Source organism: Podarcis gaigeae (genome assembly GCF_964106915.1).
Source record: "Podarcis gaigeae genome assembly, chromosome: 1".
Taxonomy (NCBI): Eukaryota; Metazoa; Chordata; class Lepidosauria; order Squamata; family Lacertidae; genus Podarcis; species Podarcis gaigeae.
The window spans coordinates 4,074,275-4,349,549 of NC_139678.1; the positions used below are offsets into that span (position 1 = coordinate 4,074,275).

A 275,275-nucleotide genomic window follows, 5' to 3' on the forward strand; every position below is an offset into this window, starting at 1 on the left:
TTCCGGGTCACGTGGCCAGCGTGACAAGCTGCATCTGGCGAGCCAGAGCCGCACACGGAAACGCCGTTTACCTTCCCGCTGGTAGGCGGTCCCTATTTATCTACTTGCACCCGGAGGTGCTTTTGAACTGCTAGGTTGGCAGGCGCTGGGACCGAGCAGCGGGAGCGCACCCCGCCGCAGGGATTCGAACCGCCGACCTTTCGATCGGCAAGTCCTAGGTGCTGAGGCTTTAGCCCACAGCGCCACCTGCATCCCCCTAGTAAAAACATAAAACACTCTAAAATCATTTCATTAAAAAATTAATTCCAATCAAATTAATGGCAACCATTGGGCTAGAATTTCTGTGAGGATTGCCAAAGGAGTAAGTCAAAGGCCTGGTGGAACAGCTCTGTCTTGCAGGCCCTGCAGAAAGATGTCAAGTCCCGCAGGGCCCTAGTCTCTTGTGACAGAGCGTTCCACCAGATCAGAGCTACAGCCGAAAAAGCCCTGGCTTTGGTTGAGGCCAGCCTAACCCCCCTGTGGCCCAGGATCTCCAATATGTTTTTATTTGAGGACCGTAAGTTCCTCTGGGGGCGGGATACCAGGAGAGGCGGTCCCGTAGGTACGAGGGTCCTGGGCCGCATAGGGCTTTAAAGGTTAAAACCAGCACCTTAAACCTGATCCTGTACTCCACCGGGAGCCAGTGCAGCTGGTATGGCACCGGGTGAATGTGATCTCACAGCGAGGACCCCGTAAGGAGTCTCGCCGCGGCATTCTGCACCCGCTGGAGTTTCAGCTTTATTTCCTTGCATTGTGGCTATACACCTTCCCAGTAATCATTCGTTCATCCCACACTTTTCAGTCCATTTCTCCATCACTTTCCTTACAGCAAAATATTCAATTCTTTTCAAGTGGATTTACTGCAAAAGGATGGCAGAGGGCTTTAATCCAATTTAATTGTGCAAACCTACATTTCTGATATTCACTTGGGTTCTGCAAAATACTGACTACCTGAGTTGAGGGTGACCCATACCTAATATACGGGTGGAGGAGTTGCTATTCCCAAAGGGGGGGGGGACTTCACAGGGAAGGAGGGGCTTAGAAATGTGAGACCCTGCTGCAAATATATTCACTTCCAAACTAACTGTCCATTGTAATTCGCTGTAATACACAGTGGAAATATAGCTGCATTCAGAATGACCCCAGAGAACCTGCCAAGGTTCTGAAGTGATCAGACTTGCCAACTGCTAAAAAGTAAATCCCCCTTCTGTTTGGCTAGGCAGCTCAAGAAGAGTCCACCCTTCTTCCCAGATGGCCAGATAAGCTTAATTCCTTGCTCCAATCTGTTCCGAAGAGCTGGGGTCTCCTAAATGGTGCTTCCAAGATGGGAAACTGAAATCTGCTGGAATCTCACCCTGGTAGCTATTTGCACTATGACAGGAGTGGGGAACCCCTTTCAGCTTGCCACCCCCACACCCCCTTGTGGAAAACCTTCCAGAAGCTGCATATCAGTTGTGGGTGGGAATGCTAAGAAACCAAAAAGATCAGTGCAGTTTTGAAGGTTGAGTCTGCCATATTGATTCAAAATGGCATCCAGCTGTATCTAAACATAGATGAAAACTCGCTGCCTTGATCTCAGGGATCATCCTGTGAAATTTGGTTACGATATTTTAAGAGGTGTCGAAATGCATGGTGAATGAACCAGTTTCTAAAATGTTGTTGTTGTTTAGTCATGTCCGACTCTTTGTGACCCCATGGACCAGAGTACACCGGGCACTCCTGTCTCCCACTGCCTATACAAACCTTTGCTGGCAAGGTGATGTCTCTGTTTTTTAAGATGCTGTCTAGGTTTGTCATTGCTTTTCTCCCAAGAAGCAGGCGTCTTTTAATTTCGTGACTGCTGTCACCATCTGCAGTGATCATGGAGCCCAAGAAAGTAAAATCTCTCACTGCCTCCATTTCTTCCCCTTCTATTTGCCAGGAGATGATGGGCCCAGTGGCCATGATCTTGGTTTTTTTGATGTTGAGCTTCAGACCATATTTTGCACTCTTCTCTTTCACCCTCATTAAAAGGTTCTTTAATTCCGCCTCACTTTCTGCCATCAAGGTTGTGTCATCTGCATATCTGAGGTTGTTGATATTTCTTCCGGCAATCTTAATTCCGGCTAGGGATTCATCCAGCCCAGCCTTTCGCATGATGAATTTCTAAAATATATAGTAGATATTGATTGATTGATTGATTGATTGATTGATCATTAAGTGGTTTTGTGCATCTAAACATATAAATCCCTTGACCATGCCCATCCTTTCTGCACATTCCTGGAGGGGAACTAGCCAACTGCAAGTAGCCCACTTGACTTTGGATGCAGGGTCTATAGACAGAGGTGTTGTCCACTCTCTCTGGGACCATAGAAGGTCTGGTGGGGCTCAGTTCCAACATGGAAATCTGAAAGACAGGGCCTGCTGGCTGTCAGACGTATTCTCAAGTTAGGAGATTCTACAATCTCCCTCCCTAGGTAAGATGTTTTTAAAGGAGGAACAGGGGATTTCAGGAGCTGTGAAGAATGCCTAATTGTAATCACACCAATTTCAAGGCAGGGAGGCAGAGCAGCTGGGAAGACCTCGCTCAGAGATAAAACTCCTCTGCTAATTAAATGCCGCACCTTTGAATGCCGTTAGAGAGCCATGATTGCAGATTTCAAGTTGGGCACAGTCGACGTCAGAGGAAGCTTGCCAGGGTTCGCCATTTAAGGTAGCACACTTTTTTTTATTTTTAGCTAATTTGGTTGCCATGGCAGCAGGGAAATTTCAGCACTAGGATGCAAGATGAAACTTAACTTTTTTTTCCGCTTTCTCTTTTGCCTCCTACTCAATGTATCCTAAAAACCCCCACTGTGGAACAGATTGCACAGAATTAGACTGAAGACTGGCTGTACATTCCCCGCCCACAGAATAACATGCTGACCCACTTTGTCTTCCACCATTTTATGGAGTCCGCTTTCTCCAGGCTTTCTGGTCCAGCCCAAAAAAGCTATGATGGAACCAGTAGGAGGTGAAAGATCCACTTCAACGCATCCCCAAGGCTTTCAATGCCTTCAGAGTAGTGGCAAGTAAGAAAACCCATTGGCCTAAGCTGGTGGTCACCCAGCTTTTTGGCCTTCTGGGACTCTCCAGATTCTAGAGTCCCTGTTGTGGATGTCATCCTCTCTGGTCTCTTCATAGAATAATGGAATTGGAAGAGACCCCCAAAGATCATCTAGTCCTACCCCCTGCAATGCAGGAATGTCAGCTAAAGCATCCATGTCTGATGGCCACCCAACCTCTGCTTAAAAACCTCCAAGGAAGGAGAGTCCACCACCTCCCAAGGGAGACCATCCCACTGTCCAACAATTCTCCACCCCCATCGTTCAGCCCGGACACTGAGCTCCAGCTCCAAGGGCCTTCTGGCGGTTTCTTCACTGTGAGAAGCAAAGCTACAAGGAACCAGGCAGAGGGCCTTCTTGATGGTGGCGCCTGCCCTGTAGAACACCCTCCCATCAGATATCAAAGTGATAAACATTTAGAAGACATCTGAAGGCAGCTCTGTTCAGGGAAGTTTTTAATGTGTGACATTTTAATGTATTTTTAATCTTTGTTGGAAGCCGCCCAGAGTGGCTGGGGAAACCCAGCCAGATGGGTGGGGTACAAATAATAAATTATTATTATTATTGTCCAATAGTTCTTCCGAATGTTTAGTCGGAAACTCATTTCTTGTCATTTGAATCCATTGGTTTCTTCATCTTCTTTGTAGTTGTCCAGATGTTGTGGGAGGCATGGTCACAGTCAAAGGGGGGTAGGGGAGCAGCTGCCCCCCTAGATCAAGTAAAACAATCACATCTGTTCTGCCCCCCCCCCCAATTCCTGCCCCCTCAACAAAAACCCTGACTACGGCCATGGTGGAAGGTACATGTAGGAGGTACTTACAGGAAGGGCCACCTATTTGTGAGGTCTTTGGTTAATCGGCTGGAGGGTCTTATGAAAGTTTTCTGCTGGCGCTGTCTCTAATTAGCAGTGTAATCCTCTCCTCCTTAGAGTTAAGTCGCATTGAATTCAGTGGTACTTACCACGGTGGATTGCAGCCTGAAGATTTCTAATGGAATATTGATTGAACATTCATTTCACATTAAAAAAATTGTGCTTTTTGCATTGGGAAGAGTGGGTTAAAAATATTTTAAAGCAACAAAGGGATGCTGGGTCCTGAGCAGATTACCTTCGTCCCAGAACTGTGCATAGCTGACAGCCAACAGCATATTTCATCAACCAGCACCTCAATAGCTAAAGGACTATGGATGACCTTAAACCAGGGTTTTCCAAATTTGGGTCTTCAGCTGTTTTTGGACTACAATTCCCATCATCCCTGACCACCGATCCTGCTAGCTAGGGATCATGGGGTAACCCTGCCTTAGGTGACTGCTGACTACTAGGGCTTGCCGATCAGAAGGTCAGCGGTTCGAATCCCCGCAACGGGGTGAGCTCCCGTTGCTCGGTCCCAGCTCCTGCCAACCTAGCAGTTTGAAAGCACATCAAAGTGCAAGTAGATAAATAGGTACCGCTCCGGCGGGAAGGTAGATGGCGTTTCCATGCACTGCTCTGGTTCACCAGAAGCGGCTTACTCATGCTGGCCACATGACCTGGAAGCTGTCTGTGGCCAAACGCCAGCTCCCTCAGCCTATAGAGTGAGATGAGCGCACAACCCCAGAATCATCTGCAACTGGACCTAACGGTCGGGGTACCTTTACCTTTAGTAGGTATAAAAAATACAACCCTTCCATGGAAAGGGCCGTAGGTCAGTGGTAGTGCATTCAGAAGGTGCCATGTCCAGTCCCCAACATCTCCAGCTGTGGCTGGGAATAAGCGCTGCCTAAAACCCTGGTGAGCAACTGCCAGCCAGTGTAGACAACACTGAGCTGGATGGACCAACTATTCTGCCAAGGGCAGGGTTCTTTCCAGATCTGGAGTCAGTAAGCACACCAGTGGATGAAGAGTAAGTAATGCTTTATTTGCATAAGTTTAACAGATAGCATAAGGGGCGTGGGTAGTGCTGTGGGTTAAACCACAGAGCCTAGGACTTGCTGATCAGAAGGTTGGCGGTTTGAATCTCCATGACGGGCTGAGCTCCCATTGCTCGGTCCCTGCTCCTGCCAACCTAGCAGTTCAAAAGCACGTCAAAGTGCAAGTAGATAAATAGGTACCGCTCCAGCGGGAAGGTAAACAGCGTTTCCATGTGCTGCTCTGGTCGCCAGAAGCAGCTTAGTCATGCTGGCCACATGACCCGGAAGCTGTACACTGGCTCCCTCAGCCAATAAAGCGAATGAGCGCCGCAACCCCAGAGTCATCCCTGACTGGATCTCATGGTCAGGGGTCCCTCTACCTTTAACGGCATATTTCATCAATCAGCACCTCAATAGCTAAAGGACTATGGATGACCTTAAACCGGGGTTTCCCAAAATTGGGTCTCCAGCCTTTTTTGGACTACAATTCCCATCATCCCTAACCTCTGCTTCTGCTAGCTAGGGATGATGGGGAGTTTGAGTAACCCTGCCTTAGGTGATTGCCGACTACTAGTAGATATATAAAACACAACCCTTCTGTGGAAAGGGCCGTAGGTCAGTGGTAGAGCATTCAGAAGGTGCCATGTCCAGTCCCCAACATCTCCAGCTGTGGCTGGGAATGAGCCCTGCCTAAAACCCTGGCGAGCGACTGCCAGCCAGTGTAGACAACACTGAGCTGGATGGACCAACTATTCTGCCAAGGGCAGGGTTCTTTCCAGATCTGGAGTCAATAAGCACACCAGTGGATGAAGAATAAGTAATGCTTTATTTGCGTAAGGCTAGACATCACCTTGCCAACAAAGATCCGTATAGTTCAAGCTATGGTTTTCCCAGTAGTGATGTATGGAAGTGAGAGCTGGACCATCAAGAAGGCTGATTGCCGAAGAATGGATGCTTTTGAATTATGGTGCTGGAGGAGACTCTTGGGAGTCCCATGGACTGCAAGAACATCCAACCTCTCCATTCTGAAGGAAATCAGCCCTGAGTGCTCACTGGAAGGACAGATCCTGAAGCTGAGGCTCCCAGACTTTGGCCACCTCATGAGAAGAGAAGACTCCCTGGAAAAAACCCTGATGTTGGGAAAGATGGAGGGCACAAGGAGAAGGGGACGACAGAGGACGAGATGGTGGGACAGTGTTCTCGAAGCTACCAGCATGAGTTTGACCAAACTGCGGGAGGCAGTGGAAGACAGGAGTGCCTGGCATGCTCTGGTCCATGGGGTCACGAAGAGTCGGACACAACTAAATGACTAAACAACAACAACAACAAAAACAGACAGCAGCAGGTATACAAAACATACAGGCACACAGAGTTGTTCCACCAGGCTTTTGGCCAAGGCACAGTCTGACCCCCTCCTTTGGTAATCCTCACAGAACTCTAGCCCAATGGTTGCCATTAATTTGATTTTGAATTGATTTTAGAATGAATTGATTTTAGAATGCTGTGTTACTTTTATTGTTGTTAGCCGCTCTGAGCCCGGCTTCAGCTGGGGAGGGCGGGATATAAATAAATTATTATTATTATTATTATTATTATTATTATTATTATTAAAACACAAATTATAGCATACCTGACAGAAGTCACACACAATCTCCCCTTCAGCTGCCCGGAGCCCCAGGTAGAGCAGCGAGAGAGAGACCCTGGCTGACAGCCTCACAGCACCTGGTACCTTGACCTGTGAAAAAGCTTTCTGGACCCCTTCAACCGACAGCTTTTATAGCCAACTTTGATTGATTTGATTGATTGCACCTGGTTATCAGGCATCCCTCATGATCAGCCTGGGACACTGGGTGTGACTCAACAGGAATGTGGAGCAGCTGAGAGTCTCCAACCCAATTCACTGGAATTGGGTATCCTCCCCACTAGCCAATCAGCGCTTAGAACACAGGAGACCCAGGAAACTCCTGACACAGGTGTGTGGAAAACAAGTTGCATGAATCAGCAAACTTTAAACCAAGGATGTAAAGGGAAAGAGACATGTCATCTAACTCATGGGTAGGCAAACTAAGGCCCGGGGGCCGGATCCGGCCAATCACCTTCTAAATCCGGCCCACGAACAGTCCAGGAATCAGCATGTTTTTACATGAGTAAAATGTGCCCTTTTATTTAAAATGCATCTCTGGGTTATTTGTGGGGCATAGGAATTCATTCATCCCCCCCCCCCAAAAAAATAGTCTGGCCCCCCACAAGGTCTGAGGGACAGTGGACCAGCCCACAGCTGAAAAAGTTTGCTGACCCCTGATCTAACTTCTCGAAATGACAATGGTCTTCTGTGTTTCCCCTACACCAGCAGTCTGAATTAGTGTACGGCAGCTTCTTACGATCGTTTTTAAGGTATCCAGCAAAGGAGAAAGGTTGGTTTTGTGTTTTCACAGCGGCTGGCAAGGAGGAGTCTTTGCAAAGTGGGGGTGGGGCATGCTGTAGGTTTAGAGGGGGGTCAGTCTGGATAATGCCCTGAGTCCCTCCCAGTTCATGAGGTCCTGTACCCAGTGAGGTTTAAAATCAAGGGAGGATTCTGCGGATGAATTTAAGTGTCCCCATCAGCATCCCAAAAAGAATGAGTTGGGTTGTAAGAGCTACGGCTAAGCGATGGTACCCTTATAAAATCATTTATCCTAGAGACACCACGGTCTCCACTGACCTTCATTCCTAGGAAACCACAGCAGGGTAACTGCCCAGAACCTGGAGTTTCTCACCACTCTGAGATTGGGGTGGCATGTAACGGGCATATTACCGTATTTTTCGCTCTATAAGACGCACCAGACCACAAGGCACACCTAGTTTTTGGAGGAGGAAAACAAGGAAAAAAATATTCTGAATCTCAGAAGCCAGAACAGCAAGAGGGATCACTGCGCAGTGAAAACAGCGATCCCTCTTGCTGTTCTGGCTTCTGGGATAGCTGCACAGCCTGCATTCGCTCCATAAGACGCACATACATTTCCCCTTACTTTTTAGGAGTGGAAAAGTGAGTCTTATGGAGCAAAAAATACGGTATTTGTTTTGGGTGGTGGGGGATGGGGGGAAGATGCAGCTGCTTTTAAAGACCAGCTCAGTCAGCCAGAGTCCTGACCTCTTCCTCCCTGTGGTACCTGCACATTTGTCTGACAGAGATCACATGAGGAGGAGCGTCCATCGCCAGAGCCCTCTCATCACCAGGAAGCTGTTGCTGACCCCTTCGAAGGAGCCAAAGCCCCCAATGCATTCTCTGGGCTTGAGCAGGAGCACTCGAAGGCAACACCCCCCTTGTACAAACACACACAGCTCTGTTCACGCCTGCCTTGTGGAGCGTCAGTTGATTTAGATAAGGTTTTTTTGGTGGCCGGGAGAGAGGCTGACACCGTGACCAGAATCTGTAGAGGTTGCCATGGCAGCAGAGGCGCCACAAAAGGCTTCAGAGACCGCCTTGGAGCAGCCTATAAAACATGCCCGTTTCCAAGGCAAAGTCTTGCAGGAGAAAGAGAGGGCCTCGCGTGTCTCCCCCCACCCCACCCCCTGGCTTCATCCTGCGTCCTCAGGATGGCTTGTTATCCCAGCAGGACATTTATGGGCCACGAAAGACAAGGGCTCCAGACAGCAGATCTCAACATATTTTATGGGAGGAAGGCTGTCCCTACCCTCAATAAACATCTAAGGGGCATTCAGATGTGAGGGGTTTGGCACTAGTTTTTCTGGTAATAACGCTTGTACTCCTGTCCCATTTTCTAATGTTCCTTTCACACTGCAGTACAGTGGTACCTCGGGTTACAGACGCTTCAGGTTACAGACTCCGCTAACCCAGAGATAGTACCTCGGGTTAAGAATTTTGCTTCAGGATGAGAACAGAAATTGCACAGCAGCGGTGCGGTGGCAGTGGGAGGCCCCATTAGCTAAAGTGGTGCTTCAGGTTAAGGACAGTTTCAGGTTAAGAATGGACCTCCAGAACGAATTAAGTACTTAACCCGAGGTACCACTGTACCTAGAATCTTAGAACTGTAGGCACCTTTTATCATATGTAGTGGACGTGTAAGCATCTTAAAAAGCAGAGATATCACCTTGCCGACAAAGGTCCAGATAGTTCAAGCTCTGGTTTTCCCAGTCGTGATGTATGGAAGTGAGAGCTGGACCATAAAGAAGGCTGATCGCCAAAGAATTGATGCTTTTGAATGATGGTGCTGGAGGAGACTCTTGAGAGTCCCATGGACTGCAAGAAGATCAAACCTATCCATTCTGAAGGAAATCAGCCCTGAGTGCTCACTGGAAGGACAGATACTGAAGCTGAGGCTCCAATATTTTGGCCACCTCATGAGAAGAGAAGACTCCCTGGAAAAGACCCTGATGTTGGGAAAGATGGAGGGCACAAGGAGAAGGGGACGGCAAAGGACGAGATGGTGGGACAGTGTTCTTGAAGCTACTAGCTGCGGCAGGCAGTGGAAGACAGGAGTGCCTGGTGTGCTCTGGTCCATGACGTCACGAAGAGTCAGACACGACTAAACAACAACAACAGTGGACGTGTAAGGTAATAAAAGGGACATGGGTGGTGCTGTGGTCTAGTCCAACCCCTTGCAATTCAGGAATCTCAGTTAAGGCATCACTGACAGACGGCCACCCAGGCTCTGCTTAAAAACCTCCAAGGAAGGAGAGTCCACAACCTCCTGAGTGAGATTTAAAATACAATAAGTTTAAAACAAAATGAGGATTTGTGGTTTTAAAATGTTAGATTTCTGTTAGAGCTTCCACAAAAACAACTTCCATGTCTTGACTTGGGTCAGACTCCACATTGCAAGCCCCTCAGGCAGTGGCGTAGCGTGGGGGGTGCAGGGGGGGCCAGCCGCACAGGGCGCAACATCTGGGGGGGGCGCGCTTGCCGCCTCCGGAGTCGCCGAAGAGCCTCGGGCACAGGCTGTAGCAGAGCCCCATGGCAGCAGCCCAGGCAGCAGCAAGAAGAAGCTGGCAGCGGCGGCAGGTTAGGGGGCGCAAATTACTTGCCTTGCCCCGGGTGCTGACAACCCACGCTACGTCCCTGCCCTGAGGGGACCTGCCTCTCAGTCCATGTGGGAAGCCAATGCGCAAGTTCTCTTGCAACATAATCAGCAGCAGACAGCAAGGTCATTTGGTGCAACTGAGTTGCTGTCACGTCCCCAGGAAGTGCAAAGGAACTCCTCATTTTCACTGGTGGAATGAATAGAGGCAATAAAAAGGGGAGTTGGCGAGGGGTCTCTAAAATAAAGTGTTCTCTTGCTGGAAAACCCAAAAACTGATCATTTGCACAGGGTGGAATGCTTTTGTGCACATGTCAGACAAAAGCAGTAGGCATGGGAAATTTCAATACCCTCCAAGGGTGGGGAAAGGGTTTTCTTTTTTAAAAATCTGCCAAACTTCTGAATATCAGTTGCTGGAAGCCACCGGAGGGGAGAGGGCCATGGCTTAAGGTCCTGCGTCCACGCTTCCCTTTGGGGTATCTGATTGCCCATAGTAAAAACTGTTGGGAAATTCCCTTCCACATTTAGTTACAAACATGGAACTGCTGCGTGTCACATGTCTGTTTACGTTCCAGCACAGTCTGCTGGGAACTTCCATTTTGTGTATAGCTTTTGCTTTTGATTCTCTCTCAAGGAGAAGAAAGGGAGATGACATGTTTCTCTAATAAATTCTTAATAAATCTTTAGCTGTTGGTATGTTTCCGGAATCAAGATCGCCAGAAGAAATATCAACAACCTCAGATATGCAGATGACACAACCTTGATGGCAGAAAGTGAGGAGGAATTAAAGAACCTTTTAATGAGGGTGAAAGAGGAGAGCGCAAAATATGGTCTGAAGCTCAACATCAAAAACAAAGATCATGGCCACTGGTCCCATCACCTCCTGGCAAATAGAAGGGGAAGAAATGCAGTGAGAGATTTTACTTTCTTGGGCTCCGTGATCACTGCAGATGGTGACAGCAGTCACGAAATTAGAAGACGCCTACTTCTTGGGAGAAAAGCAATGACAAACCTAGACAGCAACTTAAAAAGCAGAGACATCACCTTGCCAACAAAGGCCCATATAGTTCAAGCTCTGGTTTTCCCAGGAGTGATGTATGGAAGTGAGAGCTGGACCAAAAAGAAAGCTGATCGCCGAAGAATGGATGCCTTTGAATTATGGTGCTGGAGGAGACTCTTAAGAGTCCCATGGACTGCAAGAAGATCCACCCTCTCCATTCTGAAGGAAATCAGCCCTGAGTGCTCACTGGAAGGACAGATCCTGAAGCTGAGGCTCCAAGACTTTGGCCACCTCATGAGAAGAGAAGACTCCCTGGAAAAGATCCTGGTGTTGGGAAAGATGGAGGGCACAAGGAGAAGGGCACGACAGAGGACGACATGGTGGGACAGTGTTCTCGAAGCTACCAACATCAGTTTGATCAAACTGCGGGAGGCAGTGGAAGACAGGAGTGCCTGGTGTGCTCTGGTCTAGGGGTGCACGAAGAGGTGGACTCGACTAAACGACTAAACAACAACAACATGTTTCTACAAGCCTCAGCGTTTATTCTGTTTGTGCAGCACGTTCTGCTGATATAGCGTGCTCAGACTTTTGAAGTCTGAGTCGCTGATTTACGTTGCACCAGAGATTGGGGGTTTGTCACTGGAAGGGCATGATCCAGCTGGCATCTCAACCCCCGAAGGATGCCAACAAGAATAGGATGCTGGACTAGATGGGCCACTGGCCTGATCCAGCAGATGCTCTTCTTATGGTCTTATGTTCTTACAGGGAAGCGGGTGGCACTGTGGTCTAAAACACTGAGCCTCTTGGGCTTGCCGATCGGAAGGTCGGCAGTTCAAATCCCCATGATGGAGTGAGCTCCCATTGTTCTGTCCCAGCTCCTGCCAACCTAGCAGTTTGAAAGCACGCCAGTGCAAGTAGATAAGTAGGTACCACCGTGATGGGAAGGTAAACGGCATTTCCATGCGCTCTGGTTTCCGTCATGGTGTCCCATTGCACCAGAAGCAGTTTAGTCCTGCTGGCCACATTGACCTGGAAAGCTGTCTGTGGACAAACGCTGGCTCCCTCTGCCTGTAAGCGAGATGAGTGCTGCAACCCCATAGTCGCCCTCGACTGGACTTAACTGTTATGGGGCCCTTTACCATGTTCTTATGTCAATACAGGAAACAGGAAATAAAGTAAATACCATTTCTGATTCCTGTGCATAAAACTAGACAAAGTTTTCAGTTTGCGGTGGAGTTGCTTTGCTCCAGATTAATAAACAAAAGCTAGACAGATGCTCTTGCCTCCCCACACCACATCCATTGGAAGTCTCCTAAGATTAGAAAAAGTATTTTGAAAAATATGAGGCTTAAATCTCCCGTTTAGCCTTAACACGGTGCATGATGAATGATCAATGCTTTGACTTCCAACATCCATTTACCAACGTAATCGGAATGAATGAAAAATATTAAAATACCTGACCTAGTTTTTTTACAAAACGAGTTATACATTTTCAACATGGATTTGGAACGTTTAATGGGATGGAGGGGGATTTCTAGGTCAGGAAGACAAATCCATGTGTAGCAGCCGCCTTCAGCTTTACGCACAAAATGCAGGAATCCCGAACAATGTGTGCTTCCTGAATCTGCACGAACAGTCTACACTTGATGCTCCCTTAAGAAAATGTTTGCATTCTCATGTTCCCAGTTAGGGACCTGTTCAGGATGACATTTTCTAGATCCATAGAAACTCTGGTTCAAACACTCACTGGTCTACATGTGCAGCAGAATAAGGTGGTAGAGTCAGTAGAATGGACTGTACCACATTCGGGTGGAAGACCATGTTTTTCAATAATAATAATAATAATAATAATAATAATAATAATAATAATTTATACCCCGCCCATCTGGCTGAGTTTCCCCAGCCACTCTGGGAAGCTCCCAATCAAGTATTAAAAACAATACAGCGTTAAATATTAAAAACTTCCCTGAACTTCAGGTGTCTTTTAAAAATAGGATAGCTACTTTTTTCCTTCACATCTGAAGGGAGGGTGTTCCGCAAGGTGGGTGCCACTACCGAGAAGGCCCTCTGTCTGGTTCCCTGTAACCTCACTTCTCACAATGAGGAAACCACCAGAAGGCCCTCGGCGCTGGATCTCAAGTGGGCGCTGAACGATGGGGGTGGAGACGCTCCTTCAGGTATACTGGGCCGAGGCCGTTTAGAGCTTTAAAGGTCAGCACCAACACTTTGAATTGTGCTCGGAAACATACTGGGAGCCAATGCAGATCTCTCAGAATTAGTGTTATATGGTCCCGGCGGCCACTCCCAGTCACCAGTCTAGCTGCTGCATTCTGGATTAATTGCAGTTTCCAGGTCACCTTCAAAGGTAGCCCCACGTAGAGCGCATTGCAGTAGTCCAAGCGGGAGATAACTAGAGCATGCATGACTCTGGTCAGACAGTCCGCGGGCAGGGAGGGTCTCATTCTGCATACTAGGTGGAGCTGGTAGACTCCCTTATGTAACAAAGCCAAACCCTTTTGCAGGTACAATATTTAGCAGAGCTGGCAGAGTGGGCTGCACCACTCAGAGTGGGAGGGGTGGGCGCCATTTTGGAACGCTCCTCCTTGTACAAACTAGTATCCTGGCTCCCACTCAATGCATGCACACAGAGGCACTCAACCTGGAGTAAGAAAGAAGTCATATTCGTGTCCAACTGGTAAAGTAAATGGGATAGAGTAAATTGGAGATAGGCAGACAGTAGGTAGCTTTTATTTATTTTATTTGCATATGGGTGCGAGTGGTGCTGTGATCCAAACCACTGAGCCTCTTGGGCTTGCTGATCGGAAGGTCAGCGGTTTGAATCTCTGCGACAGAATGAGCTCCCGTTGCTCTCTCCCAGCTCCTGCCAACCTAGCCGTTTGAAAGCACACCAGTGCAAGTAGATAAATAGGTACTGCTGCAGCGGGAAGGTAAACAGCATTTCTGTGCACTTTGGTTTCTGTCACGGTGTCCCGCTGCACAGGAAGCGGTTTAGTCCTGCTGGCCACATGGCCCAGAAAGCTGTCTGTGGACAAACACCAGCTCCCTTAGCCTGAAAGTGAGATGAGCGTCACAACCCCATAGTTGTCTTTAACTGGACTTAACCATCCAGTGGTCCTTTACCATTCCTTCTTCACAGACGTTTGAACTAGATGACCATTGGGGTCCCTCGGGTTAAGAACTTAATTCATTCTGGAGGTCCGTTCTTAACCTGAAACTGTTCTTAACCTGAGGTACCACTTTAGCTAATGGGGCCTCCCGCTGCCACCGCCACGCGATTTCTGATCTCATCCTGAAGCAAAGTTCTTAACCCAAGGCACTATTTCTGGGTTAGCGGAGTCTGTAACCTGAAGCGTCTGTAACCCGAGGTACCACTGGATTCCATATATGCAGCGAACCACGTAAAAGTCATCAATACGATTGCATCAGTTTAAAAAACAGAAATAATAAATGGTTACATGTGTTTGGCCACAATTGCCAACACCTGCAGAACGACAGTGTTTCCTGCAGAGATCTAACCTGTTCCTGGCTTGGGCTACACACACACACACAGTTTCTGCTTTTGTTGCTTTATGAGAATCAGAGGAGGGCTATCAATGACTGCTAGCCGTGACAGCTCTGCTCTGCCTCCGCGGTCAAAGGCAGCCTTGCTTCTGAATACCAATTGGTAGAAAACACAGGAGGAGAGAGGGCTAATGTGCTCAGATCCTGCTTACTGGTTTCCCAAAGAGTCCTCTGGTTGGCCACTGTGAGAAAAGGATGCATGTCTAGATGTGTAGCCTTATTGGAGTTCACCGATTGGGTCTGCGTTGCTCTGGGAGAGGAGGAAGGAAGTCAAATGACACCGAGGTTGGTTCAAAGAAAGAGTTTATTCTGCTCTCCGGATAGAAGAAAGGCACTTGCGTGGTGAGTCCACAGCAAGTCCAAAGAAATGAGAAGTTTCATGCAGTATATATATCCTCCAGGCACCCTCTCCCCCTTCCCCAGGAATCCAACCACGTCAGCCTATGTACGCAGGTTGACATCACATATGTTCCTGCTCCGGCACTCTTAACCATAAAAGGGTTTTCCTTCCTGTACTTCTGACCATAAAAGGATCTTCCTGTTCCTACTCTTATCTTGGAGGAAGAGGTCACTATCTCCGAGAACACACTTTGGCTCTGTTCCCGGACTTAGGTCTGTGTGTCAGGGTTGTGGTAAGATAAGACCTAGAGTGTCATCCCTGTTCCACTTTAGAGTGGACAAGGCCATCCTTATCGTCACAGACTGATAAAGGAGAGAGCCTTGTTTATGCAGCTGTGTTCTTGTTATGCAGTTGCTCAACAGCTCATGTTAAAGCATTTTGGAAATGCTAAGAAGAAAAGGGGGGGGATTGAGTCAGTTTTAAACTGACTGCACAGAAACCCATTCCTTCAGATGGACGATTGGTCTGGTCCAGCTGCAAGCTCTTCCTAGGTTCTTAATTATCAAATTCATTATACATGGAATCCATATTAGTTAACACCTCTTGGCAGCAGCAAGAATATTATTGGCACAAAAATGGAAGCAAGAAGAATTACCAATGAAAGAAGAATGGCGGATGAAATTGATGGACTGTGCAGAACTGGATAAATTAACAGGAAGGATTCGAAACCTGCGGGAGATTCTTAGAAGACTGGAGTAAATTTACCAACTATTTGAAAAGTAATTGTAATGAACATATTACGCTAGTAGGATTGCAAGAAGTTTCATAAGGATGATTATTTCAAATATTGCCAGAAAGGCTATGAGGAGAATTATTAGTTAATGATAATTAAAAGTAATAGAGGAAATTAAGAAATGCAGGGGATGTGGGTGGTGCTGTGGGTTAAACCACAGAGCCTAGGACTTGCCGATCAGAAGGTCGGCGGTTCAAATAGGGTGAGTTCCCATTGCTCGGTCCCTGCTCCTGCCAACCTAGCAGTTCAAAAGCACGTCAAAGTGCAAGTAGATAAATAGGTGCCACTCGGGGGGGGGGGGAGGTAAAGGCGTTTCCGTGCACTGCTCTGGTTTGCCAGAAGCGGCTTGGTCATGCTGGCCACATGACCCGGAAGCTGTACGCCGGCTCCCTCGGCCAATAAAGCGAGATGAGCACTGCAACCCCAGAGTCGGCCACGACTGGACCTAATGGTCAGGGGTCCCTTGACCTTTACTAATAAATGCAGAATAAGTGATAAAGAACAGAAAATCATCAGAGGTGTTGGTGGAAGTCTAAAATATTGTATAAGAGAAGAAGTTATGTTATACGATTAATGGAAATGATATGTTTTTAAAAAACTAATAAAAATGTATATAAAATAATAATAATTAATACCTATTGGATTGTTCTGGGATTTGAAGAAACTTGATGCCAGCAGCCACCAAGACCAGTGGAAGACGGGCCAAATTAGTGCCCTCTCATTTTAGTGAGTTGTGTGCCAACTTCATCTCCCAAAGAATGCCTTTTCTGTCATTTCTTACACACGCACACACTCTTCTCCAGATTTAAAATGATGCACTCCATGTAGGTGGGAGATGACTTGATAGAATCCGTACTGAGAGCGTGTGGGAGAGCAGTTGCGAAGTCATTTGCAGCCGGAATTGAAAGGAAGGGAGATCTGTAAGCCTCAGTTCCCCTCCCTCTCCCTGCCTGCCCGACTGCTCTCTCTCCAACGAATAACAGAGCAGGGGTGGAACACCTCAGGCCTTGGGGCCAAATCCAGCTCTCCAGGCCTCTCTCTCTGGCCCCCGGAGCTCTTTCCCAAGCCATGCCCCTCTCCTCAAGCCACGGCCCTTCATGGACTCTACTTCACACCCAGAGTGTTTTTGCCTGGCTTGACTATGTCATCATGGTGGCATCCAGATGCTTTTGGGGTTTTTACCTTCAAGTTTTTTTTATTGGTTTTCACAATTTTATAAACAAGCAAACACCCAAGACAAACAAACATAAATCATAACCTTATTATTGAAAATCACACTTATTAACTTGGTTAAGTGACTTCCTCGCTTCCCCTTGGTTGAATTTCATTGCATGTCCTTTTAACGGTTTTCCAAATCACAATTCTTATGAAATTTAACTTAAACATGAACACCCTTAAATCTTCACATTATGGAATTAAACATATTAATTCATCACTTAACATAAATAAAATCCTAAGCCAATTAGGTATCTGCAAGCTGTTTTCAGTTAATTTAACTTAACATATTTAACTAAATAATCATTAAATTTAATCCACTTTTCCTGATACTCCTCCTCCTTCTGGTCGCGGACTCTTCCGGTTAGGTCGGCTAGCTCCGAAAAATCCATCATCTTCATCTGCCATTCCTCTATCGTTGGTAATTCTTGGGTTTTCCACTTTTTAGCTAACAAAATGCGAGCAGCAGCTGTGGCATACAAAAATAATTTAACATCTTTTGGACTGGAGCTCCTGTCAGAAGTGGGTTAATGTAAGCTGCAATCCAATAACACCTGGATGCCACCAGGGTGGTAAAGGCTGGAATATGTCATTCATGGAATCATAGAATTGTAGAGTCGGAAGAGACCCCGAGGGTCATCTAGTCCAACGCCCTGCAATGCAGGAATCTCAGCTCAAGCATCCATAACAGACGACCATCCAACATCTGCTTAAAAACCTCCAAGGAAGGAGAGTCCATGGCTTCTCAAGGGAGATGTTGCAGACCAATCAGAGCATCTCTCTACAGTGGTGCCTCGCAAGACGAAAATAATCCGTTCCGCGAGTCTCTTCGTCTTGCGTTTTTTTCGTCTTGCGAAGCAACCCTATTAGCGGCTTAGTGGATTAGCGCTATTAGCGGCTTAGCGGCTATTAGCAGCAAAGCGGCTAAGCGGCTATTAGCGGCTTAGCGGCTTAGAAAAAGGGGGGAGCAAAAAAAATCGCAAGACTCGCAAGACGTTTTCGTCTTGCGAAGCAAGCCCATAGGGAAATTCGTCTTGCGAAGCGCCTCGAAAAACGGAAAACCTTTTCGTCTAGCGGGTTTTTCGTCTTGCGAGGCATTCGTCTTGCGGGGCACCACTGTATTAAAAACAAAGTTTGGTTTTATAGCAGTCATGGTTCCCCCTCCAAAGCATCCTTTGAGCTGCTTGGGAAGGATGCAGCAAATTTCCTATTGTTGATTCACAGCCCTGCAGCACCGACTGGCAGTTCCTGGTCTTCCCTGGAGAGAGAAGAGAGAGAGAGAATGACAGCTACTAGTCTAAAGATGCCTCCAGACTGTCACTATTCTGTGGAAGGGATTCCAGAGCATACCAGAAATTTACCTTTGCGTGATTAAAGCAGATCAATGTCCTCTGTCACCCTGGAGCAGGGAATCCACTTCTTTTTAAAGGGCTTTTTGCATTTAGGATAGTGACAGGAATGGCACTGAAAAGCATGGGATGAACAGAAGCATAACGGGAAGCCACGTGGACCTTCCACAAGTGAATCAGGATGAATCCTCAATAGAAACTTGGGAATCTACCTTATACCGAATCAGACCATTGATCAATCTAGCTAAATATTGTCTACACTGATTAGCAGTGGTTTTCCAGGGTTCCACTGGTGACTGGGGCCGGCCACCGAGACCACATAAGACCAGTCTTGAAAGACCTACATTGTCTCCCAGTACGTTTCCGAGCACAATTCAAAGTGTTGATGTTGACCTTTAAAGCCCTAAACGGCCTCAGTCCTGTATACCTGAAGGAGCGTCTCCACCCCCATTGTTCAGCCCAGACGCTGAGGTCCAGTGCCGAGGGCCTTCTGGTGGTTCCCTCACTGCAAGAAGCAAAGCTACAGGGAACCAGGCCGAGGGCCTTCTCAGTAGTGGCGCCCGCCCTGTGGAACGCCCTCCCACCAGATGTCAAAGAGAACAACAACTACCAGACATTTAGAAGCCATCTGAAGGCAGCCCTGTTTAGGGAAGTTTTTAATGCATGATCTTTTGATGTATTTTGAATCTTTGTTGGAAGCCGCCCAGAGGAGGGGGCAGGGATATCTCAGTTAGGCAATGGGAAGCCTCCCTTCCCAGCTGAGGGATCCCTGCCCCCTCCTGCTTGCAAGCAAGTAGGAATTGGATTGGGGCTGCTCCTCAACGTGTAGTGTTTGTTTGTTTGTTTGTTTGTTTGTTTGTTTGTTTAAAGTGTCCCTGGATTCATTGAAAAAAATCTGGTAACCTTAAAGGGGAGCCCTTAAATAAATTAAAAAAGCAGAAGAATGGGAGACTGCAAACACATCCGTGCCACTTTGGGAATAAAATCAGGGAGGAAGAATTGCATAAGCAGCCTTGACACCAACTTTATTCTAGAGCCTGAACCTTGACAGCAACTTCAGATGGTTCTGAGGACAGCCTTGCCCACCCTCCTTCCGGTAGATCTTGTGACCTGTGCCAAGCACAGGATACTGGGGTGAGTGAACCGTTTGTTCCATTCAGCCACACTTGGCGTGTTTTAGGAGTTTAGCAAACTGAAGCATCCCTTTGCTTATGCGGGGGAGACAGGATCCAGCCTTCTTCCTACCTTCCAGGAGATAAGTAAACAGGCAATTCATCGATAAGCAAAAAATGCAAGTGGTGGCAGTAGCATCTCTCTGAAACAAGCCAGCAGACAGATGGCCGTGGGCCCTGAAACATCTTGCTGGAACAGACCAAATGTGGGATCGGGGACAAGAAAAGAAAACACCTCCATTATTAATTTTTTTGTCATTGCAGAGGAGCCCTCCTCCCTCCACCTGGGAATGAAGCAGACTAGCAGGTGGTTGTGTGAATGAGATGATCTGTGCCATGGAGGAGTGAGGCATCTGGACTCAGAATTCGGCTCACCTAGAGGATACCTTAGGTAATCCGTTTATTGAGCATTCGTCCCAGTTTGCTTACACGGAAGTTAGACTATGTCTGGTCTTTAGTGACGATTTGTTCTGATTTGTGTTCAGGCAGCTTATATGACAATGAGTAGCCCTCCTGACTTGGGTGGGAATGTTGAGGGTGGCAGGAGAGGATATATTGTTTATTAATATCCTTCCCAACTTGTGCTAGCAAGTTTCTTCACTTTGTGCATTCCCCTTCTTGCGCAGCAGAAAGCTGGTTGCAAACTCGTGTGAGTTTCTTAAGACAATACTGGCTTGTCCCGATTGAAATGTGTTCTAATATTTTCCTGGTAAGACCCCTTGAATCCCTCCTAAAAGAATAAAGATACTACAGTCTTGTTCATAAGCAATAAAAAGAAAGTTTACTCATGATCAGGCAGAGCAGAGTGTGATCCCTGAAGGCAGGCTTAAGGCTTAAAGTTACAAGTATATACAAACAGGTTTTCCCCATATGTGGGTTGACCTAATGACTGCAGTTAGCAGTCTAGGAAGTTTGCAGGATGAAAGGAAGATGGAAAAGAGGGAGAGTGGCAGCATGGCTTGTCCTTTTACCAGGTCTGGAAAGGTCACGCCCACCCACTAGTCCCATGCAAGGAAGGATGCTCCAGCCCAGGAGGAACAGGAAGTTTCGACTGGCTGGACCAAACATTCCCTTGCAGGTCCACTCTAGGAAAACAAGGAATGTTGTACTTGACTGCTTCCAGTGGATTACATCCCACACCTTGTTTTTAATGTTGTTTTTATTGGGGGTTCCTCTCATCCTCTCATCACTTTTAGAAGACATCTGAAGGCAGCCCTGTTTAGGGAAGCTTTTAATTTTTGATGCATTACGGTATTTTAATATTTTGTTGGAAGCCGCCCAGAGTGGCTGGGGAAGCCCAGGCAGACAGGCAGGGTATAAATATTATATTATTAGTATTAGTATTTTTCATGAGGCTTTTAGAGCACCAGCTGCAAACTGCTCAGAGGTCTTGTTATGTACTCATCTGATGTTAAACCACAGCATGCACAGGCTGGTGGACACAGCAGGAGAGCAACCAGGAACCTGGCCATGGGAGGGGAGGAATAGAGGAACAAAGTGTAAGTAGCCTTAATGACTTATCACCTCCCCAGGGTTGTGCCTCCCTGTACCCCTGATGGCTGAAATTGGGATAGCATCACCCACGTCCCTCCCTCCCTCCCTCAAATGCATGATGCAAACAAGCTCTCGATATAATACCTATTGTGCATCTGATTGTTGCACATTCCATGTTCACCGTGTAATTGGCATTAAATGGCACTAAGATGATGCTCTGCCTGGAGGTACAGCGCATTCAGAGTCTTCTAAGTAAATAGAAGGGGGCAACCCTGAGAAACTATTTTCTTCCTGCTCTTTCTTTGCTGGTTATATAACAGGCTCAAAATACGCACTGAAGACATCCGAGCGACAAGCTCCTCTGCTTTTCCTAAACTGTAGAGATATAAATATCCACCCTGTGCTGTGAGCAAGATGATGCTAGAACAGAAGATGCGAGCACAAGCCCATCCTCACTACTTCCTCTTCCCTTTATGGTCACCTGCAAACTTTAGGGAAGGGCGGTGAATTTTCGGCGCCCCTTTCCTCTGGTTCCGCTGTTTCCCAATGCAGCTTCCAGCTCCTTCATGCCCACCAAGTCCTGCATTCTGGTTCCAAAAGCTAGGAGGAGGAGGAGGAGGAGGAGGACCTGAAGACTCTCCTCCAGCAAAACCTCTCATTCAGGGGTTATAGGAATGGGGCAGGAATTTGATTCAGTTCACCGTCAGGATTCCTCCACCGTTCCATTTGCTCTGCTGTTTGCCTCCAGAAAATCCCATAGTTTAGCAGTGAATCGGAACCAATGACAATTGGGTTTTTCACAGATTGCTGTTTGTTCCAATTTAGCGCTAAAGAGCAAGATTTCCGGGGGGGTGGGAACAGTGGGGTAAAAGCAAAACCGCTCAGACCCGTGATTTCTAGGCAGAAGTGTGGACGAACCCTTAAAGCAGGCTTCCTCAAACTTGGCCCTCCAGATGTTTTTGGCCTACAACTCCCATGATCCCTAGCTAGCAGGACCAATGGTCAGGGATGATGGGAATTGTAGTCTCAAAACATCCGGAGGGCCGAGTTTGAGGAAGCCTGCCTTAAAGGCAACCCTCCCACACTTTCTGAAATAATATAATAGCAGCTGTGTTTTGGGAACTGGCACTTATCTAGATTTTGTGATGTGGTTCTCCAACCAATACGGAGATCTGAATTTAAGATTGGAGAAATGAGAAAGAGAGAGACCCAGAATTGACAGAGCTTTCCATCCCCTCCAAAGATACACAGACAGCTTGCATTTGGCTCTTGTGGCCAAAAGCCGCTGACTGTCCTCTCCTCTCCCTCCACTTCCACCTTCTGACCATCTGAACTACAGAGGATGCCTCCAGTCCATCACTACTTAGTACGGAGGATTCAGTCGCACAGCAGAAATTCAGCTTCGCACCGTTGAAGGGCTCAGGTGCAACAAATCCGCTCGGAAAACAAACAAACAAAATGTTTATGGTTAGGAAAGTTACGGGAAAATGGATTGAAAAGCAGGGGGTGAACAAATCGCTAATAGGAAGATATATTCATGCAAGCAAATTGGGATCAAATCGGGATGGATGTTTTGAACGGCTGAAGTCTCATCTGTTTTTAGTTTGTCGCTAATTTTCTCTTCGGAATGTTTTAAAAGAGCCCTTTTCTTTTGTTCTTTTTGTAAACCACTTTGAGCTTTTTTAAAACAAAACAAGAACAACACACCTGTCAAACAGTGTATACATTTTATGAACTAAACAAGCAAAGGTCCACTCAGTCCTGTACTCTGGTTCCAAAAGCTCTCCGTGTAACCCTTTTGCACAAAGCGTCGTATTTCTCTAAGTACAGAAAAGAGAGTTTTTGCAGACATGCTGAGTGCTGTGAAGAAATAGGCTAAATTATATACCAGCAGCACAGCTGAAGGACACCTCTTATGGTTCTCCTGATGAGTCAAATTACACTGGTGTTCCAAACAGCTGTGCTACAACAGTCCTACATCCATTGCGTACCTGAGGATGCTGAGGGTGAGAGACACTGCGGACTCAACCCTGCCCAGGACTATGGATTGGGAAAATGAGAAACTGAGAGAAACCAAAACTGACAGATTTGCTCATCCTTCCTTGTGTCTAGTAGCCAAGCCTGATCCTCCATCTTCCATGCATTTCTGCTAGATTTGAGAAAAGGGACATGGGTGGCTCTGTGGTCTAAACCACTGAGCCTTTTGGACTTGCTGATCAAAAGGTTGGTGGTTCGAATCCATAGGTGTCAACTTACAGATTTGAAAATAAGGGACCAGCAGCCTTGAAAAGAAGGGATCAGCAGCCAAAATAAGGGATTTTTTGAACACAGGTATATTCAACTTCTGAGCCCCTCCGAGCCAAAGGCAGAAAGCCCAGCCAGCAGCCAAACGAAGCCTCAAGCCTCAAGGAAAACCACCGTCACCTCTCCGCTGGGAAGCTTTGAGCAAAGGCGAGTCCCCAGCAATGCGGCCAATTTGATCGGCACAAGGCATGCAAGCTCCACCCCCCAGTCGTTCTTTTTTTTATATATATAATATTTTTTATTAGTTTTATGAAATACAGAAAAAAGAATAAAGAGCATATTATAAAAGTAGAAAAAGAAAGTTTCATATTTTCTTATTCTTTTTTCCAAATCTACTGGACTTCCCCGCGTCCTCCCAACCCTGCATTCTCTGTGATACATAACATCTGCAATTTGTTAACTTGTTTCAATACTTATTGTATCTTCCATTTTATCATGTTACCCAATTTCAAATATATTATGACCCAAATCATGTACGTTTTCATTTTAACACAATAAAGTTGTTTCATTATTCTATCCCTGACTTCTTGTACCTTAATTTCCATTTTTTAATTTAACATTACTGAAGCTAGAATTTCCTAAAAGGTGCGTTTTTTAGCATTCATACAACTTATAATGTTTTTCCAAGTAGTCTTTAAATTTTTTCCAGTCCTCCTCGATTGTTTCTTCTCCCAAGTCTCGGATTCTGCCAGTCATTTCGGCCAGTTCCATATAGTCCATCAACTGCGTGTGCCATTCCTCCAGTGTGGGTAAATCTTGTGTCTTCCAATGTTTTGCAATCAGGATCCTTGCTGCTGTAGTAGCGTACATAAAAAAGGTTCTGTCCTTCTTAAGCACTCTCTGGTCCACCATGCCCAGGAGGAAGGCCTCTGGTTTCTTAGGTAAGGTAAATCTAAGTACCTTTTTTAGTTCATTATGAATCATTTCCCAAAAGGCCTTCACTTTCGGGCAGGTCCACCAGAGGTGAAAGAATGTCCCTTCCGCCTCTTTACATTTCCAGCATTTATTATCAGACAGGTGATATATCTTAGCAAGCTTGACTGGGGTCATGTACCACCGGTATATCATTTTCATAATGTTTTCCTTCAAGGCACTACATGCCGTAAATTTCATTCCGGTGTTCCATAACCTTTCCCAGTCTTCCAACATAATGTTATGCCCCAAATCCTGCGCCCACTTTATCATGGCGGATTTGACTGTCTCATCCTGAGTATTCCATTTAAGCAGCAGGTTATACATTCTTGAAAGTAGTTTACTTTTTGGTTCTAACAGTTCTGTCTCTAGTTTCGATTTTTCCACCTGGAATCCAACCTTCTTGTCTACTTTAAAAACCTCTTGAATTTGTGCATAATGCAACCAATCTCGCACCTTGTTTTTTAGTTTTTCCAAGCTCTGCAACCTCCAATTGTCTCCAATCTTTTCAATAATTTCCTCATATTTAGGCCAATTGGCTTCCATATTAGGTCTCTTACGTGCCTTGGCCTCCACCGGTGAGAGCCACCTCGGAGTCTTACTCTCCAATAAGTCTTTATATTTTGTCCAAACCATTAAAATTGCTCTCCTGACAATGTGGTTTTTAAACAATTTGTGCACTTTAACCTTGTCATACCACAAATATGCATGCCACCCAAAAGCGTTGTCAAACCCTTCCAGATCTAGGACATCAGTGTTTTCCAGTAAGATCCAATCTTTCAGCCAGCAGAAGGCTGCGGATTCATAATATAACCTCAAGTCTGGCAGGGCAAATCCCCCTCTTTCTTTCGCATCAGTTAATATCTTAAACTTTATTCGGGGCTTTTTGCCCTGCCAAACAAACTTAGAAATATCCTTCTGCCACCTTCCAAAGCATTCCACCTTGTCCACGATCTGTAGGGTCTGAAACAAAAATAACATTTTTGGCAATACATTCATCTTTATAGCTGCTATTCGGCCCAACAAGGAAAGTTTCAATCTTGACCACGTTTCCAAATCTCTTTTGATTTCTGACCAACATTTCTCGTAGTTGTCTTTAAACAGATTCAAATTTTTGGAGGTCAGATACACCCCTAGGTATTTTACTTTTTTAACCACATTTAATTCTGTTTCTTTCACGAACTCATCTGTTTCTGTAATTGTCAAATTTTTTGCTAGAACCTTAGTTTTTTGCTTGTTCAACTTAAATCCCGCCACCCGACCAAAGTTCGAAATTAATTCTAACACTCTTTTAGTACTAGAGACAGGCTCCTGCAATGTTAATACCAGGTCATCTGCAAATGCTTTCAATTTGTATTGTTTCACTCCGACCTCAATTCCCTGTACCAACCGGTCCTTTCTAATCATGTTCAATAGCACCTCCAGAACTGAAATAAACAATAGGGGGGATAAGGGGCACCCCTGCCGTGTCCCTTTTTCAATTTTAAACTCCTCTGTCACCACATTGTTTACTATCAATTTCGCTTTTTGTTCTGAATATATTGCTTCTATTCCATTTTCAAACCCCCGCCCCACTCCCATCCCTTCCAAATTTTTCTTCATAAACATCCAGGAAATATTGTCAAAGGCTTTCTCCGCATCAATAAAGATTAGCACCGCTCTAGTGTTAAGCTTTGTTTGTAAAAGTTCCAAAATATCAATAATGTTTCTTGTGTTGCCAAACAAATGCCTACCAGGGAGAAAGCCAGCCTGGTCCTTATGGATCACTTCATTAAGCACTTTTTTAAACCTACTTGCCAAAATGTCTGCAAAAATTTTGTAATCCACATTTAGGAGTGAGATGGGGTGGTAGTTCTTAAGCTGGGTCTTTTCAGTTTCTAGTTTGGGTATCAATGTGATGAAGGCTTCTTTCCACGTTTCCGGTGCCTTCCTCCCCTCCATAATCTGGTTACAAACCTCCAACAAAGGTTGTATCAAATAGTCCTTCAGAACCTTATAGTATTTGGAGGTAAGTCCATCGGGGCCTGGAGATTTGCCTAATTGGAGGTTCTGAATGGCACTTTCAATTTCTTGCTGTGTGATATTACTATTCAGGGTTGTTCTCATTTCCTGAGGTATTTTCTGTAATCCGTTGGTTTTAAGAAATTGGTCCACCTCCGAATCTTTCTGTGGCCCTTGTGAATAAAGCTCTTTGAAGTATCTCTGGAAGCACTTTCGAATTTCCTCGGGTTTCTGTACCATTCTCCCTTCAATCTCTAGATTTGTAACTGTATTAAGTTTTTGTCTCTTTTTCAACTGCCATGCTAGCAGTTTCCCACACTTATTTGCTGATTCAAAAGATCTTTGTTTCATTTGTTTAATTCTCCATTCCACCTCTTGATTTATCAATTTCAAATATTGTGCTTGGAAAAATTTCACTTCTCTCAGCACTTCCATCGACTTGGGCCTGGATCTTAGTTTTTTTTCTCCATCTCTTATTTTTTCCAATATCTTCTCCTTCTTTTCATTCCAGAGCTTTTTCTTGATCGTGTTTTGTTGTATTAGAAACCCTCTCATAACTGCTTTACTTGCGTCCCAGATTATTCTTTTTTCCACAGTAGTATTTAAATTTATCTCGAAATAGTCCTTTAAAGTTTTTTGGGCCTTCTTAACAATCTTCTCATCCCTTAGTAGGGTGTCATTCATTTTCCATCTGAAGGATCCGGTTGTATTTAGTCTGAGTTCCATTTTCAAAGCATTATGGTCGGAGCAGGTTTTTGGGCAGATTTCCACCTTTCTAGTCTTAGGTGCCAGTCCTCTAGTTATCCATATTTGGTCGATTCGTGTCCATGTCAGATGAGCTTCAGAAAAGAAAGTCCCTTCTTTTCCTAGGGGGTTCTTAACCCTCCATATGTCAATTAAGTCCACATTGTCAGTCATTTCAAAAAAAGTTTTAGGTAGTCTGCCATCTTTCGTTATGTTGGTACTTTGCGACTTATCCATATATTAAACTTAATTCTTGAAGCTTAAACTGTCCCTGATACCTTCCTTCTTTTGAGTCTCGCTGGAGGCCTTTCGCTGTTGGCCTTTGACTCCCTTCCCCCTTTCTCCTGCTAGCTGACTTCCTCTCCTGCCTCAGAATCCATTTCACCTGTAATTTATTTCCATTCATATTCATTTCCTCTTTAATTCATACCTGAATGGAAAACACATGCAGGGGAGACTGAAATTATGACATCCTGACAGGCTGGAGAATAATGCTACTTTCACATAACTTGATGGCTTGCCCTCTCCTGCAAGTCAAAAAGCAATAGTCAAAAATCCCATAGGCATCTGGTTGAGGTGTTGGATTATATGAATGGAAATAAATTACAGGTGAAATGGTCTGATCCAGCACAGCTCTTGAAGGGGACAGTTCTAGTTACAGGTAGGTAGCCGTGTTGGTCTGCCGTAGTCGAAACAAAATAAAAAAATTCCTTCCAGTAGCACCTTAGAGACCAGCTAAGTTTGTTATTGGTATGAGCTTTCGTGTGTATAAGAAGTGTAAAGGTAAAGGGACCCCTGACCATTAGGTCCAGTCATGGCCGACTCTGGGGTTGCGGCTCTCATCTCGCTTTATTGGACGAGGGAGCCGGCGTACAGCTTCCGGGTCATGTGGCCAGCAGGACTAAGCCGCTTCTGGCGAACCAGAGCAGCGCACGGAAGCGACGTTTACCTTCCCACACTTTGACGTGCTTTCGAACTGCTAGGTTGGCAGGAGCAGGGACTGAGCAACCCATCGCGGGGATTCGAACCGCCAACCTTCTGATCGGAACGGCCGACCTTCTGATCGGCAAGTCCTAGGCTCTGTGGTTTAACCCACAGTGCCACCCACGTCCCTTAAGAAGTGTGCATGCACACAAAAACTCATACCAATAACAGATAGGTAGCCGTGTTGGTCTGCCATAGTCAAAACAAAAAAAATTCCTTCCAGTAGCACCTTAAAGACCAACTAAGTCAGTTCTTGTATCTGAGTCACTTCAGTGTATCTGAAGAAGTGTGCATGCACACGAAAGCTCATACCAAGAACTGACTTAGTTGGTCTTTAAGGTGCTACTGGAAGGAATTTTTTTTTATTTTGTTTCGAAGGGGACAGCGTTTGGGCTAAAAACTGGAAGTGAATTAGTAGATGGGACTAATGCAGGCTTCCTCAACCTCGGCCCTCCAGATGTTTTGAGACTACAATTCCCATCATCCCTGACCACTGGTCCTGCTAGCTAGGGATCATAGGAGTTGTAGGCCAAAAACACCTGGCGGGCCAAGGTTGAGGATCCCTGGGCTAGTGGGTTACCATTGAATCCTAGAATTGTTGGAAGGGACCCAGGGGTCATCTAGCCCAACCCCCAACCCCCTGCAATGCAAGAATCTCTACTAAAGCATCCTCCTTTCGCCCATTATTTGAGCACCGGTGCTCCCAACTTAATGATAAGATCATAATCAGCAGCTAAGAGCTATTAGAATAATTCAAATTCCCTGTTACTTAGCAACGGGAGGCCTTATTTAATTATAAAATGCAAAATAACTAACCCACAGCAGCGCTGGCAGCAGTCATGAGCTGCAGCTAAACACCTGACATGGTTTGCTTTTTAAAAAAGCAAAGCTGAGGCCAACCAATATGGCAGGGAGAGCTGAAATATTGCCTGGCTTTTGCTTTGCACCCTTTCCTGCAACTGGATTTTGGGACGAAGGCTGCTTCCACTCCAGCTGTTTCAGCCCTCTACCCATCACACCATCACCTGTAACCTGGCTGTGTGCCAGGGGTCAACTAGTCCAACTCTTTCCCCCAACCTGGACTCGAACACACGGCTTTGAGATTAAGAGCCTCATGCTCTACCTACTGAGCTATCCCAGGTCTCCATCACAGGGCAGGTACTTAACAATAAAATCACATGGGTTGCTCCGCCCACTTTTGCCTATGCCCCGCCCACCATGGTCATGTGGCCACCACAGTCATGTGGCCCAGTGGTACCTTGGGTTAAGTACTTAATTTGTTCTAGAGGTCTGCTCTTAACCTGAAGCACGACTTTAGCTAATGGGGCCTCCCACTGCTGCCGCACCACAGGAGCTCGATTTCTGTTCTCATCCTGAAGCAAAGTTCTTAACCCGAGGTACTATTTCTGGGTTAGGTGAGTCTGTAACCTAAAACGTCTGTAACCTGAAGCATATGTAACCCGAGGTACCACTTGTTGTGTATTGAGTCAAAGGATTTTATATCTGTATTATTATTGTCTGTATTGCATTAGGGTAAAGTAACTGCCTTTTGGTTCCAGAGGGTACAGCTACTATTGGTTCATTTAAGCTGCTGTATTTGGATCCTCTGTCTTATTGGTTGCCTCCAAAAGGCAGGACTGTGATTGCCTGATATTGTTCCCTCCAAAATGTATCCTTTCTAGCTAGTTCCCTGTCCCTATAAATGTAGCTCTCCCCTCCTCAGGCCCCAGTCTTGTTTGCTTTAATAAAGAAGTGTTACTAGAGAACTGTCTCCAGCATATTATGTCAAGAGAGCTGAAATCACAAACCCCACGTCACAACACCACTGTAGTCTGGTTGAGCCATCCTGCTTGCTTTCCTCAGAAATGCTCTGGGATGAACAGCCATAAGCGGCAGTGCTTAGTTTATTTCTTGGTTGCTATTTTGTTAACGTTGTTCTATCGATCATTAGATTGTTATTACTATTATTATTATTATTATTATTATTATTATTATTATTATTATTTCTTACATTTCTATACTGCTCTTCATCTGAGGCTCAACATAAAAACACAAATATACATACCACAGATTACACATTTCTTCTAGCATATAGTTTTATTTTGGCATAAATATGAGGGGTGTCAAACACCTAAAGAACTTTTAGTTACCTAAATGGTTGAAAGACAGACGATTAACACACTGTAGTACTTTGTGAATCCTATAATATGGCTTTTGGTATAATGGTGGCTTTTTCAAAGTTGTTTTATTAATAGTGTTTCATCGATTGCAATTGTTTTGCTGGTGATTTCTAATCGATTTACTGAAGATTTGTGAATCATTTCATTTGAGTTATGTTGTATTTGTCTATCGCTCTTAACCACTACACCACACTGGCTCTCACTGGCTTAGGGCCTCATCAAACCTAAATCCGGCCCTGCCCCAACCTACCCATGGCTTTAGCAAGGTGTGCTGGTCCCGAGGGTTAACCGTGCAGCGAGGTCCGAGTCCAGTCTGAGGTCGATGGTGCGGTATGAAGGCTGTCCATCAAAGCTGAAGCAGGGTCCAAGGCAGGGAGTTGGGTGGGGTCAGGAGCTCCGGCAGGACAGGGTGCAGGCAGGAACAGGCTACCAACAATGTTGCTCCCGCAACCTGGGACTGGCTGGCTTTTATCTGCCCTGAGGCACAGGGCGGCCCCGATCCTCTGGTGACTCGCCTCTCCTGGCCTGGAGGTGAGCACTCCTCCTGCGAGAACTTAGTTCCCTCCGCCTCTCTGCCCTGAGCCTCTGCAGCTCAGGAGAGGCTGGAGGGTCACTGGACCCAGAGGCAACCTCCTCTTCCTCTGACGGGGCTGAGAGTGGAGCACCTGCAGGCAATGGGTCCTCCATCACCTCAGGAGCCAGAGCAGACTCAGCTGGTGCCTGCACCTGAGCATCCAGCACAGGTGAGGACCCTTCAGGCTCAGGCCCCAGCCCCGGCTCAGCTGGTTCTGGAGGTGGGGAATCCTGTGCAGGCTGGGATTCCTCAGGTTCAGCCTCCGAGTCCGAATCCCAGGCCATCACACCAGGCCATCACTGTGTATAGGTTGGGGCCCTTCCATTCTTGGCAAAGGTGGAGATGCCACCAGCAAGCATCATTGAGGTTGGTGGTCCCTGCACCAGGGACCCTGAAGCAGCAAATGGCTCTGCTGGCACGGTTCTGTCTCTCCTTTCCACCCTGGTGCTTTTCTGACTGCCATGCCAGGAGAGCCCAGGATAATCCTGAGCACTTTTTGTGGGGGTAAGGCCCGGCGTAGGAGCAGCTGGATTGTGGGGCCGGTCCATCAAGCCTCCAGAAATAATTAGAAGTTGCCATGAGGAGTTTTCAGATTCCGAACAGCTTTGTGTTTCTCCGGCACCAACTGTCCTCCGTGCGGGTGACTCACACGCTGTGGGCAGGCAGGAATGACTGTACTGCTCGACTGGCATGGCTTCCAGCAGAGAGCCGGGCAGGCTGCCAGCATTGCCCCCAGAAGCAGAGATGGTGGGATGGTGATACAGCCCAATGACAAGGCAGAGGGGAGTCAGACGATCAGGATTCAGAAAGTGCACGGGATTCTGGGAGGGGGGTATGGCACAAGGGTTTGGCTCCTGCAGATTTGAAGGAGGGTCTCGCCCCATGGGAGTCCCCCCCCCCCTACTGCTCCCAAAGATCTAATTGAGCTCCCATTGCTCGGTCCCTGTTCCTGCCAACCTAGCAGTTCGAAAGCACATCAAATGCAAGTAGATAAATAGGTACTGTTCCAGCGGGAAAGTAAACGGCATTTCCGTGCGCTGCTCTGGTTCACCACAAGCGGCTTAGTCATGCTGGCCACATGACCCGGAAGCTGTACGCCGGCTCCCTCAGCCAGTAAAGCGAGATGAGCACCGCAACCCCAGAGTCGGCCATGACTGGACCTAATGGTCAGGGGTCCCTTTACCCTTTATCTTTAGGGTGGTGGCAGTGAGTTCCATAGTTTATGTGCGGCATGAAGTAGTACTCTCTGCATAGAATTGGCCCTCACCTCTGAACTTGGCGAATTAAAGGAATTATGATGATGGCACCAAATGAAAGATATTTAACTGGTTCAGGGGAGAGCTTTTGTATCCTCACCAAGATATGCTTTCTCCTGCCGATTCCATGGCGATAAGGATCACACACACACACACATACACAAACACCCAGCTCCCTCCGGATCCATAAAAGGATTTGCGGGTGAAAGAACATTTCGCATCGGCCCACACACTGATCCCAGCGCTCACAGATAAACGGCGTGTGGGTGAGCCTCACAAAGCATCTCGCAGCATCATGTCGATGAAGTGTGCCAGAGAACACTGCCTACCCCCAACACACACACACACACAAATTCAATCCAGGGCACAGCTATTATTACAAATGTTCTGGCTTAATTATTCCTCGCGGCATTAGTCCTCCTCTGCTACCTCTTTCCTGCCACCCCCCACTGGGCCCTGAACAAAGCGAGAGGGAGCAGGGACTGCCATGTCAAAGCTTAGGAGTTGAATGGCGCCAGGCTCTTGTCCCTGGTATCCTCTCCAGTTTAACAAGAGGAGGAAGAGGAGGAGGAGGAAGGGCTATAGATGGCTGCTAGTCGCCAAAGCCTCCCTCTCTGTGGACGCGGCTTCAGGCAAGATCTCCCCAAAATATCATGAGCTCCGCAAGATCTCACAAGGTTTCGAGAAACCTGAAAGCAGAACCTGAACACAAGAGCCCCCTCCATACTTATGACTCCCAGAAACTAGCCTTAAGAGACGTCTACTGCCTCAGACAGTAAAGTGAGGTTGTAGCCATTGTGGCCAGCAGCCATTAATAGGCTGATCTTCCACAAAAGTGTCTGATCCTCTTTTACAGCCATCCAAGTTGGCGGCCATCTCTGGGCCTCATCGGAGCAAATTCATCGACAAGGATATGTGGAATGCTGAGGTGTCAAAAATTCAAAATTTATTTACGGCCGTAGGCCCATACAATTAAAACAACACATAAATAACAACTTTTGTATGTGGGAAAAACAGCCGCTAAAACACCACTATAACAATAAAATACAATACGATAGAATGGCATACTACGCCTTAGTTAGCTTGTAGTGCTCCTTGGCGTCTCTTTTGGGTAAGGACAGCGACCAGGAACCTTGCCACTTTCAGGGTCGTATGAGTATCCTTATCCTGCAAGATTTGGGCAAGGTGGAATTTTGGTGGGGTACCCTCTAGTTTCTGTATGATTGGTCCCAACAAGTTTGCCCGTGGCACATTGAACAGGAGGCAAGTGAACATAATGTGCTGGAGCGACTCCAGTGTCTCCTTATCACATTCGCACGTGGCGGGGGCTTGGCCTTTTGAGAATCTATGTCTCAGGACGTTGGAGGGAAAAACGTTGAACCTCGCTTTGGTGAAGGCCAGTCTATGGGCAACAGACGAAAGGGAGGAGAGGTATGATGGAACGCAGTAAGTTAAAGTGATCCCGATGTTCTGGGGCGAACAAACACCTCCCCCCCAGCATATAATTTCGCTGTAGATCGATGTCATCCAGTCTTTGGCGGATCAGTCTTTGAGCAGTAATTTGGTCTAGTTTTAGGGAATCTGAAGGAGAAATTCCATAACTCAGGAGTTTGGCATGAATTCTACTAGTCCAAAGGCTAGAGAATTCATCTCGCCATAAGCATTGGACAAGGTAGTGGTTTGGTAATCTATGCCACAATGATAACCAATAATTGAAGACTTGCTTCCACAGGCAAGTTTCTAAGGATGCGATCTTCAATTCTAGTCGCATGTCTGCATTGCTTACGCACAGGGGGAGCATTAGGAGCCGGCGTAGGAATTGATTTTGCATCGTCTCAAGAGGAGCAAGATCTGTCATCACAGCCCAAAGCGGGGCAGCGTAAGCAAGCACGGCAACCACTTTTGCCTTGAACACCTTTAGGGCCGAGGGAACATGCAAAGCTCCATCCGAAAAAAAGAATCGGAGGAGCGCTGAGGTGTGTTTTAATTAAGGTCACCAGATTTTTTTTCAAAAAATCCGGGGACACTTTTTTTTTTGAAAAGAGAAAAAAAGTTGTTGTTGTTGTTAAATTAAGAAGTAATCTCTTCTGTGGTCTCCTGAGAGCCAGTGTGGTTAAGAGCGGTGGACTCGCAATCTGGTGAACCGGGTTCGCGTCTCCGCTCCTCCACCTGCAGCTGCTGGGTGACCTTGGGCCAGTCACACTTCTCTGAAGTCTCTCAGCCCCACTCACCTCACAGAGTGTTTGTTGTGGGGGAGGAAGGGAAAGGAGAATGTTAGCCGCTTTGAGACTCCTTGGGGTAATGATAAAGCGGGATATCAAATCCAAACTCTTATTCCTCTGTCGCGCAACCTTCCTCTGGGTCCCAGCCTGCTCTCTTGGAGCGCTAGCCGCCGTGGAGTAGGCTCAGGCCGGGCCTGGACTCAGCCACGTGCCCTTCCCCTCCTGGTGCTCTCCTGCCTCTCCTCCTCAGCGGGGGTGCAGCAAGGTCGGGGCTCCCCTCTTTTTTTCTCCTACCTCTTTCTCTCTTCCTTCTCCTCCTCCTTTCCTCCTTCTCCCTGCATCAGCTCCGGGGTTTTCCTGGCCTTGGAGTGCCGCTGGGCAGTTGGACGGGTGCTCTCGCTCCCAGCTCAATTTGGGTCGCAGGTGTGTGTGTCAACGGTTCCCCCAGTTGACGCACCAGGCGTCCCCGGTTCCCTCTCGGCAGTGGCGGTGGCAGTCTCAGCAGCCTGGAGCCAGCCTCGTAGCACTGTTGGCTCTGGCTGGCTTCAGGAGCAGTTCGCTACTGTGGTGCCCGCCATTTTGCCTTGCCGGAAGTCCCCATCTGGTGTGTCTTGTGCCGTTGAACCAATCAAGCAACATTCTTTCCCTACTAATAAATCTATAACACTTAAAATATAAATCCGGGGACATTAAATGAAATCCGGGGACATTCTGATCGGCAAGCCCTGGGCTCTGTGATTTAACCCACAGCACTACCCGCTTCCCCTCTAAGAGAATACATTATCATTAAATCACCAGAGCCAGCCCATATATATTGGAGGTTTCAGGCCTCCTGGAGTCCCCAAACCTTTCATTTCAGAATATACTTTCTCAGTTTTATTCTGTAAAGAAGGCAATCAGGCACAAAGTTTGAACGTTCTTCACTTTCCTGACATCTTCTGGGTGAAGGTGAAACTGCAGTATGGATGCAGAACATAATCCGGGACACAGGGGCTCCTTCTCATAATCCCCAGTCCTGGAGAGTCATGTTAAGTATAATTGTTTAATTCACATTGAAATGGAGAATGCTTAAATGTGTATTACTGAAGGATTTAACACAGGGATTTTCCATGGGGCTATAGCAAGCTCTCTGAGCGCCTAGATGGGTTGATAATTAACTGTTATTGCTCTCTGCTGGCTCTGACAAGGTGTTTAACTTTACATCACATGGGAGGCTACTGAATTGCAAATCGCTATTTTGAAGGGATTTGCCTTTTGTTATGTTTTTGTTCCCAGGCTCTGTGGTATATTTTTAAGATGCTGAGCCTGTGCTGGACACACACAAGATATTGTACAACTGTTCGGATGTACCATTTACTGTTTTTTGTTCTGCTTTGAAGAAAGATCTGCAAGTAAAGCTTTGAATCAAACATGGGTCCGGACAATGTTTTATTCCAAAAAGGGTCGATTTTTTATGCACCCAGTTGCTTCAAGCTGTGCAATATTAATATCTGCAATAAATGACCAGGGCTCTGGAATTCTAGGGTGCTGTGGCATAAGAGTCTCTTGATCAAGGAAAATCAAGGAACAAGAAGTTTCTGGTGGGTCTTCGCAGCTACAGGCAGGAAGGCCAACACTAGGTGGTACCAGCAGGCATAGCCAATTCCAGTTTTGCCCCCATCCTCTTCCCTGCTGAGTTCTACAAGGACAACTGTGATGGCCTGGGATTCCGATTCGGAGGATGAGCCAGAGGAATCCCAGCCTGCACAGGAGTCCCCGCCTCCAGGGCCGGCTGAACTGGGGCAAGTCCTAGATGCTGAAGAGCCTGCACCTGTGGCAGAGCACCAGGAGCTGGCCCCAGGTGAAACCCTTCTGGCCCCAGAGGTGCTTGAGGACTCAGTGGCGTCAGGTGAGCCTCCTCCAGGGCCCAGTGACCCTTCGGCCTCTCCTGATCTGCAGAGGCTTAGGGCAGAGAGGCGAAGGGAACTGGTTGCTCCCAGGAGGAGTGCTCGCCTTAAGGCCAGAGGAGGCGGGGCTCCTGGGGGCCGGGACCGCCCCCGGCCTTAGAAGAGGATAAGGGCCTGGTCGGCCCGGTCCCGGGAGCAACGTCGTTGTTGGCTTCAGACCTTCCTGTGTTCCTGACCCCTGCTCGGCCTCCTGTTCCTGACCATCCGGTACTCCTGTTCCCTGCCCGGCCTCCTGTTCCTGACCATCCGGTGCTCCTGTTCCCTGCTCGGCCTCCTGTTCCTGATCATCCGGTGTTCCTGTGCCCTGCTCGGTCTCCTGTTCCAGCGTTCCTGTTCCCCGCCCGGCTCTCCGCCTCGGACCTCGCCCCTCTTTGTGTGGACTCTGCTTACGCCCACGGTACCTTACCCCCGGGACCAGCACAGTAACACTGAAACTAAGGAGGAAGAAGCGAACAGGAAGTGCCACCTGCTGCATTAAGAAGGCTGGCAGGTGGAGGGGGGGTTAGGTGAAGGCAAAGCCAGGGTTGGTGGGGCAGTGGCTATGGGACCCATATTATAGACTGCACCTTCCCGTCTGAAAGGTGAATTGGCGGCAACTTTGCTGGATATAGCCGATCGCCGAAGAATTGATGCTTTTGAATTCTGGTGCTGGAGGAGACTCTGGAGAGTCCCATGGACTGCAAGTAGATCCAACCTCTCCATTCTGAAGGAAATCAGCCCTGAGTAATCACTGGAAGGACAGATCCTGAAGCTGAGGCTCCAAGACTTTGGCCACCTCATGAGAAGAGAAGTCTCCCTGGAAAAGACACTGATGTTGAGAAAGATGGAGGGCACAAGGAGAAGGGGACGACGGAGGACGAGATGGTTGGACAGTGTTCTCAAAGCTACAAACATGTGATGGCCTGGGAATCCGATTCAGAGGCTGAACCGGAGGAATCCCAGCCTGCACAGGAGTCCCCGCCTCCAGGGCCGGCTGAACTGGGGCAGGGCCTTGGATCTGAAGAGCCTGCACCTGTGCTGGAGCCTCAGGAGCAGGCACCAAGTGATTCCACTCTAGCTCCAGAGGTGATTAAGGACACAGTGCCTACAGGTGCGCCTCTCCCGGCCCTGCCAGAGGAAAGAGAGTCTCCCCCTGGGTCCAGTAACTCCCCAGCCTCTCCTGAACTGCAGAGGCTTAGGGCAGAGAGGCGGAGGGAACTGGTTTCTCCCAGGAGGAGTGCTCGCCTTAAGGTCAAGAGAGGCGTGTCTCCTGGGGGCCGGGACCGCCCCTGGCCTCAGAGAAGATAAAGGCCAGTCTGGTCCCAGGTTGCGGGAGCAACGTCGTTGTTGAGTACCTGTTCCTGCCCGGACCCAGACCTGACTCTCCAGTGTTCCTGTCCCCGCCCAGCTTCCTGCTTCGGACCTCGCCCTGCTCCTTGTGGACTGTTACCAGGCTAGTGACCCAGGACCGGACTTTGACTACGCCAACGGTAACCTTCCCCCCGGGATCAGCACAAAACATGAGTTTGACCAAACTGCAGGAGACAGTGGAAGACAGGAGTGCCGGGCGTGCTCTGGTCCATGGGGTCACGAAGAGTCGGACATGACTAAACGACTAATCAACAACAACAACAATAGTGGGAAGGGATCATGAGGGTCATCTAGTCCAACCCCCTGCAATGAATGAATCTCAGCTAAAGCATCCATGACAGATGGCCATCTGACCTCTACTTAGAAACCTCCAAGGAAGGAGAGTCCACCACCTCTCATGGGAGCCTGTCCCACTGCCTAACAGCTCTTGCCGTCAGAAAGGTCTTCCTAAAGTTCAGTCGGAATCTGCCATTTGAGTCCACTGGTTTGAGTCCTGCCCCCTGGAGCAGCAGAAAACAAGCTTGCTTCTTCGATGCCATACAATAATCTTTATTGTCATTGTCCCATACAGAACAACAAAATTGAAAAAATCTACATCAGACCTTCAAAAACCAACAAGCCTGTTATCCCAGCTATCCCAGCCTGATTAACCCCCTAAAAACTCTGATACCCCATAATTAAATGCAATATACTCCCACAGAGACTACCTTACACTGTGTTTAAAACCAAAATCGCATTTGGATAGAAACTGTTTCTCAGGCGGCTAGTCCTAGTCTTTATAACCCTGTACAGTGGTACCTCGGGTTAAGTACTTAATTTGCTCCAGAGGTCCATACTTAACCTAAAACTGTTCTTAACCTGAAGCACCACTTTAGCTAGTGGGGCCTCCTGCTGCCGCTGCGCCGCCGCAGCACAATTTCTGTGCTTATCCTGAAGCAAAGTTCTTAACCTGAAGCAATATTTCTGGGTTAGTGGAGTCTGTAACCTGAAACGTATGTAACCCAAGGTACCACTGTACCTTCTTCCAGAAGGCAGAAGCTGAAAGAGATCATTTCCGGGGTGCCCACTATCCTGCGCTATCTCTGCAACTTTCTTGTGATACCTGAAAGTGTAGATTTGATCCAAGGTGGGAAGAGTGTGCCCAATTATTCTCTCCGCAGTCTTTACAACCCTGGACAGCATTGTTTTTCCCCTGACCGTGCAGCTCCCAAACCACACACACAGACCATAAGTTAATACACTCTCCACAGTACAATGGTAAAATGCCATCAACAAGTCCTTTGAGAGATTATTTTTCCGGGTGTGGCAGATATCCCCATCCCTATTTGGGGGGGAATTAGGGAAAGAATGAGCTCAGGGGTGGGCGGCTGTTCTCAGCCTGGCCTGGTTCCATGCTGCCACCTTCTGGCAAACGAGGCAGGGTTCAACGAGGAAGTTAGAAACCTGTGTGGCAAGTGGGCCTCTAATTTCAGCTCCAAACAGGCTGGGGCTGGTCGATCCCTCCATGCAGGAGTTCCAGGCTGCTGTGAAACATATGGATTGGGTGACACCCAGTGCGCCACTGACATCAGCGAGGACGGAGGGCGATTGGTTAGAGCGTGGTGCTGATAACGCCAAGGTTGCAGGTTCAATCTCCGTACGGGACAGCTGCATATTCCTGCATTGCTGGGGGTTGGACTAGATGACCCTCAGGGTCCCCTCGAACTCTGCAATGGTACGATTCTATGAATAAGTTGTCTCCTGTGAGGAGTCTAACTGGAGCTGCCATGTCATGCTGCTGTGGACATTGCCCACATTCACATCAGGAGTTCAGCCTACACTTGAGTAGGACCCTGGCAGAGACACATGCCCAACTGGCATGTTCTCTCCCTCCTGGTTGATCGTTCGGGAGCTTCAAAAGCTTTCTTCAGCCTTTACTAAGGTCTCAAATATAAAATAAATGTTCATATATTTACAAGGCAAACACATACATAACTATATAAATCATAAAAAAATTTCCTTCCAGTAGCACCTTAAAGACCAACTAAGTCAGTTCTTGGTATGAACTTTCGTGTGCATGCACACTTCTTCAGATACAGATACAGTGCATGCACACGAAAGCTCATACCAAGAACTGACTTAGTTGGTCTTTAAGGTGCTACTGGAAGGAATTTTTTTTTTTTTGTAGAACAGAGTTTAAGAGTAATTAAGAAGACACTGGGTGGCTGCCTCTATTTTAAAATTGTGAATAAAGGCAGATAAAATACATTAATGTTAATCTACAGATTGTTTTGAAATGGCAATATCAGAAGGCACTGGTCTTCTTGCCTAACTATTTGTAGTGGCACCTTAGAGATTAACTAAGTTTTCTTATTGGTATGAAACAAAAAAAATTCCTTCCAGTAGCACCTTAAAGACCAACTAAGTCAGTTCTTGGTATGAGCTTTCGTGTGCATGCACACTTCTTCAGATACACAGATCTGAAGAAGTGTGCATGCACACGAAAGCTCATACCAAGAACTGACTTAGTTGGTCTTTAAGGTGCTACTGGAAGGCATTTTTTTTGTTTTGACTATGGCAGACCAACACGGCTACCTATCTGTATATAAATCATGTGTCTGAAATAGTAAAGGTAAAGGGACCCCTGACCATTAGGACCAGTCGTGGCCGACTCTGGGATTGCAGCGCTCATCTCGCTTTATTGGCCAAGGGAGCCGGCGTACAGCTTCCAGGTCATGTAGCCAGCATGACTAAGCCGCTTCTGGCGAACCAGAACAGCGCACGGAAACACCGTTTACCTTCCCGCCAGAGCAGTACCTATTTATCTGCTTGCACTTTGATGTGCTTTCAAACTGCTAAGTTGGCAGGAGCAGGGACCAAGGAGCAGGAACTCACCCCATCGCGGGGATTCGAACCGCCGACCTTCTGATCGGCAAGCCCTAGGCTCTGTGGTTTAACCCACAGCGCCACCCACGTCCCTGTCTGAAATAGTACAGGAAAGCAATCCTGAAGCCATTTTGACTCTCCCAGTGACATCAAATACTCCTCTGCAGTAAGGAAGGAAAATGGGGAAAGCCTTCCCATTGTCTTTTTGCTTACAATTCCTGTGTTAAGGACATAGTTGTGTATGAATAGGTGCTTTTTCCTTCGTCTTTTCTTTCTTTTCGTTTTCGTCTTTTTAACTTTTTTCTTACTCTTACGTCGTGATTTTTTTTCCTTCTGCATTGAATTTTTCTATACTTACCTTCGTTGTAAATGATCGTTTACGTTGGTATTTTAAACCAATAAAGATTTATCATGGAAAACAAAAATAAATATTTACTTCTTTCTGTGTATATATATGTGTGTGTGTGTGTGTGTGTGTGTGTGTGTGTGTAGTTATGAGTGTCGGGTGAAGGGGGGGGAAGCAAGACTCCAAATCCTTAGATTCTGTAAAGGGTTAGAATTTTCGTAAAATCATAAATTCCTGAATTTAGTTTGGAAACACAGCTCAAGCAGAGGAGTGTAACAATATAAATATACATTTCTTTCAGGGAAATCTTAACATTTGGGACACGCAGCTCAGCCACTTCAAAATATACTTTGCCCAGAATTTTTTTCCCCTGGTGCTGCCACTGGGCACGATATGGGGAGGAGGAAATAAATAAACAACACTGCAGAGAGAGGGAGGTGGTGCCGTTACACACCTTTGCAGTTGTAAATCATCCTGATTAAAAGTGCTCCGTGACAAACACAGGTCCTCACTTCTCCCACCCAAGAGGCAGATTTCATTCCCATTTTAAGGTTGCCCCAGCCCTGAGTGCTCACTGGAAGGACAGATCCTGAAGCTGAGACTCCAATACTTTGGCCACCTCATGAGAAGAGAAGACTCCCTGGAAAAGACCCTGATGTTGGGGAAGATGGAGGGCACAAGGAGAAGGGGACGACAGAGGACGAGATGGTGGGACAGTGTTCTCGAAGCTATGAAGATGAATCTGACCAAACTGCGGGAGGCAGTGGAAGACAGGAGTGCCTGGCGTGCTCTGGTCCAGGGGGTCACGAAGAGTCGGACACGACTAAACAACAACAAATGTTCAATGCCAAGCGGCCAGATTACGACTCCTTCATCCACTACTACCTCTGATATCCAGGAGATGGCAGTCAAGGATCAGGGGCTCCTGTTTTTGTCAGAGGAAAGAATTCTCTTGGAAATGTATGCGAAGTATGTATATTACCCTCATTACTAATTTGAAGTATCCAAATTTGAAGCATCCTTGTTATTAATTTGAAGCAGTTGCATACATTCGTGATGCCCTGTGGAACAAATCTGCAACAGAAACCGAAATTAGTATAAGAAAAATCCTCCCAGCTCAGGGAAATGATCCCAGCGAGCGAAGGGAAGCAGCTATGGTCACATCTGCACAATACATTCACAGCAGTGCCAAATCACTTTAAACAGTCAGAATCCTATTCCATTATCATCATCATACTTTTTGTACCCCGCCCATCTTACTGGGTTTCCCCAGCCACTCTGGGTAGCTTCCAATATACAGTGGTACCTCAGTTTAAGAACAGTTCCGGTTTAAGAACGATTTAGTTTACAAACTCCGCAACACCGGAAATAGCGTCTCGGTTTGAGAACTTTACCTCAGTCTAAGAACGGAATCCGAATGGTGGAAGGAAGGCCTCATGAGGGAAAGCGCACCTCGGTTTAAGAACAGTTTCAGTGTAAGAATGAACTTCCAGAACGGATCAAGTTTGTAAACCGAGGTACCACTGTGTATAAAAACAGAACAAAACATTAAACATTAAAAAACTGTACAAGACTGCCTTCAGATGGCTCAAGGGCCAGATTACTCCATACCCCCAAACATTTCTCCGATAAAAATAGTGACGTCCTAAGGAAAAGTGGGACATTCCGGGATCAAAACGGAAACCAGGGTGGCTTCTGTAAATCTGCAATTTCCCCAGGAAAATAGGGATACTGGGAGGGTCTGTTGAGGCTTCCCAAGCTGTTGCCATTGGCTACAGACTGCCTGTGATGTCACAAAAGCACTTGGCAGCAGAGCGGTTATAAACAAGGGCAGGGATGCCAACCTGAATAAAATATGGGGGGGGGGGGGAGAGAGCAGGTAAGCCCTGCCCCAGATAATCAATCACAAGACGCAGTGCATGCACCATCAACTGGGGGGGGGGGGCTCAATTATTTCATTGGGGAGCTGAAGACCCCTTGGGCCAAAGCAGAACATAGCTGGCAACAGCTGTGACCTTCATCATTCCTGGGGTTTTCTTCCACTTGGAGGCAGTGTGATAGGAATTTTATGGTAATGTTCATAACCACACATACATGGATCAACACAGGAAGACCAACCTGGAACCATTTTGATTCCTAAACTGACCAAATCCTTCCTCTGCAAGGTCAAACTGGAAAAGTCTCCCCATTGTCTCTTTCCTCACAAATCCTGTCTTAAGGACACATTTAAGATACAAGGTGTGAGCCTGTGACCTGGCCCAGGAAATAAGTATTTTACCACTACAAAAGAATGGCCAGGCTCCCCAGGAAATCCAGTCAAGTAACCTGCCAGACAGGAGATAAACAAGGACAAGAGAAAAACAACATTGAAATTTCTGTGATGTAGGTGGGATGTATCTGAGGGGTGGTCTTAGGTTACACCCCTTCTGTGATGTATGCATAATGTTTCTGGGGGTGGTCTTTCTTGGGGGTGGCAATTTCAAAAGTCTTTACAAGGCCTTGCGCACCATTTTTCTGGGTCCCTCCTCCTTTCCTGCGTGTGAGGGGAGCACCCTGTTGCAACAGTTCAATAAAGATCAGGCTTACTAGCTGCTTTGCTTCTCAATATTCTCTGGTTGGCCTCTGTTATTTTCTCCTATCAATAGGGAACCTATGTAAGGACTCTATATGGGCTCTTGGATACCCCATAAGGGAAGAAGGGCATATTTTTATTTACAACAGCGGAGAACTGGTGAATGCAAGGCAGCGATCATTAGGTGGTGGGATGCTATGGAGTGATACTATGCCAAGTTTGCGTCCTTCAAGCCTGCTGATATATCCCAGGTCGGAAGCTGGCTGGTGTTTAGCAATGAGGGTGGCCTCCTTCCACCTGCCTTGCTCCACTCTCTGCTTCTCAATGTGTATTGTATTGTTTTATGTACTGCGGCTTGCTGTTGTTTTACCGATTATAGTTTAGATATTATTGTAACTGTTGAGTGGATTTCTGTTTAACTTTTATATGTTGATATTACAATTTTATACTATTCTAATGATTGTTGATGGGACGCGGGTGGTGCTGTGGGTAAAACCTCAGTGCCTAGGACTTGCCGATCGTATGGTCGGCGGTTCGAATCCCCGCGGTGGGGTCTTTCGGTCCCAGCTCCTGCCCACCTAGCAGTTTGAAAGCACCCCTAAGTGCAAGTAGATAAATAGGTACCGCTTTATAGCGGGACCAAACTGCGGGAGGCAGTGGAGGACAGAGGTGCCTGGCGTTCTCTGGTCCATGGGGTCACGAAGAGTCGGACACGACTAAACGACTAAACGACAACAACAAACGGCGTTTCCGTGTGCTGCGCTGGTGCTGGCTCGCCAGAGCAGCTTCGTCACGCTGGCCACGTGACCCGGAAGTGTCTTCGGATGGCGCTGGCTCCCGGCCTCTTAAGTGAGATGAGCGCACAACCCTAGAGTCAGACACGACTGGCCCGTACGGGCAGGGGCACCTTTACCTTTTAATGATTGTTGAATGTTACTTTTTTGATGGAGGTTGCCTACTTTAAAGTTATGTTTTATTATCACATTTTTGTATTGCATTAGATTGTTATAAAAAGTACAGTTTTTGTTTCTTCAGCTTGTAAACCGCCTTGAGTATTGTAAGATAGAAAGGCGGTATACAAATTAAAAATGATGATGATGATGGACCTAGCGGAAGCTGGCAGATGCATTCGGAAACCTCAAGGCTGAAGCAGGCCGATGTTTGTGGATGGAAGCTGGTTGAAGTTCAGCTTCGGAAGCTGGTCCAAAGAAGCCGGGGGCTATTTGTGGGTTGAAGCACAAAGGAATGGAGAGGGAGTGATAAGCAAATGTGTCTACCGCATGGGTAAGCAAACTAAAGCCCTGGGGGCCAGATCCGGCCCAATTGCCTTCTAAATCCGGCCCATGGACGGTCCTGGAATCAGCATGTTTTTACATGAGTAGAATGTGTGCTTTTATTTAAAATGCATCTCTGGTTTATTTGTGGGACACAGGAATTCATTTATATATTTTTTTCAAAATTTAGTCTGCCCCCCCCCCCACAAGGTCTGAGGGACAGTGGACCAGCGCCCTGCTGAAAAAGTTTGCTGACCCCTGGTCTACTGTATTCATATTCACAGACGTTGGCCGGTGTATGTTTGCGTGAGCGACTGGCATGTTTCGACACGATCCTGGTATGTATGTGCTCAGATGTGACGTTTGGAAGGAAACTGATCCATGAAAGGTGAATTGGTGTGTGAATGTGATGTTGGATATTCATAAATAGATTAAACCTGTGGGAACTGGCTGGATGAAGTCAACGGGTGAAGTCACCAGGCTGAAGTGTCTGGGTCATGTTGCCAGATAGATGCCATTCCACTCACGACCCCTGCATTTTGCTTCCAGGGATGTTCAAAGCTGCTGCGATTCTCTCAAGACGGCAGAGGCACCAGCGGCAGCGGCAGAGGCGCAGGAGGAAGAGGCTCAGACGGTGAAGGCGGCAGCGGCAGCGGCGCAGGAGGTAGAGGCTCAGACGGCAAAGGCTGCAGCAGCAGCGGCAGAGGCGCAGGAGGTAGAGGCTCAGAGGGCAGAGGCAGCAGCGACAGAGGCGCAGGTAGTAGAGGCTCAGTCGGCAGAGGCACCAGTGGCAGCGGCAGAGGCGCAGGTAGCACAGGCTCAGACAGCAGAAGAGGCAGCGGCAGAGGCGCAGGTGGTAGAGGCTCAGACGTCAGTCCAACTCTGTTACAAAGATGTCTGCAAATGTGTCATGAAGGCTGGATTTCAACCCTGCTGTGTGGAAATCCCATGCAGATGACCTCAGTGCCTGGAGAAGACAGTCAGTTCGTGCATCCGCAACAGTGACCAGAGGAGGAATGACTGCTGGGAGGAGAGCAGAGAGAAGAAATGGCATGATGCATCTGCAGCAGCCCAACAGGACGCCTTCCACTGCTGCAGCTGCAACAAAACATGTCTCTCCCGTATCATTCTCCACAGCCACAGCAGTTGCTGTAACCAGGCCCTCCCAGTGTCCCTATTTTCCAGGGACAGTCCCAGATTTACAGGAGCTGTCCCGGTTTCTGGTTTGATCCCATAATGTCCCACATTTCCTTAGGATGTCTATTTTCACAGGAGAAATTTTGGAGGGTGTGGAGTTATGCGACCCCCCCACCCAAGCCAAGGTGATAAGTAACTACACCTTTAGAAGACATCCGAAGGCAGCCCTATATAGGTGAAGTTTTTTTAAAATGTTTCACGTTTTATTATGTTTTTATGTATGTTGGAAACTCAGGTGGGCACGGTATGAACAATAAAATATCACGGAATAAGCCGTCCTTGTTTTCATCGGAGAAACGTTGAAGGGTATGTGTAACTCTCCAGTGGTTTGACTTCGCCCCAAAGGCGCACTCCTCCACTGACAGATTCCCGCATGTACGTTTGGAAGGAAACTGATATGTGCATCTTGTTATGTACTGAAGTTCTCACCCTGGGCCAGCAGGGGGATACTTTTCACTCAGGTCCACATATGCAAATAAGGGGTTGAAAGTGACGTTCAGTGACTGGATAGTTACAGAAAGTGGTTACTGTTGCGTTGTAGTGGAGCTCTCTATATAAGCAGGCTGACTGAAACCTTGAGTTCTGTTCTGGCCTGTGAATAAAGAATCGCTGTGTCGTCTGATATGTTCGCCCACAACTTAACACGTTTCATGAATACACGTGTCCACCTCACGGGCAGGCTGGAGCCACGTTCAGCTGAGGCGCCTGCGTTCGCAAGGGGTTAGACTGAATGACCCTTGGTGGGGGGGGGGTGTTTTGCGTGTGTCTATAACACTTATTCTGGCGTGGGCGCCCTCATCCCCTCACAGCCTTTCCCGTCCCCTCAGCCCCGCCAAGCCGCCCTTCTTCGCGCCCAGGCCCAACCCCCTCCCCCTCGACGCAGCGACGGTTGCCGCCGACTCCGGGCGCCGATTGGGCTGCCCGCCGGCTCCTCCGGCCCTGATTGGCGCGCGCCTCTTTCCTTCCTAACCCTCCTCGGCCCGCCTCCCGGTCCCCCCCTCCCCTCTGCGGGCGGGCGGGCGGGCGCGCGCGCGGCCGGCGCTGCTGCTGCTGCTGCTGCTGCTTCTTCTTTCTGGGCGGCCTTTCGCCTGGTGTGGCGCGCGGGGATCCCCGAGGCGCCGTCCCGCCTCCTCCCGGCCGAGGAGCCGGCATGGAGGAGAACCCCGCCTCGAGCCCCCGCGCGGGAAGCCGGCCGGGCGGCTCCCACAAGCGCTCGGCTGCGTCGGACGAGGAGCCGCTGCTCGACTCTGAGGCGGCGGCCGAGGACGAAGACGGGCCGCCGCCGCCGCCGCCGCCTCTTCCTCTGCCTCGGCCGCGGGAATCCCCTCAGCCGCCGCCCGCCGAGCCGCTGTCGTCGTCGTCTGAGGAGGCGGCGGCCGCGGCGGCAGCCGGAGCGGCTCCCGAGGGGCCTCCTCCGCGTCACCGACGCCCGCCGCCCCACCACCACCACCACTCCCCGGGACACAGGCGGCGGCGGCGGCGAGGCGGCAACCGCCTCCTGCTGCTCGGGCCCCTCATGGACGGAGGCGGCGGCGGCGGCGCGGGCGGGCTGCTGTACCCGCCGCTGGGCCGCGACGACGAGGACGACGACGACGACGAGGAGGGCGACGACGAGGAGGACGACGAGGCTCTGGACGAGGAGGACGGGCCGGGCCGCGGCGGAGCGGGGCCGCTGGCCAGCAGCGAGAGCGCCGGCAGCAGCGGGCTGTCGTTGTCGGGCGGCGGCGGAGGCGCCCCGGAGCCTCGCAAGCGAGCTCGGGGCTCGGGCGGTCCGGCCAGCCGCGCCGCCTCCGCCACGTCTTCGGTGGGCGGCGGCTCCTGCCGGGGCTACGAGGTGGTCCGCGAGCTGGGCCCCGAGGAGGTGCGCTGGTTCTACCGCGAGGAGCGCAAGAGCTGGAAGCCCTTCATCGGCTACGACTCGCTGCGCATCGAGCTGGCCTACCGGGCCTGGGGGCTCCTCGAGAGGAAGGCCGCGCCCGCCGACCAAGCCCAGGGGGTCGCCGCAGGCAGCAGCAGCAGCAGCAGCCCCGAGGCCTTCGAGCCCGGCTCGCCCGGCATCCCTCCCTCCGAGCCCGTCTGCGTCCGCGGAGGCCTCTACGAGGTGGATGTGGCCAACTCCGAGTCCTACCCGGTCTATTGGAACCGTAAGTCGCCGCCGATGCCTCCCCTCCCTCTCCCTCCAGCAGCATAGCAGCCAAATCCCGGGGGGCGAGGCCCATTCGACCCCCACAATGAAATATCTTAGGGGCCCGGCCCCCACCCCCACATCGTGGGCATTGCCATTCAATGACAATTGCCATTCAAATAGGCTGTGCGTGTGTTGTGTCATGCGATGGATTAGGTGGGGCGGGGCTTGCCTTGTTTCATTAGCCAGGGGATGCCTGAGGAGCTCAAGTCCCGTTAAACCCGGTGGGGTCTGGCTTCAGAGGCAGCCTGCCCGGGAGGATCGGGCCGGGACCGTGGTGCTACCGGTTCCTCCCAGGCACGTTGACATTGGCAGCAGGTTCCACCAGTTCTGTGATGCTTGATTCTCAAGGCTCCTAATTTATTGTTTAAAGGAGGCTCACAATGTCCTGCCTGGAGGCTTGCAACATAAAAAATTAGGCACGCCAAAGGATGGATGCTCAGGGACTCCTGGATCCTTGGGCAGCTGTCACCTTCCTTTTGCTCTGCTTTCATGACCATTTTATCAGAGACCCACAGTCCTGAAGTGTTGCTTAACCCTTCCACTTTTCTCCTTTTCCCTCCTAAGCAAGCAATGTTCCAAACCAGGTGTGGGGAACCTTTAGTCCTCCAGATGTTGCTGAAGTGCAGCTCTTGGAAGCATGGCAAATGACCTGGTTGGAAGAAGGTTCTAGTTCTGCAGCATTTGGAGGGCCAAAGGTCCTGCACCAGTTTTAAGCATTTATCAGCACCCTGCCTTGATACTGCATTTTCTTTTTGTTCAGCACCCTTGCCGTAAGGTTGCATTGTGCTTCCCTTCTCCATAATTTTCCTCCTTAAGCATTCCTTTATCTGCTTCTCACATGGCTTATGCTTACACAGACACACACACACACACACACACACACACACACACACAAGTTATACATGTCACAGGGAGGTCCTGTGCCTGCTCTTTTTTAAGTCAGCTACTTCCTTCTTACTCAGTTGGTACCTGTTCTTATGTGCCCAGATCGCTTTTCTAGGCAGGAAGCTAAATCATAACATCTGTACTTAACCTCATACTCCCTTTTCCAAACTACACTCCTGCTGCTCTGTAGAACTATGATTTCTATTCCTGTACACAAATTTCCACTATCATGTGGCTCCTCTCTGCCCATTGCAATCCTAAAGAGATGGCTTGCATTTCTTTCAAGCTCCAGCCCTTTTGCACTCCTTGTGAACCAGCGGTTCTCAACCTGTGGGTCCCCAGATGTTGTTGGACTACAACTCCCATCATCCCTGAGCTCTGGCCTTGCTAGCTAGGGTTGATGGGAGTTGTAGTTCAACATCTGGGGACCCACAGGTTGAGAAAGGCTGCCTGAGTGTAAACAAAAGACAGGTATGGCAGTTTGACTGGCTGTCATTCACTGATCCCAAGGCCTGCATGTACTCTGTCCCTAAAAATGTTGTTAGAATGCTGTGCCAACGTAAGATAAACTCTGCAGTAAGAAACTGATTTGTATTTGCATTCTTTTTACTCTGCATAGTCTTGTTTGCAATGTGTATTCTTTTGCATAATTGTCTCTCTTCCTGGTGCCACAAGTAGTGGCATGAAGTTTTAGAGAAAGTCTCTCTTAACTTGCGAGATTACACTGGGGAGGCATTGCCCATACACTTTGCAGCTATAAGGGCAAAGGGTTGCCCTTTGCTTTTCTGGGAAAACAGATGTGTGATCAGTATTGCATTCTGAGACTTCTGTGGAAACACAGTCTGGATTACTCCCTTTGTCTGTTCTGCTCTACTTTCAACTGCAGCTTCTTTTCTTTCTCTCCTTTCTCTGGAAGTATGTATTATTTTAGGCAGATTTAATTAAGAATGTGGTTTTCAGAACAACAAGCAAATGAAAATTACAAGTTCTTAAGAAACAATACATTGAAAATGAATCATTACGTCATTTGCTTAATAACAATATAAGTGGAAAAGTAAAGGGAAGGAAAAGGAACACACCCTAGTCTAGCACCATCTTGCTGTCCAGAACCTCCTGCAGGGCAGCATAAGTTTTCTTGCCACTTTATGGACCAGGAGTTACCAGAACTTCTTGTTTATGTTGCAAGGTTAATTTTGAGTTTGCATGTTTCTTGTCCTTCATTAAGCTGCTAGTGCTTTGTGAGCCAAACCCAGTAATATAACATCTTTAGTAGGAATTAATTAAGAAATTTGTTTTATCCTGCGGACATGAATGCGCACTCTTGAGTTAGGGTTAAAGGCAGCTGAGACTGAATCACTTAGTTTTGTCTCTGCCTAACGGTGGAGCAGGCATGCACAATCCTGTTAGCCTGCGGTATCCTTAAGGTCTATGAATGTCAGTACCATCAATCATTATGTCAAGAGGAGGGGTGGATGATGGCTCATGCAGCCTTCACTGGGCAGGGAATGAATGAGACAGCACCTTTCTTTGCTTGTCTTTGCACAATCCAGGCAGAGTGAAGAGGGATCTCTTTATTTTCCCCACTTTGCAGACTGAATATATTCTTGTGTTCTTACCAAAGTCATCTATACTGGGTTTTCTCCTTAGGCAAATGCTTTGTTTTGCCTGAAATTATCCATAGGCAGCCATGTTTGTTTGTTCATGTATCTGCCCTATTTGTGTATAAAGTGGGTGTGGGTGTTTGTTGTTTACATCATAATGGATATGTCGGTGAGGGCAGCTAAATTCTCATCTTTCTTAGCTCCCCACAGTGCATTGCGTTAGCCTCTTTTCTCCCAACCCACCATGACTTTGCTGAGAGAAAAGTACCTTGAGTTAAATGCTGTAAGGTGGTAAGGCAGTGGGAGGATTTAGGTGTTCTTGCCCACACACATCATTTGAAATAAAAATCAAGCCTCTGTCCCACTTTGAGAATGGGGCAGATGTGACACACTTAGTTTGCTGCTGAGATTTCTGTTTGCAATGGTAATGCTGCCCCAAAGACCACACAAGTTGTGTCTTGGCTAGCCCAGACATTATTAAACTAGGCTAGCATGTGTTTTCATTCTCATTTTTAATTTAATTCTTTAATTTAATTCTTTGATTACTGGGTAAAAAAAAAAGTTGTTTTAGGGTTCTTAAGTTTTGCCTGTGAGTTCTAAATACACTCTTTGTTTATTGGCCTAAACCTTGTTAGTCTTGCACTGCTAAGTGTCTATAGAATTTAACTGATAATTTTAAAAGCTTGGTCTCTGCATCCAAGGGACAAAAAGAGACCCAGACACCTTAACTGAAAGTAACTCCATGATTTCCAGTTGCCTCTTGGATTCTTCCACTGAAAACCAGAGCTTGGTGGTTTATAACACTCGTTTGTACATCTTGTTGGATTGAACCGTTTATTCACAAACAAGTATCTAGATCTTCATCTACTGTCTTTATCCTAAATTGCCTTCTGGTAGAAGACCAGAACTGTTGTTTACAACTGTGGTCACCATATAGTTCCACCACCAGCTTGGTTATTACACTGTATATTAGTCTTCCTTACTTGACACTTTTTTTTTATCTCTTCCTTTGTGGTCAGCAAGAATACATAAGAAATATATATATATTGTGCATAATTTTGCACTGGGGTCAGATGATTTTTAACCCTGATTTCAGCAGAGAAAAGTTTTAACCTGTCACCAGAGACCGCCTACATCTCAGAAGCCAGATAAGGGTCCCTCTGAGCTTCCACTGGTCAAAGACTGGGATTTGCATCCTTGTTGTAAGTGTCACATATGGAGAAAGGGCCCTTATGCACTATCTCCATATGCTCCGCTGTCCTTGTTTAAAATCCCCTTTTGTAAACAGAATAAATGAGGAAATAAATGAGCAGTTGTATGAACATTTGCACAGATTCTGGATGCAGAATGTGGTTTCCCTGGTGCTGAGTGTTTGAGGCAGAGCACATTCAGCCCTGACAGTGCTCTTGCTTTTGCAGCCATTTATCTGCTGGAATGGAGTGGAGAAAATGGACCTTATTGAGTAATTTGCCAGTGGGTAGTTGACTTTCTTGGCATGGATACAGGAAGATCAATTGCTTTAATTTTTCCTGCTGTAAAGTGTAGGAACAGCAAGAAAACAAAAGCTTGGGAAAGGCAGAGAAACAGTAAACATAAAGTAGAGAGTGAAAATGGTGGCCTGCTGTGTTGCTTTTCATTTTGGAAGTAATTTCTCCTTCTCATTAAATCTGGGTGGCAGATGTTTAAAAAAGTAGCATATGCTGTTCACAGAGGGATTTCCAAACTCTGGGGAGAGAGGTTCCTGGGTGCCGGCATCAAAAGCAGCATTGTGTTCAGAGCGGAAGTAAGCATTTGATCTTGAGAAGATTAAGGGTGTTGACAGAAAGCATCCCAGTAATTTAAAGTAGTAGTGACCTCCTTACCTTGGGTAGCTCTTTGTGTTTACTGAACTAAAATGACAGCTGGTGTAGTAATAAGTAAGGTCTTTTTCCTCTGTAGGAGTCTCATAGTTACTGTATTTTTCGCCCTATAGGACGCACTTTTCCCCCTCCAAAAATGAAGGGGAAATGTGTGTGCGTCCTATGGGGCGAATGCAGGCTTTCGCTGAAGTCTGGAGAGCGAGATGGGTCGGTGCGCACCGACCCCTCTCGCTCTCCAGGCTTCGCGGACCTCAATGCAAGCAGCGGGAGCACTTCCGCTGCTTGCGGAGAGTTGCCTGCATGCCGAAGCCTGCGCGCGCTGAGCTCAGCGCATCCAGGCTTCGCGAACCTCTCCGCAAGTAGCAGGAGCGCTCCCGCTGCTTGCAGAGAGTCCCCTGCATGCAGAAGCCTGCGCGCGCTGGGCTCAGCACGTCCAGGCTTCGCGGACCTCTCAGCAAGCAGCAGGAGCCAGTGCTGGGCTCCCACGGCTTGCAGAGAGCTGCCTGTTTGGGAGCTGGGGTCGGGGGAAGCTCGGGCCTCCCCCGCCCCAGCCCCGTGCCTGGGGGGAAAATAATTTTTTCCCCTTTATTTCCCCCCCAAAAAACTAGGTGCGCCTTATGAGACGGTGCGTCCTATAGGGCGAAAAATACGGTAGTTCCTAGTATCACAGCATAATTGTACTTCGGTAAGCCCTGCCCTGCCCTGCCCTGCCCTGCCCTGCCCTGTTCTGTTGCGGAATCTTCCTTCCTTCACGGGTCTTTCCTCTCAGATAAGCAACTTGAGACTGCTTTTAGCAGGTGACTGCTCAGTGTTACTCATCTGCCACTTGTCTTACCTGTTCTGCTTCCCAATGACTCTACCTTAGGGTGCCCTTCACCATTGCTGCAAGCTTTAACAAAGCTCCAAGAGCTGGTCTTTACAGAGTGTGAGTCTGAGGATTAGCATTAAGAAAATCCCCCATGCAAGCTCCATTGAAATGAAAGGAGGATGCGCTACAGTGGCATTTTGTGACAGAGGACATAGGACTTCATATAACAATTCCCTGTCTGCAGTGATTAGGCCCAGCTATGACCCAGTGCTACCACCAAGTGATAGCAGTGGGGCCAGCTCAGGATCAAGTTGATCCCAGGCAAGTTGGGCCCCTCCCTGCCCCCCCCCCAATGTCCTGGTTTGGAGCATTCTGTTGGCTACTACTGGTGTAAATCCCACCAATACTACTTGCACCTGGCTGAGCGTTCAGGGGGCAGAACAAGGAGTTCTGCACTGGCAGAGCAACACTGATATTGGTCCATGGACAGAGGCCAGGATGGCAAAGGTACAGCTCCACCTGATCAAACCCCTGGCAAAATGCAAAGGAGGGGGGTGGATTCCATCCCAAGTCTTAAGCCAGGCATAGGCAAACTCCAGCCCTCCAGATGTTTGGGACTACAATTCCCATCATCCCTAGCTAACAAGACCAGTGGTCTGGGATGATGGTTGTCCCAAACATCTGGAGGGCCGGAGTTTGCCTCTGTCTGCTTTAAGCAACATCCAATATAAAACTGAAACACAAAATACTGAAAAATTCAGTGCTGATTTTTTAAAATAGTGAACTATGCAGATTGTACCAATGGCAGAAAGGGAACGTGGCCTCATCATAATAGCAAGTTGCCAAAATTTACTTTTCTCTTGTAAAGCTAACGCAAAGTTCCATTTTTTAAAGACAGGCATTTCCTTTTACATGTGTTTTGTGGGTGGGTAATGCTGCTGTGTCTGATGTCTTTAACAGATTTGCACACAGAAGACACACGTGTGAGATATGTTTGTGTATAACACAAAATGGTTGAAGAAGGTTGACTTAGGGTTTTCAAAGACATCCGGAAAGTATAGTTGACACTTTAAAGTACTTTAAAATACTGAAACCTAGACTATTTGAAACCTACTTTGCCACTTAGCTGTGTATTTACGTTCTCAAGGCAACAGGGCCCATAATGTTATCGATTCAAGTGGAAGCAAATACCTTGGAACTGCAGGGCTGCCAGCCACTTTAAGAGTGGGATCATTTAGCCCCCTGCAAGGCAACTGCAGTCACATTCTGACAGATGTGATAGATTTTGCCCAAACATCTTTTTCTCTTGCATTAACTGCTCTGCTATATCTTAAAATATACTGTGTTTGTCACCTTTACAGAATCTGAGAAGATCCCTGTGATGCGTGGGCAGTGGTTTGTTGATGGCACATGGCAGCCACTAGAAGAAGAAGAAAGCAATTTGATAGAACAAGAACATCTCAGCTGTTTCAAGGGGCAGCAGTTGCAAGAAAACTTTGACATGGAAGTATCAAAACCTTTAGATGGAAAAGAGGGTAAGGGATGTCTGGATCAGTGGTCCTGCCTCTTGTTTCTTTTTATGATAGTCTTAACCTTTTGTGTACATGTTTGATGGTATGTTTTGCATGATTAGCCATTACTTGCTTCAGTCTCTTATTATTGTTAGGAGCATAGGAAATTGCCTTACTCCAAGTTGTACAATTGATCCATCTAGTTCAGTATTACCTACACTGACCAGCAGCAGCTGTCCTGGATTTAAGATTTTCCTGCCCTACCTGACGAAGTCTGGGGTTGCACCTGAGTGATGTTTCTTCCCCAAAGCACGTCTCAAAAACATCATGTTTTATTATGCATTATTTTGTGTTACAGTACCATAAATACACCCACCCACCAATAGAGAACTTCCTCGTTTTCAAACCATTTTCTTGCTTCAAGTTGAAGTCCTCCCAGACACTTGGTTTTTTTTGCCGCTGGAAACTTTTTAACCATTTGAATATTACTATTTTTAAATCCAGCCTATCAACCAGGAGAGACCAAAAGATACATATTTCTTAATTTTGGGTCAGTCCAGGCTTGGTAGAATCATTTTCACTTTTATTCTTTCAGTTGTTTTGTGGTCAAACAAAATACTGTTTAAAATGGCCAGACTGATAAGTCTTGGCATCCCTTCCATTAGGTTCGGAATAATCACTTCACAGGAGTAGAGTGATTAGTAGAATCAGCAGGCCATACCAGTCAGTTTACTGGTTAAAAATCAGTTTGACCACAAGTATTCCATGAAGCCAAAAATGCTACTGTCCAGGTGACAGCTTACTTTCTATTGGTTAGCAAGCACGAGTGTGAGAGCCCCTTGCCTCTAGCCCCATTGCAGCCCAGGGCCAAATCAAGTAACACAGTAAAACTGCTTTTAATGACCACCTGCTGTAGCAGCAGGTATCACCAAACAATTCTTTTTGTGGATAATTTGCTATAATTTTCTTAGAGTTAGTATCACTGTTTCACAAAACAGTTAACTAATTTTTTTTCAAATTGGTATAAGTATCAACAATGCATTTTTCTAGAAAAATAGATGCACCGCTGTACAGTGGTACCTCAAGTTGCAAACGCTTCAGGTTACAAAGTCCGCTAACTTGGAAGAGTTACCTTGGGTTGAGAACTTTGCCCCAGGATGAGAACTGAAATTGTGTGCCGGCAGCGCAGCAACAGCAAGAAGCCACATTAGCAAAAGCATGCCTTTAGATAAGAACAGTTTCATATTAAGAACGAACCTCTGGAACGAATTAAGTTCGTAACTAGAGGTACCACTGTACTCACCACAAACTTGTAAGTGCCACACTTTTTAACAACAACAACAAAAAGGTTCAGGTACTGCATACCCTTGGGTACTCCCTGGAAAAAACCACTGAGTATCAAACTTGTTGACAGTTAATGTTTCCTTTTTGTTCTCCTAAAGTCATTGCTTTAAAAATACTTGACTTTTTTGATAATATTTGACTGGTCAGTTTGACATTGCTGCAATTGAGTTGTTTATCTTGTGCAATAAGACCCAAATGCTTTGGGCAAGACAAACAGCAGAGCTCTCCCCAAGTTTGAGTGCCCTGGACAGTAGTACAGGTTTGGCTGTATGCATTGCATCACCCTGCTTATTTTAAAAGCCTTTGGAATTATCAGCACAACTATTTATCATTATTTAAGGTCTAAGTCTGTTACTTTGCCAAGTTGTGGCCTTAGGGATGGGCTCCTGCTAGAAGAAAAGCGGGTGCTGACCATTTGGTTCCTCCTCTAGGGCTGATGCCCAACAGCAAAGTAAATGGTTTGTTTGTACTTGCCATTTAATTTCCAGTAAACAAAATATTTTGCAGATTTAAGTCTTGGTTTGACCCTGACTTTTCAAGATTTGCACTAGAAAACAAAGAGTTAAAAGTGGGAGTTTGGGCAGATAGTACAAAATAAAATACATCTTCAGAGTACTGTGGAAGCTGTACAGTGATGGTGCTAGACACCTCTTTGAAAAGGATATTGACTGCCCTGCCTCCAAGCTAATTTCTCTGCATTGGTTGTAATGTTTACTTGGCGTCTGTGCAAGATTATGTTCCGTATATGGGTGTCAGTTATGTCTGGTGGCTGGGGATGATTACTCCCACCTCTACAGTTAGAACTGAGTTAGACTATTGTCAAGTGGCTATATCTGAAGCAACAGTAGTGGCTGTCAGGACTACATGGGTGCGGCCACATTGCTCCCCAGACTTCTGAGCACATGTGTCGCTGCCACTTACTGATAGTGGGAGCTCAGTGTGGATGCCATGGCAGAAGCCAGCCCAATGTTCCGACTGCTGAGTCTGCACTGTGCTTGCACCATCTCCCAGTTCCTTTTTCTTCTGAATGCTACTAGAAGCCAATGTTTGTGCCCTCCATAACTCTTTAATAGTTGGAAGAAAGTCTCATTAAGCATTTGCTGGTAGATTATACTGGCAGCTCAACCATAAATGAGATGAAAGGAAATTTATACATTCTAATAATAATTTGTGAGACTAGGAGGAATGCAAGTTTTAAATATTTTTCAATTCTGTTGTGTTTGATTTTTAAATAATTTGTTTGGCTTACGTTCTTCTGGACTATGTAGGTTATAATAAACTTTTTGAGAAGTAACTATTCTTAGGATACTTTAAAAGTCTTAAAAGTGAACTTAAGGCAGAGATTTTAGCAACTTCAGAAGAAGAATATTAGAGCCAAGAAGAATATTAGTTTTGTAGTGTCACAGTGTTCCACATTCCAAGGTACTCTTGGCCTTGGAAGTTGCAATTCTTGGAAGTTTCCCAAGAATTCAGCCTTTCCTTTAGAAATCTGATAGTTGCAACAAATTAGGAGTGATCCTCTATGGGGCTGTGCACAGAGCAGCTGGGTCATGCCAAATGGAGCCCTTTTAGAATAGATAAAATCCTGCCAATCAATAGTTTGCTGAGGAAATGGAAGCAGGGAGGATCTAACTTCAATTCCCAAAAAGGTAATTTATGCAGTTTTGGAAATGATCCCTCTGCATAGCACCACTTCTTGTTGTTGTTACTCATCATTCATCATTTTATTTGTATGCTGCCTTTCCATAGTTAAAACAGTGCTCAAGGCGGCTTGCAACATGACAAGGTTTACATAATTACCAACATAACAAAAGTTATAAACAACAAATAAAACACATCAAAAAGTACACAACCAAATGGAAAACAATTTCCACATAAATCATAAAATCTAAAACTAAGAATACAGCATTAATACCAATCACAATTACAAATGACATAGATAAAAAATAAAAGCTATTTAAAAACAAAAAGAAAACAAAAACGGAGCCTTCTCTGCCCAGCAGCAGCAGCACTCCTTTATGGAGCCTGTCAGGCCCCGTCCCAAGCCAGGTGGAGAGAAGAAGGGCAGGACCCTTCAGGCTCCCAGCAGGTCCGTCCTGTTGTTGTTGTAAGTTGAATTTATATACCGCCATATACCCGGAGGTCTCGGGGTGGTTCACAGAATAAAATCAAAATATAAAACTACAAAATACATAATCAAAATAAAAACAACAACCCAATAACCCCCCCCCCCAAAAAAACCCACATTTTAAAAGGGTATAGGAAGTCAGTCAAATCAGCCAAAGGCCTGTTTAAAAAGGAACGTTTTTGCCTGGCACCTAAAGGTGTATAATGATGCCAGGCGAACTTCCCTGGGGAGAGCATTCCACAGACGGGGAGCCACTGCAGAGAAGGCCTGTTCTCATGTTGCCACCCTCTGGACCTCTAGAGGAGGAGGCACACAAACAAAGGCCTGGGAAGATGATCTTAGGGTCTGGGTAGGTTCATATGGAAAGAGGCGGTCCTTGAGGTATTGGGGTCCTATAGGTCAAAACCAACACTTGGAATTGTACCTGGAAACTAATTGGTAGCCAGTAGGGTCGGACCAGGATCAGTGTAATATGCTCAAACCGTCTTGCTCCGGTAAGCAACCTGGCCACTGAATTCTGCACCAGCTGAAGTTTCCGAACTGACTTCAGAGTCAGCCCTACATGGAACGCATTGCAGCAACCTAACTTTGAGGTTACCAGAGCATAGACAACAGTAGTTAGGCTATCCCTATACAAATAGGGGCGTAGCTGGGCCGCCAGCCAAAGCTGATGGAAGGTGCTCCAGGCCACTGAGGCCACCTGAGCCTCAAGCAACAGGAAAGGATCCAGGAGTACCCCCAAGTTGCGAACCTGCTCCTTCAGAGGAAGTGTAACACCATCAAAAGCAGGCCACCCATCTGGTGTAGGGAACTGCCCACTCACCATACCTCAGTCTTATCTGGATTGAGTTTCAGTTTGTTGGCTCTCATCCAGTCCATTATATAGGCAAGACACTGGTCCAGCATTTCCATTGCCTCACCTGTAGATGTCAAGGAGAAATAAAGCATATTTGTTGGATTGGAGAGAAGGACTGCAAATAGAAGACCTGTTAACATGCCCATTTCCCACCCTGCTGAGTCCACACATGAAATACGCTTCTTCTCAACCAGTGCCCCATGCAAATACTGAATGTAGAGACTTGCACTTATTACCCAAAACCTAGGAAAATGCCATTATTTTGTTAAAGTTGTCTATATCGGAATCATTTATAGTTTATATTGTTATCTGAACATACTAAATGATAGTCAAGAGGCTGACCAAATTGCCTTGCCATTTATCACAAATGTCTAAGGATAGGCCATAGACAGTTGCAATTTTTGTTTGACATTCATTTAAATAAAGCACAAACAGTAATTCCCAATGGCAAAAGCTGGTTGTTAAATAAAGTTACAGGGCACTAAATGAAGTATGTGAAGCAGGGTTGTGAAGGAAGCAAGGAGTCCACGGGGTGTTGCAGTTGGACTAATGCAGGAGAGACCCAGGTTCATAATCCCTCCTCACCATAAAGCATACTGGCTGGCCCTGCACCCGTGACAGTCTCTCAGCCTAGCCTACTTCATAGCTGCTTGCGAGGCTGAAAGTGTGGCTGGGCTGTGTATGCAGCCCTGCACTCCTTGATGAGAGTGGGATGAAAATGTACGAACTAGATAAACAGAAACTAAAATAAGGAGATAGCACTCGTGCCTTTCCTGTCAGATGATCTTGTTCTACAGTTCAAGGAAACCCATCACTGGGAGAAGGTCATTCATAGTTCCATGGAACATTTTGCAATATTTGTCCAAGGTCAGTTGACTGCTGTCCTAACCTTAAGTGTTACGCACTTTGAGCTATTTCTGGAGTTATTTTGTTCATTACAAAGAAACAGGGACACACATGACACTCTGCTTTTGCTGAAGCGTTTGAAGGACTCTCCCCCCCTCCCCAGCCTTAAGTAGCTTTGCTATATGTAAATAGGGGAGATGGTGTCTCTGGCTAAGTGCTGTTACCTGTGTACACAAGTGGCTTTTATGTCTCTGGCAACTAGTATAATGGTCTTTGGGTCTAAAGCAGTGGTTTATTTTCCAATGGACCGCCTGAAAACTGCTGCAGGATTTTTAACTGTATTTTTTACAGAAACTGGACCGCCTGAATGAAGCTTGCAGACCACTAGTGGTTTGCAGACCACAGTTTGGGAACCCCTGATCTAAAGTATGCTTAGAATTCTGTTGTAAATCAAAGAGGATATTGCTCAGTTAATGTGGTCAGCTCACTTCTGTGGTAGATATTACAGGAATTGCGCTTTGTTCCTCCTAGATGCTCACGGGCAGGTGAATTGTGATTGGAGTGCAGATGCCTAGTGGGAAACATGATAGCTAGGTCCTCAGAATTGGCCTCAGAGTGAAAGAGCAGAAACCAGCTCTGTTTACGTCAGTGTTTGCAGCAGGGGAAGCGTGGAATGACTTTTCATTCATGAGCTTCCATTTCTCAACTCTGCTGTGACCAGGAGCAGCCCAACATACTTTGAAATAATTTGCACATTATGCACATTAATAATAAATTATTAAGCACACAAAATCAGCATTCCTCAAGTGCAAGTTGTCTATGTGCAATTTTTTATCATAGGTAAATAAACAATTATGAAATAAACATCTCTTTCTGATTTCCTCCCCAGTCTGGGGACTGTCTCATACTGTAGAACAGATACAGATAGGTAGCCGTGTTGGTCTGCCATAGTCAAAACAAAAAAAATTCCTTCCAGTAGCACCTTAAAGACCAACTAAGTCAGTTCTTGGTATGAGCTTTCGTGTGCATGCACACTTCTTCAGATACAGTGCATGCACACGAAAGCTCATACCAAGAACTGACTTAGTTGGTCTTTAAGGTGCTACTGGAAGGAATTTTTTTTTGTTTTGTAGAACAGAGTTTAAGAGTAATTAAGAAGACACTGGGTGGCTGCCTCTATTTTAAAATTGTGAATAAAGGCAGATAAAATACATTAATGTTAATCTACAGATTGTTTTGAAATGGCAATATCAGAAGGCACTGGTCTTCTTGCCTAACTATTTGTAGTGGCATTTGGAATACAGCTCTGTCCACTGTGCAATGGTTTTACGACTGTGTCATGAAAAGGCGTTGATTCCCCATCCAGCTCAAAGCCTGTTATATGGGCAGCATAGATAACAGAAGAGTCCTCTCAATAGATCTTGGGGCAGGTCAGGAAAGTAGGTGGTCTATATTGTGTCTACAGTCCAAGTTGTTGAGCCTCAAATCTTTGAATTATGCCTAGAAGGCCAGTGAAGAAACCTTGAGCTCTGATGTAATGTGTTCCCATGAACCTAGTCTCCTTTAGGTAGGGTTGCCATACAACTGGAATTTCCGACACCCGTCTGGGATTTCAAGGGTAAGATCACTTCCCAGGTAGATTTTTTTAAAAAATGTCCAGGGTTTTGTTTTTTTGGCGAGCTGAGGTTTACTGGCCGAGCAGCGATTCTGTCACAGAAGGAAGGGGCAGCCACGGCGTTGTTACTTCTGGTGCCGTGTGTATGTCTGTCCTCCTCCTCCTCCTCTCAGTGGCCTCCAGGCCAGAGCCCCTGTAGGCTTTGGAGCCACAGAGCCACCAATACTCCTGGCCTGCGCCGCTTCTCCGGAGGCTGGCCGTGGCCTGGGGAAGGCCAGCCTGGTCTTCCAGGAGGAGCGCCTGGCCTGTGCCATGAAAAGAGAGCAAGAGGCCGAAGACAGCAAAGGTAAGAGGGATTGGAAGGAGGGGGTGAGGAAGGGGTCAGCGGCAGGCAGGGGTGAGTGACAGAGATGTGGGATGGTGGAGGATGCCCTAAATATGGGGGGGTTTCCGGGTTTTTGGTCTTCGGAATATGGCAACCCTACTTTAGGAGTGGGCCCCCCAGAGATGCCTGCATTCCTGAGCAGCATAATCATCCCCAAGAAAGAGATTGGGGAGCAGCAGCTTACCTGTTGTGTGATGTGTACTAAAAATTACTTTGTTGTATTTGCAGCAGGGCTTAATGGCCTTCAGGGGTTCCACTGGGAGTAACCTAATAGTACGGTGGTACCTCGGGTTACATATGCTTCAGGTTACAGACTCCGCTAAGCCAGAAATATTACCTCGGGTTAAGAACTTTGCTTCAGGTTGAGAACAGAAATCATGCTTTGGCGGCGCGGCGGCAGCAGGAGGCCCCATTAGCTAAAGTGATCTTCAGGTTAAGAATGGACCTCCGGAACGAATTAAGTACTTAACCCGAGGTAGCACTGTACAGGTTTGGGCAACATGCTCGGGTTCAGCAGAACACATACCTTGAGCTGGCAAGTTATAACTGCTACATCAAGGCTTCCTAAAGTTCTGGTAGTCTAGGACCAAATTGATATGAGGGAAACTCTTCTGTAGCCCCAGAAATGCTCTATGAATCAGAATCCAGTTTGGCTGGCGGAGATTGTTCTTGAGGTAGGGTGGAGGAAGTGCATTCCTCACTTTCTCCTGCTGATTTTTCTTTGCAACTAAACATAACCTCCTCCCATGTGCTTATTAACTCCTTAAATGCATTTTGAGGATTATGCACATTCGGTACTGAAGTGCAGGCTTTTCCTGAGTTAACACTGAAGACACTTTTGCTCATAAGCCTGATAAAGTTAGAGTTTGCAGGAGGAAAAATTACACACACACACTCCGAGGATCCCACTACTGTGTTACTGTATCTGTTGCTAATGTAGGCATGCCTTCTTGTTGGAAGAAAAGAAGGCCAGAGCATAAATTCATGCAGAGACTCATTGAATAGCCTTTTCTGAGCTTTGGGAGTTGTGGTACATCTCTGCAGAAATAACTTCTCCTTCCCCAACCCCCCATCAAACCTGGTTAGAAAAGGCAGCTGGCTTCACATCAGCCTTTCTGTACATTGCTTAAAGCACACTGGCAATTCTTGTGGCACACAGTTTTGGCATTAGGGAGCTATTGAGTCACAGTATGTCATGAGGGGGTCATCCTGCTGTGTACAGAAGAAGTTGTGCCTTCCTCTTGAGGCTTTCTTCGCTGGACTGGTTCTGTCAGTTAGTTGCAACCTGCATCTGCCTTACTAGTCCTCATCCTCAAAGGCAGCAGAACCGAGGAGCAGAGACGGAAACAAAATGTATCAAAGTCCTTCTGAGTACCACTATGTCTGGTCTCTCCCCACCAAATAAAAAGACTTTAAAATCTGGTCTTGTGTTAAGTCTAAACAGAGACTTCCAAATAATGGCTTCATTTTAAAAATGTACGGTGGTGTTCTGTGTTTCAACTCTGGTTCAGTTTGACTCCCTGTTTGAACCCCGACTGACCTTCATGGTGCTTATTGTTCTCCTGTTTCTTAGGTGGGGCACAACAGCTTCCTCTTGATCCCTAACTTCCCACTTGTGAGATACCACAGCATTCATTCACCTTGTGATGTCCCTTCCCACACTGAACAGCACTGGCATCTACCTGTGAGGGTAAGGTAAGTCCATCAAATCACAGCACAGTAATTTCAAGGGGTATCACTTCTTTCAATATCCTCATTGAATAGCCTGGAAGCTATAAAATGAGTATTTGAAAACATCACAGTGGACTTGCAGTTACCCCCACAAGGAAACTCCAGTGCTGTTCAGGAATGGAAGGCTTGTTTATAGACAGTGCATGCTGGGATGCATCTCTCTCTCTTTCGTAAAATCTGAACAGTAGGCAGCTTCTGCTAATCTAGCCACCAGTGGCCTTTCCTCCTGTTCTAGAGGGGGCACTTAGTGATCACTCTTAGGCTAGCTCACATTTTGAGTCCATTCTTTTGAGTTGTACAGTATTACGGTCCCCCCAAATATTGTGTGCACATGTATCTGCGAACTCAAAAGGTACTGGATGGGTCTGTCTGTCTATCTATCTTGCTGTTGCATGCCTGTCATTCTTCTATGCTTTGAATTGAGTTTTATTTGCACCAATAAGCATTTCATTAAAAAGTTGAGAAGATAAAACAATGAATAACTAAATTCCCTAGAAAGGCAGTATTCTTTTGTTTTGCTAAAATTTGTTGCAGTGTTTTTCCTATGCATATTGTCTATGTTTGTTGCGTTTATTTAGCTAGTGATGTGCAAAATCCGATGATGCCCCTTTTTAAAATTTCACTTTGAAGCTCGGTGTTTCGGTGTTTTTGCTTTTAGTTATCTACCACCTCCCTCCCTTCTCCCTCCATTCTCTGTTCAAATGGAGAGGATATAAGGAGAATACAGAGGCTGCAGGGCTTAAACGCAAGTGGTCTGAAGGTACAGTAATTGCAGATTTGTATTCTTGTCCTCTCCTTGCCTAGGAAGCTTTCTGTTGTAGTTCATGTCTTTCAGTGTAGTGTTTTAGATAACCACTTGCTTCCCCCTCTGCATGATGCTGCTACCCTCTTCCAAAAGGAGGAAGAAACTGTGGATCTTAGTGAGTGGATCAGTGCTTTGTTTGTTACAGAGAAAATTAGAGGCTGACACTGCTGTCTCTAACAGTGTGTACTAACAATTCATTAGGAATTTTAAATCACTTTTAAAGCATTGTTTGCTTCAAAAAAAAAATGGATCCCTGCCCCAAAGCATGCACTTCAGAAGCTTGTTAAATTATCCACAGATCCTGTCCAGTTGTCTGACCACCTATTGATTTCAGCCCCGACTTCAAATCGCTGTTCACCTCAAGCTCATTGAGTGGGCTTTGACAATTCTCTGAGTCTCAACCTAATTTTAAGCACTCATCTATATGCACAGTGTTAGAGAAATTTATTTAATATGTTTACATCCTGCCTTGCTGCCTGACAGCAGGTGCCTCCTAGATGGCTGGCAACAAGGAAAAAAATGAAAACACTTTAAACATAAGACTTTTCTTTTCAAAAGGTGGTTGTGACTGGGAGGGGCTCTAGGGGGAGGGGACTGATTGCTGGCTTGAGCATTTTTCTTTGACAGTAGGCTATAGAAGTCAATTCATTGTTCTTCTTTGCTCACTTGCATTTTTGCCTATATTGCCATGAGTCAAAACAATGCTCCCATTCTCCCTGCAATAGAAAATTGATGGAAGGAATAGCCAAGAGTGATTATTCTCCAACTCTAAGGGGGAAAACGCCTCCTAGCAGCTGTATTTTTCTGCCTTGTTGGTACCTGTAACAGATCCAATAAAATAACTTTTGGGGAATCATCATTACTGCTTGTACTTGTTTTAATAATGTGCAATCTTGCATTTGGCAACTACTGCTTAGCATCTTATCCTGTGAACCTTTTCACTTAAAAAAAAGTCATGACTAGAAAGAACTGTTTGCACATTCACTTTTCTAAGAGGGTTCTTCTGCCTCACTGATGGATTATGCAAAAGCTTAATGACCCTCATTATAGTTCTTTTGCCCTCAGGAAAAGACACAGTTTTGTGCTTTTCTGATCAAAGTGCAATCACAAGTGTTCATAGTGCTCCCAGCATTGCAACAGACAAGTAAAGGCCAAATCTTTCTTACGGTACATAAACATTTGGAAACGGCAAGTAACTTAGGGGCAGGTGGGATTTGAAATGGAGAAGCAATGGGTAGGGAACGGGTTAAGCACACCCTGCCATTTCAGGTCACCTCCTCCCAAATATTTGTTGTTGTTCAGAAGAAAAAAGACATCTAAGGTTGTTAGACACATTTGTGCATAATATCTAGTTCATCATTGTAGTTCATCTTTTTATCAAGCATTATCTGGTTGTTTAACATTTACTAGCATGTGTCCAAGACTTGCTAGGGCATGCTTACCCTTTCACTCTGCTTTTCCTTTAGTTTGGTTCCATGTAAGTCTTTTGTATCTGCAGTGCATATGAGTCATCCTGTTTCTTTCTGTTCCACCAAGGGAAAATGCACTAGGCATCAATATTTCAAACTCCTAAGTAATGCCAGCAGATTTTTAGAAATGCAGACACCTCTCTGTGATTTCTCCAATTCTGCACAAAGGAGCCCCCAAACAGTTAGCTTCCTTTCCTTTCCCTACTCTCCCAGTATCTGAATAGCCACTTGCCTATTCTGAATTAGTGAATCTGTGCAATGGAAGGGGTTAAGTAGCCTCATGTAAACTGCATAAAGCTAGTATTCAGTTACACCCAGGTTGTGTGTTCTCTGCAAGCTCTCCCCATTCCCCCGGCTATGAACAAATTGTACAGCAAGCAAATGTGCAGTGTGGATTCAGAATAAATTCTGAACATTAAAATGAGTCTACATTTTAATGTGCAATACTTAATGGTGGTGCTGAATGGTGGAAGGAAGCCTGGGCAACAAAGCAAAAAGGAAACGTACTAGGGATCTATTACCACAGCATGTTTTGCCCACGAGTCTGGTTTCTGAATGCTTAACAAAGTCAGATCAGTGTTATCAGACTTGTGTGTTGCTGGAACTTCATTGACTACAATTCTGGATCCTTAAATTTGATTAAAATGTTCTCAGCATTCCAGATTGATGTGCTTGGGGATAGCACACAGATGCATGGAATACACACAGTCTTGTGCTTGCTTTTGTGTGTCCATTTCCTTCTTTTTGCTCTGCCTGGCTTTGCAAGAGGTCCTGACTCTCCTTACTTGAGCTAAAGGCAGTTCTTTCTTTGCTCCAGCTGTTCATAGTTTGAAGCTTAGTCGCACCCATGTGGACTGGCACAGTGTGGATGAAGTGTATCTTTACAGTGATGCAACAACGTCAAAAATCGCAAGAACTGTCACACAGAAGCTGGGTTTTTCCAAAGGTAAGGTTATTTGTTTATAGTATGCACTGACTGAATAAATTGTTTCACCTCATATTCTGTGAAGACACCTTCAGTTCTTGCTGATTTTAAAGACTGAAATCTTCAGTCTTGTGTAGGTCTGTGCTATAAATCAATGTATTGTCTGGTACTGGGTTTTAGATCGAATCGTGATAACTGTTTTTTTTTACAAAATGATGTTCCAATTTATTGTGTGTCACGTGTGTGGTATTAAAGAAATCACAATATTGGAAAAACAGGAATCCGGTGCTGCTTCCTGTGTGTGCAGCCCTAGCTAACTCCACCTCAGTCAGTTCTTCCCTGCCTCCTGCAGCAAAAAGAAATAGCTACAAATTAGTACAGCAGGCTGACTCAAATATTGCCCAGCTGATACTGCCAAACAGAGCTTTGAGACTGTTAGCTTTCCGTCGCCCTGGCTATCTAGCCAGCAAGCAAGGACTTCTTCCCTCAAGGCTCTTGCTTAAAGGTACCAGGCCGGTAGCTGGCACAGGGAAAGCCTGCAGGTTCAGACTTCTGGATCCCTTTCCCCCCATAAAAACATAAACAGGGGTTAGTAAAAAACAGACAGGCACCTTCCTTTGCCATTTGGCCCTCTTCTTCTGTCATTCCCTCCTCCATCTCTGTGTGTGTATTGCTTATGGGTGTGTGAGTGTGTACGAGTGTGTGTGTCTCTCTCTCCCCCCCCCCTTCTGTTGGTGGGGTGTGGGGTGCATTTGTTTTTGTGAAGCAGCAGCTAGCGGGCAAAAAGCATTGTGGTTGTTTTTTTTATTAACCTAGCTGACACTTCCCACTTGGTTTTCTGTAAGTGGCAGCTGACCCCTTGTTAAACCTATACTGCTGGGGGAGGTGATTGTGTCTCCCTGCTTCATTTGGAGCTATGGCATCATGGCAAGAGGGGCTTCGTTAGCCTCATGTTTCTTCAGCTCAGTCTGCCTTGCACAGCTCTCTCCTCTTCCCCTTCCCCTTCCCCTTCCAAGTTGCTTCCTTCCTTGCTGGTGATTCTCCTTTCCTGCTTCTCTCTCTCTCTCTCTCTCTCTCTCTGTGTGTGTGTGTGTGTGTGTGGTTGTGACTTGCAAGTTGCTTCAGAATAAAAGGGAGGGAACACTCAGCGTTTGTTGTGTGTGCCTTTCTTTCTGAGCAGAAGCAGCTCACGGGACACTGCCAGCCCCGTGTTAACACTGCATGTCTTCTGATCTCCCCTTGCCAGTCATAACAGGAGGGAAATACACTCGTGAGATGCTTGTTGGCTTCAGAGTAAACCCCCCCCCCCAAAAAAAAAAACCCACCCTGCTTTGCCCTTTGAGCCTCTTCTGCGTTTCTCCCCACCTCCTTTTGCTGCCCATTTTCTCTTAGATGGCTATGCCAAGAGTGGACATTGACAAATCCCCTCGGATGTGGTGGAAGGTACATGAGGCATCCTTCCCAATGCTGAAGTTTTTGGTTATCCCAGGAACAAGTGTGGCATTTGAAAGTGTGTTCAGCACAACCGGCAATATTCTTCAAATACAGAGGGCATCTCTATTGCCAGAGAACACCAAAATGCAATCTTTTCCTTGCAAAAAATATAAATTTCATTTAATAATTTTTGTTCTGTAAAATTTTATCCATTCTTTTTGGTTTGGCCTGGTTTATACAAGATATAAATTGCATTTTCGTGGCAATAAAGATGTACATTTTGTTTATATTTTGTTCTGTTAACATTAATCCGTTCCATTCTTTTCTATTTTGGCCTGGTTTAGAAAAGAAAATTAACAAACAATCAAATAACTGGTGTTGTGCGATGTATACATTCAACTAAGACTCAATAGTGAATTATATTTGAATATCTAAAAGTGTGACACTGAATTTGCTTTTTTCTTGTCTAGTAATGTAATTAAATTTTAGGGAACCTGTGATATTTGAAAAAACGGGAAAAGTTTTGTCTTTGCGCAAACCTATTGAGACATGTAATTGTTTGTGAAAACCACTTCAAGGGTGTGTTTTTTTAAAAAAATTATTAAACAGTATATAAATCTTGTTAAATAAATAATCCAAAGAGTGTTCACTAACGGTTCCTTGTCATCCTGGGAGGAAAAGCTACACTTGGGGTGCTACAGGATTCTGTCCTGGGCCTGTTGTTTAACATCTTTATAAATGAGATGGATTAAGGCAGAGGTCAGGAACCTAAGGCCCATGGGCCGGAAGTGGCCTGTGGAGGTCGTTTGACCAGTCCACAAGCTGCCGCTGAACCGAGCCGTCTGCTCGTGTGCTGTGCTAAACTGGCTCAGCACGGGGACTTGGTTCTGCAGTGCCAGAAATCGCGGGTGTGCGCGATCCGGCCCATGGAGGAATCTCCGCAGGACTGATCCGGCCCAGGCAAGATAAACCTTGCCAACCCCTGGATTAAGGTATTGACAGAATGCTCCTCAAATCTTCAGGTGACATTAAACTGGGAGAAGTTGCTACTGCTGCAGAAAACAGAATCGGAATTCAATATGACCTTAACAGATTGGAGAACTGGGCCCAGAAATTAAATTATATTTGTATTAATGTGCTCTAAACAGTGGGTGGCTAAAAAAGCACACACTGACTCACTTTGAGGTGCATCATGAACTCCCAATAAGCAGTTTACGAAGCCGCTGTCTAGAAGATGCATGACTGCCATTTGCAGCTGAGACTTGGTGGCTGTAGACAGATGATGAAATTGGAAAATGAGTCTGAAGAAGAGTTGGCTCACTAGTAATAGGAGGTCATTCTAGTTGGCCTTGCACTGTAGCTGTTTTTCAAGTCCATGCAAAGGACTCATATTTCAAATAATTCTGGACAATTTACCAGGCTGTTTTCCTACATGTGTAATACATGTCATTTGCTTTGTGTCAGTCTATAAGTGGGCCGGGGAAGAGAAAACACCAGTAAATGCAAGGCCTTTGCTTGATCACTTGGAGAGTACTTTTACTTGACACAGGCAACCAGGTGAAAGGAACTTTATGATCCTGAATTAAATGTTGTTACTTGCTCTTTTGCAGCTTCAAGCAGTGGGACCAGGCTGCATAGAGGTTATGTTGAAGAGGCTACGTTAGAAGACAAGCCATCACCAACAACTCATATTGTATTTGTTGTACATGGCATTGGTCAGAAAATGGACCAAGGAAGGATTATTAAAAACACAGCCATGTGAGTGTTTCGTTTCACTCTGTTGAAAGTGGACAACATTGGATTTGTGGGCGTTGTGGTTTTCCCTTTTTCACAAAGGGTGCTGTTTTTAATTGTGCATGTTCCTGAGGTCATCTTACTTCCTAATCATTAGGCTGTGAGTCTTTTTGGCAAACATTTCCAAATGCTACTTTGCTGTACTGCACTTAGCAGAGAAAGAATTCTGATCAAAGGAGAGACCAAGGAGCCCCGAATACGATAAATTTTGACATAGAATCTTAGAGTTGGAAGGGACCCCTGGGGTCCTCTAGTCCAACCCCCTGCAATGCAGGAATCTCAGCTAAAGCATGTGTTTTCTATATTGCGTGCACACACAGAGAGACCAGTATTTCATCCCCAGAAAACCCTCACAAACCAGACCTGCCAATGTCTCCTCAAATAGAACAAACCCCTGTGTTGCAAACTTAACACAACAAACAAACAATACAAGCAACACACAGACCAGTATACTAGATAGCACTGTAATTCTTATTGCATAATATACATGATTTAGTAACAAAAACAAAATGTATGCACTTGTAAATTCTCTAATATAGTTGAAATCAATTGAACACACATCTGTCAGTCTTTGAAAGTCCGCAGAAGTATAATAAGTCTGTGGTTGAAACAAATTAATAGATGGTATCCTGTGGGCTAAGCGGTAAAACTTTTTTTAGGCATTCATGGTGCCGAAGTAGTAGGTGAATAACAACGAACAGTGACCCCGGATAATCTGACTGTTTTGCTGGAATCTTCTTCAGCACAACTACAGAAGAATTCAAATATGAAACAAATTCACACATTACAATCCATATGCTACAGTTGCAGCATATGGATTGTAATGTGTGAAGTTTATATATTTTCATGTATATTATGCAATAAGAATTACAGTGCTATCTAGTATACTGGTCTGCGTGTTGCTTGTATTGTTTGTTTAATGTCTCCTCAAAGTCACAGTAGTTGATAGGTTTTGTTTTTGTTTTGATTGAGAATGCAGTAGCATTTCAACTCCAGGTATTTTTGGATGAAGCAGGTTACCTAAGCCTATTTCAGGCAACTGGGAGAGTGTCCAAAAGCACGTGGATAGAGGTGGTCCTCTTTACATTGTCTACTTAGGCTTTCAGAAAGCTTTGATTAAAAGTCCCTCACCAAAGACTTCTGAGTAAGCTTAGCAGCTTAGCATAAAAGAGGAGTCTCTTTTATGGGCCAGCAGCTGCTTAAGGAACAAGGAACTGAGTACAGGCAACTTCCCATTTACTCGGGGGTTACGTTCTGAAGCTGTAAGCGTTTAAGTGAAATGGCATATATTGGGAACACCATTGGCAAAGCCTGCACAATCGCTCTCTCCAAACCTCCATGCTCAAACTCCCAACTCTCCAAAGACCAGAGTTTGGTGCAAGGGCTCCTGGGATTGCACTTGCAAAGGCTCATGGGATTCCTAGAAGGCTGTTTTTGCACTATTTTTGCCTTTTTCATTCTCTTTTAGGGCCGTTTTTGCCCCTTTTCATGCCACTACCAGGGTTGCAGCAATGCATATTTAGTTGAACATACATAAATGGGGAGTTGCCTATAGCAATAAATGGACAGTTCTCCCAGTGATGAGAAGTGGGTCACCCAAGGACCTGTATTAAAATCTGCACTCTTTCACTCACTTGAAGGAACTAGAGTTAGGGATGAGCAGTGAAGCATTCAAGTTTGCTGGTGATGACAAATTGCTCAGAGTGGGGATCATTTTCCCCTCTCTCAATGTTATATGTGCTTTCCATCTAATTTTTAGGATGCGGGACACTGCAAGGAAAATAGAAGACAAATATTTTAGCAACCTTGCAACACATGTTGAATTCCTGCCAGTTGAATGGAGATCTAAGCTTGCACTTGACGGAGGTACTTTTTCCTTTGGACTGTACTATTGGTGACATTTGGAAAGTAACACTTTTTAGTTTTTTTCTAGCAATGGTTTGTAAACTCTACACTCAGGGTACCCTTTCGATGTGTTTTGCCAAGGATAATTCTGCCCCGGCATTTTCTAGTTGTTCATGGAAGGTATTGCCTAGAGCTATTAGCTGTTAACAGTCACCCCAAACACCTTGCCACACCCTGTAGGTAATTATTGGAAAGGGAAATTGGGCAGCTGTCTCCAGGGGAAATTGGTCCATCCTTACTGAACTTCCCACAGAGGAACTCCCCTGATAATCCCTTGGGCTTCCCCGGAAGCACAATTTGAAAACCCACCATTCTGTAAATAGACCATGTGCTTAATTTCCTTGATTTTGTTATCTCAACACTTTAAGTAGAGATTTGAATGTTCCTAGGAATTTGTGCTCACATGGTACTGCATTGTTGACTTTAAACCCACTCCAAGCTTTATTACGCCTCAGTCAAACACTTGGGTCTCTTTTCTTTATTTTAGACACTGTTGACTCTATTACTCCTGATAAAGTCCGTGGCTTGAGGGACATGCTTAACAGCAGTGCAATGGACATAATGTACTACACAAGTCCCCTCTACCGAGATGAGGTATGTGTGTGATTTTTAAGTGTTTGGTTTCAGGTATGGACAAATAATGGGTATGGCAAAGTTGGGTTTCCTAATTTAAGTGTACCTCTGTTTCCCAACATCTTGAAGATAGACTTTGCCATTGTGGGCATTCTTTGCATAGAAACCAAATAGAGTAGTTTGTGTCTTCAGTTTACTACTGAGCTGTATGCTAGCTGAGCGGGGATCTGAATGCTGGTGCAATATCCCATAGGCTACAGGGCCTTTACAAAAAATTGTTGCAGCCTGAGGATGAAACATGCACTGTTCATGCATAGTGTGTTGTGTGTTTGTTGTACTCTTTAGCTCTCCCTCCCTTCTTCAGGAAGCCAAGTGGCTTCTGTGGGGCCCTTACCCAGTTCCCCTCCAAGCCCAGACCAGACTGAAACTTGTATACCTTTTGCAGTGCAACAGCATCATGTCTCCAGGCTATTCTAAGGAAACCCCAGTTGCATTTTTTCAAAGCTCAGAGCACTTTCAGAACAGGCACAACAGCTGTCCTGCTGATGCTTAGGTATTTTAAAATGCTGCTTAATCTAGCAAGCGGGGGAGGAGGTGGGCCAAGACACAATTTGCAGCTTGGAAGGTCATAGTTTATTCAGCTAAGAAGCAATTGTTTTCTGCAAGGAGATATATTGCAGAAAGGGGGCTCTTGTTGTGAGAGGCTGCTGCTGCCGCCATCAGCTTGCCCTCTGCAGCTGCTGTAAATACCCTTGGTGAGGGGATAAGCTGCTCCCTGCCTGTTTCTGCACTCTGCTTCCTCCAGTACCATGCCAGACTTGAGGTACAAACTGAGTGGTAGAGAGGTGCTTGTTCCAGCTGGAGAGTTTACAAGCAGGATTTAAAACCTCCCAGTGTCTTCATAGCAGGAGGAAAGGAATTTGGTTGGAAGAGCCACATAGCAAAGTTCCCAGTGGGCTGAAACAAAGGCTAATTCAGCCAGATGCTGCTGCTGCCAAACCATCAGACTTCCTGAAATTCTGCTTAACAGACTTTGTATTTCACACATGTGCACAGCATGGATACCCTGCCACCTCAATAACTTTTACGCTTTCCTTCTTGTATGGAACTTTGTGTGTGCTGTGCACAAAGGTATCCAAATGCATATTATGTAAGAATTGCCATAAAGTTGGGGTGAGACACGAGTGGCGCTGTGGTCTAGACCACTGAGCCTCTTGGGCACGCCGATCAGAAGGTTGGCGGTTCCAATCCCCGTGATGGGGTGAGCTCCCATTGCTCAGTCCCAGCTCCTGCCAACCTAGCAGTTCGAAAGCACGCCAAAAATTGCAAGTAGATAAATAGGTACCGCTACGGCTGGAAGGTTTCTGTGCACTGCTCTGGTGTCGGTGTTCCGCTGCGCCAGAAACAGCTTAGTCATGCTAGCCACATGACCTGGAAAAACTCTGTGGACCAATGCCAGCTCCCTTGGCCTGTAAAGTGAGATGAGCACCACAATCCCAGAGTTGTCTGCGACTGGACTTAACTGTCAGGCGCCCTATACCTTTACCTTGTAGGGGTGGAGAACCTTCTGGCCATGGGATGAATAGGCCCTTGCAGCCATTTTTTTACAGGCCATGCATACCTGTCACTCGGGTAAAGGTGTGGGACAAGCAAATCTGCACCCACTTAAAGAAGAGTTGGGTGAGCCTGGTTGTTCATTCGTGGTGGGGTTTGCATTTGGCACTGTTTAAATTTGGTGCTGAATGTAAGTGCCACTGCTTTTGGCAAGGATCTGATCTACCTGATGCTGGGTGATTGGCAGCTAGGTGGATGAAGGTCAAAATCTGGCTCATCAGAGAAAAATGGTTGACCACTCTGCCATAAAGAATCAGACTAGAGCTCCATGTAGCCCAGTATTCAATATTAATGGATTTTCAAAAATTTCTCATCGGATAAGAACTTTCTGCCTTTTCTCAAAAAATATTCAGAATTTAAAAGCTTCAGCAGTGGTGCCTCATAGTAAACGATTCAGAAATGTCACCTGTGGAGGACTAAACGTGTCATGAAGTTCATGACATGAGTAATCCTTGAGTGGGACTGAGACTGGATGGAGGGCTTTAGCCCTTGGTCCCCACCGCAATCACAATTGGAATTAGGGGACTTCATGTCTGTTTGCAGTAGGAAGCAGCTAATACCAAGTACCAGGCTAGCTATTTTATTTTATTTTTGTAATAAAATTTTGCATTCCCAGGGTTAACTTTTGTGACACACCACATTTACTTTACAAATTATACCATTCAAGGGCCAACTTACATGGATCACCAAATCTTAGCCAAAGCTTGATAACATTTTCCTTTTCCTTTTTTTTTTACTGTACTGAATACAGTACATCTAGATTTTCATATATAATCTTGTAGTGAACTCTGGCTCACATTTATCATTAGAAGGTTTGTTTGCTACAAGGTACTGGGCAAGCTTGTGATATTTTAGTAAAGATGATTGATGAAACATTGGCAAATGATCTCTCCAACTAGGTCAGGTGCCTTCTCCTTTAGGCTTTAGAAACAATCCCTGACAGCTCATCAGCTTGAATTACAGCTTTATAATCTGGTCTCAGGGGCTTCTCTCCTACTTGAGAAATTGAAATAAACAAATGTTGGTGCAGCATGTTAGGAGCTTTTATTTTACCGGAGAAGCAGACTTGCTGATGTAAGGCAGTTCCGCTCCATTAGTTCAAAAATATGCATGTGTTTCACCAGTGTACTTTGGTTTTTCACATTGCATATTTCTTTTGCCAACCAAAGTTGAATCCGTACAGAAGGAAAGGATTTGGAATGAGAAAAAGATATGTAAACTCGGGCACTAGATCTTAGTTACAAAGTCTTTTATATCAACCAACTGGAATGAAAGTACAAGGCAAGGAGAAGCTAGGTGTTATTGGTCTCTCCGCTGAGCCAGTGAAGTGGCCTGATGGCCTCAGCATGTGGGACCTCTCTTAGCAGATGTGATGAAGCACATGGCATTTAACCAGGCCCTGGAATGATTGTCATCCAGTGCCCTTTTAAAATGTCTTGGGGTTATCAGGTTGTTGTTGTTTTTTATTTTGATTATGTCTTTAGTGTTTTTATATTGTAATTTTATCCTGTGAACCGCCCTGAGACCTGTGGGAATAGGGTGGTATAATTTTTTTAATAATAATTTTGGGAGTGTTCTTAAACCTATTTTATTGAATTTGTGTGTTATTCAAGAACAGAAATAATAAATAAGAGCATCCTAGCTGTGTGCTTAATGCTGTTAAGGAGTTTGCACTTAAAGCAGACCTTGCAAGCATTTGATCAGTTTTCTTGGTTTGATTTTTAAGTGCTGAACTGTTATCCACCCTTCACCCAAACAGCAATATCCGAAAAGGCTATTTCTGGTCTTGATGTCTCAGCTGGCTGCTGTCAGTGAGTCATTTCATGCAAACTGATAAAGCCATTGCCTAAAGAAATGCAAGTAAGAGTAAGCAGAAATCCAGATGCTAAATACATAGCAACATGCGGAATATAAGAAATGTGCCTTCTCTCCCCATTCCCTAACTCTTTATAACAGCTGGTAAAAGGCCTTCAACAGGAGCTGAATCGTTTGTACACGCTTTTCTGTACGCGGAATCCAGAGTTCATAGAAAAGGGCGGCAAAGTATCAATTGTGTCACATTCCTTAGGATGCGTAATCACATACGACATCATGACAGGATGGAATCCGGTAATACTCTACGAACAGTTGCTTGAAAAGGAGTATGATGACCTCGAGGACACCTGGATGAGCTATGAGGAGCAACATCTGCTAGAAGAGTTTTATTTGACCAAGCGGCGGTAAAAGAGTTTCCTTTCTAGTATTGAGCAGGTCTTGGTGTATTGAAATTGACTGAGTGAGCCCAGGGTCACTTTTAACAAGTGAATTGCTTTGCGCCACCACCCAGCTCCTCTCTCAGCTGTGCCACCACAGTGCAACTAGAAGTTGACTGGCTCTGGAAGACATTTCCACCCTTATTTTTCAGCCCTTGGGCCTCATTGAGAAATACCGTATTTTTCGCTGTATAGGACGCACTTTTCCCCCTCCAAAAATGAAGGGGAAACGTGTGTGCATCCTATGGAGCGAATGCAGGGGGGAGGCAGGCAGGAAAAGCCTCCAAAAGCCGCACAGAAGCTCCGCGCAGCTCTTGCGGGCTTTTCCTCAGGAGGGAGAAGGAACTGACGTGGCCAGTCAGTCCCTTCTCCCTCCTCGTAGAAAAGCCCACAGGAGCCGTGCACTCCTTAAAGGGTGCGCGGCTCCTGTGGGCTTTGGCGGGAGGTGGGGGTATTGCCATAGCCGCACGCAGCCTCTCCCTGCCGGAGAGGTTGTGCAGGGCTAAAGAAGCCATAGCCCCGTTTAGCCTCTCCCAGCTGGAGAGGTTGCATGCGGCTATGGCAGAAGCCAAGACAGCGAGCGGGATGCATCCTGCTCGCTGTCTTGGCTTCTTTGCTCTTTGGGGCTGGGGGGGGGGGCACTGGGCAGAGAAGGGGAGAATTTTTTCTTCTTCTTCTCCCCCTCTAAAACAAGGTGCGTCCAATGGTCGGGTGCGTCCTATAGAGCGAAAAATACGGTGCCTGCACACACAAAGAGCACTGTGACCAGCCGGTCATGCATGTGGTACTTGAAAGGGGTCTTGAGCCAAAGAAAGGGCCAAACATGGTGCTGGAGATTTTTAAGCAGCAAGGCTGCCATTGGGATAGTCAGGTGGTGGGGCTTAAACCAGGGGTCAGCAACCTTTTTCAGCTGTGGGCCGGTCCACTGTCCCTCAGACCATGTGGTGGGTCGGACTATATGTTTTTTGGGGGAGGGGAATGAACAAATTCCTATGCCCCACAAATAACCCAGAGATGCATTTTAAATAAAAGGACACATTCTACTCACATAAAAACACGTTGATTCCTGGACCATGCACAGGCCGGATTGAGAAGGCAATTGGGCTGGATCTGGCCCCCGGGCCTTAGGTTGCCTACCCCTGGCTTAAACTCCTTCTTTCCCCTATGCTGAGAGAGTGCAGTTATGTCTTAGGGCAGGATTCACCTTAGGAGCTCTGTCCACAGAAGTCCTGAGAAATGAGGTTTGCTTCCCCCACCCTGCATCTCCCCCCACACACCCTGAAATGGTCCTGGGGAGTTTGAAATGGTCCTGGGGAGTTTGGGAAGGGACTGTGAAGCTGATGTTCTTGCATGGATGGAACATTTGTGGTACTATGACATTAAAACTCACGTTTCTAGTCTTCCAAAATTTGTCTCCAGAATATTTGTTTTGGTGAATTACACTAATTGACATGGTACTTAATGGAGCTCTATTATTATTATTATTATTATTATTATTATTATTATTATTAGACTTTATATACCGCCCTATTCCCACAGGTCTAGGGCCAATTAACTGTTTCTAATCAAAAGAACTCAAAATGTCTGTATTTTTTCCTAGATTGAGGGAGATAGAAGAGAGATTGCATGGACTGAAAAAATCCACCATATCTAAGACACCTGCCTTAAAATTCAAGGTACAAATAAGTAAGAAATGTGCTGTTCTGCTAATGGCTCACATTTAGCAAGAAATGTTTTTCAGGTTCCACCTTTATTTATTGCTATTTATTTAATTTCTAAGCTGTCACTCAAAATATAAATATGTAGGGATAAATATTTTTTTAGAAACTTCAGAACTGCAGTTAAAATAGTACAGCAGTAAAAACATTTCAAAGCAGAGAGTAAAAAACCCTAACTCAGGCACTGAAAGCACGTGAAGCAAAAAAAAGGTTAACCAACACTAAAGGCAAACTGGAATAAAGTGAGCAGGTCATATCTCTTGGGGGAGGGAGTTCCATAGACTCCATGACCTCACCAGCAAAAAAGCCCTTCCTCTTGTATGGTCCACTATCCTAATGCCTACTTGTGGGCATACTGCCAGGCCTCCATAGCTGATCTAAATGCTCAGGCAGCTTCATAAGTAGTATAGGTAGTCCTTGAAGTAATTGGTCCCATATTTTTTAGAGCTTCAAAGGTCAATACCAGCACTGTGAATTGGATCTTTAAGCTTCCAAACTTAAGACTGATAAGACCCACTCCTAGGCACTGTCACTTCCACAGATACTGCCAAGTCCAACAGGACCCTCAAACTACAAACTTGGCCTTTTAGAGAGAGTGCAACACTACCCAGAACCACTTGGAACATCTCCACCCAGAGCAGTCTGCTTCTTTACCACAGTACTTCCATCTTCTCTGGATTACGTTTCAGTTTGCTGGCTCTCATCGCTCCTCGAGGCTTCTGTTCAGGCGTTCCACAACCTCCGTGGGATTAAGAGGTGGAAACAAAGATGCAGAACTGTGTGTTATCAGCAATATAATGACACTTTCCCCTAGTGGCTTAATGTAGATGTTAGAAAGCATGAGGGAGAGAACAGGACTTTGCAGTAGTCAGGAAGGTAGAGCAAAAGCCCTCCAGCACCACCAGCTGATTGCATCTCAACAGAAAGGACTGGATTCTACACCCCACTGTGACTTCCAAGCCCATTCTGGGAAGGCAGTCCAGAAGGAGGATACCCACACTCCAGCAAGAATTGGTTCACATTCAGTTTCTTAATGTTGCTCTCCCTTGAAATGCAGCCCAGCCTATAATGCTCATACATTTTTATTTATCTAAAATAGCTACAAATCCAGTGAAATCAGCATCAAAACCAACAGCAACAGCACAAAGATAATGGGAAGTCTGTATCTGCAAAACATTGATCAGTTAATGCATATACAAGCTCAGCTTCATTAGATTGTCTTGAACACAAGCCACATCTCTGATGATATTGAGCGGAGTTTGTATTTTAGTGAATCTAGTTCGATTTTTCTGTAAGGTCAAGTAATAATGTGTAATGCATAAGTTTGCTTGGGACCAAGGTTGTCAAATAAGAAGGGTTTGGCTGTTGAGGAGATTTGGGGCCTCTGCTGTTAAGATGTCCAGAGGGTCTGTGACTCAGTGGCACATAAGAGCTTTCAGATTCAACCCCTGACATCCCCAGCAAGGTGCGTCTCTGATACGAGGGTTGGGAAAGGCTCATGCGTTAAGCACGGCCTGATTTTGTATAAGGTATGTAGTAAGTTGATACGCAGCATGTACACATGGTGGATATTTTTATGGAACTATCTTTTCTGCTTGCTTGATGCTCTTGTGTGATTTTTTAAAAAAAGAAACTTAATCATGGAGAGCATTATTTTTAAAGATAGTTGCCGTATTTTTCGCACTATAGGACACACTTTTCCCCCTCCAAAACCTAAGGGGAAATGTGTGTGCGTCCTATGGAGCGAATGCAGGCTCCTTGGCTTCAGCGATAGCAACGCGAAGCCTCCGAAGCGCAGAGGGAGCACTCCCTCCGCGCTCTGGAGGCTTCGCGTTGCTTTCACTGAAGCCTGGAGAACGAGAGGGGTCGGTGCGCACCGACCCCTCTCGCTCTGGAGGCTTCAGGGATAGCCGCCTGAAGCCTTCGGAGTGCAGCACAAGTTCCCGCTGCGCTCAACAGGCTTCAGGTTCCTTTCGCTGAAGCCAGGAGAGCAAGACTCTCCTGGCTTCAGCAGAGAGGGAGAGAAGCGCAGCGCCCCTTCAGCCAAGCGGGAGGAGAAATGGAAGGGGCTCTGTTTCTCCTGCCGCTTCGCTGAAGGGGCGCTGAGCAGAGAGGGGGAGAATTTCTTTTTTCTTGTTCTCCCCCTCTAAAACAAGGTGCATCCTATGGAGCGAAAAATACGGTGAATAGTAGTTAAAAGCTTCACCAACTGCATTTCTGCTATGGAAATGCACCAAAACCACCTGTCTGCAGCCTCTTCCTCAGTGCAGCAGTTAGGTTTGGGGGAAACATCTTGTTATAGAAAAGACTTCTCCATCTGTGCTCTAAGGGGTCATCTTTGTCTCCCAGCCTCCCCTGCACCTCCCATGGGACACCTCTTTCATTGGAATTTGCTTAGACAGGCGGTTTTGAGGTATTTTTGCAAGTAGCCCTTGTGGCCTTCCTATAGCTATCAGAAGATGTAAAAAGACTAGTAAATATTACACGCTGTGATTTCCCTCAATTTGTAACGCACTATGAAGCGATGAGATAGCTCTACACCCCCAACCCTTGCAAAACAGAAAAACAACCCAACCCAACCCAGTATATGCTAGAAAGCTGCCTTTTTCTCTGCCTGTTAATATCAAATAAATGTCTCCTTAGGTTGAGAATTTCTTCTGTATGGGATCTCCATTAGCAGTGTTTTTGGCCTTGCGTGGCATCCGACCAGGAAACAGTGGAAGTCAAGATCACATTCTGCCCAGAACTATTTGTAACCGGTTGCTAAACATTTTTCATCCAACAGATCCAGTGGTGAGTGTTAGTGCAGTAACAAGCTTTCACCTCAAGAGCAGAGGCGGCCCTACCATGAGGCAAGGTGAGGTGGCCCCCTCAGGTTGTGGATTTTGGAGTGGAAAAGTCAGGTGGGAGCCACAGAGCACAATCCCGCCAGGGATGGGTTTGAAAAAGAAGGGGGTTTTGTTGCTGTAGAGCTACCCTTCATTTTGATGGGGATTGCACAGGAGAACTTGACAGTGGGTTGTGTGTGCCCCAGATTTTTGTCAATGGAAGTGACGAGCACACATCATTTGGGTTTTCCGCCTCAAGCAGCAAAATGTCTTGGGCCGGCCCTGCTCAAGAGAATTTCTAAATAGCATCTACTGAAGACCTGTCAAAGGCATTGGCTCACCAAAAATGTCTCCATTGACGCAAGTAGGTTTGGCATGTAGCACAGCCTGGCAGAACAAGCCATCTTCCATTAGGGTGAAGACAAGGTGCAATACAAGGAGAGTTCAATGCCCAATCCTTAGCCACCTCCTGCAATTGACAGCAAATCGGATGCTGGATCAGCAATCTATGCCTTCTTTATTCTTAAAAGGGCTGTGTGAGCATCATGCCTTTTGGGGGGGGGGGTCTGTTTCTTTATTTTATTTTATTTTTAATTAAACTGCAGAACTTTTCTTGTGATTTGGAGCACCTGCATTGCTTGGCAATATCCCAGTGCACCCAGCAATTGGTATATTATTTCTCATTTGGTTTATATCCTGCCTTTCTTCTGAAAGGAGCCAAGGTCAACAATGGGCAGCTTCTGCTGGAAACTTACAGAACCGGCTACACACACACACACTGCAAAAGGGCATGCACAATTTTAACAGAATGCAGCAAGGGCACTTCTAGAGCAGCCTGAGACGCTATGTTTAGTGTACTTCTAGCGTCTTACTTTATTTATTTTTTCTCAGTTGTGTTGAAATCAGAGGGAAGTTGTTGTGAAATGTTCAAAATCCGTGAAATTTTCTTTTAAACACAGTTCAGAGACATTGGGAGTAGTTCACGTAATGAACCCTGTCAGCAAAGACTTCTGTTTCTGCAGCAGGGCTTCCCTCCCCCTGCTTTGTGCCCCCGCCCCCATCTGCTCTATGGGGATTGGGAGAACCCCAGAACGTGTGGAGGGGGGAAGAAGAGGGAAGATCATTCCATCAGGCAAGTTGAAAGCCTTGTACAGATAGAACCCCTTAGCAGTGTGAACCAGCTGCACATACCATTAACAAACCCTGAAGCAGCAGCTATTTGAGGTTTCACAGATGCGGGGTAGCTGTTCTTGAAATTTGAAAAAAAAAAAATGCATCTGTCCAGAAACCTTCCCTTCAGTCAATTTCTTCATCTTTAATGCTTATTTAAAGATGAAGATTTTAGCAAGTGACTAAAGTGACTTTAGCAAGACTTCTGGGAGCAAGGAGCACGTGATCTCCAATGTTCCTTGGCCTGGAATGATTCTATGCTGCTTGTTACTTAGTCACTCATTAGATGGGGGAGTTTAGAATGCCCAGTTTTAATACAAAGAAAAATAATAGTAACAAGTCTCTCCCATAAAGCATTCATTGTTTAGAATAGGTCCATGACATAAGTAAAGGGCCCTGAGACAGCAGTGATTGTCCTTTCTAAGTATTCAGATTGCAAATGGAAGGAATAAGAGAAGTGAATTGTTGCCTTCCACTCAAGCCCTCCCGTCTCTTCTTCTTTACAGGCCTATAGACTAGAACCCTTAATTCTGAAGCACTATAGCAACATTTCTCCAGTCCAGATCCACTGGTATAACACCACGAACCCTCTACCTTATGAGCACATGAAGCCAAGTTTCCTCAACCCGGCTAAAGAATCTACCTCAGTCTCTGAGAGCGACTCTCTCCCAACATTGCCCAGCCCAACAACGTCACCTGTCCTGGCTCGACGGCACTATGGGGAATCCATAACCAATATAGGCAAAGCAAGTATAATGGGTAACTATTCTTGAAGCCTTGGAAAACCTTGTGCCCCTGTGTGCATATCATACCCTCCAAGGAATAAAATTATCTCAGGTCGGCAGTTCGAATCCCCGCGACGGGGTGAGCTCCTGTTGCTCGGTCCCTGCTCCTGCCAACCTGGCAGTTCTAAAGCACCCAGTCGCAGACAACTCGGGTTGCGGCGCTCATCTCGCTTTACTGGCTGAGGGAGCTGGCGTACTGCTTCTGGGCCATGTGGCCAGCATGACTAAGCCACTTCTGGCGAACCAGAGCAGCACACGGAAACTCCGTTTACCTTCCCGACGGAGTGGTACCTATTTATCTACTTGCACTTTGACGTGCTTTCGAACTGCTAGGTTGGCAGGAGCTGGGACAGAGCAACGGGAGCTCACCCAGTCATGGGGATTTGAACCGCTGACCTTCTGATCGGCAAGTCCTAGGCTCACAGACCCTGTCCAAGTGGTGTCTAGCTTTTGTGCCATGAGATTCCACATGGTGCTCATGATTGCAGTGGAGGCACTAATTGGAGGGAGGTGGTATTTTCTCTATGTCAGGAGGAAGTGGGTTGAGCACAGTGCAGAATGTGGTATCCCCACAATGTCTGGACTCCCTGCAACAAGAAAGCAGCAGCTCCTCCTTGATCATATTATAGAGTGTATCTAAATGTTAACATTTTTACTGCCATCACACTCTACATTTTTTAAAAAAATAAAAACATAATTTTATTAATCTAGATTTCCAAGATTGCTTACAAATATAAAACATATCAGAAGCAAAAGCAGCTATCGTAATAACAGTAAAAATACAAAAAGCAGTAGATATAAAACCAGTTAACATTTTAGACTAAAAAAAACCAAACAAAAGATTGCCCAGGATTTTAACACACTACATTTTTAAGGTGTTCATCTAAAGTTGTAATTAGTGAATCCTTTGAATAGTGGTACCGGGTGTCTTTTCAAGATTAGCATCTGCAGTATTGTAGCTTTGTACACTATCCACAAGGTGGCAGCAGAGTCAGATGAAAAGGCCAACATGATCTTGTGGGGAACACGTGGCTTCTGGTTTGGGGCAGAGGGGGGGGGTGTTTATCATGACACGTTTTTTGTCCCGGAGTGCTGTGTGACTGCCAAGTTGAAACTCCCCTTGTGTTGTGCTGAATACAGGAGCTGCTAGCATCGGGAAAGGCCTCGGAGGGATGCTCTTCTCGAGGTTTGGACGTGCCAGTGCTCCCGCTTCCCAGGCACTTGAGGCAGGAAAAGAAGGGCCAGAACTGGAGGAGAAGAAGCCATCCTTGAGCCAGGCGTCCATCGGAACTCAGACCTTCCCACACAGCAGCTCCGGCTTCTTAGATCCGACAAGTGAGCAAAAGCAGCAGAAATCCTAGCCTTGGCTTCCCCTTTTTCTTCAAAAGGGAAACTTTTTCAGGGTGTACATTGAAAACAAATGGGCCATGTGGGCTCTTGCAATGGAGTCCTGGTGCATCTGTAGCAGTCTTAAAGATGGTGTGTTCCATTCCTGCAAATCTGGGGTTCCTAAAACTGCCTCACGCCTAGACTCCCTAAATCAAGCATACTAGAAATTCCTGCCTCCCCAGGCTCACCTGTTTTTCCTGTTCTTGGGACGAACAGTTTGTGTAGTCCTTGCTTTTTTCTGATTTCCCCCCTTTCTCCAAAGACCCATGGCCTGAAGGGTACCATTATTTACACAGAAGGGTACAGCTTTGAAACATCACATCTACCCTTGGCTGTTCCCTGCGTCACGCTTAGTAGGATCTGGCCGATGGGCTGCTTAGTTCCAAAGGTGCTACTGTCACAGCCCCCACCCCACCCCCATATTTTGGGATCCATATCAAATCAGGAGGTGAGGGAATAGCTTAGTTGTTGCCAGAGCCCCCACCCCAATGCGCTGTGTTGTTCTGGCAATAATCCTTTGTGGTTTTGTTCTTGCTTCCTTCCTAGTGGACCTGGAGCACAGGATCGACTTTGAGCTCAGGGAAGGCCTGGTGGAGAGCAGGTACTGGTCTGCTGTCACATCACACACGGCTTACTGGTCATCCATGGACATTGCTCTCTTTCTTCTCACCTTCATGTACAAGCAGGACCAAGAGGAGGAAGAGGAGGAGGGTGGCATCAAGTCACACTTAGAGCCTGTTTGATTGTAGCCTCGGGGGCGAGTGGGGGGGTAGGGAGGGAAGTAGGGAGCGGATGAAACTTGACAAGTGGCACAAAGCAGCCTAAGTTCAACTTCTGTTTCTAAGGCATGGAGGTTTCAGGTTTAAATGCATGTCTGGATTCCTTCCTTCCAAGATTATTTCTCCTTTGCGGCACATTTCCACTTCTGTGCTAATTGAGGCTTTCCCAGGAGGCTGCTCTCAGTTCCCCCTCTTACAACCTGTAGCGGCACTGTCAGCATCCATCTCCCCAGGTTAGCATAACTGCTGTTTAACAGAATTCGTTTTTTTAAGTGCAAAGATTACTCTGGTTCCAGAATTCATTTTCATTTCAGAAAAAATGCCTGCAAACCTAAAACAGCCATGCTCTGTGTCCTTTGTACTGGTAAATAAGAAGCAAAGTGGGTATCATAGTTCTAATCTGACGTCTGTTGCTCCAGGTTCCATTGAAATTCCTTTGGGATGGCAGACACAAAGGGGTGTGCTAACACAACTCATCCAGAAACTAAAACAGGCATGAGGCAAATATTTTGAAATACTGTAATTATAATTTATTATTACCTCTGACTAACCGTTTTGTTTCACTCCAGTGTGTAAAAAGCGTTACTTTTCTACTGTTTTTTCCCCGTTTTTTGTTTTTGTTGGGGGGGGGCATAATTTAAAGAACCACATTTATTTTCTACAGTGTTAAGACTTTATTCCTCAAATGACATATCTTTGTACTATTCAAAAGGAGCTATGGACACTGTGGCACACTTTTCAGTATTTTTTCATTAAAAATAAACATTTGTGGATCACACAAACAACACTTGCTAAACAGTTCTTCTCTGTGGGTAAGTAAAGTCTCTTCGGAGAGCAGGCTCCTCCCTGCATAGCGTGCACTTTGGAGAACGTGCAGCACTTCATTTTCTTCTCAAATTCTAAAATGTTATTTAGGAATTTCAATGCAAGCAAGTGGTGGAAACTGAGCCTTGAACTTCAACTTCCTCAGTCATCAAGGAGTGTATTAGCATACGGTCCTGGACATTTGGACCAGCATTCCCTAAGCTTGTGCCTTCCAGGTATTTTGGATCACACATCCCATCAGCCCTAACCAGCACGGCTGAAGAACACCAGGTTAGGGAAGGGCAGATTGAACCATTTTTAAGAGACTTGGGAAAGTGATGCTAGCCAGGATCCAAAAAAGAGGCATCCACAGTTTTGTCAGCTGTTTTTCTTAACAACTGTTTGCAGTGCTAGTGAGACCCATCTGCTTTCAAAGGGGCCACTTTTGTGGAAAGAACAGCAAAAATCAGCTTCCAGACAGGCTCCCTGTTCACATACAGATCCCCCTTCTCAGTATTTCATGTAGCATTTTCTAAACGCACAAAGATGGCTGCTTATTTGCCTTATATGTGGATCTGAGTCTCCTTTTGTCCTGGCTCACCCCAGCTAAAGGAGACAGACGTCTGATAACTTTTATTGATACAAGAACGCTCGCAACAACTCCTGTGGGGCTCCGGGTGCGCACACCCTGAGCAACAGTCCCCCACAGATGTGCTCCCTGTGAGCCAGTTACTGCAACAGTGATGCCCTACCCCTCTGCCAGCTTAAGTAACCTCCCCTGACAGGTTGCGTGCCCGCAACCTGAGATTTTTTCCTGCATGGAAGTAAGCAGGCAGCAGGACAGGGGGAGGTGGGGAGTCTACTCACCCATCTCTCACTTTAACGCCACATCCTGCCCACCTTCCTCCGTCTTGGACTGCCCTGACTCTCCCTCCGCCCCCTGCCCTGGCGCCAAACCCCATAAATTGCTGGTCCCCTCTCCTGGGTCACTCTCCTGGTCCACTCACTCCAACATACACTCTTCAGAGGCCTGCTAGCCTTGATGACACCTTTCTACTTTGTATTCGACACAATTGACATAAATAAAAAAACTGCTGATAAAACAGATTAAAGCACAGAAAATCACACTAGCACATATGAGTTGCAAACAGCAATAAAGCAATTTAAAAGCAGCCCACAAGCATATTTAAATCAAAGCTGAAAGTTCTAACCGAAAAGGGCAGAACAATCTTCTTACAATCTCCAGATTTCAGAAGTATAATAACCGCATGGAAATGTTATACAAACTGGCAGTCTGAGTGTTACGTTGCAAATTTGGTAGTTTGGTAGAATGGCAGCATGCTTGAGGGTTTTTGCAACAGGGTGGGTATCTTCAGAGGTTGATTATTGTGTGTTGGAATGTCAAAGGTTGCTTCATTTTCTGTCACTTTGGAATGCAAGCGAGCTTCTACCATCTTAACAGTCATGAAATGGGCTTAAAAACAGACTCCGCTGAAATCCTTTCAAGATCTGTGATTATCTCAAATTTGTGAAGGCAAAGCTTAATGTCAGAGTGATTTGGAATGCTTATTTCTCTGAAGGAACAGACAGTAAAAAAGAAAACATGGCATAGTACTGGAAAAACTCACATGCTGTCTGATCATGTCCACAACCCTGGGTTCACTGGTGAGATAGAAGAGGGTGCTTAAAAATGTCATCCCCTATTACCAGCTTTAAATGTCAGGCAATTGCTCCTATTAATATATAAAGTAACATGAAATGAAAGTGGCCTTTGGCAGCTACAGAGTGCATTTAGCTTACCAATGACGAGTGCAATTCACAGATTTGGAAGGCCTTCTGAATGCCCAAAGTTAGTAGTTCCTGGCAGACTCTGACATCTCCTTTTCCAGAAATCAATCTGGATGTGGCAATCCCCATTTGCATTCTTGTGACTAACAAAGATTGCGACGCCCACCCTCAGCAGTACTACTGCTCCTTTGAAAATGATAATATACATAAGGATATATTATTGGCTGTATTTAAGAAGGTGCCATTATCTGCATGTGGTGCCTGGGCAGCGCTGAGCAGAACCAGGAACTTTCAAGAGGAAAACCCAGCTTCTCTGTACTTCCCCCCACTTAAAGATGAGGTCTGTACAACTTTATATACTTCAAGCTGTGCGCCACCTGTGTAATTCTGGCTTCACAACCACTGCTGCTCTGTAGCTCCAAGCAGGCAGCAGTGCCAAGTTTTATGTTCATTGGACAGCCATAAACTGAGGACAGTGACCCTGGGCATAATCTTGAGTTGTGCCCAGGGCCTGGTGCAAGATTTAAGTGTTGCGGAGCTAAATTAAAGCGCTATGGCAGTGCTTTAGTAGAGTATAAGACTCAGGTTCATGGGTTTGAGCCCCACGTTGGGCAAAAAAGATTCCTGCATTGCAGAGGGATGAATTACATGACCCTGGGGATCCCTCCCAACACTACAATTATATGATTCTAAACATACATGTAAATGGCCGATTGCCAAGAAAATCCAACACTTGATATCAGGCATAGGCAGACTCGGCCCTCCAGATGTTTTGGGACTACAACTCCCATCATCCCTAGCTAACAGGACCAGTGGTCAGGGATGATGGGAATTGTCTCAAAACATCTGGAGGGCCGAGTTTGCCTATGCCTGCTTTATACGCGACCTAATGCTGAAAGTCTCATAAGTGGCTTGCAAAAATAGACAAGAAAACAAGCAATAGTGGGAAGCACCAAAGCATTTTTTTATACTGGAATGCCGCTCTAGAGGTCTGGCCGTATATAACCATGTCTCTCAACCCATCTGCTAAGCAGAACATCATCCTCTGCAAGATAACCGGGCCTGGTCAAATGCTCTTCTCTGATCCACTTTTGTATTTATATGGCCAGGAAAGCTGCCTGTTTTATCTCTGGCCTTAAACAGTGTGCATGAGTCAGAATGAGTCCTCGCTGCAGCCCTGGTTTTGGCTTGGAGGAACATTGCATTGTCCGTTACCTTCTGGTTTCTTCATTAACCAAAGGGGTGCATTTTTCTCTTCCTCCCCGCCCTCCCCAACCTCCTCTTGTTGATTCATCCTCAAAATATGTTTTCTACCCAGAACATCTATTTTAATGGTTCTCCCTTGTTTTCAAAAGTGTTTTCTTCAGCAATAAACTCTCCCCTCACTTCTTTCCCTTACAAATTATTAGCCTTTCAAAACTGCGCCTTCTGTAAATCATTTTCCTGGGTAGCCACTCATCTATAATCCTTGATCTCCCATTGCACTGTGGCCTGTGGGTCCAGTTTGATCAGGTGAAGGATTCCAGGGAGGTCCCATAACTTCTCTTATCACGTGGTCCAGCCTCAGGACCCATGCAAGAGTTGCACCAGATTCCTAACACAGCCTCAAAAATAAAAACCACTGAATTCAGGGGGGTTGGCTTAAATATATATATCAAAAAGTGCATAGTATAGAAGCCAAAGACTAGCTTTCCCTCGCTGCTGGTGAATTGCAGCCAGGCCTAGATAGCTGGGGTTAGAGGAGAGAATCTCCAGGCACGGCGTCGTGGTGCCCTCCATTGCCCATGGTCATGTTGGCAGGAGCTGATGGGATCTAATGTCCCAATAGTTGGAAGGACCAGGTTGGCAAAGCCTACATTAAGGCAGAGATGGTGGTGGAAGCAATAGAATAAGTTTTATATTTTGATTTTTTTCTATGAACTGCCCTGAGACCCCCAGGTATAGGGTGGTATATAAATTCAATACATCATCATCTACTGAGGAACAGAGAAGAATATGAGCTCAAAGCTGCCTGGAAAACTCTTTACTGCCCAGCAGATTTGAAGTGCTACAACTATTCAGGGGCAGCAATGATTCAGTCCATTGTTTCAGATGAGGGCTTCACCTGGCCCTATCTGGTGATATTGGGACCTTCCTCATTACTGTTATTCATTGGTATTGTAATTTTTTTTAAAAAATATCCTGCCCTTCCTCTCAAATGAGCCCAGGATGGGGGGAAACAAACCAGCACAACTTTTCAAAGATTATAAAATCTGAAAACATTGTAAAAAGCAGTTGCAAATAATTGCAGCTAATAAGCCCTAATTTGCCAGTCATCAAATGCCTGGGTGCATGTGCTGTACCGTGGAGCTATAACCCTTCCCCCAAATAATTTGCTCTTTCTGCAGAAGGAAGAAACTGCAGTGCTGGTGGGAGATTTAGGAAGGGCCTTTCTTGTCCCCCTCCGTGTTGGCCAACGTCCTCCAAGGTGCCACTACCCACTCTGTGCCCGATCTGCACAATTGCTCTGAGGGGAGAGTGCAAGACAGCTGGAGGGTGCTGCTGCATTGCCTCACATTTGTCAGCAGCAGCAAGGAGAGGAAGCATGGCCAGTAAACTCCAGTGCAGGCATCTCCAACCTTCAGCCCTCCAGATGCTTTGGACTACAATTCCCATCCCTGACCACTGGTGCTGTTGGCTAGGGATCATGGGAGTTGTAGGCCAAAACATCTGGAGGGCCACGGGTTGGGGATGCCTGTTCCAGTGAGTGGGCAGTAGGTCCTCTGCAGTTGCCCAGACAACAGCTGTTACCCAGGAGGTCTGACCCCTAATGACAGTCCTGGCTGTACAAAACTACCTTTAGGAGAAAAGGATGGACGTGTTGTTTGTTTAGTGGTTTAGTTGTGTCCGCCTCTTCATGACCCCCTGGACCAGAGCACGCCAGGCACTCCTGTCTTCCACTGCTTCCCGCAGTTTGGTCAAACTAATGCTGGTAGCTTTGAGAACACTGTCCCGCCATCTCGTCCTCTGTCATCCCTTTCTCCTTGCGCCCTCCATCTTTCCCAACATCAGGGTCTGTTCCAGGGAGTCTTCTCTTCTCAGAATGGAGAGGTTTGATCTTCTTTCAGTCCATGGGACTCTCAAGAGTCTCCTCCAGCACCATAATTCAAAACCATCAATTCTTTGGTGATCAGCCTTCTTTATGGTCCAGCTTTTACTTCCATACATCACTACTGGGATGGACGTATGCAACCCAAATGATTCGGCAAAGAAATCCTAATGCTGCTATCCAATTTTTTTTCCATCCAAGTGTTGGCAAAAGGCATAATATTTCTCTTCCAAGAAGGTGTCTTGCTGTCAAACCACATCTGAGGAGTAGTTCAATGATTCCTTCCTCTTGATGGTTTTTTTTAATACTTTTTTTTTGTAGCTCTACCTCCTTTTTAAAAAACAAAAACCAGCCACAAAGTCTGCAATGGAAAAGCAAAGGATGACAGGAGGAGGAAAGGAGAGATGGACTGCTCCCCTTCTTGCCATTTGTCTGGTAAAAAGCACCATATCTCTCCCATCATAACCAGGGATCCAGGGTAGCAGGGAGAAGTGGCTGACACAGAAAGAAAGCAGCTTGTGTATTATTTGCAATGCATTGGATAAACAAATAATTTTCATAGGGAAACATTCTTACATTGACTCTAAAATATCTGGAAACCAAGCCTTAGGAGGAACAGTTGAGGGAGTTGGGTATGTTTAGCCTGGAGAAGAGAAGACAGAGAGATGATAGGAAAGCCATCCATCTGGACAGCTGCCAGAGGATAGGACCATCTCAGTAATGCCTAAATTGACTGGCAGTGGCTCTCCAGTTTTTAAGGCAAGGAACACACCTAGTCACACCTGGAGATGCCATGGAATTATTATTATTATTATAAATATATATATATATATATATATATATGCAGGTTTTGGTGTCCTCGGGTGTCTTCCCGTGTAAAAGTTGGGGTGTCTAGGCGACGTTTCGACGAGGTCTCACTCGTCATCTTCAGGCTGGTGCTTTCGGCTTCTTGTTACTGGAACAGAGCGGGATCTCAATGTTTGAGTTCCTATAAATACTGTAGAGGGGGTGTGGTGTCTAGCCTCCAATGTTCTGGGCAGAGAGGAAGTTCCCAGGCTAGTGTGCCTTTTCTTCTTTTGTTCCTTAATTACTTGAGAGATACCTTGAGTGATTTCTTGAGTGATATCCTGAGTACCACTTAGGTGGGTCATTAGGTGTGGATTAGTTGCTAAAGTCTTTGTGTCTTGACCTCTTGAACTTTGTGAAGAGTTTTCCTGAGAAGATGGCTGTATTGCACTTAGTTGTGCTTTGGCTTGGCTTCGTGTATAGGGGCGAGCTGTGGTTTTGTGGCTTGTGTCAGCCAGATCTGTGTAGGGATTGCAGGGGGGTGCAGCATCCGGAGGTGCCACCATGGACTGGCTACTGGATGGTGTCAGTAATTCATCTGTGGAGAGGGTCTGGGTTTGGGTCTGGTGTGGTTGATTGGTGTTGGCGTTCTGTGTGCCTCTGGATCTGGTGTCAGTTTTTGTGGGGAGGGCTAATTTCCAGATGTCTGGCAAGCGGGATGTGTCGTCACGCTTGTTCATGTTGTGAGGGTGCCCAGCCACGTACATTGGACAAACAAACAGACGAATAAATGCACGTATCGCAGAACACAAGAATGCCGTCAAAAAAGAAGAAAAAACTTCCTCTCTTTTCCAACACATGAAAGAAACAGGACACGAAATTAATTTTGCAGATTCCAAATTGCTCTTTAACACGGAACATCACCACAAGAGAATAATCATGGAAGCCATCGAGATAGAGAAACACCCTCACAACATGAACAAGCGTGACGACACATCCCGCTTGCCAGACATCTGGAAATTAGCCCTCCCCACAAAAACTGACACCAGATCCAGAGGCACACAGAACGCCAACACCAATCAACCACACCAGACCCAAACCCAGACCCTCTCCACAGATGAATTACTGACACCATCCAGTAGCCAGTCCATGGTGGCACCTCCGGATGCTGCACCCCCCTGCAATCCCTACACAGATCTGGCTGACACAAGCCACAAAACCACAGCTCGCCCCTATACACGAAGCCAAGCCAAAGCACAACTAAGTGCAATACAGCCATCTTCTCAGGAAAACTCTTCACAAAGTTCAAGAGGTCAAGACACAAAGACTTTAGCAACTAATCCACACCTAATGACCCACCTAAGTGGTACTCAGGATATCACTCAAGAAATCACTCAAGGTATCTCTCAAGTAATTAAGGAACAAAAGAAGAAAAGGCACACTAGCCTGGGAACTTCCTCTCTGCCCAGAACATTGGAGGCTAGACACCACACCCCCTCTACAGTATTTATAGGAACTCAAACATTGAGATCCCGCTCTGTTCCAGTAACAAGAAGCCGAAAGCACCAGCCTGAAGATGACGAGTGAGACCTCGTCGAAACGTCGCCTAGACACCCCAACTTTTACACGGGAAGACACCCGAGGACACCAAAACCTGCATTCCTGTACCCGTGAAAATCTACGAAAGCATATATATATATATATATATATATATATATATATATATATATATATATATATATATATAATTTATACCCTGCCCTCCCCAGCCAAGACTAGGTTTAGGGCGGCTAACACCAGGTATAAAAACAATTGATTAAAATACAACTTAAAAACAAGATTAAAATACAACATTAAAATGCAGCCTCCATTTCAGTAGAAACTCAAATCAAAAACTTTTTGGGGATGAAAACGTCAAGTCTTCACCAAGGCTAACTATCCAGACTGGTCCTACGTGGGCCAGAAAAAAGCCAAGGAAGTCCCCAAATAGGAGAGCCATCACAGAAGGAGAAAGGAAAAAGGAAAGGGGGGAGGGGATCAAGTTGATTCCAAGCCAAAGGCCAGGCAGAACAACTCTGTCTTACAGGCCCTGCGGAAAGAAATCAGATTGAACCTGGAACCTTCTCCATGCCAAGCAGATGTTCCACCACTGAGCTATGGCCCCTTCCCGAAATGAAGGAGCTGCAACTACAAAGGCTTCCTGAACATTTCTTTCTGTAAATAGTTATCTGCTTGGTCTACGCAGCTATTTTCATTCTGTAGTGCTAATTTCATTTTCCCCATGGATGGGAGATTAGTTTGATATCAACCTGCCTGTGCATTAAGATCAGGGGAAAAGGCATGATGGCTGGGGCTGCTGAAAGCTCTAGTCCAAAACTTTGCCAAGATTGCAAAGCTGGTATAGAGGTAGAAATGTCTTGAGTGGTTTTAGTTTATGTCTCCATAACTCTGCAATAGCCTTTTGTTGTAATGTTGTGGTGCAAACTGTGTTTCTCCTAGAGAGAACAGAGTGTTTTGGGGCAAAGCTGAGGGCTTTTGTAATTTCCATTAAAAAGGAATAAGGAATAAATGAGTAATTGCTACACAGTTTGTTGCATGGGATCCTATGCCCAGATAATTCTGCTCATGTGCAGGCACTAAACTATTTTCCACTTAGCATAAATGGATTCTTCTCAAAGACATCACAGCTGTTGCTAACTGCAGTCACCCTGTGCAGAATCCAGCTTTTTGAGATTCTTGGCTTCCTCTCCCCCCCCCCTTTTTTTTAAGGTACAAATAAATGCTGGCTTGAATGTGTGTGGGCAGAAATGCTGCTGTAGATTCAAAAGTGGGGGGATTTTATGAATAAGATTTCCAGCAGGATTTTTGGAGTGTGTGTGGAGATCTTCAGTGCTCTGCATAGCAATTTGATCCATACCATTGATCACAAACATAGACTATATAAGGGAAGTTAGTCAAAAATGGAGTAAGTTCTGCAAACGCATGCTTTCTCCAGCTTATGGAATTCAGATTTGCATTTTGTGGGAGCTTTTGTTTGCCCAGAATTTGGGTTGCCTGCTGGCAACATTTAAATTTTATTTTTAAATCCAGAGTGCACAGAACTACTGTATATCATATTCTGATTGTGACGTGAACAGTAATGAGCAATGTAACTCTTCAGCACCTTCTGGCTTGTTTCCCCACAAATTGCACTTAGAAACGGCCTGTAATACATGGGGCTGAAGGCCACCTTTTTGCCAAGGCTGCCTGGGAAAGCACAACATCCCTCCCAGATTTCTGTGGCTCTTCCAGGGATGGAGTTTCCACATCAACGCTGAGCTGTCAATGGAACGGCTGTGTTGGCACTACCGCATCCATTCTTGCCCTGGGCACAACTGTGAAGCCCAGCCAAACCGAAACAATGCTGGGAATGCTGGGGCGATGATGGTGGACTGTGTGGGCAGCCAGGGAGAGAAAAGCAATCCAATAAACAGCAGTGGTTTGGAGGGGAACGGCTGTGAGGAGGAGGGAGAAGGGGTGAAATGGGGGGTTTGCAGGCATTTTCAATGGTGTTTCAAATACACACAATTTCACTTAAACGTGTAGTGCCTTGGAAACTAACCCCCACATAAATTGGGAGTTGCTTGTACATTCCACTGGAAATAGCAGAGAGAGGGGTGCATGGCAGAAAGAGGAAGATAAGCATTTATTATCGGTGGAGCGGCCACATAACACCAGTCTTGAAAGACCTACACTGGCTCCCAGTACGTTTCTGAGCACAATTCAAAGTGTTGGTGCTGACCTTTAAAGCCCTAAATGGCCTCAGTGCAGTATATCTGAAGGAGCGTCTCCACCCCCATCGTTCTGCACGGACACTAAGGTCCAGCGCCGAGGGCCTTCTGGCAGTTCCCTCACTGCGAGAAGCCAAGTTACAGGTAACCAGGCAGAGGGCCTTCTCGGTGGTGGCGCCCACCCTATGGAACGCCCTCCCACCAGATGTCAAAGAAAAGAACAACTACCAGACTTTTAGAAGACATCTGAAGGCAGCCCTGTTTAAGGAAGCTTTTAATGTTTGATGCATTGCTGTATTTTAATATTTTGTTGGAAGCTGCCCAGAATGGCTGGGGAAGCCCAGCCAGATGGGCAGAGTATAAATATTATTATTATTATTATTATTATTATTATTAGGCAAAGAGGGTGGCAGAGAGAGTAAAGGGGTGGAGCAATTTGGTGTTACCAACAAAGGTCCATATAGTTAAAGCTATGGTTTTCCCAGTAGTGATGTATGGAAGTGAGAGCTGGACCATAAAGGCTGATCGCCAAAGAATTGATGCTTTTGAATTCTGGTGCTGGAGGAGACTCTGGAGAGTCCCATGGACTGCAAGAAGATCAAACCTATCCATTCTGAAGGAAATCAGCCCTGAGTGCTCACTGGAAGGACAGATCCTGAAGCTGAGGCTCCAATACTTTGGCCACCTCATGAGAAGAGAAGACTCCCTGGAAAAGACCCTGATGTTGGGAAAGATGGAGGGTGCAAGGAGAAGGGGAAGACAGAGGACGAAATGGCTGGATAGTGTTCTTGAAGCTACCAGCATGAGTTTGACCAAACTGCGGGAGGCAGTGGAAGACAGGAGTGCCTGGCGTGCTCTGGTCCAGGGGGTCACGAGGAGTCGGACAGGACTAAACAACAACAACAACAACAACAAGGTGCTACTGGATAATTCTTTAATTTTTTATATATATTTCAACATTTCATCTGTCTGACCAAGTGCCCTCAAGTCCACGAAAGCCCCCCCAGAAGGAATGGATCTGTTGGTGTTAGCTCCACCCACTTGCAGCTCTAGCTCTGCCCACCAATGGCTCTGGTCCCTGATTGACTTTTTGCATGGGTGAATGACTGTGGGTTGATGGCTCTTCATAGCCTCCTCTCTTAATGTTTGGGTCTCTTCCCAAGATAGCAGGGACCACCTGCTATCTTTTCCTCCATTCAAATAGAGATGAACTAAGGTCCCTTTCTTGATGTTCCATCCATGTACACCCAACAGAGGAAGTGCCTCCTCGCTCACTAGAACTTCCTGTCCCTGGACGTCCACCAAGGCCTGACATTGAATATCCTCTGAAAGTGCCCTCAGACTTTCCTGGTTCAGCTGAAACTCAGCAGCTAAGCCCAAACCTAAGAAGATTACATATAAATAAAATCATTGAAAAATTGTTGCAAATGGATGTGTTTTATTTATTATTCAAAAGCTGGCGGCTCTGCTTGACCATTTTTTCCTTATTCTAAAGTGTTGCTCTCCACCCTGAGCCAACAGAAAGGTACAGCAGAGGAATGAAACAAAATAAATGGATATTAGTGGCAAGTGTGGCATTGATAACAAGAATGCCCCCCCCAATGTGGGACAATGATAAGAAGAATGCCCCCCAAATGTGGATGGTGTTTGCTTCCCTACCCCACCCCAAGCTTTGGTATTTCATTCCATAATGGAAAATTCTTAAATAACAGTTACTCTTTCTGGGTGGAGTTGCAAAAAGTCTTCCAGAGACATGAGTCGGGCATCAAAACAATCTGGAAAGGAGCATTAAAATCTATATTTTCAAACAGTATATTGACATAGTTTTGTCTTCTGGGTTTTGAACGTCTGAAATGGCAAGAAATTCCAGCTTCAAGCTCTTCGGACAGTATGATTGCGATGCAAGTTTCCTGCTCAAAACAGCAACCCCACCTTGAGATGCTTCTCTCCTGGTAATGTGGTTTGAAGTAGTTTTGGAAGCAAGTGAAGGGACATCATCATGTATATTGATGTGTGTTGCTTTGACTTAAGGTAAAGGTAAAGGGACCCCTGATCATTAGGTCCAGTCGTGACCGACTCTGGGGTTGCGGCACTCATCTTGCTTTATTGGCCGAGGGAGCCGGCGTACAGTTTCCGGGTCATGTGGCCAGCATGACTAAGCCGCTTCTGGCGAACCAGAGCAGCACACGGAAATATCATTTACCCTCCTGCCAGAGCGGTACCTATTTATCTACTTGCACTTTGACGTGCTTTCGAACTGCTAGGTTGGCAGGAGCAGGGACCGAGCAACAGGAGCTCACCCCGTCATGGGGATTTGAACTGCCGACCTTCTGATCGGCAAGTCCTGATTGGCAAGCTCTGTGGTTTAACCCACAGCACCACCCGTCTCCTGTTGCTTTGATTTACATTTCCTTAAAATAGCAACCAATTAACAACAACAACGTTCCTTTTCCCATTGTCATTCTTGGCAGCCACTGGGGAGCATAAGCAGTACCAGAAGAGAGCAGGTAGAAGTGGGGAAGAGCTCCCACAAACACTGCTGGCCCCCTGGGTAACCCGAAGGAACATTTCAATGGTTTATCTTAGATTGAAACTAAACAGAGCCTTTGCATTTCACACGTACTTTTTAAAAAATGCAAATAGCAGCAGCTACTACTGGAGGGAGCCCCTTCCCCCACTAGAGCCCAGCCCTCAGATGCCATGGGAAATGAGATTTCCCCTCCAGATGCAAGCAGCAGCTTCACAGGAGCACCTTTCATCCAGATTGCAGCAGGGCTGGAAAGGGTTAAACTCCCTGCCCCCACCCCTGCCTGTGGCAATTACAATTAGCAGCCCTGCCAGCCCCACACAGCTGCTATCTGACTGTCTTAAAATAGGCATTTTAAATGCAAAGAAGAGGTTCAGCACCATGTCTTTAGAGAAGCCCACTTCCTAAAAGAGCTGCAAGCCTGAGCTCTAAATATCACACACAACCTCTTTTATTCTATTAAAAACATGGACTTAATTGGGACTTGTGGGTTTATATTCCCACTATGGTTGACAGCAGAGCATAACACAGCATAGAAAGATAGTATTGCTTCCCACAATTGCAACTGTTAATGGACCACTATTCTTCCCTTGTACACATCAGTTGAGCTTTTCCATGGAAGCCCCAAGCAGACATTTCTTTTTTAAAATATATTTTTATTAATATTTACATAAGATATTGTTGCTATCAAAGGGTTAAAAGGTAGCAGAAACGCTCTAATCACTGAGCAGCTGGAGGTCATTAGGCTTCCAGGAACATGAGTTTGTATAAATAGTCTCCCGTGTGTTTGTTCTTCCCTTCTCCCCTTTTTGGGCGTGTTTGCTGAGATGTGTGGTTCTTCGCCAGGGTTGTTTTTTGTTTTGTAAATAAACCTTATCTTTGAGTTACAAACCGCATGCTCCAAGACTCCTCTTTGAAAAGATACTGCCTCTCCTGCCCTTCTTCAACTGCTGTGCGAAATACTCTGCTGTAGTGGGACTTGTGACGATGGAAGCGCACTGGGCATTTACATTAAACTAATTAAAGTTTAATGGGACAGGTTATGGGTGTTTGTACGTCAAGAAGGAGCTAAGGAGTGCAGTTCAGAGTGATTTATGCAAGGACTGGAGCGAAGTCAGAAGCGGTTGCCGACAACGAAAGCTTTCAAAGCAGCTTGAGTCCTGCAATGTGCCTAGAAAAGTTTTAAACAGGCACTGCGCAGTTTGTACTCGCTGGAAGACGTCTTATTCTTCAAGGAGCCACCTCAGCAGCTGGGAGACGGTCTACAGGTGTGTGAGTATCGTTCCTAAGCCCCAGGGAGGATGGCAGAGTCCCAGGAAAGTTTTTCTGTCCCGTTTACGCGACTCAATGGGAAAAATTGGCAAGATTGGAAGGCTAGAGTGAGGGTTTGGTTGCAAGCAAAAGAGTTGTGGAGTTGTACTGAAGCACCGCCTTTACAGGCACCTGCAGACGCGTCTGCAGAAGACAAAGCAACAGCAGCAGCTTTACAGAAACGCGACAGGAAAGCCCAAGGTCTACTAGTTTTGGCAGTGGGACCAGAGCAAATGCCTTATGTTTCTGAGTTAAAGAACACGCATGAGGTCTGGACGGTTCTGCAGCGGCTAAATTCCAGAAACACTGCGGGGGCCAAGATCCATGCTACAAGATGTTTGTTTGATTTACGTCTCCAACCGGGAGCGTGTGTGAAAGAACATATTGCCAAAATGGTGTCTGCCTTTAATCAACTAAGACAGCTGGGCATTCCTTTCTCTATGGAGCAGCAGTCATACATATTGTTGTCTTCTCTTGATAAAAGCTATGAGACTCTAGCTCTAACTTTGGAAGCTATGCCTTCAACTGAATTAACCCTTGAATACATTTCATCTCGGCTTGCAGATGAACAGGATAAAAGGCAAAGAGAAAGAGGTTTGTCTTTAAAGGGGAGTTATGCTGTGCCTAAGAGTGTTGATGCTGAGTTTGAGCACACAGTAAATGCTTTTGCAGCTAGACACTGTTTTCGCTGTGGTTCCCCTTCCCATCTAATTAGGAATTGCACACGTGAACCTGGTCAAGACAGCACCAAGGCCGTTACCCCTAGTTACCAGACAAGGAGTTCCAGGGGACGTCGAAGAAGAGGAGGAGGTCGTGGCTACTCCCACAGCACACAGCACATGGCTTCAGTAATGGCGTTGATGCAAGGGCGTGGCCAAGGCAGCAATCTACGCTGGTTGATCGACAGTGGTGCATCTCACCACCTGGTGGCGCCATCTAGTGTCCGTTTGCAGAATTGCAGACATTTGCAAACCCTTAAAGTTGTGACAATGGCAGATTCAACTAAACGTTCCTTAGAGACCGTAGGCACAGTGTTCTTGAAATGTTTGCAAACAGAAATTGATGCCTACGTGCTAAAGGGATTGAAGGGGTGTATTTTGTCTGTGTCAGAACTTGATAGAAATGGGTTTAAAACTGTGTTTGAAAATGGGGTTTGCACTATTTCAAATAATAACGTATCTCTTTTGCAGGTTGAATGCAGAGATGGGTTATATTATTTTGAGACAAGTCCAGATGAAGTTGAACAGGTTCATGCTGGTTGTGTGAACACGCCTACCCATAATTCTTGTGTCCATTTATGGCACCGCCGTCTGGGACATATTAATTTTCAGTGTGTTAAAAGGCAACCTGAATTATCAGAAGGGTGCAAAATGAACAAATGTACTAAGTATTTGGATTGTACTGCATGCAAAAGGGCGAAGGTTCATAGATGCAGCTATCCCAGTTCAGATAGGAAATCTGACAAAGTATTCCAACTTGTGCATATGGACCTATGTGGCCCAATGCCTGTTGCTAGCATGGGAGGTTCGAGGTATGCACTGTGTCTCTCGGATGACAAAACAAAGGTTACATGGTTTTTTCCTCTCAAAACAAAAGCAGATACTGCAGAAACAGTTAAAAATTGGGTTCATGCAGTGGAACTTGAATTCGGTACTAGAGTACTTGCTTTTCAGACAGACAGAGGGTCAGAATTTACCGGGTCTGTGTTGCAGAATTTCTTTAAGAAAAAGGGAATTAAGCATCGTCTGTCTACACCTTATTCCCCCCAAGAAGGAGGCGTGGCCGAACGTAAAAACAGGGTTCTGCAAGAGTTGGCAAACTCTATGTTGTTTGATGCTAAACTCCCTCAAAGTTACTGGGCGGAAGCCTGGCAGGCGGCTACTCATATTTTGAACCGAGTATATAATTCGGTGATTGGCACTACCCCTTATTTTGCTTTATATGGGAAGAAGCCCAAAATTAATTACTTTCGGGTGTTTGGGTGTCCAGCCTATGTACTTATCCCAAAAGCGTTAAGGAAAAAGGGAGGTCCAAGGGCTAGGAAACTCATCTTTTGTGGGTACGAACCACACGCCAAATCTTGGAGGTTCGTGAACCCAAATGGGGATACTACAAGAGTAGTCCTCAGTAGGAGCGCTGAATTTTGTGAGCAATCCGGATGGACTCACTTACATGCTAACCCTGACATTTTGAGAGATGATTTAGGCATTCATGCTGAGAATGAAAGTCCAGAGAGTAGTGAGCCAGAAGGGGATGGTGCACATGGTTCAGATGCAGATTCTGACCAGGCACAAGGTTCTTCTCCTAAGGTAGAAAAGCCAGAATCTAGGAGTGTTCCAACATCGCCAGTCAGTAGGCCTAGCAGACAGCAAAAGCGAAGCAGGTCACCTGCAACACCAAGCCCAAGGGAGGTATCTAAACGGAGGTCTTTATCCCTAGAGGCACATCCAGGTATAAAGTCTGAGACAGATTCTGACAGCCAACGGTCAGAGGGGGCACAAGAGGAACAATTGCGCAGGTCAAATCGTGCCACAAAGGGCAAGCCACCAGAGCGGTTTAAGGTGACAAGTGTATACGTAAATATGGCACAGTGTGAGCCAGATAGCTATATGGAGGTACAACAGCTTCCAAGCTCAGAAGCCGTTAAGTGGCAGGAAGCAATGGAAAAAGAGATGGCTTCAATGAAGTCTCTCGGTGTGTTTACAAGTACAGAGCTTCCGAAAGGGCAACAAGCTGTAGGGTGTCGATGGGTATATCGTTTAAAGCCCACAACTACTGAGGAGTTGCAATATAAAGCCCGACTAGTTGCAAAAGGGTTTTCGCAGCGCAAAGGTGTTCACTATTCTCAAATCTATGCCCCTACTTCAAGATCAGAGTCACTAAGAATGCTTTTAGCCTCTTCAGCTAAGAAGGGAAATAAGCTGTTTCATTTTGATGTCAATGTGGCTTATTTAAATGCAGACTTACAGGAGGAAGTCTATATGACACCACCACCGGGTTTTGAAGGAGACAAGCCAAACCAGGTCTGGCTCCTACACAAATCCATTTATGGGTTGAAACAGTCCGCCCGTAATTGGAATTCCTGCTTAAACGATGCTCTAGAGAGCATGGGGTTCAGAAAGAGCGCAGCAGATGCGTGTCTTTATCTAAAAGGCTCGGGATGTGAACAAGAAGCAGTTTTGATATTTGTTGACGATTTATTATACAGTGGAAAGGATGATAAACTTGCACAACAATTTGCCACAAAGCTTGGAGAAAGGTTTCAGATAAAATCACTAGGCAATGTATCTGTTTATCTAGGAGTTAAAATTCAGCAAGATGAAAATGGGAACTATTGGCTCAGCCAAGAAGCTAAGATCCAGCAGTTGCTGGAAAGGTTTAAAATGGACAACTGTGCTGGTGTTAAAACCCCAATGGAATTAAGTTACATAAAGGATGCTCAAGCCGAGCAACAGACAGAGTTCAGTAATCCCGGGGTTTACCAGTCAGCGATAGGCAGTCTACTCCACATTGCACAGTGGACTCGGCCCGATATAACATATGCTGTCAACATGCTGTGTAGACAAGCTGAAAAACCATCCATGCATGCTTGGCAAGGAGTAAAAAGAGTTTTAAGGTATCTCCAAACTACCAAAAGGTTTCACTTAAAACTATCAGCAGAGGGCAGCACACAACTTGAATGTTGGGCCGACAGTAGTTGGGCAGATGCTGGACCAGATAGAAAATCAGTGTCAGGAATGGCGATAAAATTTGGAAATGCACTAATTGGTTGGAGATCAAGAAAGCAGTCACTTATAGCTTTAAGTTCAACTGAATCTGAGTTTAATGCATTATCAGATGTATGTAGAGAACTGGAATTTTATAAGCAACTGGTACAAGAATTGTTTGGAGAATGTTCCCTACCTATCAGAGTGTGGGAAGACAATCAACCTTGTATTAAACTAGCTAAATCAGGTCAATTCAAGGCACACACAAAACACTTGGATATCCGTTATCAAAATGTATGCCAAAGTGTAAAACAAGGTTTAATTGAACTAAAGTATTGTCCAAGCCAAGAAAATCTCGCAGACGGTTTTACGAAAGCTTTGGGTCCGCAATCTCATAAATGTTTCTGTTCAGGTTTAAATTTTAATTAAGGTTGGTACAGCTCAGTGTTACGAGCGAGAGGGGGTGTTGCTATCAAAGGGTTAAAAGGTAGCAGAAACGCTCTAATCACTGAGCAGCTGGAGGTCATTAGGCTTCCAGGAACATGAGTTTGTATAAATAGTCTCCCGTGTGTTTGTTCTTCCCTTCTCCCCTTTTTGGGCGTGTTTGCTGAGATGTGTGGTTCTTCGCCAGGGTTGTTTTTTGTTTTGTAAATAAACCTTATCTTTGAGTTACAAACCGCATGCTCCAAGACTCCTCTTTGAAAAGATACTGCCTCTCCTGCCCTTCTTCAACTGCTGTGCGAAATACTCTGCTGTAGTGGGACTTGTGACGATGGAAGCGCACTGGGCATTTACATTAAACTAATTAAAGTTTAATGGGACAGATATTTAAATTCAAACACATCATTCACCTCCTCATTTAGGATTCTCTGAATCCCTTGACTTCCCTCCACCCTTCCATGGTTACCATTGTCATTCTTTTTTTCATCTGCTTATCTTATTTTCTCTATTTTTTTTAATAGTCCATTTTCCCATAGTTTTTTTGTACATTGCAAGCATTACTCAAATCCTGCCAAAGTTTTTAGTTGCTTACAGTGTTCTCTTAGATACATTATATATTTCTCCCATTCCTTCTTAACCAAGGAGACAACATCCCCACCCCACCTTCCCACTATATATAAGGTTTGGTGACTTCTGTTTCAGTGTATCTGAAGAAGTGTGCATGCACATGAAAGCTCATATCAATAACTAACTTAGTTGGTCTCTAAGGTGCTACTGATCTGATCGCCGAAGAATTGATGCTTTTGAATTATGGTGCTGGAGGAGACTCTTGAGAGTCCCATGTTCTGCAAGAAGATCAAACCTCTCCATTCTTAAGGAAATCAGCCCTGAGTGCTCATTGGAAGGACAGATCCTGAAGCTGAGGCTCCAATACTTTGGCCACCTCATGAGAAGAGAAGACTCCCTGGAAAAGACCCTGATGTTGGGAAAGATGGAGGGCACAAGGAGAAGGGGACGACAGAGGACGAGATGGTGGGACAGTGTTCTCAAAGCTATCAGCATGAGTTTGACCCAACTGTGGGAGGCAGTGGAAGACAGGAGTGCCTGGTGTGCTCTGGTCCAGGGGGTCACGAAGAGTCGGACACGACTAAACAACAACAACAACACGGTGCTATTGGACAATTATTTAATTTTTTATATATATTTCATCTGTCTGACCAAGTACCCTCAAGTCCACGAAAGCCCCCCCCCCGAAGGAATGGATCTGTTGCTCTTTAAGCTGCCACAAGGTGCGGGGAGCCACCAAATTGTTCTCTTTTGCAGGCTGTAGAAGCAGCTCAGGAAGCCTGCAGAATCACCCTGCAACCCATGGCGTGGAGCAAGGAGCAGCTCTAGTGGCTCAGGGCCCAGCAAACAACAAAGCAAGGCGGTTCATGGGGTGTGTTTGATGTGCAAACAGATCCAGCTGTTGGCACTGGAGTCTTTAATGAGCCTGCTCATATGAAAGCCTTTCATACCCAAGGCCTCCTGTAAATGACTGTCAAAGCCACAGGAGTTCAGGCACTGTGGAAATAACCTTTCTTGTTACAGCCTCTTCCTCCAGGGTTCAAACAGCCCTACGCTTATGCTTACGCAGGGGTCAGCAAACCTTTTCAGCAGGGGGCCAGTCCACTGTGCCTCTGACCTTGTGGGGGGCCGGACAATATGGGGGGGGGTGAACGAATTCCTATGCCCCACAAATAACCCACAGATGCATTTTAAAGAAAAGGGCACATTCTACTCATGTAAAAACACGCTGATTCCCAGACCATCTGTGGGCCAGATTTAGAGAAAATACAAAATACAGAAAAAATAAAAAAAACTTTTTTGTTTTTTGATTGTTTTTACTTTGCAAAGTTGTTGTTGTACTTCACCAGATCTTAACCTATTACAAGATTTGTAAGAAAGGATTCCAAATATCATTGAATTTGTCCATGGCAAGTCTGCGTTTATATTGAAGTTACAGGTATACATTGTTCATATGTTGAGAGTTTGTAGGTCTTCAATCCAATCGGAGAAGGGAATTGCACTTTTATTTTTCCAGTTCATCAGTATCTGTCTTTTTGCCATGGTAAGGGTGCAGAGAGTCCACTCTTATTGTCTCTTTGTAAGGTTCCATGTGCTGGGTATATAATTCAAAAGGATATTTCGCTCTGTAAATGTAAGGTTGTTCTGTACAGTTCTGTTGATAAGTTTGTTGCCTTCTGCCAAAAATCTTTCAACATAGGTTTTAGAGAAGCATTATTCCTATTGCCTCTCCAACAGTTAGATACCGTATTTTTCGCCCCATAGGACGCACCGTCCCATAGGACGCACCTAGTTTTTTTTGGGGGGGGGATAAATAAAAAAAATTATTTCCCCCCCCCCCAGGCGCAGGGCTGGCGCGGGGGAAGCCTGAGCTTCCCCCGACCCCAGCCCCCAGAACAGGCTGCTGCCAGCAAGCCTTGCAAGCCCGGCGGAACCTGCAAACTCCAAGACTCCACCATCCACCAATTTTGTTTTATCATCTAGACCAGTGTTTCCCAACCTTGTGCCTCCAGATGTTTTTGGCCTACAACTCCCATCATCCCTAGCTAGCAAGACCAGTGGTCAGGGATGATGGGAGTTGTAGGCCAAAAACATCTGGAGGCACAAGGTTGGGAAACACTGATCTAGACCATTCTCCACCAACCTGGTGCCTTCTAGTTAATTTGAACTGCAAGTCCCATATAACCCTGATCAGAATGGCCATTGGTTGACCTAATATGGATTTTGGAATTTACCCCAAGGGCTAAAATAGCTACCTTTTAATGTCCATTTATCTTATACAAGTGTGGTTGACGTTGTTATTGGATTTACCTCTGCTCTTCTTTCCTAAGTGCATTTTTAAAATTTCAGTTTCTACAACAACGCAGCCTGAAAAACCACGGCAACAACCTGTGGATGATGAAATCGTGGAAGGAAATCGGACACCCACCCTTTAGTTTGCAAGAGGCATGGCAGACCCACGGCTGGCCATTCAGTCACCATCTTGGTGGGCAAATACATCTCAAGGTATAACATTTCACCGCACGCTTTCACAGAAGCCCTGAGTGGGTTGGCTTGACTCCATGCCCTGCAGAAATCTGTGGCAAAGCTAGGTACTGACAGACAAATCCGCATTTCCTGTTTCCGAGGTCTGTGGTCTAACCACAAGGTTCTTGTTCCCTTTTGAGTACTAAGGTGCCGCCCCAGAACAAGTCATTGTTCCTATTACTTTCCCATCCATGCGAGCATCAAGGGCTATGCCAGCAGCTAAGCTTGCACGATTCTTCAGTTTTAATCAGATAATCATGCAATTCGCTGTGATATCGTGTGTGCGATTTGCTCAAAGAGCCATACATTCAAACTTCATTGATTCATTTGGAGGTAGTTATGGAGCCAATGACTCCATCATTTATTTTTAACTGCTGGTTGCACCTGATAGGAGTTGCAGCCCAAACATGTGGGGGCCACCAGGTTGGCAAAAGCTGGTTTTTCAACTGTATCAGGATTTTCACACAAGGAATGTATCGATAACACAATGCTCCTTTGTCTCCTTGCTAGTTCATCTATTTGGATGTGAATCTGGCTGATCATATTGAGTGGAAAGCAGTTAAAGACCCTTTTGTGCACATGAAAGAATGCAGTTGAGATGCATAACAGGGCTCCTTGTGTGCAAGGGCTCTGCAGAGAATCTGGGTTGAATCTTGATTGAACTCCAGAATGAACCCACAGAACATCAAATGCAGCTAACCCTAACATACATAAAATAACAAAGTTGGAAGGGGTCCTGAGGGTCATCTCGTCTGACCTGTTCAATGAGGGAATCTCAGCTAAAGCATCCATGACAGATGGTCATTCAACCGCTGCTTAAAAACCTCCAATGTAGAAGAGCCCACTACCTTCCAAGGGAGTCCATTCCACTGTCAAATAGCTCTTATTGGCAAAAAGATCTTCTGGATATTGAGTTGGAATCTACTTTCTTGCAACTTGAAGCCATTGGTTGGAAACCAAAGAGAAAACCAGGAGAAAGCAAGCTTCCTCCGTCTTTTATGTGACAGCCCTTTAGATATTTGATATCCTCTCACTCGCCTCTTTTCCAGGCTCAACATCCCCAACTCCTTCATCCATTCCTCATAAGGGATCCATGGCAGACAACTGCAGTACCTAGAGACAGGCTGTCACGTAATGTGTCCATACTAGCGACCAGAGGAGTAGTAACCACTGGGAGGAGTCCAGAAAGAAGAAACGCCATGGTACATCTGTATCAGCACAACTAGATGCCTTCATCAGCCCCAGCTGCAACAAAACACGTCTCTCCCATATTAGCCTCTACACCCACAGCAGGTGCTGCAACCTTCCAACAGTTTGACTTTACCCACAAAGGCACACTCCTCCATTGTATCCTGAGACAGACGTCAACAACAAAGATGTTTGTATCTTTGAATTTAGACATTTCTTAAAATATCATTACCAAATTTTCCATGATGATTCCTGAGATTGAAGAACAGGTTTTATCTATGTTTGGATACAACTGGATGACATTTTGAAACAATATGGTAGACAGAACCTTTCAGCACTCCTCTCATTTTAACCAGGGATTTCAAAACTCTGCTGATTTTTTGGATTTCTTGGAATTCCCAAGCAACATAAGGCACTTTCTGCTGAAAATAAATGACATTAATGTTCCTAATGTGGACTCTCTTTCAGCCGGATGGGTGGCCGCATTCTGATTTGGGCAACGATACAGGTGGCCACATACTAGTGGTGGGCAGGACAAGAGGCAGAATTAGGTAGCACAGTGGATGCAGCTCTTACCTTTGTTCAGTAGGTCTTGGTCTAGCCATGCAAAAGTCAGACACACATCTCCATCCTGGCAGAGACGTGGCATTATTACAGCTCAAAGACACATTGCAACCAAGCATAAGCACTTGAGGAGGGCCCAGAGCAGGTGGGTCAGTGGGGGCTGTGGAGTGGGGAGAGTGCATGACCAAGGGAGAGTCTTGTGGGTCAAATTCAGAGGCCTGGAGAGCCACCTTCTGCCCATGGGCCTAAGGTTCATCACCCCAGTGTAGGAACAAAAGCAAAAGCACCATCAGCTGCCCCAAACCATGACAGAAGAAAGGTCCCATGCGGGGAGGGGTCTCTGTGATGGAGAGGAAGGTGGGCCACTGGCACCCTGGTGCCCAAGAGCCCACAAACCCCTGTATCTGATCCCCAAAGTAAGTGGCAATTATGAAGGTTAATGTTTTGCATAAGCAATGCCTGTGTAATGAGGAATGGAAAATGATGGATCTGGTTTTAAAACTGACCATCTGTTACAGACTGTTGAGCCAGGCTGTGACACTGAGGTGCTGAGCAGCAGAAAGGGGAAAAAGCTTTCTTATACCAAACTTGCAGAGAGAGAAAGGCAGAGAGCCATAAGACTGTCAGGTCCAGTAGCTAAACTGAAGCCAGGTCTGGCTGATGTAATTTATGTCAACTTCTGAGCCCTCTTGTTTCAGTACCTTATTTGGATACAGCTGCCTATAAAATCCGAGCAGTTCTTGCAAACAAATGGGAAGAGCTTACAGCTCCTTAACAGCTCATGACGCAAGTTGCCTGAATTCCCAACCTTGCCTTCAAATTCCAGGGCGCAATTTCCAATCTATCTGGAGTTGCTGCTGCAACTGCAGAAAACTGCAGCAAAATGTATTGTGCAGTCAACAGCTCACACACTGCATTTCTTCACACAATCCACCTGTTTGAGGATGGACAGAAAAATCATGTGGAGAAAGCAAGTGACGAACTAGCAGGAGTCAAGTGGACATCAATCAGACAGGCCTGAAAATGACATGTTTGGCTTGGGCCTAATTTTATATTTGAACAGTGGTATTGAAGGCCTGTGGAAATACTCCCAGCCCCACCTTTCACCCTTAGATTTGTCTTGTAGGGGGTTGGGCAAGAGGACTTTGGCATCCTTTCCAACAATTCTATGACCCTAGGATGTTTTACAATATAAAATTGAAAACCAACTATCATGAATGAATTAAAACATATTAAAATAGCACAACAAACATAACATCAATTCAGTACATCAGGAATCAATAAAGTGGGATTAGATTAATGCCTCCGCCTGCCATGTCAGCGCAAAAAGATATTTTTTGCTGACATCAGAAGGAAGCCACCTCTGTGGATGGGGAAAGTTCCACAGCCTGGGAGCTGACGCTATATAACGCAATGCATCTATTGATGGGACCACCAGCCAGGCCTCCCCTGCAGAACACAAGTCCCAGATTGATCGATATGGCAACCTGTTGCATATTGAATTGAATTTAACATTTAATGTAACACATACTTTGTCCCACAGATGACCAATTTATAAAGCAATGTAATGCACAACAGGATAAACACTACTTGGTAAATAATCACCCCTTGGGAGCAAAGAGGGTTTCTTGCCAGTCTTCTGATTCTTCTGGGAGACTTTCACCAAGTCCAGAGCTCACTGAGAACTTGGAAGCAAAATATTATAGAGGTTAAAACTTCAAACTGGCCTCCTTTGTTTCTGCATTCAAGCTGAGAGAAGTTATGCAAGTAACAAGCTTGAACTGTTATAATTCAGTTTCCTAGTTTTTAGGCACACACAGCAAGGCATAGTGTATGTTAGTCATGCAAATCTTCTTTCCTCCAGTTGTGTGTGCTGCTGGGCGAAAGCCTTTTTCACATGACAGCTGTACAGCAGCCAATGAAAACACGGAGTGGAATTCAGGTCGCACCTGCTCCCCTATTTCTGACCTGCATTATTCAACAGAAACTCTGAACAGAGTCAGGTAGATGCACACCTAGGCTCTGTGTGCCTTTTTAAGTCTTTTGAAGGTCACATGGGGAGCACCTATATTTGGCCAAATAGAATGATATAATTGACTCCTGATGTACTGAATGGATGTTATGTTTGTTGTGCTATTTCAATATGTTTTAATTCATTCATGATAGTTAGTTTTTAATTTTCTTTTGTATACCATGCAAGGGTCATATAACTGTTGGAAAGGATGCCAAGAGTCATCTTGTCCAACCCCCTACAAGACAAAAACACTATATAAAAGTGTTATATACATAGATGCTGGGAATGAGCACAACGGTTTCAATCCAAATGCTCCCTCCACAGTTCTCTGAACATGCAGAAAGAGCCAGATTCATACAAAAGTTTTAGCCCAAGTTGCCAGTTTGGCACTTGAAAGCCATTCTTTAATTATTCCAACAACTAGCTGTAATTAGGTCTCACCACAACTGAGGAAACACAGATTCAGCCAAGATGTTGCTCTCAGCACTGCCACTGCATGGCACTGGTTGTCTTAATCCATGCAGCACAAAAGTTTTATGTGTGCAGAAATAATTATGCCTGTTGTTATAAATGCATTGTTTTCAACTCAAATACAACTGCCTCTGAAGTAGTTTGCAATGGTTTATTTAAATATGTACAGCATTTATATGCAACCCAGTAAGAATGCTCTATGTCAATCAGCCTCTCCAGTTCATCTAAAGTAAAGGACCCCTGGACAGTTAAGTCCAGACGAATTTGACTTTGGGGTGCAGCACTCATCTCTACTTTCAGCCTGAGGGAGCTAGCGAAATTGCTGACCTTACGTTCGGCAAGCCCAAGAGGCTCGGTGGTTCAGACCACAGCACCCCCCATGTCGCTACCACCACCATTGCCTATCTTTCCCACCTTCCAAGCAAGCGGGGCACATCCAGAACTCTTTCACATTAACCTCTAAAACACACTGTGCTTTGATGAGTTATGCATTTTTCTGTACTATCTGTTACATTGCTGCTTGGTCTAGATCTGTTGCAAAGCCACTCTGAGCATAATGGTGGCAGGAAAGGGGCATATAAATAAACTTGACTGATACTTTCAGAAAACCGAGACTATTTCAGGAGGATTCCACCACTGACCCCAAACTAGTAATAATGCAATTAGGGCCCTGCAATGATGTGATTACCCTCGGTTAAAAGAAAACACTCACAGGGTGGGATGGGGTCACGTCACTCCACTTCTCTCCTGGGGCAAGCTTGTTGAAGTGAAAACACCAAGAAAATGTGTGTGGAATTAAATCTTTAGGGTATCAGTGCTATGTGAGACTTTTTGAGACGTTATTTTGGGACAGATCGACTCCCTCGGGGGAATTTTTTCCATAGCACTCCTTGATCCCAGTCCCACCCTGGCTGACATAATGAGCTCTCTGTTCTTTCCCCGGCTGCACTCTTGGTTCCTATCCAGTCTCTATATTGTTACAGCTGCTGGGTGACCCTTCTTTGCTAAGGTGATTGCTTATTAATAGTCACAAACAATAGGCTGATGTTCCCTCAAGAGGAACTAACCGTTGGAGATGTTTTCCCAGATGGGTAGCTTACCTGCAAGACGGCTTCTGCGGCCAGTTCTCAGCCAGCGTTGTCGTAGGGGAGGAAAAGGGCCTGCACATTGATCCTGCGACAGAGAAGAGAGTTCTTATTTGGAGCAGACTTCAACCCCCCAAGTATGGTCTAAAACTAAAGGTACATCGCTGAAGCTAGGCCGGTGCAGGTGTGGTCCTTGCTTGGACAGGTGAGCACTGCAGAGAGGTCTCGAGGGCTTTGCAGTAGAAGTGCCTGTTTGCTTGCATAATTGCATATGTTTATTATAAAGGGAAAGGGACCCTTGACCATTAGGTCCAGTCATGTCCGACTCTAGGGTTGCGGCGCTCATCTCGCTTTATTGGCCGAGGGAGCCGGCGTACAGCTTCCGGGTCATGTGGCCAGCATGACTAAGCCGCTTCTGGCGAACCAGAGCAGCGCACGGAAATGCCATTTACCTTCCCGCCGGAGTGGTACCTATTTATCTGCTTGCACTTTGACGTGCTTTCGAACTGCTAGGTTGGCAGGAGCAGGGACCGAGCAACGGGAGCTCACCCCGCTGTGGGGATTTGAACCACCGACCTTCTGATCAGCAAGTGCTAGGCTCTGTGGTTTAACCCACAGCGCCACCCGCGTCCCTTATGTTTATTATATGGATGCCCTAAAGCCTCCTGCTGTCTCTTGTCCAAAGAAAACCAAATCACGTAGGGCTGCTTCTCCAGAAAGAGAGAACGATATTTCTGCCTTGATATCTTCAAGGCCTATGGGGCTGTCACTGCATCCATGCCATTCTCCCTCCAAGCCAGACTTACAGGTGAAACTCAAAAAATTATAATATTGTGGGAAAGTTCATTTATTTCATTAATTCAACTTAAAAGGTGAAACTAATATATGAGATAAACTCATGACATGCAAAGTGAGATATGTCAAGCCTTCATTTGTTATAATTGTGATGATTATGGCGTTCAGATGATGAAAACCCCAAATTAAGAATCTCAGAAAATTAGAATATTGTGAAAAGGTGCAGTAGCTATTCAATCCATAACACCTGCAATGGATTTCTGAGCCTTTAAATGGTCTATCAGTCTGGTTCAGTAGGAAGCACAAACATGGAGAAGGCTGCTGACCTGACAGTTGTGCAGAAAGCCATCATTGAGACACTCCATAAGGAGGAAAAGCCTCAAAAGGTAATTGCAGAAGAAGTTGGATGTTCCCAAAGTGCTGTATCGAAGCACATTAATGGAAAGTTATGTGGAAGGGGAAAGCGTGGAAGAAAAAGGTGCACAAGCAGCAGGGATGACCGCAGCCTGGAGAGGATTGTCAGGAAAAGACCATTCACAAGGGGACTTTCACAAGGAGTGGACTGAGGCTGGAGTCAGTGCATCAAGAGCTATCACACACAGACAGATCCTGGAGATGCCCTTCAAATGTCATAATCCTCTTGTCAAGCCGCTCCTGAACAAGAAACATCAGAAGTGTATTACCTGGGCTAAAGAAAACTCTATGGCAGGCATCTTTCCTCTTACACCAATTTCTCCTCTGCTTCTTTATCATTAACATCCTCACTACACGCCCCGGATCTAAATTAACTTCCCATTTGTTTCTTGAGCTGTGAGTCAAAGGCAGATGAAGACGATGGATTTTTGGGAGCTGGCCCACCTGACCGGAAGAGTCCGAAACCAGAAGGAGGAGTACAAGAAAGATTGGATGAAATTTAAAGAATATTTAGTTAAATATGCTAAGATAATTTAAACAGAAACACTTGCAAGTACCAGATTGGCTTAGGATATAAATATGTGATTTTATATAATAATATGTTTAAAGTTTATATGAAAAGGAAGAAAGAAGTTAAGCGACTAAGTAAATTTTATGAGAAATTAGTCTTGGAAAACTGTTACAATGATATACATTGAAATTCAGCCAGGGGGATTTGAGGAAGTCACCTAACAATGTTAATAATTGTGGAATAATTACAGTTAGGATTTATGTGTGTTTGGTTATAAATTTGGAAAATCAATAAAAAAAAATTGGGGGGGTAAAGAGCTGGGAGTCAAGGGCAGAACAGGAACATTAGTAGGGTAGCGTTGAAGATCTATAGGTATCAGACGGTAGTCATAGCAGTGTAGAGTTGGAAAGGACTCCAAGGGGTCATCTAGTCCAACCCGCAGCAGGACTCGAACCCACAACCGTGAGATTAAGTCTCACGTTCTGCGGACTGAGCTATGACCTGTTTATTGAGCATTCACCCTCATTTGTTTGCAGGGACCCGTGCCCCACACGTTCCCATGCATTTCCCTGTAACTTGTCATAAAAACAGTATTTTGGAGAAAGCGAGCTGTTTCTGCAAATTTCTGGTTATGACCTGAATTTCCCACTAAGTGATAATGGTTGACCTGCAACAACTGGAGGGCAACAGGTCGGCAAAGGTTGAAACACACACACGTATCTATTTATACACACGTATATCTATGTATTTATTAAGAAACTGCCCTTCTTGCTCTCAGGGCTGCCAACCAGGTGCCTCTTCGGTCTGGTTTATTCTGTGGCTTTGTAATTGTTTTGCTTTATCGTGCATTTTCTATTCTCATTGCGCACCTTTCTCCTGTTAACCGCCCTGGGATCTTCGGGCGAAGGGCGGTTTGCGAAGGAGACGAAACGAAGGCGGGTCGGTTACGTTAAGTCGGCAAGATAAAGATTTTGTAAATCAAGAAAATCTTTCATTAAAAAAGGGGTTGCATTCCCTAGACCCCATCATTGGCCCCAGAGACCACAATAAAAATATAAAATGTTGACATCTCGAAAAAGGGGGGGGAAGAAAAAGTTTCCCCAGCCAGAGGACCACACAGCCCGGCGAGGGTCTCCCCGCAAGCCCCCATTGCTGTGGGGCGGGAAAGCGACTGTGAGGTAAATCGCCTCAGAGCGGCGTCTTCCCGCGCTTTTCCCCTCCCTCCTCCTTCCCTCAGGAGTCCCGGCAGCCGCCTCCTCCTCCTCCTCCCCCCGCCTCCCCGCTCCTCCTTTCCCGCCCACGGGGGAGTCCCGGATGTTGGCCCCGCGCCCCCGCTCCTCCGCCGTCCGCTTCCATAAAAGGGCAGCGGCGCCTCCCTCCCTTCTCCCCCCCCCCGCCCCGCCTCGGGCCTTTCTGGCCGCCGCCTCCTCCCTCCCTCCTCCTCCCTCCCCTCAGGCGGCGCCCCGGGGGGCGGGGAAGGCTCCCGTCCTGGCGGCGTCCGCGGCGGCCAGAAGCGAGAAGCGCCCTCCGCCTTCTCCTCCTCGCAGCCCCCACGAAGGGACGCTCCCCGGCCGAGGAAGAAGAGGAGCCCAGCCCGGCAGGCGAGTGGGGCGGGCAGGCGAAGAGTCTCTCTCTCTAAGTGTGCGGGAATTTGTGTGAACGTGTGAATGGTGCGTGCGAGTGAACGCACCCGTGCATTGCGGGCGAGAGACGGTGTGCGAATAGGACGGGGCTTTGTGTCTGCGAGGGGGTTTCGTATGTATGAATTTGGGGGGGGGGTTTGTGGGGAGGTGGGCTTTGCTTCCTCACCCTTTAAAGATAAGGGGGTTGCCTTTTTCTCTCTCCTCCTCGGCCATTCCTCACTTGTAGGTCGAGGGGCGCATCCCTGCCCATGCCCATCCCTAAGGCACCGCGTTGTGGGGCTGGGCTGGCTGTGGGTGCCAATGGGGGTCGTGGTTGTATATGGCTATGTCTGCCTGACCCCCCTTTCCCTCCCTCTCCCCTTCCCTCCCCCACCCACCCCAATTTCCCCCCGGGTTTCTTTTCCAGAGTCTCTTCCCTCTTTGCATGCGACCCTCCTCTGGATGGACGTCATTGTGGGTCTTCCTCTCTTCCTTTTTCTCCTTTTCCCTCCATCTCCTCCACCCCTGCCTCCCCATCCCTCTTGCACAGCCGGAATAGAGCTTCCCTTGTTCCTTTCCGACTCTCGCTCTCTCCGCCCAAGCAAAGTCTTGGCTGCTATATAGAGTTGCCCTTGACTCGCCTTTAAAATACCATTAATAATAATAGTAGTAGTAGTAGTAGTAATATCTGTATTTTCTAGGAGGGAAGGGCTAAGGAGACCCTTTTATGGGTCAAGGGGTGGCGCTCTTTTTCCGTTGGAGGGGTACTTAATTTTTCGCACCCCTTTTAGCACAGATGTTGGAGGGGATGTGCAGACTCAGGGTAATAAGGAGGGAGCATGTCACACATCCGTGTTGAGTGCCCTGGTGAAAATTGATGTGCCACACACACACACACACACACACACACACACACACACACGATGAACAGTAAACAAATAAGGAAAACATTGTGTTGTAGGTGTAGGTGAGAAGCTGAATAAGGGCATTGTAATCCCTCCTCTAAATATATTAGGCAGAGTTGGGGCTAAATAAGGTTTTGGTTTGCATTGCCTTCATGCTTGCGTTCTTCCAGCAAGTTTGCAGTCCGACTCTGCCCTCCCCCACCAATTGCCTCACTAAGTTCTTTGTAAATTGAGCCATGTGTTGGGAGCTCTCAGCCTTTTCTCCTCCTCTTCTTTCTTCTTCGCAGCTGACTTAGGGAAATCTTGTTTGCCTTCCCTGCATTTGGCTCCTTCATGCTTTTTCTTCAGTAAATGGGAAGCAGGGAGAGACTTACAAGCTGCCGAGTGTGAGGCTTCTGCTTAGCTAATGAATGCTGTTTCCTCTGCTGCTTGCTTGCAGGAAGGAGGAACGATGGCTCTGGACGGTATACGGATGCCAGATGGCTGCTATGCGGATGGGACGTGGGAGTTAAACGTCCATGTCACAGACCTGAACAGAGATGTAACTCTGAGGGTCACAGGAGAGGTCCATATTGGCGGCGTCATGCTGAAATTGGTGGAAAAACTTGGTAAGTTGTAACTATTAGGGGGAAAGGTGTGGCCTTTCTCCTTACTTTGGTGGAAGCTGGAAGGCGAAGCGCTGGGTGTGGAAATGAAATTGCATATTTGCATCGCACATGGGACTGATTTCAGAAACCCATAACTATTTTTAAATGCCAGGTTTTTTTGTTAGAGAAACTTGATGTTGGATCTCTTTCTCTAGCAGGCAGAATACAGGCCACATCTGAGTCTAACCCTTCTCCTGGTTAGCTACCATACCTTTCTGTAGTTTGTACAATGGCTGCTGGGTTCTGTACAATACTTGCACATAAATGCAAGTGTGATAGTATTTACAGGGACTTGTAATGACAAATAGTAGAAGGTTCCATCCTGGGTCAGTGATGTGGCAGAGACGAAGGAGTCATTGGTCTAAGGATCTTGATTTGACCATACATGTGTTTAAATGTAAAGGCTGATTTTTGCAGTCAGAAGAACTGCATAAACTGTGCTTGTATGTTCAAGCTTCACAGAGAGGATTTACCCATAGATGGTGTGCCCCCCCTTCCTCCTCCAAAAGTCCTGAGCTTCTGAGAGGGGGATAGACTTCACATGTAATACCAGAAATTCACTGCACGTGACTGAAGGAATCTAGGCTAGCATTGTTTTCACTGCAAATTAGGGGAAGTTTCTCAGATATGATAGGTGGTTTCTAAATTCTAGATTAATGAACGCTCTATTGTATGTGGCTGTTCCTTTTCTTTGGACTCATTAAGTTCAGTTTTTAGGAGTTTAGACCAAGTGATAGGAAAGGAGGGTCTGTGCTAGTTATTAGAAAAAATTAAAGATCGTTAAGCAGGGTGATGTTTACTATTGTAAACAGTTATTAAAATACTCATTCCTGCACACACACCCCAAAAAAACTTCTGACTTTCTGAAAGAGTCATTGCAGTGTTATCACAGCTATCTACCTCTCTTAGGCAAGTGTGTGGTGTTATGACTTAGCCTAGGATACTCTCTAACATAAGAGGCTGCACTATGTCAGGCACCTGTTAATGAGTCATGGTAGCTGTTGCTATACAGCAGGTTGTACAGTACTGCCATTAGAACACTTCTGCTTGGCACATTATGCCTAGTGAGCTTTCATCAATGTGTTCTGCATTTTGTGGAGTGCACTGTGGTTCAGTGCTAAAGTTCCTGTGCTGGTAAAAGATGCTGAGGTTTATACAGTTGGTAATCTGAGGCTTTCCTTCCTTAATAATGCATTTGAGTCTGAATAGTATACTAGTTTAAACACAACATCCTTATCAGCTCCGCAGCACACTTCTGGTGCTATGTAAATACTTGATTTGCTGGCTAGTTATGTACACAAGTCATAGCTGGTGCAGCTAAAAAGAAAGAGTCGTCCTGCACTCTACTAAAACTTCATACTGATGTAATAAGGAAGGAAAAGCAGATATAAATACTTGGTTCAAAAGGAAGTTTGTGTGTGTGAAGGACTCGGAGGCTTGATACGGCTTGTGGAACTGTAGAAAATCAGTTTTAGAAATATTTTTTTTGTCCTTGGGTTATGAAAAGAATCTTTCAAGGTGATTGCATGCCTCAGCACTTAAAGTTGTTCAGCCTCTTCAAATATTAAGCGAAGAAGCACCACAGTCTCTTACATAATGAATAAGTCATGCCTTCTATTGGCTTTGCGTGTCATTGATGAGAATTGTCCACATGTGTATAATTTACTCAAAGTATAGGATGGAATTCAGTGGAGACAGCAAGTTTTTAAGATGCTCTGTGGGATGAGTTTAATTGCCCTCCACAGGATAAAAGCTTACTTGAAGTTCAAACATATATTTTGGGAGGCCATCCTCATTCTAACTCTTACGGTTCTGTGTAAATGTCTCATAATGAGGATCATGCGTGAATCTCTTTTGCAGTGGGCTTTATAAAGCTCCAGGAGCAGGTTGCGTAAGTGTGCTGTTTTGATAATGTGTAGATAATGAAGGAGATCATGCTGGGGTCAAAGTTCCCTCTACAAGCCAGATGAAAATAGTGGAAACTTTTTTACCATACCTTTGACCTTGGATGTAGGCCAGGTTGTAATATCTATCAAGTTAAAACCTAACAGGACCATACAAGTAAAAACAGTTCTGAACCTTGGGATAGTTATGGCAGCTGTGTTTTTTTTAAAAAATAGAACTACATTTCTTTAAACTGGCCTTTAAAAGATAATGACTGTAAACCGAAACTATGAAAAAACGTTATATTTGCAGCGTTGTCCATCCTGTTTGTTCTGAAAAATCTTGGGGTAGCAATGTGTTTGGAATAGAAGTACTTTGTATGCATCTTCTCATTAACTCTGTAAACAATGCAGCTTTCTGTTTCCTTCCATTTAGCAGAAGAACATCTGTTTGTGGAGGATAAGTCTGTAATCAGAATGACAATAAATTTGTAGTGGTCACTTCTGTAGCTGTAGCTCAGTGGCTTTCCTTGCAGAAGGACCCAGATTCCACCCCTGATACTCCCTAGGGCTGGGAGTATCAACGCCAGTCTGTGAAGACCAGGGGTTCCCTGGTCCGTGAACTTTGTCGGATATAATATTCATATATACATTTTAATTGTATTCTTCTTGTTTTTATTTCTTACTGATTGTGATTGTACTATATTGTATTCCACTTGGAATTCTATAGTAATCGAACTGTAATACAATAAAATACAATTTTATTAGAAATAAGCAATATATACAATTAAAATAATACAGCATCTAGCACAGTGCAGATCAATTGTTAAAAACAGCCAGAAACCAAGGTGAAATGTTTGGGAACTACTGGTGTGGACAGAATTTAAATGGATGGTCCAATGGTCTGACTCGTTATAAGGCTACTTTCAACATTCCTAACTAATTCACTGCAAATTAATGTTTGCTTTGTGGGATGGCTCAGGGGTAGAGCACATGCTTTGAATGCAGAAGTTCTCACATTCAATCCCAATCATCTCCAGGTAGGACTGGGAGAGATCCTTTCTGAAATCCTGGGAAGACACTGCCAATCAGGTGGGACTGAGCTAGATGGAACAATGGTCTGACTCTGTATTAGGCAGTTTCCTGTGTTCTCTCTCATTGTTCACCTGTTGCATATAACAATTTTGCACTGCAATCCAAAGCATGCTTCACATCCCACTGAGTATGTTTCAGGTTACTGACAGTAAGAAGATGCCAAGTTATATGTATAATACAGTGGTACCTCGAGTTACATACGCTTCAGGTTACAGACTCTGCTAACCCAGAAATAGTACCTCGGGTTAAGAATATTGCTTCAGGATGAGAACAGAAATCGTGCTCCGGCGGCACGACAGCAGCGGGAGGCCCCATTACCTAAAGTGGTGTTTCAGGTTAATAATAATAATAATAATAATAATAATAATAATAATAATAATAATTTTTTATTTATACCCCGCCCTCCCCAGCCAAGGCCGGGCTCAGAGCGGCTTACAAGCAATAATAAAAACAAGATGAATGATTACAACTTAAAAACAAAAATAAAATACAACATTAAAATAATGGAACATTAAAATATTAAAATGTAGCCTCATCGCAGGAGGAGAAGGAAAAGAAAGGGGGGAAAAAAGAGAGGGAGGGAATCAAATTGGCTCCAAGCCAAAGGCCAGGCGGAACAACTCTGTCTTACAGGCCCTGCGGAAAGAAATCAGATCCTGCAGGGCCCTGGTCTCATGAGGCAGAGCGTTCCACCAGGCCGGAGCCAGAGTTGAAAAGGCCCTGGCTCTGGTTGAAGCCAATCTAACTTCCTTAGGGCCTGGGACCACTAGGGTGTTGTTATTTATGGACCTTGAGGCTCTCCGTGGGGCATACCAGGAGAGGCGGTCCTGTAGGTTTGAGGGTCCTAGGCCGTGAAGGGCTTTAAAGGTCAAAAGCAGCACCTTAAATCTGACCCTGTACTCCACCGGGAGCCAGTGCAGCTTGAAAAGCACTGGGTGAATATGCTCCCATGGCAGAGACCCCGTGAGGAGCCTCGCTGCAGCATTCTGTACCCGCTGGAGTTTCTGGGACAGCTTCAAGGGCAGCCCCGCGTAGAGCGAATTACAGTAGTCAAGCCTGGAGATGACCGTCGCATGGATCACTGTGGCCAGGGCAGGGCGGGAAATGTAAGGGACCAACTGCTTGATGCGGCGAAGGTGGAAAAATGTTGCCTTGGCTGTTGCTGTAACTTGCGCCTCCATGGAAAGGGAGGCGTCAAGGATTACACCCAAACTCTTAACGGAAGGCAATGGCACTAATTGGGCCCCCGCAAGAGAAGGGAGTTGGTCCCTCATCCCCATGCCATCCCGACCTAGCCATAGGACCTCTGTCTTCGAAGGATTTAGTTTCAAACGGCTCCCACGAAACCATCCAGCCACAGCTTCCAAGCATCTGGTCAGTGTGTTCGGGGCCGAGTCAGTGTGGCCATCCATCAGCAGATAGAGCTGAGTGTCATCAGCATATTGGTGACAGCCCAGCCCAAAGCTCCGGATAATCTGGGCAAGGGGGCGCATAAAGATGTTAAAAAGCATCGGGGAGAGAATTGCGCCCTGCAGCACTCCACACACACAAACTGTTAAGAACAGTTTCAGGTTAAGAACAGACCTCCGGAACGGAACGAATTAAGTACTTAACCCGAGGTACCACTGTACGGTCCATCCTTTAAGATGAGGGTCAGAAACTGCTACAGATGTAGCCTGTGGTGCTTCCTCATGCAACTTTCATCCTCCCTGCCCCCAGTAGCAGTTAGGCTGGAAAACAGACTCCCATTGCAGCCATTGGCATTTGTGGAGAACGGTTTAACTGGACAGGAAAGGCTTATTCCTCTCTCTGTCACTGTGACTTGCTCTCCCCTCTTGAACGCTCCCCATGTGGTATCTAAGCTTGAAAAGCAGCTTCCCTAGCTGCCAATGGAAAGCTGTTTTCAAGCCTAATTTTTTGTGAATGAATGTGTTGTGTGCAGATTTAGCTTTGTGCATATTGCACCTGGGAAGGGAAGGGTTAATGCTCCTCTCCTCAGCTGCTGTCTCCATGAAGACTGCCACCCTCTGGCATTGAGACTTGGGGGGAGGGAACTGAAATGTGTTTTTCAAGCCCAATTCACATGTAAGTGAATGAATGTCTGGGTGTGAGTACATTAATGGATGTGTACAACTTTGCTGTCATATGGCCCCTGAAAGGTTAGGCACAAGGGAATATGGCCCTTAGGCTACCCATCACTTCTTTTAAGAGATATGGGGAAATGCCACAGGGTTCCTGCAAATGGGTGGAAGACATGGGCCTCCGTTGTTGTCATAGAAACGGGGATACCAAGACAAATCCAAGACATGACTAGCAATGCTGCTTTAATTTTGTGATATATTGTGTGGGCTTTCATATGTGGCTGTCTGCTTGGTTATTTAAGCTACATGGTAAGCTAAGGTATCTTTGATTGCTGCTCCTTGCTTTCAATGAAACTGTTAATTGCATAAGTAACCGGCAGTTACAAAACTTAACGGAGATCACTTTAGCAAATGATGTTGTAGCTGCTACAACTGTGGCACCCTGTGTAACTGGTAAGCCTTGGAGAATCACTTGAATTGCTTAACTGATGGGTTCAAGGACTCTTTCTGCTTATACTGTAGCTCTGTGTGTGAAACACACTTGCCATTTTCCTCAGTTCAGGGTCTGTGACATTAGCCGTGGAGAAGGAGTCCTTGTGCAGAGGGATATTTGTTTTGAGATTGGAAGGATGTGGTGTTGATGAGCAAGAATAAGCCTATCCTTACCCAGTAATCCTGTTGATTAAATACATTTTGCTTCTGGGATTAGGAAACTGGAGAGGTGGGACCAAGAACAGTGTGGGTGAAAGAGAAGAATCATTTCCTTTGCTCCTGCTCTCTTAATTCCCTATTCCATCAGCATACATACATACATTATTTTATTTGTATGCTGCCTTTCCACAGTTCAAACCATTCTCAAGGCAGCTTGCAACATTAAAAATATGTCACTATACAGCTATAAAAGTAGTCATAAAGAAGAAATAAAACATTAAAAAATACACAATGAAACTGAACAATTTCCACATAAATCAACAAGATCTAAAATAAATACGGTTTAGTGCAGCTCATGGGGACTTGCTGAGTGGGCGGCACGATTCGGGGGCTGCTCATGGGCCAATTAAACAACCCCTGTGGGCTGCTTGTGGCCCATGGGCCTTAAGTTGTCTATTCCTGGAATAGCTCCTCCAAACTTGATTAACCTGTAATTAGGTTTTGTCCAGGTCTGGAGCCAAGTGGAAATAGCGGTATGGCAATAGAGACTACCACTGAAAAAATCACCATGCACGTGACCAGTGTTAGAAACTGAGATATGAAAGTTAGGAGCTAAATGGCACCTTAAACCTAGGTTATGGGTGCAACAGTGGAACGTAGGTGCGCTTTTTCTATAACAAGAATACAAAGCTGAAAATGAATGCACTGCAGCTAAAATATTATGTTCATTTTTCACATAGTCTAGGCCTTCCCCTGCCCACCCCTCTAATATTCTTAAGAGGGTCTCTTCTCCAGTCTTCAGAGAGTGGCTGGAAGTGGGGAGGCAGAAAAAGGTCCCTCCTTTCCTCAGAAACTGCTCGCGCTAATGAAATTCCCTGCCTAGAACCATGGGAGTTTTGAACACTGCACATGACAAAACCACCTAGCCACCCACAAATTGGATAATGAGCTTCCACACCAGCGATACCATATAACTAGTTATCTTTACTTAACAATTTTTCCACAGTAATTGGAAATCCAGATTAAATGTAAAAAATATGGGCCGGCATTCGATGATGATGTCATTTGTACAGAGTGCAAAAAAGTTGCATGCACGAGCAGCACCTATTTCACAGTAAACTGTTGTTTGGAAGCATTTTCAATACATTGCTAGTGATATGTCAGACAGCTATTGTACTAACTTCCTGCTCTGAATCTGACCAACGTGGAGAACAAACTTAAGTTACAATGCTATTTATAGAAGATTGGCTGTCCTATCTGGTGCACGTTTCGAATCATGGATAGAATGCAGTGGTAGCACAGATAATGTGCAATATTACCTTTTGCCACAGTCTGGTCCAGGAATACTTTCATTTTCTGATTAAGTAATTACCGTAAATTTTGCTCCATAACACGCAGATTTTTCCTCCTAGAAAGTAAGGGGAAATGTCTGTGCGTGTTATGGAGCGAATGCCTACAGATGGCGGGGGAATCTGCTGCAGTTGTGAGCAGTCCGTGGCTTGCTTTGAAACAGCAAAGCGGGTGTAAGCGGCTCCTGTCAGCGAGCCGAGCTGGCGAGGAGGGAGAGAAGCAGAGCGGGCTTGGCTGCTTTAAAAAAAACCCCATCCTCTATGTTCCTCTCTCCTCCCCACTGATCTGCTAAGTAGCAGCGAAGCTTTTCAGCCAGCCTAGCCGGGAGGAGGGAGAGAAGCAGAGCGGGGTTGGCTGCTTTAAAACAACCCCGTACTCTCTGTCCCTGCCTGCAGTTTTTTGCTGTCCGATTTTGGATTAGCCACTGTAGGGGCTGTGTGTGTTTGTGCTTGAGCTATCGTTCTCCTCCTCCTGCTTCCCCTTCGCTCTCCCTGCGCCCCTGCGCTCTCCCTCCGACTTTAGAATTGACACTCTGTGTGTGTGTGTGTGTGAGAGAGAGAGAGAGAGAGAGAGGGCTCCTTCTCCTCCTGCTTCCGTTCACTCTCCCTGCGCTGTCCCTCCGACTTTAGAATTGACACTCTGTGTGTCTCTCTGTGTGTGAGGGCTCCTTCTCCTTCTCTTGCTTCCCGTTCACTCCCCCAGCGCCCTGCGACTTTAGGGCCAGTTCCCTCTCTGCGTGTGTGTGTGTTTTGACCTCACTGCGCTTGTTGGGGAAGAGTGTTGGTCGCAATTTTTCTTGATTTGTCTCAGAGTGGTTACTATCATGGTTTCCTTGCCGGGGAGGAGGGAGAGACGCAGAGCCTGCTTGTTCTAAAGGAGCAAAGCCGGAGAGGAGCCTCTCCTGCATTATCAGCAGCATCCTTCTCCACACACCCCACGCGTGCTCCTTGTCACTTGAGTTCTTTTCCTTCCCTCCCCACTTAAAACGTGGTTACAAAGCACGGATCCACATGGATCCTCAGGATTTTTGCACTAGGTCACCCCAAATTCACCATCAGATCACATAGCATATCCATGGCTACAGCCTGCACCAAAAAACACACGCACCCACTGTTTCATGGGGCCGCAATGGCGCAAAAACGTGGTTACAAAGCATGGATCCACATGGATCCTCAGGATTTTTGCATTGGGCTACCCCAAACTCACCGTCAGATCACATGTCTGTGGCCACAGCATGAACCACAAAAATCATATATCCACTGTTTCGTTTAGAATATTTTTTTCTTGTTTTCCTCCTCTAAAAACTATGTGCGTGTTATGGTCAGGTGCGTGTTATAGAGCGAAAAATACGGTAATGATGGAAATGTGATGTTTAAATAGCCCAATATGCTGCTTGGGCATGGATGTTATTTTGGAATAAGGGAGACAGCTGTGGTTTATGATATTTTCTTTCTTTATTGTCATTCTTCCATCCCTCATTTTAGACATTTTTTAAATTTTTTATTTTGGTGGAGCTTTTCAATCTTTAACCTTTTCAGCTGTTTTTCATTGAACCTTTAATCCCTGCAAATCAGATAGATAGTCTGTTCCTTCAGTTCCTTTCTGTTACTGGAAATCTGATGATAGCAAACTCAAAGTGTTTCTCTTAGGAATAAACGTGTGAAATTCAGGGCACAAGCATTCATTTAGTGGTGGGTTTCTCTCTTTCCCATTAACGTGGGGGTTGGTGAGAGAAGGAAGGTTTATGAATAAAACACAAAGAAAATGCAGTGTTATTGATTTACCAGTTTTGAGCGCCCTTGAGGTTTTACTGTAATGGAGGGAATGCTTGCAGATTCATTGAGTTGAATCTGTAATGAAGCTTCTGTAAGCAACAGAAATAAAAACAATTCAGCCCAAATGGTCAGTATTGCAGTTTTTCCATTTAAAGTTGTTATAATTTCAATGAATAAGTCTTCAGCTTTCTCTGTTGCCTTTTATTTAACTTCCTTTCATCACTCCTTTCCCCCCTCTTTAATTTGGGTTTTTGGCTCAAGTCCATAGATGGCTACAGGGAGATCTGCATGCAAATTGCAGTTTTCTTCAACATTCCCCCAAATTCCCCTCCATTCTTCCACCCCTTCTGCATTGCAAAAGGCTTTTAAAGCTCCCCTGGGTATAAAATAAACAATTTGCATTGTTGAATAGGGGACTCTAGTTTGGGAAACTGAAACAGAAACCTCCACTGTGATATCCCCTTGGGGTGTCTGCATGTAACTGGGCTCCTTGATTAATATTTTGAATGAGGGGAAGCCAGCTTGATGGTCAACAGAAAAGAAAATGTACTTTGAAAGCACATACCTAGGAGTAAGCCTCTCTCTAAATATGGTGAGATTTACTTCTGAATATGCATAGGGTTGTGCTGTTGATGTGACTAAGAGTCTGGCACTTCTTGCTATTTAACAGAGGTTTTATTAAATCTCTTTGCTTGCTCTAAGCTAGCCTTCACCAGCCTGCTGTCTTCCAGATTGGACTTCAGCTCCCAAAACATTACACTGTAGTTTAAAATATATGGAGGGCACCAGGTTAGAAAAGGATGCATTACACTAGTATAGTGTTCTTCCTGCAGCTTACTGTGTGTATGATTAGAATTTTATTACTAATTAGTCTTATCTATTTTAGGTGGACAAAAATGTGCCCTTCAATGCCTGAGTTAAATTGAGTTTCAGATTCCTTGGGTTTGTCAGCTGCTTGCTGGCATGGTTCTTTAGACTTGTGATTTAATGTGTCCGCTCTGATGTAAGCATCCTCTTGAAGGAAAACCCCTCCTCTTAGGAAGTCACAGGCATGTGAATCTGGTTTGTCAAAGTAAAGGAGGAGGAACAAACGGGGACATGATAGCAAGCAGGCTTTAAATAAGGCAAATGACTCTGTGTGCTAAGCATCCATTAGCATCCTTTCCGAAGAGGAAGTGACACACAAGCTTTGGCACTCTCCTTACTCAGTTGGCAGGATTTGCCGCAAAGCACAATATCTAGCTGTTGACTTGCCCTTGAGCATAAAGCATTTGCTATGCAGTGCCTGTAGTGAAATGGATTCTCTCCCCCCCCCCCCCGAAAGGTCACTTTTAAATAACTGGTCAAAAACGAGTTGTTTGATTTCGGGTGTTAGGAGGCAGGATGGTAATATTGAGACTTGTCAATGCTCACAGCTTCCCCCAACTGCCAACAGATGGCTTTGGTTTAACTGCTATAGATTTCTTTAGGAGATAGGAACAGCTTCTTTGGGTCAGACCAGTGAATGGTCCAAATGCTGCAAATTGGATCTGAATGCCAATTTCAACAGCATAATATACTCAAGCGCTCTTCTCGGGCTCTTGGCTGTTTCTATCTTCAGTCCATTAATATTTATAAGTATTTTGATACCCAGAACATTGACTTTATTAGTATGTGATTGAGACTTACTGCATGGGTTTTTATTAAAAAGTCTTGGATGTATATATTTACATCTTGTATCCTGTCCACACACAATCCTTCGTGGTAGATTAGATTAAGAGAGTCTTGCCAAAGATTGGTTGGCATCCTTCTGTCTCAGGATACAGTGGAAGAGTGCACTTTTGGGGTGAAGTCAAACTGTTGTAGAGTTACAGCACCTTCTGCTGTGGCTGTAGAGACTAAATACGGGAGAGACATGTTTAGTTGCAGCTGGGGCAGATGGAGGCATTCAGTTGTGCTGCTTCAGGTGTACCATGACATTTCTTTCTGCACTCCTCCCAACAGTCATTCCTCTTCTGATCACTGTTATGGATATACAACCTGACAGCCTGTCTCCAGGCACTATGGTCATCTGCAAGGGATTCCCACGTGGTGGGGTTAATGCTGCTAGCCTTTATGTCACGTTCGCAGACAGCTTTGTAACACAAGAGTTGGTCTGCCAATGGACCTGGGGCCTGACGTCAGCTCCCTGTAGAACATGTCCTTGGGAATCCTGCCATCTTCCCTTCTGTGTACATGACCAAGCCAGCGTCGACGTCGCTGAGACAGGAGAGTGAACCTCCTGGGAATGTGGACTTGGGAGAGCACATCTTTGTTTGAGAGCATTCTTGTCTTGCCATGTGGTGCCCCTGATACAGCGCATGTGGAAGGTATTGAGGCATCACTCCTGGCCAAGTATAAGTTGCCCACGTGTCTCTACCATAAAGCAGCGTGCCCAACACGCACATCTGGTAGACCTTTATCTTGGTACAGTGGTACCTCGGGTTACAGACGCTTCAGGTTACAGACTCCACCAACCCAGAAATAATACCTCGGGTTAAGAACTTTGCTTCAGGATGAGAACAGAAATTGTGCTCCAGCGACACGGCAGCAGTAGGAGGCCCCATTAGCTAAAGTGGTACCTCAGGTTAAGAGCAGTTTCAGGTTAAGAATGGAGCTCCAGAACGATTTAAGTTCTTAACCCGAGGTACCACTGTATTGGTTGTTAGTATCACATTCTCCCATAACTTTTTGGAGAGGTGAGCCATTACCGTAGCTGCGTGTTGTGCAAATGGAAGATCTTCTGCACAGCTTCCGCTGATAGGACTGGTTAGGTGAACCTTTCCCATGTACTACAGTCATACCTTGGTTCTCAAACGGAATCCATTTGGGAAGTCTGTTCGACTTTCGAAAGCCAAGGCACAGCTTCCGATCGGCTGCAGGAGCTTCCTTCACTCAATCGGAAGCCGCATTGGATGTTCAACTTCCAAAAAACGTTCACAAACTGGAACACTTACTTCTGGGTTTGCAGCATTCGGGAGCCAAAAGGTTCAAGTCCCAAGGCGTTTGATAACCAAGGTTCTGTACAAGCTGTTATAAAATATTCATTTTGCCTTAAATAGTTCATTATGTCATTTAAAATGTACATTCTGTTACTATAACCTTGGTTTTCAAAATGGGACAGTTTTTTTTACAATTAAATAAATAGTAACAGGAAACATTTTATAACTGAATTAGTCATTCAGGGGCTACAAGTTTAAAGGAAATACTCAGGCAGGGGTCATAGAATTAGGATTTAAAAAATATTTTTTAATTGCAGGAGTCATATGACAAATAGTTTGCTCTTTTCCTAGCTCTTTCTGCTGCCAAACCTATTAGAGGGAATTCCTATAGATATCTGCTCTCTCTTGTTATCAGTTCATTTAGTTCTGTTTACTTCCAAGAGGACAGAACAATTTATCTTGCTCCCTTCAAATTAACTGCATGCATAGAATAGAATAATCTTATATGTTTCCTTATAAGAAGACAGAAGCAGCACTGAGAACTGGTTTGGTCTGAAAGATTGCAGTCTTCTTAGCAATCCTAAAGTACTGGTTTTGTTATACCGCAGGCAGGAAACAGTTGGGTTGTAGTTTAGACCCAGCCCAAATCAGTAGCTTCCTCTTAAGACTGTGACTTTGTTGTTTCTATTTGCAGAGTTCCAGAGTTCCACAGTTATTTATCCATAACTTTCTAGGGAACTGTGCCTATATTTTTTAAAAGGCTAATTTAATTGTAATTTGTTGTGGTTTATAGAACAGTTTCTAAAGCAGGGTTGCTAAGCTGTTTGCGTGTTTCTGGCTTGGTTTGAGGGACCTTGAGGGCGGATGCTGCCAGCAGCATCTTTTGGGCCCATTGCACAAAAACTATACAGCCCACTCCCTTGGTGACTTTTGGCAATTCTGAGCTATGAACTGGCCCTGGGGAACAGTATCTGGTCAAGTGAAAAGGGTGTTGTTTACCGTGAAAAACTGTCTGGCCTTCCTTTCAGCGACTGTTGAAAAGTGAATTGAGGGATTTCTACATCAGTATTATTAGGGGGAAATGAGTCTGTGATGACATTTAATAAAGTAAATTCTTAGTTATTTGATTTATATAATCTGTTGGGAATCTGAGGCGAAATACCCACATAGCTGAAGTTGCCCTCAACTCCAGTCACCATGCAGAAGCAAAGTCTATTTCCACTGCTGTGGAAGATTAGGCTTCAGTAATACAGTTCTGGAAAATGATCTACACATATAGCTTGTAGGCTTTGCAGATATTGATATTGATTCAGATAGATACAAGTAGAAAGTAGCGCTGTTGCTCCAGCTTCCAGATGTAACGCAGACTCCAACTCATGGACAGACTCACTGATTGTGCCTTAATCATTTATATAGAAGGCACAGGACCTTTGCAGCTGGCTTGGCTGACCTTGCACCTCTCATACATGGGGTAATTTGTGCCCATGAATGAAATCAACCCTTTCCTCTGTGTCCAGTTCCTCCAACATAATCTTCTCTATACTCACTACAGGTTACAATAGTATAGAAATAAAATTTTGCCACATAAAATATTAGAAAAGCAATGTTGGGAAATTGTGTTCATTATCTTAAAAATGTTCTAATCTGACTTCCAAATGCTTGTTCAACAAAAGTTTCAAATTGTCCTCTGGAAGATTGTTGGGCATTGGTAGAGGACAAGAAAGGAAGAATTCAAAAGCTGTGGAACAAGCATCAAATAGGTTTGTTGCAAAGGCATGGATGACAGTGGCTGCATCAGACCTGTTAGAGGATTCCTCAACCTTGTGTCACTGTGTAGAAAGCTTTTGTGGCAGTCATCCAGGAGCACTCAAGGTCTCTTGAGTCTGAGCCACTGAAGGGAAGGGGGCTGAGCCACATTGACGTTCCATTCCCAGGTCCCAGGGCCTCTTGATGATGACTGCAGGCAGAAGTTACTCTGATGAAAGGGTTAGCGGGGGTGGGGTGGGGAGGAGCTTTGGGTAACCTCCCAGTCAAATCTCATATAATAACTGTTAATGCCTCCAGAAATGGCAGCATATGATTTTCAGGGCAACTATTCTTCAAGTTTGTCTGAATGTATCCACATTCATTCTAAAATACGTACAAATACAATGGTACCTCAGTTCTCAAACGAAGTCCGTTCCGGAAGTCCGTTCGGCTTCCGAAACATTCGAAAACCCGAGGCGCGGCTTCCCATTGGTTGCAAGAGCTTCTTGCAGTCAGCGGGAGCCACGTCGCATGTTCGGGTTCCGAAAAATGTTCGAAAACAGAAATATTTACTTCCAGATTTTCTGCATTCAGAACCGAAATGTACATTGACAGAGGCGTTCGGGAACTGAGGTTCCACTGTACCTGTCTGTATTTCTCTGCCTCTGACAGAGGATCATACGGGGCTGGGGAAGAAGGCTGAAAGGTAGCGTAGTTAAGACTATGCAAGAACATTAGCATATAGTTCTCCATTTTTAAATATGCTCTTCACCAAATGAGGGGGGAAATTCTGTGCTTATTTCTACTGCAGTAGTTTAAGATGCTGCTTAATTGAAATACTTTATTGTCACTTGTACAACTTGTATACAGTGAGATTACACTAATTAATTAATTAACCAAATTAATTCTGAGTGACTACAAACAAACAATACCACCAACACTCTCTTCCAAAATAGAAGATGAAAAATGTAGTGGGGTGTGGAACTAGTGACTTTCCATATATTGTTGGGCTCTCGGCTCTCGTCAATCTCAACCAGCATGGCCAATAGTCAGGATATTGGGAGCTGGGAGTCCCAGCATCAACTGGAGCAGGGCAGTCCAACCTCTCAGACCAAACGGGCTGCATGAGTACTTTGACACAGAACCTGCACGCCACTTAAATTTCCATATCGTAAATTTAAGTGTTCACAATATAGGTAATAATTATTATAAAGATATTTAATTAAATATAATTAAGTGCACAATTAATAGATTTAATATCCTAAAATAGCATGACATACAAAGTAATGTCTGTTCCATGCTATCCCGAACCCCAAGCTACTACAGCTGCTTGCATTTCACTCCTACACTGCTTGCATTTTATTTCATTTTCTCTTCCCTTCCCTTCCCTTCTGTACTGTGGTAGGGGAAAGAGAGCAAGCCCTGCTCTGTTATCTATTAGTGGCAGATAGAAGGGGCTGATCAGAGCGGTCTTTACAGAACACACACCCCCCCTACTCTGGAGTAAAAGGGCTGAGAGGGCAGCTGTGCCATCATAATGTGTGCGCATAGACAGGACAGACTGTACCCACAGTAGCTCTACACCTCCTTGAGTGGAGAAGGAAGAGGGGCTTAAGGCAAGAACAAACCATCTCAGGGTTCAGCCCTGGAACAACTTCTTTCCAGTGGCATATGAAAGTGGGCTGCTTAGGCACACCAAGAACTCCATTTCCCTTACCACCTGAGAAATAACCCCACACAGAGGGGTGGAGGCTGCCAAGTTCACAGGGTGGGGATTCCAGGGAGTCTTGTGCCTCCGAAGCCTTTGAGAGAAAACATGATAGCTCTGGACAGGCAAGCGAGTCCTATCCACAGAGAAGGAGCTCACACACTGCATTCTGTTGGCTCCTTGTCTTTGCTGAGAAGTGCATTCAGCAGGCGCACCAATTCACTGAAGAGAGAGACCCACCTTGCTTTTCCCTCCCTCATGTGGAAAATCCCTCCATGTTTTTTTGTTCCTTCCCTTCTCTCCAAGTTGGTCTGCCAATGCTGGAGACCCGGTTTCTGCTGCATCAGATACCGTAGCTGCCACTGAGGCAGGCAACCAAGGCTTTGACTGAAATAGGCAGTGTGTGAACCGCCACAAGGTAGAGTGTGGGTGCCGTTGGCAGCAAAGCAGCAGCGGGGGCTGAGGAGAAGAGCAACCTCCAGGACACATGCTTCAGTATGAGAAACACAGATATATAAACTAATCACCAAATGGCACCTTAAGCCTAGATTACAGTTGCCACAACAGACTGTCTAGTTGCCATTCTCCTCCCTGCTGAGAGGGTTGTTGTTCATTTCATTTCTATACTGCTTTATATTTTGAAGAAGAATCTCAACACAGTTTACAACACATTAAAACATCAAATAAAATGATCTAGAATAAAACTGGCAAGAAATCTCCACAGATCGGCCAGCGTGCTGTCGTGCACCAGCGTCTTGGTACTGGGGCATGTGGGGGCATGCATGGCAGCAGAAAACGCAGCTGCACACCGGCCAAATGGTGGAGATGTCAGTCGCCAGTCCTGGGAACAAGACCGTAATTGGACATGCTCCTAGAGCCCAGGGAATTCGGAACACTGGCAGGCTTTATTACTGCACTGGTTGCAAAATTTGCCTTGGCTGCAAGTAGAGAGCTAGGCACCAAGACGAGTATCATAAGGGGGAGTGTGAGAAGTGGAGTGCTTAACTTATACGGGTTTCTCCAACAACTTCTGCTGCTGTATATTCTAATTATTGACATTCTTGTCAAGGGCCACCAAAAAAGGCCTCGCAAGTCTCATGTGGCCCATAGGCCATGTGTTGGACCACCCTGACCTTGCGATTGTGTGTCTGCCCTGCTAAATTTCGTATTCTCCAATCTACCCATTTTCAGGACCAAGCATTCTGAACTCTTAAAAAAATCCAAAGTTAATTCTTATCTCATGTGTCTCCTATTTATGACTCTTCCATTTGCTGTGCTGATAACATTTTCTCTTAAGGAATGTGTGTCTCCTTCAAGTATCCCTACTTGGAACATTTTCTCCTAACTTCATTTGAGTCAGCGTGACTACTTGTGGTCAAGCTATGAGCTTTGGAGAGAGTAGAATGAAATGTAAATCAGCAATGTTTTGTTGGATGGCTGGCTGGATATCATACAATGGAATGACTGGGGCTGCTACTTGCATTCCTAAAGACATAGTTAACATCAGTTATTATGGTCTGGAAATGCACCCATACTGCTTTGTGTGTCAAATGCCTCTTAAAATAAAAACCCAGTGAACAAAAACTAGGCATTCTAATGCAATAAATTATCTTTGGTGTGTATTAGAGTATTCAGCCTTGTAAGGTATGTCAGTATTAGCCTCATATTGCAAATGGAAGGATGAGAGGTTTGTTTATGGCCATCTAATGAACTCATTATTGAGGTTTCCCAGCTATGGTTTCCCCAGTAGTGATGTATGGAAGTGAGAGCTGGACCATAAAGAAGGCTGATCGCTAAAGAATTGATGCTTTTGAATTATGGTGCTGGAGGAGACTCTTGAGAGTCCCATGGACTGCAAGAAGATCAAACCTCTCCATTCTGAAGGAAATCAGTCCTAAGTGCTCACTGGAAGGACAGATTGTGAAGCTGAGGCTCCAGTACTTTGGCCACCTCATGAGAAGAGAAGACTCCCTGGAGAAGACCCTGATGTTGGGAAAGATGGAGGGCACAAGGAGAAGGGGGCGGCAGAGGACGAGATGGTTGGATAGTGTTTTCGAGGTCACCAGCATGAGTTTGACCAAACTGCGGGAGGCAGTGGAGGACAGAGGTGCCTGGCGTTCTCTGGTCCATGGGGTCACAAAGAGTCGGAAACGACTAAACGACTAAACAACAACAAATAAACTCATTCCAAAGGCAAGATTAGAACTATAGACTTCCTGGTTCATGAACCAGCCTCTGCCACTATGCAACAGTTGAAGCTGGTTCTGCGCTCTTCAATGCCTTGAAATAAGGCATTCAGATGCCTCATTTAGCCATCCAGTTGAGACTTTCCGGTTCCCTTTTCCCACTGAAAATTTGCAGTGCTCTGGCTTAAAGAAAAGTTTATAAAGATAGCTTGCGCTTTTAAACGGAAGCATGGCATTAATGGTTTTTAAGTATCAGAACTTAAAGGGAGCTTATGAGCGTTGGAGACTCTTCTTTTCTTTTGGGTAGAAATTTGGTTGCCCATGGGTACAGAAACGGGGGCGTTCTGTATTGCAATTGGGTACTGGAAAAGCTAATACACAAAAACTCCTCTAGATATGGAAGTCTACACTATCTTGAGCTGGAACTGGGGGAAACAAACCATGAAGCTTGGCTTGGAATTACATGTGAACTGTTACGGTAAAATCTGGGTGCGAGGCTGCTCTGCCACCCAGCTCGTCGGACTAAGTCCGCGGGTCCCTGCGGAGGAAAATGAGCTCAGCCGGAGACAGGAGCAAACTGCAGAAGATCCAAGTTTATTGCGCAACAGGTTCAAAGCGAGATTGAACAGCGAGAAAGGGGTGACATGAACTTTTGAAACTTCCCTCCATGTCCCAGAATACAGTGCAAAATACATCCCAGTTACATCAGGGTTACACAGATTACATCATGAATACATTAAAGAGAGGTTGGGTTACACCGGATTAACATACAGAGGAGGAAGGGGGAATATGCAGAGCTGGAGTTATGCTCAGATAAGCACTTCCTGAGTACCAGTGATGAGAAGACAATAGTCCAAGTATGTAAAGTCTGCCACCTGGCATTGCCCTGAGGAAAGGCTTGGCAGAGTGATTTGACAGGATTAGGGTCTTGACACCTTGCTTGAGGGATTATGGAGGACAGGGAAGGTGTCATAGAGTCCTAGAGAAATTGAGCAAATTGGCACGTTGATTTTCTATGAATTTTATAGATTCTAGTCCCTTTCGACATTGACAATTTGAAATAAATGGATATATTGTAGTGAAGAAGAAGGTGAAGAAGACATGCCCCCCCTTCCGTATCAGAACCAACATTCATGGTTTGTTTATCTCCATGCAAGCTGATTAGTAGAATCCAAGCCTTAGTACAGTACTTGTTTTTCATTTGGGACAAACTAGGAATGTTGGCATCACGTAAAGCTAGGTCAAGTCTTGTGGTTTGTTTCTCCCAGTACTGGACAAGACAGAGTGAAGTGTAGTATACATTTGAGAAGTATGCACCAGCATTCAGCTCACTTACAGTAAGCAATGGTTTCCTTTCTACTGTGGCTTACTGTAAGATATGTTTCAGCCCAATGTCTGTTACGTCTGTACGTGGGCCATTGTATACCAATAGTCTTGGAAACAATTATCATAGTGAATGGTGAATTTAGAAGTTTGTATTTGTTTTAGATCAAACTGCTCTTGAGGACGGCAATCTGGAATCTGCCACATACATCTAAACCTGAAGCAGCAAAAGTGCTGGTGATGCAGAAAGCTTATTTCAGTGCCAAGACCATTCCTCCACCCTCAGTGTTTTTCAGAGAAGCAGAAGTTTGGCCCACAGTTCATCATAGTCATTTGACAGAATTCTCTGAGAGCAGCCAAGCCTCGTTGCAAGCTGCATGCTTTTCTATATTTGGTTTTGTTTAATTTGATGGTAGAGTATCCTGGCTGCCACTCCTGATGTCCAGCTATATTGCACCAACAGAACTTGCTTCTCTTTCTCTTTAAAGAATTTGTTGTTTTTATGATGTCAGTGCTTTGATGTCTTTAGAACCAACTGTGCCTTCCCTTTTCCTCTCTGCCCAAGTTAAGCTTTTCAGAAAGATCATGTGTTTCTCAATAATTCTGAAAATGTTTTCTTGTTAGGAAGTAGAATCTTAAGTGCTTTATATTTCTTATGACCCTTAATTTAGCTGCCGTGGTGTGTCACTGTGTCCCTTTAAACAGTTTCTTGTTCTGTGTGTTGATAAGCCCTTCCTCTCTTATCATAGAGCACTTCTTACTTTGCAGAGGATTCTGATGTTCCTAAGCCAGAGGTTTTCAACCTTTTTGAGTCCATGGCTCTACGTTTTTTTCTGCGGCATTCCTGTAGGGCTCAGGAGCACAGTTAGGTCACCCCTTGCTTGCAGAGCTGGCAGCCTCTCACCCTTTTTTGAACACCCTCTATTGTAGGGTGTCCCTTCAGCCTCCTCTCCTCTCCCCACTCCTTGGGAGTCCTCTGGGCAGCGGCAGCTGCTCCCTCCAGGCCTCTGAGTTGCCCCACCCCCACCCCAAAGAGAGGCGTCTCCTCACACTGGCCCGCAGGGCCAGGGGAAGCACCCCCTGGTCAGACCCAGAGGCACCATTCGCCTGCGGAACTTGTAGCCAGGGCTGCTGCAACAAACAGGTATGCAAGCCTTTGGGAGGCAGAGACGTGAGAGGGCATCAGAGGAGGGAGGGAAGGAAAGAGGGACAGAGGCCAGTGTTGCCTGCGGCACCCCAACCATCCTTCAAGGCACCCCAGGGTGCCACAGCACACAGGTTGAAAACCACTGTCCTAAGCCATTAAATAGCTCTGAGCCAGGGTTGCATGCGCTTGGTTAAAACTCATTGAAAAGTAATTCAAAATCTGCATTGGGCAAAGAAAGGTTCTGTGGGTTGTAGGGGCGGTTTTCATCCTTTGCCATGATTCCAGTTTTGTTAACTAAGGCAGAAGCAAGAAGCCTTGGAAGGCAACAACCACTAGAAATCCTGTTTGGCCAGCTTTCATCAAATGCTCCCACACATTTTCAAGCGGCCATCATGAATAGAAACTTTTTATACTAATGAAAGCTGAGATTTTCAGGATGTTGGATTATGTGCCCAATGTGGAATTGTGCTATACACCCAGCTCTGCCCTTAGAATGCTACCATTACTAGCCGGTTCCCTGGTAGATACCTCACATAGCTCAGCTGTGCTCTGTAGTGCCCTTAGGAAACTGTCATCCGCCAACAATGGTTCTTAAATAAGAGATCAAATGTTAGACCCCTTAAATAAGGAGGGCAGGTCCTATTGGCAGGCTGTGAGCAGTTGCGTAAAATGTAGGGTTCCAGGTGGAGAAATCGAAGTTGGAGACAGAACTGTTAGAACCAAAGACTAAGGTACTATCAAGAATGTATAACTTGCTGTTAAAATGGAATACACAAGACGAACTGGTTAAATCTGCTATGATAAAGTGGGCACAGGATATTGGGCATAACATCATGTTTGAGGACTGGGAAAGGTTGTGGACCACTGGGCTGAACTTCACTGCATGTAATGCTTTGAAGGAAAATGTAATGAAAATGATATATAGATGGTACATGACCCCAGTTAAACTTGCCAAAATATACCATTCGTCTGATAATAAATGTTGGAAATGTAAGGAAAATGAAGGAACATTCTTTCACCTCTGGTGGACCTGCCCTAAAGTGAAGGCCTTCTGGGAAATGATATATAATGAGCTGAAAAAGGTATTTAAGTATACCTTCACCAAGAAACCAGAGGCCTTCCTCTTGGGTATTGTCGGCCAGAGGGTGTTAAAGAAGGACCGTACATTTTTTATGTATGCAACAACAGCAGCAAGGATACTCATTGCAAAGAATTGGAAGACTCAAGATCTACCCACACTGGAAGAATGGCAGATGCAGCTGATAGACTATATGCAACTGGCAGAGATGACCGGCAGAATCCGAGACCTGGGAGAAGAAAGGATGGAAGAAGATTGGAAGAAATTTAAAACTTATTTACAAAAATATTGTAATTTGATTGAATGTTAAGAAGGATGCTTGATCATAAATAATTGGCCACCACTAAACTAGATTGAAATTAGATGATAAGTGAGAGTAAGGAAAAGACAAATCCTTTGGGAGAACTATCAGATTATATTTAAACGAGTGGATATAAGATTGTAAACAAGATGATAATTTGCTTGAAAAAACTTTTTAACAATGTAAGTGGGAGCAGGAGACGTGAGGAAGTCCAAACAAGTTATGAAATTTTGTGTATGATATAAGCAATGTTGTTTGTTATTTATGTTTTTCTCTTATAAAAATTCTTAATAAATATTTTTTTTAAAAAAAGAGCAGTTGCGTAAAATGAATTTACATCGTCACACATCTATATTTAGTTTTGAGATTGGGTTGTTCGGATCAATGGCTAATGTCAACTAATGAGTCTTATTAGTGGAAGCACATGCAGGTACATCAGCCAATGGCAGTTCCCACCCCATCTTGTCCTCACTGCTCACTGAAAGGGAGAGGGAAGAGAATCTGGAGAAACCCTAGAACAGTCTTTGTGGGGTGTTCATTTTTTTCTGGCAAACAGAAAAGCTTGAGTTGATGGAACAATTATATCACTACACTAAATTCCACCCAACCGGTTTTTAATCTGGCTGAGTAGATTATTGTAAGAATTTGGGTTAGCAACGTGCTATTGATATCCCACCTCTGTTCCATCATGGAACTCAAAGTGGTGCATTTGGGGTTGTAGCCAGGCTCTGGCCAAACCCAGACTAGCTTAGATTCACACCACCACAGTTTGGAAATAAGTTATGCAATTTTCTATGTTAAAATGTGCATAATTACTTTGGAACAAGTTACCTTTATTCTGTAATAAATGAATCTTGAAACATGAACCTGATAAGGCCGATAAAGGCTTTGATGTGCCAACCTCACTTCCTTTTGAACGTCTCTTTTGCTAAGACTCACCTTTTTCACAGCCAATTATCTAACATTCTTCCGAGGTGGAAAAATGCATTGGCAAGCACCACCTTACCTTTGCATATAAATAGACCTGCACAAATATATTCAGAATATTTATTGCATTCTAATAAGTACTTCTGGAGGGGAGCAGGGGGATGAAGTTTTGCTTCATATAATTGTTTTCTGGGCTGAAGGAAACTGAATTCTTGTGTCTGGACCCGATACTGGTTTTCTTCTCTGGGTCTTGTGTACATGACCAAATAGTATTATCATTGCATGAGCTGAAACTATTACCTCTTTTGCCCTTATCTGCTGCTTAGCCACCTTAAGAGTAAATGTTCAGTAACACAGCTTCCAAATAGTATATTAGCGTTTATATAACGTCAAGCTGTTTGAAGAATAACTGTCCTAAAAAATAAAAATCAGTACCATTTAATTATCGCTCTGTAGAAGTAACAGCTTATGACTCTGTAGCCAAAGAAATATTTCAGTAACCTGTATGGACTGAATTCACTTGATTTTTCTGTTTGTTTCCTAATCTTTTTATCTTTGGTGTCCTAGACGTCAAGAAAGATTGGTCCGACCACGCCCTGTGGTGGGAAAAGAAGAGAACATGGCTCCTTAAAACTCACTGGACCTTGGATAAGTATGGAATACAGGCAGACGCCAAACTACAGTTTACTCCTCAGCACAAACTCCTCCGACTTCAGCTCCCCAACATGAAGTACGTGAAGGTGAAAGTGAACTTTTCTGATCGAGTCTTCAAAGCTGTGTCTGACATCTGCAAGACCTTCAGTGAGTATCTGCTGGTTATGGAGCCAAATGTTGCCTCTTCATGTGTCAAGTAGCTTGCGGCAGCCGTTCTTGATACCTGTTCCGTAATGCGATAGTTATCTGAAGCATCAGCTTTCTAGCAAATGCAGATTAGCCTGCTTCCTCTGGATTGAGTCTTCAACTTCCTAAGGGTTTATTATTGCACATGGCCCTTGTGAAAATAGGAAAGAAAAGCTTTTGGGTGGTGGAACTAGTAAAATACCAGTCAGACAGTGGGAATCTGTCAGTTATGCAGAAACATATTTACTACTTGAGGAATTTATACCACACAGATTAATAAAATTCCCAGAGCAGCATACAACACATTAAAAACATACAAATTAAAACCATGCAGAAATACAGCAAAGAAAAAAATAAAATCATTGGGAGCAGCACAAAAACAACAAATCCAGCCAAGGTCAGATAGATAGATAGATAGATAGATAGATAGATAGATAGATAGATAGATATTAATATAGATATATATATAAATATAAACGCCTTGCCTTTAACCAGGTAGGCACCAGGTGAGGCTCCCTTGAGAGAGCATTCCACAGGGCAGTTCCACTAAGAAGGGCTTCTCCCAGGATAGCCCCTTGGCAAACATATGAGCATGGAACAGGAACCCTTGAGGATCTTGGTTGTGAGGGCAGGTACATGTGGAGACACGTGGTGCATCAGGATCCTACAAATACCTGAGATAGTGGAGCGGACTGATGTCATGGGCACTGCTGGTTCAAAGACACTAAAGAAGGGGAAAGCAGTATTATTTCCCCTATGCAGCTTGTACAATGAAGGAACATTGTGGCAGGCGAACAGTTCCATGCTCTCCAGACATTCTTCTTCCTCTTGGCTTCCTTATGGTACAGCCCCAGACACTTGGAGATTGTTCTACAATTTAAAATAGAGTTTATTGTGGGTTTGTGTCCTTGAAATTGTGGTTTAATATGTGGATTTTTCATTGGCTTGGTAAAGGAATGTTCATCCTGTCAGCATCCCATTGAAATCTGGCAAACACGTCTGGTTTCTTGTTTTGTTTAAATGGTTTTGATATACTTGTGGATGATATCTCCCATCGGCTGGAGCTCAGTTGGCGCCTTAGTTTCCAAGGAGTTGGAGGAGCTTAAATGGAATGGCAGAGGCTTGAGGAAAACTCCTGCCTAGAGGCTAAATCAGCCTCCACAAGGAACAGGGCCTTCTCGGTGGCCATTCCTAGACCTTTCTCACAAGAGAGTTGCGTTAGGCTTTGTCCAGAAAGATTGCAGCGATGGGGTGGAAGATCATTCTTTTTTATAAAGGTGTCTTATACAAAATATTCCATGATTTGGAGTATAAAAGTTGCTGTAAGTTCTTTGAAAGACATAAAACATGCTAATAGTTTTATGTTAAAGGTAAAGGTAAAGGTACCCCTGCCCGTACGGGCCAGTCTTGACAGACTCTGGGGTTGTGCGCCCATCTCACTCAAGAGGCCAGGGGTCAGCGCTGTCCGGAGACACTTCCGGGTCACGTGGCCAGTGTGACATCGCTGCTCTGGCGAGCCAGAGCCGCACACGGAAACGCCGTTTACCTTCCCGCTGGTAAGCGGTCCCTATTTATCTACTTGCACCCGGAGGTGCTTTCGAACTGCTAGGTTGGCAGACGCTGGGACCGAGCAGCGGGAGCGCACCCCACCGCAGGGATTCGAACCGCCGACCTTTCGATCGGCAAGTCCTAGGCGCTGAGGCTTTAACCCACAGCGCCACCTGCGTCCCAGTTTTATGTTAATAGATGATAATAGTACATTCCAGAATGGACTTGCCTTCCTTGGAGGTTTTTAAACAGAGGTTGGATGGCCAGCTGTCAGGGATTATTCAGCGGTGATTCCTGCATTGCAGGGGGTTGGATAAGATGACCCATTGGCGATCCCTTCCAGTGCCACCATTCTAGGATTCTCTGTAAGTTGGAACGGTGTTGTATTAGGCACATAATTATGTGTATGAGGCATTAGGAGAGTGGTACATGTTGTACTCCTTCTGGGGTAGTATGTAGAGTGACTGTGGCAACCCAGGCAGATGGACAGGGTTGGTTAGAACATGATGGTGATAATGCCAAAATTGCAGTTTCGATCTCTGTATGAAACAGCTGCATAGTCCTGCATTGCAGGGGTTGGACTAGATGATCCTCAGGGTCCCTTCCAGTTCTATGATTCTATGGTGGTGAAGATTTGTCCACCTTTGGTCGCCACCCTCTCTCACCTGTGGCTCCAAGAAGCTGTCAGTGGGCTGTCACTAGGAAACTGCTGGCCACCTAAACCAGGTGAGGGTAGCCGTTGGGTCTCAAATCCTCAGTGAGTTAGGGACTTCTGCTGCATGCGAAGACAGGCTCTAGTGGATGAGACCAATAGTGGGATCAGTGGTCAAGAAGGTGGCTTCTGTACATGCTGTAGAGGGAAGTGGAGGGCACATGGGGCTTATCAGCCTGAGAAGGTAGCCCATCGAGGAGAAGGTCAACTCTGATCCTAAACCTACAGTGGCTTGCTGTTATCTTCGGAAGAAGAAAAAAGCTAAGGTAGATAATCCCGAGTGGAGCCCATAAGCCAAGTTGGTGCCAAACATATTGCTCTGCTTTGCTTTGGACCACATCATCAAGGCTGAGCGTGGGGTCTTGATGTCTGGGCAGCCCAGGACATCCATACACACTTTGGTGCTGTTAACACAGTGGTTTGACTTCACCTCCGGAGGTGCACTCCATTGTCTCAGTACAGACGGTTGCCAACAACAATTATATAAATCGAAAGTGAATCGATAGGACACCTTTCCCTAAACTAATAGTAGTCATTGTGGTTCCCGCCATGCTGGCTGGGGCTGTTGGAAGTCCAACAACATCTGGAGGACACTGTGTTAACTACCACTGTTTTAGTTTGAACCCTGCCCGATTTGAACTATAAAATTGTGGTTTTCTTGAGTCAAAATGAGAGTACCCCTAAACTTTTTTTTTTTTTTTTTTTAGAAAAAAACACTGCCTGTATCCTTTGCATTTTAGACTGAAAAAAAATCCCCTTATTTGAAGGTACTGGAAGATTGGGAGCTGGTCATAAAATGTACTGACACTAAAGGCAGATTATGAGGATGCTGTGTTTATAAGAAAAATGGCTATCAAAAGGCCATTCTTTTCCCATAGATCAAAGCTGCCCAACTTGTTGTCCAAGTTCAAATCTTTTTGACTCAGAGTTCAAGCTAAATCTGCCTTAGCTCTTTAATGTTGCTTGCCTTTGTTTTTTTTTTTGTTGTGCTGGTTTTGGTGACATCTTTGTTGATTTGATTTGTCTCTTTTATTGGATGGTGTGTGTGTGTGTTTAAATTATTATGAATATTGGTGAATATAAATATTACAAGTTTAATTTAAAAGATTTATACCCTGCCTTTAACTGGAATGATAAGGCAGTTTACAACAGATGTTAATAATACAATATGAAATCTGATTCATAACACACATGTGCATGCACACATAAGACTCACTTTTTCCCTCCTAAAAAGTAAGGGGAAATGTGTGTGCGTCTTATGGAGCGAATGCAGGCTGTGCAGCTATCCCAGAAGCCAGAACAGCAAGAGGGATTGCTGCTTTCACTGCGCAGAGATCCCTCTTGCTGTTCTGGCTTCTGGGATTCATAATATTTTTTTTCTTGTTTTCCTCCTCCAAAAACGAGGTGCGTCTTATGGTCTGGTGCGTCTTATAGAGCGAAAAATACGGTATGTGTTTCACATCCTTGCATCTAGTTTGGCCCTCTGTCTTGCTACAGAAGCTGTGCTGATCAATTTAAAGTTACATACTGTTGAATTCTTCTTTTACTATATCAAATTTCTACTTTGGGTTACTTGTCAAAAGCAAAACACCATTTGTGCCTCATGTCTAATAACCTTTACCAAGACGCCCATCCATGCTGAGTGCTAGGATCTCTGTTGAACCATAAAGTGGGAGCATCCTTAATCAAACAAACTTCTGTTTATATGTTGAGAGAGAGAATCCTTACCTACTCAGTGCTGCAGGGAAAAGAAGGGCATGGGGAAGAGAGCATGAATACAAGTGGGCAACCTGTGGCCCACATGCAGCCCTGAGGCTTTATTTGTAGCCCATGGATTCTTGTTAAAATTGGCTGTTAGAATTTGCTCCCCCTCTACTTTATTAGTAAGATAAGAATTGAAGATAAGAGTTTGAATATGTGAAGTGTTATGTAGTGAAGTTTCACCCTGGGCCAGCAGGGGGATACTGTATATAGTTTTCACTCAGGTCTGTAGATAGTTTTCACTCAGGTCCACGTCAGTTATCTTAGGCGGGAACTCTGGGCTGTTGTTGCTACAATGTTGACAGCCGGCTGCCTATAAAAGCAGGCCGGCTGAGCTGTTTGCAGTCAGTTCTATTCCAGCTTACAAAATAAAGAGCTACTTGGAGAAGTCGCTGTGTCGTCTACTATGTCAACCCACAACTTAACATGAAGGGAAAGATTTCTGAGTGCCCAACCCTGCCCCATAGCATTGTTTTTCAGTCAAACATTTTGATTTAGTGTTAACAGACCACAGCAACACTTAACTTTGTTTTATCTGCCTAATTCTGTGCGTAGTGTCCTCTGAGAGATGTTGGTGTCAGTATTGTCCAGCCTTATTTAAATAAAGGCCAGTTCTGAAGTGAAAACTAAGTCAGAGTTTGCAACCGGAATCTTGCAACTTGAGCTTTGTTATAATCAATCTTTTTTTGCCTTTAAAATAAAAATGGATGACTCTTGGCTGACCTATTTCTGTCAAGAGGCAGGAAGTGAGCCACTGTAAGCGAACGTATTATAGCATCAAAGTGATAGCCACAAATTGGAGAATTAATTTAAAAGCATGTAGTATTATTGATGATTGATTTTAAAATATCCTTCCAGTTCACGTTAGATCATTTCCCATACTGATTCTGAAGGCTGGGGCAGAAAACAAGCATAAACCCATTGATGTACAACAAAATTGCACTTTATTAGAATGCTTCCTTTAAAAACTACAACAACCCTAGTCACACTGAGTCAGATCAAAAGGAGGTCTTACTACTCTTCCAAAAGGTGTGTGTGCAGATTTAGCAGGTGGGAATCCACAAATTTCTTTCGGGGAGGAGGGAGAAATAGAGGGGAGCAGTCAACAAGATTTTTCTTTGTTGTTCTGAATTTGGCACAGCATTAAGAAGACTGCCTCAAAAGTATGTTTGGCCTAACCCTGTCCACATGCTGAGATAATATTATGAGGCTGTTCTCTGGATATCCTGTCTTTGGGAATGAGGCAGGTGGTGACTGAAGAGCTTTGGCTTTTTAATTGGTGTTTGATTGGAACTGCTTTAGGCTACTGTGGTGTGTTTGATCATTTGTGTTTGCAATACAGTGGACCCTCCAGATACAAATTAAATTCGTTCTGGGGGTCCGTACTTAACCTGAAAAGTCCGTAACTGGAGGTGTCGCTGCTGCACGCACACGTGGCGCGATAGAGCACTTCTGCGCATGCGTGCGCAGCAAAACCCAGAACTATACACTTCCGGGTTTGCCGCGTTCACAACCCAAAAGTTGCGTATCCAGAGCGGTACGTAACTCGAGGGTTCACTGTATGTGTTGTGATACTTGTGGAAGTCTTAACTGAGTGTTTTTAAATTGCTTAATTTGCTATGTGCCTTAAGATCACCATGTTATAATTGCCATACAGTACAGTGGTACCTTGGGTTACAAACGCTTCGGGTTACAAACTCCGCAAACCTGGAAGAAGTACCTCGGGTTGAGAACTTTGCCCCAGGATGAGAACAGAAATCACGCAGCGGTGGCGGAAGGCCCCATTAGCAAAAGCGTGCCTCAGGTTAAGAACGGTTTCAGGTTAAGAACGGACCTCTGGAACGAATTAAGTTTGTAACCCAAGGTACCACTGTACTTAAATTTGAGCAGAGGTAGGGAGCCTTCATCTCCCCAACCCTGATGTAAATACAGAAAGAGAATTTCATTCTCAAGGGAAAAGTAAAGTGTTTTTGTGTCTGTGGCATTTTGTGTGATCTTTAACATTTTAGACTTCTCTTGAGCTTAGCATAATATTGCTCCAGCAATCCTTACAGCAGCCATGAGAATATGTATTGAACTCTCATTCAAAAGTGTGTATTTGGTGTAATTATTGCGGTGTTAATGGATTTGGATGATGGGACTGAGGCAGGGAACTAGGGGCTTGCCTCAAGACACCTAGCAAATTTTACAGCCGAAGCAAGAATTGTTCCAGGACTTTCTGTTTCACAACTCAGCCTCTTAGCCCCTGCCGGACAGTAGCTCTTCTGTAAGTGAGAGTTAATTTCCTGTATGCTCTGATATACAACTTTGCTGAACTTTGTAATGTATTTTTCCAGATGTGATCTGTCTTTCCCTCCCCCACTCAAAAAGAAACCCTGTGGTAATTCTACCCCCCCCCCTTGTCTCAATGCAGCTTGCATAGAAAAGAACTAGAGGAAACACTGGCTAGTAGTTTCCCACTGGGATTAAATTTCTCTGTGCTCCCACCCCTTCACAGGATAGGCTCTACCCCGCCCCCACTCCTCCCCTCGGGAGCAGAAGAAAAACAGAAAACTTAAAATTCTCAGCATGTTCCTTTATAATGGGGCTGTGATAGCCGTGTCGTAAATAGTGTTTATTTTCATTATCGTCTTGTTTGTCTGACTACTTAATACTTGTGGTATAATGTCTTGTGTACAATTTCCCTTTTAATTCTGACGGCAGGGAAAACGCAACCTAAATTTGATGAAACTTAATGAAAGGAGAGACTTTCTATTTTTAACAACTACATTACTGGATGAATCATACCAAGGGGGTGGTGTGTACATGTCACATCTTCCCTGTTTGTCTCTGTGCGCTTTTCTGCTCTCCCTGCCACCACTATTAGAGTAAAAGAGCTTCCCTCTTCAGCTGAATTCTTAAATGAATTTCTTAACGTTTGCTAGATGAGTGGATTTTTTCATAATGGGCAGTGTAGCAGCTATTTAACAAAATATTTTTGTTCGTTCTTTGATTCTTATAAGTAGATTTATTGGGATTCCGTGGTAAAGTGTTGTTTAGTCATTTAGTCGTGTCCGTAGCTTCAAGAACACTGTCCAACCATCTCGTCCTCTGTCGTCCCCTTCTCCTTGTGCCCTCCATCTTGCCCAACATCAGGGTCTTTTCCAGGGAGTCTTCTCTTCTCATGAGGTGGCCAAAGTATTGGAGCCTCAGCTTCAGGATCTGTCCTTCCAGTGAGCACTCAGGGCTGATTTCCTTCCGAATGGAGAGGTTGGATCTTCTTGCAGTCCATGGGACTCTCAAGAGTCTCCTCCAGCACCATAATTCAAATGCATCAATTCTTTGGCGATCAGCCTTCTTGATGGTCCAGCTCTCACTTCCATACATCAGTAAGCCACTCCAGTATCCCTGCCAAGAAAACTCCATGGACAAAGACAACAGGTTTTCCTTGGTAAAGTACATGCTTCTAACAAAATGTCTGAAGCTGTGTGTGCAAATATACAACTATCATTGTCTTTCTCTCCTACCCCCATCACTGTCACCTTGTGAACTTTTGTTTGCCAGAATCCTACTTTTTGAGAAGGAAAAGCTGTGTGTAGCCCCTATCCCCGTAGCTCTTTTTTGTTACAAATCCTGCCACTAAACTCTTCTGGTTACGCTTTCCCCCTCTGGAAATAACTCTTCTGCTCTCCTCACCCTCCTGGTTGTGAAAAGGCCTGGATAATGATAGTCTTTAAGACAGCAGCCTGAGCCACAGTTTCCCCTTGTGCCAGAAGGGAAAGGATGTTTATTCTTAGATAGCTGTGAGAGTTGCAGGACCTCAGAGAATCTGAGTAACTATGGGGCACATGGCTCTTTGGAACCCGTGAGTGAAGAGCTGGGTAAAAATAGGCTGTTAAAATGCTTGACTTTGTGGTGGAAGTGGAATGACTTTCATAGCACTACTAAAGGGAGTGTGTCCATGTCCTCTTTTAATGGATCGCGGCTCTGGTAAAATAGGAGTGGGTCGGCACAATTATTCTGGCAACAGCTGCCAATGCCATGCATCGTTTGGCTCCCAGTGCACTGCGCAAGGGGGTAGAGAGGGAGAGGCTCATGTATGCACCATCCTCAAGGCATTTTGGGCACCTTGGAACCAGTCTCCCTTGGCATAGAGCAAGATATCACTTTGCTTGTCATCCGTTATTACTAGGCATAGGGCTCCTGTTTGGCCCAGGCAGCATATCACGCTCTTGGCCTGGGCAGCATGTTGCTCTTAAGTGTCAGCACACCCTACTCCCGTCACTGTTTTTGTGTGTAGCGCAGAACGGAGGAAGTCACATGTTGTGCTAGTGCTACTTGAGGCTTATTCTTGAAGACGCAGAACACACAGGGAAAAAGAGGATTTGAAAAGCTGTGATGATGTTTATTTTGATTTTTCACACCACCTTAAGAGAGACCTTACTTTGCCTAATATACTGAAATCAATTTATATTTAGTGTTCAAGATAAATGTCTTAAGGAACAACAGTATATAAGGCAATTTCATAGGGGAGACCTTAAAGAAAAATATTAAGTGAGCTGCCATTAAAACTTGCAAATTTTCTTCTGAAACTGAGAGAATACATGGCTTTTGGCGGGGGGTTAGAAACTGTATTGTGTGCCCATTAGGATTTCCTGGGTGTCTGATTAAGAACAGCAGTAAAATGATGCAAAGTAGAAAAAGAATTTGATATGAAACATAGCTGAGTAATCTTGCTCGCAGTGAATTGGGCAGTACTGACCAGGCTGAACTTTGCCACCATACTATCTTTCTTTTAAATGCTTAGGTTTTTGGAAATTCTTGCCTTCTCACACTTCTGTTAAGTGAGCATGTTATGAACGTGTACAATTACAGCTCTTTTTTATGCTCTGTGTTTCTTGAAGGGTAGAGCACAGCATTTTCCTTCTAGCACAGAAGGCTCATATACCAGAACACTGATTGCTTTGTTCATCAATGAAGACTGAAAGTCCAGCTTGTGAAGCCTAGACAAAAGCCATTGGTAGCAGTGTTTTTATTAGCAAAGCTCTAGAACCCTGATGTTAGGAAAGATTGAGGGCACAAGGAGAAGGGGACGACAAAGGACGAGATGGTTGGACAGTGTTCTCGAAGCTACCAGCCTGAGTTTGACCAAGCTGCGGGAGGCAGTGGAAGACAGGAGTGCCTGGCGTGCTCTGGTCCATGGGGTCACGAAGAGTCAGACACAACTGTTTCCCAACCTTGTGCCTCCAGCTGTTTTTGAACTACAACTCCCATCATCCCTGACTAGCAAGACCAGTGACAAGGGATGATGGGAATTGTAGTCCAAAAACAGCTGGAGGCACAAGGTTGGGAAACACTGGACTAAACAACAGCAAAGAACCTGAGCATCTGAGACTTAATACTTCTCGGTATATACTAATTAATGGAGTGGGTGGGAGAGGGGTGGGGAAGAGTAGGGATATAATCATTTGATTTCCCCACAAGTCAATCTGTTGACAGCATACTAACTGTCCCTGTCGCTGTATACATTGTGTTGGTTTGGGCCCAGTTCTCCAATCGGTTAAGGTCATTTTGAATCCCGATTCTGTCTTCCGTGGCATTAGCTATGCCCTCCCAGTTTGGTGTCATCTGCAGATTTGATGGGCATTCCCTCAATTCCTCTTTCCAAGTCGTTTATAAAGACATTGAACAACAACAGGCCCAGGACAGACCTCTGTAGCACCCTACTAATGTAACCTTACTGTACAAAAGTACAGTAAATCTTATTTTGCTCTATTCCCTTTTGCATTTGGCCCCACCCACAACTGGCTTGCAGCTCGCAGAAGGATATTTTACGTTACACATTCCAGATGGTGGCCACAGATTTTTTTTAAGGTTATTAAAGCAGAAAGGATGTTCTGGAGAAACAGGGATTGCACCAGAGAAGCATTGACTGTAAAGGATGTTGCCCCTTTGACTGAGGGTCCTTGGCTTTCAGCATGCTTTAGTCAGCTCTTGTTTCCTTGCAATGGCTTTCCAAAATGCACAGCTTATTTCTACACACAGTGCACACAAATGGCAAAGGAGAATGCTGGAATCGAAACATTAAGGGCCAGAGGGACCATAATGGTTTGGATCAGTCTCTGTTTGGATGTTATTCAAAACTGCATACACAGGTTTCTAGATATGTTTGGGAGCAAGTTGATCTGCAATAGAAATAATAGCATTTGGGTTCGGACTTTAGTGACTGTGTTTCAAAAGCGTGGTCAGTAATGGGTTAAATTTGCACCAACACTTTGCCTAATTCAAGGGTCATCAACATGGTGCCCTTCAAAGATTGCTGGACCGACTCTCACCATGTGTGTGCTCACCAAATAACTTGTGCCTCACAGCTTCTGCAAAGCATTTTGATATGCCTTTTATCTATACAGATAAATTCAGCAACTGTTCTTGGTGAAGTTGAAAGTGGCTGTGTGACTAAGGTGTGTGTTCTTGTAAAGGATGTTCTGTCTCTTCAGGTGTTGAAACATAATCTCATTGTGCATCATTGGTATTTTGAATGGGTGGCAGTGAAACAAAGCTAGGCAGTGGGGTAGAAATCATCTCCCAAAGTTGCTATGCACTAGCCTATATGTATGATTGGTGTGTCTCCCCCCCCTTTTTTTTTCCAGGGAGAGGGTCTCAATCAGGACAGAATGTCCTCTGGCATTCAGAAATGCTATTTAAAATTTCCACCCCTATGACTGCCAATAAAATTCTATAAAGAGCTGCGTGGTGCTTCCAGTTGCACATGTTAGGTGACAACTGGCTACATCTTGATAGGCATAAAAAAGCAAGCCTGGGAGGAACAAAAACTCTGCAGAATGGCATAATGCCTGAGCTTTTATATGTGCTGTTAAGTAAAGGGAGGTAATATGAAACTGACTAGGAGATAATTTGAAACAGATATTGTTTCTCCGAAAATCTTTTCAGATTTGGAATATTTTAAAGTAAGGGTGAAGAAGGAGAAAAGTGGGGTTTGCCTGTAAAGTCTACAACATTCATAAACTCTCAACTTCTGACTTGGCTATAGAACAGTTTCTGCTGCCCGTGTAGCCAGGTTTTAACTGCCAGTTATTTTGAAATGTTGGTAAGTGCAGTCCTGTTGAACAGAACAGTTAGATTGCTTGCAAATTGATAGTCCCTCTGTGAGGCTCAACTCCCATTAACTGTCAGGGGTTCTGTATGGCCAGCATGACATTTAAACTGGATCACTGATCTGCTACTGGCCAGGACATAGCCAAAAGTTCCCTTAAAGTGAAAACAATTCTATTGGCAGTCATGTCCTGTTCCTGTCTGCTTCCTGGAGACAAAAGCGTAATTATCTGTTGCCTTTGTTTTAAAACCTTTGCAGATCAGATTAAAGTATCCATTGCAAAGTGGAAAAGATTTGGACAGGGCACGAGTGTAGTTGGTTGCATACTCGTATCGTTACTAGTGAGGACTAAGTGTCTCTCTCATTAGTCATGGCTATTAATAAGGATATAGGTGCATTGGTCCCAGAAAAAAATAACCTGATATCTATCAGATTAGATGGAATAACTTGTAGCAGCAGCACCTGCTTTATTCTTCTGGCCTGGACAGTACTATATCACCTCTTCTCCAAGATCTGATGGGAGGAAATTTTGCAGGGAGGTCATTCTCCCAATACAGCCAGAAACTTGAGTCCTCGATTGTCATGCCTCTTAGATTGTAAGCCATTTTGGGAACCTTTTTGGCTTAGAGAGCAGGGAATCAATGCTTTAAATAAAGTGAGAAGGAGATGGCCTTCATCTGAAAATAACACCTTGAAAGTGTCCTAATCGCATGTTTAAAGAGAGTCCCCTTGTAGCCTAGTATTCAGTCTTCCCAAAGTTGTGTTGCAAAGCTCAATTCTAGCTCCAAAATCTGGAGGCTTTTAAATTATGAGAATGAGTTCTCATCTTCTTTTAGTAGGCTTCTGGATAATGAGAAATATGAAACCTGTGGCTAATTGTTAAGGCCTCAGACTCACAGAGGATCCCAGTGGGATTTTCCTGGCAAGTAATCCACACACCTTTCTGTTCCCTGTAGCTTTCCCCTCTCTTTACTTTAGCATGTCTTTTGCTGTGTTCCTCAGATAAAAACTTCAAACAGAGGAAAGATAAATCATCAGCCAGTATGGGAAGGAAGTAAAGTTTTATGATATGTCAGTTGGCCTAACTTGCTACTGAAACATACCTCCAATGATCCTTTGAATGGTTTGGCATTTGCAACTGGAAAGAGTAGGTAATGGAGACTGTTCCCTGCAATTAGCCTTCTGAAGAGGTAGTTCAAGGTGGAGGTGTGTAAATGTGCACTACTTTGGCAGTACAGGAAGGTTAAAACACCTCCGTCGGCGTCTTACTTGGGAATGAATGACACAAGCATGTATTTCAAACTACTTTTTTGTGAGAGAGGCAGGAGTAGATGCAGCTCTCTAGCAAAGTGTGTCTGTATTTGCTGTTAATGTGTAATGTGTGAAATGGCCTTCAGAGCCCCAGGATTTTTCAGTATGTCAAAGGCAAAGTATGTCGTTGTTGGCATCCATCTGTCTCAAGAGACAGTGGAGCAGTGCACCTTTGGGGGTGAAGTCAAACCATCGGAGAGTTACAGTGCCTGCTGTGGCTGGAGAGACCAATATGGGAGAGACCTGTTTTGTTGTGGCTGGGGCAGATAAAGACAAAAATGAAGGCACTGAAAGTAATAAACATACTAATTTTAGCATGTATAACAGAGCCCTGTGTAGAAATGTACTTTCTACGGATAGTCATCTGAAAAAAGTTACGTAATTACAGCTTTGATTTAAGATTTCACTGGTACTAGTATCCATTCCACTTGCCCAAGTTGACTTGTGTTAATTCACAGTGTTCTTTCTTTCTTTCTTTCTTTCTTTCTTCTGTTTTGTTTTTTCTTTTCTTTTTTCTTTTTATTTATATTAGTTTGATTTTTAGTGTATTGTATGGTGAAAAGTTTCAATAAAAATATACCAAGAATTGGAATGTTTCCCATTAAAAATCATTAATTTTAGAACATTTTCCAGCCTCCACATATTGAAAGTAACCTTTTTGTCAACAAAAACCTACATCTGATAGTTATACAGTACATTGCCATTCTTTTGTGACTCATAAGCTTTTTCTTAATCTGACCCCCCCCCCATGTGTTTCAATTGTTTTAAAATCCATGTAGAAAATTCCTAAAATGTAGCGAGAGCCTTCTCATGTAGATGATCGGGGAGATTATTTTGGCAGGAAACAATTCCACTGCTTGCAAGTCTCTCTTCCCTCTTTTCTCTCTTACTGTTTTATATTTTTATGTCTTCAGTATGTTGGGACACTTCCAATTAGCCTTGCTTCCCGAAAGCTCATTGGCACTGCAACAGACCCTCCCTAGAAAAAGAGCATTCACAAAGTGCTGTTTCAGCTTTGGAGAGAATGGAAACGCTTGACCTTCATTCAAGTGAATATATTTTAAGCATAGGCCAAATGCATAAATCGACAATAAAACATCCTAAACATGCTTTCTTTCTATATACAGTATATAATGATCTTGGTAAAACTGATGAAGGACAAATTAACTTCCAGTTCTGATCCAGTTGCACTCTTCACATTATGTGTAGTCTTCATTTGTGTGTGCACAGATTTTATGCACTTTGTATATAAAATCACATCCTTTTGCATTTGTTAGCCAACTCCCACCCCACTATTCATTTCTCCCGTGTATCTTAACAAATCCCCCAAATAATTACTATGCAGTAGCTCAGTGGCAAAAGGCTGAGCTATGGTCCATAAAGATCCCACTTAAAATCTCACTTCCGGTATAAACTCTGTTAATGTCCATAGCTAAGCTTCTGTCTGCAAGTTGGACTCAAGATTTAAAATCCAAGAAGACCAGGTCCGTGCAGTGGGGTGAGGCCCTATTACTGAATATCTGATAATAGTTAAAATTATCCAGATCTTAAGAGTAGAATTATCCATGCATTCAGTTAAGAGTGGAATACATGGATAATTCAGTGAAATGTTACCCTTGCTTTTGTGGTCATGTTTGGTATGTGGCTTGTTTGAAATCACCTCTCCCTTCAAAGACAGCCTTATTATTGTTAGTTAAATTGCATAAAACTCTAACTCTGATGGAAGATCATCTCTCAGATTCCCATAGCAATAAAAATCTAGCGGCAAGTCCTGTCTGAGGTTTCTTTGTTCTCAATGTTGATGTGTGACATCAATATCATTAATGATTCACTGGAGCCAGACAGCGCTGAGAAATATCCCCACATTCAGTTGCATTTCCTTTTTTAAGGGAATTTATCCAGCCCTAAAGTGGATTTTCCCAACTTTTCAGCTTACATGCTGTCTCTTTCCACCCCCTTTTCATTTCTCTGAAACCACAAGCTTTAGTGTACTGACATGTCACTTAAATTTTAAACACTGAAACACTTGAGGGGTTTTTTTGTTTGTTTTTTAAAGAAGTGTTCCATCTTAGAGAATTGTATTTTGTCCTTTGTGTAGCTTCATCTGTAATCACTTGGGTTTGATAAATCTAAATAGTTGTTACGGTAAAATCTGGGTGCGAGGCTGCTCTGCCACCCAGCTCGTCGGACTAAGTCCGCTGGTCCCTGCGGAGGAAAATAAGCTCAGCCGGAGACAGGAGCAAGCTGCAGAAGATCCAATTTTATTGTGCAACAGGTTCAAGGCGAGATTGAACAGCGAGAAAGGGGTGACATAAACTTTTGAAACTTCCCTCCATGCCCCAGAATACAGTGCAAAACACATCCCAGTTACATCATGAATACATTAAGAAGAGGTTGGGTTACACAGGATTAACATGAGGAGGAGGGAGGGGGGAATATGCAGAGCTGGAGATATGCGCAGATAAGCACATCCTGATGAGAAGACAATGGTCCATGTACTGGCATTTCCTGGAGGAAAGGCTTGGCAGAGTGATTTGACAGGATTAGGGTCTTGACACCTTGCTTGAGGGATTATGGAGGACAGGGGAGGTGTGATGGAGTCCTAGAGAAATTGAGCAAATTGGCACGTTGATTATCTATGAATTTTATAGATTTTAGTCCCTTTTGACATTGACAATTGGAAATAAATTGATATATTGTAGCGAAGAAGAAGGTGAAGAAGACATGCCCCCCCTTCCGTATCATAGTCTTAATTTGGATGGTCATGCAGTTTATCTCTTGTGCTCTTCTGCATTTCTCCATGTCCTGATGTAACTTATTAAGCATGTTAAAAATGTGCCAAGAAAATCTTTAAATCACTTGGGTTGTGCTTTTGTGTATGTATGTTTTTGCTTATGCTTGGGCAGGAGTCATGATCACAAAGCCTTGTTCTTTAAAGACACTTAAGAACCATCCTTTGTTCACAAGATCAGTAGCACAATATTTACTGTAGGTTGTGAGTTTCTTTAGCGAAAGACTTATTTCTCTCTCTCCAGGAAAGTGCCACATAACTTTAGGTATGAATAGATTCAGATCAACAAAGCATTGTTTCCTGGGATCTGTTGTACCATATGTCCTGTGGACTGTCTGGTCTTCCCCATATAGGGTAAACCCAAGTCCATTGCCAAGATAGCTGCATGAGTTTGAATCACACATCTTTTTGCAGTCTTGAAATGCACATACTCTCTAGTGACTTCATCTAGTGACATCTGTGCCCGTTGCAACAGAGTTCCCTCCCCTCCTTGCAAGGAGGTAGGAGAGACCCAGAACAATGGTGTGCAGAAATTTGGGAGTGTTGCTTCTCTCCTGTCTGCCAAGATACCTGATAATGCCTTACTTGAGTACATTTTCTGGGTAGCATTCCTTTGAAATACTTTAGTTCCCCACATCTCTTACACATATTTAAAGTTTGCTCAGCTTAACAGATACTTGCCAGACTGTATTTGCAGGGAGGTGTAAGCCCCTACAGTCCAAAGACAATTGGAAAGCTTTCCCCATTTCCTTCCTCCTTGCAGAGAAATTTGAGGTCCATTTGGGAGAGTCAGAATGGCTTCAGGATTGCTATCCTGTACTATTTCAGACACATGGTTTATATACTTAAGCATGTGTGTTTGCCTTTACGTTTATGAGCACTTATTCTATATTTGAGACCTTAGAATTCTTAAAACAGTATGTTTCTTTGAAAATTGGCACAGCATTTTCTTAGCTGTGTGTTCTGCAACAAGAATCAGTGAAACACGACCATACCCCTTAATGATCAAGCACAGCAGTCATTTGACCAACCCTGAGGCTTTGAGCTTACTTTATTCTGTTTCATTTTTTAAAAGAACATTTAAGTAGAAGGGGTTTACTTTCCCCTCCAGGGGAAAAACTAGTGAAAACTGAGAAAATATCAATGAAGAAAAACTCTAGGAATCGCTCAGCCTGCCCTACTTTGGCTTCCCTTGCTTTCAACTTTAGGTGGCTTTCTGAAACATACATAGTTATTGAGGCATACAACCATGGGGGGAAAGGTTTCAGAAATCATTTTCTATCAAAAGGAAATCCTTTCCTTTCTGTGTCGTTTCAGAATAATTGGAAAGAAGGATAAACGTCTTTTTAAAGCTGGGGAAAATGGGGCAGGAAGGAACAGGAAGAAAGGAGCTCTGGTGGGATAGAAGAACAAGGAAATTTCAAAAGAGTGTCAGGGCCATGTAAATCGAGATCAAGGTCAGCAGGTTTCCCACCTGTGTGTTACGTGTCCATTTTGTATCCAAAGACAGGCCAGGGTGAAGGCAGAAAGCAGAGTGACAATCTGAGTTGCATGAGCATCAGCCTGCTGGGTGCGGCTTTTGTTGTTGTTGTTTAGTCGTTTAGTCGTGTCCGACTCTTCGTGACCCCCATGGACCAGAGCATGCCAGGTACTCCTGTCTTCCACTGCCTCCCGCAGTTGGGTCAAACTCATGCTGGTAGCTTCGAGAACACTGTCCCACCATCTCGTCCCCTGTCGTCCCCTTCTCCTTGTGCCCTCCATCTTTCCCAGCATCAGGGTCTTTTCCAGGGAGTCTTCTCTTCTCATGAGGTGGCCAAAGTCTTGGAGCCTCAGCTTCAGGATCTGTCCTTCCAGTGAGCACTCAGGGCTGATTTCCTTCAGAATGGATAGGTTGGATCTTCTTGCAGTCCATGGGACTCTCAGGAGTCTCCTCCAGCACCATAATTCAAAAGCATCCATTCTTCGGCAATCAACCTTCTTTATGGTCCAGCTTTCACTTCCATACATCACTACTGGGAAAACCATAGCTTTTACTATACGGACCTTTGTTGGCAAGGAGTTGTATATTTAACTGCTTTGTCCCATTTTAAGGGTTTGCATGTATGTTGTGGATAAGACTAGAACTCATCTCTATGAAATCCATGCTGACCTTGTCATTCTAGTTTCATAGGTGCAGGGATGGCTTACCTGTGGGAACAGCCAATCTTTCCCTTACAGTTGAGCATCAGCCGTGCAAGACAGTTGCTTGCATGTTCCAGCTCTTAACTAGAGTCATTTCCACATTTACTGTGTTTTCTCTGTTGGCTGAGAGATGTGTTTGTGGGGAAAACCTGTAGAGGGAGGAGAGAGATGGAGAAAAGTGGGGAGTAGCTTGATGACTAGAGAAAGGGAAACTATTTAAAGGCCTTGAGAAGAGCTCTTGGGAAGAACCCTCCATTGCACACAATGTTAAGAAATAATGCATTTTTTAAAAAATAGAAAAACTGTCTTTATATTGCATAGTCTTATGATGTTGGCAGTGGATAGTTGGTATTTGGTACTGTACTAGGAGGAGGAGCTCATTGTAACAGTGAAGTTCTTGATTGGCGCAGCAAATGGGGCTGGTCTGGCATCATCCAAGCAGAAGGAAATTCCCTTCAGAAGCTTGTCCTAAGTCTGAAAGCTCTTGCCGTCTGATTAAAGGGCAAGAAACAATAAATGGCATTCATACAAGGGAATGCAGTACACGAGTGAATTCCACTGCACCAACTCCCACCGAAATGATTTTTTCCTACTATCATGCAATGGCTGTCTGTGTGAGAGAGAGATGGAATTGACAGATTTAGTTAATTTACACTGACATAGAAAGTCAGTTGCCTTCTCTGAAGTACAGAAGCTTTCTGGAGTATTACACCAAGTTAATCCTGAGTAAAATAAGTACAATGTAATAGTGTGCTTTGACAGTAGGGAAATTGCAGGAGGAAACTTTAAAGTTAATGTTTCTCTCCCCCCCCCCAACTTTTTTTGTTGTTACTGCTCTTCAGTTGCAGATAGATAGATAGATAGATAGATAGATAGATAGATAGATAGATAGATTTATTGTCATTGTCCGTATATACACAGTATACACAACAACGAAAATCAAACACCCGAGACCGGATTCACATACACATTCGCACGTATCTCCAACACTCTCATCCTATTCAGACATAATCTATTAGAACTTAAAATAATCCAGAATATAACATAACCTATTAGAAGCATAGCATAACCCAAAAGCTATCTCATTCCTTACTACTCACTGCTTGCTATTTCTTACAACTGGCCCTGAGATCATTATTTAGTGCAATCAGAGCTCTTGGATAGAAACTATTCAGAAGGCGTGTGGTTCGTGTTTTCATTGTCCTGTATCTTCTGCCCGAAGAGAACAAACTGGAAAAGCTGTCAGTTTCGAAGCAGTGTTTTGCTTCTGGCAAAATGTGCTTTCTCAGTTATATTCAGCAAGGCTAATTTTGCAAATTCCCTTAAGACCTCAGTTATTTATTTTTATGCACCCAGGTGTAGTTGCTGGAAGATCATTCCAGCATACCAGACAACAAAGGTTTTTAGTCTAGAGATTTTGTGAGTTGATTAAAACTGCAAACCCTATCTTCAGGCTTTATTTTTCCCCCTTTTCTTTTTACTGTTGCCTATGATTCTGAATGTAACCTGTATACCTTTGCGCTCTGCCTTTGCAATCCAGCTTCTGCAGTAATTGGAAAACGGGCAAGCGTTGCCATCTGGTAGTCCTTAAGCCCATGGAATTTCTTTGGTTCAGCTACAGAAACTAAACAGCACAATTGCCAAGACCATCTCTTTATTCAAAACATGTTTTAAAACCCTTTTTTGGAAAGCTTTCATTTCATTCTGTGAAGGAAAGGTGGGGGGTAGACTCCTCACGATACACTTAGTGGGTGATTAAAAAGGGCTCTAGTAAAACACCCAAAATGTGCTTATTGTGGCTTCTTCATCCCCATGCATCCACTTCATGTGTGTGCCATTTGGATGCTGGACTCTTACCAGGGAATTCAGGCCTTGAACTGAGAACTTGTCCAGTGTTGGGACCTAACCCATTACAGTGGTACCTCGGGTTACAGATGCTTCAGGTTACAGACGCTTTAGGTTACAGACTCCACTAACCCAGAAATAGTACCTCGGGTTAAGAACTTTGCTTTAGGATGAGAACAGAAATCGCGCACTGGCAGCGCGGTGGCAGCGGGAGACCCCATTAGCTAAAGTGGTGCTTCAGGTTAAGAACAGTTTCAGGACCTCCGGAACGAATTAAGTTCTTAACCTGAGGTACCACTGTAGTGTGCGTTCAACCCCCAGAGCCCTCTTCCAGCACACAAGGGATAGAGAGGACACACCACCATCCCAGGCAGTTTGAGGCCTCTGTGTTACTCTGGTTCGAAATACCGTATTTTTTGCTCTATAAGACTCACTTTTTCCCTCCTAAAAAGTAAGGGGAAATGTGTGTGCGTCTTATGGAGTGAATGCAGGCTGTGCAGCTATCCCAGAAGCCAGAACAGCAAGAGGGATTGCTGCTTTCACTGCGCAGCGATCCCTCTGGCTGTTCTGGCTTCTGAGATTCAGAATTATTTTTTTCTTGTTTTCTTCCTCCAAAAACTAGGTGCGTCTTATGGTCTGGTGCGTCTTATAGAGCAAAAAATACGGTAAATACTGGAGCCAGGCTTTGTGCCCTTCTGACCAAGCAGAACCAACATGGATGGGAAACTGCACAGACTCAAGGTCTGGGTGCTGGTTTTAGCCCCCTCTCATTGTTTACTACTCTGCCTGAAGCATGCTCTCGGTATTTGGGTTCATACCCAGTGGTCAAACCATACCTCACTCAGCCTCACACCTTCCTTCGTCTGCTCTGTCAGTGCACTGGATGCAGCCTAAAAGGCTCCCCCAGCATACAGGTTGTCTTGTTCCAGTTATCCTACACTTCCACTGGTCTACCAAGAAGTACTTAGGATTGTTTTCACTCTTGTACTGAATGTTTTTGATAATGAGCAGCAGGGCATAGTATGGGAACAGAGCTGCATGTTGGTTCACATGATCTATTTTCTCAAATCCTGGGAGCTCAGACCTGATAGCACTTTCCTGATCAAGCCTAACTTGGAATACAGATCATTCAAATGTAACCAGTCACATTCCCCTCCCCCCCCCCCCCCGCCACCCATAAATTTGCATCCTGTCATTTTGGCCTGAAGTGGGCGGCAGGCCCTCAAGGGGGTTTGCAATAACAACATACAGAAAGTGGTTTTAAAGCACTCAGTGTTCCAGTTTAAAAAACAAACAATAACATTTCAAGAACTTCAGCAATAGCACTGCAGAATTTAAATACAGATCTAAACAAAGCTAGTTGGCTAATTATTCTTTTGCAGCAGAAAAACTTTAGCCTTGTTGACAGCCATGCATAAGTTGGCTTGTTCAAATAACCTAAAGTAGGCATTGCGACTGGGAATGAGGATATTTGGCAAATGTGTGGAATCCCCCAGTAGTTGCTGTAACCTTCCAACAATTTAACTCCGCCCCCAAAGGTGCATTCCTCCATTGTATCCCGAGACAGACGGGTGCCATCAACATCTTTGATTTTGATGTATTACAGTATTTTAATATTTTTTTGGGAAGCTGCCCAGAGTGGCTGGAGAACCCCAGCAAGATGGGCGGGGTATAAATAATAAATTATTATAATATTATTATTATCTTCAGAAGTGACCAACCAGATGTCCTTAGAACTCTTGTAAGCAAGATTTGAAGGCACCACCTGTCCTTTGTTTTGCCCCAGCTCTTGGTATTTAGAGGTGTATCCTAAAAGTTCCATTAAGCTAAAATGACAAATAATTAAGCAGATTGCCCATGCTATTCACAGGATACTACTACACAACTGAAAATAGTTCATTAAATATATGTAACACCTTAAGACCTCTTGGAAGCATAGAAGACGCTAAGAATGGTTATTACACTGAGACAAATATTGTTGAAAGAAAATGAGAACATTTGTTTTTATTTGTGGAGGGAGTTCAATCTCCTGATAACCATGTTGGGATTCTTCACATTTTCTTTTTCTTAGGCAAGTAAAGGAGTTGATTGATTTTTCCAAGAAGCTGTCGTTTCAGAAGCCTGATTTGGCTTCTAGCCCACAACTTGGAAACCTCATTCTGTCACTTTAATCATAATTGAATGCCTTACTGCCCTAGAAATAAGCACTGTCTGCCCCATAGTAACAGCTACTGACTGCTGATGAACTATAAATAAAATCTACCCCATGAGTATGGCAAGCCAAAAGTCAAGGTAATGGCAGTATATGTATCATTGTCTCAACCGAAAGACCTTGAATGCTTTACTTCTCGTGGTACTTAAACATAAGTGGTTGGCTGGCATCTCTCTGTCTTGGGAGACAATGTGCCTTTGAGAGTGAAATCAAACTGTTGGAAGGTTACAACGCCTGCTGCGACTGTAGAGACCGATATGGAAGAGACAGGTTTTGTTGTAATTGGGTCAGGTGAAGGCACTAGGTTTTGCTGTTCCAGATGCACCATGGCATTTCTTCTCTTTCCTGGCACGACCCCTGCCAGCTTTTAAAGTTGAGATTCAGCTTGATCATTTCCAAGACACTCTACAAGACTGGTTTCCTTGGAGGCATGGGCTTCCCCAAGGGCCATGGGTCTTCCCCATTTGTGGAGCTGCTTCTGCTGTGTTCTTTGTGATAAGATGGAGATCAGCCCCATGGGCTTCTCCAGCTGTTTAGCCTTGACTCCTGAATGGTTGACAACCTACCCTGCTGCTAGGGAATCTCTCCACTCTGTGTATGGGGCAGGACAGGGAGCCAGCAGAACTGCCTCCCCTTTCCTGATCTCTGCAGACAAAGGGTTGGTGGCCTCCCATCCACTGACTTGGGCTTCTCCCTGCCAAAGGCGTCCTTCATACCCTGCCAGCTCTTCCTCCTCTGACAGTTCATCCCTTAGCAACAGCCACCCCAAACCCAAGTCAATCATTATCATGAGGCCCACACCACCACCACCCCTCCCAGGGTAGCCTCCCACCCTAGTCCTTGTTGTTGTTGTTTAGTTGTTTAGTCGTGTCCGACTCTTCATGACCCCATGGACCAGAGAACGCCAGGCCCTCCTGTCTTCCACTGCCTCCCACAGTTTGGTCAAACTCATGCTGGTAACCTCGAAAACACTATCCAACCACCTAGTCCTTGGGTGCTGGCTTTTAAGATAGTACAGCATTTGTGGAAGCAATTATGGAGCATGCATGTTGGTAGTGGCTCCCCATCTCTCTCTCACTCACACCCACACACACACACCCACACACACACCAAAGTCTTAGAGCCTCAGCTTCAGGATCTGTCCTTCCAGTGAGCACTCAGGGCTGATTTCCTTCAGAATGGATAGGTTGGATATTCTTGCAGTCCATGGGACTCTCCAGAGTCTCCTCCAGCACCATAATTCAAAAGCATCAATTCTTCGGTGATCAGCCTTCTTGATGGTCCAGCTCTCACTTCCATACAACACTAGTGGGAAAACCATAGCTTTAACTATACGGACCTTTGTTGGCAAGGTGATGTCTCTGCTTTTTAAGATGCTGTCTAGGTTTCACTGGTGGAGAACCTCTACCAAGCAGAAATCTGTTTCTAAGTCAAGGGACACCTTAGCATAACCATGCACTAACACGTTTTATCACAGCATCATAAGGGAACACCGTGTGACTATGGAGGGGATTAATCCACAGCGTCTTTGCTTGGGTTGAGATGGCATAGCAAACGGAACTAATGTTTAAATGGCATTAAAGTAAGAAGAACGGATGAATGAACAAGCTCAGTGAACATCAGAGGACAAAATGTCTTTAAGGAAGTTTAAAGACTAAAAATGCATTTAACACTACTAAAACAACTCTCTAATAAGGCCTGAGCCATTTGTGCTCCTTTACATAGGGGTTACAGTGATCTAAAATATGCTGCTTGAAAAATGGCTATCTGATGGCACCTGTGGACCTGCCTAAATTGACCTCTGAGTAGTAACAACCATTAAGCATATAGATTCAGGTAGGTAGCCTTGTTGGTCTGACACAGTCGAAATATATAAAAAAATTGTCCAGTAGCACCTTAGAGACCAACTAAGTTTGTTCATGGTATAAGCTTTTGTGTGCATGCACACTTCTTCAGATACCATATAATTAAGCATATAATTTGTAAAGAAAAGCTGTGGCTTACTGTAGAAGGAGGAGGGGTTTCCCCCTATAAGGAAGCAGGATATAAATGTAAATCAGTGTGGGCCTGCCTTTGTAGTGTAGAAGACTGAGTAAGAGCTATTGTTGTGTTATCAGATAAGCAATCCAAGTGCTGTTAATCCTTTAAGACTGATACTTGGCTCCCCCCACACCACACCACCTTGTTCCATTGTACTGGCACCCAGTTTAAAGGTATGGGCACCAAGCTTCAGAAGTTCAAGCAAATAAAGCTGTTGATATGGCACTCTTGACAGAGAGAGAGAGCTTAGAATTGTGTAAAAGCTTTTAGGCTGTTCCTCTACTGGTGTCATCTGATACCGTAAAAGATTTTGTGCACTCATCTAATCTTTATGTAAAGTAGCACAGACATAACTTGGCTGCAGTAAAAGATATGACCTACACATATTACTGTCCTTGTGACTGCTAGATCACAGTGAGAGTGTAGGATTGAGTGTAGGATTGGGAAACAATGGACAATTGCTCCTTCCACAGGTTCCATTAGAGCTACCTGAGCATGCCCTCTGCACATCAGGAGCAGCAAGAGAAACATGGTGCTCTGTGATCACTCCTGCATCTCTAGAAATCCCTCCTCTTGAAGGTTGCCAAAAGCACAGCTGCTGTAGACCCTAAAGGCTGGGAGTAGGATCTATTCCATATAATTAACTGGAGGAGCACTTGCCTACCCTTAAAGCCTGTTTATTGTAATGATGAGAGCTATAGTAGCAAGTTGGAACACACCAGTTTCCCCAAGTAGGTTAAATCTCTTTGCCAATTAACTCTCATCATAGCAGCATTTTCCTACATCATGAATTTGGTCTAGACCTGCGATTCTCAACCTGTGGGTCCCCAGATGTTGTTGGACTACAACTCCCATCACCCCTGAGCTCTGACTTTGCTAGCTAGGGGTGATGGGAGTTGTAGTTTAACAACATCTGGGGACCCACAGTTGAGAAAGGCTGGTCTAGACCATGGGTAGGCAAACTAAGGCCCGGGGGCCGGATCTGGCACAATCTTCTAAATCCGGCCCGCGGGCAGTCCGGGAATCAGCGTGTTTTTTCATGAGTAGAATGTGTCCTTTTATTTAAAATGCATCTCTGGGTTATTTGTGGGGCCTGTCTGGTCTTTTTACATGAGTACAGTGCGTGCTTTTATTTCAAGTGCATCTCTGGGTTGTTGGTGGGGCATAGGAATTCATTCATTTCCTCCCTAAAAATATAGTCCAGCCCCCCACAAGGTCTGAGGGACAGTGGACCGGCCCCCTGCTGAAAATGTTTGCTGACCCCTGGTCTAGACTAGGGTGACCCTACTCGCAGAGGCCAGGGAACATTTCGTAAATGTGTGGATTCAAATCTCCCTGTCAGCACCACCTCCAGTTTGAGGTCTCACCACCGCTAACTTCATACAGCCATTTCCTCGAAAAGCTGGAGTAAAACCTGACGTTTTCACTCAGCCTTGCCTTTCTTAAATGTTTCTAATTAGCGTGCAACAGCAAGTAGAATAGATCCTACTCCCACCCTTTAGAAGCTAAAGCAGTCTTCCCTAGCCTTGTGCCTTCCAGATCTTTTGGACTACAACTCACATCAGCTCCTATCCAGCATGGCAACTGTTCAGAGATTGTAGGAACTGTAGTCCCAAACATTAAGTGGACACTAGGTTGGAGAAGGTTGGTCTAGAGCAGTGGTTCCCAACCTATTTGTTTGTTTGCTTGTTTTTGGGCTATGCCCCACGTAAAGGTAAAGGGACCCCTGACCATTAGGTCCAGTCGTGGCCGACTCGGGGGTTGCCGCACTCATCTTGCTTTATTGGCCAAGGGAGCTGGCGTACAGCTTCCGGGTCATGTGGCCAGCATGACTAAGCCATTTCTGGCGAACCAGAGCAGCGCACAGAAACGCCGTTTACCTTCCCGCCGGAGCGGTACCTATTTATCTACTTGCACTTTGACGTGCTTTCAAACTGCTAAGTTGGCAGGAGCAGGGACCGAGCAACAGGAGCTCACCCCGTCGCAGGGATTCAAACCGGCGACCTTCTGATCAGGAAGTCCTAGGCTCTGTGGTTTAACCCACAGCACCACCCGCGTCCCATGCCCCACCTAAGCATCTCTAAAATCCTGATGTCCCCCCCCCCCCCGTGACATATAATTCTTATTATTCAAAAAGTGAACTCCTATTCGCATGGAGAAAGCTTAAAAGGCCATTCACTGTTAATAACTCATTCTCGAATCGCCTCCCTTAAAAATAAAATTGCCCCCTATGGGGCGTGTGCCCCACGTTGGGAGCCCATGGGTCTAGAGCCTGGCTGGAGAGGATGAAAAGTTCGTTTTTCACTTGATATTTACTGCACTAAGTGAGCAAATCTACCCCTCTCGCACAGCCAAGTGACCAGGGTTTCTGCAGGTCTTTTATTTATTTATTTTTTTAAAAATAATATTTATTACTTTCCCAACAATTTAAACACTACAAAAGAAAAAAAAGTTAAACAAAACAATACAGTACAATACAAAAACAAAAACACTACATAACACTAACACTAAGACATTAAACTAACAAAACAAAACAGAAACAATTTAGGACACATCAATTTCAATATCTTATCTTTCATTCACTTGTTTCAACGACCTCCTCACACCCCCTTTTTGTATTCCACTTCAGTTAATTGTTTCAGCAATTCTTTTCCATCTTCCTCTGTTTTCTGTCCTGTAATTATCTTAACATATTCTAACCTTATTTTTCCCTTTAATACACTAATAATCTATTTGTACTTAGTTCCTTATAGCATTTCGGTTTCTGCAGGTCTTTTAGAAGCAGTGAGCGATGATGATACATAAGATTATGTGGTGGTGTACAGAAAGTCTCTCATAAACCTAGGGCCATGCAGTGAAGCTGAATGTTGGGAGATTCTGGACCAACAGAAGGAACAGAGTGTAGTTAAGCTATGGAATTCAGTCCACAAGAGACAGTGATGGCCACCAACTTGGATGGTTTTAAAAGATGATCTAAACGTATTCATGGAGGGTAAGGCTATCCGTGGCTGCTAGCCGCAAGGGCTGTTTCTCTCTCCATTCTCAAAATAAATAAAAAAATATAAAAAATTGCCCAGTAGCACCTTAGAGACCAACTAAGTTTGTTCTGGGTATAAGCTTTCATGTGCATGCGCACTTCTTCAGATACCTTTCCATTCTCAAAGGTAGCGTTCCTCTGTATGCCAGTTGCCGAAACTCACAAGTGGTGGAAGATGCTGTTTTACTGAAGCCCTGCTTGCAGCCTTCCCATAGGTATCTGGTTGGCCACTGTGTGAATAGGGTGATGGTCCAAATTCCTATGTTCCTAAGAAGCGAAGAACTTAGTTCACTACTCCAAATGCTGATGACTCCAGAAAATGTTGTTGTGTGCATATGCTGTATATCTAACTGTACCATGTGTGAGAGGTTGCATAGTTACAAGAGATACCCTCTTCCAAATAAATTAATAATAATAATAATTTATTCCTACCCCGCCCATCTGACTGGGTTTCCCCAGCCACCCTGGGTGGCTCCCAAAAGAATAATACAGTGGTGCCTCGCAAGACGAAATTAATTCGTTCCATGAGGCTCTTCATATAGCGGTTTTTTCATCTTGCGAAGCAAGCCCATTGACAGCTTAGCGGATTAGCGCTATTAGCGGTTTAGCGGCTTTTAGCGATCAGCTGTTAAGCGGCTTATCAGTGGATCAGCTGATAAGCGGCTTAGGAAAAGGGGGGGAGGGGAAAAAACCCGCAGGAACTCGCAAGACATTTTCGTCTTGCGAAGCAAGCCCATAAAGAAATTCATTTTGCGAAGCGCCTCCAAAATGGAAAACCCTTTCGTCTAGCGGGTTTTCCGTCTTGCGAGGCATTCGTCTTGCGGGGCACCACTGTAATAATAATGATAATAATAATAATAAGCAATAAAACATCAAACATTAAAAACTGCTCTAAACAGTGCTGCCTTCAGTTGTCTTCTAAAAGTCATAATACTTTCACTTCTGGTGCATTTGCACAAAGGCTGGTTTTGTGCAATGTGAGATTTGCATTTCCAGGGTGGGGGAGGTGCAAGATTGGCGCTGCCCTCAAAACCTGGTGTAATGGAACATCCTTTTTTAAAATTTGTGGAAAGGTTCCACTGATGGGAACATAATTTGCTATGAGATGTAACTACACTGAAAATCAAGCAGATTTAATTACTTCTGCAGATGCCATGAGAATGCATCCCTGGGTATTATCTCACCCCAACTCCCTCAAGGTTTGAGCAAGCTTAGTAACAGTTGAGTGACTCTGTTTGCTACAACATTCAGTTTTTTGTTTCTGGTTTTTTTAATAAGTAACCCCTGCAGGAGTAAAATAAATAAAAATTCTAGTTACGAACCTCGAGAAATAATACTAATTGCCGGAGGATTCTGCTAAAAGTGTGGCCTTTGTTTTTGTTACAAAACACTTGACACTTGGAGTAAGTGAATCATAAAATATTTGACCAGATGTATTTAATAACATTTGTATTATAGGTCCTAGGAGAAAGTATAAACTCTGTTTCCATTTTCCCACACCAAAACAAGGTGTAGTAGCAAGCATGTGGAACATATTATTACTATCCAACAATTATTTAATGCCATTAATATATGATATGTGTATGTGTGTGTAATTATCTATCTATTTTTCTTCATTCATAGAAGTGACTAGTTGTTCTGGGGCTGGAGGGAAGGAGACCAATAGAATGAAGGTCATGTAGCTTAGTAATTAATGAAAGGGACAATAATAGAGTTGCAAAGATGATCTAAACGTATTCATGGAGGGTAAGGCTATCCGTGGCTGCTAGCCGCAAGGGCTGTTTCTCTCTCCATTCTCAAAATAAATAAAAAAATATAAAAAATTGCCCAGTAGCACCTTAGAGACCAACTAAGTTTGTTCTGGGTATAAGCTCATGACACTCAGCTCTATCTGCTGATGGATGGCCACACCGACTCGGCCCCAAACACATTGACCAGATGCTTGGAAGCTGTGGCTGGATGGTTTCGTGGGAGCCGATTGAAACTAAATCCTTCGAAGACAGAGGTCCTATGGCTAGGTCGGGATGGCATGGGGATGAGGGACCAACTCCCTTCTCTTGCGGGGGCCCAATTAGTGCCATTGCCTTCCGTTAAGAGTTTGGGTGTAATCCTTGACGCCTCCCTTTCCATGGAGGCGCAGGTTACAGCAACAGCCAAGGCGACATTTTTCCACCTTCGCCGCATAAAGCAGTTGGTCCCTTACCTTTCCCGCCCTGACTTGGCCACAGTGATCCATGCGACGGTCATCTCCAGGCTTGACTACTGTAATTCGCTCTACGCGGGGCTGCCCTTGAAGCTGTCCCAGAAACTCCAGCGGGTACAGAATGCTGCAGCGAGGCTCCTCACAGGGTCTCTGCCATGGGAGCATATTCACCCAGTGCTTTTCAAGCTGCACTGGCTCCCGGTGGAGTACAGGGTCAGATTTAAGGTGCTGCTTTTGACCTTTAAAGCCCTTCACGGCCTAGGACCCTCAAACCTACAGGACCGCCTCTCCTGGTATGCCCCACGGAGAGCCTCAAGGTCCATAAATAACAATACCCTAGTGGTCCCGGGCCCTAAGGAAGTTAGATTGGCTTCGACCAGAGCCAGGGCCTTTTCAACTCTGGCTCCGGAACGCTCTGTCTCATGAGACCAGGGCCCTGCAGGATCTGATTTCTTTCCGCAGGGCCTGTAAGACAGAGTTGTTCCGCCTGGCCTTTGGCTTGGAGCCAGTTTGATTCCCTCCCTCCCCCCCCTCTCTCTTTTTTCCCCTTCTTTTCCTTCTCCTCCTGCGATGAGGCTACATTTTAATATTTTAATGTTCCATTATTTTAATTGTTGTGTTTTATTTTTGTTTTTAAGTTTGTAATCATTCATCTTGTTTTTATTATTGCTTGTAAGCCGCTCTGAGCCCGGCCTTGGCTGGGGAGGGCGGGGTATAAATAAAAAATTATTATTATTATTATAAAGGACTTTAAAGTTCAGTGGAAAATTAGGCTATCTTGTTCATAAAACACTTGCATTGAAGAAGTGGAGTTGGGGAGGGAGACTCGGAGGTGAAGTTAAAAAAATGTCTTGACAGAAAGCTCAGGTGAAACTGTTCCAGATGGACATATTCCAAATTAATTGTGCCTCTGGCAGGTAGCTGGCACTTCTTTCAAAACAAAAAACAGAATAAGTAGAAAGCCAAACAGCTCTTCTCCTTTCTCTCCTGTTGCCAGTGGGATGCTGGATTCCTTTTTCAAATCCCTTCTGAGATGCATTAAAACTAGCAAAAACAAAGTGTCACGGCATACTTAAGCCCAACAGATTTATTGTGGCAAAAGCTTCTGTGGAGTAGTTCTTATTTATTTACAATATTTGCATGCCATCCAATGACAAAGTTCTTCGGGTGGCTTACAGTATCAATAAAACAATAAATCACGACTGTAAACAACATAGGAAGGGATTAGAGCTCTTGTCATCCATGAAAGCTTATGCTGTAATAAATCCATTAGACTATTTAGTTTTGCTGCAACAAACACTACTGCCTGTCTAGAATGTAAAAGCATTCTAGACTTACCATTGAATGGAAAACTAGAAGCTCAGTGTACATCATTTAATTCAGGGGTTCTTACCCTGTGATCCATGGACCCCTTTAGCGTCCTTGGATGGGCTTCCGGGGGGTTGTGAACTGGGTGCAGAAAATGCTATTTACCATTCTTTGATTCTATGAAAGGGGGCCAGTGACTCAAAAAAGGTTAAGAACCACTGGTTTAACTGGTGTTACAGTTTTTATCTGATTCAACAAAAAACTCAAAACAAATATTGCGTAAGATTAAAATAAACAAGGGTGTTATACAAATTGCCTTGTTTGGTACTAAAGAGGGAGGGTAGGCTAAGCTAACCAGTGTTGTACTCAAGGATTTTGGAGCATGGCTCCCTGTGTAAATATATCTGAAAGATGCTGTAATACTGCAACTGAGAGAACCAAATCACACCAACTCCCCACTGTTGAGAGCCAGTGTGGTGTAGTGGTTAAGAGCAGTAGTCTCGTAATCTGGGGAACCGGGTTCGCTTCCCCGCTCCTCCACATGCAGCTGCTGGGTGACCTTGGGCCAGTCACCCCTCTCTGAAGTCTCTCAGCCCCACTCACCTCACAGAGTGTTTCTTGTGGGGGAGGAAGGGAAAGGAGAATGTTAGCCGCTTTGAGACTCCTTAAAGGGAGTGAAAGGCGGGATATCAAATCCAAACTCTTCTTCCTCTTCTACTGTTCGTGGTGAGTCAGAATTCCTCTGGGGGCAGATGTCATTTCAGCTGAGGTTCTGGAATTGCCTGGTGAGAATGGTTCTCAAAATGATAGGCAGTTTGTATGACCTGTTGGTATGTAGATGTTGGCTATGTATTGAAGTGGCATAACAACACACACACACACACACACGTGTTTGTGTGTCTCTACCTGATTTTGTGTAGCGTACGAAGTGGTTCAGGTTTACTTTAAAGTTTTTACAAATGTTTCAAACAGCTTCTGAGGTACACAACAATCCTGTTCGCTTGCAAAAATTAAACTATCATCTCCTATTCTTCTTTCCTAGACATCAGACATCCAGAGGAACTCTCCCTTTTGAGGAAGCCCAGAGACCCCACAAAGAAGAAAAAGAAAAAACTGGATGACCAGTATGAAGATGAGACGCTTGAGCTGGAAGGACCATTAATCACCCCTGGATCAGGTGGAGCCTATATTTTGCTTTAGAGGAACAAGAGGAATAATAAGAGGTTGGGGAAGGAGAGAAGTATGGAGAGTGATGTAAACATGTCACTGGGTGGGTGGGTGGTTAATGCTAAGGAAGAGAAAGTTTAGAACTGAAACTGGAGCAGGTGCTAAATGGAAAGATGCACAGTCACACCTGATCTCTTGATGGCCTTGCAGCTAAAATCTACAGAATTCATTGGGGAGCCGTATGCTGCTTGGTAATGAGACAATTAAGACAGTGGCACTGTGACAACTGCTAATCTGAGTATTGTGCCTGACTCACTGAGCCATTTGGCCTTGCGCATGTTTCCTGCTTGGCAGGGGGTTGGACTCGATGGCCCTTGTGGTCTCTTCCAACTCTATGATTCTATGTATAACAGTCCATTAGGTGCAGCATCGAATCGGGGGACATCTCTTTGTATGTTCCCAAATTCCCCCTCACATACACACCTGCTCATCATTTCTGCACCCAGTACGGTGGATAATAACTTAGCTTTGTGTCAATAGAAGTGCTAACTGTTTTCTGAAATAAGAAGCAGTAGTAGTTCTCCTTTCACCTGCCAGTGGATAATGGGAAGCTTAAAAGCTTTTGTTTTTATCTGTATTTGTTGGTTTAATAGCACAGCCTGCAGATATATTAAAAAGTAGCCCTGTGTTCTTTGCTGGCTTTTTAATAATGGATTTTTCCTACATACAAGCTATGACTTGGCTTGTTCATAGAGTTGGATAGGGTGCTTCTGAATGGAAGTTGTGAATTTGAAGACGATGGGACGTTTCCAGGCATTGCAGATATTTTGAGAATAGCCCTGGATTGAACAGCCCTGTTGTATGGATGTGACATTCTGAACACCCACATAGTGTAGGGTGATGGTGATATTGACAAAAAATAGTCGTGATGTTTGCCTATATCCCAACCACCAAATGGAGCCCTGGGTGTTTAGCATTAGAATGCAAAACTGCAATAACAAAATGTGTTTGAAATATTTTTAAAGGGGGACAATAGTTATTTTATGATTAAAATTGTATAGTACTCTGCTTTTAAAAATAAATTTCCGAACCAGATACGTGGGAAAAGGAAAGAATGCCCTAATGAGAAACATGCGGTGGATTCTTTGCAGTCTTCCTCATGTTTGAAAGGCCTCTGACAAAACACTGACATCTGGAAGGAACAAATTCCGCACCGAAAATTGCTCTGTTCTAAAAAGCTTTCAGATGCAACACTGGGATCCCTCAACGTGAGGGTGGGGTTTGGTCAGATTGAGATTCTTGGAGGAAGTCTCAATTGTAGCTAGGACATGTACCTTTCAGGGCCTTGAATCCCAACACTAAACTTCAAATTTAACACTAGGTTAAGTTTAATATATAGGGGCGCGGGTGGCGCTGTGGGTAAAACCTCAGACCTAGGACTTGCCGATCGCATGGTCAGCGGTTCGAATCCCCGCGGCGGGGTGCACTCCCGTCATTCGGTCCCAGCGCCTGCCAACCTAGCAGTTCGAAAGCACCTCCGGGTGCAAGTAGATAAATAGGGACCGCTTACCAGCGGGAAGGTAAACAGCGTTCCGTGTGCTGCGCTGGCTCGCCAGATGCAGCTTGTCACACTGGCCACGTGACCCGGAAGTGTCTGCGGACAGTGCTGGCTCCCGGCCTATAGAGATGAGCGCACAACCCTAGAGTCTGGCAAGACTGGCCCGTACGGGCAGGGGTACCTTTACCTTTACCTTAAGTTTAATATACTGCTTTTTAGGCAGCCAATGTCATAGGGGTGTGTTGGTGCAGTAATTGTGTCTTACCAGTTTCCAGCAGAGTGACTGCTAGGGTCATGGGTGCACCTGCTATAAGCAACCCCATCAGGAATTGGTTCTTTGCATATCTCTAGCTTCTGGAGCCTTCTGTCCTGCCAAAAGCTACCATCTAATTTTAATTGTGAGGCAGTGTGTGCTGGCTTGAGGACCCCCTTCTTAGTTGGCAGCAGGAAGTACTGACATCAGACACGAGGAGGTGTGAAGAGGGCACGCTGGGGCCAGTCCCAAGGAACCCCTGTGGAGAAATGTCTAACAGATCATTTTACTGATGTAAACACAAGTAGTAACTTAATGCCTGAAACATCTTTCCTGTCTGGCTCCATTTAAAATGCCAGCCTCATCTTAAGGGGCAGCTAGAGGTGTCATGTCCCTGTGAATGACTTCAAGTCAAACTTACTCCTGCTTTACTGCAGGATCATCTTCAAGTGAGTTAGGCTCAGCATGCTTGCTAGGAAGTCAGAAATCAATAGGACAGACTCCTGCCATTGTGCCACCAACCACAATTAGGTTTTTACATCTAGATATTCTTCCTTTGTCCCCATGTTTCTGAGCGTGCATACATAATTAAAGATAGCATCACAGAGCTTTCCAATGTACATTGATCCTTCCAAGAAATAATTAAAACTAAAAAAAAATCTTAAAATTACAAGAGATCCAGTCCCTACATGCTGTTGTGAGAATTTAAAACATATGCCTTGCATAGTTTCCTGAAATTCACCCTATTTTGAGAGAATGGGAGGGCTTTGGAAGGGGAATTGCAAAACTAGTCTTAGAACAGTGATTGGTTTATTTTCTTTCTAAAAAGTTCTCCTTTCATGTCCTCCCCCTCATGCTTCATTTTCCTTGTGTTCCCCTGTGCACATTTTTACTATTAGGCAAGTAAAAAAAAACAAACCAACCTTACCTGTTAATCTAGAATGGCTCTTACCTGCCTCAAGTCCATAGAGTAGGTTACCAGTGTAATTAAAACTGGGTATTGATTGTTTAGACATGATTGTTTAGAATGATGGGTTCTCTCCTTGGTTTTTAAAACCTATTTCTGTATATAGTATTCTCCACAGGGAAGGGCTGTACCTCAGCTGTAGAGCATGTGCTTTGCATTCAGAAGGTTCCAGGTACAATCCCCAGCAGGCTAGGAATGTCCCTGTCTGAAACCTTAGAGAGCCACTACCAGTCAGTGCAGTCTACCTGGAGGCTGAACTACTTCCTGTGTGCAAATCTTGTACCACGGAGCTGCAGCTCTGGGTATCACCTCATCCACGATCTCCCATCACAGCTGTTCCAATTTCTGGATGGAAGATTGCCTGGCTGGAAACCTGGTGGTGAGCAGCAGTGGGTTTTGTTCTGTTTTTAAATTATTATTTTTTCAAGCATTAGGCAAACTCATGGAGGAAGCGAGCCGTGTGAGCAAAACATGCTTGAGTCCCTCACTGGTAAAGGTAAAGGTAAAGGGACCCCTGACCATTAGGTCCAGTCAAGACTGACTCTGGGGTTGCGGCGCTCATCTCGCTTTATTGGCCAAGGGAGCCGCCGTACAGCTTCTGGGTCATGTGGCCAGCAGGACTAAGCAGCTTCTGGCGAACCAGAGCAGCGCACGGAAACGCCTTTTACCTTCCCACTATTGATCTACTTGCACTTTGATGTGCTTTCAAATTGCTAGGTGGGCAGGAGCAGGGACCGAACAACTGGAGCTCACCCCATCGCGGGGATTCGAACCGCTGACCTTCTGATCAGCAAGTCCTAGGCTGATTTTTCCCCACTTGTGGACAAGGGATGAGGAGGTGTTCTGCATACAGTAATCAGGCCAGGGTTGTGCGGAAGAGCAAGGGGTAAATGCGCACACGCAGCCCCTGCTCGCAGTTGCTATGCAGATAGGAGAATGTCAACTTGTTGCACACCCCAAGACATTATGTAAGATTCAGTTCCTTTTGCAGCAGCGCATCGTGGATTACTTTTTAAAAATCTGCTCATTCCACATAATTTTGGTTCAGGGACATGAGTGCCGTAGACAACAGTACGTTCCACTCCACATACGTTACAGCAAGTCTTAGAATTGGATTCTGGGAAACATTAAAGATTTGGCGGGGGATAATGAATGGTTTGCTACAACTTACCTTTGCAGCACTCCCTTCTTGCACACCTTGTTAGCCTGAGGATTTAATATACACTCGTATTCATACGCAGTTCATTTAAAGGTAGTAATTTGGCCACTGGCATTAAGCCACAAGCCCGCCAGTCGCTCATTTCCAAAGAGCATTCTTCACTGTTGCTTATTAGAATGAATAACAAATACATTCTTGCCCGTTACATACCTTCTTGCCGCCCACTGCAACCCAGTTTAAGGCCGCGAACTTTTACCTGCCATGACTTCATTAAAATGAGTTGTTGATCTAGAATGAAATCCCACACAGTCCCAATTCCCTACGCGCCACAGTTGGTAACAGAGAGGGAGGTACTTTTCCACCACTGGCTAGCAGGTCAGAAATGCACTGTGACCAGCGGCATCCATGTGTGTGCTGTGTATTCATTCGTACATTTGGGTTTCATGCAGCTTACTGAATTGCATAACTGTTTTGGTTTGCATTATTTAGTGGCTGGAGACTCTGCACTTAACCTTGGGATAGAGATGTTATGTAGAAGACAACCATCAACTGTGGGGGGTACGGTATGGGTCATTCCTGGGAGAGGGGGAAATCCTAATCATGGAAAGAAATCATTATTTTTGTAAGAGTTAAAAAAAAAATTATTTCAATTAATGGGAACTCTATAAAATTACTTAAACATCAGAATGAATCTTGGGTTCTGGCCATGTCTCTGCAGACCACACAAGAATTCTGGAGAATGTTGTCCATTCCTATCTTAAAATGTGAAAGTTCAGATGTTATGAATTTTGTTTTCTAAGTTGTGCTGTGTGTGTTTGTTTTCCTGCTTCTGTTGCTAATGGCTTGGATTCTTTGACCTGCTTAATGATAAGGGGGGGGGGGTGTCAGGATTTCTCAACACTAGGTCTTCAGTCCTTGGGGAGGATATTGCTCTCCAAGGATCACACCCTGGCTCACCTCCCCTCCCCTCTTCACCATTGTGGCCTTTTTGTTTTGTTTTATCACAGTGCTTCAAAGATCAGATAAACTGAAGGGAGCAATTTAGCAACCCTGCTTTGTAGTCTGTCCTCTCCTGCCCTTGGCATTCCTCCACAAAACCCAGAATTGTAAATAAATTGGTTAGTTGCTTTGTAAAGAGTGCTTTTGCTCAAAATATGAGAGAGAAGCAAGATTTAAAAAAACAAAAAACAAAATCCATTAATAGGGAGGAGAGAACACACACACAGAGAGAGAGAGAGAGAGAGAGAGAGAGAGAGAGAGAGAGAATGAGAGAGAGAGAGAGAGATTTTGCACTTGGCTAAATGTCATGACAAACACAGTTGAGTTCAGCATGAGACCTGCTATGCAAAGTGTCATTAAGGGCCAAACTAGATATCATACAGAAAACAAAGGAAAACAAGTCTCCCAGCATTGTTAAATGAAAGCATTGTGTGAGGCCACTGTCAGGACTGTAGGACACCTAACCAGAGGAGAGAAGTTTGTATTTCTGTCCAGAATTGCATACATGTAACCCCAGCTGCTTTTCTACTCAGGAGAAGAGAAAGGAGTAACTTTTTCCCATGTTGGTGGAAAACAAGTTAGGGTCTGTGGGGAGAAGCTTTTGAGTGAGGAAAATGGCTGGAGGAGGGAAGGGTTTTTAGGCAGCGAGTCTCTCCTTACTTCCCTCACTTCCTGATTGTAGCAGCTTCAGATTTAAGAGAGAGAGTTAAAACCACTGGGATATGGTAACATACCTCCAGTGCAATGTCTAGTTTCCCCCCCCCCCCCAAGAGAGAAAAATGGATGACTTTCCTATGGATCCAGACAAACCTGTAGAAGAAAAAGCCTTCCCCCTAAGTGTCCGTCTACTGAGTGATTCTAAATTCACTGGCTGTTGCTTTTCCACTGCAAAGCAGAGCATAGATAGAAGAACAGGGGAGTGTGATTTGCAAGTGAAGGGCAGCTGTGGTGGGGTTGGTGGCTCATTGGCTCCCCCCTGCAAATTCTCAGTATCCCTTCTTTGCTGTGACGTGGAAGCCAAGATTCCATGACCCGTTTTTGCTCACATTGCAGGTCAGCCCTCTGTTCTGGAATGCTGTTGATTCTACAGTTTCACCAACTAAGAACCCCTAGGCACTATAATTTTAAAGCAGGATCACAAATTTGTGTAAGGAGAATCCATTTGCCTCTTACAGCTACAGTTCTCAAGAGTGGGTTATTAATTCCTCTTCCAAGGGAACTCCAAGAATTGTAGCTCTCTGGTGGGAATAGGGGGGCTCCTAAGCACTCTCGGACTGTAACAACCTGCAGCTCCCACGACTCTTGGTTTAAAGTTGTGTGACACAATTTTAGATGTACTGTGGACGCTCGGGTTGTGAATGTGATCCGTGCGGGAGGCACATTCGCAACCCGCAGCATCGCGTCTGCACATGCGCGGATCGCGATTTGGCGCTTATGCGCAAAGCGTGCTTTAGTATTTCTGCGCATGCGCGAGTGCCGAAACCCAGAAGTAACCTGTCCCAGCACTTCTGGGTTCGGCGCGGTGCACAAACTGAAAACGCACAACCTGAAGCATTTGAAACCCAAGGTATGACTGTATTGTGCAGATGGGGGTCTAATTCTCCAAATGGTTAATAAAGGGCATAGAATTGCCACTAAATGAAATGCAGTAGCAGCAAGGGCAAAGTGCTAAAGTGTTAAGGATATTGCTTTAAAAGCTGCAAGAGAAAAAGGATACGGAAGAACCTCTATCGGTTTCAAGTAGCGTGTGATTGCATTCGCTCTCACGTCTGTCTTAACTTGCCTGCTTTTGAAAGACTCCTTTTGACAAAGACTGTTCTGTTCTGTTTTGCTTTGTTTACCTTTTTTTTTTACTCTAGAAAGTGTCGTGTACATTGATAGCATTGTGGTTTTTTTAGAAAAACAATTTGTCAAGGAGGAATTCCTCTTAATTTCCTAGTGGGAACATTTCTAAAGCAGAAATGGAATACCTGGGAGGTGGGTTTTTGTGCATAGGCAATCTCATTTTGCAGCCGCAAGCTATTAAGCACTGCTTCTTTACAGCCTTCCTTGAAATAAATGCAGATTGGAATAATCAGTTGCACAGTGAACTGACTCCTGTGTGAGCTGCAGGATGGTTGTGCAGAAGCAGCTGGCTTCCTTAGAATCCCAGCAACCTTTCTCGGTGGCGGTTGGATTCCAGTTGCCGTCGTCCTTCAGGCTCCAGTGCTATCACACACCTGTTCCAGGCTACAGGCCTTTGCCTGGGTTTTTAGTTTAGAGGAAAGGCAAGTACGAGGCAACATGATAGAAGCTTATAAAAGAATGTGTGGCGTGGAGAAAAGGAATAGAGAAAAGATGTTCTCCTCTCATAGCAGTAGAACTTGTGGACATTCAGAGAAGCTGGAAGTTACTGGAAGACTTAGGACAGATCAAAGAAAGGGCTTTTTCACATAGCACATAGTCAAACTGCAGAACTCACTCGTCTAGGAGGCGGTGATGACCACCACTCTTTAAAAGAGGAGGGCACAAATTCATGGAGGAGAGGGATCTCAATGGCTACTAGCCAGGATAGCTATTCTCTGCCTCCACAGTTGGAGACAGCCTTGCTTCTGAATGCCCGTTACTGGAAACCACAGAAGGGGAGAGGGCTGCTATGCTCAGAGCCTCCTTGTGAGTTTCCCACAGGCATATGATTGGTTACTGTGAGACCCGGACGCTGGAATAAATGGGCCATTGGCCTGATACAGCAGACTATCCTTACACACTTTTGTGTTCTGCATAAAAACCCTCTTCATGCTGTAATAGAGCAATTTATGCACCCATTTAAAATGCTTGTACAGCTTCGTCCTAAGGCAGGGATGGGGTGTGTGTGTGTGTGTGTGTGTGTGTGTCTGTCTGTCTGTCTGTCTGTCTGTCTGTCTGTGTCTGTGTCTGTGTGTCTGTGTGTTTTCACTAAAACCCAAAGCTCTATAAAACACAGACAAGTGCAAACATATGTAGAATTAAATAGCAGCCTGCCTCTGAGCCTATTCTAAGCCTAGGAATTTGTTTTCAGTAACACAACGGAACTAAACTCAAAGTCCTTTCATAGAATCCAGCCAGGTAAAACACTCCAGAGGGTGTGGACCAGTGACTCCAGGGGGAGAGTCCAGGACCTAGAGAGGCTTGGAGGGCTGTATTCTGCGCCCAAGGCATGAGATTCCTCACCCCTGGTGTCTATAAGCTAAACAAGTCTCTCCCACTCCCAGCTTGTATTCTCCATCTGTAAAATAAAAATAATGGTGACTTTCCTCACAGTATTGTTAGAAAAAAATAGTTTACAATCCTTACATGTTATTAGATTTACAGCAGTGAATAAGAACTATGCTTCAGAAGAAACACTGTTGCAGGTGAGTGTGGGATTTTGGCTGTCCAGGTGTTGCTAAATTACAACTCCCAGCAGCCCCAGCATGCATGGTTAATAGCCAGGGGTGATGGGAGTTGTAGTTCAGCAAAGGCTTTCCACACACCTACACTAGTGTGTTCTTCTAGTGCAGTGTTTCCCAACCTTGTGCCTCCAGATGTTTTTGGCCTACAACTCCCATCATCCCTGACCACTGGTCTTGCTAGCTAGGGATGATGGGAGTTGTAGGCCAAAAACATCTGGAGGCACAAGGTTGGGAAACACTGTTCTAGTGGTAGTTAAATTCAGTTTCAGCTGTTCATTGCTTCTTAAAATCCACCCCTGCTGCTGCCTATTTACTCCACAGCTGAACAAATACTGAACTTAAGTCCTCAGCCACTGCTGCTCTCATATTCTAAATATATTTTGGGGTTCTTTTAGATCAAGCCAGAGGTGGCTTCGCAGTTTGCAGCTCTTTACAGAAACGTGTATGTTACTAGGCCACCAGGTGTTGGGTGTGAGAACGGGCGTTTCTGAGCCCCTTACACAACACAGAAGGGTTGTTAGAGGTCAAACTAAGCATGGCCATATTGGTAAGGTATGGTCCCTATATCTCAACTATGTCTATAGAAATTATGTTAATATAAGATCTCCAGCCACTCAAGCTTACTTATGGAGAAACCACATCACAGATAGCTGAGACTTCAAAGATGCTTCTAGTGATTCAGTATTAGGCAGTGCCCCTGCTCGACTTTTCTTTTTATATGTGATTAACATAAGCATTCAATCTGCAGGTTTTGTTGGAATTGATCAGTGTTATTTTACTACAAATTAATAAAATATTCTGTTGAGAGAAAGAGAGAGAGAGAATATTTTCCCCTGCTGCTTCTGTCCTATTAAATACTTTTGGCACAAAATTGGCTCTTTGGGGGCTAATCTTGACTCAAATTCTGCTTGTTGTGAGTGTATAGTACAAGTTCCTTTAAAAAAACAATAGACTGGAGGTGCAAAATTTCCAAATGGTCCGAAGCTAATCTGGACACCCAGAAATTAAATAGATTTAAACTGATTGGAGCAGTGGCAGCACCATCTTAATGATACACATGGGAAGCCAGCTCTCTGAATTTCTACTTCTGCTGTTAATAAGACCCTGGATCCTCTACTGCAAACAGAATCATTTTCTTTATTTAAGGAAGGTTTAATGTTAATGTTAGTGTTGGACTAGACTATCCAAGCAAACTCTAGCGAAAGTCTAGTGAAGCTTTCAGTTCTGTTGAGTGGGAGCAAAATGAACTTAGAGAATTCCAACCCTTAAGGGTCTCAAGAGGCAAAATTTCTCACCCCCACCTTGTAGAAGAAGTATCACAGTCTACCTTCTGCCTACCCCTATCCTAAGGTGCATACAGTATTTTTCGCTCTATAAGACGCACTTTTCCCCTCCAAAAATTAAGGGGGAATGTGTGTGCGTCTTATGGAGTGAATGCAGGCTCCATGGCTTCAGCGAAAGCAACGCAAAGCCTCCGATAGGAGAAGCAAGACTCTCCAGGCTTCAGGGATAGCCGCCTGAAGCCAGGAGAGCAAGAGGGATCGGTGCGCACCGATCCCTCTTGCTCTCCTAGCTTCGCTTCGCTGAAGAGGCGCTGTGCAGCTTTCCCTCTCTGCGCAGCGCCCCTTCAGCAAAGCGGGAGGAGAAATGGAAGGGGCTCCATTTCTCCTGCCGTTTCGCTGAAGGGGCGCTGCGCAGAGAGGGAGAGAATTTTTTTCTCTTGTTCTCCCCCTCTAAAACTAGGTCATTCTATGGTCAGGTGTGTCCTATAGAACGAAAAATACGGTACTTGCCTTATTGATCTCCCTAATAGCAGGAGGTGGGTCGCTGCATAAAGGAGGCTTACAGCAGGCTTTTAAATTTAACACAGAATAATAGCAAATATTCTAAAACTCTGAAGAATGAGCCTTGCAACACATGTATAGCAAGAGGTTATAAGAAGCTCACCACAAAGAGATTGTGCAGCTTAGACTCTCGTGAACTATTTTAAGAAGAGTTGGTTTTGAGCCTGGGGAGCGGCATGCTGAAATCCAGGCAGCCGTATTTGTTTCTCAGGAAAAACTTTTTACTGCCTTCTGTGAGGGCTGCTTCAGATACTCATTTCTGAAGTGGTAAAGTCCTCATGCCGTGACTTCATCATCTTTGTTTCACACAGAGAGTTTCTGTGCAATGTGCAGCTTTTACGTGAAAAAGTGTGGGGGGGGACTCAGTCTGTTTTTCAAGAGTTCTGCTATCCTGTGTATTGACTCAGTTGGTTCTGTGTTAGGTGAAAACTACCTGCTACAAATGGCTCCCTGCACAAAGCTGTATTGACATATAAGGATTTTTATACATTTAGAAATAAGCATCTTACCATACTCTCCTTTCTCCCCCCCCTCCCCCAGCAAAAGATGCAGAATCCTTTTCTTTGGTATTTATAAAGAGTAGCAGAATTCTTACCCAGTCACTCAGTAAAAAAAGAAGACGACGAAAAGGCAAAACTATTTCCACTTTCCAGTGTTCTGGATAATGTTTGCAAAAGCACTGAGATAATTGCCAAGCAAGGGAAGTAATGAATGGACTACTTCATTTCCTTCCATTGCGTGTATAGGCAAAAGATGACGAAGCAGGAGTTTTGTATTTCCTCCCTTGTCAGATAGAAGTAATACTGCTCATCTTGGCCAAGTCCTCATTTTCCAGGAGAACTGGGTGGAAATGGACTTACCCAGCCTGACAACAGTCTGCTCTAATTTCACAGCACTGATATTCCAACATGGGTGCTTGGTGCTAAAAGCACTGTTACAGGCGTATACTATTGATCTTTTAAATTTCTGCTGTTTTGCATTGTCACTTGATGCACATTGCCATAATAAAATTACTGCCTGTAGGCTTTATTTTACTGTTTTCCCTGCCATCAGGTGTACAGGTCAGACCTCTTCACATGTGTCATGTGCTCAGTTGCACCTTTGAACATCTCTGCCTGTTTTTCACCCCTGCCTGTTTTTCACCCCTGCTATTCTTATTTCTGCTTCTTTCTGCGTCTTCATCTTACCTTCTGCCTTCCTTTCTTTCCTTCTCTGTAGGCTCTGATGTTCTTTACATCGGCCCAGTGAAAGGTGAGCCCCATGTGGGTAGGACTTCATCTCCTGTGACTTTTCTTTTGACTGTTTTCCTACCTCTCATCTACACGAGTCTGAAAATCCTCACGCTACAGGACGTTCTTAGTTTTTTGCTCTACTTACAAAGCATGGAAATGCAGTTCTGGGTCATCTTTTCCCATCGAACAATTATTTAGGATATTGATATTGTTGTGAGATGCTTTGAGTTTGAACATGTTGTTGGAAAAATGGCATAGTACTATTAAATCAAAATAAAGTTTTGATTTTAACATTATATCAGAAGCAGAGCCCTAGAAGCATCAGTTACTTACTCTCCTGCAAGCAGTATGTGCTTTATGATAATGTGAAGTACGGATTCACAGATCATGGGGAAATGTATGAACTCCAGTGAGCATCTTGAGATGCAAGTTCTTGCTTTTTGTGATATGCTGGAAATGGGAGCCAAATTTGCCTGTCACTCAAACTCCTGTTCTCCCTGCTCCTTGCACACTTAAATTTCTTTGCGGAACTCTTCACTTGTCTATTTGTTCTTCGTCCAGTGAAACAAAATGCTATCTTTTATTCTAATGATAACTTTGTTCTAATTCTCTTCTCTCAATTTAGGAAGCATTTATTCAAGCCCAGGGCTGTATAGCAAAACCATGACGCCAACTTACGATTCACATGATGGGAGTCCTTTGTCGCCAACTTCAGCTTGGTTTGGAGATAGTGCTTTATCAGAAGGGAATCCAGGTATACTTGCCGTCAGCCAGCCCATCACCTCCCCAGAAATCTTAGCCAAAATGTATAAACCACAGGCGCTTCTAGATAAGGCCAAGATCAACCAGGGGTAGGTTTTAAAAGCTTATTTAAGCAGCATATATTTTGAAAAAGAAGAGGAAAAAGCCATCATTTGAAATGACTAAGCCAGTCCGTTCTTTGTGTGTTGGCAGGTGGCTGGATTCTTCAAGGTCACTCATGGAGCAGGATGTGAAGGAGAATGAAGCCTTGCTTCTTCGGTTTAAGTACTACAGCTTCTTTGATTTGAATCCTAAGGTATAATGCTACGTGTGCTGGGATATCTTCTGCAGGATTTTCAGTGTCTGTGATGGAGAGACAGAAAAGGGCATGTGTACTGTACATGTGTACTGTATGGAGGGGAAAGGAGCCAAAGTGTTCTAAACCCAGTAATACTGCACAGGCTCGACGGCTCTGCAATTCTTGCCTGCTTAGAAGCTGAACCCATACCAATAGCACGGTTGCGCTTCATGTTCTAGAGAGGAAACGCTGATTCTGCATATGGATTTAATTAAGCTAGTGGAATAATTTGGTATGTGTCTTGTGAAAATTAAATGTTTATTTTTCCAATATTCAGGCTAGCAATGAATTTTGACCCTTTGGGGGTATAACTGAAGTGACAGAAGGCAAGGCGGGGGGAAAGAGAGAGTGATTCTGAATTAGACAAACAAAAACTTGTGGCTTCAGGAAGACTAGGAAAGGTATTATCTGCTGGGCTCCCTCTCCTTATGGCAACGGTGTCCTAACTTTGTCCAAAGAGGGCCAGATTTGATGAAGCAAAGGGCCGGCCAAAGTTGTTGCCCTTTTTTTTTAGGATTGAAGTTGTTGAGCCTTTTAAAAGGATTTTACCCCAGGAAATAAACTGCCACAGGGGCCAGATTTAACCGACCGGTGGGCCAGGTTAGGCCCCCGAAATGGACTTTGGACACGACCGCCTTATGGGGTTGGAAATTGGAACAGCCATAATCTGTTGGGCAACCCAGCCCAAACTTTTGCAGAACTGTTAGGTAATGAATGACTGGTGACACTACTTCATCCTACTTATATCTAGAAGCACCACTAGTTAAGCAGTGTTGATAGAACAAAGACAAAAAGGCTTGATTGCAAATGAGGCTGGAAAATGTGTAGGATTTGAGCAGATATCTTTGTGATATCTTTCCTTTATAGCAGTGAGGGTGACTAATGGCTGGATATATACTAGCTCCCTAGTGGGCTGGAAGTTTTCATCTGCCATATGCAAGCTCTGGTATTTCAGACTGACGCAGCAAATAGAAACGAAGGCATTCAAAAAAGCCTTAATGATTTGACAGGATTTTATTACTTGATTACAAAAAGCTATGTGCTATAATCCTTAAGCAGGGTCCTGTACAAATGATATGGTCATGTCCCCATAGTACGATGCGATCAGAATCAACCAACTCTATGAGCAGTCGAAATGGGCTATTCTTTTGGAAGAAATAGAGTGCACAGAGGAAGAAATGATGATGTTTGCAGCGTTGCAGGTGAGTGGAGATGCTGTAGGTCCAAATCTCTGAACTTTTAATTTTTGCCATCTTAACGATACCTTTCTCTAGAAAGTATTAGTGCCTCTGACATGCTGACTGAGCTTTGTGTCTTGCCCTATATTTTTTCAGTGGCTAGAATGGTTTGTTCTGACAGATCTTGGCTTCTTCCCCATTTTTTAGGGTTTACTTGAACCTTTTTAGGTGATTTCAAAATAATTTTCCTCCTTGTTATGTCTCAAGCAAAGGAATTTGGATTCTTTTTTGCAAACATGTTTGTATCCATCTTTCCTTTTTTTGTTGGCTTTTAAGCAAATAACGAGTACATTAGGTTACTGAACTACAGGGTTCTGGCACTGAGCCTCTTAAACAGCTGGTGATAATCCCTGGGTTTCCCAAAAATACATTCTACCCTCCTTCTCTAGAATAGGACACAATTTGCCATTTTTGGCACACACAATACAGCACATATAAACAGATTTAATGCCAACTCAAGTCTCCTTCACAAGTCTTTATTCCCTTGAAGGGGGCATCACATAATCATTATTTCAAGGGGGGGGGGCATTCTCCTATATCTGTCCTTTGTATCTGATATGCTGCCTGGCTCTTTCAAAATACGTTTCCAGAGTGGTTTAACAATCAATCTCTTTCCCCAGGAAACTCTGGAAACTGTAGTTCTGTGTGAGAAATAGACCACAGCTATTGTGCAGGAAAAAACCTAAGGTTGTAAGGCCTAACATTTATGTTTGAGACCTTCAAGTAACTTGTTAAGAGATACCTATAATACGGACAGAGCTACAGTTCCCAGACATCCCTGGGGAAGAGGGATTACTAAAGCACACTGAGATTTTTATCTCTGTGAGGAGGTCTCCTAACAATTCTCAGCTCCCTAAACAAACTACATTCCTCAGAATTCTTGGGGGGGGGCATTACTTTTCGTAGTGGTTTGATACTTGGATCATATTTGTACTGCAGACGAGATCCTGGGCATGCCCATTAGCTTCAGGGAGTTTACTCTGAGTAGGACTAGTGTTAAATACCTCTGTAATTTGGTAGTTGGAATTAGCATGACGGTAAAGAGATGCACCACATTTGCCATCTTCTGGAAGTAGAATTGGTCTTATAAGTGACACACACTTATAAGATCACCAAGCTCTGAACAGGTCACAGAGGTTTTGGAAACTTTTGGTCTTGCCAATATAAATTGGAGAGCTTCAAATGGAGAAGTTGTTTAGCACCACCCAGTAAGCTCCACACTCTTAATATATTACACAGTAGCTTCACAGGAAAATGTCAGGCATGAATGTTACCTTGCAGAAAAAGCTACTCCTCCCCACCCGCCCTGGGAGTTCTTCTGAGGATTTGGTTACGGCAATCTTCTCTTAGCCAAAGTGCGGTTTCATTTACAGTAGTCTTTATTTGGCTCTTTACTCCTTTCTTGCAGTACCACATCAATAAGCTGTCCATCATGTCATCTGAAAATCACTTGAACAACAGTGACAAAGAGGTTGATGAAGTTGACGCTGCCCTTTCTGATCTGGAGATTACTCTGGAAGGTGGGAAGACATCCACAATTCTGGTAAGGGCAGGAAGTGGGAGCTTCAATCTTGACCTAAAGAGCACATCTCTACCAAAGCATTGGGGCTGGCAATCTGGAAGAAAACATGCAATCGAGTGGATAGACCTAAATGAACATTTTGAGAGCAGCTCAATCTGTAAATGAGAAACAGACTTCTCACAGTGAAGAAACAGGCTAAAGACTATGCAGTTTTATAACTGTAATTCAGAGATGGGAACCTGTGTTCCTCCAAATATTGCTGCATCATCCCTGACATCTGGAGGGCCACAGGCTCCATACCCCTGCTGTAATGTCACTGATCATCTACAGTGGATGGGCTGACTCAACAGAGAGCAGGCCAGCAGCTCCCTCTAGCAAACTGTCAGAATGGAACAGGAAGCGAGACCCCTGGATCCCCTTGCAAGACTCTCCATTGAAGCAGTCATCTCCTGCTTCCTCCCTCGTTCTCTTGCAGACCTGTTGTTGTGATGCAATAAGCCAGAAATGCATTCCATGCGAAATTTTCTCCGGCACAAGTGTTGTTGCAATGGGTGGGAGCTCTGAACCAGTCGTGCTTTTGCACAACTCCATTCGTTTCAGTGAAACTTGCGCAGGAGACTTTTGCACTTAGGAATTATGTTGCTCACAGTAAACACTGCAGATCAGAAACTTGATGCAAGAGCACGAGTCTCTTTTGGGTTCATTTATACAGCCCAGCGTCATTAAAGAGTGCTTATTCTGAGAGACCCGACACTGCCAAGGAATCCCAAGCAGGTCGTTCTGCCAAGCACATCCCTTGTGGACCAACTTGGATTGTTCATAGGTTGTAGAGTCTCTGGAACTACAGATTTCACCCTCCAGAGATAAGCACCCTGCTCTCATACACAATTTTTTACATGATTCCTTATGCTGGGATGCAACACAAGTCTTTGATGTTGCCCATCTTTCAACTTGGTTCAGTCTCTCATCTCAGCCTTTTAAAATGTGTAAATAAATCAGAGGAAGGATATCAAGATTACTGTGTAACACAGGAGAATCTGCAGAAGTTTTAATGGAAGTTACCCATTTAGCCCTGCTGCCTATGATGTAAGGATTTCATCCTCTTTCGATTATGGAGCATACCTGTTAAACTTTTCTGTCCTAGCGCAGGGGTTCTTTTCTTTTCCCCATTTCTTTCCAGCAAGCAACTTAAATGCCAACTGAGCAGTGTTAAGTGGGACTCACTCTTGTCTCGGGCATTGGGCCAGACGGATCAGTGCAAAGAGCTGGGGTCTCTTAGAGAGGCCCAGGCAAGGAGAAACAAGCAAAGTGCAGCGGAAATCAAGTCATTACCTATCGGCTTGCAGCAGTTAATCAAAAGAAAAATGACAAGAGAGGTGCAGAGACATCAACATAATACCTAAATAATGTGGGGTATGGGGAGCTCACCATATAGTGTTCCTCTTGTTGAGTAATCTGAGGCACAAAAACTGGATGATGTGGAAAGATGATAAGGAACTCCAGGCACCCATTGTAATATAGCACCCTGAGCGAAGCCAAAATGTGATCCCCCCCCCCAAAGCCCTTGCACTGCCTTCCCCAAGCTGGGTAAGTGAGCTTTGGGAAGGAAGCGCAAGGGCTCTGGCAGAATCCTAGAGCCCTCCCACCTCCTTCCCAAAGCAGGGCAAGCACTTACCAGGCTTTGAGAAGGCGGGCACCCCTTCAACTTGGCACCCAATGGGAGGGGAACTAGTTGCGCTGCCCTAAATCAGGCACTGAACCATTCACCCAGTTCATCAGTTCGCTGCTGAGTTTCAATAGTTTGTTCTTTATAGGAGGATACAATTTAAATTCAGGCACATGCTTTCCTGAAGACTCATTCGAAATGATCCCTGCTCTTTCTGTTGCTGTAAAGTTACTGCCTCCACTGGGATGGCTCATCTCAGACACTGAGAACTCTTCTTACAGAAGCATGTGCATATTTGGACAGATGGGGAAAGGAAATTAGCTGTTGGCTAAGCAAAGCTCTGCATGCAACTCTGGAATGCCTTTGTCTTGAAATGCAAGAGCCATCGGAATCTGTGTCCATTCAGTTCTGCAAGTTTGAGGAATGCCCATTCCAGTAAAGGCAGGATTCTATTGGCCTGAGCTTCTGATTCCTCAGCAGCTGAAAGAGAAGGAGCTGCGTATGGTGCCCAAGGGCAGAGGGGTGGATTGGAAGTCATTTATAGCTTTGGAGGCACAGCTGCCATTCTCTGTTGCAAAGCAAGGTTCACTCTATTACAGACAGTCATCAGCTGTGGGGGGCTGACCTCAGTCTGGAATGGTTACTTTTTTTGGTAGATTCCCACATGAGTCCTTCTCAGGCATTAATGTCTGAAGAGGAAATATCAGTGTGTTGGGGGCATGGAGTGGAACATAATGGCCCCACCCCCAAGGTTCGCATACCTGCCCACCTGTCCCAGACGTTTCCATGCTGAGCAGAGAAGTTCCAAAGGGGCTCCCAGTTGAGCAGAGACTTCTACAGCTGCAGGCAGAAGGCCCATTATAAACCCTACTTGCTCCGGTAAAGAAGGACTGGGACTAAATTAGTAGGGCTGGGTCACATGGGACCACCACATGCAACCCTAGACCTTCTACATACAATGAGATTTTCCCCTTAGGCACATCACCTGAACAGGCCATGATCTTGTTTTAAAAGGCAAGAGAGAATATTTTAACATGGACTCGGTATGCATAAATAAAATTATTCTGAGCCTGTGCAGTTCCCCCGGGTCATGTGGCCATCATGACTAAGCCGCTTCTGGCAAAACCAGAGCAGCGCACGGAAATGCCGTTTACCTTCCCGCTGGAGTGGTACCTATTTATCTACTTGCACGTGCTTTCAAACTGCTAGGTTGGCAGGAGCTGGGACCGAACAGGATCTCACCCCGTTGCAGGGATTTGAACCGCCGACCTTCTGATTGGCAAGCCCTAGGCTCAGTGGTATGAATATAATACTGTACTGCACTGGAAAGTTAAATAGGAGCCTGTCTTTCTTGTTTGAAAGCATCTGGAAAAAACCAGACCATTTAGCCTCTCCAAAGATCTGAAACAACACAGTTTTCTAGCTGGCCATCCATAGCCAGAAAGTCCTTGAAGTCTTGTTGCTATAATTGTTATTTCAATTGAATCAGGTCTTTTCTTGTTCTTCCTCCTCAAGCAAGGATACTGCCTTTTTGAAGCAACCCTGCAAGCATTTTAATAAGCTGAATCGCTGTCCCCAATGCATTTCCCCTCCCAGTACTGATTCTTGTTTCTGGCACATGAAACACACAATGGCTGATGTCTTGTTTTCAGGGTGACATTACTTCGATCCCGGAGCTTGCCGACTTCATTAAAGTCTTCAAGTAAGTATTGGCTGGAAATCCTGGGAGTGCAGCAAAGATCAGTGAACCTTAATGATAAAAATGGCAATGCTTCTTTCGTAGAATCTCTAGGGGTTCCCTCGGCTTGGCTTTGAAACCTGAAGCAGCCTCTACCACATATACTTAGGAGGTAGATTTTTTTAAATGTTACAGATGGCTTAAACATCTTATGCACTCAGCCCCTGGATTTATTTTCACTGCCAGGGCTTGACAACTAAGAGTATCTTTGAGTATGTTTATTATCCATCTATGTGCTCATGAAGTCCAAGACAGGTACTGGAGTAATATTTAAAGCTATGCAATGATAACCGCAGCTAATCTCTGCACGCTGATCAGGTTGACATACTGTACTTGTGTACTTCACTTTGGGAAATTAAGTGATTTGAAGTGTATGAAAACATCAGTTGTGGTGATTGATTTGGTACCTGCAATCCATCCCTCAGTGCTAAATAAATAATGCCAGAATTGTACATACGTCTGTGCGTGAAGTGACCCATTGTTCGAATTTATGGGTTGAATCCAATGCTGGTCCTACTCAGAGTAGACCCATTTAAATTAATGGCCCTCCATGAGTCATTTCCATTCATTTCAGTGGGTCTGCTCTAAATTGGGAATAGCACTGGATGCAGCCAATGGCTTCCATATTGGAGGATAAGAACTGCAGAATGGTTTGAGACCCAGCATCTTACATTTTAGATATTAAAACTGGTTCAGGTCCTTTACTACTCCTTAGATCAGTAGCTGGTGCTGAAATGTTTTCTGTGATGGAGTTCACCCTGGCAGCCATCCCAGCTGTCCTAAAATTAGGGACTGTTGCGTAGCTTGAAATATCACTCCAGTACCTTCCTTGGACTTCATGAGCACATAGATGGATAATAAACAAGCTTGATTCCGGCCAGTTTGCTCTATTTAAGCTGCCAGAAAACACCAGCTTTAGGCTAGCTGCGCTATTCTTTAGTCAGATTTATTTTGATTTTTAAATAAGGCTTTTTATTTGGAGGGGGAGGAAGAGTATTATCTTGGATCAGGGCATGTGGAAACTGGAAACAGTTGTGTCTGGACTTTGACTAATGTCTTGGCAGCCTTAGTCGTCTATTGCAAGCTAATACCCACCATACTCTGGACATGAAAGGAATCCAGGAATTGGTTGTATGTGTAATATAGCAAGGTATGTAGAGGAAGTGGAGAACAGTTGTTTGCAAGGCAACACATTAAAACGTGGGCTGCTTTCTGGGCTATTAGTGGTCCCTAGGAAGTCCTAGTCATCCTTGCAGTGTGTTATAGGTAGCTGCTTCTCCATCCCCACCCCAATTCTTTTCATATTGTGGGGTGGGGAGACGCTAAACTGCCTTTCCCTTTTGTTTCCTGGGCAACCTGAGACGTATCAGAGAGCTGCAGTTTTAAAAGTGGAAGCCAGCGTGGTGCTGGCAGAATGTTGGATTTAGATGACGAAGGGAACCTGGCTTCAAATGGCCCCTTCTCTGTGAAACTTGCTGGGTGATGTGGCAAGTTGTATGCTCTCTGCTAAACTTAGCCCTCAGGGTTGTTGCAAGGATATAACAGGCTAAATACTTTTGAGTACGATGCCCTAGAAAAAGAGTGCGCTTAAAATCTGGCTTTTTGTTGTTGTTGTTTTAAGTGAGCAGCAAGATTCAGAAGAAAAAATATCAGGCTGGGCCCACTGTAGATTTCTCCAAACACCAGGAAGTTTGTATTTGGGGCATTTTGCAAATGGCCAAAAGGCCAGCATGGGGATGAAGTAGGACCTTGTTTGGTGCTAAAACGAAAAGCTGCACTGGAGAGTAGGAACTGGAGGCAAATGCCTATGCCTCTGTTGAATCACAAGCGCATTAAGAATAAACAACAGCAACAGCAGCTGGCAAACATCCTGCCTTCCAAGAAACCTATCCACGTTGATTTATTACCCAAGCAGTTTCTGCACAACTGCAGCAGGGTTCTGGAATCTGCTGCTACTTTGCCTAGAGTGCTCTGGTTTGTGAGGGGCCTAGTCATTGCCAGCCCATGCAGATTACAAAAAAACAGCTGAGTTGCACCACATATTACAGGATAGGATTCATCAACCCAGTGCTCTCCTGCTCTTTCTGGACTACAGCTCCCATTTGCCCAGCCAGCATGGCTGTTGGGATTTGCAGTCCAAAATAGCTGAGGGGTATCTGGTTGATGGAGCCCGGAAAATGCAGTTCAACGCCTGACTATAGCTATGCGTTGCAGGAGAAGTTCAGCAACTGCAGATATAGAGGTATTTGCTTGCTTGCTTGCTTGCCCCAGTCACTCTGGGCAACTGCCAACAAAAAATAGTAAAAACGCAACACAACATCGCACACTATGACTTAGAAGCACAGAGACTTAGAATTGTAGAATTGGAAACGACCCCAAGGGTCATCTCATCGTCTTCTGTGTGAGCCGGTACCTTCGCACATGCACACTGAGGCTTATGCTGATGAGTTCCCCTCCAAAAAATAAAGTAAAGAAGGTGGGTAGAAAAGAATATCAAGTCAGTGGGGCAGCCGCATGGCTGACCATTCATATGGAAGCCCCAGTTGGCACGGGATGGTTATCTGTATGTAAGCAGGAAAGCTCATACCATTCCTCTGTCACATAATTCAGCATTGGTTCCTGATGAAAATATGAGCCAAGGCAATGTGTCCCTTTTGTATACAATAAGCCTGCAAGTTAGCCAGGGGTTCCATTCTGGGGATGGCGCCTAAAACCAAAATTGCTCATACTCAAAACATATTGGGTTCAATGGTGGGTGGCCAAAGTCGTTTTTTTCTGAGACCCTCCTCCATTTTTTGTTCTTGTTTCTTGCTGTGTGCATGAAGCTGAATAAAGCACATAAAGTGAAATGCGTGTAGGGTGCGGGCTTTCTGTAATCTTCACAGGAATGGTGGGAACCATTATACATGGTTAGGCGGAGGTTATTCTGCCACCATTTCAGATTTAGTTTCTGAAGATCACTCTTGGACTTGAGTTGCATGTGATACGTGCTGGGTGCAAACATGGTTTTGCCTCATATTCATACTAATTGCTAACAGGCCAAAGAAGCTGACGCTGAAGGGTTACAAGCAGTACTGGTGCACCTTCAAAGACACATCTATTTCCTGTTACAAGAGCAAAGAAGAATCCAATGGGACTCCGGCCCACCAGATGAATTTGAGAGGTAAGAAAAGGCAAGCAGGGTTTTTCTAAAATAGTTTTTCGATTGGGTTTTTTCAGAGAATTGAGTATAGTCAAACAAAACAGAAAACACCATAATAAAACAAAGCAATACTTTCTGTGTGTACATTTATAGCGGAAATGGGGGGATGTGGCTGGCAGTCAGGGAATACATGCAATTTTGGTATACCTCTTCCCATTTCACCTCTAGTGTTGCATTTGTGGTTGGTTTGTTTGTTTTTAAATTCTGCAGCACTTAAATAAAAGTGATCAAGGTGTCTTTGCTTGCTACCTAGATGGGCAGGAGAACCCTGGTCCAAGCAAGGACATAAACATTCCTTTTTGCTTGTCATGCAATATCATCCCACTGGGAGATCCGTTCAGCAGCTGCTTCACCCCTCTGTCATGCCGTACTGTTTTGTTGGAGGCAGGGAAGAGGCCGTCCTGAAGGCTGTCAGAATTGATGGCAAGCTACGTTGGCCATTGTGCCACATTAATAACTTTTAGAGGGTTTAGTTGGCTCATGGAGTAGAATAGCATGGCTGTGTCCCCATTACCCAAGCAGATGGTGCTACTGCTTTATCTGCCACAAACAAACCCTTGTATGTGTGGCTGTGACAAGCAGAGTCCCTACAGAATGTTCTGCTGCTGGTCTGAAAGCAAGACTTCATTCTGCATAAATTAGAGAGAGAGAGACTTTAGCTGTTCTTATTTCTATCTCTGTCAGGAAAAGGGGGGATAATATTCATAATCGCAATGCAATATGTATGCTCCCAAATTAACTACGTAAAGGGTAAAGCAAATTGCAATGAGGAGCTTTTAGAAGACATGAGGAAAAAACAAACTTTTTGAGAAACAAAATCAGTGCTACTTTGCCTAATCAAAACTAAGCTATTTTATTATCTAATAGCATTTCCTGGTTTTAAGCATTCCCCCATCCCTTTTAGTATGCAGAGACATTTATTCAGATACCATTTGCAAGGAATTTCTGCTGCATCTGACATTCCTAAGGCTACCAGCTCTGCTTGTATTCAGCAGTAAAGTATTCCAGCTTGGAGGGTTGTGAAACAGGCATGGCTGACATCCTTTTAAAAAAAAAGCCTTTGAGGCAGAAACGGAGAGAGGCTGCCAAATGACCTCAGACTATAGCTACGAGGATGTGTTCTGGGGAAGGGAAGCCTGGAATACCTTTTTGGGAGCTTTTGAACAAAGCTGCTGCTGCTGACTGAATTTTAAAAGAATTCTTTAGGAGGAGCTGAAAAAGGACTAAAATTGCATTCACTGCTTCCAAGAAAAGCGATTCCTTTTAAGAATCACACTGCTTCCCTCTCTAGAGGAGGGTTGTGTTAAAAGCTGCAGCCCTGAAGATGGTGCCCACATTCATCAAGATCCACCGGCACATTGGGGTATTCTCACCATTTCAGTAGTGTACACCCCCCCCCCAAGCACTGATTAAAACCGTGTTTTAAGTTCTCAGATTTGAACGTTCGCAATAGCAGAGAAAATTGCACATAAAATCCAGGGTATGCAAGAAAAACTACAAGCATTTTACGCCACCTGGCAGAACTTTATTCCATATGCATCCAGCAAAGACTTACAAAAAGGACACAACAACAGCAGCTGTGGACATTTGGCAACTTTAATGTATGCAGCTGGAACTTTTTGTGGCTTGAAGAAGTCATGGTGTACCTTGTATATATATATATATATATTGCATTGGTCCTTTTGCTGTATTTCTCCCGTTCCCTTTCCTGTGTTTTTGTACTGTATTCTTTTTCTTTTGGATAAATAAAATTAAAAATAAGCAAACCTCACTTTTGAGATGAAAAGGTGGGGGTAGGATATCTACGTCAGAGACTGGAGTGTCCAAGCAGGCTTACCTGCCCGTCCCCCTTTTCCTTCACAAGTGATCGAATAGTAAGCCATTCTTACAAATATTAGGCCATTATTATGAATAAAGGTACCCCTGACCATTAAGTCCAGTCGCGGGTTGTGGCGCTCATCTCTCTTTACTGGCTGAGGGAGGCGGCATTTGTCCGCAGACAGTTTTTCCGGGTCATGTGGCCAGCATGACTAAGCTGCTTCTGGCAAAACCAGAGCAGGGCACGGAAATGCCATTTACCTTCCCGCCGGAGCAGTACATATTTATCTACTTGCATTTTTGGCGTGCTTTCGAACTGCTAGGTTGGTAGGAGCAGGGACTGAGCAACGGGAGCTTACCCTGTCACGGGGATTTGAACCGCTGACCTTCTGATCGGCAAGCCCTAGGCTATGTGATTTAGACCACAGCGCCACCCGTGTCCCATATTATTATGAATAGTAGGCCATTTTTATTTTGCTCTGTGCTTTCCATCCTGCCTCAGTTTCATTCACAGCTGCCTCTGTGTCCAAATGGGAATCCAGGAACAAGTCGTTCCATCCCTTTCCGTGATCCTTATCTGCTAATAGTGAACCCAAAACCAGACGACATCCAGCATCGTGTAGTAGAACACATCTTATCTACACCCACATCCTTATGCAGAGTATAAAACCTTGCTCTTTTTTATTGTAGGGTGTGAGGTGACTCCTGATGTCAACATCTCTGGCCAGAAGTTCAACATCAAACTTCTGATCCCCGTGGCTGAAGGCATGAATGAAATTTGGCTCCGTTGTGATAACGTAGGTTTGGGGATTTGTTACAGGGCAGCTACTGCACATGCTTATTTGTGAAGAGTGAGTAGGGGGTGAGCGCTGCAGGGCTCTCACAAAATTCTGGGACTGGCTGGCCCTGCATATGGAGCCTTATGGACAAGGAGGCTTGGAGGCAGTGTTACCTAGGGTACCGTAGCACCCAGTTTATTTTATGTGCGGGTTGCTTGCAGGTGCATTTGTTTCTTTGAACCAACTGAGAACAGGCAGCTGAAACACCAAAACAGCAGTGCCCTTGAGAATCAGTCAGTATCCAAGGCCCATCTGAACAGAGTGGTTTTGTCTGCAGGCCTTTGAGGGAAGGGGTTAAGCAGGCCTCCTCAAGAGAGGGAGTTCCAGAACCTAGACACCACCAACAGTGAGGCCCTTGCCTCAGTGGCAGGCCACAAGATCAGAGCCTCCCACAGAAGTTTTTAACAGGTGGGAAGAATCATGGGGAACAGGCGGTCCTTTAGATAGCCTGGGTCCAAGCCCTGTAAGGTGTTTAAGGTGACAAATCATCACTGTGTGGCTGCCTGCAAAAACCTGAGGGCATTTCTCAGTACTGACCCTATCCCTGGCAGCAAGAGCCAGTGAGGTGAAACAGTGGCAAAAGCAATTTTTTTCTCAATTTAACAGAAGAAGTAACTAAAGGTGGCTTATTTTCAGCTGCGCATTTAGTGGTCCATATCCCGTAGTAGTTTGCAAATCCATAAACAAGCCACCAATTTTATATATGTGTCTCTTCCACCCACAACCCACAGTATGAAGGTGAAAATACAGGGTTGCAAAGATGCACAGATGCGGTATTCGGATTCAGCACTCACTGGGATTGAAACTTAATTCCAGCACAACTTTATGAAACAGAATGCCACGATATTTGTGCAGGATGAGCCCTTTTGTCACCTTTCTTATGGTTGGTTATCCTGCAAATGCATTTGGTGTTAAGTTTGGCTTACCATGTATATACCAAGAATTTCAGATCTGGAATTGTCAGAACCAGAGTGAAATGAAGCGAAGACTAATGGGCACCTCCTTTTCCTTTCAAACTGTAGGAGAAGCAGTATGCACACTGGATGGCAGCTTGCCGGCTAGCCTCCAAGGGCAAAACCATGGCCGACAGTTCATACAACTTGGAAGTTCAGAACATCTTGTCTTTTCTGAAAATGCAGCATCTGAACCCAGACCCACAGATAATTGCTGAGCAGGTCACCACGGACATCAACCCTGAATGTCTGGTTTCCCCTCGATACCTGAAGAAGTATAAAAACAAGCAGGTACTTAACTTTGGAGTCTTATTTTGTTGGAGCCTTTGTCCAGAAAACAATGTGGGTGGATTTCCAAATACGCCCAAAGGATCGTTTCCTCCACTTTGGACCCGCTTCCTTATGCTGGCCAGCTCAATATTGGACATAAGATTGTAAGGTCAGTGGGGGAAAGACTCTCTCCTTCGCTGTGTTATTTTGAAGCCAAGCATTGTGTGCACTGATGACACTGAAAAATCCAGGTGGTTTAAAAAAAAGAAATGGTTTTAAAAGACTGTGTTTCCTATCTGCTGTTTCCTTAATGCACCTTGAAAGATGGAGTGGGGAGTCTGCTCTGTGTTCATAATTACAATACTGATGGTCATTCCAGATTCATTAACATGGTGTACAGAGGTGTGTGATCTGCTTGTCAACTTCCCTGTGCTTTGGAGAGTGGTCGTGCCCGTTTCCGCTAGTGGGGATTGTTCAGTTGCTTGAGAAGTGGTGGGTGGTGAGCATGTAACTTCACACGTTCAGTTCAGGCTGTCTGCCTCTGCTGTTACAGATAGGTAGCCGTGTTGGTCTGCCATAGTCAAAAAAAATTCCTTCCAGTAGCACCTTAAAGACCAACTAAGTTAGTTCTTGGTATGAGCTTTCGTGTGCATGCACACTTCTTCAGATACTCTGCTGTGTTCTTCTCTTGTTCCTTCCACTCTACCCACTCCAGACCAGAATTTAAGAAATCTCTCTCCACCTGTAGTGTCTGTCCTACCAGTTTCAGGTAGGTAGCTGTGTTGGTCTGACGCAGTCGAAATAAAATAAATAAATTGTCCAGTAGCACCTTAGAGACCAACTAAGTTTGTTCTAGGTATAGAAGTGTGCATGCACATGAAATCTTATACCCAGAACAAACTTAGTTGGTCTCTAAGGTGCTACTGGACAATTTTTTTGTCCTACCAGTGGAAAAAGTAGTATTTTTTGCATTTCCCTTTAGGGAGGCCATTTGAACACTCCCCTCCCCCTGCCCCAGAAAGAGCAGTTCACCCTCCCTCTTTCTACTCCCACTCCCTCATGACTTTTTACAGAGTACCTCTTAATTATTTTATAGCTTTTTTATTGGTTTTCTACAAAATATGAAAAGAACATTAAGTTTACCCCATTTCCTCCCCTCCCCCAAGAACAGAAGATTTAGTGTGCCTGATTTTGCCATAAACCTATGTGCGTAGTCAGTGGGACCAGTTCATTCAAATGTTTTATATTATAAAGGGGCGCTGTATTTCAGGGGAATCATCAGAGGAGTGTTCAAGGCATGAACTCTTCCCGTCTGTTTTTCAGATAAGGCCATACATTCTGTCCCCTTCCTGTGATATGCAGTAGGTGTTCAAGTCCTCTCCAGTTCTGTGCTAGGAGTAGCCGTGCTGCCACCAAGAAAAGAAAGTGATGAGCTCCTTATAACGTAAATTGAGCTGATCTTCCTTAAATATTGTTAGTAAACCCAGACTTGGATTCTATTGCGCATTCTGATTTGTATGGAATTGTCCTACCAACTGCCTTGCATCCTCTCCAACACAATGGTGAAGATGTTTTGTCTATGTAACTGATTCTTAAAGCAGTTAATTGCCATCTATAAATTTACTTAAAAGCTACCTCTTAATATTTGATGGCTTTAAAAACAATTAGGATGTTTCATTAACACTGCTTAATTGTGGCTTTGATCTGGGATTAATCATTTAAATCTGCAAAGCAAACAATCTTAATTTGTTTTGTTCAGGCTGTTGTTAAAAAGTGACCAAACTTGGGAATTTGCTGAATGAAGGATTTGGTTATCTTGAGCAGCTCTACCTGGAAATTTTATTCAGCCAGCACAGCACAGTAAAACAAAACAAAAAATAATTTTTTTGCCAATATATTTCCACTTAAACAAGTTTGACCCCATGGATGTTGATAGAAGTGACCTGAAGTGGAAATAAGTAGTTCATAACTGGCATAGGCAGGTCTAGAATGAAAACTATGGCTGGCCGAATAAATCAGCACTAGGATTTGGTTTAGCTCAGTTTACAAAGTCGCCTTCTGAACATGCTTGGGCTGCCTTACAAACTCTGTTTTTCAAAGCCTTGGAAAAGATTTCAACTTTGGTGGGGGAAAACACAGGAATTGAATGAATTCAACAAAACGTTTTTGTTGAATTCGTATATTCAATTCCTGTGTTTTCCCCACCAAACCCAAACTGGCTTCGGAGTGTTTAGTAGCATTATAAGTAGTGTCCTGCAATAACTGAAACGAGCACCAAAACATGTGACTCATTGCTGCTGCAGTCATGTGTAAGTTTTGGTGTAACTCCTTGATTGGCACTTGTGACTATTAATGTTTGCGTGCCACCACACAATTGCTCTTTAGCAAAACGGGGGGACTTGAGCAGTGTATCCATTTACTCATTTATTTAGACCATTTCCATACCACTTAATACCTCTATAAGCGGTGCACAGAAAATTAAAACATGCTGTGGTCCTAGTACATCTTCCGTGGTGGGTTTTTTCCCCATTTCAACTTTTAAATGCTTGACATTCCTACCACTGGAAGGGAACACTTCCAAGAAGTGTGTTGTGCTTTTGGAGCTCTCAGCTATGCATGATTCAGAAGAGGGTATACAGGGCAGCTTTCCTTTCCCCAACCTGCTGCCCTCCAGATGTTTTCAACTGCAACTCCCATCAATCTTAGCTGGCACAGTTACGCTGATGGGAATTGTAGTACAAAACATCTGGAAGACACCAGGTTGGAGGTAGTTAGGATTAAGGTAACAGAAAGCATGGGGGTGGGTTGCAGACAACCTGTTTATTACCTGGGCGGTGCAGCTGAAGTTTTTATAATGTTCACTTGGAGGATTTTTTTTTGAAATTTAATTACAGAGGAAAGTTCCTTACTGTTCTTGAACTGCAGGGACAGCCTCTGTGTGCCAAAGAGGGGAGATACTATCCGGAAAAACTGGGGGTGGGCAGATCCCTTCCTTTGGCACAGTGCTGACAACCTGTATAACTTTCATTTATTCTCTGAAAGAGCCATTATACCCAGCATGGCGAGAGCGCATGTAATGAACTTATGATTTATTTGTTTTTTAAAAAAATGATATTTGAAGCATGCAAGAGGGCACAGACCGGGGTGGGGGGCGGGGGGAGAAACAACTCTTGCATTGATGTAGCTTGTGCATTAAGAAGTGATGTTGTGGGTAGCAGGAGAGGTGGGGGGCGGGATAAAGTGTACCCATTCTGACCATCAAAGGTTCCCTTGATGTGGAAATGGATTGAGTGGAGAAGCAGAAGGGGCTTCGGTTAAGGAAAGCTGGCTAGAGGTGTGGACTTGTATTTTGTTAGCGTTGCCTTTCTTGGATTGCTTAGATCTGGGAGGCTGCGCAGGGATGTCGTGTGATGTGTTGTTGGTGGAACGAAGGAAATGCTGCCCTTGTGGAATTTGTAGAATGCAGGGAATAAGTGGAGAGCAGGGAGGGCTGCTCCTCCTGAAGTAGCAATCTGTTGATCTATGAATCTACAGCAGCCGTGGACTCATCACATGCCAGGTCTCTTTCCACTGCTCTGAGCAGGACTGGTTTCCACTACAGAGCTCCACACTTTACAGTGCGAAGTTCAGCTGCCACACTTGAAATAGACAGCAAGCTCTAGGAATCAAATCTTAACAGTTAAGGAATGTAGGAATCTGCATTATATTGATTCAGACCATTGATCCATCTCACACAGTAGTGCTGTCTGCACTGACTGGCAGCAGCTCTCCAGCATTTTAGGCAGGAAATCTGCCCCGCCCTGCCCAGAGATGCTGGGGCCAAGGCTCTGCTACTGAAGTGTGTCTCTTCTGCTGTCTGCTCTGACTGGCAACAGTTCTCCACACAGGACTTTCCCTGCCTGCCTGACTCTACCTGAGATTGCATTTCAACTGGAGATGCCTCCAGGTGTTGGGCCTAGGAAAGGGAGCCTTTTTCCCACGAGCCCTTCTGCAAAATGGAGGTAGATCTTGGCAAAAAGACATTTGGTGAAAAGTGCCAACAGGGGTGCGGCGTTTCCCCCATATTTAGTTGAAATAGGATCTCTTTTTCTTAACTATAGAAGTTGTTGTTGCTGTTCAGAATTCATATTGTGTGCTAGCTTATTGCTTCTGAGTGCTCAGTCAGGTGCAGTCCTCTGCCCTGGCCAATCACAGCAGAATATACAGACAGACTCAGTTGGGGGAAATGGATGTTAGATGTTAGATCTGTGGTGGTTCAGTCAAACATTCAAATCATTCCATAATGCTGCAGCAGCCCAGTGGTTAGTACAGTGGTACCTCAGGTTACATACACTTCAGGTTACATATGCTTCAGGTTACAGACTCCGCTAACCCAGAAATATTACCTCGGGTTAAGAACTTTGCTTCAGGATGAGAACAGAAATCGTGCTCCGGCGGCGCGGCAGCAGCAGGAGGCCCCATTAGCTAAAGTGGTGCTTCAGGTTAAGAACAGTTTCAGGTTAAGAACGGACCTCTGGAACGAATTAAGTATGTAACCAGAGGTACCACTGTACTTGATATGCTGGTGGCACTTCACTGCTTGAGTACTTCTCTAGGTTTCTTGGTAGTCTTTGCAAACAATTTTTCAATGTTTGCCGAATATAAGCTGTGTCTATGAGTATTCCTGACTGCAGAAGAATGGAAACAGGAAACCCTCTCCCCATTTTACCTTTCCTTTCACATTTGCTAGAGGAGAGGAGCTGGTGCTCTCAAACTGCAGGTGGCCTCCTATTTCACTACAGCCACCACGCTAGAAACATGCTGGAGATTGCTGCTTGTTTGCATGTGATTTGGGTAACTTTCATACATTCAGCAACTGAGCTGTACACACTCAAAGCAACAGATCGTTATGCTGCAGTACTTGGTTCTTTTTGCTCAGAAAACAAAAGTTCATTCCATGGAGATCAGGAGCTGCAGGAAACACAGTTTAACTTGCGCTTCTTTTTTCTCGCTCTCCAGTCCGAGATGATAATCCTGCATTTTTATTTTGGTTTGCTGACTTGTTTGCCATTCCATTTTTCATCAACTCGGTCAGCTAAAAGCTTGCCTTAGAAGACAGGGTGAAAATCTTCCAAGATTCTGTGGGCTGAGTCTCCATTCTCTAGAACAGCCTTCCGCAACCTGCTGCCCTCCAGGGGCTTTGGACTGCCCCCTGCCCCAGCCAGCCCTGGGTTGCTGCAGTCTAAAGCACCTGGAGAGCCCCTGGCCTTGCTGCACTCCTTTTTGCTCCCTTCTTCATGCTTGTGCTCATTTCCTGCTGCTTTTCACCCCAGGACAGTTGTTCGTGGTGAAGGTTTTGAGTTTTTGTTTTGTTTTCATTGATTTGAACGACAATTGTTGATAATTTGCACATTTTCCTCCCTTTGCTTTGTTGCCATATTTCTGATTTGCCTCTTTTTTTTCTGCTTCCTTTTCTTTTCTTCGCATTTGCCTTCTGCAGCCAGGCTATATAAGAGACTTGGTAAGTGACAGTAAACATAAAATAAATAAGCACTTAAAAGACTTTGCTGTGTTGTGAATATATGCTCAAAAGCAGGGAAGGGGCTCTCAGAGATGCGCTATAAGAAACGTGGCGTGTGTTGACTTGCAAGCGCTTCCGTGTGGTGTTATGCTATGTCACGGCATACGAGTAAACGAGAAGCAACGGACGGAGATTCCCCACCCCTTCCATCTCTCCTGCTGCCTGCTTTCCTCTGGGACAAGGGTGTGCTGTGTTTTGTACGTGGCTACTCTTGTGTCTCCTCCTTTGCTTTCTGGCACTAACACCAGGAAGTGCACTAGTAATGGCAGATCAAGAAAGGGCTTAAAGGTAAAGGGACCCCTGACCATCTTGCTTTACTGGCCGAGGGAGCCGGCGTACAGCTTCCGGGTCATGTGGCCAGCATGACTAAGCCGCTTCTGGCGAACCAGAGCAGCGCACGGAAACGCCATTTACCTTCCCGCCAGAGCGGTACCTATTTATCTACTTGCACTTTGACGTGCTTTCGAACTGCTAGGTTGGCAGGAGCAGGGACCGAGCAACGGGAGCTCACCCTGTCGCGGGGATTCAAACTGCCGACCTTCTGATCGGCAAGTCCTAGGCTCTGTGGTTTAACCCACAGCGCCACCCGTGACCCTAATAAAGGGCTTAGATACCAGAAAAAGTGAAATAGAGCCTCCACATTCAGAGAAAGTGCAGCTCTAAAATAAGCAGTCAACCGGAAGACAAAACAGAGAATTGTGGGCTTTCTGAAAGCATCTGGCTTTCCATCGTTGGAAACAGGGCACTGGGCTGGATGGAAATTCTGATCTGGCAAGGATGCTCTAATGGTCACGCATTCTAGCTTAGGGGTGAGCACCTGCCAAGTCAATGAGCCGTGGAAAAAAGGAGACCTCTTAATGCAGCTGCTCTCGCTGATCCCTCTCGTGACTTCTGGCTTCCAGGAGACAGGGAGAGAGTTATGGATAGGCAGCAACCCTGATGGTGCACTCTGTTCCCATAGCCCATTGCTTGCACAGTGCTCCTGCCGTCCCTTCTCTTCCTTAATAGTAGCAATAAATAAATCAAGTGTTTAAACAACTAGGTGCTGCACGGCCATTAAGGACAACGAAGCAGATGGCCAGGCCTACAGGCTTATGGTCAAACACATAAAATAAAAAACAAGGGATATGTGAGACCGTGGAGGTGATGGAAAGTTAACACTTCCTGGACAGACATTCGTGATGTGCAGCTACCCATGGCGTTGCCAAGTGCGGTGACTTAAGTGTGCATGCGCTCCCTTTTGGCTCTTGGCCCTTGCCAACCCAGCTCTGAGCGAAGCCGTCAAGCCCCTCTAATAGCTCTGCGGTGGCAGGCAGGTTGTAAGCGGAGAAAGCACTTTGCCAGTTGCCGCTGGTCACTCGAAGGCCTTCTTTGCAAGTGAGCAGAAGATTTCACTGCTGCATTTAATGCCCCTCTGGATGAATGAAGAATGCATATTCTAGAATGGGGGAGGAAGAATGAGCAGCCTTGTTTCCTTCGCTTGGCATCCTCTCCCACCAGAGCAGGCAGCTTCTTCGGCAGCGCTCTTGTGACCTTTGCTTTTGCTAACATGCTTGGTTTTTAAAAACTGCAAATCCTTCCAACGAAGACTTTACCAGGAAGGGGGGAGGGCGGGGACATAAGGAAGGGAACAAGAACCTCAATGCAGGAGATACAGAGGAGCTGAGAACTCTGGTTCCTGGAAGCGTTGCCTGTTTTTTAAATCCAGAGGCTGCCTACTTTATCCTCATTCTTTTTCCACATTCAAAGGGATTAGAAAAAATGTTTAGTCATAAAAAAAGGTAGCTGAGACAGCCAGGGTATACTTGTCATTTTATCACTAGCTAATTAATTTGGGGGCATTTTTTTTCTTACTTCCATGTACCTGATATTGCCCATCACCCATTTGCGGGTTCATATCGGTGCACATGAAACCATCCCCGGCCCATTTCTTCCTTTTTGGGGAGGAAGAGGATCTGGCCCTGCACAATCCCAGGTGCCTTTGCGTCCCCCAAGGCCTCCTCGACCACTTGATTAATGGGTGCACAGCTGTTGCTGTGAATGTGCAGGGTTGTTAAAAATAATGATAATCAGAGCAGCTCACATTTTCAAGACATACATCATGCAGAAAAACTTCCTCAGAGATCCGTATTCACAAGATATTTGCAGGAACACAGTTGCAAGTTTAAGTGCAGGCGAGAAACTGCAGGGGCATGTTGGGGTCATTTTAATAAACCTTCTCCTCTGTCTCCCCCCCCCCCTTTGTGCAGCTCTCTGTATTTTGTTCCCTTCTTGCCACTGTCAATGCGGAGTCTCAACTCTCTGTGTTGCTGCCCTACAGATCACTGCCCGGATCTTGGAGGCCCATCAGAACGTCGCCCAGATGAGTCTCATTGAAGCCAAAATGAGATTTATACAAGCTTGGCAGTCCCTCCCAGAGTTCGGCATCACACACTTCATTGCAAGGTCTGTGCAGTTATCCACCAAAAACATGAATGTGCAGATGTGTGAGATGGGAATTGCAAGTTGGGTGTATGTGCTTCTTCAGTTACCGGGTTATGTCTACTCATTGCCCATAAGAACGTGGAACTGGGAACATAACAATATAAACCTTCTGCTCTTGAGTTGTCTCACTGGGATTTAGGCAGAGGGAAAGAGTGCTTTGCACAATCACGAGTAAAGGTTTACCCCACCCTGAAACTTACCGTATTTTTCGCTCTATAAGACGCACCAGACCATAAGACGCACCTAGTTTTTAGAGGAGGAAATCAAGAAAAAAAAATATTCTGAATCTCAGAAGCCAGAACAGCAAGAGGGATCGCTGCGCAGCGAAAGCAGCAATCCCTCTTGCTGTTCTGGCTTCTGGGATAGCTGCGCAGCCTGCATTCACTCCATAAGGCGCAAACACATTTCCCCTTTTTAGGAGGGAAAAAGTGAGTCTTATAGAGCAAAAAATACGGTATTTTTCTACACTGCCTTTCCAAATTAAGTCACCGAAACCAATTCCTAGCAACGAAAACAGCTGAATAAAAAGCAATACAGAGCAGTAAAAATCTGTTAGACTGAATGTAAACATAGGACAGCATTTCCAAAGTGCTGGCGGAGGGAGAGAGGGATGTACTGAGCCACATGAAAACTGCTAGTGTACACAAGATCCAAATCTCACAGATGAAACTGCTCCCAAAGTGCCCACTCCTTGCAGGTATCCTTGGCTGCTGCATCTTGCCATTATTTTACTTCTCCAGATTTACCACCTTCGTGGCCTCTTGTGGGCCACCGGATTCCGCCCTGCTTCTGTGCTGGCTGTAACCATTCAGTTGTTCCTCATAAAGCGATGCTGAGTAATGGCCACCTCTTGAAGGAGGCTACCCGTTGTGCTTCTGCATGAGTCAGTGCGGAAGGCTTGCTTTGTTGCCTTCGGGAGCCATGCTTCATATAGTCGTAACTCATGGCACAGTAAGTGCAGCCAACAGCCCAAGGAGTGGGCTTCTCAAGGAGAGGCAGTTAGTACTTGCTCTCTGTTAGACACTTTTGGAAAGAATGAGGTGTTGATGTAAAAGTGTTTATTTATACAACTTGGACTCCTCAGGTTCCAAGGGGGCAAGAAGGAAGAACTTATTGGGATCGCCTACAACCGGCTGATACGGATGGATGCAAGCACCAGCGACGCCATCAAGACATGGCGGTTCAGCAACATGAAACAGTGGAACGTGAACTGGGAAATAAAAATGGTAAGCAAGGCGTAGAGTTCTCTAGGCATGCTGAAGGTCAGCAAGAGACACTGTCACCATTCAGTGACACATGGCAGTCAGGCCAGAAAACCTGCAATCTGAAGCAGAACCGGTGAGGGATGTGGCCTTAGAACAGAGGGTGTGGGGGAAATTCTGAGGGCCAAAATATATCCTAAAGAACTTCAGTTTGTTTGCACACTTTGATTATACATTGAAGTCATTAAATATGGTGGCTCATGTGACCAGCTGAATTAGCATTCAATGATCTCGGCATTTGACTAGGTTGTCTTATTGAAGGATATGGCATTCACATGATAAGGAGACTCTGGCTGGTAAAAGACTGTGGCTATCTAAGATCTTTCCATTCTGTCAGTCAGATGGGAAATGTAGCCATATGAAAGGCACTAACCACAGTTCCTCGATTCAATCGTCAGGGCAAACTCTGTTTAGAGAAGTGGTGGCTAACCTGTAGCTTCCCATGTGGTGTTTGGCTACAGATCCCATCATCCCTTGGAAGCTAGTCATGATGCCTGGAGCTTCTGAGAACTGAAGTCCAGCAACATTGTCAGAGCCACAAATTAAACCTCCGGGTTTTGACAAAGCTGAGGAAGGAAATGGCATGTAAGAGGGGAGGGATCACATGTGTTTTCCCCGTATTCTTAGTCCTCTCAGCCTTGGTTGGGAGAATCATCCGGATTGTGCTGCAGTGAATAAAATATTGGACCTGGGGCAGCGAGGTCGGGGTTCAAATTCCTGCTAGCCATGGAGCTGTGTGATTTTGAGTCAGTGAGTCTCTGCCTAGCCTACTCTATGGGGATGTTGTGGTGACAGAATGGAATAATTCCTGTGTACACTCAGGGGCGGAGGAAGGGGGTGCAGTGGGTGTGGTCCGCCCTGGATGCCACCAATAAGGGGGTGTGACAAAATGCTGGGCGGCACTCACCACGGGGCCTGCAGTGGGCCCATGCCACCGCATCTGAGAGACACGGTGGCTTGGGTGCACACAGGCTCCGCACTGCCCAAACTGTCCGCCCGCTGCCTCCCCCGCCAGCTGTAGGCTGAGTGGGAGGAGGCAGGCAGACTCATTGAAGGCCCCGTGGAGTGGCTTCTTCCACCGCTGTGTGCACTCCTCTGGGCTCTTCGGAGGAATTTGGATAAGAATTTGAATAGTTGTGAGTTAAGTGGCAGTGTTGTCATGAAGGGGCCTTGGGCACCACCATTTAGGCTGGCACAAAGTTTTGTGTTTGCCTTACACTTTCAGGTAACAGTAGAATTTGCCGATGATGTCCGAGTGTCCTTCATCTGCACCGAAGTGGATTGCAAAGTGGTGCACGAGTTCATTGGCGGCTACATTTTCTTGTCGACGCGTGCGAAAGACCAGAACGAAAGCTTAGACGAAGAGATGTTCTACAAACTGACCAGCGGCTGGGTGTGAGTCGGATGAGACCTCCCGTTGTACTGACAGAAACTCAACGGCCATATTAATATTTAACTTCAACAGCTGTTATCTGAAATATGCTGCTTAATCAAGTTAAGCTTGAAGTGTATCTTTACTCTTTAATATCATGGAAACTTTTGCATTAGCAGACCAGTTTGTATGTGCACTAAACAGCACTTCCGTTAATCTGCTAGAGCAAGACAATAACACGAACCGTGTAACGCTGACGCTTGTGCCTCTCGCCCCCACTCCCCTCCCCTCCCCTGCCCCACCTCAGCCAGACAGTGGGGCCTGGTCAGGTTAATTTCTGACAGATGTAAGCTAACCAAATCAATAAACACCTCTAAGCCATCTTAACTATAAAGATACCCAGGGCCTAATCTATATGAAGTCTATTTATCATGGTTAATGCATGTTTTGTGAGTTTTTAATAAATAAATATATATATATATATATTGTAAAAATTGACATCCATGTGTCAACACCCCTCCTACTTTTAGAAGTAGCATTTATTTTTTTTTGGTGTGCAATCCAGGAAGCCCTTTTGCTGCCAGTCTTTCCCCATTCGTTTCATTGGGGTTTTGCGCATGGGTGCCTCATGTGCAGCAGTGGTGCTTGGCGGACTCTGTCCTTGGCCCCTTATTTTTCGCACTACGTAAATCAGGTCCATTGCAAGGATCTGGAGCTTTTTACAAAAACAATCATGCGTGGCCTTGAAAAATACTCCCTTCGTTAGGTTTTAAAGCGTATCTGTAATAACTTCTTGTTTCCTTTTGATAATCATTTATATATATATATATTGTGTGTGTGTGTGTCTCTTTCATCTTTCCCTTTATCTTTTTTTTTTTTTTACACCGTATTGTATTACGAACACCTTTAGTATTCACCAGCATAGTCACTGTCTACTAAGATGATATGCAAAAAGGAAGACATCATTACAATATGAAGTAAAGGTCTATGAAGTATAAGGATTTGTGTGTGTGCGCGTGCGTGTAACTAATGTAAAAAGAAAAACACAAATTTTATAAAATTGTACAGGTTTTTCTTCCTTTTCCTTTTCCCCCCTTTTTTTCTTTTTTTAAATAAACTAGTCTCACAAGCCAAAGTAGGAATCGCAATAGTACCAAGTGTATTGGCCTTATGGTATGTTTTTAATCTAAGTTAAAATCCTGACTTCCTTATAGCTATGCCACAAAGCCCTTAACAAGACTCAGTTGCCTTGGCTTGAGGGTCCCCGCTTTGAAATTAACACTAACAGCCAGGGAGACCCCCAACTCGCCCTGCCTATGCCAAGGGGAGAAACCAGTATTGTGCTTATTAGTCCCGTGACATAAAACACTATGTACAAATGCCTTGTATTTTAAATAAAGGTCAAATCTTTTATTTAACCTCCAGTCTCTGTGTGTCCATTTAGTATGTGTGGTTGTATTTCTCTGGAAAACTAAAAATACATTTTTTGTGGGTGGGGGGAAGAGTCTAGTGCATCACAGAGGTAATTTCTTGACCTATAATAGTATTTCCCAGAGCTGCTCAGTCATAAGTGTTCCAGAGTCAATGCTAATTACATTTGGGGGGAATAAATCATGAAGTCCTACAAGCCAGGCTGAATTTGTTTAGGGCTAAACATCGCCTCTGTACCCTTTCAATTGGTAGTATAATGTAATCTGAAGGCAATTTTATATAGACAGCGTGCAGAGGTTGCTTCTAGTGGAAAATAATCACAAAGTGGGCTTCCTTCCTGTTGGAGATGAAATGTAACTTCCAAAGCTAATAAAGGCAATCTGGCAAACCCTCTTCATTAAACGCATCAGTTTTGCAAGCCTCAATAACGGAGACGTACAAATGTCAAACTTGCTTCATGTTGCTCTTTTGGTCTCCGTGCAACTGGTTTTCTTGATGAGGCTTGAGCAGGAGAGTTGCATAACTTACTTTAGCTAGGCCATTTTCGTTAAGGATCTCTTGACCACTGGATATGGGAGGGAACTGTGGGAGAAAGAGCAGGGTGTTTGATTGGCTGAGCCCCGGGGAGGGGGTCCATCCTCTCCACCCCATCCCAGCACATAAGCTTTCAGCTGAGCTTGGAGGCACACATAAGTGGGTGAGGGCAAATGTTTTTCTCGTCCAAAAATTAGTTCAGGTCTACATCTACGGCTTCTCTGGTAGCAGTGACAATTCCTCTTGTCAAAGTCACCTTCCCAAAAAGCCATGGGTTAAGCTTATTTATTTCCTTGTGTGGGAAAAGTTCAGTTCCTATGAGGCTAGAAGCTCTTCCTCAGACCGTTTTATGCCAGCTAAGAATTTACTGGAGGAGCTTAATCAACAAGTCAGCTGTGGCTGGAACAGGAAAGAGAAAGAGAGAGACAGTCTGGCTTATAAGCAGGAGGCAGGAATGACCCTCTGCTGCACAACGCAGGTGTAGATTTGCATCTTGCTTCATAGAATTGTAGGGCTGGAAGGGACCCCAACAGTCATCAGTGTCACCATCCTAAGATTTTCAAACACACCACAAACACACACAATCAAGTTTCTAGCCCTCATGACGGTGAAGGGGTATTTTGAAACAAGGTGGGAAGACCCCATGAGTTTTCATTCGTCAGGGAGTGGGATTTTATTGCTCAGCAGATTTTCTTGCCTCTCCGTGACTGCTAAAAGCAGAGTAAGTTGAGCAAAATAAGCAAATACTTGCAAAATCTCTTAATTAGATGGCTGTTCGCAGCTGGATTCAGTTTCCCTTGGCACGGAAATTAGGTCACAAACTTGGCACAGACCTGCCCTTTGCCCTTTCTTCCCCTCCCATTTCCTCTTCACTTCTGGTCCACACTTTTCCCCCTGCCAAAACAATAATAATAATCAGCAATATGTTGCTTTCATTCCAGTATTCTCTGGGGAGGGGCTGGTGCCTCAATAAGCACATAGGCAGCAGTGGCAGGAAAGCTTCTCCTGTGACTGTCAAGCCGCTTTGTAAGGGCTTCATTTCCTTCTCCCTCTTCCTCCCTCATTCCTCTTCAAACCACACATAAAAATACTGAGGTTTGCTCAGCGCTTGTTAAGCCTTTTGGAGGGACCGTGTGATCATGCTCCAATGAGGATGAGTGGGACAATTTTGGCAATACTGTCCAAATAAGACGCTTATTAACACTCAATTTCCAACTTGGAGAGGATTATAAGCCACGTGAGAAGCAGACCTTTTGTGAGATAACAGCCTCCAAAATGCTAAGTAATGGATACTAGTTAATAAGTCAGTTAATAAGTCTTTTTGTGTTGTTAAAGCCCCTGAGCAGTAGGTCTGTTCTGTTCTGCTGTCTGCCTCAGAGTGTGAGTTCGTAAAAGTTTAGTGATAAATACCTACCTGCTTTGTGCATGTATATTTAATCTAACAAGTGCAAGGACACCGTGAGTAAAAGCTATTGCTATTTAAAAGAGTAGTTTTTCTAGCAGACCTTCATGAGATATGAACATCCATCTCTTACATCTTATGAGCCATGTGTAAGATGCTCAGTTTCCGACTTGGGGAAGGTTACAAGCCACTTGGGAGGCAAAATTTTGCAAAAATCAGAAAAGCCAACCGAAAATGGACACTGGGCCATGCTAAGATTGAAATACACAAAGCCAAGTTTTTTACCTCTCTGCTGGAGGAGTTGTTCTTCCTTTGTAGTGGGTGTCATGATTTTCGTACCCATCAGCTCTTTTCTCTAAATATATATATTCCCTAATTCCACTATTGCACTCCATTTTCAAGTAGAGCAGAAATCTGTAGACATTCAAGGATCCAATATTTAGTGCCCCCCCCAAGCTAGATGTCTCCTATTCCTGGAAAGGTCCTGTCAGTTGGTATGTTGGGATCTGGAAATTGGCCTCTGATGAGAAATTGACTCAGCAGTGCAAGAAAGCCTGAAGAGAAATTTGCACGTACAAATTCTCAGTAACGTTCCAATTTATTATCTCTGTAAAAGATAAAACGTTCCCGTTCTGGAGCGAGTCTTTAGTTCCTGTTTTGTAATCTCGTACAGCAGCCTTTGAGGTTCTGTATCTTGTGAAGACCTTTTCTGTGTTCCTATCGCACTGGGACACACTTGCTGTTTTGTAGGGTTTTGTGAGTTCTCTTGTTGTTTTGCATAAGAAAAGGAAACCGCAACCCAACCAGAGGGCAGGTTATTGACTCCCTGAATCTGGTCATACGGTGACATGTCCCTTGTTGCCAGTGTGTGGACTGGCCCTGGGTCAGAAAGAGCATGCACCATGAATTTGCAGTGAATTTTGCACGAATTTTGTGAAGGGTGTGTGTGTGTGTGTGTGTGTGTGAGAGAGAGAGAGAGAGAGAGAGAGAGAGAGAGAGAGAGAGAGAGAGAATTAACTAACACAGCCACATGCATTCCTTGCCGGCCACTGGAACAAAGATTATTATTTCTTCAAAGAGCTGTCCTCCTTCCCATGGCCCTTAGCTGACCCTCCTTCCTCTCTGCATCTCATTCCCAGCATTGACTTCAGCTCCTTCAGCCATCCTTTCTCTGCACTCGTGGGTCGTGTCGACCTTTTCGGTGCAGGCAGGCTGCCGAAATGGCAAGCCCACTGTTCTGCTGACCCAGGCAGAGGAGACTTTATCTGTGCAGTCATCCTGCAAAGGGCTGAGAGTAGCATTCTGAATTTGGAACAGACCCCTGTGTGGAAGTTCATGTAAAGCCACTGTATATTGAGTCAGGCCATTGGTCTCTTGAGTGGCAGCTGTCCTTCAAAACCTGAGGAGGAAGAAGAGGCAGCACTTTCTGTTTCGCCTCGGGCACTAAAATATCCTCAACCAGCCCTGGCCACGAAAGAGATTTAGGTTGCAGCAGAGAGAGCCTGTGGTCCTCTAGATATTGATGGACCCCCTTCTCTCTAAGCCACAGCCAGCATGACCAATGTCCAGAGCTCATGCAAATTGTAATTTGACCTGTTGGCAGACCAAACGTCGTATGAAGACTGGCAACATCAACCCCGCTGTGTGGGAATCCTTTGCAGAAAGCTGCAATGCCAGGAGACAGACAGGACCTGTATCCACAGTAGTGACCAGAGGATGAATGACTGCTGGGAGGAGTGCAGAGAGAAGAAATGCCAGGGCACATCTGCAGCAGCACAACCAGATGCCTTCATCTGCCCCAGCTGAAACAAAACATATCTCTCCCATAAAGTAAAGGTAAAGGGACCCCTGACCATTAGGTCCAGTCGTGACCGACTCTGGGGTTGCGGCGCTCATCTCGCTTAACTGGCCGAGGGAGCCGGCGTACAGCTTCCGGGTCATGTGGCCAGCAGGACTAAGCCGCTTCTGGCGAACCAGAGCAGCGCCCGGAAACGCCGTTTTCCTTCCTGCCGGAGCGGTACCTATTTATCTACTTGCACTTTGACGTGCTTTCGAACTACTAGGTTGGCAGGAGCAGGGACCGAGCAACGGGAGCTCACCCAGTCGCAGGGAGAGATGCCCATGGAAGCCAAGCTATGTCATCCCTGGCAAGGGACCAAGGAGAGAGCTTCACCCGTCAGCTGTCAGAGCAGCCTGGCCTAGATCTTTCGGTGGCGTAAGGACACTGATGAAGGACCTCCCGCAAGTGGTGAAAGGTTTTAATGGCTGCGGCATGTTGCGGGCTATAAACACAGGATTCCGTGCCACAAGGTCAGTCTGCTGTTCCCACTGCTCCCTGGGGTTATTGTGCGACTTGCTCCGTCTTTTCCTATACCATGAATTTGGGGTGCGCGGCTGTTGCACTGGAACCACTAACCAGAACCTGCTCGTGCCACAGGTACCGCGGGAAAGGCAAGTCGCGTGTGTTCTTTGTGGGCAGGCCTGTAAAAAGTGGATGGTTCAAAACGGCCTGTGCATCTTCTCTATAAAACCGGACTATGGATTCCTGCTTCAAAGTCTAGCTAAATGGACCGTCTGTGGACTATTACGTTACCAGCACCGTTTTCCAAAGCAGCCCAGGTTGCCACGACACCGCCATATGTCTTCTTTACCCAGCTAGCCCAAATCCTGTATAAAAAGTTGATTTTTTAATATATACAGCGGTACCTCAGATTACATACGCTTCAGGTTACAGACTCCGCTAACCCAGAAATAGTACCTCGGGTTAAGAACTTTGCTTCAGGGTGAGAACAAAAATCGCATGGTGGCGGTGCAGCGGCAGCAGGAGGCCTCATTAGCTAAAGTGGTGCTTCAGGTTAAGAACAGTTTCAGGTTAAGAACGGACCTCCGGAACGAATTAAGTACTTAACCCGAGGTACCACTGTATCCCTATAAGGGATCTGCTTAGCGGCTAAACAGGAGAAAGGCAATTGCTTTTGAGAATTATCAAAAGAGAGAGAAATTTTTGGTGAAATTATCACAGGTGGGCTGCAGGTTTTGCATTGGGTTCCACTTATTTTCAGAGATCTGAAGGGTGGTTGGAAGTGTCCTTTCCTTCCATTCTTTTTTTAAAAGTCTTTTTTAAATGTTTTATTAAATTATTTTAATGTAAAACAACATTGTACAGTTAATGAAATATCCCACCCTCAGAAGCTGATGTTTAGGCAGTACTTGCAGAATAACAGCCAAATAACATAAGCTTTTCTTCCAAACTGCTATTTGTATTGAAGGCAATAAACAGATTAAGTTAATCAAAAAGTTTTATAATGTGCAGGGAGTCCTCTATTTTCCTTTTTAGCTATGTATGCAATAAAGCTGCATCATTCAATTACAAATAAGTCTTTGTGCTTCAAGTCCTGCATCAATTTTATTTTATTATTTTTTCCAGTAGTGCTATTTGCCTTACTTTTGGTATAAAAAATAAGATGATGATGATGATGATGATGATGATGATGATGATGATGATGATTCCAGTAATCTCATTATTATGAGCCCGGCTGCCAGTAGAAGAGAATTTATGGAAGGTGTCTGTATGTTAATATTATCTCCCTTGAAAGACATTTAGAGACATTTTGTCCAATAATTAGCTGTAAGTCACTTTGGGTTGCCCTGGGCTAATTTTAATAAATAAAAGGTCTGCGCTCTGCAGCCTTCCTCGATCCCCATGTGTCGATTAAAACCCAGGGAAGATGCTTCAGGTAACGCCTTCCAAGGTTTCTTTTCCCAAATCAGGAAGTAGAGGTTGCCAGGGAGGCTGCAGAGCAAGGGAAAAGGTTAAACAGGGTAGCCAGAGGTGATGAACAATGGCCCGTAACAAGATAATGGACCGGAGGCAGCCAAAAGGCATTCTCAGATGCAAGTCTCCATGCACAGAGAACAACCCTGGCTCTGCAAGACCCCACAGCAGAATACAGTGATACCTTGGGTCTCAAACTTAATCTGTTCCGGAAGTCCGTTCCAAAATCAAAGCATTCCAAAACCAAGGCGCGCTTTCCCATAGAAAGTAATGCAAAACGGATTAATCCGTTCCAGACTTTTAAAAGCAACCCCTAAAACAGCAATTTAACATGGATTTTACTATCTAACGAGACCATTGATCCATAAAATGAAAGCAATAAACAATGCACTGTACTATAAAATAAATAAGACAGTATTGTAGATGATAAAAAATAAAAAATTACCTGCACTGATGATAGTCATTGTTTGGTTGGGGGACTTTTATCCATTTCTGCAGTCACACAATCAATCAATCAGTAGCAGAACTGGGTTCCGCACAGTCACAAAAACAAATTAACCGAAAAAGCCTCAAAAACAAAAACGCAAAATAAATAGCAAAAACAAAAGCGCCAAACTTAATCTATTCCGGAAGTCTGTTTGACTTCTGAAATGTTCGAAAACCAAGGCACAGCTTCTGATTGGTGCAGGTGCCCCGGAAACAATAGCCAACAGCTGCATCGGATGTTCAGCTTCCAAAAAGCATTCAAAAGCCAGAACATTTACTTCTGGGTTTTCGGCGTTTGAGAACCAAGGTGTTTGAGAGCCAAGGTGTTTGAGAACCAAGGTACCACTGTACATGAATTTACCGGGAATGGTTTTTGGTCTGTGTGGCTCGATGCTGAAGCCAAAGCGGCTTGCCTAGATTGCTGACTACTGTCCGTTCATCAGCTTCACCAACTCTCGGAGCTCAGGAGGTACCAAACAGGTGATGAGCAGCTTCATGTCTATCTCAGCTGTAGTGATGCCCTATCTGCAAAACCCACAACCAGTATCCTTTCCTTGGTAAAAGGATCTGGAGTGCCAACTTGGCCCTGCAACTGTGGGCACCCGGGGCTGTGGGTGCCATGCACCAAAATTTGTGGATGCCCACCTTCAGAATCAGAAAAGTTTCAGAAAGAGACAGAGTTAAATGTGGTTTAAAAAGTAAGATACCTAGGGGTAAACATAACAGCCAAGAATCTGAGTTTATTTAAGGATAACTATGAAAAGTGTTGGTTAGAAATTAAAAGGGATTTAGAAGGTTGGTCAAGATTGAAACTTTCCTTGTTGGGCCGAAACTTTCCTTGTATTGCCAAAAATGCTGTTTCTGTTCCAGACTCTACAGATTGTGGATAAAGTGGAGTGTTTCGGGAGGTGGCAAAGAGATATCTCCAAATTTGTCTGGCAGGGCAAAAAGCCCAGAATTAAGTTTAAGATATTAACTGATGCTAAAGAAAGAGGGGGGGGGTTGCCCTGCCAGACTTAAGGTTGTATTATGAATCAGCAGCTTTTTGCTGGTTGAAAGATTGGCTGCTTCTTGAAAACACTGATGTTTTGGATTTGGAAGGTTTTAACAATGCTTATGGATGGCATGCATATTTGTGGTATGACAAGGTTAAAAGTCATAAGGCTTTCAAGAACCATATTGTCAGGAAAGCAGTGTTCAATGTCTGGATAAAATATAAAGACTTGCTGGAAAACAAGACCCCAAGGTGGTTATCACCAATGGAAGCTAAGGCCCAGAAAAGACTCAATATGGAGGCCAAATGGCCGAAATATTGGGAAATATTAGAAAAAGATGGAGATAATTGGAGGCTGCAGAGTTTGGAGAAATTAAAAGATAAAGTGTGAGATTGGTTACATTATGCTCAGATTAAAGAGGTTTTTAATTTGGATAAAAAGATAGGATTCCAGGTGGAAAAATCGAAGTTGGAAACAGAATTGTTAGAACCTAAGACTAAGGTACTCTCAAGAATGTACAACTTGCTGTTAAAATGGAATACACAAGATGAAACGGTTAAATCAGCTATGACAAAATGGGCACAGGACATTGGGTATAATATCATGTTTGCTGACTGGGAAAGGTTATGGTATGAAGTTCACGGCATGTAATGCCTTGAAAGAAAATATTATGAAAATGATATATAGGTGGTACATGACTCCAGTCAAGCTTGCAAAAATATATCATCTGTCTGACAATAAATGTTGGAAATGTAAAGAAACTGAAGGAACGTTCTTTCACCTCTGGTAGACTTGCCCTAGAGTGAAGGCTTTCTGGGAAATGATATATAATAAGCTGAAAAAGGTATTTAAGTATACCTTCCCTAAGAAACCAGAGGCCTTCCTTTTGGGCATTGTTGGCCAGAGGGTGTTAAAGAAGGACCGAACATTCTTTATGTATGCAACAACAGCAGCAAGGATACTTGTCGCCAAACATTGGAAAACCCAAGACTTGCCCACACTGGAAGAATGGCAGATGCAACTGATAGACTATATGGAACTAGCAGAAATGACTGGCAGAATCCGAGACCTGGGAGAGGAAGCAGTGGAAGAGGATTGGAAGAAATTTAAAGACTATTTACAAAAATATTGCAAATTGTATGAGTGTTAAGAAGGATGCAAGATTGAAAATAACATGGCACCACTAAGCTAGTTGAAAAGAGTATGAGGACAAGTGAAATTTAGGAAAAGATAAATTTTGGATAAATTTTATGTCTAAATTAAGTATTTAAGTTTTAGATAAAAGTGTCTAAAGTTAGGGACACAATATTGGAAAATTACAAAATAAGAATTGAAACAAGGTGATAAATTGCTGATTAAAGTTTTATAAATCAGGAACGCAAGAACGAGAGATGTGAGGAAGTCCAAAGAGCGAAGAAAATATGGTTATTATCTAATTGATTCTGTTGTGGTATGCTTTTTGTATAAGGTGTAAGTGTTTTTTCTTTTTTTCTTTTTTTCCTTTTTTTTCTTTATTGTATTAATAAAATCTTTAATAAATATTTTTTAAAAAAAAAACAACAAAATTTGTGGATGCCCAGCCCCCTCATGGGCAATTTTGTTGGTGCTCAAATACCCAGGTCCCCAAGGAGTTTGCACCTATGGAAACGATATTGCCTCTCCTCAGCCGCCCTGCTTGGAAAGCAGAGGGGCAGCCCCCCCTCCCCGAGAGAGAGAAAGAGAGAGAGAGGACTGTTTTCTTTGGCAATGTAGACCCATTTGCACAAGTATAGCACGAAATTAAAAGACGCCTGCTTCTTGGGAGAAAAGCAATGATAAACCTAGACAGCATCTTAAAAAGCAGAGACATCACCTTGCCAACTAAGGTCTGTATAGTTAAAGCCATGGTTTTCCCAGTAGTGATGTATGGAAGTGAGAGCTGGACCATAAAGAAGGCTGATCGCCGAAGAATTGATGCTTTTGAATTCTGGTGCTGGAGGAGACTCTTGAGAGTCCCATGGATTGCAAGAAGATCAAACCTCTCCATTCTGAAGGAAATCAGCCCTGAGTGCTCACTGGAAGGACAGATCCTGAAGCTGAGGCTCCAAGACTTTGGCTACTTCATGAGAAGAGAAGACTCCCTGGAAAAGACCCTGATGTTGGGAAAGATGGAGGGCACAAGGAGAAGGGGACAACAGAGGATGAGATGATGGGACAGTGTTCTCGAAGCTACAAACATGAGTCTGACCAAACTGCGGGAGGCAGTGGAAGACAGGAGTGCCTGGGGTGCTCTGGTCCAGGGGGTCACGAAGAGTCGGACACGACTCAACAACTAAACAACAACAAAGCATTGCAAAAATCCATTTGCTGCATTGATAAAGCGATGTCTATTTTATTTTTAAAAGCTTAAATGGGAAGAAAACGCATATGCACGCTATCCTTGGCCACTTGCGCATGGCTTGCGCATGACGTGGACTTTGCTGAGGCATGTTGTCAGAGCTGCCCCTAGGTCCCAGCTCACAGAGGACCAACGCTAGGCTGTCGTAATGTACAAAAGTCTGTATTGAAGTTCAGTTTCCATTTCAAAGCCGCAGCGTGCAGCCCTACGTCTTAAACCCTAGATCGGCAAAGTCCCGTCTGAGTCTCCTCCCCTCTGACACCAGTTTAAGATCCTAGCCCTGCTCCACCTTTTCCGCTGCTCTCTCCTCCTCTGGGTCCTCCTGCTCGCTGGGGCATTGCCCTTTCTGGACTCTTCCGACGCTGAGTCGCTTAGCTCCTCCCCCTGCCTCCGGCGGGCTTTAGGACCCGGTTCCCAATCCTCATTCTCTGTTGTCCCGCGCTCCTGTACATTTGAACTTGCCTCTCGCGCCAACCCAGTGACCTTTCTCCTAACCGTTACACTACTTCTGTCACTGCTTCCCTCTTCCGGGATGCTGCCCTTCCCTCCGTTGTCCGACTCTCCGATGGAGGCGTGGTCACCCCTGCCTCATCTTCTCTCCCTGGTGGGGAGTGCACTGGCCCCGATACTTGGGACCCTTCCCCCCCACTCTGCTCTGGTGGGGAGGCTGGTCCTGATTTCCAAATACTGCTCTGGGAGTCCCTGCTGCTCCCTTGCTCCTGGGGCGTTCCCCTTGGGAACCCCCTACCTCTGGCCACTGGCGCCCCCTTCTGTGAATCTTCCGATTCGCTTGAGAGGCTCATGGAATCCCTTGGCCCACTGTCCTCTTCTCCTACGCTCCACTCGGATTCTTCCCCTTCGCTCTCCATTCCCTCTCTTCCCTGTGCCTCTGCTCCTGAGCCCCTGATACATGTGATTGGCCACTGTGGGGAAAAGGATTCCAAATAAGACAGAGGCCGTTGTCTGATCCAGCAACCAGGCTTTCCTGATGTTCTTGTGGAATGCCTTTAGGATTGGAAGGGTTGATTGGAAACAAATGCAGTTCTGTCTGGATTTACTCAAAGATGTTATTTCTGGGGAAAGGGGAAACACATGATGAATGGATGAGGATGGGGGGCGAGGAGGAGGGGGGCGCCTGCATATTTTGGATGGTGTCAGGCCATTCCCAAACTGTGCATCAGAGCACGAGAATGTATCACGCAAGGACGGCTCGTGCGCTTCCGTGAATGATAAGAAAAAACAGCAGGGCCTGCAACAGAGTGTTGCAGCACGAGTGCATCTGTTCAGCATTGCATGCTTTCTTCTAGAATGTTCCATGCCACCCCCATCCCCACACCCCCCTTTGGCTGCAGAGCCATCATAGCACAGCACCTGAGTCTGCTAGCGGGATTACATATGAGGGATATTATGTTCGGGTGTCATTATTCCGGGTTATTGTTCAATGGCTTCAGGGTGTTTTGCAGGAAGCAATTAACAAACGAAATCTTCATTTATTTATTTCATAAAATAAATAAGCACCACTTGATTGTTGTTGTTTTTTTTAAAAAAGAACCTCAAAGCGGTTTACAAAAAAAAGAAAAATAAGATGGCCAATAAGAAAAATCAACAATAATAATTTAAGACTTTTGAAAAGTTAAAGTGACAATAGACTTAAAAAAAACAGATTAAAACTCGTATCAGCTTTTTAAACATCTGCGTAGGCTTTTCTAAACAAGAATGGTTTTATCAGGCAGCAGAAAAATTGCAGTGAAGGCCCTGGCATGATATCAATAAGCAGGGAGGAGAGAGAATATGTGTACGTGTGTGGATAGCCAGAGAGATCTGGGATAGCTCAATCAGTAGAGCATGAGACTGTTAATCTTAGGGCAGTGGCATAGCGTGGGTTGTCAGCACCCGGGGCAAGGCAAGTACTTTGCACCCCCTAACCCGTGGATTTGCGCCCCCTAACCTGTGGATTTGCTCCCCCTAACCCTAACCCCCAGATGTTGCGCCCGGTGCGGCCGGCCCCCCCCACGCTACGCCACTGTCTTAGGGTCATGAGCCTCACGTTGGGGAAAAGATTCCTGCATTGCAGGAGGTTGGACTAGATGTGGCCTAGAACCCTCGTACCTACGGGACCGCCTCTCCTGGTCTGCCCCGTGGAGGACCTGAAGGTCGCAACTGGCCCCGACGTGGTGGACGCTCTGTCACAAGAGACCAGGGCCCTGCGGGACTTGACATCTTTCCACAGGGCCTGCAAGACAGAGCTGTTCCGCCTGGCCTTTGGTTTGGACTCAGTCTGACCCTTAGGTTTCCCTCCCCTTATGGTCTTGATCTATAGGCTACTTTTAAAATGAGGCTGCATTTTAAAATGCTTTTTAACTTGTATCTTAAATTGGTTTGTTTTGTTTTCTGTTATGTTTTTACTGTAATTTTACTGGTGTTAGCCGCCCTGAGCCCAGCTCTGGCCGGAGAGGGTGGGGTATACAGTAGTACCTCAGGTTACATACACTTCAGGTTACATACACTTCAGGTTACAGACTCCGCTAACCCAGAAATAGTGCTCCAGGTTAAGAACTTTGCTTCAGGATGAGAACAGAAATTGGGCTCCGGCGGCACGGCAGCAGGAGGAGGCCCCATTAGCTAAAGTGGTGCTTCAGGTTAAGAACAGTTTCAGGTTAAGAACAGACCTCCGGAACGAATTACAGTGGTGCCTCGCAAGACGAAATTAATCCGTTCCGTGAGGCTCTTCGTATAGCGGTTTTTTCGTCTTGCGAAGCAAGCCCATTGACAGATTAGCAGATTAGCGCTACAGCTGTCAAGCGGCTTCCAGCGATCAGCTGTTAAGCGGCTTATCAGCAGAACAGCTGATAAGCGGCTTAGCGGCTTAAGAAAAGGGCGAAAAAAGCGAAAAAAACCCGCCGGGGGGATGCAAGATTTTTTTCGTCTTGCGAAGCAACCCCATAGGGGATTTCGTTTTGCGAAGCGCCTCCAAAACGGAAAACCCTTTCGTCTAGCGGGTTTTTCGTCTTGCGAGGCGTTCGTCTTGCGGGGCACCACTGTAAGTACTTAACCCGAGGTACCACTGTAAGTAAAATTTATTATTATTATCTGATGACCCTTGTGGTCTTTTCCAGTTCTTAGATAGATGATAGATAGATGATAGATAGATAGATAGATAGATAGATAGATAGATAGATAGATAGATGATAGAGAGATAGATAGATGATAGATAGATAGATAGATAGATAGATAGATAGATAGATAGATAGATGATAGATAGATAGATAGATAGATAGATAGATAGATAGATAGATAGATAATAGATAGATGATAGATGATAGATGATAGATTGATAGATATAGATAGATAGATAGATAGATAGATAGATAGATAGATAGAGATAGATGATAGATAGATAGATGATAGATAGATAGATAGATAGATAGATAGATAGATAGATAGATAGAGATAGAGACATGATAGATAGATAGATAGATAGATAGATAGATAGATAGATGATAGATAGATAGATAGATGATAGATAGATAGATAGATAGATAGATAGATAGATAGATAGATAGATAGATAGATGATAGATAGATAGATAGATGATATAGATAGATAGATAGATAGATAGATAGATAGATAGATAGATGATAGATAGATAGATAGATAGATAGATAGATAGATAGATAGATAGAGGTAAAGGAACCCCTGACCATTAGGTCCAGTCGTGGCCAATTCTGGGGTTGCGGCGCTCATCTCGCTTTACTGGCCGAGGGAGCCGGCGTACAGCTTCCAGGTCATGTGGCCAGCATGACTAAGCCGCTTCTGGAGAACCAGAGCAGCGCACGGAAACGCGTTTACCTTCCCGCCAGAGCGGTACCTATTTATCTACTTGCACTTTGACTTACTTTCGAATTGCTAGGTTGGCAGGAGCAGGGACCGAACAATGGGAGCTCACCCCGTCGCGGGGATTCGAACAGCTGACCTTCTGATAGGCAAGCCCTAGGCTCTGTGGTTTAACCCACAGCGCCACCCGCGTCCCTTAGATGATAGATAGATAACATAAAAGTGCCCTATCACAAGTTTGGATACTGTCCTTCTGCTCCCCACTTACTCACATACCGCCCCCCCCCAACTGCAGACAGTGTTTGTGTAGACCAGCTGTACCCAATTCTGCTGCCCTCCAGATGTTTTCAGCTGGTCCGGCCTAGAACTAAGCCTTTTTAAAAAAAAGCAATATAAGACTTTCCTCATTGAGCTTCTGTAGCGCATGATCTGCATGTCGGATGTTCGTGGGGACTGTTCATAAGCCTTTTTGCCCCTTCCCAGTCTGCCTGGGTGGGGCTGGCTATAGAGCTAAGGATGTCAAATAAGAGAGCACAGCGAGAGAGGCAAGCTGCCCTTCTTTGCGCAAGTGAGGGGAGGCCAGATGGAGCTGCTGGGGCTAAAAATAGAAAAGGTTCCAACAACATGGGTCAGAAACCACACACACGCCAAACATCTCAAAAGTGAGTCACTCTCCTTCCACAGAGTGAGATGACCATCAGGCTGCTGACTCACTGGTGTTGAGTCAGCCCACTGGCCGCAGTCACACCCTACACTGAGAGCATGAGGATACCGCTTTAAATGGCCGTGGTTTCCCCCAAAGAATCCTGGGAGCTGTAGTTCGCTATGGGTGCTGAGAAGTGTTAGGAGACCCCTTTATTCCCCTACAACTCCCAGGATTCCCTGGGAAAATGGACGGATTGTTAAACTGCTCTGAGAGGTCTGGAATGATTCCATTACAGTGGTACCTCTGGTTATGTACTTAATTCGTTCCGGAGGTCCATTCTTAACCTGAAACTGTTCTTAACCTGAAGCACCACTTTAGCTAATAGGGCCTCCCACTGCCACTGCGCAATTTCTGTTCTCATCCTGAAGCAAAGTTCTTAACCCGAGGTACTATTTCTGGGTTAGTGGAGTCTGTAACCTTAAGTGTCTGTAACCTGAAGTGTATGTAACCCGAGGTACCACTGTATTTTTCAAGAGGAGTGCCATAGCTCAGTGGCAGAGCAGCTGCCTTGAATTCAGAAAGTTCCATGTTCAGTCCCTGCTGGCATCTCCTGGTAGGGTTGAGAGAGACTCGGGGACAAGACTAAGTGAGATGGTCTGTGAAATATACTCAGAGTCGAGTGTGAATTTCATGCTATTTATTCAGCTTATAGTAGCAACGAATGAAACTTTCCCCAAAACATCTAGCTATATATACATTAGGGACGCGGGTGGCGCTGTGGGTTAAACCACAGAGCCTAGGACCTGCCGATCAGAAGGTCGGCGGTTTGATTCCCCATGACGGGGTGAGCTCCCGTTGCTCGCTCCCTGCTCCTGCCAACCTAGCAGTTCGAAAGCACGTCAAAGTGCAAGTAGATAAATAGGTACCGCTTCTGCGGGAAGGTAAATGGCGTTTCCATGCGCTGCTCTGGTTCTCCAGAAGCGGCTTGGTCATGCTGGCCACATGACCCGGAAGTTGTGCGCTGGCTCCCTCGGCCAGTAAAGCTAGATGAGCGCCGCAACCCCAGAGTCGGCCACGACTGGACCTAATGGTCAGGGGTCCCTTTACCTTTATCTTTATCCAATTCCTCATGTAGAAATTAATCAGGGCTTTCGTCTGCGTGTCTCCTAAAATATGCATTTTTTGTATACTATTTTGCAAATCTCAGTGAGAGTCGGGAGTCCAAAACCAACTTGCAGAGGTCCCTCTAAAGTCCTGTTTTTCTTTCTTTGCTTGAACACACACACACAAACACACGTGCCGTTTTTAGAAAAGAGCTCTATCCAAGGATGGCTCATGGTGCAGAATTGAACCATCTTCCCACAAAACTGACCAGTTTGGAGCTTTCTGCACCCCCTGCCTTTCAACCGGTTCTTTTCATTGCTTGGAAAGTAGCCCCTTTGCGCTGCCCCTGGGAGAGGACCTTTGTGGTCGGTCGGATCTAAGAAGACCTTTCCTGGCCCCAGACTGACGATGGGAAAGTTAGAGGCATAAACATTCTCACTCCCCCTCAGCTTAAAAAATGAGCATCTTTATCAGGTCTTCTTTTTTGTCTCTGTCAGCAGATGATCGAGACTCACTAGAAAATTGTGGTTTAAAGGCAGCAAACGGGATGGACAGATCCTTTGCTTTCAAAAAGTAAAAGCTTTCCCCCTGTATGGCAGCCCTAGGGGAGATGGAAGAAGGTCTCTTGCCTTGCCAAAGAAATCTTCTTCTTCTTCTTTGGCGTTCACTCATAGCCGAGTAAGATTGTCTTCCATAATCACGGTTTTAACAGAGTCCGTAAGTGACTGTGGAGGCCAATTCTGGATCCCCACATCCTTCCACAGTGGGGACATTGGTTTCCGGGCAGGAATTGATCACGGTGTGGATTTGCCAAGTGTGCCTTCCTCTTAGCACGTTTCTCCCTTGCGTCCTGAGTTCATAGAATAGAATCATAGAATCATAGAATCATAGAATCATAGAATCATAGAGTTGGAAGAGACCACCAGGGCCATCGAGTCCAACCCCCTGCCAAGCAGGAAACACCATCAGAGCACTCCTGACATATGGTTGTCAAGCCTCTGCTTAAAGACCTCCAAAGAAGACCACCACACTCCTTGGCAGCAAATTCCACTGTCGAACAGCTCTTACTGTCAGGAAGTTCTTCCTAATGTTTAGGTGGAATCTTCTTTCTTGTAGTTTGGATCCATTGCTCCGTGTCCGCTTCTCTGGAGCAGCAGAAAACAACCCTTCTCCCTCCTCTATGTGACATCCTTTTATATATTTGAACATGGCTATCATATCACCCCTTAACCTCCTCTTCTCCAGGCTGAACATGCCCAGCTCCCTTAGCCGTTCCTCATAGGGCATCGTTTCCAGGCCTTTGACCATTTTGGTTGCCCTCCTCTGGCCACGTTCCAGTTTGTCAGTGTCCTTCTTGAACTGTGGTGCCCAGAACTGGACACAGTACTCCAGGTGAGGTCTGACCAGAGCAGAATACAGTGGCACTATTACTTCCCTTGATCTAGATGCTACACTCCTATTGATGCAGCCCAGAATTGCATTGGCTTTTTTAGCTGCCGCGTCACACTGTTGGTTCATGTCAAGTTTGTGGTCAACCAAGACTCCTAGATCCTTTTCACATGTACTGCTCTCAAGCCAGGTGTCACCCATCTTGTATTTGTGCCTTTCTTTTTTTTTTGCCCAAGTGCAATACTTTACATTTCTCCCTGTTCGAGTGTCTTCAAAGCTCACGACACCTTTGGTCAAGGCTGTTCTCTCGGAGGTCATTTCCCTGAAGTGTCATGGGGATGCTTTGCTGCCCAGAGGAACTTGGGGCGATTCCAACAACTGCAAAACTTGATGTTCCTGGTCTTTTCTGGTGCAAAGATCAACGCCAACCCTGCCCGAGGGTCTCTCATGGGCATCTATCTGGGTGGTCATTGCGAGAACAGAATGCTGCAGTGATCATGGAGCCCAAGAAAGTAAAATCTCTCACTGCCTCCATTTCTTCCCCTTCTATTTGCCAGGAGTTGATGGGCCCAGTGGCCACGATCTTAGTTTTTTTTATGTTGAGCTTCAGACCATATTTTGCGCTCTCCTCTTTCACCCTCATTAAAAGGTTCTTTAATTCCTCCTCACTTTCTGCCATCAAGGTTGTGTCATCTGCATATCTAAGGTTGTTGATATTTCTTCTGGCAATCTTAATTCTTGCCTATCACTCTGTAAATAAAGTTTAAACACAGTGTTCTCCAGTGGTTTGCAAAGGGGGCAATAGCGCCCCCTAGGGGCCAGTGCGAATACCTGGCAGGTGGCCTCTAGGAGGCTAGGAGGTGGAAATGACAGCAAGACCTCAGAAAGCTGGTATTCCAGTTTTGTTGAATTAATTAATTAAATTACATAGCTTTGATTGGAGTTTGAATGAGTGTGAAATTAAGTGCTACAGCTTTGAATTTTATTGTGCTATCATCTTCCTTTTTTAAAAAAATCACTTTTATTTGATTTTACAGATATAAAGTTATAACAGTACCAAATACAGTGGTACCTCGGGTTACATACACTTCAGGTTACAGACCCCGCTAACCCAGAAATAGTACTTTGCTTCAGGATGAGAACAGAAATCGTGCAGTGGCAGCGGGAGGCCCCATTAGCTAAAGTGGTGCTTCAGGTTAAGAACAGTTTCAGGTTAAGTACAGACCTCCGGAACGAATTAAGTACTTAACCCGAGGTACCACTGTACATATCTATATATAGAGATTTATCTGAATTTTGAGACTTCCCACAATTCCCTCCATGGGTCCTATTGTAAACATTTTCAGCTGCATATCATTTTATAATATATATTTTGTATCTGTCCATATTGTCCATATTATTTCTTATGTTACAACCCTGCTAATGTTTTCATCTGCTTGCAGTGGTCTCCTAAATAAATTATAATTTTTCCCATTCTTTCTTGAAGTTTTTGTCGTCTTGGTGCCTGAGCTTTCCGGTCAATTTTGCCATTTTGGCTTAATCCAATATCTTGGTTTGCCATTACAGGTAGGTAGCTGTGTTGGTCTGCTGTAGTCGAAACAAAATTAAAAAAATCCTTCCAGTAGCACCTTAGAGACCAGCTAAGCTTCTTATTGGTACGTGTGCATGCACACGAAAGCTCATACCGATAACAAATTTAGTTGGTCCCTAAGGTGCTACTGAAAGGAATTTTTTAACTTTATCTTGGTTTGCAATTCCTCTCTGGTAGGGACTCCTTCTTCTTTCCAAATAATAATAATAATAATAATAATAATAATAATAATAATAATTTATTATTTATACCCCGCCCATCTGGCTGGGCTTCCCCAGCCACTCTGGGCAGCTTCCAAAAAAATATTAAAATACCCTAATGCATCAAACATTAAAAGCTTCCCTAAACAGGGCTGCCTTCAGATGTCTTCTGAAAGTCTGGTAGTTGTTGTTCTCTTTGACATCTGGTGGGAGGGCGTTCCACAGGATGGGTGCCACTACCGAGAAGGCCCTCTGCCTCGTTCCCTGTAACTTGCCTTCTCGCAGCGAGGGAACCTCCAGAAGGCCCTCGGCACTGGACCTCATCCGTGCTGCATACATAAAAAGTCTTTTCTGCTCCTTTGGGTATGTCCAAAACAATTCCTAATAAAATAGTTTCTGGGTTGCTGTTTTTACAAAAGTTATTTTCAACATTTTTTCCATTTCATTATATATCATCTCCCAGAAAGCTTTTATTACCTTGCACGGCCACCACATGTGATAAAAGGTACCTTCTTTCTTTTTACATTTCCAGCAGGTATTTGTACTTGTTTTGTTGATGAAAGCACATGTTTTATATTCATTTTATATGTGCTATCATCTTCCTTAGTGGGCCATGTATACCGCTACTCTGAATAATGCTCCCTCTTTGCAGGCAGATGCGCTGCATGCAAAGGGGAGAAGCTACTGCACGCTTCCCCAACCTGGTGCCCTCCAGATGTTTTGGATTACAGTTCCCAGCAGCCTCGGCATCGTGCGGCTGTGCTGCCCGGGGCTTATGGGAGTTGCAGGCCAAGACTTCCGGAGAGCCCAAGGTTGGGGAAGTCTGAGTTTACCACAGTGCCTTGGGGCCAGACTGAGCCTCGCTCTGAAGTCTAAGGAATATATTTCTTTATCTCCTGGGAGGATACTGTTGCCATAACCCATCACGGAATGCGTATTACTGCACAATAATAAATAACAGGAAATGTCCCACAACAACCCAATTTAAACCGCTGCTGGTTCCATGGCAATGGTGGATTTGTGGAACTAACAAATAAATAACAAATAAGCATTAGGAGCTGAGCGGAAGGCAGTCGTATGTCCTTCTGCTCCCCCTTCTGCCGATTTTCTGTCAGTCATAGAATCGCAGAATCATAGAATTGTAGAGGTGGGAGGGATCTTCAAGGGTCAACTAGTTCAACCTAATAATAATAATAATAATAATATTTATACCCTGCCTAGGAAACCCAGCCACTCTGGGCAGCTCCCAACAGAATATTAAAAGTAAAGGTAAAGGGACCCCTGACCATTAGGTCCAGTCATGACCGACTCTGGGGTTGCGGCGCTATTGGCCAAGGGAGCTGGCATTTGTCGGCAGACAACTTCCGGGTCATGTGCCAGCATGATTAAGCCACGTCTGGCGAACCAGAGCAGCACATGGAAACGCCGTTTACCTTCCCGCCGGAGCGGTACCTATTTATCAACTTGCACTTTGACGTGCTTTCGAACTGTTAGGTTGGCAGGAGCAGGGACCGAGCGACGGGAGCTCAGCCCGTCGCAGGGATTCGAACTGCCGACCTTCTGATCAGCAAGTCCTAGGCTCTGTGGTTTAACCCACAGCGCCACCCACATCCCATAACAGAATATTAAAAACACAATAAAACACCAAACATAAAAAACCTCCCTAAACAGGGCTGCCTTCAGATGTCTTCTAAAAGTCAGACAGTTGTTTATTTCCTTGACATCTGATGCAGGAATCACAGCTAAAGAGATCCTTGACAGGTGCCCATCCAATCTCTGCTTTAAAACCTCCAAATCTCTGCTTTAAAACCTACCTTCTGAAGGAGACTGTCTTCATTCTAAGGGAGCCCCAACTCCAAGTAATAGTCAGGGGTCCCTGCAGCTCCCCATCACTTCTCGAATGGAGTGTGCATAACAGTTTTATAACTCTGGTGAGCACACAACTTGCACTGCTTTGCCTCTCCATATATATCAAGTTGTTGCAATGTGACATGTAGCAATATTCTGTCCTCCAGGTGCTGTTTGGGCACATATGAGGAGGCCTTGGACTGTCCCCTCTCCAGGAAACGTTTCTTGGCTCAACTGTCACAACATTTCCCCTGCCAGATGACACACTGGAAGCAGCTTCCAGGGATCTGGAGGGAGCCCTGTGGCCGCAAAGCCATTCCCAACATGTGGATAGTCTTCTTGCCTTCCCAGTTGCATTGAAACAACAAAAAGGGATGATTTGGAAAGCAAACAACTAATCCCCCTATCCTTCTAGAAAAAACTTTTCAGACAAACTGCCCTGGTGAAATTCATTGAAAAACACACCTCTTTATCCTTAGCAGAGAACAATAGTTACAGATGCTTCAGGTTGTGTTTTTTCAGTTTACGGACCTGCCAAAACCTGGAAGTACCAGAACGGGTTACTTCTGGGTTTCAGGGGTTGCGCATGCACAGAAGCGCTAGATCGTGCTTTGCGCATGTGCAGAAGTGCCAAATCGCAACATGTGCAGAAGCACCACTGCGGGTTGCGAACGCTGCAGGTTGCGAACCTGCATCCTGCACGGGTCATGTTCGCAACCCGAGCGTCCACTGTACAGAGGTTTCTTCCTATATACATAAAACGTAAGGGCGTCGTCAAGCTGCAGTTGGCATGGTTGCCCTCCAAGCCAAAGGCAGAAAGCCCAGCCAGCAGCCAAACGAAGCCTCAAGGAAAACCACCGTCACCTCTCCGCGGGGAAGCGCTGAGCAAAGGCTAGTCCTCAGGCAACGTGGCTGATTTGATGGGCACAAGGCATGCAAGCTCCACCCCCCAGTCGTTCTCAGACTCCTTATTGGGTGAGCAACGCAGCCAAGCAACACAGTTGGAGCCTCCCTCCTCCCTGGCCGGCAGGGAGGGAGGGAGGGAGAGGAGCTACTTCCTTTGAAACCCGGGAAATTTAAGGGACATCATCAATAAGGGACAGCAGCGGGACACGGCGCTGGGATAAGGGACTGTCCCGCCAAATAAGGGACGCTTGACAGCTATGGCCATCATCATCATCTAAATGAGCTGGACTAAAAGAGCCATTGGCTTGACCCAGCAAGCTCTTGGTATGTTCTTATGAAATGTCACCAGGTTAACAAAGTCTGCACTAACGGATCTGCTATTGAATCTATTCATTCAGGGAATTCTTCCTGGTTTAGAGGGTTGGGTGTGGTTCTTTTCTTTTCGTTGTTGCTGCTGACATTGCATTTACTTGACACTTGTGCCAAAGCAAGTCCCAAGAGCATTTTGCATGACAATATCACCAGAGTGTAAACAGCACCACCTAGAGATGGGCTGATCTCCATGTCACCAAGCCAGTTCTGAGAAAGGAGCTGGAGGCACAGATTGTAGACGTGGATAGCGAATGACAGCATGAGCTGGGCTGTGACCCAGGGGGGTAAAGGTAAAGGGACCCCTGACCATTAGGTCCAGTCGTGGCCGACTCTGGGGTTGCGACGCTCATCTCGCTTTATTGGCCGAGGGAGCCAGCATACAGCTTCTGGGTCATGTGACCAGCATGACTAAGCCGCTTCTGGTAAACCAGAGCAGCGCACGGAAACGCCGTTTACCTTTCCGCCGGAACAGTACCTACTTATCTACTTGCACTGGCGTGCTTTCGAACTGCTAGGTTGGCAGGAACTGGGACCGAGCAACGGGAGCTCACCCCATCGCGGGGATTCGAACCACCGACCTTCTTATTGGCAAGTCCTAGGCTCTGTGGTTTAACCCACAGCGCCACCCGCATCCCGTGACCCAGGGAGACCCATGTTCAAATCCTTGTTCGCCCATGAAGCTACTCTGCAGGGCTGTTGTCAGGATGTTGTGGGATTTTCCCCAGAGGTCCTTAAAAAGACAAGCGCAAAGGCATCTTTCTGGTCAATTTCAAGATGAATGGGGAGATGACGTTCTTCTCACCGTTTGAGGGAGCTCCTCAAGCAGTGAAACGCAAAGGATGGTCAATGCAGCCTGACATCAAAGGCCATTTCCTGCAATCCGGAAGAGGCAGAAAGTTGCAAGAGACGCATTTGGGCCGATGTGGTTTGAGTTAATGTAAACTTCCTTCCCTACAGAATCTCATGGTATTTCCTGATTCCTACACAGACCCACGCTCACCCCACCCCACCCTGGTGTGATTCCCACAGTTTATTTTTCCCTAAGGGAATTTTGCTCTATGGAAAATCCTGGCACGTCAAATTCCGTCCTGGATTTTTGCACGATTGTTATCTTTTAAATACTTGCTGTTGCAGATTGAATCTCACCACTTCCTCTCAGAAATAATATCTTAGGCTTTTTTCCTTCCAAACCCCCCCCCCCCCAAAATGAAAATGGTAACCTAGGATGAGGAATGAACAAGGTAGTTTTGTTGGAATCGAGCAGTTTTATATATTTGTATTTCACCACATTTATATACTGCTTGACTGAAATAAAACATCTACGTGCTTAACAAAAAATAAAACATCAAAACATCAAAAATATCAATAGAAGATGGTTAAAACCTATTTTAAAACATTAAATATATACAGGCGAAACTCGGAAAATTAGAACATCGTGGAAAAGTTCATTTATTTCAGTAATTCAACTTAAAAGATGAAACTAATATATGAGATAGACTCATGACGTGCAAAGCGAGATATGTCAAGCCTTGATTTGTTATAAGTTTGATGATCATGGCGTGCAGCTGATGAAAACCCCAAATTAACAATCTCAAAAAATTAGAATATTAAATGAAATCAGCAAAACAAGGATTGCAAATAGAGCAATATTGGACCTCTGAGAAGTAGAAGCATGCCCAAACCAAGTACTGAGTACATATGCATTTTCTGAGATTGTTAATTTGGGGTTTTCATAAACTGTATGCCATGATCATCACAATTATAAGGCTTGACGTATCTCACTTTGCATGCCATGAGTCTATCTCATATATTAGTTTCACCTTTTAAGTTGAATTACTGAAATAAATAAACTTTTCCACGATATTCTAATTTTCCGAGTTTCACCTATATATTTTTTTAATGAAGCAGTACAAGGAGTCATCCAACCGCCGTAGGGACTCTGCTCCAGATTTGTGTAGGGTTTACTCCTGAGCCTTTTCTTCTCCCAAAAATATCCCACAAGGTAGCAGAGGTTTCGGATCAGCGCATTCCTTCTCCTAGATGGGCTCCCTTCTCAGGTGGACAAGCCCCATCTGCCCCCTGTTTCCTTCTACAGCATTAAAAGATAGATTTATTAGAAGTTTGGAACGGGTCTTATGTGGCACCTCTAGCTGTGCCACTTCGGCAGATCAAAGTGGCCACGTGGTGCCACGTGGGGTCAGGTGATCTGCAAGCAAACCGGTCCCAAGATGCTAAGGGCTTTATATACGAAGAGCATCATCAGGGATGATGGGAGCTGGCTTGATCCAGCAGCCTCTTTTTACATCCTGCGTTCTTCAGATTTCCCCCGAGGCTCGCAGAAGTCTTTTGCATTCAAGGAAATCAGTCGCAGGGGGGAAATATGTGACAGATGAAGTGAGACAAAGCCGCAAAGTATCCGAACTCCAGACGCCCGTCTCCAAAACAGAACACAAACAGAGCTGATGGGAATGACATTTCCGCCAAAACCAAACTTGCGAAATTGGGTGTGCTTCGTACGTCCAAAAGACTGGTTTCCAGAACATCCAAGAGTCATTCCTTCTCTTCTGCTTCGGGTGGCTATCCTGGCTGGTGCTAAAGACTCTGACTCAGAAGGGAGCATTGCGATGGGTGGGGTACCAGCGACTAGGCTATCTCTGCTGTAAACAAAAATCTGCCCTTTTCCCCTTATGGGGTATCCAAGAGCCCATATAGGGTCCTTACGTAGGTTCCCTATTGGTAGGAGAAAATAACAGAGGCCAAGCAGAGAATATTGAGAAGCAAAGCAGCTAGTAAGTTTGATCCTTATTGATCTGTTGCAACAGGGTGCTCCCCTCACCTGCAGGAGAGGAGGAGGAACCAAGAACAATGGTGTGCAAGGTCTTATAAAGACTTTTGAAATTGCCACCCTGTAGAGCAAGACCACCCCTCCATACATCATACATACATCACAGAAAAGGCGGTCTACAGCAGAAATCTGAGTGTGTTGTTTATCTCGTCTGACAGGTTACCTGTTAATGCTTGATTGGATACCCTGGGGAGCCTGGCCAGTCTTTTATAATGATCTGTTCTGGAGTACCGTTCGCACCCTGAAGCAAACGCAACCCACGCAACCCACACCGCTGGAGTGGTACCTATTTATCTACTTCCACTTCGTGCTTTCAAACTGCTAGGTTGGCAGCAGCAGGGACCGAGCAACGGGAGCTCACCCTGTTGCGGGGATTTGAACCGCCGACCTTCTGATTGGCAAGTCCTAGGCTCTGTGGTTTAACCCACAGCACCACCTGCGTCCCTGGACAGCTAGACATCGATGGACAGCTGGACATTGAAAGGGCCCCATTACCTTCAGTAGATTAGGGCGGCACTGAACCGAAATCTGGCCCTGGATAAGGACCATATTAAGTCACCTGGGGCTGGAAGTCATTTTGGCTTGAATAGCAGGGTAGAAATGCTCTAAATCAGTGGCTTTCAACCAGTGGGCCGTGGCACCCTGGGGTGCCTTGAAGGATGGCCAGGGGTTATGCAGCCTTTGTCCCTCTTTCCCTCCCTACTCGGGTGCCCTCCTGCGTCTCTGCCCCCCAAAGGCTTGCATGGATGTTCGTTGCTGCAGGTTCTCCATCCCTGGGCTATTGGTTTCTGGAATGTCTTGAGAACTCCATAATATGAATTCTTTCCTCTTGCCGAGAGGGAAGCAGAGGAGGGAGCTGTGGTGACGCTGGCCATGGAAGTGATTCCCTGGGTGTGTCCCTCATAGGCACATGTGTGTCTGGGGGTTCCCCACACCAGAAGATGAGTCACCAAAGCACTGGAAGATGACTCACCAATACGGAGGAATTGCGAAAAACACCCAAATGACACGCTGGGGCTCAAGAAGGGGGAAAGTGTTTTCATTTTGAGTTTAGCGATGGCTCTTCTCCCACAAACAAGAAAGATGCCAATATTGGAGAAGGGAAATACTTTAAGCAGTTTTTTTAAAAAACTGTAACAGCCAGATGGGTGGGGTATAAATAAATTATTATTATTATTATTATTATTATTATTATTATTATTATTATTTGGGGCAGAGCTACTTGATTTTGGTTCCTCTGTAAAGTATCAGACACAATCATATTCATTACTATGACTTATTATTTTTAGTAGTAGTTGTAGTAGTAATAATAATAATAATAATAAAAATAATAAAATAATTTATTATTTATATCCCGTCCATCTGGCTGAGTTTCCCCAGCCACTCTGGGCGGTTCCCAATCAAGTGTTAAAAACAATACAGCATTAAATATTAAAAACTTCCCTAAACAGGGCTGCCTTCAGATGTCTTTTAAAGATAGGATAGGTAAAGGTAAAGGGACCCCTGATCATTAAGTCCAGTCGTGGCCGACTCTGGGGTTGCGGCGCTCATCTCGCTTTATTGGACGAGGGAGTTGGCGTACAGCTTCCGGGTCATGTGGCCAGCATGACTAAGCCGCTCCTGGCGAACCAGAGCAGCGCACGGAAACGCCGTTTACCTTCCCACCAGAGCGGTACCTATTTATCTACTTGCACTTTGAGGTGCTTTCGAACTGCTAGGTTGGCAGGAGCAGGGACCGAGCAACGGGAGCTCACCCCGTCGTGGGGATTCAAACTGCCGACCTTCTGATCGGCAAGTTCTAGGCTTTGTGGTTTAACCCACTGAGCCACCCGCATCCCAAAGATAGGATAGCTGCTAATAAATAATAAGAATATAATATTTATTCATTCCAAAAAATGGGTATACCGCTTGATTGGAATAAAAACCCCATTTGAAGCACTTTACAAAAAGAACAATACAGTTATTAGTAAAAACAATTAAAACTTTCAGAAAATTAAAATTAGTGTTTCACACCACAATATTATCCAAGCAGAATGAGATTTCAGGGGTTCCAGGTTCTGTGTCCTTGGAATGAGACAGAACTGAGACTGTGGTGTCTCAGGATCTACGCTTTATTTACACATATGCCTCAACGTCCCAGGAGGTCTTGCTTCTCCCATAGCCTTGGATCCCAGGAGAAATCAAGCATGGCTCCTCTCCCTCTGTGGTGTCATGGACGCTTTGACCAAGAAGATTCCTGCATTGCAGGGGGTTGGACTAGATGACCCTGGGTGTCCCTTCCAATTCTATGATTTCTATAAAACCAAAACACGCGTCAGCTTTCTAGGTATCTGGGTAGGCTTGTTTATCAAGAGGCAGGGAGTTCCAAAGTGTAGGAAGCACCGCACTAAAAGATATATAGTAAAACACAAACAAACACTACTTGGTTGTGCTTAAGATTAATCTCACAGATATAATGGAAAAATAACTAATTTTAGTAAATGAATACAGAATATTTGTCACTCAAGAGAAGCGTTGAAGCTGCAAAGAGATAGAGGGAAGTCAACTAATATAGCAGGGATTCAAACTAGTTTTCCGGAACAGAAAGTGATGGCAAAGAAAGAAAGAAAGAAAGAAAGAAAGACAGACAGAAAGAAAAGAAGGATTGCAACTGTAATTTATTTCTGAGAACCTGGCTTACGCAATATTCAAATTACTGTTTGTATCAATTTTGAACAATTTTGTGTTCTTGGCTAATTCTTTTTCCTTTTTCCTTATTTATTATTTTTCTTCCTTTCCCCCCCTTTTTATATTTTCCCCTTTTTTGTATTTTGTCTTTAACTTTTTAAATACTTGGATGTCATGTTTAATTCATGCTTTCTCTCTAATTCAATAAAGATAATAAAAAATAAATAAATAAAAGATATATAGTAATGATAATAATGATAACAATAATAGCCATAACGACGATAACAAGAACGACATTTAAACATAACGCGCTTTAAACGGGACCACGCTGAAGCATGGAAAAGCAGCACGCATGCGCGCCCCGGGGCGTTCGGCATTCCATCTTCCCCGCCCCGCTTGCTTGCCTTAAGAGGCAGGGCGCATGCGCACTGGCCAGCCTGGCATTCTTTGGCTTTTGCGGGAGGGAGATGGAGCGATTGAGTGATAAAGGAGGCGGGGCAAGGCAAGGAGGCCCTTTCCCGATTGGCTCCTTTCCCACGGCCTCCGGGCCCCGCCCCTCCCGGCGAGCCGCCACGTCAGTCACAGCTACGCCCGCCGCCGGGATCCTGCGCGTGCGCGCTGGGAGGCGCCTGGCCGCTTCTCCCCTCAGCCGGCGTCTCGCGAGGGGGGGGGGGGGGAGAGAAGGCGGGAGAGCGCGGCGCGTGCACGCGGAGGGTAAGTGCGGGGGTGACGTGGGCGCGCGTGGGTGAGGGGGGAGTCAATTAACGGGGGGTGGGGCAGGAGACGGGGAGAGCCCTATGGAACCTACAGGGTGACAAGAGTGCCTCTGAGCATGGGCAGAGCGCCGGTCGTCTAGCCGGTCCGCCAGGTGGAAGGGGGCTTCCAGGCGAGCCAATACTTCTTCCCTTTTGAACCTTTCGCTTCTTAGGGGCGGGGAATAAAATATTGCCGGTTGCCTCAAGGATTGCAAGGACCCTGCCAGGTTGGTCCCCCCGTTGCAGGTGTGGCGGAGCCTCCCAGGTAAGCTCTTGGAGGAGGGGGGAGGGGTTGTAGCATGGCAGGTGCCATAGCTGTCAACCTTCCCTTTTTTTGCTGGAAATTCCCTTATTCCAGCGACGTTTCCCGCTGCTATCCCGTAGACTGTCCCCGGGACAGGTGAGGCTGCCGACCCCTTACTTTTGAGGCTCCCCGGGACAGGTGAGGCTGCCGATTCCTTATTTTGGAGGCTCCCCGGGACAAGTGAGGCTGCCGACCCCTTACTTTTGAGGTTCCCCAGGACAGGTAAGGCTGCCGATTCCTTATTTTCGAGGGTCCCCAGGTCAGGTGAGGCTGCTGATCCCATATTTTCAAATCTGAATGTTGACAGCTATGGCAGGTGCCAGTCAGGGACCGCAGCCCCCGGGGGCAGGGCTGCGGTTTTCTTTGCAAGATGCTCCCCTGAACCTTCCTTGTTGCTACACCTGAGTGATCTGTGGCAGAAATGCATATTGGGCACATAAACTGATTCAGGTACGATCTGCTGTGGAGCTGGATTTGCTGATGCTCAGATCCAGGTTCCATGGCTAGAAGACTCTCCTGAAAAAAATTTAAAATTTGCCCAGTAGCACCTTAGAGACCAACTAAGTTTATTCTGAGTATATTCGTGTGCATGCACACTTCCTATAGAAAGACTCTCCAAGTTTCTATATATCTATGTGGCTAAGAATTTCGGACTCGGACATGGGAGACCTGGGTGCGAATCCTCCCTTGGCCATGAAGCTCTCCCTGGGCCATTCCCTGCCTCTCAGCCTAACCTACCTCACAGGGTAGTTGTGGGGGTTGAAGAAAGCGTCTGTCTGGCCTCCCGGTTGTCAGAGCTGGCAGCTGACTTGGAGATACCTGGGGCACTCCTGTCGTTGTGAGGGGAGATGCTGAGAAGAATCGCTGAGGGATCCCAGTGGGTGGGCACTGCCAGCAGGGAAAGAAGCCCCCTCCTGCTTGTGGGCTTTGCAGTGGGGCATCTGCTTGGCAGAGGGCCTTCTCGGTGGTGGCACCCACCCTGTGGAACTCTCTCCCACCAGATGTCAAAGAGAAAAAAGCTACCAAACTTTTAGAAGACATCTGAAGGCAGCCCTGTTTAGGGAAGCTTTTAATGTTTAATAGGTTATTGTATTTTAGTGTTTTGTTGGAAGCCGCCCAGAGTGGCTGGGGAAACCCAGCCAGATGGGCGGGGTATAAATAATAAATTATTACTATTATTATTATTACCCGTGAGAACGAGATGCTGGACTAGGCAGATCTTTGGCCTGCTAGAAGAAGGCTTTTCTTACGTTTGTTCTTATGAGTTATTCATAGAATCATAGAGTTGGAAGGGACCCAGGGGTCATCTAGTCCAGCCCCCTGCAATGCAGGAATCTTGCCCTTAGCCGTCCTTGGGGGGACTCGAACCACCAGCTTTTGGGTTAACAGCCAGAGACCAGAATGCCGTGGTGAGACTCCTTACGGGGTCCTTGCTGTGGGATCACATTCACCCGGTGCCATACCAGCTGCACTGGCTCCCGGTGGAGTACAGGATCAGGTTTAAGGTGCTGGTTTTAACCTTTAAAGCCCTATGCAGCCTAGGACCCTCATACTGGAATGTCCCACGGAGGACCTTACGGTCTTCAAACAAAAATATCTTGGAGATCCCGGGCCACAGGGAGGTTAGGCTGGCCTCAACCAGAGCCAGGGCTTTTTCGGCTGTGGCCCCGATCTGGTGGAATGCTCTGTCACAAGAGACCAGGGCCCTACGGGACTTGACATCTTTCCGCAGGGCCTGCAAGACAGAGCTGTTCCACTAGGCCTTTGGCCGAGGCACAATCTGACCCCCTCCTTTGGTAATTCTCATAGAACTCTGGCCCAATGGTTGCCATTAATTTGATTTTGAATTGATTTTAGAATGAATTAATTTTAGAATGCATTTCAATTAATTGATTGTGATTTTATGTAAACTGTGTTACTTTTATTGTTGTTAGGCACTCTGAGCCCTGCTTCGGCTGGGGAGGGCGGGATATAAATAAAATTTATTATTATTATTATTATTATTATTATTATTATTATTACAGTGGTACCTCAGGTTAGGTACTTAATTCGTTCTGGAGGTCCGTTTCTTAACCTGAAACTGTTCTTAACCTGAAGCTAATGCCGCTGTTCCACTGCCGCGCGATTTCTGTTCTCATCCTGAAGCAAAGTTCTTAACCCAAAGTACTATTTCTGGGTTAGCGGAGTCTGTAACCTGAAGCGTCTGTAACCCGAGGTACCACTGTATTATTTATTACATTTATATCCCAGCTTTCGTTCAAGGAGCACAAGGTGACACACACAATTCCGTTTAATTGTCACAACCACCCTGCAAAGTAGACGAAAGTTAAACTAAGAGACAGCAACTAGCCCAAGGTCACGCAGTGGGCTTCATGGTAGAGTAGGGATTTGAACTCTCAATCTCCCACACCCTGTTCCAGCGTTCCTTAAGCATTTCGCCACAGTGGGTTAGAAGGGAAGATGCTGGCAGCTAGTGAGAGCTGTGGAACATCCACGTCTCTGAAATAAATATCCAGTAAAATGTAATTCTGTCAGCCAAAGAGAGTTGAGCTCAAATGACAGGAAGGGGTTGCTTCTTTAGAATGGCGTGCCAAGTCAGACGAGAAGGATAACTATGAATTCACACCCACTTTTCTGCAAAAGTACACGGATGCAAAATGTAGCCAGCTATTTCCTTGTTTGCTTTCTTCACATTATAGCAAACATTTCCTTCATTTCATTCCCACCCTTAACGGTTGACTCAGCTGCAGAACTTATTTCTGTATGTTGAACAGGGATCCGTACATCTTGCAACAGAGGTGTTGGCGTCAAGGAAAGAGGGCTGGCGTAGAGAGCTGCTTTAGGTCTGGATTTGGCCAGTGGAAGAGCAAACACCCCCTTCCAATGACACATCACACAGATGAACTTATTTTGTCATACTGTGTACTGCCTTAATAACTCCAGGCTGTGAATCACTTTATAAATTGGTGTTGTTGTTTTTTTTTAAAGTATTTTTTTTTAAAGTGCTCCTGGTTCCACCAGTGGCTTGTTATATGTTACTAGCTGCACTGGCTCCCGGTGGAGTACAGGGTCAGGTTTAAGGTGCTGGTTTTGACCTTTAAAGCCCTATACGGCCTAGGACTCTCGTACCTACAGGACCGCCTCTCCTGGTATGCCCCGCGGAGGACCTTAAGGCCCACAAATGACAACATTTTGGAGGTCCCAAGTCACAAGGTGGTTAGATTGGTCTCAGCTAGGGCCAGGGCCTTTTCAGTACTGGCCCCGACATGGTGGAACGCTCTGTCCCAAGAGACTAGGGCCCTGCGGGACTTGACATCTCTTCCGCAGGGCCTCCAAGACAGAGCTGTTCTGCCTGGCCTTTGGTTTGGACTCAGTCTGACCCTTATATTTCCCTCCCCTTACGGTTTTGATTTATGGGCTACTTTTAAAATGAGGCTGCATTTTAAATTGTATTTTAACCCGTATTTTAATAAACTGGTTTTTGTTTGTTTGTTTTCCCCTATTATGTTTTATTGTAATTTTATTGGTGTTAGCCGCCCTGAGCCCGGCTTTGGCCGGGGAGGGCAGGGTATGTGTGTGTGTGTATATAATATTAATTTATTATTATTATTATTATTAAGATGGGGGAACCTGTGATCAAGGTGCCTTTGGACTCCATCTCCCATCATCCCTTTCACTGTCCATTCTGGCTGGGACTGATGGGAGTTGGAGTCAAAAACACTTGGAGGACCACAGGTTCCCTACTTCTGCTCTACTGCCTGGGAAAGGGACCTTTGAATCATCGCCTTAACACTTTGCATCCTGTGGATCCCAAACCTGCTGCCCTCCAGATGTTGTGAACTGCAGCTCCCACCAGCATGGTCAGCAATGATGGAAGTTTTAGTCTGGATCACCTTATAGATCACGTGTTCAGGGTAGCCAAGAATTGGTGCAGTGAGTTCTGCTGGCACTCATTTTGGCTTATGAACATTAGCATGGGAAAATGGTCGTTGGTGTGTACAAGACCCTTCCCTCTTGCCTGCTGATACACAAAAGGGGAAAGATGAAATTGGCTGCCTACTTTCAGTCTTTGCAGAGATGACTAGCTTTAGGCAGACTATAAGAGAAAGCTCACTCTCTTGGCTGGAATAATGCTAATTTCTTGTAATTTTGTGGTCTGCACAAATTACAGTATGAATGATAGTAGCCCTTGCTCTGTAAAATGTTTTATATCCCTGAGAAAAGAAAGCCCTCCAAACGCAAACATTGTTATCTAAAAGTTCATATGCTGTGCTTGGGGTGTTTGTTTAACCCCAGATCCTGGTGTATTTTTTAGTTCAAAGAACCTGTCTGATGAAAAAATAAATATTGCTTTAATGTTAACCTTTTGTTGCGTCAGAGACATCAAGGTAATAGGCTGCTATGCAATCATGTTCTTATTTATCTTATATTTCAGAAGGGTGGCATTGATATGGAATGTATATTTTAACTTCTGAAAGTTTCGGTACAAGTGTCAAATATTTTTAGATGGTATCTTTGAATCACATGCATTATTACGATTTTATGTTTTAGCTGTGAGTTAAAGTAAGGAACATGGCTAGTTTAAAAGATATTTGGAAGAGGAGCAACAGCAGCCCCTTGTCAAATTCTTATCTCTCTTGGTGCCTGAAAGGAATAGTTTAAATTATTCCTGTGTTCTAGATGCCATTTTTCTAGCATTTCTTAACCCGGGGGAAAATTTGTGTATTTGCACTGGACTGGCGCTGTGTGTTAAACCACAAAGTCTAGGGCTTACCGATCAGAAGGTCGGCGGTTCAAATCCCCCAATGGGGTAAGCTCCCGTTGCTCGGTCCCTGTTCCTGCCAGCCTAGCAGTTCAAAAGCACGTTAAAGTGCAAGGAGATAAATAGGTACCACTCTGGCGGGAAGGTAAACAGCGTTTCTATGCGCTGCTCTGGTTTGCCAGAAGCGGCTTAGTCCTGCTGGCCACATGACCCGGAAGCTGTACGCCGGCTCCTTCGGCCAATAAAGCGAGATGAGCGCCGCAACCCCAGAGTCGGCTTCGACTGGACCTAATGGTCAGGGGTCCCTTTATCTTTTACTGGGACAGAAGGCAAGTCAAAATTGGGAGCAGAGCCATAGGCTGCCTGGAAAGTTTAGGACAAGACAAAGGTCAGTTTGGCATTATTTAAGGCTGGTCTAAGGACTGAAACACCCAAAAGCTGTTAGCCACATTGAGTAACTGCATGGGGTTAGAAAGGCAGTAAATAAACTTAAAATGAGCAAGAAACATAGAAACGCTAAACTATTTCCAAATGTGAATCATTGTGTTTTTCAATTCCAGTACGCCAGTTACAGTCTCAGCTGCCATGATGCCTGCGGCAACAGTAAAACCTGACACCACGCCACTGTATGACCCTCGCCTCCTTCAGCAACTGGACTGGAGTCAGAATACCGTGACGTTTTCCCCTGCTATTTCCCCTGTGGAACCGGGCAGTGGTTTAGTTTTGCGACCGCTTTGCATTGCCGACATCAACAAAGGTACAGCTCACTTTTCTCTGAACGCCTAAGTCCACTTGAACTCAAAGGCTACATATGCACATCGTAACCCAGGACTGCATTCGAGGACAACTGTCAGAGCAAAATATTAAGTCTTACACTGGATAGTTTTGTAGAAAATGCATTGTAAGAAGAGCAGGACTGTTGGTCTTGGATAGGAAGGGCTTAAAATAATTTCGTGTTTATGGAAGACTGTCTTACTCGGCTACGAGTGATCGCCAAAGAAAAATAATTCTGAATGTAAAAAGCACTCTATCCGCTTTGCTAGGTTTTGTGTGGTTCCTCTCCTCTGTTAGTTTGTGCGGGGGTATTTTTCCATTTTGGGGGGTGTTTTTATTAACTTTATTCTATGCTGCCCTGATAGCTTTGCTGAAGAGCTGTCTAAAAATCTTGCCCATTTCACTACACTTGAAAAACTGTATTTTAGTGGCTTCTTGGTTCTTGTATCCCACATCACTCCAGACACTGAATTGTGGACACTACTTGTGGAATCTCTACTTGAATATCGAGTTTTGTGCTTGCCTTGAAAAATGCATTTATGCAAACCCTTTCTCTCTCTTGCAGGCTTTTTAAAAGTTTTAGGTCAACTGACAGAAACAGGAATTGTCAGCCCTGAGAAATTCATCAGTGAGTACCTTGTTGTATTTTGCAGCTTGGATGAAGGGAACAGGGGGTTTGCTTCAGTGCAGCTGTCTCACCAACCTTGCTTCGCTTCTAAAAGAGATGCTTTGTTGGTAAAGCATGAGTTGATGGGTGTGAGGAGTGGTTTAAGTAGCAAAAAAATCAGGGGGAACCCAGTCATTGGGCAGCCTATACATTTGACTACATCGACAGTTGCACATCACTTGCCTTTCCTGTAAGAGACCCTCACATTCTCTTCACCTGCTTGTCAAGGCTTAGGTGCAGTATATTCTGGCAGATCGTTTTTAGGTGCCAGGCAAAATCGTTTCTCTATAACTAGGACTTTCTTATAACAAAGTTATAACTATAACTTTGGCTGATTGAACATTCTAGGGCCTTTTAAATGTGTTTGTGGGAGGGGAGGTTATTGGTTTGCTTTTGCTTTTGTTTTATTAAGTATTTTGTGTTCCCATTTTGTATTTTTATGTTGTCAACTGCCCTGGGAGCTTCATATGAAGGGTGGTATACAAATTTAGTAAGTAAGTATGTATGTAGTAGTAAGGTAAAGGTCCAGTCGTGGCCGACTCTGGGGTTGTGGCGCTCATCTCGCTTTACTGGCCGAGGGAGCCAGCGTACAGCTTCCGGGTCATGTGGCCAGCATGACTAAGCTGCTTTTGGCAAACCAGAGCAGCGCACGGAAATGCCGTTTACCTTCCCGCCGGAGCGGTAACTATTGATCTACTTGCACTTTGACGTGCTTTCGAACTGCTAGGTTGGCAGGAGCAGGGACCGAGCAACGGGAGCTCACCCCATCACGGGGATTCGAACCGCCAACCTTCTGATCAGCAAGTCCTAGGCTCTGTGGTTTAACCCACAGCGCCACCCGTGTCCCATGTATGTAGTAGTAGTAGTAGTAGTAGTAGTAATCTGGGTATGCAAACCTGAGCAGAGCTATAGGAAAACCTCATACCAGGGGAATGTAGATCCTCTTACCAAGAATGCTCCTACCTGTATTTTCTAGAAACATTCGAACACATGAAGAGTTCTGGGGACTACTACGTTACAGTAGTGGAAGATACTATTCTAGGAGAGATTGTGGCTACTGCAACTTTAGTCATAGAACACAAGTTTACTCACTCGTGTGCAAAGGTATGTTGGGTAGTGCGGGAAATGCTCTTGCTGTGAATAAGTTTTGGCACTTTCTAGTACTCAGCGGCTAAGTGGTATTGTCTGTCTTCACAGAGGGGAAGAATAGAAGACGTTGTTGTAAGCGGAGAATGCCGAGGAAAACAACTTGGGAAATTGTAAGTAGCTGTTAATCGTCTTTAGCTTACCAGCCGGGTTGTGGGGCGTGGTGCCAGCTGCCTCTTACATGCCCCACAAGACCTAAGTGAGCAAATGGGCAAGGACCGCCTCTCGCCATATGAACCAACCCAGTCCTTGCAAGCATTCTGGCCTTTCTTTGTGTGCCTCCTCTATGAGAACGGCCTTTTCCGAGGTGCCTCCCCACTTGTGGAATTCTCTTTCCAGGGAGGCTCACCTGGTGCCTTCATTACATATTTGTAAGCCCGACAAAACCTTTCCTCTTCTCCCAGGGCTTTGGCGGATTAAGAAAGCTATGGCCTTTTAAAGTGTAGGAGGGGTGGTGTTTGCTTGTTACTACGTTATGCCTTTTTTTGTTTGTTTTTATACTGTAAGCTGCCCAGTGACCCTTGGATGAATGGCGATACAGAAATTTAATAAAAAATAACAATAGCAATAAAAATCACCAATGGTGTCTGACGCCCTCCCCCAAACACACATTCTGCAAGGCTAAACTTCTTCTAAAGCAATAAACTGATATTTATGTAACTCCTTTCAAGCACCCCAAACTAGTCATATTCATTCTTTACAACCATTCTGTAATATGGGGCTGGTATTATCCCTGTATTGCAGGAGTGAGGTTGAAGGAAGTGGCTTTTTGAAGACCACTTATAGCTCTATGACAAGTTCTCTTAACACTTGAATCAGCAATTTTACAGGCTCATACCCTTTGCCCATGGATGGGGAATTTGTGGGTCTCCAAATGATGTTGGACCAATTCACACCAGCCGCGCCCAGTATGATGTATGGTCAGAGTTCCATCTGGTGGGCTACAGCTTCATCACCCTGATTTGAGTCTCTTAAGCACTTCTGGAAGTGTGATGCCATAAGCTGGGAGCGTTGGGCTGATGGGAACATAAAGAGCTGTCTTATACAGTGGTACCTCGAGTTACAGACGCTTCAGGTTACAGACTCTGCTAACCCAGAAATAGTGCTTCAGGTTAAGAACTTTGCTTCAGGATGAGAACAGAATTTGTGCTCCGGCAGAGCGGCAGCAGCAGGAGGCCCCATTAGCTAAAGTGGTGCTTCAGGTTAAGAACAGTTTCAGGTTAAGTACGGACCTCCGGAACAAATTAAGTACTTAACCCGAGGTACCACTGTACAGTCAGATCTTTGGTCTATCCATTTCAGTATTGTCTACAGTAAATGACTGCAGCTATCCAGTGTTTCTTAAGAGATGCCAGGGATTTAACATGGAACCTTCTAATTGCTGAGCATGCAGCCTAGTAACACTAACCAGATAGCTCTCCATAAGCTCCAAATTCACATCCATACACACACATCCCAAACCCTGCCTCACCTGAAGCCAGTTTATTTGTAACCTACCTTATTAGGTTATTTGGCTAAAACACAGCCCTTGATCTCCTTTGTATGTAAAGGTAACAACACCCCATTTCCGTTTGGACTCATTGTGCTTCTATTCTTTCCAACTGGCATTTAATCTGTACCCAAATTGCAGGACCCTGCCAAGGTATACACTTCAAACCTCCTTCGAGAGGAATGTCTCCCTAGTTCAGTGGTTCTCAAAGGGTGTGGCAGGAGAGGGAGGCAAGGGTGGCAGGAAGATGTAAGGACAATCAAATAAACTTTTAAGCATTTCAGTCTAGTGTAGTATGAGGGGTGATATACAACCAGAAACAGTATTCACACCTATCTTCAAGAGCATCGGCCATTCTTCTACAGGTAAAACTCGGAAAATTAGAATATCGTGGAAAAGTTCATTTATTTCAGTAATTCAACTTAAAAGGTGAAACTTAATATATGAGATAGACTCATGACATGCAAAGCGAGATACGTCAAGGCTTTATTTGTTATAATTGTGATGATCATGGCGTACAGCTGATGAAAACCCCAAATTAACCATCTCAGAAAATTAGAATAGGTCCAATATTGCTCTATTTGCAATCCTTGTTTTGCTGATTTCATTTAACATTCTAATTTTCTTGCTTTGCATGTCATGAGTCTATCTCACATATTAGTTTCACCTTTTAAGTTGAATTACTGAAATAAATGAACTTTTCCACGATATTCTAATTTTCCGGGTTTCACCTGTACAGTTCCCCATGATATCTTGTTGTGAACAGGGATTTTCAACTCCTGACAAATGTGAACCATCAGAAAAGAGAAAGGCTTCTTTGTGCTGATGAGTTTGTTTGCCTCAAATTAGACCTAATACAAAGGAATTACCTGGCAAAAGCAAGCTCACACCTCTTATTGGGTCTGTATACATCCTTAAGGTACATATGTAAGAGGCTCATTAATATTTTGGAATGATTCCTGTTCTTATGTAGCTGCATTGTTTTATACTTTTTGGATGTCCCATGATCATATTATAAAGTAGTTGTGTTCTGGGTTATAAACCAAGCACTGCTAGGAGTTACTTCTTTTTGTTTTCCAATGTATTTATCAATTAAAAAAATTGGTTTGACAGAAGCTAATTTTTATCCTGAACATGTGGCCCAGAGAAAATGTTTGAGAACCCCTGCCCTAGTTAAGAGACTCCTTTTGGACTTTCCTTATTCAATCACAATGATGTATCTGTCTCTGCAATTCTTGTCTCCTTCCACTCACTTCTTGCAGCGTTAGGGTTGCGAAGTGGGAGCTTCCTGTTTTCCCTTTGCTGAAAAGTGGCTCCTACTATCCATTTGGGCATGGTGGCAGCAGCAGCAGTGCTGATGTGTAGATTCACGGTTGCCTGGTACATGCAGTTTGACATCCTTTTGCAAGAGTATACCCATACAGTTTGTTTCAGAGTACAGTGGTACTTCTAGTTGCGGACACGATCCATTATGGGGTGCCATTCGCACCCCGAAAAGTCTATAACTAGAGTGGCGCTTCTGCGCAACCACGGGGCGCGATAGAGCGCTTCTGCACATGTGCAAAGCGCGCAGAAGGCTTCTGCATGCGCACAGCAAAACCCAGAAGTATCCACTTCCGGGTTTGCCGCGTTCGCAAGCCGAAAAGACGCAACGTGAACCTAATGCAACACAAGGTATGACTGTATGAACTCCTCCTCTTCTTCTTCTTCTAGATTGATGTCAACTCTCACATTGCTAAGTAAGAGACTGAATTGCTACAAAATCACTCTCGAGTGTCAGCCAAAAAATGTTGCTTTCTATGAAAAATTTGGATATTCAGTATCTGAAGAAAACTACATGTATCAAAGATTCTTCAATTAAAGAACTTCCAGCTGTAATCTCATGTAATGGACCGTTGGTGGAGGACTGTCTCTTTTCTCTTTGTCTCTTTTCTCTTTGTGGAAAGCAAATGGCTGCAAATGAAATTAACACCTCCAGAGATGGGACAACAAATACAGTACAGCAGACTTTGATTTAGGTTTCCTTGCTGACAGGAAACGTTTTAGAAGCCATTTCCTACTGTTAATGCTTTGTGCTAGCTGGGATGTGAAAGATTATTGCCAGGTGGGGGTGGTTTTTAACCAAAGGTTATATTTTTACCTGATTCCTATCTTGCCTTGTATTTTTCTAAGTCTTGTGCTGTTTTGTGTTGCCAATTCAGTGGTGGTTAATGAGGCAGGACTGACTTGCGAGATTTCTAGTCATGTGGGTAGGAGAAATGCAAGCTCTGTACCAGGCTGTCACTGGTCTTGACGTTAGTACACCTCAGATCTTCATGGGCCCCAGAAGAGCCCTGAAATGACTGGTTTGTTGAGCAGCGGCCTGAGCGGTTCTGTTAGTCGCCTAGCAGTCACAATTGGTAAAAATTATTGCTTACACAAAGAGCCTGCATTTCTAAAATGCTGCATTCTTATCTCTTGTAGCTGTGAAAAGGCTGCAGGGCCAGGGCCCCCTCTTTTCCAGCATGGGCTAAATCACATGTATGCTTTGCAAAAGCAATCTTCTGCCATGCTAACCCACTCGGCAGATGTTCCAGATCCCAAATCCGCATCTCAGAGGCTCTCCCATGCTTTGGGGCTTTAGATGAAGCCACGTAGCACTTCTTGCCATGAGCCGCCAATAACGATACAACTTTCCTCCCACCATTTCAACCTGAAGGGGGCAGTCTTGGGCATTATAAGCAAATGAAGGGCACTGCAGAAAATTTTTGTAGTCGAGTACATAGCTTTATAAAATATTACTGAGGGCTGCCGTAAGCAGATTTCATGCATTTTGTGGTACTCTAAAAACTTTATTGTGGGGTGACTAAAGTTTATTTATTCAGGTTTTTTAAAAAGCACTGTTAAGACATAAATAAATGGAGGCTGTTAAAATCTTTTGAATTATGGTTTTCCTTCTTCATTGGTCTAGATGTGCTCTAGTTGGCCTGCTGTTTTACTTGGGTAACTTGAGAAATGTTAGCAGAGTTCATCCACATGGGACAATTGAATACTGTTGGATGGAGAACATGTTTGAAGTTAAGTGGACCATAACCTGTGGAGGGGGGCTAATCCACAACTTAAATTAAAGTTCTAAATAAGATTGCTGATTCCATTGGCCGTTAAACTATAGCCAGGAAAAGGCGCGAGAGCCTCCCAGACCCTGGTAAGCAAGGCGGAAAGCTTAAAACTCTGCCTTTCATAGGGGGCAAGGCCTGTTTGGTGCACCAGCTCCAGAACAGTAGGGGTGGTCCTGCAGGGGCAGTTTTAGGGTTGTTTTGGCTGTACGTAATTTTGGCTTTACGTGCAAGTCCTTAAGCCTCACATAAATTACGAATCATCTGTATAGGTTTGAAGAACATAAAACCAAAAATACTGGCAATACAGTGGTGCCCAGCAAGACGAATGCCTCGCAAGACGGAAAACTCACTAGATGAAAGGGTTTTCCGTTTTGGAGGTGCTTCGCAAAACGAATTTCCTATGGGCTTGCTTCGCAAGACGAAAATGTCTTGCGAGTTCCTGCGGGTTTTCCCCCCTCCCCCCTTTTTCTAAGCCGCTTACCCGATAAGCCGCTAAAAGCCACTTATCTGCTAAGCCGCTAATAGCGCTAATCCGCTAAGCCGTCAATGGGCTTGCTTCGCAAGACGAAAAAAACGCTAGACGAAGAGAATCGCGGAACGGATTCTTTTCGTCTTGCGGGGCACCACTGTATGGCTAGAAGGCTACGTTCAGCAGTAAGGCTGTACACCTGCATTTGCCTGTTAGGAGTCAATTCTTGCGGATTTTCATAAAAGCTGGGGGAAATTTATCTTCTTGGAGGCCTTTCAGAGAAAAGCCAGAAAGGATCAAGAAAAGAGCAGCCATTTAATCTGGAAGAGACCTTGAGTGTGCTCTTACGACTTCATGATGGTCAAAACAATGATTTCCAATAGCTACTAAAACTTGTTTCCTTCTGCCTCAAGACTTGGGAAATGAAACAAATACAACCCACAGTGAATTTAAGGAAGTTGTTTCTTTTCATTCTTTTCCTTTTTTTACTAAAGACTCTTGTTATAAATTACACAAATAACTTTATAAACAAATCATTCCCCCCACGTTTTGTTTAAGTAATAACTTTATCAATACAAATAAAGAAATTTCAAGTATGAAAAGTGCATTATTGCAATAATACCTCTTTGCAAGTCCAAAGTCTTGGTTTAGGGTAAAACTATAAAGTGTAAAAAAAGGAGCAAAACAATCAGTGCCATCTAGTCAGTCAAGGAATCCAATACCCTTAACCGTGTTGCCTGGTGTGCTACTGGAGGGGCAGGTTTGCATAAGGAAGTTGGACTCGTCTCCCATTTTATATATATAAAAAATAGATCTGGTTGTTCATCTTGCTGACGTTAGCAGCTGCCATGAATAGAAATTTCCAGCCATCAAGTCCAGAGTGCTGCCCTTGGTGTCAACCGTTCTGAGCTGCGGCTTGCATATTGCTGATTTCCTCATCCTCTTCATGGGTTCGTTTCAGACTTCCTGCAAAACAGGTGGGGCAGGTGGAGAAGGTGGCTAAGAGGACAGAAACAAGCTTTCCAAAATGGTTTGAGTGGAACCAGGCCTGTTCCACAAAACATTTTCATTTTGCTGCACAATGCCAATTAGAAGCCAATTTTTCTATCCATGTTTTGCCCATTTTAAGCATCCAAAAATAGTTAACAGCCAGTCTCCCTGTGCTTCTCTTCCTACTTCTTAACTCAAGACAACAAGAAGTTCAAATAGATTTAATCAAATATGAACCAGGTTGGTTTCGATCAGTAATCTATCAGCTTTGAGTAGCTTCCCGTGGTAGATTTCATACTCTGGATGTAGGTGTGGGGAACCTTTTCGATTCCACAGGCCAGAACCTCATCGTAAATGGACTAGGGGGGCACATTTGACAGGTGGGCGCAGCTGCATGCTTGTCAATTACAGGACATCAAGAAGTTGGTAATTTGACCTTGAAAGTTGCTGCTAAAACAATGCCCCCCCCCTTCATTTTAGCAGGGTGTTTTGATGCATACACCTTCCTAATTAGGGAGGGGTTTGTATTGGGGGCAAGTGAAGGGGAGGAATGCATGTACATAAAGAAGGGTAGACGACGTCCATACTGCCAGTACTACTGTTTTATTCTGGGTAGAGGCAGCAGTTAGCAAGGGATTGCATGCAAATCTGACTCAGGAAGGAGTCTGCTTGGAATTCCCTGCTGAAAGGAAGGTTTCCCCCTTTGTTTTAGAGGGGATTACAATGCAAATCTTTGAGAAAGCAGGCTTGGCAGTGACTGCTCTGGAAATGTGCCCCTTGGGCTGAAGATGTTTCCCCGCCCCTGCTACACAGAAATATATGCTCACCCGTACTGACAGACAGTGATTGCTCCAGCTGCCGAGGAGACATCATCTGGATAGTTAATTTTGCTAGATAGATGGCTTCATATTCCTAAAAATAAAATAAAAAATGAAGCAGCAGCAGAATGACTGGACTGGCACAAATGGGCAAGAATTCACCTGACATTGGGATCATGGGATAAAAAGAACGGGAGGGCAGCTAAAGGAACATATTTGTTTACAGCCATGAAGGCTGGAATATTGCAGGAAACTGAGGTGAGGGAAGAGAAAAAGTGGTTCTGGATAAAAGTAGTTGCTTCTGTTTGGCTGACCTGAGCAATTCCAGAAAGCCACACCCACTGTTCAGGGCAGGCACCAGTGAACTACTCAAGAGTCAGCATGGACCAGGACTATACCTGGTCTACCAGTTCTGGTCTACCAGAGCAGAGCAGAAATGGGGAATCTGAGAGAATTTTGGACAATGTGGCTCAAAGAGATTTTATGCCACCAGCCTCAAGCTCAGCCCTGCTGCTGAGACCTAGTGCTCTACACTGGCCACGTGGTTATCAATGTAAAGCTGATAAATTGTTTATTAAATATCATTAATTTTAGGTATCTTATGCTTTTGTTTTACATATTTTACATTTGTTAGAATTGCTCACATCCTCAGTACAGCATCAAAGCAAACAAAATGATAGAAAAGGCCAAATACCGGTAATGTACCAATTAACACCTCAAACAGCCAGGCAAGATATAATGAAGTTTTTCATTTAAGCCAATGCATATCAGATACTTGGGGAGGCCGGGCCAGACCATCAGTATGAATATCATATTTCTACATCATCAACAGGTAGGAAAACAACTTACCTGAAGTTGATGAACAAATCCAGCATTGGGATTAATACAAAACCTTCTTTCTTGCACGTATGTAAATGCATCCCTACAAGAAAGAGATTCTCCATTTTCATCTTTAATACCAGTTTGCATTTGGTTTCTGACTCATTCTTTTGGTATTTACTTTCAGTTTAGCTCTGCCTGTATTCTGCCTTCAAAAAGTTTAGAATGACATACAAGGGCTCGCATTCAGGAATTAGTCATGCCCAGACCTGCTTAACTCCATAAAGGCTTACAGCCAACAACAACTGGGTCCAGTTAGTAAACAGATTTTCCTTATAGAAGATGCTGAGAACTGACCCTGCTGTTACATGTGAAATTTATGTTATAAGCATTAAACACTGAACAGAGGGCCAACTCAATGGGAACATCTGTTGTGCGAGGCCTGATAAAGTGAAGAGGCCAAGTGAAACTCAAACCTCACCCCACTCATCATCTTCATCCTCACAACAGTCCCATGTTGAGTGCCACTCCTATTTCACAGATGGGGAATTGAAGCTGAGAATACAATGATCCCCAGGCAGAAGTAGGACTTAAATCCAGGCACCCTGGCTAAATGTTCCATTCACTGGACCAAGACAGTGTTATTGTGCATAAGCTCACTTGCTTGGGAACCATCACACAAACCTCATCTATCTCAGGCTTAAAGTTCTCTATTAAAACATGAAACAGATGACCCACATAGCCAATCTTTATTCTCAAGAATCCATTACCCCTAAGAAATTCTCACTGCATCTCCATCCTTTTTAATAAGGCCATCACTGGGGCTCCCTCTTCACTGGGATCAGAATTTTCTACAGATGTTTCAACCCCAGAATTCCCCTGCCCTACAGCATATCCAAGACCTGTTTTGTCTCTGGCTGTCATTCCCAAGTCAGATGTACGGCAAGCACTGCACTCTGTCAGCTGAGGTGGTGATGGAGGAGTAACAAGGCATGAGCATACTGGAGGGAATCAGTATTGGAGGAAAGTTCTGTGCAGAGGGAACATGCACACCTTTCACTAAAAGATCTTGGTCTCTTTGCTGGGAGAGGTCACAGCACCAGTGGCAAGTGTTACAACCACCACCATCACAAAGGCTGAGAAAGGGGAGAGAGAAGGAGCAACTTGGCCTGGCACTGAAAGAACACAGCAGGCACATAGGCCTGTACAGTGGTACCTCGGGTTACATATGCTTCAGGTTACAGACTCCGCTCACCCAGAAATAGTACCTCGGGTTAAGAACTTTGCTTCAGGATGAGAACAGAAATTGTGCGGCGGCGGCAGCAGCAGGAGGCCCCATTAGCTAAAGTGGTGCTTCAGGTTAAGAACAGTTTCAGGTTAAGAACAGACCTCCGGAATGAATTAAGTACGTAACCAGAGGTACCACTGTATTGCCAACTTCAGTCTGCAATATTTTAGGGCAGTTTTTCTTTTGAAAAAGTTGCACAATATCGAAACACTTAGGTGATCAAGTTGTACAACTGTTTTTAATCCCTTCTTGTTGTAAAGCAGGGTCCCACTCAGCTAGTCACTAGACATGGAGAGCTGCATTAACAACAAACTACAACTAGATGGCCCTCGTGGTCCCTTCCAATTCTACAGTAGAATCACTCAAGATTCCCATTTTGGCCATGTCGTGACTCAGCGGCTGAAGACCAATATTCTCTCCAAGGGATGGAAAGCAGTTTAAAATCACTTCTGTACCTGTACTTCACTCCAAATGTTTCCATAATATATGCAATAACTAAGGCAGCACTGAAAAACAGAAAACAAACCAACAAAAACAAGTTAAGATATGTCAGCCATGCCTTGGGATATTTTTAAAAAATAAGTGAGCCTTGTTACCTTCTAGAAATCCCCGCGTTCCCATGGACAAGAACTTTTCCTGAGAATGAAAAGAATTGCTTTACACAAAGCAGCCGGAGCTTTTACAGGCATTTTGTATTATTTGTACTATATAGTTTATATCCCACCATTCAGTCCTCAACAAGATCCAAACACGTAACGTCCAGTGGGCTCTTCTTATATTAAAATTAATTGAAATCATTAGCATAGCCAAACACAGTCAGTAGCAAAATCAGCATAAACATCTTAAAACACATATAAGCAGGAAGCTGAGTTCGAGCCTCAGGAACTTGATTTCCTTCTGCATTACCTGCTATGTGGCATGCCAGTAAGGAGGCCAGTAAGGCTTAACTAGATGGCATCAACTATCACTGCACATCTTATAGCATTCCCAAGAGGGACTGTATCCCAGTCCATTAACAAGTACATCCACCCCATCTGTATTTAGGTAAAGGTAAAGGGACCCCTGACCATTAGGTCCAGTCGAGGCCGACTCTGGGGTTGCGGCGCTCATCTCACTCTACTGGCCGAGGGACCCGGCGTACAGCTTCCGGGTCATGTGGCCAGCATGACTAAGCCGCTTCTGGCGAACCAGAGCAGCGCACGGAAACGACGTTTACCTTCCCGCCGGAGTGGTACCTATTTATCTACTTGCACTTTGACGTGCTTTCGAACTGCTAGGTTGGCAGGAGCTGGGACTGAACAACGGGAGCTCGCCCCGTCACAGGGATTCGAACCGCCAACCTTCTGATCGGCAAGTCCTAGGCTCTGTGCTTTAACCCACAGCGCCACCCGTGTCCCTTCATCTGTACAGTGGTACCTCAGGTTACATACGCTTCAGGTTACATACGCTTCAGGTTACAGACTCCGCTAACCCAGAAATAGTACCTCAGGTTAAGAACTTTGCTTCAGGATAAGAACAGAAATCGGGCTCCGGCGGCGCGGCAGCAGCAGGAGGCCCCATTAGCTAAAGTGGTGCTTCAGGTTAAGAACAGTTTCAGGTTAAGAACCTCCGGAACGAATTAAATACTTAACCTGAGGTACCACTGTATTTACATGTAGCTAAAAAAGCAACACATTTGTATCAAGCATCTGATAAATTAGGTAGGCAAGCAAAGTGAGCACACGTACCTCCGGTTTGTAAACTCCCATCAATAAATGCCTTAGTCTAAAGGAAAACATAACAGACACAGATTCTGTTCCAATTACTGCCATCTTGAAGAATTCTTAACACAAATGCAGCCTATTTGTGTGTTCTAGAGTATCATGCACTCGAGGAAATAGTAAATAACTTGGGCCCCCCAAAATTTATAATATGAAGACTTAAAACATTGATCATAGTCATCTTTATATTGTATTCTTGCTAATAGAATGCCAATACAAAAAATACTACACTTTATCAAAAATGCTTAAATGCACCTGCTTTTAAAAAGCACCTTAAAAACACCTGCTGCTTTTAAGTTGCTTAACATTGATAGCAGCAGATGCAATGGTTTAAAACTACTTCCTCAGAATGCAATCCAGTGTACAGCAACCCAAAGGCCCTAAAAGGTGCAACTAGATTTCCACACGTGGTGTTTGTAGCCCTAGTTAGATTTATCTTTTGCTATGGACATCAACATTCTCACAGCAACACTTCCAAAAGGAAAGGTGTGTTTTGTAACTCATGGGTGTATGCAATCAAGGTATATCCTGCCAGGCCAGAAAAATAGTGTGAAGATTTAAACTGCTCATAAAATGTTGACAGCACTTGGGTTACAGGCTACCAGTGATGTTTATCTACCCCAAAACCTAAACATTGACTTTAGCTACTGCATTTCTTTTAAATTCTGATTACTGTTTATCATTTTTATTGTGGATAGTATTACAGGCAACTCCCCATTTGTGCAGGGATTGGGTTCCAGTCATGGCACGTCCAGCCCCCAACCCCGTTCTGCCCCCTTCCAGGGCCAAAAACAGCACTCACGTTGGCAGTCACGCACAAACGAACACGTGCAAAATTATCACTGCCTATACTTCTGCTGTTAGCCTCCCTGGGCACTTTTAGCAGAAAAGCAGAATAAAAACATGTAAAATAAACAACTTTTTCAGTGCTCAGTTTTATGGCAAGAATTAACACCCAAGATTCGTTTAAAAGTTTTTTAAGTGACATGGCAATTTAACAGGGCAGAACGGAAGTGGGGGGGTGGAGATTCCTCATGGCCCTCCTAACATACTGTATTTTTCGCTCTATAAGACCACAAGACACACCTAGTTTGTGGAGGAGGAAAACAAGAAAAAAAATATTCTGAATCTCAGAAGCCAGAACATCAAGAGGGATCGCTGCGCAGTGAAAGCAGCAATCCCTCTTGCTGTTCTGGCTTCTGGGATACCTGCGCAGCCTGCATTCGCTCCATAAGACGTGCATTTCCCCTTACTTTTTAGGAGGGAAAAAGTGAGTCTTATAGAGCAAAAAATACGGTAATTATTGTTAAGATGTTGTGGGGGTGGGACAGCAGAATGCAGAGCTCATTATTTTTATTAAGGTTTTTAGTGCTCCTTGTCTTGAAGCAGCAGCAAGGGGGCCTAGAAATATGGCTCTCCCCAGCTGCTTCTTGAAACTCCCTAGCCAGCTCTGCCTGGCACAAGTATTCAGACATCCACATAGCCATTTCAAGAGGCCCCCTCCATTACCAACAGTTCACAAGAAGTCAACGGAGTGCACTTTCAGCAGATGCCCGCCATGGACAATGGCCATCCAAGGGGCAGGAGAGAACAAAGTGCACAAAGTAAAAAGAGAGATGCTGAGAAAGCAACTCAGATATCTTGCACAGAGTGAATAGCAAGCAGACACAGCCATTTTTGAGCTGAGAATTGCATTCTGTGACCTGTCCCCCTTAATATCTGATATGACAGTTACCATGGGTACAATTCACTGGGAAGTTTCTCTGGCATGCTAAAATGAAAGGGAATCCTGCAAAAGCACTTTTATGCAGGAGAACTTCCCAGAGGACTGTACCCATGGCAACCAGCAATACTACGAGTCAGGGGCTTATCCACAAAACCATTAAATTAGGTGGACATCGCAGGAAGAATTATTTATCAATTTAGCTGAACTGCTTCAGAGATGGATTGTTTCTTCCTTTTTCACACGCACATTGGGCTGCACTTGCTCACATGATTTCTGAAAGATATTAGGATGAAAGAGTTTAACTCACAAGTCATGCGAAACACTTACCGTCGGGAAAAATCTGATTATATTTTCAATGGGATGATCTGCAATATCCAAGACTAAATACCTACAATTAAAGTAAGTGTGTTAAATACACAACCAGAATCGCTCATCTTCAAAAACATTAACACCCAGCCTGAAAAATGTTTCTTTTATCATTTGAAGCGGATATAAATATAATATATATTATATAATATAAATATAAAAGTTAAAAGGTCCAACATATTGTTCTGCAACGGAATGTACGATAGCCAAATGACCCCTTCTCTGTTGTTGCAAAATTCCCTCATGAAAGCTATAAGGCAAGACTTCAGGAGAATTTCAGGAGAAAAACTACTAGCAGAGTAAGGTTCTCTCCTCCTTTCTCTTCACTGCTGCAAAACAGCTCTAAAGACTGATCTGCATTTCAGAGCAAGCAGGGCTGGGAGAGCCACTGCCAGGCAAATCAGAAAATACAGAGCTAGATTATCATTAAGACAGCTTTCTGTGTGTTGTATCCAACTATCATTCTTGCTCCTGTCAGTGGAAAAAGGGGGCAAGAATTTCTCAATGATTTCTCGCCCCCTCTGTAGTACCCTGCTCCTAAACCTGCTCCAGAAGGCTGGGGGACTCTCCAGATCAGTTCCGGTGGCGCATGGAGGGCTGTGGAGGGGAAAGGGAATTGCTGAAAATTGCTTCCTTCTTCATTTCACCGAGGGAAGTCGTACCGCCAGCTGAGCAACCCTTGTTGGGCTATCGCCACATGCAGCTGTGGTGTAACATGTAGTTTGGTCCTTAGGCTTCCTGTCTTTGAACGCCAGTTTTGGTCAAGTTCAACAGGAATCACTTTCAGCCATGTTTGAAAAGAATACAGAGCAACTGTGGGAAGGACTATGTCAGGGATTAGGAACCTCAGGTGTGGGAGCCGAATGTGCGCCTCAACCTCTCTATCTGGCCCTTGGAATGCCCCAGCCACACCCCTCACTGGCCCTGTTTCCTGCCCAAAGCATTTTGCCTTGTCCTTACAGCAATCTCATTCCTCACAGGAAGTCATAAAGAAGTTCTTGCACCTGTCTTTCTGACATTCACGCTATGCAATATACCTGCCAACTATTGCGATCCACTGAAACGTTTAAGCATTACCTGCAATCTTGCTTTGCAGTGTAAAGACTGAAAACTACACTAGCACAACAAGCAGACATTGAACATGACGTATTTTCACAACATTGCTTTATAGGTTACTTACCTAAATAACTGCTGGAAGTTTGGTTTAATAAAGTTTGCTTCAATATTTTGCCGTATGCATATTACATGGGTAATTCCATGTTTCTGAAGTATAGGTAGCTGCAAAATGAATGTTTGAAAAAGTGAAAGCTTCTTTAAACTAGCATACAAACAAGAGTAATAATATTGCACTATGACTAGCTGATAGCTTTATTAAGACATGTTATTAAGACAATATATTTAGATATTTAAAATGTTCAGTAAGACCATGATAGCTTAAAACCAAACACACACAACAAATTCATTTTTGTGGCCAGTGCAAAACAAGCCGGAAGCCTGCAAAGTTACTGTGTGGCTTTGTTTTAAAAAGGTGACTTTGTTTAAAGCTGACAAAAACTCAGAAGGAACTTTCTTTCCACATTCATTTGAACCTTCAAAATAGGCTGGACAAGCTTCTAGTCGTTTTGGGTTGGCACAAAGGTGCAGCTCATCAATAAACAGTGTAATTCTATTCAAAGACTATTAACGTTGTGTCACAAAGTGTGCATTTTGCAGTTTGTTTCTTTAAAACACCTTTCTTTGTCTTTCCTCAAGCAGAGTCCAACTAGCAAACAGTAGAAAATTAAAATGTTACAGGAAAAAATTCACACATGACAATCAAGTAGAAGGAATTTATATTGGTTAATATGTATCAATAATTGTGTATTAATGTAACATTTTTATATGTAACTGTATTTTTGTAAAATTTGTTGTTGTTCAAGTTATTGTGGTTGTTATTGAATTTATATACCACCCTATACCTGCAGGTCTAAGGGCAGTTTACAAAATAAAATCAGAATATAAAACCACAAAATACAGAATCAAAATGAAAACAACAACCCAATACCCCCCAAACAACCACCACCACCACACCACACATTAGTGGCATAGTGGTCTACTGCAGCTTTAGGGTATTTTTTATACTGCTTAAGTTTTTTATATTCTAAGTGGCACAGAAATGGAAGAGGGTGATCAGGAAGAGTGGGGGATATTGAAACCAGTTCCTTCTCATGGCCAGATCACTTCCTGCTGAGATTAAGCTTTCAGCACTTTTTCTCCTCTGCAGAGGCGTGGGACCTATTAGGATAGTCTGCCCTAGGAGGCTGATGGATCCAAAGGATTTCCAGATAGCTGATATGCTTGGCGCTCCTGTCAAAGCCTTGGCTGGCCTCTGGAACACCCAAAGGGCTTGGGCCGTTGACACGATCACCCTGAGTGCCTTTTCCCTCTTCATTATGCCCATTTGGCTCCCCAGAGTACTCCAGAGCTTAGGCTAAGGAAACAAATTGGGGCACTGCTCAAACACGAGTGGAGGAAAATTCCAGTAAAATGCAATTGAACAATGGGCCTACCCAGCAGCAGTGAAGGCAGCTAAGAAAGTATGCGGTCTCCATTGCATCCTAACTGAGCCACCCAGCAGAGCATTTCTGGGTGGTGCAGGGCCTTTTAGTCTGGCCCAAAGGAGGTGACAGAACTGACGGCAGCTTATTGTGACTTGTTTGCAAAGCATTTTGAGGTTCATAACATCATTTGCATCCACACCGGGACCGCGACTCCACGTATAGCAGATGAACCTTGAGAGGTATCAGAGCACCGTCTAGTTCTGTTATGTTAGACGAGTTTTAGTTAGTAAGGACCGATGATGTGGACAAGGTGCTTAGATTGGTCAGGGCAACCATTTGTGCTCTAGACATGCAGAGCTGACACGCAGGGCAGAAACCTCCTTGCACGTTAGTTCTGCTGGCTCTTTGGGACCTCTTTGGGGTGGGTCTCCTCTTTGAACCACTAGGACTCTCCAGTGTGCTCCCCATGATATACAATTTTGGGTATGCGTGCAGGGGCCTGGAACCACCGCCTACCGTATTTTTCGCCCCATAGGACGCACCTTTTCCCCTCCAAAAATGAAGGGGAAATGTGTGTGCATCCTATGGGGCGAATGCAGGCTTTCGCTGAAGCCTGGAGAGCGAGAGGCGTCGGTGCGCACCAACCCCTCTCGCTCTCCAGGCTTCAGGAAGCTATCCACAAGCCTTGCAAGCCCGGCAGGAGTTCCCGCGGGCTCACAAGGCTTGCGGGCAGCAGCCTGCAGCCCCATCGAATGTCCACAAGCCTGTCCTGCCGAGCACGCGAGGCTTGGGGCGGCAGTCTGCTGCCCGAAGCACGCAGAGCCCTCCAGAGGGTGCCCCGTGCTTCGGGCGAGTGTCCGCAAGCCTTGCGCAAGGCTTGGGGCAGCAGCCGTGGCTGGGGGGGGGGAAATATATATTTTTAATTCATTTCCCCCCTCAAAAAATGAGGCGCGTCCTATGGGCCGGGGCGCCCAAAAGGCGAAAAATATGGTAATTCGGGAGCCCCCTGTACTACTAGTACAAGGTCTGTTCAAGATTAGTTCCTGTACCATTTTTTTCCTAGAAAAAAGCAGTGGCCAGCATTAAAATATTCTAGAAGGACACACCTACCTTGCTTTTCATAGCTGAAGAATATGGGCCCAGGAACAACCCAGGTAAAATTTCCTTTAAAAAAAGGAGAGAGAAAGAGAGGAATGAAAATTCAATCTACCTCAGCAATCTGGTAGAAGCTACACAAGACCAACACTAGCAGTAGAGTTTAATTACACTAGCATTAACTGGATGCATATACGGGATCTGGAAAGAGCTCTGTGGTTTTACCTGAGAAATGGGTACTTTTTTCCAGTATTGCTGGCACTGGGGCTACGAGGGAATCTTGCACAACAGAAACATAGGAGGTAAGAAAATCCCCAGCCACCCACTAAGCTTGCAAAGGACAATGACAGAGAGAAAACCACAAGCACACTTCTTGGTACTGACTAACCGAATTCAGGCACAGTATAATAAACGGTTTATGAGAAAGGCATTTATTCTTTGCTGATAAATGACTTGGTATATTCTGCCTGAGAAACAGAGCAGGGGGAGAGAGAAACATGAACAAGTTTGAGGTGACAGAGAGGTGGAGAGAAAAATCTAAGCAGCAGGGAGCTGCCTGCCGCCAAGGTAATAATATCCCAGAATAAGATTCCAGGAACTGTCTTGCCTCACTGAAGCTGCAACTCAAGCTTCCCTCCCCCACCAGCTCCTTCTAGACCAGAATGTTTCTCTTGCCTGTAATCCTCAAAGGCTTCTCAAAGGCTTCAAAGGTTTGAATGTAACAGGACTGAGATAAATGTACCTCATTGACAGTACAGTTGCTCTATGCTAAATGCAGAAAAGGATGTGCGATCTTACACATAGGTTAACGTACCACCCCACTTTTTCATTGCATCGCTTCCTCCTCATCTGATACTACCTTACCATCACTCTGAACTAGATAACCTACAACCAAGATTCTCCAATACCCACTATGTGGCTTGCTTACTCGAGTCATTTGGATTGTTTTACTTAACTATTTCTCAAGGTTCCTGCAATACGAGAGGTGTACAGTGGTGCCCCGCAAGACAAATGCCTCGCAAGATGGAAAACCCGCAAGACGAAAGGGTTTTCCGTTTGCGAGTTGCTTCGCAAGACGAATTTCCCTATTGGCTTGCTTCGCAAGAAGAAAGCCCATAGGGAAATATCCGGGGACCTCTTTTGAATGCTGGCAGTGGTGAGCAAAGCCTTTCCCCCCCCCCCCCTCTGGCCTTCAGAAGAGGTCCAGGAAGGCCGGCGGGGGCCGAAAGGCTTTGCTCCCCACCGCCAGCATTTTAAAAGCGGTCTGGGATAGCAGGGAAGCGCTTCCCGCTATCCCGGACGGCTTTTGAAGGCAGGCGGGGGGAGCAAAGACTTTCGCCCCCCGCCGGCCTTCAGAAGAGGTCCAGGACCTCTTCTGAAGGCCGGCGGGGGGCAAAAGTCTTTGCTCCCCCCTGCCTGCCTTCCCGGGGGCTTTGAAATCGCCCCTGGACAGCGGAGGACTTCTCCGCTGTCCGGGGCGATCTTAAAATGCTGGCGGGCGGCAGCGCTGCCGCCTGCCAGCATTTTAAAAAACCCGGGACAGCGGAGAAGTCCTCTGCTGTCCCGGGTTTTTTTAAAATGCTGGGGTGGGAAGAAAAGCCCTTGTCCCCCCCCCCAGCCTTCGGAAGAGGTCGGGGGACAGACTGTCCCCGGACCTGGTCTGAAGGCAGTTTCCCTAGGAACGCATTGATTGATTTTCAATGCATTCCTATGGGAAACCGTGCTTCGCAAGACGAAAAAACTTGCGGAACGAATTAATTTCGTCTTGCGAGGCACCACTGTACTCTCTTTTCTGGGAGGGCTTCTGGCTGCTTAACATGAAAATCCAACAAGCAAACCATACTTCACTGCATCTCAATGCTAGAAAGAGCTTTTCCTGCCAAATTTTTGCATGCCAGGCAAACCACTCCTTGTGAAAAGCCTACATCTACAGGAAATCATGAGGGCTTTCCCTGTTAGTATCCAGAAAAAAGACTTAGAATTTAGGAAGTTTAGGAGGGAGTTGCAATAGCCTATTAACATTTTAATTTTACTTTGCCGAGGCATCTGCCAATCCAGGCAAATTCACTTTATTTCTCCCTTCACTGAATATGACCAGTACTTAGCAACCTACAGAATTGTTGTGTTACTCTTAAATTTAGGAACAAATTCCGTGAGTGTTACAGCATGAGCAGCTTTCCCTACTGTCCACACACCAGGAGAAAAACAGCAACTTCCAAACAAAGAAATAGTGGCCCCTGCAGGCTCCTGGAACATGTGGAGAGGGGAATGAGTGACAGATATGTGCAGAGAGCAGCCAACTGGCCAGGAGCAAAGATAGCAGAGACAACCATTTTTGGAAGGAAGGTTAGGGCTGGGAATTGCCCACAAGGCCCAAAAAGACAGCGAAGGAAAGGGAAGGTCACAGATCTGGGGACCTTGACATTAATGCAAAACAATGCCTAGATGAATGAGAGGAACTGGGTGTGAGTCTAGGGCAAAAAAGGAAGGTAACAAATCTCTTGGTAGCCCAAAACTGCACTTGGAATTACAACTATCCCTGTGTGTTAGTCCTGTCATTCCAAGTCTTCTCTTGGGTGTTTCCAGAGCAATCGTCCCCAGTGTACCTCTGCAGCACACCTGAGTGTCTCAGGGCATAAGGTTTTGCTAAACCCTAGCAGCAGCACCACCACCACCAATTTCTAATGAACCAGTAGCTAGCTTTGATTAAAAGAAACAGCCATACCTGCATCTCTCTTCTCATTGGATATGTCCAGTCCTAGAGAGAGAGAAAAAAAATGCAGTGTTCACTTAACAATAATTTTCAGTATTGCCCTTAAGAGAACCAACTGTTTTTCAAGGAAAATCTGGTAGACTCAATGTTTTTAAGTCTTTGAACTGGGTGGAAAAGATACATACACATATAACATGATCTAAGTTACATCTTATTCAACATGTTAAATTGTGTATATTTCTCATTATCATAATTACAGTTTGAATAGTGAATGATGAATTATAGCTTCAATCACATAAAAACTAGCAGAAACTTCACAGACTGTCAACAAGAAGGAGTCTTGCAAATTACAACTTTTATATAGGCAAAGCAAAAGAATACACATTTATTCAGTTAGTAAGTAGTTAAATTCCAGATCCTGAATAGACATGTTTTTCAGACATCAAACAGACTTTTACTTCATCATCAAAAAGGCCTTCTGAGATTCAACAGCACATTTAAGTGTGCTTGGAATCAAAAGACTACCCAGAGTGGAAGTTTTGTAATGTCAAGGGTGCTAGCTACCACAAAAAGCATATCTAAGAGTTGTTAGAAATGACAAGAGCAGCAGCAAGAATTTTCATCAAGTGCTGATTTTTGTCTGTTGGAATCAACATTCTTAACTCTCCTCCCCAAGGACGTGCTCTGCCAGGGAGCTCTCTGCCCATTGGCAGACCAACTCTGCATTACAAAGATGTCTGCAAACATGACATGAAGACATGGCAACATTAACTCCACAGTCAGCAGCAGAGCAGAGAGACACAGCAAAACCAGACACCTTCATCCGCCCCAGCTGCAACATGTATGTCCCGTATGGGTCTCGGCAGCTACATCAGGAGCTGCAGTCTTCCAAAAGCTTGACTTCACCCCCAAATGGACACTCTTCCACTGTCTAGAGACAGACAGCTGCCAACAATTCCAGCAAGGCTCTGGCATAACATTGACAGCTCCTTTTGGAGTGGTAGAGAAGCAGGAAATATGCAGAATGAACTGCTAGACTTATTTAACTCCTCTGCATTAGTTTTTACCTATTTGCATTTTGAAAGGTATACTTTCATGCCAAATAAAAGCTGGTTTGATCCTAGATATTTGGCAACCTGCTTTTTATAGAATATTTACAAATCTAGAAAGTGTTGAATGAACAACAGTAAAGTGCAAATGGTCAGCTGTTGGTTTCATATTAAAATATGAACATATCTTGCTAAAAACTGATTTAGAAGCACATGCATTAATTATTACTCATACTGTTGCTACAAAATCACTATTTCTGATCTGTTCCTACGAATGAGCTTTCACAGAATTCTGGCATTTGCTATGATTGTGCATTTTAAAGGGGAATTACAGTTAAATGCAGATCATGCAGATTCCAATTACCGCTCTTCGTTTACGTATTTATTAAGTACTTAAACAGGCTATGGTGTCTTAGAGAATTTAATGTGGACAATCACAACAGGTTTGCAATCTAACAACTGGATAAGCTGCACTATTCAATTTGAACAAATACTAATTTTAATCTGTCACTCCAAAATGATATTTTTAGGTTTTAATAAAGTTCTGCTTATCTCATGCCTTTGAAATGGAGTTGGTTCCATTTTGAAAAAGCTAAACTTCATAAAACCTGCCCAGATATATGCCTCACACATCTGCAAGTCAGCATCTGACCATGGTTCAGATGTGATGTGGTCAAAATGAATGACTCTGTATCCCTACAATATGATAGTAATGATGCATTATAAGCCCTGTAAATTGGAAGGAATGGAGGAGTTATAATTTTACCTCCTCTATTTATGAGCTCCAGGGTATATTGTTGTGAATGGACCTTCAAATAGCAACAGCGGCTGAGAACATTTTTCTCCAGCACCTCCAGATGAGAAGACTGCTGGGCTTTTTTCCCCAGACTAAGATGTACCAACTGCTATTCATGATTTAAAAAACTTCAAGACTTGGTTACTGCAACCTGCTCAGCATGGACCTGATCTTCCTTTATTCAGGACTGTAGCTGATGCAGAACTAAAAAGGATGGATAGCCAATAAAATCAATAATCCTGCATCTATTTTAAAGCTTTTCACAATTTAATGCACTGGTTTTAAAACAGGGTTTAAAAGGTTGAGCTATAGTTTAATCAGTTTTAGAAACTCAATATTAGCTAGGCACCAAATAGCTCCTTAAACCAGGGTTATAGTCACCAAAACGGAATGTCAAGTTGCCATTTTTGGGCTCGAAAATTCTATTTTTCAATACGATTTTTTGGTTCCTGAAATTTGTTCTGATTATGATTCTATGTAGGTAAAATATCAAGGATAGAATTCTACAGGGTGCGGCATTAGTGTGTGAAAACAGTCAAGATCCCATGATCCCCAGGCATGCATTTCCGGACAGTGGAGATGTCAGGCACCATCCTGGCGCCCAGGCAGCTTCACTTGGTCGCAAGTGGCCAATAGCCAGGTGCAAAACGCGCCTGGTGCCTGGTGAATTTGGAACACTGATTTTAATTTCTCTTTTTCTTTTGTCCCCTCACAAGATATGTCGGCTGAGGAGAAACTCCTGCATGGAACTGCCCCTCCATGAAGCAGGCTGGCCAGCAAGGGCATGAAGGACAGCATTTTCTGTGTGCCCCCCCCCCAACCGTACTTTTTAAAAGTACCAGTACTTTAATACATCACACAGCTGACTGAGTTGGGGCAATGGGGAAAACCTTACATTCCTTACAATGCACAATTATTGCTAAACAGGGATGGTAAAACAAACAGCAGTTAAGATCATTCTGGATTCTGAAAGGAAATGGGGGAGTCTAAAAATAGAAATGAAGTACAGCATGATTGTTTGCGCATAGGGGTGTGTGAAACAGTAGGAAGCACCAAGTGGGCCTGTACATGAGATAAAGTTTAAGACCGCCACTTAGGATTTATTATATCTTAATTTTATTGTCTGCTGTTTTATTGCAGGTGGACATTTTACTGCCCTGCAACTTGCTTTTGGTGTAATATATAAGGTGATGAAAAAAAGAGAATTAATAAATCTATGAGCTGCCAAGCACAAGTAGTAATGAGCAAAGGTACACACCACTGGGTAAGGTTTCTCAATAAACCTTTGTCAGGTAGAAGCAGCTAAACAGGAGAGAATGAGACGGATGCTGGCAGTGACAAAACCCTGGAATTCTCTATGGTGAAGGACTGAATAACATGGACCTTCAAAAACCTACTGGATGGGACTATGGGCACATCTAGTCAAGGATTCTACTCTCAGAGGACGACTAGATGCCTCTGGGAGGCCTGCCAGCAGGATATGAATGCAACATGAGCACAGCAACTGCCTCTAGTAATGCACAGCCATCATAGAATAATAGAATTGTTGAGTTGTAAGGGATCCCAAGGGTAGTTCAACCCCCTGCAATACAGGAACGACAACCAAACATTCCTTGAGAGATGGCCATCCAACCCCTATTTAAAAACTTCAAATGATATAGAGTTCACCTCTTTCTGAGGGGGCCCTTTCCACTGCTGAACTTGCCATCAGAAAGTGCTTCTTAATGTATAGTTGGCATTTCCTTCCTTGTAATTTGAATCCATTGGTTCGAGTCCCCCACCTCCACCCCCAGGCAGCAGAAAACAAGCCTGCTCCATCTTCTGTGACAGCCATTCAGATATTTGAAGATGGCTCTCATATCTCCTCTGTCTCCTCTTTTCCAAACTAAACATCCCCATCTCCTTCAAGCATTCCTCGTAAGGATTGGTTTCCAGACCCTTGCTCATTTTGGTTGCCCTCCTCTGCACATATTCCAGCTTGTCAATATCCTCATTAAACTGTGGTGCCCAGAACTGGACACAGCACTCCAGGTGGGTTCTGACCAACGCAGAATTGGGTGGTGCTATTTCTTTCCTTGATCTGGACACTACTTCTGTCAGTGCAGGCTAGAATTGCATGTGTTTTTTTGCTGTTGCATTGTACTGATTAATGAAAAGTAGCCATTGATAATCATACCCTCCATGAATTTGTCTAAATCAGTTTTAAAGCAAACCATCATTGGGGGCCATCACTGTGTCTTATTGTAGTGACTTCTGCAACTGAATATGCATTGGGTGAAGTACTTCTTTTTACCTGTCCTGAATACTGAACATTTAGCTTTGCAGAATGATCCTTGTTTTTGGCACCCAGTATAAAAACTTTTCTCTATCCAATTTTACTATACCATGCATAATTTTTTAACCCTCTTATGTGCCTTTTCTCTAAATTAAAAAGCCTTAAATGTCACAACTTTTCCACATAGGAGAGTTGCTGCAGCCACTTGATCATTTATTTGGGTTGCCCTTTTCCAGTTTTTCCAGTGCCACAATAGCCTTTCTGAGGTGAGACAAACAGAACTGTACACAAACCACAGATTTGCGTAAGGGCTTTTTGTTATGGGCAACCTTATTTCCCAAGGATCCCTAACATGGACACCTCCTTTTACACATACTGGGTTTACCTGTTCATCCAACCATCCTCCATTACCTCAATACCTCTTTCCTGGTCACTTCAAGCCCCGACCCACAACCAGGGTGGAAGAAAGAGAACACCACTCTTTAAGCGGTGTTGTTGTATTCTCCCGTTTTTTGTAGTAAACGGATGCTGAGTCAAATGCGCCCATGTAGTGTGAAGAGTTGCACACACCCATTCAGGGCAGAATGGAAAAAGGAGATGAGTTGTGGGACTTCCCAAAAGAAGCTGCAGGCTACAAAATGTTAACCACTCCCCTCCAAACACACACACACACACACACACACACCAGCAGCAGCACCACTGCCACAATGGTGTGGCAGAAAAATTACGCCAGATCTAGTAGGGTAAAGAGAGAGAACATATAAAACACACAGAGATGTGGACATACACACACATTCACACGGGATGAACTACGACGGGACACGCCCCAACAGAGAAAGGTGTCTCCCCCAATTCACACGGGAGGAGGGTGGGGGGCGAACCCTTGAAGACCCACAAGGGTCCAAACACCCAAGGGTGGGAGGAGGAGGCCATTATCAAGGTCGGTTCCTGAAGCCCCCCCCCCACCCGTCCTTGCGAGCGACCCCCCCTTCCCACGACGCGTGTGTGTGTAAGTAGTAGAGGACAGACAGCGAAGCCCGCCTAGTGACCGTTTCCAGCCATTGAGATGCTGAGGCGTCGGAAGGGGGGAGGAAAAGGCGGGCAGGGGGAGAGGAGGGGGGAGAAGACCCTCGCCGCCGCCCCCCCCCCGCCCCCAGCTCACCTCAGAGTCCTCTTTGGGCTGCGGCAGCGCGGGGAAGACCGGCTTGGCGAGCTCCATGGCCCGGGGGGGGGGTCTCTGGTCTCCCCCTCGTGCCTCTCCCTCCCTCCCTCCCTCAGGCGCTCTCCTTCCCCTCAGGCGGTCAGTGGGGCAGGAGCAGGACGTCGTCGTGGGCGGCGGGCCTCGGCGCTCGGGAGGCGGCCAGGGCGGCGGCGGCGGGGAAGCGAGAAGGCGAGGTAGGAGAGAGAAGCAGCGGCGGCGGGAGCGGCGGCGGCGGCGGCTCGCGCCCAGCCGCCATGCCGCTGGCTGGGCTTGGTCGGCGGCCCCTCCTCCTCCTCGGTCGGTCTGAGGGAAGGCCGGCCGCTCCGCTGCTTCTCCCCTCCCCTACTTCTTGCCCCCGCCCCCTCGCAGGAGCCCCGCGCGCTCCGCCCGTGCGCGCGGCCGCCGCCGCCGCCGCCGCCCCCTCCTCTTCCTCCTCAGGCACCAACTGTCGCTGGCTGAGGCGAGCCGGCCGGGAAAAGGGAGGGGGCGTGGCCCCAGAGACGTGCCGTAAAAAAAAGAGTGGGCGGGGCGCACAGAGACCCGAGCGGGGAGGAGGGGGTGGGCGTGGCCCTAGGAAGCGGTGTACATAAAAGGAATGGGCGTGGCAAAGAGAGAGAGAGAGCGCGCACACTCGGAGCGGGACGTAGAAGGAGTGGGCGTGGCAGAGAGAAATCAGCGCGGGGAGGGAGAGGGGGCGTGGCCCTAGGAACCGGCCGGAGATGGGATGGGCGTGGCAGGAATCCTGAGGGAGGAGGAGGAGGAGGAGGCGTGGCCGGGCAACAGGCAGAGCGCCCCGCTAGTCCCCCGGTTGTGCGCATGCGCGAAAGTGTGCCCTGCGCGTCTTGGTGGGAGGAAGAGAGCTTCGAAAGCGTCTGTGTTGCCTCAGGCAGTATGGCGTGGCGTTGGGAGCCCTGGGTTCGAATCCCCGCTTCGGCCGTGAAACTGCTTCTGGCTAACCTTGAGCGCCATAGTCACTGCAGCCCCTTCTCCTCACCTGCATCGCAGTGGGGGGGGGACGTTGTGGGGATAAAACGGGGAGCAGCAGCAGGAGTTTAATAGAAATGTAATAAATGCACCAGCTGCTTCCTCCTTGAATTTGCCTCATGCTACAAAAACCCCCATTTTGATCAACATCAGTATGAATGGATCAAATCTTTGCTTCCGGGTGACATAAGAAAGCTGCAGAGATAGCGCAGGATAGTGTGCACCCCAGGGACGCGGGTGGTGCTGTGGGTAAAACCTCAGTGCCTAGGACTTGCCGATCGCATGGCGGCGGTTCGAATCCCCGCGGCGGGGTGAGCTCCCGTCTTCGGTCCCAGCTCCTGCCCACCTAGCAGTTCGAAAGCACCCCTAAGTGCAAGTAGATAAATAGGTACCACTTTATAGCGGGAAGGTAAACGGCGTTTCCGTGTGCTGCGCTGGTGCCGGCTCGCCAGAGCAGCTTCGTCACGCTGGCCACGTGCCCCGGAAGTGTCTCCGGGCAGCGCTGGCTCCCGGCCTCTTAAGTGAGATGAGTGCACAACCCTAGAGTCGGACACGACTGGCCCGTACGGGCTGGGGTACCTTTACCTTTTAGTGTGCACCCCAGAAATGATCTCTTTCAGCTTCTGCCTTCTGGAAGAAGGTACAGGGTTATAAAGACTAGGACTAGCCGTCTGAGAAACTGTTTCTATCCAAATGCAATTTTGGTTTTAAATGCAGTGTAAGGTGGTCTCTATGGGAGTATATTGAATACTGAACCAGGCAGAGGGCCTTCTCGGTGGTGGCCCCTGCCCTGTGGAACACCCTCCCATCAGATGTCAAGGAAATAAACAACTATCTGACCTTTAGAAGACATCTGAAGGCAGCCCTGTTTAGGGAAGCTTTTAATATTTGATGAATTATTGTATTTTAATATTTGGTTGGAAGCCGCTCAGAGTGGTTGGGGAAGCCCAGCCAGATGGGTGGGGTATAAATAATAAATAATAATAATAATAATGCAGATTTATAAACTGCCTCACAGCCCAAAAAGAGGTGGGGCACTTTCCCCAGGAGGCTTGCCTGACACCTTTGTTGTGTATCTCTAGGCAGCACGCGAAAATGTTTCTCTTCCTCCAGGTGTGGGCTGATTAACACACTATATCCTTTTAAATGTGTTCGTGGGAGGGAGGCTATTGGTTTGTTTTGGTCTGTGTTTTGTTAAGTGTTTTGTGTCCTCATTTTTGTATTTTTATGCTGTGAACCGCCCTGTGATCTTCAGGTGGAGGGCGGTACACAAATTTAATAGATAATAATGTTCAGCAAAATAAAATGCAAACGCTTATGGGATGCTTAAACTTAAAGCAATCCCGTCTACACTTGTACGGCAATGTTCCATAACAAAACAATTGGTCACAAGGAAAGTCATCTTGAAGAAAATGTCTCCAGTAACTGCCTAAATGTCAGCATGCCAGGTGCTTGTCTAATTTCAGATGGCAACGGATTTTGGATGGATGCAATTGCAACACGGCTGCACTTGTGGCCATCACAAGGGCACATCACATCACTTTGTGGCAGTGAATAGTAATCAAGAAGCGAGCATTCATGGAGGGCCCATCCAGAAAATGACCTACTTTGCCCATTGGTTGCTCTCAAACCATGATGTTTTACTTATTTATTTTTATTTTACTTGTTAACGGAGGAATCCGAGGGCTCCCTTGGGCAAAAGACAAAGACATCAACCAGGACAATTTGGAGCAAAACAGCAGCCTGTAGGCTTGGCCTCTATTGGGAACTGTCGCGGACTCCCACCCACAACAAGATGAAGCAAAATGGAAGCCCAGAACAAAAGAAGACCCCAACTTTTATTAGTTACTAATCCCCCAAACTACACCCCTAAGACTACATCACAACTACATCACAAAAAGGAGGGGTTGAGGGAGGAGTTGTGGAGGTAACCTGAGTATCTTGTCACCTGGCTGGTCCCTCCTTTCCCCCCTCCCCATGAGTACTTTCTGGGTGACAAAGGGGAGCTTGCAGTTTCCTGCCCCCAGAGGGAAGAGCTGATCATTGTCCTTTGTTCCAGTCTGTGCTGAATCCACTCCCATATGCAAGCTCTTTGTGACCTTGATGGTCTTCTGCCTAGGACCATCAGGGTTGGCATAGCAACTGGGCAGGGCTCCTGTGGATGTGCTGGTATGCTCAAGGGATTATGGCTGGCCTGTATCAAACCTTCCCCATTTTGTAGTCCTTCCTTCATGGAGTAAAATAAAAGTGGAACGGTGCAGATCCAATGTATGGTTGATTTTCTATGAATTTATAACAGAAGCGTAGCGTATGTAGTGTGAGTGTGTGTGTCAAGTTTGTACAAACTGAAGGGGGGGGGGGTTCCTGCGACATACTTCTGCCCTGATAATTATATATTGGGGTGTGCTATACAAATCTGGTAAGGGGACGGGGGGGCATGCAGATCTGAAGCCAAAACAGCACAGCTGTGTCCCAGATTCAACCCCCAGGATTTCCAGGTAGGAACTACATGTGGGATAAGTAAGTACATTTTAATGTGGAAATTCTACATTTCACGTTGGGTTGGCCTACAGCTTAGCATGGTGGAGCACAGCGCATTATTCTCAGGAAAGGTTCGTGTCTGATCCTCCACACCTCCACTCACAGCAAACTCGCCTGGTAAGGTGTGCCTAGGAAAGGGCTGATTCTGGCTTGCATAAATTGGCTTCCTGGGAAAGGTGCTTCCCGTCAGAGCAGACAGTCCTGAGTGTGACAACCAATGATCTTCTCACTAATTGTAAGGAAGTGTCATATGTTCATAAATGTAAGTGAACATGGGTTATGGCCCACAACGAATCTATTGCCACCGGCAACCCAGTCCTCAAGTGAGGCAGATTTGGCATCATGCATTGCAGCGACTTGGACTACTTGTGCAATTATGTTATTTTCATTAACACGGTGTTTGTCTGATAATGTGTGGTTTGCTGTTGTTTAGTTGTCTAGTCGTGTCCGACTCTTCGTGACCCCATGGACCAGAGCACGCCAGACACTCCTGTCTTCCACTGCCTCCCACAGTTTGGTCAAACTCATGCTGGTAGCTTCAAGAACACTGTCCAACCATCTCGTCCTCTGTTGTCCCCTTCTCCTTGTGCCCTCCATTTTTCCCAACATCAGGGTCTTTTCCAGGGAGTCTTCTCTTCTCATGAGGTGGCCAAAGTTTTGAAGCCTCAGCTTCAGGATCTGTCCTTCCAGTGAGCACTCAGGGCTGATTTCCTTCAGAATGGAGAGGTTTCATCTCCTTGCAGTCCATGGGACTCTCCAGAGTCTCCTCCAGCACCATAATTCAAAAGCATCAATTCAAAAGCATCAGTTTTGCTATGCCTAATAAAGGATTGACTTCTTGTTATTTTCATTATTAAAGGAAATCTGGCATACACCTCCAATTCAGCCACTGTGTGAAAGCAGGAACCTTTTAGGTAAAGCAATATTCAGTTTTTTTCTAGATTTACTCCTCTGTCATAGTGACAGGTTGCTGCAGTTTTTATCCTGCTGAATATTAACCACTTGTGTAAGAGAAGGGCATTAGATCAGTGTTACAGCTCCTGTTTTGTACACAGAAGGTCGCTAGGTTCAGTCCCTGACAGCTCCAAGTAGAGTGAGGAATGTCCCTTTCTTAAAACCCTGGAGAGCTGCTGCCAGTCAGTGTTGACAGTACTGGGCTTGATGGACCAGTGGTCTGTCTCAGTAAAAGGCAGCTTCCTGCAGCGTAAGAAGCTGCAAGTCTTGGGTTTTAGTTACTTCTTACTGACAAACTAAAAATACGCTTGGAACCTGCTTTGCTCCATACGCAACTGAGAACTGTTTTCATTTCTGCTAAGGAAGACTTCGGTGTAACCCAAATCCTCGTTCGGGCGGCCAGCAAATGTCAAGTAAGTAAAAGTTTGCCAGATTTCCTTCTCTTTGGGGAAAGGCCAAGGTGCATTCTAGGGCTGTACGATTAGCTATTTATGGGGACCTGCCAATGTTGTAATGTTATATTGTAAACCGCCCTGTGATCCTTGGATGAAGGGCGGTGTTGAAATTTAATATAAATAAATAAACGTTGAGCGTATCCTGTAATCCTCCCTAGGGCATGCTCAATGTTTTGGCACGAGAATGTAAAAGTTCAGCAAGCATGAATTGCACGAACGCTGCAACTGAGCATACGCAGAGTGCTTTTCCTTCACTGTAGGTAAGTGCATAGGACTGGTTAGACAAAAAATAAATAAATGGGGACGCTATCAGAACATCTGGGCTAGCTACAGTTATGGCTTCTCTGCTTTTATTAAAACAAAAAAATTCCTTCCAGTAGCACCTTAAAGACCAACTAAGTCAGTTCTTGGTATGAGCTTTCGTGTGCATGCACACTTCTTCAGATACACCAGTGTGCATGCACACAAAAGCTCATACCAAGAACTGACTTAGTTGGTCTTTAAGGTGCTACTGGAAGGAATTTTTTTGTTTTGACTATGGCAGACCAACACAGCTACCTGTCTGTAACTGCTTTTATTATTTCATTTTATACCACCGTTTCCTCAAGGTGGTGTGCATGCTTCTCCACCCTCTCTCATTCAACCCCCCCCCCCAACAACAACCTTGTGAGGTAGGTTAGGCTGAGAGTCTCCCAGGTCCTAGTCTGACAACATTCCAACCACCACCACCACCACCGTGGGTTTGATAAAGAGCTGGGGGAGCAGCTCAGGAGCCTGAACTGTGAACCAGGCAATCCAGTGTCACTGTCGCCTCGCATCATTCCTGCACTCGCTGATTTTAATGTCATATTTTTGTTTTCCTGCAACCCTAGTCAAGGAACAAATGGGCAGTCGAGCAAGCCATTCTCAGCCCCATGCCTCCTTTAAAAGGTTGTTGTAAACTTTGCAAAAATAACTTAAGGACCACCTTGCTGAATCAGGGCAAAGGTCTCCAGCGGAGGAGACAAGAGCATAGGTATTATAGCTGGTAGCCATTGAATAGCCTTACCCTGCCTGAATTTGCCTAACATCTGTTTTTTATTATGTTTTTATCGTTGACTTTCTGTAATATATTTTTAATGTTGTACTCTGCCCTGGAATCTTTTGATAAAGGGTGGCATATAAATTGAATAAATATTATTAACTATAATAATCTTGTAAAGCCACCCTTCTTCTTCTTTGGCAATCACTCGTAGCCGAGTAATATTGTCTTCCATAAGCACGGTTTTAACAGTCTCCGTAGGTGACTGTGGAGGCCAATTCTGGATCCACACCACGTCCTTCCACAGTGGGGACACTGGCGGGAGTTGATCACTCTGTGGATTTGCCAAGCATGCCTTCCTCTTAGCACATTTCTCCCTTGCGTCCTGAGTTCAAGTGTCTTCAAAGCTCACGACACCCTTGGTAAAGGCTGTTCTCCAACTGGAGCGCCTGCAGGCCAGTGTTTCCCACTTGTCGGTGTTTATACTACATTTTTAAAGATTTGCCTTGTCTTTAAACCTCTTTTGTTGACCACCAGCATTATGCTTTCCATTTTTAAATTCTGAATAGAGTAGTTGCTTTGGAAGACGATCATCAGGCATCCACACATGACCAGTCCAAGGAACCTGATGTTGAAGAATCATTGCTTCAACACTGGTGATCTTTGCTTCTTCCAGTAGTCATACCTCATGTTACGTCCGCTTCATGTCATGTTCTTTCAGGTTACGTCCCGCAGTGACCTGGAAGTACCGGAAAGGGTTACTTCTGGGTTTCGCTACTTGCGCATGTGCAGAAGCGCAGAATGACATCATGCGCATGCGCAGAAGTGGCGAATCGCAACCCGCATGTGCGCAGATGCGCCGCTTCTTTTCATGTTGCGAACGGGT

The 275,275-nt window shown here is 45.0% G+C and overlaps 4 protein-coding genes and 4 long non-coding RNA genes across 20 annotated transcripts; 5 read left to right on the forward strand and 3 right to left on the reverse strand.

The window, feature by feature from the left end:
• Positions 1 to 44,359: 44,359 nt before the first annotated feature.
• Positions 44,360 to 45,110, forward strand: LOC310839870. Its single transcript, XR_014561692.1, has 3 exons — positions 44,360 to 44,512; positions 44,787 to 44,840; positions 45,052 to 45,110. It is a non-coding gene; the product is annotated as an uncharacterized lncRNA (long non-coding RNA).
• Positions 45,111 to 46,778: 1,668 nt separating this feature from the next.
• Positions 46,779 to 85,681, forward strand: DDHD1 (DDHD domain containing 1). Of its 5 annotated transcripts, none has more exons than XM_083732392.1 (13): positions 46,779 to 47,843; positions 54,402 to 54,575; positions 64,115 to 64,216; positions 66,548 to 66,676; positions 69,700 to 69,847; positions 71,643 to 71,749; positions 72,276 to 72,382; positions 75,932 to 76,194; positions 77,828 to 77,903; positions 80,589 to 80,738; positions 82,450 to 82,702; positions 83,869 to 84,063; positions 84,664 to 85,681. In XM_083732392.1, the coding sequence occupies exons 1-13, from the start codon at positions 46,850 to 46,852 to the stop codon at positions 84,858 to 84,860; spliced, it is 2,895 nt and encodes a 964-aa protein (XP_083588518.1). In that variant the 5' UTR covers positions 46,779 to 46,849; the 3' UTR covers positions 84,861 to 85,681. The 5 variants fall into 5 exon arrangements, 4 of the variants coding, with proteins under 4 accessions (XP_083588518.1, XP_083588521.1, XP_083588520.1 ...); XR_014562516.1 differs by having other exon boundaries at positions 46,792 to 47,843; positions 82,450 to 82,689; XM_083732394.1 differs by lacking the exon at positions 80,589 to 80,738 and having other exon boundaries at positions 46,793 to 47,843.
• A 20,131-nt stretch (positions 85,682 to 105,812) lies between these two features.
• Positions 105,813 to 107,850, forward strand: LOC310844779. The gene is made up of 2 exons (XR_014564319.1): positions 105,813 to 106,190; positions 106,722 to 107,850. It is a non-coding gene; the product is annotated as an uncharacterized lncRNA (long non-coding RNA).
• A 127-nt stretch (positions 107,851 to 107,977) lies between these two features.
• LOC310844786 lies at positions 107,978 to 114,309 on the reverse strand. Its single transcript, XR_014564321.1, has 3 exons — positions 114,123 to 114,309; positions 111,549 to 111,621; positions 107,978 to 108,897 (listed from the first exon to the last, which is right to left on the reverse strand). It is a non-coding gene; the product is annotated as an uncharacterized lncRNA (long non-coding RNA).
• A 263-nt stretch (positions 114,310 to 114,572) lies between these two features.
• On the forward strand, positions 114,573 to 208,550 carry FERMT2 (FERM domain containing kindlin 2). 7 transcript variants are annotated; one of them, XM_083734058.1, is made up of 17 exons: positions 114,573 to 114,854; positions 116,220 to 116,388; positions 139,206 to 139,439; positions 170,563 to 170,697; positions 182,096 to 182,128; positions 182,735 to 182,960; positions 183,064 to 183,166; positions 184,303 to 184,410; positions 185,855 to 185,989; positions 189,287 to 189,336; positions 192,411 to 192,535; positions 195,083 to 195,189; positions 196,254 to 196,475; positions 201,934 to 201,954; positions 204,335 to 204,459; positions 205,583 to 205,724; positions 206,986 to 208,550. In XM_083734058.1, the coding sequence occupies exons 2-17, from the start codon at positions 116,232 to 116,234 to the stop codon at positions 207,157 to 207,159; spliced, it is 2,097 nt and encodes a 698-aa protein (XP_083590184.1). In that variant the 5' UTR covers positions 114,573 to 114,854; positions 116,220 to 116,231; the 3' UTR covers positions 207,160 to 208,550. The 7 variants fall into 7 exon arrangements, 6 of the variants coding, with proteins under 6 accessions (XP_083590184.1, XP_083590188.1, XP_083590183.1 ...); XM_083734057.1 differs by having other exon boundaries at positions 114,695 to 114,858; positions 116,224 to 116,388; XM_083734059.1 differs by lacking the exon at positions 201,934 to 201,954 and having other exon boundaries at positions 114,695 to 114,858; positions 116,224 to 116,388.
• Positions 197,384 to 198,775, reverse strand: LOC310845014. Its single transcript, XR_014564426.1, has 2 exons — positions 198,660 to 198,775; positions 197,384 to 198,555 (listed from the first exon to the last, which is right to left on the reverse strand). It is a non-coding gene; the product is annotated as an uncharacterized lncRNA (long non-coding RNA).
• Positions 208,551 to 236,109: 27,559 nt separating the features above from the next.
• Positions 236,110 to 248,353, forward strand: GNPNAT1 (glucosamine-phosphate N-acetyltransferase 1). Of its 3 annotated transcripts, none has more exons than XM_083738585.1 (6): positions 236,110 to 236,248; positions 241,916 to 242,112; positions 242,695 to 242,757; positions 243,773 to 243,900; positions 243,994 to 244,055; positions 247,145 to 248,353. In XM_083738585.1, exons 2-6 carry the CDS (start codon positions 241,941 to 241,943, stop codon positions 247,290 to 247,292), a joined length of 573 nt encoding a protein of 190 aa, XP_083594711.1. In that variant the 5' UTR covers positions 236,110 to 236,248; positions 241,916 to 241,940; the 3' UTR covers positions 247,293 to 248,353. The 3 variants fall into 3 exon arrangements, with proteins under 3 accessions (XP_083594711.1, XP_083594712.1, XP_083594713.1); XM_083738586.1 differs by having other exon boundaries at positions 236,206 to 236,516; XM_083738587.1 differs by lacking the exon at positions 236,110 to 236,248 and adding an exon at positions 236,532 to 236,554.
• A 1,089-nt stretch (positions 248,354 to 249,442) lies between these two features.
• On the reverse strand, positions 249,443 to 268,794 carry STYX (serine/threonine/tyrosine interacting protein). The gene is made up of 11 exons (XM_083738414.1): positions 268,396 to 268,794; positions 263,126 to 263,158; positions 260,416 to 260,469; positions 257,946 to 258,043; positions 256,727 to 256,787; positions 254,641 to 254,677; positions 253,510 to 253,549; positions 253,369 to 253,419; positions 251,656 to 251,728; positions 250,816 to 250,900; positions 249,443 to 249,964 (listed from the first exon to the last, which is right to left on the reverse strand). Exons 1-11 carry the CDS (start codon positions 268,450 to 268,452, stop codon positions 249,894 to 249,896), a joined length of 660 nt encoding a protein of 219 aa, XP_083594540.1. The 5' UTR covers positions 268,453 to 268,794; the 3' UTR covers positions 249,443 to 249,893.
• Between the last annotated feature and the right edge of the window lie 6,481 nt (positions 268,795 to 275,275).

What these genes read in the sequence shown, in the direction of transcription:
- DDHD1 (XM_083732392.1), top strand. Translation starts at nt 46,850, where the DNA reads ATGGAGGAGAACCCCGCCTCGAGCCCCCGCGCGGGAAGCCGGCCGGGC. An exon ending in TAAGCTTGCACTTGACGGAG is followed by an intron (nt 71,750 to 72,275) that starts GTACTTTTTCCT and finishes TCTTTATTTTAG; the next exon opens with ACACTGTTGACTCTATTACT. An exon ending in AGGCAAAGCAAGTATAATGG is followed by an intron (nt 82,703 to 83,868) that starts GTAACTATTCTT and finishes TGCTGAATACAG; the next exon opens with GAGCTGCTAGCATCGGGAAA.
- FERMT2 (XM_083734058.1), top strand. Translation starts at nt 116,232, where the DNA reads ATGGCTCTGGACGGTATACGGATGCCAGATGGCTGCTATGCGGATGGG. An exon ending in GAAATTGGTGGAAAAACTTG is followed by an intron (nt 116,389 to 139,205) that starts GTAAGTTGTAAC and finishes TTGGTGTCCTAG; the next exon opens with ACGTCAAGAAAGATTGGTCC. An exon ending in TGATGTTTGCAGCGTTGCAG is followed by an intron (nt 184,411 to 185,854) that starts GTGAGTGGAGAT and finishes CCTTTCTTGCAG; the next exon opens with TACCACATCAATAAGCTGTC.
- GNPNAT1 (XM_083738585.1), top strand. Translation starts at nt 241,941, where the DNA reads ATGATGCCTGCGGCAACAGTAAAACCTGACACCACGCCACTGTATGAC. An exon ending in CAGCCCTGAGAAATTCATCA is followed by an intron (nt 242,758 to 243,772) that starts GTGAGTACCTTG and finishes TGTATTTTCTAG; the next exon opens with AAACATTCGAACACATGAAG. An exon ending in TTACTCACTCGTGTGCAAAG is followed by an intron (nt 243,901 to 243,993) that starts GTATGTTGGGTA and finishes CTGTCTTCACAG; the next exon opens with AGGGGAAGAATAGAAGACGT.
- STYX (XM_083738414.1), bottom strand. Translation starts at nt 268,452, where the DNA reads ATGGAGCTCGCCAAGCCGGTCTTCCCCGCGCTGCCGCAGCCCAAAGAG. An exon ending in AACGCGGGGATTTCTAGAAG is followed by an intron (nt 253,420 to 253,509) that starts GTAACAAGGCTC and finishes TCTGTTTTTCAG; the next exon opens with TGCTGCCTTAGTTATTGCAT. An exon ending in ATCACTGTCTGTCAGTACGG is followed by an intron (nt 249,965 to 250,815) that starts GTGAGCATATAT and finishes CCTGTTTTGCAG; the next exon opens with GAAGTCTGAAACGAACCCAT.